Raw genomic sequence first — 288,358 nt, 5'->3', positions numbered from 1 at the left:
CAGCACCCAAACAGGAGAGGTCATCGAACTGTTCCCGAATATTTGTACGTAAAAAGCTCGCAAGTCTTCATCGTGTATGTGCCGGGCTCATATATCTTGTTCCGCAGGAACAGACTGCCGATCTTCTAGACGTTGGAATAGAGTCGTCATATCCGAGACGGTTTTAGGTTCTGCAGGGCGAGCACAGTACAAGCGAACTGATCAATGCGTTTCATTGTGTGCCGTACGCGGTGAGACTACAAGATATCGTCGTTCACACTCCGGTACAGGGTAAGACATCTTGACGCTTCACTTTCGCGTCCACTGCTGTCCAGCCCCTACCTCCCAGAATAGCTAATCCTCGTCGAGAGGGCAGCCGTGGTCATGGGGGCCAAGCGCTTCCCGTTATTAAAGCACCACTCCCACAAGATGTTCTGATCAATGCTCCTAATAAAAGTGGTTCTCTCTCCCTGTCTCTCTCAGGCCGAGCTGCTGTAGTTTAAAATAAAATAAAGGTCCTCCAGTTGTTCATGCCATCCCTGTGGTTGACGTGCCATGTCTTTGAGACGTGAGAGAAAAAAAACACTACATTCTGCACTTTTAAGTTTCTACCCTACCTTTTTGGACTTTTACGTCCACAGAGTAGTCTGCATTATCCCCACAACGATCAGCGAAGATGGGATTCCACGGGTGGTAGGTCACGTAGACGGGTGTCGCCATAGCGCTAGCTAGTTCGAGAAAATTAGCTATGCCTGCCTGAGTCGTACAGCCACCACTGCAGATATCCAGGAGTCAAGCTGGAGAGGCAGAATGCGGGATCGAAACGGATTCTGCGCCACGGGAGACACGAAAGTGGCGCTACCTTTTGTTTGACTCTAAGGGCCATGCAAGAAACCCAGAGGACGACGTTGATTATGGGTAACGAATGGTAACGAATGAGAAATGTCAACTACTCAGTCGTATCACGTTTCGATATCGAAGTTTTAGGTGTGGCTTTGATTTCTTCTGTAAATCCCCAATAGGTGAGGTGTGGCCGTGGCGGAACGCGCTGCCCTTTCCTCACCTTATCCTGCTAGGGAGTCTAAAACAACATAATTATAGACGAATCTGTCCAAAATAGTGGGAGCTTTCACATATAGTATAATACAAAATATTGACTTGACCAGACATCGCGTCCGAGTTTCCGTATAATTTGCAATACCGGGCCATAAATAACATGGTTTTATTTAGAACAGTTAGATCGACAACGAAAAAACGCGCTCAAGAACTAACTGCAAGACAAATACCGGACGTGTGAAAACGATTGCAAGCAGCTTAAAGATCTCCTGAAAAAAAAATTGTCCCGTTTACTTGAATGATAAGCTAGATAGATGCAACCCTTTTCAGCAGGGTCTCGGGATCGAAACAGTACCCTTCTTTTTTGGAAGGATGCGGGCACCCAAATTTAGTACTATATATTTAAAAAAACTACTAGTAAAAATTAGTAACGAGCTGTATTTACTAGCGGCTTACAAACTTTACTACCACCAGAATGGTACCAAAGTCCTGCCACTAAGTGCGGAACCTAAACGCTTTCGTTAGTAGCCCGTACCATGTACTTAGTAACTGCATTTTTTTGATACTAACAATCATTGGTAGTAATAAATTGTATGGATAAATGAATAGGAGCCTTACAGCACTTTTCCCACTCCAAATCCCGATTAAGGAGCTTTGGGAAATATCCGTGTTGACTTGTGTATGCTCACATTAAATGGATAGTTCGAAAATAATCGCTAAAATATTTATACATTTGCGATAAGCCCACCGACTCCATTTCAGCGCTTCCCGCTGCTGGCTATAAATGCAAGAATAGCATATGCATTTCTAAGGTAAGCAAGTTATGCCTGCCCTCCTCGTGCATCCCGCTGGTTTTCTTGGTAAATTTATTTGTTGTGTATGTGTGATATGTGCGTATTGAATATTTCAATGTCGCGCTGCGCGCTCAGCCGATTCACATTTTCTGGCGTAGCTTTTTACAAGGTTTTGCATGGCCAGTTAGTGAAACCACTAAGTCCCTAGCAGATACTGTGACAAGAAAATAACTGGTTTCTGTTCTGTTAGTACATGCCATGACCTTTTTGAAGAGTGCAGGTATAGGCCCTGTACATCTAGAACCTTAGGTTTAGTACTTAGGCCTATGGCTTAAGGAAGCAGAGCCAACGAAAGCGAGCCGAAGTGATAAGGTTAATGGGTGGCACAGCCTCCACTGATGGACCGCAAAATGCCATTCCCGCCAGGGCATCCACCAATTCATTAGGCGAGATACCTACATGCCCAGGCACCTAAATCAAACGAGGTTCCCGGAGGAAGGAAGGCGAGAAAGAAGCGAGAGCTCGACGTTGGGGATGAGGTTGTCCAAGTAAGGGCCGAGCGAAAAACAAATTAATCAGTTAGAATATTTGCCTTTTGCGTACAAGATTCAAGCTTACGAAGGGCCAGGACTACTGCGAGGAATGCTGTGTGCAAAGAAGTAATAAAGTTTGGCAACCCGCCGAGTCTAGACTGGAGGAAAATATTCACGCCTGCCTTCTCTTACCGGACAGAGGCATCAGTTGCGATAATGGCATCGGTAGAGAAACCATTCAGATAATCCTTTAGGAGGTCTGTCAAGAGATTCGGAGGGAGTTGTGAAGCGCTAGAGGAAAATATTTCATCAAAAGAGATATGCAAGGACGAAACTCCATCATGTACGAAAGCCGACAAGAGGGCCGCAGTTAAAGGCTCAAGTAGAGATTGAAGACCGCCTGTGGTTGTATGAAACGCAGCCATGGACAACCGAAGAACAACGAAAGAAGAACAACGAAGGTGGCGTCGATAAGTGCAATTCTACAACCCATATATAAGCATACACGGTGAGGGCATGCATGCGGGAGACTGAATGAGGTTTTGGGGCTTCCGTGTATAAAAGGTTCAGCCGCACGTAACGAGGAAGAGCTTCTTTCGAGCATCATAAATGGGTAGAGTTTGTAGTGGGCACCTCCGGAAAAGCGCACAACCAACAAAATTCTAGAATTGGCCTGACATACACTTTTTAAATCTTTAGTAGTGTGTCACGAAGCATGCCTGTTCTCTTGCGACTGAGCGTTATCAGGAATGATACATACCGGACCCTTTTATGGTAATATAATCTGTGTGGACGCAAATTGAGAGTATATTAGTATAACATTGCCAGGTATTTTAAAAGAAGTGAGCTGAGGAATGGCCTGTTGACAATAACTGAGAGAGATAGAGACTGGGACGCTCACTGGGAGTGGAAGTAGAGCACATTTGCTTACATTGAGGTTGACGCGGAGGGTATCCGCGCAAGCCTTTGAGGTGCCTAAATATTACTGCAAATGCAGATACAACACCTGAATATCGCTGGCTAAAGCAAAAAAACCCGTATCACCGGCGTATATGCACACGTGAACGTCTCTATTTACAGGAATCGAGCTCATTAAAATATTGAATAGCGCGGTAGACGAAAGAGAGCTCTGTGGAACACCTCGAGTTTGGCTGTGTATAGGGGAGGACAGGACTTGCTGTGAATAAAAAAAATTTCTATACGACAAAGAAGTACCAATCGACGAAACGATGCAGTCTTGAAAAGAATAACCCTCGATTGTGTCAAAAAGAATTGGGTATTCAACGCTGTCGTAAGCTTTGGCAATATCCAAAATAACCAACACCCCAAATTCTTTGCGTTGGCGTGGGAACTCAATAGGGCTTTGCAAATCAATGAGGGCAGACGATTACGAGGAGCCCGGCCTGAATCCTATCTCTCACGGGGCTCAAGACGTTCTCAGCTTTTAAAGCCTTTCCAATTCGATGTACCAAAATTCTGTCTAAGTACTACAAAAGTCGACACTAGGGCTATAGGTATATTATTGTGTAATCCGTTTGCTAAGACCTCGAATTTTAAGGAGGGGAGCAATCTTTGCGAGCCGCCACTCAGATGGGAACAAAAAATGCACTAGAAAATGGTTAACCAGGTGCAGCAGTGAGTAAGGATACTCATTGAGTAAAAGTTTTAACATGAAGGCTGTAATATCGTCCGGCTCAGGAGTCGCATCAGGAGCACGACTTTCTCTCCTCAAGCTCATACCGGGTCACCTCCTCAAAGGCTTCCTCGGCAGACATTTCAGTAATGACAGAAGGTAACACCCAAGTGAAACATGCCCGCCAGCCCTGGTCAATAAAATCTGGTGTTTTATATGAAGAATTGATGATCGAGTCCACGTTTTCTCAGGTGGAGCCACATTCCCATTGCGCAAAATCTAAACATGGAACTTTTTTTCCATGGTTCTGAGACTAAAGCAAAGCGGCGTGACTTGTACTCTTCTTTTGCCTTAATGGTAGTCCGCCTAAATATAGCGCCGATGAATATAAAACTACTCCGATTCCCCGGCTACGGGTTGCGGAGGAGCATCTTCCACGGGCATTTCTACGCCTGCGCGCATATGTACTCTCATCGTTTCACCACAGGCTGTCCGTATTCTTAGTTGCCGAGGCCGTGAATTCAGATCTGACTGCTTCATCATTAATGAAATTTAGAACCTCCGCGGACACATGCTCTTCATCCACTTGAGTCATCGTAGGCACGTGAGCTCGTAATTCCTTCCCGAAGGAATTCACGTTTACGAATGAAAGTATTTTGCGGCTGGGTGTATGCGTGGGGCACAAAATTTCAAAACGCACAGGTACATGATCACTAATGATTGTATCCGAGATTGTTTGCAACTTCACTACATGAAATGTATTTGAAGAATTGAAGTCCACAACCAAGCGGGATTGACCCCACAGTCAAGTTGCCAGACCATAGTTGTAGCTTAGCATGTTGTCCCCAATCCAATCCCACAATCCCCGAACCCATGCATCTGTGCGGAAGTCCCAGGTTACATGGCGAGATTTGAAGTCACCTGCTAGCACCCTTTGGGGTTTACAGGAAGCTAGCGGAGCATTTCATCGTCTCGTAGATATTACCTCAGGTAGAAAGTATGCATTAATCACCGACAAGACAGCAGCATTCGGAAGACAGGTTTGAAAAACTTTGATTTCGCAGTCGCTTTTAGACAACGCGAACAAAATTGACGCCTTCCGCAAAATGCGGCCGAAAATAATATCAGCAAACCTCTCCCCTACATTTGTGATCCAAACGAAAGGACTGGAAGTTACGTACAGAGAAATAATTTGAAGGAGATAGCCTCGTTTTCTGAAGCAGAATGATATCCGGGGATAGCTTAGAAACACGTTACGAAGGATATGGAGACGCAGAGATGGCAGAGCGGTAATTCTATTGCAGGACCCGTATCCGCCCTATGGCGACTCCAGCTATGCAGAAGCCAAAGCCTGTTTCCAGATGTCTCCACACGTCAAGCTTCGAGTTTTCTCTTCTTAGTTTTGGAATAAGTACCCTTGCCTTTTTAGCAACCGTGGGAGAGAGAGTACTCTTGTTTTAAATGCGAATGCACCAATTCCATGAAAGTATCTAGTTCCATCCCACTCAAACATCACTTTATGTCCAAGGTGATCATAAAATGACAAACTCATCACTGAAACACTAGCACCAGTATCCATCAAAGCAGTTGCGTTCACACCATAGACACACCATGTTCTCTACCATCACTACTGACAGGAGATTTGGTAAAACCGACCGTTCCGCGACCTCACCCCTGTCGGCCGTACCTGTTAGTTTCCGAGCTGCGGAGGCACGGACTGTCGCCGAGGCGATGGCGACCAGACCTGGCGAAGCGCTAGCGTGACGCTACGGTCAGAGACGGTGGGTGACGCATTGCGGTTGGTGAGCGGAGACGGGTGGTGGAAAAGGGCATCCTGGTGAATTGGGCCATCACGTCAGCTGGGCGAAGAAGGAGCAAAAAACCGTGGAGTTTGCTGCTTGCGACGGCGACAGAAGTGAGCGATGTGCAAACTGTGCAACAGAAATCGCACACAGGTGGTTCCCGATAGCGGTCATGGTAGCGTTGTTGCCGGTAGCGAGCCGGTTCAACTTGTTGGCGTGGGTAGCGAGCGAAACATCTACGGGATTTGTTCTCGTAGCCAAGTGGCCGTGATCGCGCTCGGAAGCTCTGAACGTTGACGCCGTCTTGCGAGAACGCACCGCAGGGCTCTGTGTAGCGGAGCTGTGGTCGGTGCTCTGGTACTTGAAGGCAGGTATTGTGAACGGCACACTGGTGGTACAGGCATTTGGCAGGAGGCCCCGAATTGGCAGGCGGATCGGCGGTGTACGCTTGAACTTGGTACACTACTTCTTCCGGTATAATACGGCGAACCAAGGATGCGATATCCCAAGAGAGACCAGTGTCCACGCTGGCCACAGTGGGAACGTTTGGAAGACAGCCAAATTTGGGGCAAATCCGCAGAAGCTTGAGAGCTTCAAATGTGCGGTAGTGGTTGGCCTTATGTGCTGCAGAAGCTAGGTTTTCCTTTGTAATCAAGAAGTTGTATACCTCTTCCGCTTTACCTTTTAGCAAATGGTCTACCTTGTCCTCCTCGGTCATGGTCGGATTTACAGGAGAGAAGAGTTTAAGGACCTATTGTTGTATGCATACAAGTCTCGCCTGGCAGCTGTGTTCGCTGCGCGAGCGTCTGCTCGGCGTTTTTGCGGTGGGAAATGAGGTCGCCAAAAGATTTCTTCAGCTCCTTGACAAAGATTGCCCTTGTCGTGAGCTTTGCTTCATTATTTTCAAACCAGGTGAAGGCTGTTTCGACAAGATACAACGCTACGTAGGCTAGTTGTGCTGCTGTGTCCGCGCGATGGTATTTGCTCACCATTTCGTGGTGTTTGAGCCATTCCTCGACATCTTCGTCATTTTGTCCCATTGAGCGAACGTGGTTCTTTGTGATGCCAACCATTTACCACCGCAGGGGCGCAGTTTTCACCGTTCCGGAGCGGCGCAATGTCAGACGCGACCAAGGGCAAGCCGGCGACTCGCCAGCTCCGACGGAGAATGCAGGGTTTGGCTGCATCCACAGGGTCCAGGACGTTCTTACCCCACACCTCTACCACGTGACACGGTCTTGATTTATGAAAGGAGTTTATTTACACTGATGTTATTCAGGATCAGCCAAGTGAACAGATCATGAAGCGGCCGGCCCAGTCACTACCTAAAAATCCAGTTCTACCAAAACCACAGCTCTCTTGGCCAATCCCTTTCCGTTAGAAACCCGGAAGACATCCCTCGTAAAACCTGCACTGCAACAATGCATTCAACGTGCTGCGCAACTACAGTATATTCTTGTCAACGGTGTAAATTGTTTGTGGTTTATAAAACCATAAATTTGAAAGAACCTCTCAAGAATAACAGCTGGTTTTGTATAAAAGGAAGATTGATTGCGAGATCAAGCGTTAAACACCCTTGGAAAACTACGCCAAAAAGGGTCACGGTTGAGGTGGGTAGAGGCAAACACAATGGAAACATCAACTTTGTCCTTCGTGCATTCACCCTTGAAATAGCTGGGTACGGTACCCACGTGCATAGAATGCTACCGTAATCAAGTTAATGGCGCCGTGGTGGATGGTTGTGGCAATTTAAAAAAGGAATGATTGCACATCCTATGGAGATACTAAGCTGTCAATTACTATTGACCGTGAACACACTTCTCCCACGTGCTGTTTGCGACAAGGTTTCAGATCGTGCTAGCCCGATGTTTTTTGTTGTACAACAGAATGACTCCTCAAAAATTGAGATCAACTGTTTAGGTTTTAGTAACTTTTCTATATTCACCGTACCCCCCCCCCTCTAAGTAATGATCCAGATCCTTCAATTTAAGAGATTCACTCAAGTGGCAATTTGTGATTAAGCATACTTCGTTTACATTGTGCTGAATAACACCTAGATGGGTTCAAACTTAACTGTAGGAAACAAACATAGGTCTGGTTTTTTCCATCCCGGTCGTAGCTACCCTATTTTCTGGCCACCACACCAGTTTAAACTTCTCTAAGACGGAGGATCGCGCACAGGAAGCATTGGCCCGCGAGGCGTCCACGTTGACACCTTATCCACGTTCGTATGTCAGCCAAATGATTATGTTAGCTGCAAGAGAACGGGCTTCGTATCGAAAACAGAAGACCGCGATTACCACCTAAAACCGTTGAGTTTGCTACACTTAATATTAAAGTAAAAACGTGTGCATGCAGTGTGCACTGCTGCTTCTCTAACCGAAATTCCATGTTCCAAGTGCTCTGAGATCATGTTTGTAAGCCGCAAGTCACTTATTTCAAAAACGAAGCTGAGCTCTACGCTTCACCTTAACGCTTAAATTATTTCAATATAAAGCGAGCAGAAATTAGCACACGCATGGTCCAAGAAGATTGGGTCTAAGGAAAAGTTTGCTGAAAGTGTCAGAGATAAGTTTTATTTTAGGGGCGAAGCTCCTCTTGCTCGGGCCCTGTCCCGTCCCTCGTTGCTGCTATATCCGGCACATTAATGATGATTGTGGCAGGATCCCCCTAGGGATTTGCCGACCAAAGATTAGCCGAATAGGACAAAACGTTCAACGCGTTCGTTGCTACCCAACGAAGAGGAGAGGAAGAAGAGGTTGTCGTTCGTCGCTTTCCAGCTCAAGACACGTACCGGGGGTACAAGATGGTCTGCAGAAGGCGACGGCCCAGGTGGCTAAAATATCACACACCGAATTCGCCAATTTACCCATGTAGATTCTCATCGTGCCAAAAAATCCCTACATAATCACCACAAACATCGACGTCGTCGACGGGCTTGTGAGAGAGAGAGAGAGAGAGAGAGAGAGAAAGACTTTATTGAATTGTCCTGCGGGGGGAGGTGGGCGGGAGCCACTCAGGGCCTGCCCCCTCCTTGACGTTTCCTAAGTCGTCCCCGAGAGAACGCCTTGCGGGCGTCTACGAGGTCGACGCGCGGAGGGTCGTCGGGTGTGCTCCCTCAGACCTCCCGTCGGCGCCTCCCTACGCCTCTGCCCTGCAAGAGCAGCCTCGAGCCGCTGGACTGCCCGGAGTTGAACATAGTGGTCAGACGAGTCCATAGCACTTGTGATATCGTCCAGCGAACGCGTTGAGGCGGTTGCCTCCACTGGATTTAGTACACAGTCCCACAGTAGGTGGGCCAAGGTCGCGTTCGTTTTCGCGCACACACTGCACAGCACACTTTCGTACACTTCTGGACACACATATTGCGCCAGCACCGGACTTATCACAGAGTTTGTCCGTAATTGTCTATACAGCACTGCTTCAGCCCTAGTGAGCTTGGGGTGTGGGGCGGCCGAAGCTGTCTGCCGAGGCGGTACCACTGTAGTATTTCGGCGTAAGTCACGAGGGGTTCCTGGTCTGAGTCCTGCTGCCTTTCCGCCTGAGAGATGCGGGGGGGCGCCGCGCGGTTGGTAAGTGCACGCGCGGCGGCGTCCGCTGTCTCGTTGCGGTTAGGGTGGCCGCTGCCTTTGGTGCTAGCGTTCATGTGCGCCGGAAACCAACGGATGTGGGTAGCCGGCACCGCTTCACTGTTCACTTCACAACACTGCACTACGCGCACTGCACTTGTGCACACTTTGTCCTTGGCGAAGTTCGCGATGGCCGAGCGTGAGTCGCTCAGTATTGTTGTACATTGCGAGTTCGTTAGCGCGAGTGCGATCGCCACTTCTTCCGCCTGCTGAGCAGACGGTACGCGAACACTACACGCACTGTACACTTCTCCGGTGGTGGCTCTCACCGCCACTGTTGCGTAGGTGTCTGGTCTGTCGGGGTATTTGGCTACATCCACGTAGATGGCGCCCGTGTCGTTTGCGTGCGTCTCGGTGAGGGCACGGGCCCTGGCAGCTCGGCGTCCTGGGTTGTAGTCAGGATGGACGTTGCGGGGCAATGGGAGTATCTTGAGGCGTTGTAGCGTTTCCAGAGGGAGACCCCTTGCCTAGTGTGTTTCCGTCTTCTTTGGTCCGAGGCCCAGCCGCTCGAGTATTCTTCTGCCTGTACGTGTGGACGAAAGGCGTTCAAGCTGGGCCATTCTTTGGGCCTCGCTAATCTCCTCCAGGGTGTTGTAGAGGCCCAGCTCCAGTAGCCGGTCGCTGCTGGTGCTGTACAGTAGTCCCAGAGCGGCCTTGTATGTCTTTCGTATTGCTGCGTTGATTCTGTCGCTCTCGTGCTTCTTCCACTGGTGGAAGGCCCCTACGTAGGCCACGTGACTCATGGCGAATGATTGTATCAGTCGCCAGAGGCTGGCCTCCTTCATCCCGTGATGCCTTGTTGTTATTCGTTTGATAAGGCGGGTGGCAATTCCAAATTTCGTGGTGATGCGGTCGACCGTGGTTCCGTTGCTCCGGCTCGCTTCGAGGGTCATGCCGAGGACGCGAAGGGTTTGCACTTTGGGGATGACAGTTTCGTCTCTCGTGCGTATCGTGATTTCCGTAGACTCTTCCTCCGCCTTCTTGCGGTACCTGCCTGGTGGTGGGATGATGAGCAGTTCAGATTTCTGCGGGGAGCATCTCAGGCCGGTGTTCGCCAGGTGGTTTTCGATGACATATACTGCAGTCTGTAGTGTTATTTCAATGTGGCCATCGCTGCCCCCGGGAACCCACAGGGTAATGTCGTCTGCGTAGATGGTGTATCGGACCTCCGGGATCTCCGAGAGCCGCTCGGCCACACCGATCATCACAAGGTTGAAAAGCAGCGGCGATATCACCGAACCTTGGGGGGTTCCCACGCTGCCCAGTTGTTTCACCGGCAGCTGTTGATCCCCTAGTTGGATTTCCACTGTTCTCTGCGAAAGGAAGTCTCGTATATAGTTGTACGTTCTCTCCCCCATGCCCAGTCGCGAGACCTGCGCCAGTATGGCGGAGTGGCGCACCTTGTCGAAGGCGCTCTGCAGGTCAAGGCCCAGCACCGCTTTGTTGTCGTGGGTGAGGATGGATGTGTCGAGTATATCTTGTTGTAACAAGATCATGGCGTCCTGGGTGCTGAGCCGTTCCCGGAACCCCAACATGGTGTCGGGGTAGAGGCCTTCGCCTTCGAGGTAATGCTGCCATCTGTTGTTGAGCACGTGTTCGAGGACTTTGCCTACACACAACGTGAGGGAAATCAGGCGCAGGTTCTCGATGCTGGGCGGTTTACCGGGCTTAGGGATGAGGATTGTTTTGGCTGTCTTCCATTGTCGTGGTATTGCCCCTGCGCGCCAACAGCGGTTGAAGTACCCCGTGAGAGCCGTGACGGCCCCATCGCTGAGGTTCCGCAGAGATTTGTTAGTTACTCGGTCCGGGCCAGCCGCAGATTTGCAATTGAGGCTCTGTAGCGCTGCCCGTACCTCCCATTCTTCGATGTCGCGATCGAGGGCTGGGTTTTGCGTTCCCTGGTAATCGCCATGGCTTTCACTTGGGGTACTCGGTAGATGACGTGCGTTTATCCGTTTGCACGTCTCCTCCAGCCCTAGTTCCTTGGTGGTGGCGTGCATGATTTGTGCCAGTCTGTGTTGTTGGTACCCTCTTGTCTTCGTTTCATCGAGGAGATGGCGGAGCAGCGTCCAGTTCCGTCCCTTGTGGAGTTGTCCGTCTGCCTCACTACAAGCGGCATGCCATTGCTGGGCGCAGAGCTCGCGGCTGTGTTTTTCAATAGCTCGTCCGAGCTCCGCCGCTCTCTTGCGTAGTGTGCGGTTGTGGCGCTGTCGTCTCCATCGCCGCTGTAGGGACTGTCTGGCCTCTATCATATGGGCCAGGCGACTGTCGACTTGCTGCACGCTCACGTCCGTTTCCACTTCTGTGGTCGCGTCCGAGGTTGCCTGCACTATGGCTACCGATCATTTCTCGATGTCCTCGATCTCTCGCTGCGTCTCCTGAAACTCCGATCTGAAACGAGCCCAGTCGGTGAGCTTGTGCTTGCGTCGATGTTCGTTGGTAACTGGGGCGGAGGCTGGCAGGTCCAATTCGACGATGAAGTGGTCGCTGCCCAAGTTGTACCCCATGTTCCTGCAGGTGACACCCCTCCTGGCCGTTGCCGCTGTTCGGACAAAAGCCAGATCCGGGTTTGTGTCTTGTGTGACAGAAGTTCCTATTCCGCTGGGGTCCGCTGGATCTGTGTGGAAGGTGAAGCCTGCGTCGGCCGCCTCGTCCAGTAGGTCCCTTCCTTTGACTGTGGTGCGGTTGTAGCCGAGCTCTTTGTGCGGTGCGTTGACGTCCCCGCATATTGCGATTGTGTCGTGTGGCGCTGTGCGTAGTGCTTTGTGCAGGAGAGTCTTGAACTTTTGGTGCCTGTGCGCTGGGTTACTGTAAATGTTGATGAGGAGGAAGGATTCTTTCTTCTTCTTGCCTAGTATCACCTCGGTCGCACATTGTTCGATGGTGCTGCGTCCGAGGAAGTTCTCGTGCTTGATGAAAGTAAGTCCTTTCTTTATGAAGGTGCATACCCCTTGCGCAGTTCCCTTACCGCAGTCCCTCGCGCTCGGGGGGCTCGCGTGTGTTCGGTAACCCGGGAGGGTCGGTGCACTTTCGGTGTGGGTTTCCTGGATCATTATGACGTCCGGAGGCTTTTCGAGGCCTTGCAGATGTTGTTGTAGCACTGCTTTTCTGCACTGGAACCCGTTGGCGTTCCAGTGCCAGATCTTCAGGCCCGGGGTTGTTATTGGTGCTCGGGCCATAGCGATGTCTTTGGTTGAGCGGTTTGGGTGCGATCTTCTGCCACGTTGTCGTCGCGGCCAAGCTTTCTATAGAGAAATTCTTGTAACACCTCGAGTCGGCGCTCTACTGCCGCGAACCGAGCGTTCATGCGATGCTCGAGTGCGCCGACCCTCTTCTCTAGTCGGTCTATTCTTTCGGTGCAGCGTCGTAGCCGGACGGCAGCACTGATACTCCCTTGGGTTCGCGATTCCTGCTCTTCATCTCTCGTTCGTGGGGATTCCTCTTCTTGGTCCTCCATGGCGGTCTCTGAGGGTGGTGGTGGTGGGCTGGCGGTCTCGGAGGGTGGTGGGCTTGCGGTCCTCTCCCTGGGCTGTGGCGCCTGCGTCGTTGGTTGTGAGCTTGCCGGTGTTTGCGTCGTCGGTTGTTGTCGTGGCGTAAGCGACGGGGGAAGCGGAACCCGTCCTTGCTCCCACTGTGGTTGGGCCGGTGTTTGCTGCGGTGACCGTTCTCGTTGTGCTTGCTGGTTGCCCAAGAGTCTTACGGCTTCGTCGAGTCATTGGCTGAGTCTCGTGTTCTCGCCCTTGAGGGCTGCGATTTCCTCTCGTAGATCTTTCATTGTTTTGGTCCGCTGTGTTGACTGCTCCCGGCGCTTCTGAGGCGTCTTGGATCTAGCGCGAGCAGAGGTTGCTCTGACGACTTCAGCCCACGCCACACGCTCACTCGACTGTGACGTAGCCCCTCCTCTCCTGTTTCGGCTCCTTGCACGCGTGCCCCGGCTGGCGGAGCGGCTCGCGGAGCGCTGTTGTTGCTCGCGGCTGCGGCTGCGCCCGCGTTGTTGCTGGGGGCTGAGTGGCAGGAAGCTAGGATCGTCCTTTCTAGGAATCCTCTCCCTCTGTGGCGACGTGGCGTTCCTGCGGTTCCATTGCCGCTTCTTCACCAAATATGGCGTCTTAAATTTGTTAACACAGCCCGCTGTGCCGGTAGGGTGGGGCCCTCCGCACAGTTTACAGTGTGGTTTGCACTCATTTTTGTGGTGCTCGCCCGGGTTTGCCTTCCCGCACGCGAAGCACACTCTCGCGTGCGGCTGCGGACACACGTCCCTGCGATGCCCGATCTTTCCGCACGTTGTGCATACCTCATGGTGTTGCCTGTAAAGGCTACACCTGACCAGCACAGCGCCGTACTTGACTGTCGAAGGCACTTTCGTGCCTTGAAATAGCACAATCACCGCGGTCGAATTGCCAATTCTGTGCGCGTCGACCGCCGTTGCGTTGTATTCGTTTACGATGTTTGCCCTAAGTTCCTCGGGGGAGTCCTCGGTGGAGATATTCCGAATCACTCCCTTTACCGTGTCGTCCGGCGCTGCGTGGTAAGCGTATACTTCATGCACTTGGTCACCGACTGTAAGGGCGCGGAGTTGGGCATATTGCACCGCTCGCCGCTCGTCAGGAGTGCTCATTACGATGATATTCTGAGCTACGTTTTGGCATTTGGTTTGTCGCATGGCCTCTTCTCTTGCGATTCCCGTTGCCGCCATTACAGCAGCCATGAGTTCTGTCGCCTTTACTCGACCGGTATGTAGGCCGCCTCATGGTCGAATAATGATCTTGTACTCGCTGCGCGGGATGTTGCTCGGCATGCGTGCAGCCTTCGTTAGGGTTGCAGTAACTTGTCTGGCGTAGTGCGCCCGGGTAGGTGCAGGTTTGGGTGCCTTGTTGGAAGACTCACCGGAGGCTGAGGTCTGTAGAGCGTCTCGCCGCTGCGGTTGCGGTCGTCGCCGTTGGATAGCCCAGCCCGGGTTGTCCTGTGGCGAGGAGTCCTCTCCCCGCACGACGACGGCTGTTCGGCCGGCACAACGGTCGAGCTGTATTTGTGGTGTAGCTTCTTCTTCGGAATTCGTCTCCATAGCGGTAGCCATCTCGTCCGATGCGTTGGTGGTGACGGGGTTGGTCGGCATTAGGCCTAGCGGCCGCCGCCGGCGTGGCCGGGTGCCAAGCTCGAGCTAGGCCTAAGGTAGGCTTAGCGAGGCGGCGCCGCCGTATAACAGTAAAGTCGCGTAAATCCTCGAAAAATGCTGAGACGCACCGAAATGTGGTATCAGCAGGTTCCGTAAACGAAGCCTAACACATATGTAAAAATTGGGACTCACTAGGGCAGGCTGGTCCGCCGAAAATTCGCATAATTTGCGGAGCCGATGTGAAGCACGTCCCATCGCCTCGGCACGATGCTCGGCGGTCCCGACGGGCTTGTCAACGGAATGGTGGTAAGCTTGACGTGTCGAGACTTTATATGATGTGCGGGCGAATGTTTCACGGTTTTACCGATAAGCATTTTAGCTTCGCCCTCACATCATCATTCACTTCGTGGAGATGGCGGGATTTTTTAGGGGGGTTGTTCTCATCCAGAGTCCTTGAGTTCGAAATTGATTTTTCAGCACGCTTTGTATTGATTTAGAGTGTTTGTTTCCTCCTGAGGCACTATTTTTTGTTTATCTTCATCATTCGTAATTTACGGGAATGAAAAGAAAGGATCGCGGAGGACACATTCACCGAAGGTCAGAATACTTTATGGGCACTTGTTTTTGTAGAATTGGTGCTGCTTGTTACTGCCAGACGAAATATTGCCTTTCCTGCGCACGAGCGTATGAAGACGTTTTTAGGAGTAATGTTATCCAGGTAGACGTGTAATTTAAACAAGCACATTGCTGTTTTAGGTCCGATGTTGAATACTTAGGAAAACAAAAATTCTTTCACTCCGGAGAGCCGGACTTGTATTCCTACCAAATCCCCTTTAAATCCCATTGATTGAATAGAGTTCCATATTAATTTTGGTAAAGAATGGTGAAAATGTCAAAGAAATGAAGGTTGTCGTAAAATAAAAATACACATATTAGTGATACTTTTATATATGTGCAGCCTTCTTAAAGCGAACTAAATTCAACCCATCAATATCGAATTTGATGGGAACAATGAAAAGTAGCTCTGGTCACATAAAACATGCACGTAGTATTCACGAATAAGAGACTAATGTGTGGCTTCATATATGTGCAACACTAATAACGTATGTCGATGTATGCAACATCGCCGAGGCAATTCTGCTTTTGGAACCCGTGGTGGCCTTTTTAGTTTCCTGTTGTTTGCGTTTTTATTCTCCTTCCTGTTCTTATTTCTATAACTACTATCTTCTTCAGGTTTCTCTACTTTACAGCACTTAAAACAGCCGTTGACTCCATTATTCTCGTTACGTAAGTTAGACATCTAATGGTACCTAAAGAAGCTTGTGATACTCTTGTTCGCATGAATATGTCTCATCCTATCTAACAATTGTATCTACAGAGCATATGCTTTATGTCTATAATATTCTTGTTCGTTTGAAGTTTTCACGTGCTAACTTACAATTGCACGTAAACAGCGTAAACTATAAATTTACGTTAGTTAGCAAACGCGTTTTAGTTTTTAATCTTGTGAGTTCGTAAACCCAAAGAACAGTAGTTATTTTGTGGGATTTTAATTATTGATGTAGAAATATAAAGGGTCGTTTTTGATAAGTTTCCTTTGATAAAGTATTTCATGTCAATCTGTGTGCATTCACATGTTCGAGCGAGTTATTTGAATTCACCGCACAAAAAAATCAAATATTTGTGTCGCGTCTTTCTCCTTGTCGCTGTTAGTTAGAGAAAAGTCTGTCTGCATTCTTAACGATTGTTTGTGGTGCTTCATAACGTTGAAGCTCTGCTGGGCAAACGTGACATAAACATTATCAAAGAAGATTGCTTTACGTGTATCTTGTGACTTGTGTTAACGCTTGAGTCATGTGCGCTAGATTCTGTTATTGCATATTGACCCCCATTATTATTCAAGTATTTTCTAAATACGACTCAGTATGTATACTTCATTAAAACAAATTGTTTGAGGTATACTAATTGTACGGGCAATCTCTTTTGCATGAATCAATTACTAATCCTAAAATCACCTTTGTTTAGCCGAAAACACTGCCCTGACATTCACATGTTTCTGTAACTGAATAAAGCGAATATTCAACGCGGGTTTTCTTGTAATTCAAGCAACTGCACGGGGAATTATGCTTTTCCAAAATCCGCAGATATAAAAAAATTTAATAAATAACACGCAAAACCCATACTCACAATGCAGCCAGGAAGGCAAGCATCAAACACATCATGTAGAACTTCATGGCTTTTCGTACCCACAGAAATCGGGCAATACTGATTTAAGATACCTTCATACCTTTTTCCTTAGAATTTATACACGAGCCGCTGCGCAATAATACAATAGAAAAAACGGATTGCGCGGTCTTCAGGTTTTGGTGTTTTTGTTATGGTGAATATTTTGCAGTTATTGCGTATCGCACTACTCCTAAAAATCGATCGCTTATTCACGTGCTTTTTTGAACATCTGCTGGCCCGGCAGACAATTTATGCAAGAAAATTTATTACTCTTACATTGTCAAGAGGCATTTGGCACTTGTATCTGGTCATGACTGTTTGTTTTAACATGCATTGTATTCGGGTCCGGAGCAAAAATATTTACAACATTTATGTTCAGCATACAAAGTAAACATACCTAAATAATTAACAAGCAGACAGAGCATGAGGTACTCCATCTACAGCAGGTACACGTTTTACTTTTTTTGTCTGAACATATACATATGGTTGACGTCCTACCCGGGCCGTTGATGAAGTACACATACCAATGCATACATACATAGCGCTGCCGCATTGTACTAATGTGCAAAAGCCAAAAAATATTGCTAAAAGAACTATAAGGAGCTCTATATTGCCAAGTAATGAGGAACGGGAGAAACCACTACTCAAATAGTTCATAGGACCTCTGATCAATTATTTTCACCACCCACCCTCACGAACCATCCCCAGCAGTGGTCGCAAGGCAGAAGAGGCTGGAGACTATCCCCCCGGCTTAGCCTCGTCAATTTGGTTCAGTGTCGGTGATTGAATACTTCGCTACCAATAAATACCTGGAGTTTTCTAGCTTTTGCTCTCCTACCACGATCCACAAGCCCTGCCGTAAGCTCAATTGTGCGGGCCATTTGTCAGCAACCATGCGGCCAGGTACTCTCCACGCGCATGAATCCCCTATGTTCAGCGGGACAGACGATCACTGCGGGGAACAGTGGCTTTGATATAAGCGAGTCAGGACACACGAGTTGGGTGACGCCATGCCAGTAAATCACGCGGGCGTCTATCTCACGCAAGTTTCTGAACTTTGGTACCCCAACCATGAACCAGGCATGACTACCTCGGTGGGGTTCAGAGAAAGATTTACGAATGGTTTTTGGCCTACCCGCGTCGCAGGAGCTTGGCTCAGATAATCGCTCACGGGCTGGGGTGCGGCCACATGAGGAGGACTACACGAGATAGACTAAAGATCCAGAGGTCCTTGGAGGTGCGTCGACTGCGCGTGTGCAGAAACTCAGAAGTTCAGGCATATTATCAAAGGTATATTCGACCACGAAATTCGGACGCCGCTTTCAGAGGATCGGCACAGCGTTAGTGTCATTATGAATTTCCAGAAATTGGGTGAGCTACGCAAGAAAACGGCCTTGGTTCGCAGTCCGCTTTTTCTGAATGAGTGCCTTGCAAGTTGGGATGCTGACCTTGAACATTCATCTGTGGTCCTCCAGTTAAACGAGATTGTCCGCAAAATGCTTGCTTGTCAACTTTTTCATATCGCTTCTACTTTAGAATTCAGCACTGTGCTTATGTCGACTCTCAATCTCGGTGTCAAAGAAAAATTGGAGGCCACACTGCCTTCTTTTCTCACAATCCAGGGGCTCCGCCAATTACTTACGCTGAAGTCACGGGATGGCTTGTGGAGACGAGAACGTTATCCTGACCTCAGGCTCATCGACGATTTTTTCAGCATGCTTGGGTTCAGACCAGACACGCGAATCCCTCGCGTACTGTGAAAACCCGCCTGATTTGGTTCTCGTGCTGCTATCCGAGACACATCAGCCATTATTGTCGTCAACGCGTACTCCTAATCAGCGGTCTCCTACGCAAACACCACAATTCTTAATAGGAACCTTTGAACGGCTCCTCCCTGGCACTCCGCCAAACGTCAGATCATCCGTTCTACGTATCGCCAGCTTCAGACCACACGTCTTTCACCAACCGTCGCTCCCGGTCTCAGCGCCGCCGTTCGTGATCGCATCAGCGTCGTTCCACCCCCACCAAAGACGAAAATCGACACCCGAAGTTGCAAAGTAAAATATTGCGTCACCATCGAAAAGTCTACGCCCTCCATTGTGTGTCTCGCATGTTATTGACGTGACCATCTTATGATTCGGGACTGTTAGCTAGTCCATACTGCAGCAGTGGTTTCTGTAACTTGTGTAGATCGATAATGCAAAGTTCCTGAATACAGCACGCCTTTCTTCATACTATCATTAAAAAGGCTGGCTGTCCACCAGCTGATGGCTTGGCAGGCCGTGCTGATTGCTGGCGATTCCATCCAGGGCGGGCAGTGAGTACACCATTAAATTCATCGTGCTACCCACCTACTATCATGGCATCACTCTGGCAGGGCCAACATTTCGGCCACACTGGCCTCGTGATTGTGCGGCGGCAAAATTGATTTTAATGTACTACCAGACCAGCCACCTAACACAACTCTGATTCTTCGCCGCTTAAATTGATTGCAGCGCCGATACGAACAATCCTCCGAAGTACGCCTGTACTGTAGGGCTCGCCTACACTTCTCTTGCGAATGCAACTGTACATTTGATGCTGTCTGACCTCTTACTCCACCGAAAATACACACCACAGCCTTTCGCAGTGTTAAGAATTCATTCATGCAAAACAGCCATGACTGCAGTGTCGTACGGAACGGCGTTACAAAGAGCGGCGTTCCTGGAATTAGTTCCTTTTTTGAGGAACGGAGAAACGCCACCGTTCCATTAAGGGCCGGTGGAACTGTTACGGGAACTCGTTAACTTTTTGAAGGAACGGCAGGAACGGCGTTCCTTCTGCAAACTTTACATTGCTAGGATTTAGCTGTTTTTGATGCCAAGGCTCGATTACGAAAATCCCCAAGTCGCTACGGCGTTTGTCTTGCTATAAGAAGGCCAACTTTTCCACCCTTCAGCGGTACGTGCTTCCTCGAAGGTCAAGGGCAGAAGAATAAGCAGCCAGTGGGCCGCAGCTTGTGCCCGCTTTCATGCTGGTTGAGCTTACGTGGCGTTCTACGGGTGAATAGGGTAGCCACGAGAATGCTTTTCACCTTTCATCGTTTCGCTGGGGAGAACAGGATGTCCGTCTGGCCTATAGAAGTGTTCCGTCTCGGGGAAAGGTTGTCTAAGGCGGAATCGGTACATTTCGATTTAGGACATTTCGGTGCAGGACGTTTCGCTGTGGAAATGTTGAGGCACGGGATGGCCCAGGCATCTTTTGAACATTTTAGATTTAACATTGTACTTCCGTCACTTGGTATAATTTTACGTTCGAAATTTTGTTTGCGCCGCCGTGCGTGGAAACGAACGCTAAACCGAGACGAAGCATTGCCGCGTAAAACACCAATTCGGTAGTACATAGTAAAAATTACGTTGTTATGTTGCATTCATTCAACCTTTTTATTAGTTTGATATCCATGTGAACAACCCTAATACCTAAAGTGTTACTGAAGCGCTTTGCTTTCACTTCACCCAACGGTGCAAGACGCTGCTACTTTTAGTCCATTCCTGCCTCAATTCCCCCCCCCCCCTATATGCCAAGCCACCGCAAAAAAAAGAATAAAAAACGAGGTAGATTAGGCGCGTGTGCATTATCTTTTAATTATTTTCTCAACCAATCTCTTCTTCGTTGCGTTCGGTGTCGGTTCTACTTAAAACTAATCGACGAACGCACTTATGGTGGCGTTACTTAGGGGAGGGGAAGGCTGACAACCGCCGGCTGCGAGCCCCCTTGGTAGAAAAAGAGGGGTGTCACTTGTGCTTCACCATTGCGTAAACTGGACTTCGAAAACTTGAAGACGACTCTTGCCGCTCTCGTCAGACCAGCCTATTCAATTATTTCTCCTTATAATGTCAGTAAGCGGTGTATGCCTGGGGTGTCGATGATATGCGTGACTTGAACAGTTAATTCCCAATGGGGCGATGAAGACGAAGAAAGAGCGATTCCTGGAGAGCGGGCGGCGTCAGAAGGACCGCGACGCACCGAAGGGCGTAACCAGCAAGATTGTTCGTCGAAGGAGAAGAAAGGCCCACCGATAGTGGCCATTGTGTCCTCAGCGGTTTTTCGGGTGGCTTTTTGTTGCCCATTATAGATGTTTTGTGAGCTCGTGGAGAATGTAAAAGTTTTTCTTGTATCACTGCGGTGACGCTTCGGAGACCGTAAACTCCGCCAGGCCTGTAAGATTTTCAGGGGAAACCGAAAATAATATGACTGGAAAAGAAACCTGGCAGAGATTTAAGCTTAAAGGTAGGGGTGGAGGGTTGCTGGGACAAAGAATTAAAATGAGGTGAATGTAAGCATGTAAACATAAAACTAAGGTTGGTTTTTTTTAAAAGAATCGCTCGTATTTGTATGCACAACCCGTACGCGCTTAATGAGCATTTAGGAGATATAGAAGCTGTGGATGGTTTCAAAAAGGTCCGTTCTTCCTCCATGACAATACCCTGGGCCAGTGTTCGCCAATTCATTTTAGCAAGACAGCCCAGCCTACGTAATACTCTTCGTAAGGTTTTGGGCATTTTTTCGGGGGGCTACCTAATATTTGTTATGTTTTGGCTATTGAGAGTGTGCATGTAATTTATGTAATTTGAGTGTATGTAATTAAAAATAAACAAAGCAAACATTAAACCATCGTAAACACCTGTTAATTGTCTTATTAATTCCCTCTATTTATAAAAGAGGGAATTTATATTAACAACCTGTCGTAAAAAATGAAGAAAAAACGTGTGCTAAAGAATTCATTTGGTTGCCTAACAGGTGTCCCCAGGACGAGGTAATAAACAAAAAAAATATAAATGTCGAATTTCCAATAATACCTGGCAAACATCAAACATGGCATCAAGCAAAAATAAATTCACTGCTCCAGATTGTTGTCCATAATCCACATTAAGCGGAAATAAATATATAACGGCTGTCGCAAACATGCAAGCACAAGATAATTTGGTCGCACCGAAATGTCCGTGCACCTAAACTTACGCAATGAAACATGCTGCAACGAAATGTCCTAGGCCGGTGTGGAGTTCTTCCCGTGCTCCCTGAAAAAAGGCGTCGAGAGCGTTTCTTTGGATTATTTTTATCTCCAGATAATCTGCTTCCGGTGGTGTTAATATTCCTATAATATACGTAGTTCGATTTGATCTTTAAATTTATCACTTATATTTTGCCCTAGGATTACCCGACACCAGACTTTAATTTAAAAATGAAATGTATCGTTAATGTAACGATATGTTCCAATGTTCGAAGAGGAACTGGAACGCGTTCCTTTTGCAATAATGGAACTTGTAACTGGAAGTCTTTCCAAAATTGGGAAGGAACGAGGAACGGACTTTCGTTCCTGTTTGACAGGAACGTGTACAACAATGCATGACTGTTACCAACCCCTCCGCAAGCATATTGTCCTTGCTACGGGGGCAATGCCTTTGTAGTAGTGATGATGATGATATTGTGGTTATTATGGCGCAAGGCCGACTGAGGGCAAACAGCGCCAAGGAGAAGTTGTTTTATAAGGAAGGTATAGTAAGTGGAAAACATTTACGTAAAATATACGTGAGATTACATAAAAGGCAATGAAGGTGAGTGGTGTAAAAAGCCAGGGTTCTAACATGCATGGTAAGTAACGAGGTGCAAAAACTTAAAATCGCTAAGAAACATAACGGTAGACTTGTGGGTGATTATATGTCGTCCTTTAAAAGTACGATGGGTGTAGTGGAATGTGTTTCAAGGTTTTTCAAGAATTTTCAAGGATTTTATTAAACATTTTTCGGTACATATACATTGCACGTAGTTATTAGTGCAGAAGGAGGTCCCACAGTAACACTGTCGGGGGGACCTCTTGTTAATAAATGCGAAAATGTTGTTAAAAATATGTAGGCAGTCGAGGTACGGGTCAGTTTAGCACGCTAATTGAATATGGAAACACTATAACAAGAAATTCTGCAATATTATCTCAGAAAAGAAAAACATTTGAGTTCTATAAACAGGGGGAAGCACAAAAAGTATTATTCAAAAGAAAAAATAAAGAAAACAAAATATAAAAGAAAAATGGAGCAAGCATGGTCTTAAATTACTGTATAATGATGAAGCAATATTTTTTGTCTTTTGTATTTTTTGTCTGTATAGTTGTAAAAAGTGTTTGTGTCGTGTTTTTTCTAGTGTTTGCATTGTATGAGTAAATAAATTACTGATAGGCACTCCGCACACTCAGTGCACATGGGTCTTGGAGATCCACTGAGCAAGTGCGAGTGGGCTGCGCGAGTGAGGCCTATCCGCAACCTTCCTAAGGTCACTTCGGTGTGTCTGCTGTGTGAGTCACTTGTATATAAACCAAATATGTCTCTACGGCATGTAGTTTGCTGTCTCTCTGTACATTGCATTGTGCTTGCCATTTGTTACGAAGGTGTTGTGGAATTTGTGACTGACGCTCACTGTGTGGTAGCGTTCTTATGTCTACTGCGTTCCAGAGTGCGTTGGCAGCGGCCCTCCCATCAGCAACCTCATTGCCAGCGATCCCAGCATAGCCTGGAACACAGCAAGACACCAGAAAGAGTGTTTTGGCATATATAGTCATGATAGTGTTGAGAACCATACTGACAATTCTGTTTTTGCTTGGTTTGTTTAACGCCAATGCGTGCACAATGCTCAATGAATCAGTATACATGATTAACATTGGAATTTTGTGTTCAAGAATGTGTTGTGCAGTGTGTAAGATGCTATATGCATCAGCTGAGTAAACTGTGATGTATGTGCTAATGGTTCTGCATCCATCAAAGTGTGGCCCATGAGCAGTGCAAGACACCATGGCTGCAGTTTTTGATGCGTCACTATAAAACTCTGCACATTGAAACTTAAACTGCAGGGAAAAGAAGTGCTTCAAAATAGCAGTTCGTGATACGCTGTTTCTATGATTTTTTATGAAGTACAAGTCACAAGAGACAGGTTGAAGCTGCCAGGGTGATAAAACGTCAGTAAACGAAGACGTGTAAATGTCTCAAAAGGAGATGTTGAAACCCAAAGCTTTCTGTCTCACCCCAAGTCAGAAAGGCAAAGAAACGGACGGATAATTTACAAATAGTGGAGATGTGATTGTACGATTGAAAAAAAAACAGCTTTAAGGGAGTGGTTATTCAGCGATACATTTTAGAGGCGTAGAGCAAGTTAATGCACGTTCTTTGGTTCTCAAGGCACCACTTTTTACACTCAACATACAAATTTTGAATGGGCCTGGTGCGGAAAGCAACTGACGAAAGGCAAAGCCCCAACTGTACCACTGAGTAAAGCATTGTTAATGTTGTTTTTGTTGTTTTGTTGCCGACCCATACACCACACTGCCATAGCCTGAACGAGACCCAACCAAACCAGTATACAGGTGTAGCAGGAGTTCTTTGTCGGAACCATACGATTCGTCTGAGAGGGCCTTAAGGATATTCATTGTTTTTAGGCATGTATGCTTAAGTTCCCCGATGTGGGGAATGAAAGTGAGTTTGTGGTCAAATACATCAACTAGAAACTTGTGCTCCTTGTTCACGTCAAGCGACAGGCCATTAAGAGTGATGTGTGGGTCTTGATGGACCCCACGCTTCCCAGAGAAAACAACGCCAGAGCTCATTCGAGGAATTATTTTAAAACCATTATTGTCTGCCCAGCGGGCAAGTTTTTTGACGCCAAGCTGGACTTGACGTCCGCAGAATAACAATTACAAGATTTAAAGAATATCTTTACGTCATCTACGCACATGAAATAAGAGATTGTAGGTTGCAATATCTTTCTAGAGAGATAATCTTAATTATGAAAAGAGTGTAGCTCGACACTCCACCTTGTGGCATTCCATTTTCTTCCGCGTGAACACTTGAGAGTGCACTACTGACTCTAACGCGAAAGGTTCTCTGCGACCAGTAACTAATATGGGTGTGTACATGTTAACCGCGAAAGCGAATGACTTGAGGTCACTAAGTATGCCGTAACGCGAAGCGGTGTCAAAGGCCATCGCGATGTAGAAAAACACCTTAAGAATGAACTGTTTGTGAACGAAGGCATTCTTGATATAGGATTCCAGTGCCACGAGTTGGTCGTTCGCGGATTGTCCCGCCCTGAAGACTGCCTTGCAGCTCTCGAGAAGGCCGTTCTACTGCAAAAACGTAGAAGAGCCTCCGGTTTAGCGTCTCTTTGAGATGTTTGCACAGGCAGCTGGTAGGGGGAATAGGTCGGTAAGTAGCGAAGAGGAAGAGTCCTTCCCTGCCTTCAAGAATGCTATAACTATGGCCTGGCTTCAAGTCTTTGGAATGCGCCCGGAAGGAAATATCTAGTTGGAAAGGTAACGGAAGGTTTCAGATGTGTCTGCGTGTAAGTGTTTTATCATTTTGTACGTATGTTGCCTGGGCCTGGAGCTGAGGGTTTACATCTGCTAAGAGCAGCCCTCAGCTCATGACGCCAAACCTCGGAGTTTTATGGTGTGGTTGATTTGTAAAGTAGTGAAAACCGAGAGTTGTAAGAGGTCTGTGAGTTGTTGTCACGTACGTAATTCTTTTCACAGGAGGCTTTATGCTTAAGGAAGGTGTTTGTGTCGTGTGCTGAGTTGGACACGTGTCGGAAGTATTGTGCGAGTGTGTTAGAACGGTCTTCGAATGTGTCCCCTGTTGTAATAACCTGGTGAAGGCTGTGTGCCTGTTGTCCTTGGAATTTGCGTATTTGTTTCCATAATTTCGCGTGTCTGTGTAGGCGTCTATTGATGTTATGAATGAAAGCAAACTGTCTCATTTTGCCTCACGGCGCACACATTTTTCTAACACCCTTGCCCTTTTGAAAAATAAAAGGTTACCCGACGTTGGGTACGGACGAAGAATACCCCACGCCTTCTTGTGAGCCTCTCGTGCCCGCCTACAGCCCTCATTCCACCACGGCCTCCTCTGCTTGTGCAGGGCACCAGAAGCGTGGCAAATGAACGTTGGGGCGCCATCGATGATGATGGTTGGTGTTTAATGGCGCAAGGCCGACGAGGGCAAAGAGCGCCAGAGACGTTATTTAATGAAAAGAAGTGATTACCACAAAAGGTGGGTATAAAATGTGTAAACTGGACATAGTAAGATCAATAAAGATAATGGTGATGGCTGGTGTATAGGGCCAGATGTGATTACGCATGATAGGAAATGAGGTTTAAAAACTTAACTTCTGACAAATATTTAAAAACGCGTTTCACAGAAACCATGGCATCGTCACCTAGAAACAGATGTGAGTGTAGGGGAATATGTTGTCTGTAGAGTTCTCTGAAGTGTTTGTGTCGTGTTGTGTCAAGTGCCTTGCATTGTATGAGTATGTGGACTACGGATAGGCCCTCCCCACACCTGCTACACAGGGGTCTTGGAGATCCTGTGAGCAGGTGCGAGTGCGTTACATGCGTATGGCCTATCCGTAACCTAGCTAAGGTAACTTCAATGTGCCTGTTGTGTGAGTCAGTAGTGTATTGTCCCAGGTGTGGTTTTATTACATGTAACTTGTTATCTGTCTGTTCACTCCAATGTGTTTGCCATGCGTTGCGAAGTTGGTGTCTAATGTGTGGCTTCATGTCTGTGTACGGCACTGTAGTTATGTCCACTGTATTCAAGAGTGTACCAGCAGTGGCCATTTGATCTGCGGTTTCATTCCCGGCTATTCCACAGTGGCCAGGAACCCAACATATTGTTATTCCAAGACTTGAGGCGTATGCCGACATGAGGGCCTTAAAAACAAGATTGATTACATAATTTTTTGAGCGTTTTCTTGACAAAAGTGCACGTACAACACTAGGAGAATCCGTAAAAACTATGGACTTTGGAATTTGATGTTGGACAATGTGGTCTAAAATAAGTAAAATGCCGTGTGCTTCAGCCGTAAAAATGCTGTTGTGGGAGTTCATTCTTTTACACACGTTGAGGTTCGGCCCATGCGCAGCACAAGACACAGCCGTAGCTGTCTTTGATGCGTCGCAGTAATACTCTGCGCATTGATACTTCTCCTTCAGGAAGAGAAAATGCTGAATAATGGCTACCCTTGGTGCCCTGCTTTAGTCAAATTGCAGAAAGGACAAGTCACAACAAACTGCACGGAGTTGCCACGGCGCAATAAAATCCGTAATGGGTGTGTTGTGGATGTGTGAAAATGACACAGCCAGCTCAGAAGCTTCTGCCCTCACACTGAGAGGTGAACGGCATGAAAATAGATGGACGATTTGCAAAGAGCTGCTCTGATGACGCATCATGAATGGTTGAATTAAAAGGATGATTTGTCATAGACCTGATTTCAGAGGCATACAACAAGTTAGTGTATGTCCTCTGGTAATACAGGGACCATTTGTGACACTCTGCATAGAGGCTGTCAACGGGGCTAGTGCGAAAGGCACCACAGGCAAGACGAAGCCCCAAATGAAGCACCGGGTCAAGCATTTTTAGCGCAGTCTTCGTCGCGGACCCATAAACAACACTGCCATATTCCAAGCGAGATCCTACCACTGCAGTATAAAGCCGCAGGAGGAGCTGCTTGTCAGCACCATAAGATTGGTGTGAAAGGACTTGAAGAATGTTCATTGTTTTTAGGCATTTGTGTTTAAGGTGTTTCAAGTGAGGGATAAATGTGAGTTTACTGTCGAATATTATTCCCAAAAACTTCTGCTCCCCTCTGACAGGGATTACTACACCATTCATAGAGATATCAGGGTCCGCATGAATTCCACGCTTCCGGGAAAACACAACACAAGTACTTTTTACAGGGTTCAGTTTAAAACCGTTTGTGTCCGCCCAGCCAGCAAGTCTGTTCACCCCAAGCTGGACTTGGCGTTCACAAATTGAAAACTTGCACGACTTAAAAAATATTTGAAGGTCATCTACATATACAGAACAGGAAATGGTTGGTGGCAATGCCTTCCGGAGCGAGTTCATCTTAACAATGAATAGTGTGCAGCTCAGGACACCGTCTTGAGGAACGCCATTTTCCTGCACATATACATTGGAAAGTGCACTGCCAACCCTCACTCGAAAGGTCTTTTCCGACATGTAGCTAGCGAGGGTGTTCAGCATGTTGCCGGAGACACCAAACGACTTGAGGTCACTCAAGATGCCATACCGCCAGGCAGTGCCATAGGCCTTTTCTATATCAAAGAAGACCGTTATGCAAAACTGATTGTGGATAAAGGCATCTTTTACATATGATTCCAACGCAACCAGTTGATCGTTGGTGGATCTCCAGCCCTGAAGCCAGCCTGGCAGCCGGCGAGAAGACCATTGTACTCTAAGAAGTACATGAGTCTCCTATTGATCATCTTCTCGAACAGCTTACACAGGCAGCTTGTGAGGGCGATGGGACGATAACTTGTGGGAAAGGAAGGGTCCTTCCCCTCTTTCAGAAAGGCCACTACGATGGCCTCCCTCCATGACCTTGGGAGGTGCCCCGAAAGAAATATTTTGTTGTAGAGGTGAAGGAGGGTTTCAAGTGTGTCTGTGTGCAGGTGTTGAATCATAGTGTATGTAATGTTGTCTGCGCCTGGAGATGAAGGTTTACATGTACTAAGTGCGATCTTCAGCTCATGCAGTGAGAAGGGGGTGTTATAAGATGACGTCGACTTATTACTGTCTCGCAAGGACTTCTTCTCACAGGATGTTTTGTGTTTTATGAAAGTGTTGGTGTAGTGCGCTGAACTGGACACATGTTGAAAGTGTTGTGCGAGTGTGTTAGCCTGGTCTTCCAGTGTGTCCCCTGTTGTACTAACCAGGGGCAGGCTGTGTGTCTGTTGTCCTTTCAGTTTACGTATTCGTGTCCATACTTTTCGCGTGTCGGTGTTGAGTTGATGGAAGTGAGGAAGGTGCGCCAATTTCCCTTTTCGCCTCACGACGCACTCGCTTCCCAAAAGCCTTTGCCCGTTTAAAAGAAATGAGGTTATCTGACGTGGGGTACCGGCGAAGGACACTCCACGCCTTATTCTGGGCCTCTCGCGCCCGCCTACAGTCCTCATTCCACCACGGCCTCCTTTGGTTACGCGGAGCGCTGGAGGCGTGGGGAATGAACGTTTCGGCAGCGTCGAGAATGTGCGCCGTGACGAGTTGGGCTGCTTCCTCCACGTGTAGATGTTTTATGGATGTGTGGTGTAGTTGAGATGTTTGTGTGAATGTGCTCCAGTTTGCATTTGATTCAATAAACCTTTTATGGGAAGATGGACTGCATGGGCCTTTACCTATATATGTTAGGGAAGTGGGGAAGTGGTCACTACCATAAGGGTCAGTGCCCACGCCCCACTCAAGACATGGAAAGAGAATTCCAGAACCAATAGCCAAGTCGAGATGTGAGCATGTATTATGTCCTAAGTTATGGTATGTAGGCTGCTTTTTGTTGAAAAGGCATGCTCCGGAAGATGTAAGAAATTTCTCTATCAGGCGACCTCGGGCATCCGTTCTGGAGGAGCCCCAAAGAGAGTTGTGTGCATTAAGGTCGCCTGTTAGAATGTACGGTTCGGGCAGCTGGTCGACCAGCGCCTCGAAGTCAGAGCTCAAAAGTGCATAATCAGGACGAATGTAAATGGAGCATACCGTTATCAACCTATTAAAAATTATTGTGCGTATTGCTACAGCCTCAAGAACGGTGTTGAGAGCGATAGGGTGGCATGCTAGGGATTTCCGGGCTACTATGGCTACACCGCCCGAAGAGTGTGTGCAGCCAACCCTATCCTTTCTGAATACCATGTACCTATTTAAGAAATTTGCGTGATTCGGATTCAAATGCGTCTCCTGAAGACACATCACACTTGGCTGGTTCGAATGCAATATCTCATGGACATCATCAAGATTTTAATGAGGCCTATACAGTTCCATTGAGTAATATTTTCTCTTCCCATTATGGAGATTTAGAAGCTACTGAAGTGTGTGTGTATGTGTGTTCATGTGTCTTTCGGGGCTGTTACTCTAGGATTTGGCTTTTTGGGCTTTTCTGCTGCTGGCTTGGGCGTCGGAGGCCGCTCCTTGTGCTGCGTTGCAGGCAGGAACGGCCCGACATCCATTTCGTCGTCGGATGTCCGAGGGGTGCCCGACGAACCGGGCCCCCCGGACTTGGCCCCCCCTCGGGAGCCCTTCGTTTGAGCCGCCACCGCCAAGGGCGTCCGGGGCACCAGAGGTGGCACGGGTGGTGCGGTAGCGGTGGGAGTCGGTGCGGGGCCCGTGGTGTCCATCACCTCGGTACCCTCCTCCAATGCACTGGAGGACGGGGAGACAGAGGCGGGAGCGGCACCGGTCCCGATGGAAGACGTTGCCACCACAACCGCTGCTGCCTCAGCAAGCGGCGTGGTGGCGGGTTGGGCTGCCAGAGGCAACCCAGGGGGGGCGGCGGAGGGAACAGGTCAGACTCGCTGAACTGGGTCCCTGTGGACACCAGACGCCGCTCCGCCCCCCGGCGAGCTGCGTCGGCGTACCTCCCCAGAGGGAAAGAGGCGAACCTTTTTCTCGCCTCTGGAAAGGTGAAGTTCTCAGTGACCTTAATGTTTATGATCTTTTTTTCTAATTGGAATTTTTCGCACTTGCGGGAGTATGCCGCATGCGGCCCACCGCAGTTTACACAAGTGAGGGTTTCAGATGAGCAGTTCTCGCTCGGATGATCGTGCGCCGCGCATTTTGCACACGTCAATCGGCCACGACAAGAGTTTGTACCATGCCCGAACCGCTGGCACTTAAAACAGCGCCGCGGGTTCGGGATGTACGGACGGATGGAGCAACGGATAAAACCTGCATGTATATGTTGTGGGAGAACTCCACGGTCAAAGGTCAAGATGATGTGCTTGGTGGGAATCTCCTTGTCGTCTCTACGGATGGTGATGCGTCTCACGGCAGTGACGCCCTGATCCTTCAAGCCGGCAAGGAGATCCGCATCGGTTTCGTTCAGGAGATCTGGCTCTGATATCACACCCTGCGAGCTGTTGAGGCTCCGATGGGGCGTTACCCTGATGTCTAGATCAGCCAGTCTAGTCTGAGCTAGAAGCTTTGTGGACTGCTGCTTGTCATTTACCTCGATGAGGAGTTCACCAGTTCTTTGTTTTTTGGCCTGATATGATTTTCCTATTATGGCTTCAAGATACTTGGCGATCAAGAAGACTGACTTAGATGCAAGAGGGTGGGTTGGATTCAGGGACTCCATGACAAGAAATCGAGAGTAATGATCTGGTTCAGGAAATGTCAAAGATGGCAATGGGGGAAACGATACTTCGGTGCGGCCCCTTTTAGGGGGCCGATCACGGTTGGGGGGGGGGGGGTTTAGACAATACCATAAAGCATAGTATAAAAGCAGGGAGACGGGGGTACTTTCTCCTTTGACCTTACCCTGGTAGTCAAAGAGGTCCCGGAGCTCCCTGCCTGGTAGACAGGCAGGGAGCCCATCGGCCGGAGCTTGACCAAGGCTCCTACGGCCACCGTTTACGGCTTCTACCCTTCACCTTTAAACACCTCGCCACGGTTGGACACGGCTTATATTGGGAGCTCGGGGTCCGCGGTGTCGCTGCTCACCGTCCCCATGAATACTCAAGGTGCCCCGTGCGGGGGTTGGGATGCCATCGAGTATGTGCGCCATGAGTAGTGGGAACGCTTCTTCAATGTGTCTTACGGTTTTTTAGTGAAGTTTGGATAGCTCCGTAAATGTATTCCAGTTATTCTTGCTTCAATGAAGGTGTTCTGGGAAGATCGACTGCATGGGCCTTTACCTATATAAGTTAGTGAGATGGGGAAGTGATCACTGTCGTATGGGTCAGTGCCCACAATCCACTCGAGACAAGAAAAGAGAACTGCGGAGCCAATAGCTAAGTCAAGAAGGAAGTGTGTGTTGTGGTATGTGTGAGTGTGTGTGTTATGGTATGTAGGCTGTTTTTTGTTGAAAAGCATGTTCTAGGGGATGTTAAAACTTCTCTATCATGCAACTTCGGGCATCCGTGCCAGAAGAGCCCCAAAGCTAATTGAGTACAATAATGTCGCCTGTCAGGATGTACAGTTCGGGCAACTGATCAACAAGCGCATGGAGGTCAGCGCTCGAAAGAGCAAGGTCAGGAGGAATGTATATGGAGCATACCACTATCAAGCTCAAGTTCTTCCAAGTTCTTTATAATTTTCTCGTTAAGTGTTTTTTATTTGTAAATTAATAAATAATATTGTGCGAATCGCCATAGCCTCAATGACAGTGTTAAATGTTACAGGGTGGCATGCTAACGATTTCCGGGCAATTATGGCCACACCGCCAGACACTGCCAGACACCGCCACACCACCTGATGTAATTTTCGTTGACTTTTCAAAGGCCTTCGATCTCGTCCCTCACCAACGACTTATCAACAAACTTTCTTCCCTTTCCCTCGATTCCCGGAGCTTATCATGGATTAAGTGCTTCCTAACCCGCCGGTCGCAATTCACTGTTATCGGTGGTGCCAATTCCGACACTACTCCAGTAATGTCTGGCGTCCCTCAGGGCTCGGTTCTCGGTCCACTTCTCTTTTTATTCTACGGAAATGATCTTCCTTCCGGCATTTCATCAACGCTTCGTCTTTTTGCAGACGGTTGCGTCATCTATCGTCGTATATCAACTCCCGAAGATCAACTAATACTACAGCAAGACTTACACATTATTGATAACTGGTGCGCTCAGTGGATGATGAGGCCGAATATTTCCAAATGCAAGTTCATGCCTGTCTCACGAAAACACACTAACGTCATCCAACCGTATTCATTAAACTCAGTAGTGTTATCGCAAGTGGATTATTACCGATACCTGGGCGTTGTAATTACAAACAGGCTAACCTGGACCGAGCATAGTACCAAACTAGCTGCCGATGCCTCAAAAACTCTTGGCTATCTTAGGAGGTCATTGTCATTATCACCTGCTAGCCTTCGTAAATTGGCCTTTGAAACTTTTGTTCGTACTAAAATGGAATACGCATCTGCGATTTGGAGCCCTCATCAGATATACCTAATTAACATTCTTGAATCCGTCCAAAATCGTGCCGCCAGATTCATCTCCACAAATTACGACAAACGAGCAAGCATCAGTCTAATAAAATCATCCCTCGGTCTCCCTGTTTTGTCAGCTCGACGCAAAATTTCACGTCTCTGTCTTTTTCACAAACTATACTACAGTTTTCCTCACCTACATGGCTCACTTTTACTTCTGCCTGTCCGAACATCTCGTCGCTTATTTAATTCCATGAGTATTCAACGGCTGTTTGGTTCTACTAACGCTTTTAACAAATCATTTCTTCCTACCGCTATTGAAGAGTGGAATGGATTGACTGATGCTACTGTCAGCGAACAAGTTGCTTTTAAATTTAGAGATTTATTACTAGCCACCCTTGACTCTTAATCGCTGTTCCTCTTTTTCGTTGTTTGTTTCCTGCCACCTGTATATTTTGAACTGCGAATTGACTGTTAATAATTCGTTCTACATGCTCTGTGTTCTTTTTGTTGTTTGTTCCTACCTGTATGCATTGGTAATTCAAAAACTGTATACATGAACTGTATTTTCATTGACATTTGTACTTTGATTGTCCCCCCCCTTATGTAATGCCCCGAGAGAGGCCTTTAAGGGTAAAATAAATGATGATGATGATGATGATTGTGTACAGCCATCCCTGTCCTTTCTGAATACCATATAACTACTCAAGAAATGTGTGTGATTTGAATTAAGATGTGCTTCCTGAACACACATTTCATTTGGCTGAATAGCATGCAGTGTTTCGTATACATCGTCAAGATTTTTAGGAAGGCATCGGCAGTTCTATTGGATAATTGGTTGACTCGAGTGATGTGCCTCTAGTATAGCATAAACTCCCTTACAGTGCAAGTTGATGAAATATGATTGCTTGGGGTTTAGTTTAGGAATACGCCAAGTTGCGAAAAAGTCGAAGCATTGATCGAAAGTTTAAATAAAAAATAACAATTACGAGTGTACATTACTCAAGTATGATGGCCAATTAGAGGGCTTAAATTGACCAAAAAAATTTGCCAAAAGAATTTTTAATTGGTCCTCTTGTAAAAAGCGTGACATAGTTTTGAGAGGGCCGGTGTTCTGCAAACGAATCTTCATTTAGAAAGTGGCTGAACGTTTTCTTTTGATTATTTAAAAAAAGCAGTGATGAAAAGCTTGGCCAAGAAAGAAAATATTTCTATATTCAAACTGGCATTTGAGTTAGAAATGATATATACAATAAAATTTCTCATGTCAAATGGAGTTAAAACCCAGAAAAGAGCCATGCACCGTGCTGTATCTCGTCTTGCCATACGCTCTGCGAAATAAGAAACTCTCTTTGTGTCATATCACTCAAGGTCTGCGGACACAAAATTTGCCAGATTCGCAAATGAAAAACGTCCCTGACACCTCTCTTGTATGCAAATAGGTAGTTTTAAAAAAAAACATGGCGGTTACAGCAGGGTATAAATTCACGAGTGGCAGTGGGAGGAGAAATATTAACGGAAAAATTATGAATAAAGAGCCAGACCTCGCGCAGTCTTTTATTGACGCGACCACCTTTGCAATGTGACGAAACCGCAACACAACAGGATGCGAACTTCGATGCACACTTTAAAGGCAACATACCTGTAGTTGCAGTTCCTTGTGCCCCAAATAACAGACATAACCTTCATCTCTGTTTTTTTAAAGCAGCATGCAAAATATTGGTAATTCATTTTGGTTAACGAAAGCCACTTCAACGCGATAGCGCAACAACCTTTTTAAACACCATGTGCCATTAGGTGCGTGTACAAAACGACTATAATTTTTTTTAGATATTTGAACTAGATTTGCAGTAACCACGACGTTCTACGACAATTAGCAACTTACCGTGAAAAGCCACAAAACACAAAATAAACTCACTTTCTCGAGTCAGGTTTAGACTAGATCTGAGAGGTTAAAAAACAAAACCATTTAAAAACAAGATTTTTTTTTCGTTTGAGCAGGATAGTATTGCAAGAGTGCCTCAGGCGAAGTGAAAGCATAACAAGACCCACTACATCGCCTATATACAGCCTTCGGCATTGTGTTGGATAAGAGTCAAAACAAGATGATGCTAGCTAGCTCAGACGTGGGGCAGATCTAAAGGTGGAAGTATAAAAGGGTCATGCGCCCTAGCCTCTAGTGGTGCTCGCACCCTTGTAAATACACTACTTGAATGCATATTCGCTTGAAGTCTTCCTTTACGTCACCGTAACATCCTGGCAAAGATGCCGCGTTATGAGACATTCTTTCGCTACCGCCTTGTTTTCTCGATCCTAGAGGCTTCCTGACCCTCTAACGCAGCTCCGATTCAGCGCCATATTCATCATGCCAGCAGTGCTCCTCTTAGTGAGTCTGCAACGCCGCTAGTTATCGTTTAGCAGCTTACTTAGCAGGTCTTTTTTTCAAGTGTATTAACGATGTTGACATAGGAGATTAGCTAAACATCCACGAGCTGCTGAGGGTCCAAACCGTTGGATTCCCACGCTCATGCTGACCAAGTCTTTTTTAGCTAAAAGGTGTGGAAATAACGTGGTTCGAAGCAGATGATACCATTCTCAGCAGCGAGAACGCCTCTAAAGCTGAACCTTTAGACTTATTCGGCAAACCTATCGGCCGTCATGAACGTGCAAACGAAGAACTTGCGTACCGCATAAAGACATCCATCGAGCCATGCGTATCCCGTATTCCAGACGTTCTGGCGCTTTTTCACCAGAACAATGATAAGATGCCCGAGAAGGACCAGGTTGCGCACGTGCTCAAGTGAATAGCTGACAATGTCTGTCACTTGCTGGTGTGAAAGGACGGTGCGACAGTCATTGTTATCTTTAAGGAATGCCAAAGCTTTGTTTACCAAGCAAAGAGCCGCCGCACCGCGCACCACTTTTATAGGTTTCCCAACACCGCTACGACTTTTTCCTGTGGAACACCATACCTGAATTCGTTTAGGGCCCGCAACGTCTCACCGCAACATCCATGAAGATACTGTCCAAAGGAAATATCAGCCGAGAACTGGAAGAGACTGCTCGTGCGGAAATGATGAAGCAGTCCGTAGGGAGTCCTGTTCCAGCCATTTTGCTGATTAAGGTTGCAGTTTGTGACGAGATCACGGACATGGGCCTTCAGCCAGTATGCTCTCTAATTACGCCTGCCGTCCACCGCTGTTATGCCCCAAACATACATAAAAGTACGTACGGGTGTTTACGTTACTTAAATACTTGTGAATGAAGACAAGACTATCAGTTTTATCTGTCGCCGTGCTGTCAGAACCACAGGATTCGAGCTTCATGAACAAAGCATAAAAAGACGGCTACAAGACTTCCGTGCACCGCTGGTTTTCCCCACTCACGCTGGCAGAATTCCTGGTAGTGCCCCCAGCTCTTCCAGCTGATTTGGACACTCCCCTGCGCTGCCGCGCACAGCAGTCACGTTTGCCGCCGCGCCAACACCTTTGGCCGCGTCGTGGACACATTTCGTCACCAGAAAATTGGCTGATACTTTTCTGATGCTGACCCTTACAATTACAATATTTTCCGTGTTAGCAAAAAGATTTCTCTGGGCCTCAAGAATATTTTGAGGTTAAAGCGAGCGATTATAAGACGTTTACTGATTTAGCCTGGTGGTATCTCTCTCGTCGGTTTCGCTTCTTTGACTTTAGACCTACATTTGTCCGACTGGTAGACTGACCCCCATTCATGACTAAATGTCCCCAGTGTTACAGCACTGCTCCGTCAGTGCCTATTCTATACGAATACAAAATTGTTCCCCAGACATGGAGCATACATTTGGTTTTTAGTATACCCCTTCGGTACCGCACCCGGCTACCGGTGCAGTCACAGCATTTCGATGCTGCAGTGGCGCCCGGTGTTCAGATGCCCGGCGAAATCAAATGTGTTGTGAAGCAAAGCTTTAGCGTTCTCTTTGAGGCCGCTTTACATTATTATGCCCATCAAGAAAGAAACGTTCTCTGACCATAATGAGGAATTTGTTTGGGGCGAAGCTACAGAAAAGAAAACGCCTCCCGTGGTCGCAATCAAACCTGCCTCCTTCGGCTTTCGAAGCTGTCGTCTATCCAATTGCTTCATTACGACATTGTCTAAGCGAACGCCAAGCAGGAAGTACTTATTTGCGCCGTACTCCCCAAAGTCAACTTTTAGGCCCACGGACTGCTCACCCGATACTTTCTGTGGGTGTTCTAGAAAAATTGTGCTGCATCCAAAATATCGCTTTTGTAGTGTAGAATTTGCCAACCGAAGAATTCATTATCAGAAAACTTCGCATTCAAACAACGTCATCGCTAGGCCGAGGGGTGCAGGTTAATTTAGTTATACTTTTTTCCTAATTTATCCGCAGCCAGTTCGGTCTTTTTTTTTTCGCAGGACGTCTACACAATATATCTGGAGATCTGTCGGTACGAATATGCAGTATCGGCATATGCACCTATAAAAACTGATAGAAATTATCTGTATAGACATCCTAATATCTGCGCGCGACGCTAATTCTATACTTTAGGCATATTTATATGAAAAACATAAGAAAAAACCGCGCGTTCAACATCTCTAGTCTGGCTATTTGCTCTGAAGGCTGAAGCCGCATTAAAAATAATACACATTTTAGCAGGGCTCTTAAGCAGGAAATGGTGATTCCTCTTTCTATAACTTTACAGTGAGACGGCCCAAGTTAATTAATATGCTTAGCTAGGCCAGAAAACGCGACTAAAATTAAAACGCCAACGAAGGTGCAGCTACAGCACCGAGTGCTGTTTTGAGACCTCATAATAACAATAAACGCCATTCCTTCTGTATTAAACACAGCTAAATACTTATTCACAACTTGAACCAATCCAACCTTTCCAACCTGTACCAAAGAATCAAGACAGTTTCGAAGATACGCATCACAACTCCAGCTAGACATATATTTGCACAACGATTACTTCCGCTAAAATATTTTACACAAACCAGGGCCAGGCCTGAAGAGCCTCACAGACCTGATAGCTAAATGAGTGTTTATAAAATGATTCGTCACGCAGGGTGTGAAACCTCCAACAATGCTTCAACATGAATTCCCATAAGACTTGTAAAATAAGCTCTTTAGCTCGGCGTAATAAAGTCTTAAATGGAGTTCCCAAGCCCATGCTTTCGAAAAGAAACAAAAGACGTGCTCACAACCCCGATACTAAACCATAAAGAGAATTCAAAGTAATTAAATAGGCTGCTGTTTCAAGTGGCTTTCTAATGTCTCAAATTATTCTGGCGCCACAATGCTCATTTTGGCAAGGTGTTGCATAAGGTGCAACATGCCTAAAATAGGAAAACTGAATAAAGTGCACGAATATAATAAGCATTCTCTAGGTTTTTTATACACAGTGTTCTGGTTGAAGACTCCAGAATTATTGGGCCTATTCCAAAGAAATTTGAGCGAGTAACTCGCATGCATTTGTGCACACAATATAAACATATGCTTTCGCGTAAAAAAAGCTAATGCTAGAACAAAGCCTTAGGTGTGTATATCGCAGGCCAGTAAAGCAATAAATACCAGTTTATTACCGTGAAGAACTACACTGCTGCATGGGCTTGATTCGTACACAAAGATAAGTCGCTCTTTTTGGCACGTTCAAAAATGCCAATGAAGTGACTCAAGAAGGGTGTAGCTACGGCGGACGACGCCTCATACCCCTCCGCCCCACCGCCCCTCCGCCCCCCCCCCCGAGTCAACGAGGCGGATGCTAATTCTTTTATTCAAATACCCTAAAGCCCTTGCAGGCATTACATAAGGGGGAGTTAAAAATAGTTCAAACATCTCAACACAGTTACTTAAAATAAACAGCAAGCGCAAATTTGAACATGGAGTTGGGGTTACCAATGACTAACAAAAGGAACACAAGAATGACAAATCCCACGATATAAAGCACATACTTCATCTTTTGAAAAGCACAGCAATTTTTTTCTGAACAAGCACGTTTAAACTGCCTTTGAAATAGTTGACAAACGAGTCGTGATTTTAACACATGCAATTTGTGGTGGCAGCTTCTTCTAATGATACATGGCAGAAATAGCGGCGATTGCCGAAGAAGTTGTGTGTGCAAACATAGGGCGCACGGATGAACCAATCGCTTAAAAATGAGATTCGCGGGCTTCATAAGGGATGTTGTTAAGGACAATAGGGTATGATACAGTCTATGGAAGTGAGAGAGCAGTTCTATCAGTCGTCGTTTTTCTAGAGAGAGTAATTTGAGGGATGCTTCGATTGCTGTGATTCTGGATGTTGTGAAGTAATTGTTAGTGACAAATCGTGCTGCTTTATTCTATAAGCACTCAAGCTTGTTTATTAGGTATGTCTGATTCGGATTCCAATATAAAGAGGCATATTCCGTCTTCGAACGAACTAACCCTGTGTAAGCTAAAGGTTTCGTCGATTGATTTGCTAAATACAAATGTCGTCTAAGGGCTCCACTTGCTTTTGAAATTACTTCGTCAATATGATCATTCCATCTAAGGTAAGAAGATCAGTGAACCCCAAATACATTGTTGTAGATAAATTTTTCATGAACATGTTGTTCTTACATCATCACCCGAATCGAACGTTACTGGCACTAACAAAAGACATCATTCTAGTTTTCAAAAGATTTCGTTCCATCTGCCATTGCTCGCATTATAGGACAATTTTTTAGATCTGCCTGTAAAATGTTAGTATCTTGATGGGTAGTAATTTGTGTGCAGAGAACGCAATCGTCCGCAAACAATTTAACTGTGGAATGTATGTAGGTACTGATATTGTCACGTGGATATTTGTCAAGCCGCGATGCCCTGCTTGCGATGTGTGCGATCGCCGTGCAAAGTTCAATCCCCAGTTAGTGCTACGTTCCGTGCTTCTTGGCCAACCAGGTTTTTGAAGACGACGACATAAATGTGTGGGTCCACCGCTCGCGGGCCAGACTGATTCAGCCATCTTCGCTGAGCCTCGCCGTGCTGCCTCTACTCTTCGGTGTAGCGCTACGCCTAATAAATAGGTACATCACCATCCTGCTGTCTACACCTCCGTCTACTAAGACGCAACACTGGTGGAGGAGCCGGGTTTTCTTATGCCTGGATCCCTGTCCGGCGCCAGCCCAGAAAGGTCCGGTCCATCGGAGCAGTCGGCGCAAGCTCGGTCTCTCTCCTGAATTACCGGGTCTTTCCAACGTCCGCACCCGTAAGCCCCCGCAAGCTCTCATTATGGCCACACCACAGGTGGTAATTCACCAGCCTCGCGAACCCAATAAATTCCACGGGGATGCCTTCGAGGACGTGGAAGACTGGGTTGCTCACTTCGAGCGTGTTGCCACTTTTAATCACTGGGACGATGCGGACAAACTGCGGCAGGTGTACTACTCGTTGGAAGACGGCGCCCGTATTTGGTACGAGAACCATGAGGCTACATTCACGTCTTGGACCGACTTCCGCCAGGAGCTTCAGGAAGCCTTTTCCGACCCGGATCGTCCTGAGAACGCGCTGCGGTTGCTGGAATGGAGAATCCAGAAACCTAACGAAAGTGTCACCATGTTTGCCGAGGACATGGCACGCCTTTTTCGCCGCGCTGATCCTGCCATGTCGGACGCGAAGAAACTTCGCTACCTTATGCACGGCGTCAAGGAGCAGCTTTTTGCCGGCCTTGTCCGAAACCCGCCACGCACTGTGCAAGAGTTCATCAGGGAGGCCACGGCTATCGAGCGGGTTGTGCAGGAGCGCAGTCGTCAGTATTCTCGGAGGTCTGCCAACGCTCCCGGAACCGCTGCCAGCCTGACGAGCGATGACAGCTCTTTGCGGGAACTGATCAGGTCGGTCTTGCGTGAAGAGCTAGGCAAGCTTGGAATTGCGACTCCACAGCCGACGCCCTCCGTGGCCAGGATTGTGCACGAAGAGCTCCGCCAAGCATTCTCACCTCCCGACCCGCCCGTGCTAGAGAGCCCCGCAAGCTACGCAGCAGCAATGCGTCAGCAGCCTCCAAACATGCCAACTGTCCCTTTCCGTCAGTCACCCCCGCCTGTGCAGTCGTGGCCCACTTCGCAGCCGAAATTCCCACTGACCCGGGTTCGCAAAACGGATTTGTGGCGCACAGCTGACTGGCAACCCCTGTGCTATCACTGCGGTGAGCCTGGCCACGTCTACAGACGGTGCCCCTACCGCGACATCGGACTGCGTGGCTTCTCTCCGGCTGCTCCTCCTCCCCGTCTTGGCGAGCGGCCGACCGAAATCGCCGACTACCTCACTGCACGCAACACCACGTCGCCTATTCGTCGATCCCGCTCACCCTCTCCAGCACCACACCTCCCGCCAACCCGTCGCGCCCCTCGCGATGGCCCCGACGTCCGGTTTTCCAGGCCCCGGCGGGGAAACTAGACAAAGCGACCTGGGGAGGCAAGGTTGCTGATTGCAGGAGCTCAGAAGACCTTCCATCGCCACCGACATCAACCAACGGATGTTCCGCTAACACTCGACGGGAACAAAGCGCCCATACAGTATTGCCGCAGTGTAAACACACAACGACGACGACCCTTAACGCCGACGAAGGCGCTAGTGCTGAACTCAGGTTTCTATCGACGGGCATGAGGTGACCGCTTTGCTGGACACCGCAGCAGATTACTCCATCGTGAGCCAGCAATTTTCCGAGCGCTTGCGCAAGGTAAAAACTGCGTGGGACGGGCCTCAGTTTCGGTCCGCTGGAGGCCACCTCATGACACCAGTCGGGAAAGGCACAGCTAGGATTCGTCTAGGAGGCTCCGACTTTGTCGGCCCGTTCGTCATTCGACCTCGGTGCTGCAAAGACGTAATCTTCGGCATGGATTTCTTGCGCGAATACGACGCCGTTATAGACATCGGTGAGGGCAGGGTGAGCCTTTCGACGAACCTGCCTCCAGTACAGCCTACCGAGCACCGACGTCTGCCGCTGCGTATCGCTGCTGACGACGTAAGTGTGCCGCCACGATCATGCGCGTTCGTGGCAGTAGCGTGCGACGATCCTTGCACTGCCGATGGCGTTGCCGAGCTGCACACATCGCTCTTCCTCGACCATGGTTTTGCCATGGCGAGAGGCCTGGTGCACCTGTCCTGTGGCCGTGGAAATCTCCTGCTTACCAATTTCACCAATGAACGCCAGCACATCCTGAAAGGGACTACTGTAGCCTTCTTCGAAGCTTTCGACGGCACAGAGGGCTGTTACGTGCTCCAAACTGGTGCCATCACAACAGCGAGCGCCAAACTCGCAATAGACGTCAGCACCAACCTGTCGTCCGAAAAACGCCGAGCGCTCCTCGACCTGCTGGAACAATATCCGGACTGTTTTTCGTCGACGGCAGGTGTCCGCCAGACGCATCTCACAAAGCACAGAATAATTACCGAAGAAACAACGAGGCCCATTCGTCAGAACCCGTACCGTGTGGCCCCCAAGGAGCGCGATGCAATACGGCGGCAAGTAGAGCAAATGATGGAAGACGACGTCATCGCACCGTCGAATAGTCCCTGGGCGTCGCCCGTAGTCTTAGTGAAATAGAAAGATGGGACATTACGGTTTTGTGTGGACTACCGCAAACTCAACGAGGTCACCAAAAAAGATGTGTACCCGTTGCCTCGCATTGACGACTCCCTCGACAGACTACGACATGCCCGCTATTTTTCGTCTATGGACCTAAAAAGCGGGTATTGGCAGATCGAGGTCGATGAACGAGACCGCGAGAAAACCGCTTTTGTGACGCCTGATGGACTGTACGAATTTAAAGTGTTGCCGTTCGGGTTGTGTTCCGCTCCAGCCACTTTTCAACGACTAATGGACACCGTGCTGTCAGGCCTAAAGTGGCAAACTTGCTTGGTGTATCTGGACGACGTGATCGTGTTTTCCACCACGTTTGAAGAGCACCTCGAACGTCTCACGTCCGTCCTCGAGGCAATACGATCCGCCGGACTTTCACTAAAGCCTGAAAAGTGTCATTTTGGGTACGAGGAACTCCTGTTCCTCGGCCATGTGGTTAGCAGTGCCGGAGTTCGACCTGATTCTGCTAAGACTGAAGCGGTATCTCAGTTTCCCGTGCCAACCAACAAGAAAGCCGTGAGGCACTTTTTGGGGTTATGCTCCTATTACCGACGATTTATACAGGACTTCGCCCACATTGCGGCTCCGCTGACCATCCTTACAAGGGATGATGTCGTGTTCCTTTGGAATGACGAGCAACAGATGGCGTTCGACGAGCTGCGCCAACGGTTGCAAACACCTCCGGTCTTGGCCCATTTCGACGAGAACGTCACCACCATGCTTCACACCGACGCCAGTAACATTGAACTCGGAGCGGTTCTTCTGCAATGGCAAGACGGCGCCGAAAGGGTGATAGCGTACGCCAGTCGAACGTTGTCCTCTTCAGAAGCCAACTACTCGGCCACTGAAAAGGAGTGCCTCGCCGTCGTTTGGGCAGTACTTAAATTTCGAACATACCTGTATGGCCGTCCATTTACAGTGGTCAGTGACCATCACTCGCTCTGCTGGTTGATGAGCCTAAAAGACCCGTCTGGACGATTAGCTCGGTGGAGCCTTCGGCTTCAAGAATTTGACGTCAAAGTCGTTTACAAGTCCGTCCAAGAGCATGCCGACGCCGATTGTCTCTCCCGAGCACCAGCTGTCCCTGCGTCGGCGAATGACTGCACCGATGACGACGCTTTTCTTGGCGTGCTGGATACATCCTCCGTGTCGGAACAGCAACGGGGGGACTCCGAGTTACGGCCGCTGATTGACTTCTTGGAGGGACGTTCGCCCACTGTGCCGCGGGTGTTTTCAAGAGCGCTGTCATCCTTCAGTCTCCGCGGTGGTGTCCTGTATTAAGCGAACTTTTGTCCGCGTGGCCGAAGCTGCCTGCTTGTTGTTCCCGCAGTACTTCGTAACGAGGTTCTGCGGGCTTGCCACGATGAGCCGACGGCGGGTCACCTCGGCTTCACCCGTACCCTTAATAGGATCCAGCAGTAATACTACTGGCCAAAACTTTCTGCAGCCGTGCGGCATTACGTGCGCACGTGCCGCGAATGTCAACGACGCAAAGCTCCACCACTCTGGCCAGCGGGCCTCCTGCACCCTGTCCAAGTCCCCGAGAAGTCGTTTGAACAGGTCGGGATGGACCTGTTGGAACCATTTCCGACGTCGTCCGCGGGAAACAAGTGGATTGTAGTCGCCACCGACTACCTCACTCGGTATGCAGAAACAAAATCCCTCCAAAGAGGAACTGCATTCGAGGTTGCCAAGTGTTTTATTGACAAAATTGTTCTCCGGCACGGTGCCCCGGCCATTGTTATTACGGACAGAGGCAGAGTGTTTACTGCTGGGCTTGTCGACGCAGTGATGCAACTCAGCGGTACAGCACATCGAACCTCAACAGCGTACCACCCGCAGACAAACGGGTTGACTGAGCGGCTCAACAAAACAATAGCGGATATGCTGAGTATGTACACCGACGCCGAGCACATGACCTGGGACGCCGTATTGCCATACGTGACATTCGCTTACAATACGGCTCAACAAGACACGACCCGGATGACGCCGTTCTTCCTCCTTTACGGCCGTCCCGTGACCACTATGTTGGACGCAATGCTGCCTCACGACACCAGCAACGACAACATGCAGCTAAATGAGTTTACGGAACGAGCGCAAGAGGCGCGTCAACTGGCGCGCTTACGAACAAGGCAGCAATAGCGCAATGACACGCACCGTTACAACCTCCGTCACAGGACCGCCGTTTTCAAACCCGGCGAACAAGTCTGGATATGGGCTCCTGTTCGACGTCGAGGACTCTCGGAAAAGCTCCTAAAACGCTACTTTGGTCCTTATATAGTTTTGCGCCAACTTAGCGACGTAAACTACGAGGTTGTGAACGACAGAATTGTTTCTCAACGCCGGCGTAACCGCCGCCCTGACGTCGTTCATGTCGTGCGTATGAAGCCCTATCTCACACGTTGAGGGACAATGCCGCAAGCGCATCCATTCTTTTTTTTCCCAAGAGCTTTGCACGCATCGGGACGATGCTGTCTCGACGAGGGGGCAAATGTCACGTGGATATTTGTCAAGCCACGATGCCCTGCATGCGATGTGTGCGATCGCCTTGCAAAGTGCAATCCCCAGTTAGTGCTACGTTCCGTGCTTCTTGGCCAACCAGGTTTTTGAAGACGACGACATAAATGTGTGGGTCCACCGCTCGCGGGCCAGACTGATTCAGCCATCTTCGCTGAGCCTAGCCGTGCTGCCTCTACTCTTCGGTGTAGCGCTACGCCTAATAAATAGGTACATCGCCATCCTGCTATCTACACCTCCGTCTACTAAGACGCAACAATATCAATTATGTAATTAAGAAATAAAATTGCTCCGAGTACGGAAGCCTGTGGAACACCAGCTTTAACTTGTGCTAAGGCGGAATAGTTGTCATTGACGGAAACGAACTGGTACCGATTGCTTAAAGAACCTAAAACCCAGTAATAATTTTGCTGAGAAGAGCCGACTTAGTTGCATCAGTAGGCGAGTGTGAAGAACTTTTTCGAACGCGTTTCTGAAGTCAATAAATACGGCATCAATCTTTACCGAATCGTGAACAGCTTGGGCAAGGTCAGTAACGAGTTCAAATTGTGTGTTTCACAAGAATGTTCCTGTTGAAATTCATGTTGATTATTAAAACAAACTGTGTTGACCTAAAAATTTTATAACTGCAGAACGTATATGCTCCTGTTATTTACAAGCAGTACTAGTCAAGGAGATTTGTCTGTAATTTGAGGGCCGTGATCGTTCACGTGATGTGTATATAGGAGTGATACGACCGATCTTCCAGTCGTCAGGTACAATTTCCGTATCGAGTGACTACTGAAGGAGTGCGGCTAGTATGATAGATATTACAGGCTTTGTCATTTTATGTATTTTTGGGCAGTAGCCGTCTGGACCGGGTGCTTAGTTTTAAAAAGACGATCAATTGCACATTCTATACCTTCCGGTGGGATAATCACATCATCAAGACATTACTCAAGTATTGGGAAAAGATCGGTTGTACTCCAGAAAGAGAAAAAGAATGCTCTTTATTGTGAACTGGTAAGGTCAGCCCTGCAAGGCACAAGGCTTGCAAAACTAAATGGGGGGTGATAACATTGATGAATGTTCAATATTAGAGGTCACGGGTACAGCACGAAGAAAAAAAAGAAACGTTGAAAAAAATAGAACAAAAAGCAGAGGATGCTGCCAGCAGAGGGCAGACATAAAATACAATTGAAAAGAAAATCGTTAGTCTAAACGCTTCATAAAAATGAAAAGTAAACGTCGCGAAAAATGAGTAACATAACAAATCTTAGAAAAATAAATAGATGAACGCAACAGTGAAATCAAGCAAAGAACAATAAATATATGAACTTCTCTGTGCGAAAGAGCAAATATCGGGACACACTTGCTCCGTCTATGATCTACAAAGATTTGTCTAGCTCAGTCTCTCAGAAGAATTTTCGCAGAAGTTTTGTACCTAGGGTAGTATCAGCACTATTGGCTCAGAATCCAAGAAAATGACAATGTTCGAGACTGACTGTATGAATTACACGAGAGATGGAGCTCGCAGCTTTGTTGTTGTGGATAATGAATAAAAGAGGCAGGGCTCGCGCCTCGTGCTCGGGGCAGTTGGATCTTGATAAGCGCAGCGAACGGGCGACCGACTGTCTGGCTCCCTTCTTGCGTCGGTATCCGCGACATTCTGGTACCGTTAAACCCGGGAGACAACCGCCGAGCAGACCTGACCTGACGTGGTGGGGTCTTCGAGGACGCTAGGCCTGGGGTCCCCTGGAAGCTACCAAATTCTGCGAGACTCATTATTGAAAGCTGTCTGCAGCTCGTACACGTGCCTAGTACTCCCGGTCACCTGCATTCGCTTCGTCATGCATGAAGGAACTGCGCCATCGCCGTGACATTTTTTTTGGAATTGTTTATTGTTTTGTTTATTGTTTATCGTTCAAACGCAAACGCAATACAGGAGGAGGTCCCGAAGTTCCAAAGAACTGTCCGGGGGACCTCCCATGAAAAGATATCAAACATTGCTACATTTGAAAGCAGCGACAATTATACATTGCTTTAATAAAGTAACCTGATTAGTACGAAAAAACACTTCATAGACAAATTAGTTTGGACATTGTACAAGAATAATATATGTCATGAGGTTTTGAACAATACAGTCATCAACATACCGAGAGCATAATTGAAAATTTTAACTGTCAACTCAAAGCTGAGGCAAAAAACTGCGTACAAACAAGAATAAGGAAGCAATGACGAATCACTCAGAAACTTAGAAAACCTGATATTTGGGGAATCCTATGAAGTTATCCATCCGTCTGTAATAAGAGTTTAACGAAATATTGCTTCACCCGTCTACTAAACTGTGTTGACGTGCGAGAGGATTTTATATGGTTAGGGAGGCGGTTCCATATTGAAATACCCATGAAGTAAGCCGTGAATTGACCATAGTTTGTTTTGGCTTTGGGTAGTAAAACATTGTTATTTTCGGAAAACCGCGTGTTATTGTAATTAAACAGAGCAGTGGCGGTTAGGCTGTCAATAAATATTTCCTGGGCACGAGCACGGTAAATCACTGTGGTTACCTTTAGCTGGAAAATATTTATCACAGGCAAAATATTTAAGCTGTGAAATATCGGTTTCGCGTGAGCCATGAAAGAACTAAACGTAATGAGCCGCAACCAGACATTGTGAGGGAAGCCGTCACAAGGGGCGTAGGTGCCATTCAATTTCTGCGGCAGGATTCTCTCACGTCGACCGGCCAGATCCCATAGCCCCTGCGCGGCGTAGACAGTAGGTACAAGGAATTGAAGTGCCTCGATCGGGACAAGCTGGAAGCCTATTTGTTCGAGAGATACGAGTACGACGAAAAGGTCGTCACGACCCGTACGCAGGTGTACTTCACCAGACCATTTGCCGTTCCTTCACTAGTGGTTTCTCGGAGATCCGGAGCACCAAACCATTACTATGCCGTTATCTGGCACGGCAACATCGTGGGGCCCTATGGTGAGACATGATAGCCACGGGGGCTGACAAGGTGGCCAAAGTTCCCGCAGCGTGTGAGCCGTGCATTTCTGACCATCAAAACGTCCTCACTAATGCCGATGAGTGGGACCCACCAGAGAGACCAGCGGAGAGCACAACCGATTCCATTGAAGCACAACTGGATGTACCCAGCAGCATGCCCAGCAGTGACTGCGTCGTCGTCCAGGACGGCCACGGAACTGACCTCTCCAAGGACCCAATGATAACAATGTACGGTGATGTGGACCCGTCCAGCGTGATGCTCCTTGACGCTTTGGACATCGGTGGTGCTCGTGGGGTTGGCTTGCTGGGAGAGCATGTGGTTAAGTGTCGCGAGCGGGTGCCATTCCCAAATGTACGACGGTAGCCATGTTGCTCCCGGCCCTGCCATCTCCGTTGGAATCTCTGCTGGCGTCAGCGCTTCCTGGTATCCGCGACTCTGTACGGCGCACCGGCCTTCTGAGTTGGATCGCACGAACCGTGAGGTGACACTGCTTGCGCCACGCTAGTGAACGTCAATAGGCAGCTTTAATGGCTTCATGGTCACCTGAAAGGATCGCGCAAGCGCCCCAGTCTGCTGCCGCGATCGTTTTTCTGGAGTCACAGGGGTGCAGCTCATCACCTTTGTGGCTCACAAGGAATAAGGACTGGTGTCCAGCTACCAGCCATGCCGGCGAAGCACGAACCTGCGAGGGGCGCATAATTGCGCCCGTTAAGCGTAGACCGGGCCGCAAGAACGCCGAATTGCCCTGTGATCCTGGTGGCTATGGAGGAATAACAGGCGAACAGGCAGGACACAAAGTTCCCGGACATCGCTCTTGTGATCTGCGTTTGATGAGCGGGCTAACGGTGGGCTACTGCGTAGTCACCTTGGATTTTCGAATGCCATAGGAGTTCCTCAACGATCCTGCGGCTACGGTGGACCGGGAGGCGACAAGTTCTGCGACCGAAACACCCTGCATCATCTTGCTGCCCGCCATGACCAGAAGTACCTGGGTGGTCCGTTTCCATCAGCCACACCAAGATCACCCAATAAAGTAGATGAAAGGATGTGAGCACACGGGATCGAAGGAAGATTGCCGCAGCAAGCTTAACAAGATGATAGAGACCAGTGCCTTCTGCTCTGGATGAATAGGCAGGAGGATATGATCCACGGCTGGCGGGACTACCACGGTCTACGGTTGTGTCCTACTTCCTGTACCGGTGCATCCTCATTTGTGCCGATGGACTCACGGTGCATGGCAGTATGTTCATTATATATATCCACACGTACTCTTTTCCTTCCCTGTGACTTGTGCCTTGACTCCCCTGCTGAACTTCGTAGTTCGCCTCCGAACTCCTGTTGTCAGCATCGCACAAGGGTACATTTGTGCATAGGCCTCAACCTCCCAAAAATTTTCATAATTCTGCACATGCGCACCTTGGCTGTGGCGGGAGTGTGTTGTGGATACTGAATAAAAAAGGCGGGGCTGCACGGGCACGCTGGTACGCGCATAGCTCGCTCCTCGTGCTCGGGGCAGTTGGGTCCTGATCAGCACAGCGAACGGGCGACCGGCTGTCTGGCTCCCTTCTTGCGTCACTATCGGCGACAGACTTTCGCGGAGCAGCCAATAGCGGGCAGACACACAGCAAGTGATTTACGTCTCACGCACAGCGCAAGTTCGGCAAAGGGGGAATCTTCCCATCCTATCTTGATCTTGAAACTCCGAGTGAACGCTACATTCAGGCGCAGTCGGTGAAACACTCCTTCACACCGCTTGTTGAGGCTTCGTGGAAAGTGGACGTTACACTGCAAGTGAACAGCCTGCAGTTGTGGGTACCTGCAGTGAGCGTTCTGCCACTGCGACATTTGTGCAATCCATACATGTGTGCGGACGATAACGGCGTTGTTCTCTCGGAAGAACGGAAGCTAGGTTGTGTTGTTCAGCAAGTGGCGTGCGCTAGCGGCTGAGTCGGATATAGTATAGCGTTGTATGCCCGAGTGACAATGCAGCCCCTGAAAGATGATGTCGTAATCTTCGCGCACTGCCTTTTTGTGAATTTCGGCGATTTCACATAAAAGCTGACTAGGTTGTTGTGAAGCTTTCAGAGGGCTTGTACGGCGCTGCGCGAGTGGACGAATAATAGCAATTGCTGGGCATGAGGTCGGCTGATGTAATAAAGTGCAGAGATTTTATTTATCAGGAATTACGTTAATCACCACAGCTCGGAACAGTATCATTTGCGATAGGGAACCAAAGAGGAAGAACTAATAATACAAAACCCTTGCTTCCATCTGTGGAGGACTAGCCGTGTGCGTATTTTATTGCGCGATGATTTTTGTGAAAGCATTTCGGTGTTCACAGAAATAAAAGCACGTCGTCCCTATTTCATATTTGCCGCGCTTTCGAAGCGCTTTTTCAAAGAAAATGCTACGAGTTGTGCCGCGCCTCCGCCAGATGGCGCCATGGGTCCGGCGACCGAGAGAAGACCCAGTGAAACATCCCCCTCGCGAGGGGCACGATCAAATGCAGAGCATTTCCGGGGGCGCACGACGTTAAGTGGTTTGCGTTACGTTAATGTTGTTGCACTTGTGGCAACTGCTGACGAGAGAGCGCTCGTCAGCAGTAATTTGAATGAGTCAACGATACAAGGCGCGTTCGTAGTGTCCCATTCTGTGTCGGCTTTGTGGCGCAGTGGGTAGAGCACCATGTACATTGCGTTCCGCCCGCAGGGTCGAGGGATCGAAACCGGGTGCCGGATAGTATTTTTTTCATATAGTAGGAAGGGGTGCAGTGCGGACTACGGACGTCAACGTGGGTGACATCGTGAGTTACTGAAATGCTCTGAATTTAAAAATCGTGCGTAAATTCCGGGTCAATGGAATATAATGAATACAGTGGTCTGCACCGAATTGTGAACCAGTTTACCGGCGCGTCATCATCCTACGCATCTCTTGACAAGATCTCTTGAGTAAAAAAAATGCGTTCAGCATGCACAGTAGCGCAAAGCTATAGGAAACAGCAGAGCTGGTCACCTCTCTCTCATCGACGGAGACCCAGCTGAGGCACTCCTTATTTATTTCCAACGTTGCTGCTGAGAGTTTTCTACAATTGGTCGGCATTGATCGTTTTGCCTGCGGGCTCTCCCGCATCTCACTAAGTGAGTAACGTGAGCAAGCGCTGGAACGCGGGGCTAAGTCCAAAGTCAACGCCCGCGCTATGAACGCGGAAGAACTGATGAGAGCATACAATTTGATAGTACCTCAATGGCAGAGACACCACTTTTACAACACGAGAAACTCAGGGTAAATTCTCACCAAGAATAGCGTTTTTTTCCAATTTGCTAGACTTGTTTTTCACCACTGCTGCTAACCGCGTATCTCTTGTACCTTTGGTACATCCAGTGGTTAGGCAAGCCTGTTTGGCGGCATACAAGTGCAGGGTTCAATCATAGGGGCCTCCCTAAGGAAAATAATTTCGTGAGGCATGCACGTTTAGCACCTGCGCGTCGGCCCTTCACCTCCTCGCCACGTTTTCTCACACCTCAAAGTATTTTGGTGCGACGGATTGAGATTGCTTAGGCTGAACTGCCCCGCTGTTAAAATTGTGACATGTAAACCCTTATCACCCCGCATAAAACAATAACGGCAAAGGATCGAGCGTAAAGACGGATCTCCGCCACCCTTTCCGCAAAACATGGGGAAATGAGAAGTGAAAAATACAACTGTCCTGAGAGTGTCTATTTTCAAATAGACTTTTTGAAAATTCATTTTCAAATAGACCTTTTTCACTCATCTGTGCTTCTTATAAAACCCTTTCAGTTCGTACTACGCGCAGTGCTGTTATTTCACGCGAAAAATGCGCTGTTACCTCAGCAGCTTGGTTTTATGGCGAGGCAATTAGGGCACCGAGTATTGCTTGCTTTATGATGCAGGCTTCGAAGCAGTTAGAAGCAGCAGAGATTGACGTACGGTACTAGGATCTTAGTAGGCCTTTTATCACCATGCTCTCCAACTGTTCGTCAAAAATGTTAGGCTCAGTGTCGTTGATAGCCTTGTAGCCCTAATGGGAGCTATCCGCGTAAAAGAAGCTGGTACGTAAACGTGAATGCCCAAAGTTCTGTCCAATATAATTTAACCATTCGTGTGCCGCAGGATAACATGTAGGATTCCCTTCTACTTTTCATTTACTGCCATGGCGCATCTGTTTGCAATAAGAAGTTCCTGTCTCATTTTTATTTAGGCATACGGTTGGCCAGGAAGCCGTTACAGGGGTGGGGTTACAGCAAACAGACGGATATTACGAATGAACATTATTAAGTATTGTCACTTTGGAAAGCTTGTGGATTTAACACCGCGGAACTACAGCAGCAGAATACAATTAACAGTGTATTGCCGCGAACGGACGTTCATAGACTTGCTTTATGCTTTTAAAATTTCATTACTGAATAACCATTCTTTTTATTCTGTCTTTAACAATACATCCACATCTCTGCTGTTTTAAATCGCCCATCCGTTCCTCTGCCCCCTTCGCTTAGAGTGAGAGAGCGAGCCTCCCATCTCTGCGCTTCTTTTTTAGATGTGTAGATAATTTTTTCAGATATGTTACCACCTTAGCAAGTTCGCACTGTGTCCCGTGACCTTTCTTTTATAAAACTTCACAAAATTTTGGTACCACGAGGTGCAATACTGCTAAACGTTCTGTGTCTGCAGTTTAAATACCCATGTGCAGAATTTTACAGCGACGCTTCTAAAACATCTACTATGGTGTCCTGCCCTGCTCATGATCTGAATTTCCTGGCAGCCAAAACTATAAGCGTACACGCAAACCTGTTTTCAGCAGAAGCATAAGGAGTTTTACTCATCGTACAACACATTCTTGAAAATCGAATTCGCAAATCCATCATCTATACAGATTTATTTAGTGTTATTCGTGCACTCACATTGCACAAGCCCCCCCTCCAAAAAAATACAAATTTAATCTCGTGATCAACACCAATATGCCTATCTATGCGCCCAATCATGAGCTGCTCTCCTGCTGCGTCCCAGGACACACTGGAATCACTGGCAACGAGTTTGCAGACCAGACAGCCGCTGCTGCTGCACTGAAAAACACTGTCGACATAACTAGGGTATTATAAAGATCTCAAGCCACACATAAGACAACACCTCCGTATAAAACGGCAATTACACTGGAGTGAACAGCTAACAAGTTACACATTATAAAACCACGCTTGGGACTATACACCTCGGACACATGCAACAGACACACGGAAGGTGCCTTGGTTAGGCTACGGATAGGACACACCGATGCAGCGCACTCGTATCTGCTCACAGGATCTTCATGACCTTAGTGCAGAAGGTGCGGAGAGGCCTTAACCGTAGTTCACATACCAATTCAATGCTCAGCACTTCACACAACACGGACAAACACTTCCCACAACTATACAGACTATACGTCCCACTACACCCGGGGTTTTCCTGTCTGACGATCCCATGTTTTCTGTCAAGTGCGTTTTTAAATATTTAGAAGTTCAATTTCTAGATCTGATTACGTAACATGCATGACCATTCCCTAGCCCTACACACCAGCTATGCTCATTGTCATTTTCTGGTTTTATTTTTGTTTTTTCTGACTTATCTTAGTGTTTATGGTTTCACGTCTCCTACCTAACCATTGTTTTGGCACACTTTGCTCCAGTTGACCTCTCGCCAATTACATCCAACCATCATTACTATAGCCGCGAACCTTGCATTGGGTTTATTTGTTTCTGTTTTGTATATACCACCTGCCTGCGCCGGTCTGTATTATTTGTGTGCCAAGTAAAGCGATGGTTTATTATTTGTTTTAATTGTGCAGGCGTTATCTGCTTTTAAAGGGATAGCTTTTCGAACCAACTTCAACATCCTAGAATAATATTCTGTTATCAACTATGGTGTGGATGTAATTCGACCTTTCGAGAAACACTCGCGCCCAAAAATAAATTCCCGCGGAGCCGACGCTGCGGTATTCGATTCATCGGCACTGGCCTGCTCACGTCACTTTGCTGACTGATGCTTCGCCACCTCTGTATTCCTTGTGTTGTTAAAGGAGCACAAGTTCGTTTCAATAAACGTTTTTCTTCAAGGCAACTGCGTCGTCTTTGGTTACGTGCTTCTGGTGGAGGTGCAGGGTAAATGACCCTAAACTGTCTTCAAGTCGTCAAGCAAGCCCCACTCGTACCAGCCGCCGACAGCAAGTCCTCCCACCCGAGCTCGGTCTACAACCAAAGAAAGTGACGTAGAAAGACGTAGCGACCCGCAGTACGGTCAACCAAGGGAATCCTCCTATCGTTCTGCTGCAACTTCGGGGGGAGCACCCATTAGTCTGAGGTTCCCCTGACAAAGACGCGGGAGAGTGGCTGGCGAAGCTGAAGCGCGCTTGAATTTTCAACCGTTGGGATGAAGAAAAAACCCTAAAAGATGTGTTTTTCTACTCGAAAGGCCACGCTAGAGTGTGGTTCGAAAATCACAAGACCTCACTAACATCATGGAGCAAGTTCAAAACAAGTTTTGAAAACGTTTACACTTGTAGTTCGTAAAGAACGCTCTGAGCGATTGTAACTGACACGAATTCAACACCCCAACTAAGGTGTTGCAGTGTTTGTTGAAGAGACGACGATGCTGTTCCGAAGAGCTGACCCCGAAAGGGCAGAAGAAAAGAAGCTGAGCTTTCTGATGCGGTGCATAAAACAACAACTCCTCGCTGGACTCATTCGCAACCCCAAAAACCATCGCTGAATTCGTGACCAAAGCTTCCATGATTGAGAGGGCCCTCGACCTGCGATCGAGGCACTGCAAACGACCGCCCAACGGATGTTTTGTGAACCCCGTCAACGCCCCTGGATTAGCTACGGAAGACGCACGGGAAACAATCCGCGCCGTCCTTCGCGAAGAACTGGGGAAAGTTTTTTCAACAACACCGCATGGACAAGTAGCTTCCCTGACTGATTTGACCCGGCAAGAGGTTCAACACGCTTTGGGAACTTATGTGCCATCCGAAGAACCCCGGGAGAAATAGTACGACCTACTCAGCGGCTGTTCTTTGACCCCACCCTGTTCGAACGCGTTGTGAATAAGCTCCGCCGTGCCACCGTCCACAGTCGCAGCCGTCTCCACTGTCGCGGCCATCCACCGTACCGCAGTCAACAGCCAAAAAGCAGACGCCGAAGAAGACCGACGTTTGTCAAACCACTGATAACATCCGCTGTGCTACCACTGCGGAGAGACTGTTCACATATACCTTCGTTGCACATACCAGATACTTGGACTGCGTGGTTTCCTCCTTAGACGCACCTCGCCCTCTTCCTGGCGAGCGACCACATTAGATTGACGGCTCAATCAAAAACCAGCCGCGGCCCAGCCCGTTTCAAGCATTCGCAATCGGACTACCCATACCAATCACCGAGCCAGAACAGGAAGCCAGACTTCGCACGTAAAAGGTCCCTCAGCATATGCAGGTAAAAGAAAAGCAGCAACTTCTGGAGGTAAAGATGCACAACGGCGGAAAAACGAACACCCTCCAACGACGCAAAGACGTACGAAACAATATGATTCACAATAGCCTCTCAGCCCGATGACGAGCAGATCTCACCTTGACGTGGCTCCCGAACGCGACGACAGCCACACTGTGCGACGCGTACCTCACTTGGCCGAGCCTGCTGGTTAGAAGACGACTACCATGACGACTCATAGTGCCAGATTATCAACATGAACAAGCCAAGATAGAACACCTCGACGCACCCGGAACTCGAGGAAGGCGGCGTCCAAAGTCCAGTGGTCCATCGAAAGCTTCAATGTAGTCGCCCTCATTTACAAGGGAACCGACTACTCAGTAATGAGCGGATCATTCGCGTCTTAGCTGAAGAAATTCACGATGATATATGGGAGTTCCTTATATAAGAACACCTGAAGGCCATCTGATTACGCTAAGTGCAACATGCACATCGCGCCTCACCATAAACGGCACCACGTAACCTGCTGGGTTTCTCATTTTGACGTACTGCTCCCGTGCGTAACTCTCTGAATGGATTTTTGACGAAAAACGGTGCAATATTGATCTGCAGAGAAAGTCGATAACGTTTTCCTCTGATCACTTCATGATGTCGGAACTGAAACACCATGCTGCTGTACAAATCGCCAATGATCACGTCACTCTGCCACCCCGCGACATGATGATCGCAGTCTACTGTGAAGAGGCTCCTCCTGACGTCGAAGCTATTGTAGAGAGTGACGAAAGTGTGCCTCTCGACTGTGGTGTCTCCGTCGAAAGAGGCATTGCGCGCTTTAAACAGTGCGGATCCCGCGTTTTAGTCACTAATTTTACCAAGGATTACCAGCATTTAAAAAAAAAGCGCTGCAATTGCTCTCCTTGAAGAAACGCAGTAAGCAAGTGACTTGATCGCGGTCAGCGATTTTGAACCGGCACTCGAGAACACCTTCAAGCTTCCGTATTCCTTCGACGTGAATGCGGCGCTACTGCGAGAAGAACGGAAAAAATTATTAGATTTAGTTCGTCACCACAGCGAGTGTTTTTTTTTCGAACTCAAAATTACGTCAGACACCTCTGGCGAAGCACCGAATAATAACCGAAGATGGAGCCTCACCTACCCGATAGGCACCGTAGCGCGTCTCTTAACAGGAGCGGGAAGCCATCCGGCCATATGTCGACGACATGCTCAGCGACGAGCTTATACAGTTATCAAAAGCCCTTGGGCTTTTCTATGGCTGTATAAGTATCGAAAATACTACTGGCCCCGCCTTACATCCGACGTCACCCACTACGTCCGGAGCTGCCGTAAATGCCAGAGACGAAAAACATCGCCGAAGAGACCCGCCAGATTTCTGCAGCCGATCGGCGTCCCATCGAGGCTCGTCGAAAAGAATGGATTAGATCTCCTGGGCCCGTTCCCTACGTCATGATCCGAAAATAAGTGGATTGTCGTAGCGACAGACAACATGACGCGCTACGCAGAGGCCGCCACTGTTCCGAAGGGAACTGCACAAAAAGTCGCGAAGTTTTTCATAAACCATGTCGTACTGCAACATGGAGCCCATGAAGTCCTAATCAGGGACCGCGGAACGGCCTTCACCGCGGAGCCTAAGCAAGAAATATTAAGCTACAGCAACACAGCTGGCCTAAGAACTGCAGAATACTACCCCCAAATGAACGGACAGACAGAACCTCTCAACAAGACAATCGCGGATATGCTGTCAATGTAGGTCCACGTTGAACATAAGACTTTGCACGAATTGCTCCCGTATGTCACGTTTGCGTAAAACACAGGTGTCTAGAAAACTATGCAGATAATGCCATTCGAGCTTGTCTACGGAAGACGGCCGACTACAATGCTTGACACCATGGTTCAGCATGTAGAAGACGACGACCTAACCCCGATGTCGAATGATGCCTTCAGTGCGCGGAGGAGGCCCGCCAGCTTGCTCGAGTTCCTACAATAGGCCAGCAGCTGCTGGTTGCCGGGTGCTACAGCCTCCGATGCCGAGACGCCGAGTACCACCCAGGGGATTGTGTGTGGGATTGGATTCCGATCCGACGATGCGGACTCAGTAAGCAGCTACTGCGACTGTATTTCGTACCCTATCAAATTCTACGACGTATTGCCCAACTTACCTACGAAGGGATCTCCGACGGTGACTCCGGAACGCCACTACGACGCACGCAGCCCGAAGTCGTCCACGTGGTACCCTTAAACCGTACTAGGCACGATTACTAATTTTTTGCTTGTTTTTTCGGACTGTCTTTTGTTTTAGCATCACGTCGATGCACTCGTACACGGGGGAGGGGGCTATTGCAACGAATCTTGGATTGCTTTTTGTTTATGTTTTCTTTTTACCGACTGCGTACGCCGGTCTGGTGTTATCTGTGTGCCAAATGAAGCGCTTGTTCCATTCTTCATTTTTATGCCGCACGTGTTATCTGCTTTTATAGTAAGAGCGTTGCGAACTAACGTCAACAGCCTAGAAGTATCTTCTTTGATCTACAATGTTTTGGAAGTAATTCGACGGTTCGAGAAACAGTCGCGCCCAAAGATAAATTCCCGCAGAGCAGACGCCACGGTATTCGATTCGTCGAAACTCGCCTGCTCACGTGACTTTGCTGACTACTGCTTCGTCACCTCTGTAATAATTGAGTTTGTAGGGGAGCACAAGTTCGCTCCAAATAACTTGTTTTTTCTTCCAGACAACTGCGCCGTCGTTGGCTACGTGAACCTATTTTATAGGCAAATGAACACAACCAGTTCGATACATTTTTTTACGATGTGCATTTTGCTTAGGACATCACTCGCTTCAGTTTGCCCTCATACTGTGTTACTAAGTAAAGCTGGATAAGGGCTGTTGGTAGTGTGTTCCATTCCTTTATTGTTGGGGGAAAATTATTCGGCGGATGAATTATTTTGTAGTTGAGGGATCCGGAAATCATTTTCACGTGTACCTATTATGATTCTGCTTCGTTGTGGCGCTAAGTATTGTGAGGTGTCTTTTTAAGTTGCTTTTTTCAGATTAAGAAAAAAACCCTTAGCCTAGCTAGATGGAGTAGTTCGGCTAGAGAGGGTAACATAAGTAATTGCAACATTTCTGTAACAGAATTCGTTCAAGAGTAACGATACGAAATATATCGGGCTGCTCTTCTTGGATTCTTTCAATCATATTAACCCTGCTTCACAAGGATCCCATACGACACTAGCATCTTCCAATCCCGGTATGAGCAGGCAGAGATAGGCAGTTAATTTGGCGATAATTTGGCGATAAGAAAATAAGGCGATAATCTTCAAATTTTTGCCGATCTCCAGATTTAAAAACTGGGACAACCTTTTCCACTAGTCCGAAAAAAAATTGCATTTTTTGTGAATGGTGTGAATTATTTTTATGTAAAATATTTCTCAAGTTACCCTTGGGTTTTGTTTCTGTTTTCTTTATTTTCGCTGTGGGAATAAACTCGAGGTACAATACGACACGATATCTTTAAACCGCAGCCACAAGATATTGACGTCACCTTCTCCTTGGAAACTGTCCAACATAAGTAATCAGTAAACGATAATGCCTGTACCGTCAGTTCTGTCGTACTGGTGACGATATATTGTCTTTTCGTTAGCTCGGGCAGAAGCAAGACAACTTTTAAGCTCACCAAAAATGCGTTTAGGGTCAGATATCTCTTTCTGCATTGTTACTTCTCAATCATCAAAACTAGTAATAAGGAAACATAAATCACGCATAGACTCGATGATCCTGCTATGCATATATTTTCAGGAATGACTTCACTTAAACAATTATTGCAAGAAAAATCAACGAGAACTTCAAGGTAAGCCCGTTCTTTCGCATGAAGTGTTAAATTAGTCCGGTCAATACCCACAATGTAAAGTCTCCCGCATGAATCAGCTTGCATTTTGGGCACCAAAGTCCTTCCAATTGCGTGGTAAATTTTGTAAATACGATAAGTGCGCAGTTCTTAGCCTGTACAAAGCTACAACAACAAAGGACGTATTTTGAAACTTTGTTTTGCACCACAAGCTCTCGTTATGTGGAATCTTGGGATACAAAAACCACTTGAGGTTTTTTTTACGATGATGGCTACGCCTCTTTGTCTGGTTTCACTATCATTGCGAAATACTTTGCAACCTGGCGCTATAATTTCAAAGTTGTGAATTTCAGGACGAAACCAGGCTTCACTGACAGTGAGAATATCTGGATCATAGCCCGGTAGCAAGTATTCAAGATCACTACCTACTTCGCTAGGTTCCCAGCAATGAGGTTTTTTAGTCGAAGGTCGGAAGAGTTGAATGACAATACTTCCTTGTGAGTCTTCGAACGGCGTGGAAATGTTGTTGCAACAAATTCGTACTAGGCCGTTATTTGAGCAATCCCAAACAGACACGTCGCTGTTTATTATTAATTTGTCATGATGTAGGTGAAGGCGTTCACCAAAATCGCATTACTGTATTTCCGAATTCCAGAGTAGCTTGCGTTTCGCTGGCGTTTCCTTGGATAAGTCATCGCTGATGGAAGTGCCGCTTGCTTTGTTTTTTGAAATTTTGGTACAGCTTTGCTTTTCCACTGCAGTCAAAAAGTCGCAAGATAACTGGTCGGGGTTTCTTACTTTTTTTTCGCAAACTCTGTGAATTCGTTCCACCGTGGTCACAATTTCGTTTACAACTTTTCTGTTGAGGTCGTCAGGGGATTGTTTTTTGTTTCCTGCGATTGCGAAGACCATGAGATTGTTTCGCCGACTTCGGTCCTATAAAGTGATCATTCTGTCTTGTTCCCTCAGAGCAGTCTCGTTTAGTTTTTTAACGGTTCTTGTTAGCTAGTACAAGGCATCTGCTTGGTCCTTAACAATGTGAAGGGTCGTTTCAACTTGCCCCATCTGCTGTCCAAAGTCGTTTAGCTCTTGTCGAATTGCCTTTGTACCATCGGAAAACTCATTCAACGACTGGTCTAGGATTAAGCCCTACATCATCCGACAAGAAGCACAGAGACGCGAATTTAAAATACAGCACACACGGGCACGGCCGCACTAAAAAAAACGTTAGCATTTCTTTAACCATATTTAGAATAGTGACTGGCCGGCACGATGAAGAAAATTTCTTGATTAGACAGCATAACGGCTCCGGTGCTGCCATGCCCACTGAAGTCGATTGACGAAAGCACCGACTTTATAGGCAGCTCCAAGGCAGCAGCCATCTTTCTATTGCGTCCGAGTTCTAGGCTGTCGCTGGACAGCGTTCCAATGCCGATATCGGCCGCGTGAGCAGCCAAACGGAAGACGCAGAAATCCGGGGCCTGCGCTTGACACGTTCCGCAAAGCAGCATTACCTGCTCCAGGAAAAAAAAAATTACTTGATTCTACAGCATTACGGTTGCGTTGCTGCATCGTTTCGATATAAGCTTGTATTGAAAGTATACAAAATATAATACAAAGGTATACAATATACTTTCTTCTGTAGAGGAGTAATGGAGGCTAAAGGCAAGAGCACCCGTGTGTTCGCCATTTCGACTCACATTAAAGATTCTGAGGTGGTCAAAATTAACATCGAGCTCTCCACTACAGCGTGCTTCATCGCATGTGTAGTGTAAACGCCTTAACTGCCCAAACAAATAAATAAGTAAACGAATAAACAAATAAATAAATAAAAATAAAAAATAAACAAACAAAAAGACAAATAAATAAAATGAATAAATAAATAAATAAATTTATAAAAATAAAGAAATAAACCATAAACTCCAAAGGCTAACGATCTCATGGAAGTATCTGGCTATTCAAAAGTACGCTCACCTTTACTCCCCTTATCAGGAGATGGTTTGGTGTGTACTCCCCTTTCAAAGCAACCTATGCAGGTTTCCCAGAAATTTTAGTTTCCTGCTCCTCTTCAAAAGATTCATGCATCGATTTCTCTTCCGCTTCTGTAATAATCATTCCTTGTTTTTTTTCATTAATTTTATTTCATTTTATTACTTTAGAAGCACACATGAGCATTTCATAACGGGTGGGAACATAAAGTTAAAAATAAAACTTCTGAGAATAACAGCGCGAAAGAACGGGAACTCAGAGGAGTACACTAACAAAGCGCTGAAAACAACTAAAGTTTTATTATCGCCGTACACAATATAGGAAAAAGGAGGGTGACACGTGACGCTAGACATAACAACAAAAGGTATAAAAAAAATAAAAACTAAATGCCACGCAAAAGAATCACAGTAATCGGCACAGCTAAAGCAGACAAGCACAAACACTCCACCACATATCAGAGGCTCCTCCGCACGTGGATTAGATATTTCATGCCATTCCTTTTTAATTTTTTTACCAGTACTTTCTTTGCGCATAAGATTGTCATCACGGTATTTTTTGTCGCGGTGCTTCCTTGTTTGATTATTTCTTGATATTGTGTACATTTTGTAAGCATTGTCATTTACACGCTCTTTTTGAGTTTTGTATGCATGTACTGAATGTGATTTGTGTTTTATGTTTCACTTGTTGTATTTTACTTGCTCCTAAACCTACTCCCCTCTATAATGCTGTATGCCATGAGGGTACACTAAATAAATAAATAAACTGATTTCTTTCTTCCTAGGGGCAATGGAGGGTGTGCTGACACAATCTTGCTCCCGCTTATAAATTTCCCACGCCTATCGTATCTTTCGCCGCATTCTGTCGGGATAACGAGTCAGCACGTGGCACTGCTGAAATGCAGGCAGCCATGCAGGCAGGTGTGCGCACTTTGCCACATGCGCGGCAAGCGTGCTCCCACAGGAGTTACGTACATCGCACGCGTGCTCTCGTAGGCAATCGTTGGGGTAGCGCCTCATCTGCCCCACGCACGAGCGTCCACACGACAACTGTATTTCGTACACCACTTCTTCCTCACAGTGGACAGCCGGCTTTGTGGGCCTCTTTTTACACTTCTTTTTCGGTGGGCCTTTGCAGTTTACCTTGCGAAGCATGCTCCTCAATTTGTTTGGTGCCGAAAACACAAGGCCTACACCCGCTCGCCCTGCTATTTTCTTTAGCCGGTGGCTTAAACCGTTGATGCAAGGCATGGCCGCTGCTTTTTTCTGCTCTGATGTACACTCCCGTTCGAGTTGTGGCTCTCTCAGGTCTTTTAGCGGCTTGTGCCCTACGGTAAAAATAAGTGAGCCAGGAAAGCCAGCCATACGCAGACGGCGTGTTTGAGCGTCAAGGTTGCTCTTCACGCGATGATGGCAAGACCTCAACAATGAGTTCTCCAGAGCTGACGCAGCCATTCCCCTCTTGACAAGCTTTGCATGTGTGGACGTGAAAAGCATGAAGCCTTTTTGGGAGCGCGGGGCTTAGCTCCAACAGAGCTGTTCAGCGCTCAAGTACAATCTTAGATCTCTCGTTTTTTATGCGGGTACCTCCTTTGTTAGCAGAAAGTCGCTTAAGGTTTCGGCGAAGATCGCCAAAATGTCATCGACGTCCTGCGCTTGCCCGTTCTCAGACATCTTGTAGAAGATGAGAAAATCGGTGACGAAGCGGAAAACCTTTAACGCTGCGCTCTCTTTCAGAGCGGCGTCCAGGCTTCTGTCATGCAGCGCAAGCCCAAGGTCACTCAGGATAGGCCAATGCATGAGCCAATGCAAACCCCCTTATTTTGTAGGTAGAGGCAATCATCAAACTTGATGAATGTGGAATAAAGGTAAAAAAACAGCAGCTCAATAAATCCTCCGATGCTGACTCCGCAATCATTCTGGAAGCGGATTGCGCCTAAGCTTTCAATACCTTCTTCAACCGCCTGGCGAAGGGAGGGGTGCGGCATCGGATAGTAAAGATCCTTAAGATCTACTAAAAAGGCGCTCACTCTTTTGGTCACTCCATTTCGAGAAAATTCGACACTTCCTGCGCCTTTCTGACGAAAAGGGTCGTCCATCGGAAGCATAGCAATTGCCGCTGCAAAAACAGTCCTACCAAGTGCTTCCAAGTGTCCCCCTCGGAAACGGTCACCCTGAGTGGGCATTAGGGCTTGTGTGTTCTTGCCGAGAAAAACACCGTCAAATTATTATACTAGCTTTTCTTTACAGACGCGGCGATCTTCTTCAACTTCGTGTCTTCGCACTGATTCAACGCCTCCTTCCTTACTTTCTTCGGATAGACGTCAGGAACCCTGCGGAAATTGTCAGCAGTTGCCTGCCTTGATTTTTCCGCGTAAGACAGCGAAGAAATGACGACGAAGCCACCCTCCTTGTCAGACAGCCGAAGCTTCAAGTTTGCTTCACGAAGTGGGGCCACCACTTCTTTTGTGCGAACGGTAGGTTTGGTCTTGGCACACACCCCATGACATCGACTCCGCTCAAACATCTGTCAACATCTAGAGCGTTTTCTGTTGCTGCTTCTGTCCTAACCACGGAGAGTAGCTGTTTTATTTCAAGGGAAACGAGCGCTACAAACGAGGGCAGAAAAAAAGAAGAACGACTTCGTTTTTCCGAAGAATGACTTCGTTCTTCGTTTCTTCTGTCCTCGTTTGTAGCGCCCGTTTTTTCTTAAGCAATGAACCAACTAGCCCAACAGCAAATTTTACTGAGGTACCTCTAATTTGTCCGGTTGAAGGTTCACACACAACCTTGGCCCCAAGTTTAAGGCCTTCTGAGCCTCTTCAGGGACACTAGGAGTGTCCATGACGTGGAAAACTTGTTGAGCTGGAGCTGCGCGAGGTTTTTTGGGGATTTTAGCCCGTCATGACAGAAGCCTAGACGCAGCTCCTAAAGACATCAGCGTTAAAGGTTTTCGGCTCATTTCGATTTTATCATTTTCTACAAGGTGTCTGAGAACGGGCAAGCGCAAGAAGTCGATGACCTTTTTGGGATCTTCGCCGAAACCTTAAGCGACTTCGTCCTATCTAAGGAGGTACCCGCAAATAACGAACTTCAGTTGTTAGATCTGAGATTGTACTTGAGCGCTGAACATCGCTGTAGGAGCTATGGCCGCGCTACAAAAAGGCTTCATGCTTTTCACGTCCGCACTTTCAAACTTGTCAAGAGGGGAGTGGCTACGTTTGCTTTGAAAAACTCATTGTTGAGGTCTTGCCATCATCACGTGCAAAGCTGCCTTGAGGATTCAACACGCCGTCTACGTATGGGTGTCTTTCCTGACGCGCTTCAACCGTAGCGTAGGCCACAAGCTGCTAAAAGACCCGAGAAAAGCCACAACCCGAAAGGGATCCTCCATCAGAGAAGAAAAAGGTAGCGGTCATTCCCTACATCCATGGCGCAAGCCACCGGCTGAAGAAAATATTTGGGCACGCGGGTGTAGACTTGTGTTTTCGGCACCAAACAAATTGCGCAGCATGTGTCGCAAGGTAAATAGCGAAGGCCCACCGGAAAACAAGCGTAGAAAGAGGCACACAAAGCCGGCTGTCCACTGTGAGGGAGAGGTTGTGTACGGAATACCGTTGTCGTGTGAACGCTCGTACGTGTGGCAGGCGGGGCGCTGCCGCCGCGATCGCCTACGAGAGCACGCGCGCAATGTACGCAACCCCTCGGGGAGCCCGCTTGCCGCGGATGTGGCAAAGTGCGCACACCTGAATTCATGCCTGCCTCCATTTCAACAGTGCCACGTTCTGGCTCGTTATCCTGACAGAATGCGGCGAGAGATACGAGATTCATGGGAAATTCAGAAGCGAGAGCAAGATTGCGTAAGCATACCGTCCAATGCCCACACGGAGAAACAAAGCAGTTATTTAGATAGCTAGCAGAATCCACGTGCGGAGGAGCCTCCGATATGTAGTGGACTGTCTGTACTGGTGGGCTTTAGCTGTGCCGATTACTGTGTTTATATTGCGTGGCATTTAGTTTTTGTTTTTGTTTGTAAAACATTTTTTGTTACGTCTCGCGTCACGTGTCACCCTCCTTTTTCCTAGTTGTTGCTGTCCAGCGATAATAAAACTTTAGTTGTTAGTCAGCGCTCAGTTAGTCAACTCCTTGGTTTTCCCGTTCTTTCGCACTTTTAATCTCAGAAATATGTACCAACTGGCCCACCTACATTCCATTTTGCATTAAAAAAAACGTTAAGTACAGTGCAAAGTAATCAGTTGCGATGTTCAAACATGCAAAAAGGCATGCTATCGCGGTGATTTTGTTAAAAAGGCTTGCACATCTACTTGCTCCTCATAAAGACAGTGAACATGACAAAGTGAACGTGCGCGTGCCCTCGCGCTCATCTTGTTGCCGACGGACAGTTCCAACTGGAGATTCGTAGTGTGGAGGGGGCTAAATTCATGTTGGCTTGCCTAATCAGCTGGGAAAGAACTTGTGATGCAGGCAGACTAGCAATGTGGCGACAGAATGCAAGTCATGATAGGACGGATTCTATTTCAGTAAAGATATGCTGGCGTCCCAGAAGTACTAGAATGGCGGCCAATAACTGAACTCCCTAATGTGAACCTTTTTCCCAACTGCCGTCTTCTCGATCACGGCGCCTAGCTTATGTGTCGCGAGAAATGATCGCGTGATCTTCGAATGCACGGCTGCGTCGCCTACACTGAAGTTATATCGCAGACCATTTGCCGCTACTAACATGATGTTCTGTGTTGTGTTTGAACCTCCCGCGCAGTGGTCATATGGGTCTTCACCCAAGGCAAACAATAAAGAAGTGACGAATTTTGTGCTCTGTGTCGATACCACCTTTCCTGGATATTGTCAAGGAGCCAAGTATGACGCAGTTGTCTTGAAGGAAAAAACCTCATTAGAGCAAGCTCGTGCTCCCCGAACAACTGCAAGAATACACATGCGGCGAAGCAGCAGCGGACAAAAGCACGTGCACAGGCGCGTGTCGGCGTATCTAATACGCTAGCGCCTGCTCAGCTGGCAGTTATTTCTCGGCGCGAGCGTTTCTCGAACTGTCGAACTGCATTCAGAACACTGTAGATCGAAGATTATTCTAGGCAGGCACCGTTAGTTCAAAACACTCTCCCTATCAAAGCAGATAACACGCGCGGCATAAATAATCGAACACGTGCATCACTTGGCCCACGAAAACCACAGCCTACAAAGCCCGGCGCAGCCGGTCGGCAAAAAGAAGTGATAAATAAATGAACCCAATGCGTCATTGTTCGGGGTATTACACACCCTCTAAGGGTGAAAACAAACGGTATTGCTCAGACAAGGGCATCATGTAGTACAAAGAAAGTACTGACAGGGTTATTTAATCAATAGACTAATTGTCCCAAGAAAGTCCCACTCGAAATAGTTTGGACTCTTCATTGGATGATGTTGATGGCGTTGTTCTGCCGAGGAGTAGCGCGCTTGGTCCGTGTGATGGGCGCTGTCGCTTTGTCACCTAGCCGTTGGTGCTAGCCGCTCCGAAGTCTTGGCGGTGTTTTCCGTCTGATAGCCGGAACACCAAGAGGGTTGCGTTGCGGACATTGCCAGGTCTTGCCAGGATCGGAGGTCTGGTGGACGATGCGGCTTGGTGGCGAGTCTCCTGGCCGTTCGCGCCCAAACGACAGCTTCCAGGAGGAATGTGCGGCTCCGTAATGAAGTTCTTCCAGGCGCTCACGCCAAGCAACGAGCATCTGGAACCGCCTGCTTTTTCCTGCTTCCAGCGCTCGCCACCTGTTTCTCTTCCTCTTTCGCGGCGTCCTTTTCTCCAACCTCGGCGTGCATTTCGCTGTCTTCACTTCTCACGGGCCTTCAAATAGCGCCTCCCCACAAGTGCTCCCACCAGCAGAAGTGTTTGGGGAAAACGCAGTTTCCGTAAAACGTTCACTTGATGTCAGTGGTGGTTGATCGTCGCTCTGAACTTGCTCCAATGCACTGCACACACAATAAGTAATATATCCGCCGCAAGTTCAGCTAAATATCCCAACCATACCTCCACATCATACGGTGCACTTTTTTACACAAAACGCAACATGCACACATAACCAAACAAAAATACAAGTACCTTGAATGCAACAAACTTTACCGTCTCTATGTCATCTTACACAAACGACCCACGTAGCCTACAGAACAACTACAAATGTACTACATCAATCGGAAACCACCAAGAGTTTAGAGTGCAAACTTTCAAAAACGTTGCTATCAAAACTCCTACTTTTTACCAGTCATATTGCATAAAATTATCGAAAAGCTGCACGAATATTCTATTAAACTATAAAATACTTGGCTATAATAAAGTGCACTGCTCCATTACTATACTATAGTAGTTACTATACTCTCCCAACTCTATGAATGATATCACTAACTATGCACTACTTTAGTGCACTATAACATGCACTCTTCAACTTTACATACCCCTGCACCAGGCAAAAACTATCTACAATTATGTGTTCTTACGTGTCCGATTTATTAGAGAATCCGCTTCCAGGCAATAATAAATTTCAGAAGTTACACCTGTTTGAGGCACTGCGCTTCACTGTCTTGTTTGTCGGCCACCTCTTTTTCGTACTTACAGAGATGCCATTAATTTTGTTCCAAGAGTCACCTGCGCTTTGATTACTGGCGCGCCTTAAGCACGAAGCCTGGCTCAACTGTTTCGGCTAGAATCCGACGCCCTACTAACGTATCCGCTACATTGCACTCGCAAGCGATCCTTCGGGCCCATTTGCGACCTCTGAAATGGCGAGACACATCGGGTAGTAATTGGCCAGTTGGCGTTTTTTGACATCTGCGGCTTTGGGGATATTTATTGGTTTGCCTCCGATCGGGAACCATCACCGGCATAAGGTTCTCCATCCGCGCATTATCTGGCTAAATTATCCTTTTGTGCTGCTAAAGAAAACTGGCATACTCTCGCCTATGCCCACAAAACATGGCCTTCACGGCTTTGCCTCCCTTTTCATCGCGGTGTTTTTAGAGGGTGCATGCTTTTGCGGAAAAAATTTGTTCCAGCTTGGTCGCTCTCTGCTTCTAAAAGCTTTTTGACCTGGCCCTTGCGCTTTTGCAGAGCGTCCCTCCCTTTTTAGGTACGCTCTTTCTCGAACACGAAGAGCTAAATCTGAGGGCGGCATCGCAGTAGGTTGTGCTGCTTGAATACACGACGGCGCACTGCTTCCCTCACTTCTCACATCAACATAAGTTTTCCCTACACGCGGCAAGGATATCTCAATGCCAAACTACACGTGCACCATTTCGCGCCTGGAGCAAGTCTTTTTCCGAAACGTGTGGCACTTCAAAATTTTTCCTTTTTCTTCTTTTAGCACGCAGCCTCATCACTGCCAGTGACCCGCATGCCTTCTGCACCACGTTCATGGGGTTCGATACCCCTTTTCAATCCTTTTCTGGAGGCGCGGCGCTGTCTCTCCATTTTCCAGATTTAAATGAGGCGTCGCACGCTTCTGTTCTTGGAGCTGTATCTTGTGGTCTGCTCTTCGCGTTCTAGCTCAGGCGTGCGAATTTCGGCCTCTCTACCTAGCGCTCTTTCTTCTCGGGCTGCACTGGCTTCTGTTTTTATGCATTCAAAAAACTAAGCGCCCACAAGACCTAGAAATTTCTCCGTCACGGGCAGTTTTGACAGGTCCATTTCCGGTGCCACGTTTTCGACCATTCATCAAAACTTTTCTCCTCAACTCTCCAACAATTTCTCAGAGTCCTGCCGTGGATGCCATTGTGTAAAGCAAGTTGTTTCATCATCTGGAGGGTATTGCGAATTAGCTGAGATTAAGCGGCGCAGGTTATGTTGGACACAGACTGTATTGCTGACACAAGGGCATAACGTAGTACAAAAAATGACTCCCACAGCTATGTAAACAATAGAATATTTGGTTCATAAAAAACGCCCACAATATATATTTTGGGCTCATATTTGGATGGCGTCAATGGCATTGTTGAGCCGAGGAGTAGTGCGCTTGTTTGGTGGGATGGCCGCTGGCGCTGTCACCTTGCCGTTAGTGCTGGCCGCAGTGAAGTCTTGGCGTGGTTTCTCGTGTGCACCGGAACACCGATAGGATCGATTTGCGGACGGTTCGAGGTCTTGCAAGGATTGAAGGTCTGGAGGATGATGCAGTTTGGCGTCGAATCTCGTTGGCGTGCACGCCCAGCAGAGAGCATTCAGTAGGAATGTCCGTTTTCGCCGACCAGGAGCATCTGGAACCACCTGCTCTTTCCTTCAACATGTTCCTCTTTTGCCACGTCCTTTTCTCAAACCTCTGCCCGCATTTCGTCGTCTTCGCTTCTCACGGGCCTTGAAAAAGCGCTTCCTCAGAGAAGCTTTCAGCCGAACCACGTGGACGATTTCGGGCAGCGTGCGTCGTCGTGATGTACCGAATCACCATCAGGGATCACCCTGCACGTAAGTTGGCCAACGTGGCGTAGAATCCGGAAGCGCCCGAAATACCATCCCAGAAGCTGCTCACAGAGTCCACGTCGTCAGAAGGGACTCAAAACCCACAAAAACTCCCCTAGGCGCTACTCGGCTTGTCGGCGTCGGAGGTTGTAGCGTCGGGCATCCAACAGCTGGTCCTTTTTGCAAAATCGAGCGAGCTGGTGGGCCTGGACACCGACCCCGATATAACGGAACTTGAGTTTTTTGCCATAGAGGAAGGTATTCACCTTGCACGCCACGTTGTCACTGATCACCCAGAACGGCGTTACGACCGGCTGGAAATATTGACTAACTACACTGAGGCACTGAAATGCCTGATTGGTCCACTCAGCAAAACAGCACCGCCCACGCTATCAAGCAGAAATGCGAAGACCTTAGCGCTGAATCTGGAGTACTGGTAACGGTACGCTGGATTCCTGGCCATCAAGGCCACCCAGGAAACGAGAAGGCTCATGAACTTGCGAGCGAGGCTTCTTTACACCGTTCCCAGTTCATGCCACCTGTAAGACCATATACGCTGCTTACTGATCGAGACGTGGAGCGCCGCCGTCGAAGTAATCGAAGGAGGCAGGAAATGGCCTCTACTATTCTCCCTTCCGACGACCCCACACCCCCTGGTCTACCCCAAGGTGCTCAGGTGTTCCTCAACCGGGCGCGGTCGGGGTACGCATATACAGATTACATGGTTTCTCGATGGCGGAATTACGCTTCCCAAACTACATCCCACGATGGAAACCTCTCTAACAGAGGTTCCGCTGCAACGTTTCCTAGACCAGTCAGTTGCTTTGCCTGTAACACAGAAGTGACCCCAACAATCCGCCATCTCGTCTGGGACTGTGGGGCATTCGATCGGCTTCGCGCCAAATTTCGTCCCGCCTGGGTCCTGTCCTCTGAGGACTGGATCAGGCCACGTGATCGACACTAAGCTACGTTGTCTGCGTTGTGGCACTTCGTTTGCGAGGCAGCAATGGCCGGACATTATTAACCCCCTCCCTTAAGCCGGCGGCCTCGGGCCATCTAAATAAAAACATTTGTCTGTCTGTCTGCCTGCTGGTTAACATGAAGGTATTTTTGGACATCATTATTGAGGTTGTCGTCTTCTACGTGCGGAAGAACATCATCAAGTGTCGTAGTCGGCCAGCTTCCGCAGACAAGCTCGAACGGTGTCATTTCTTGCGTAGTTTAATAGATAGCCGGGTTGTATGCGAATGTGACATACGGACAGGTTTCGTTCGAAGAGTTAAGTTGAACGTCGACGTATATAGACAGCACATTGCTGCGAACCATGTATGAGATTGTTTATTTATTGTTTTTTTACTTCCCAGCCACGCTCCTCTCTGTTATATGTGCCCCAAGCGAAGCGCGTTTTTCATTCTTTATTTTAAATGCAGAGCATTTCTTGAACTCACATGTAGCGTCCGCCGTCCATCCGCAACAGCTCAGCACGCAGGTGCGCCCTCTCTACCACTACTCCTCCCATATTACGCTACCCTCCTCGCTCTCAACAACAGGTGCGCACCCCTCCCCCTACACTATATAAAAAAACAATGCTTATCTGCGCCTGGTTTCAATCCCACGACCCTGCGGGCGGAACGCAAGGTACCCAGGTGCTCTTCCCACTGCGCCACAAAGCCGACACAGAATCAAAGCCTACGAACGTGCCTAATATCCTTGACTCATTCAAACTACGTCAAGAAGCTGCTGATACAACGCATTCATACCTGTGGGTGGAACGCGAGGTACATAGTGCTCTTCCCACTGCGGCACAAAACCGACACAGAATGAAAGGCTACGAACGCGCCTTATATCCTTGACTCATTCAAACTACGTCAAGAAGCTGCTGATACAACGCATTCGCTACCACCAATTCCCCAAACACTAAACGTTAAAGCAATACACCCACCCCATATGCGACGCATTTTCTCGAGTCCCTCTCGCGGGGAGATGGGCCCAATTTTTTTATGCCGCACGAGCTATCTCATTCAGAAAAGCATTCTGTTTCGCCCTAACGTCACTTGCCCAGAATGATCTTCTTGAATCTACAATGTTCTGGATGTAAATCTACTGTTCCAGAAATACTCGCACAGAAAGATGAAAGCTTGTAGAGCAGTAGACTGTAGAGCATCGCCGGCGCTCGCCTGCACGCATCACTTTGTTGACTGCTGCTTCGCCGCTTGTATTCTTTGAGTCGCTAGGGGAGCATAAGTTCGGTCCAATAATCTTGTCTTCCTTGAAGACAACTTTATCGTCTATGGCCACGTCACATGTGGCGAAATGCGGGGTAACTGCACCCTACGCCCTCGTCAAGCCGACAGGAAAGTCCCACTCATGCCAGCCGCCGACAGCAAGGTCTTCAGCCGGCGTTTAGATGCTTCCGGATAAAGTGAAGAAACAAGACGTCGTGACCAGCACCATGATCAACGCAAGAACCATGACCAGCGTTACCAATCTTGCCCTCGTTCTTCAGCAACGCAGCAAGCCCGCATCATTCCATGGGTCACCTTAGAGGATCCCGAAGACTGGTTGAAGCAAGTCGAACAAGTCAGGCTGTTTAACCGATGGGACGACGTGGAGACACTGACGCAAGTGTTCCTATACCTTGAAGATTCACCACGAATATGGTTCTAGAACAATGAGAGCTCCATAGAATCTTGGAAGAAATTCAGAACGCAATTTTTAACGACGTTCACGACGGCTGTGCGAAAAGAGCAGGCCGAAGTGTGGCTGCAGACGCAGACACAACACCCTAACGAAGGCATTGTTATGTTCGTCGAAGAGATGAGTAGACGTCTTAGGCGGGCTGACCATTGCTTGGTGGAAGATAAGAAGTTACGCTTCTAATGAATATTGTGAAGAAAGAAATGTTTGCTGGACTTGTCCGCCATCCGCCCAAAACCGCCGCCGGATCCGTTACCTAAGCCAGCGCTCTTGAAAATGCTTTCGAAATGTGTGCTAAGCAGTACGACCGCAACTTTGTCGGCACGCTCAATCAAAATACGTCGACAGCATGCGCATTGCGGAAGCTAGCCTACGCGAGACTATCCGCGCAATAGGGAGGAAGGAGCAGCGGAAACTTCCCCCAACGCCGCCGCAACCACAAGTCGCTTCTCTTACCGACGTCATTAGAGAAGAATTGCAGCAAGCGCTGAGAACTTCAACTACGCCAGATGCACCCCGCGAGCCGCAAGCAATCGCTAGCGCGGCTGCTGTCCATCGCCCTCGTCCTCCTGTGCCCTATCGTCCCGAGTCTCTGTACCGTGGTCCCCCGTTGCCGGCCCGACAACATGCGGGGCAACCCCCCGCCCGAAGGAAGACTGACGTGTGGCGAACGCCCGAAAATCGTGTGGTGTGCTACCACTGCGGATAGGCCGACCACATCTACCGTCGCTGCCCGTGCAAGGGGCTCGGTTTGAAAAGGTTCTCCATTCATCCACCACGCCCCCGAGCAGAATAGCGCGCATTTGAGATTGAAAAATACCTGTCCAACACCAGCTGTGGACAAGCCCGTTTGAACCGCTTGCCATCGCCCTACCAATACCAGTCGCCGAACCGCCATACCATTGCTGAGTTCGCAGGTAAAAGGTCCCCTTGCCCAAGCGGGGGAAACTAAAAGCAGCAACCTGTGGAGGTGAAGGTGCACATTGGCGGAAAAATGAAAAACCGCCAACGACACAACGACTCGCCCAAGACCATGATTCATGGCTTGACCTCAGCCCGACGACCCGATACAACCCGAACGTGGCTCGCATAGAAAAAAACGACGACGACACGGCGCGACGCGTACCCGATATGACCCAGCTGGCCGTTGTGAAAACGACGAAAACGACGACGCATAGTGCCAAACCGTCAAGACGCACCAGCCAAGATACGACGGCACGACGCACCTCGAGCTCCAAAAAGGCGGCGTCCGACGTCCAGTTGTCCATCGACGGCTTTGATGTAGTTGGCCTCGTAGACACGAGAGCTGACTACTCAGTCATGACCGGACCATTCGCGTCTAAGCTGAAGAAAGGTACTACCATATGGGAGGGTCCTGACATACGCACACGCCGAGGCCATCTTATAACGCCCAGTTAAACGTGCACATCACGAGTCGCCATAGATGACACCACGTACCCTGCAGCATTCGTCATTTTGCCCAACTGCTTCCTCGACGTACCTTTTGCCATGGACATTTCGATGGACAACGGTGCAATAATCTATCTGCAGACCAAGTTAATAACTTCCCCCCCCCCCGATCATTCCATGACGCCAGAACCGAACGCCGAACATCGTGCTGCTTCATGGATTGCCGATGATCATATCACCTTGCCGCCCCGCGCAAGCTTGATGATCACGGCCAACTGTAAAAACTCCTGACGTCGACGCTATCAAAAAGAGTGATCCAAGGTTGCTTCACGACCGTGGTGTCGCTGTCGCAAGAGGCATTGCGCGCTTGAGTGAACAGCAATCTTATTTTTTGGTACCTAATTTCACCGAAGAGTACCGGCATTTGAACAAGGACGCGGACATTGCGTTCTTCTAAGAAACGCAAACAGGATGTTTGAACGCGGACCACAAGACCTCTTCAAGTTTCCGCATCCTTTCGACGTGAATACGGCGCTACCACAGGAACAACCGAACAAATTATTGGTTTTGCTGCATGGCTACAGCGAGTGTTTTTCGTCGAACTCAAAACTACGTCACACACCTGTAGCAAAGCACCAAATAATAACCGAAGATGGACCCCCACCTAGCCGAAAGTCACCGTAGGCGTCTTCTTTTCGCTACCCTAACCCTCAGCGCAGACCCATCAACAGTGGAGCAGCGACTTATAAGTACCTTCTTTCCCCATGCTTCCACCTCTCCCCCCGCTCCACTTCCAATTATTGATATTCCTCAGCCTGACCCTGACTTGGAGCTACCTTTTACAATGGCCGAGTTACGCATCGCAATCCGCCAGGGACGGCTTCATTCTGCGCCTGGTCATGACGGTGTCACGTGGCAGCACCTCCGAAACCTCCCGTCTGAGGCCTTGGAACACCTTTTATGTCAGATCAATGACCTCTGGGAGCACGGAGAAGTGCCAGAACACCTTAAACTAACACTTATTTTTCCTATTCCCAAACCCAACAAGCATTCCAGTGAAATCAAGAACCTTAGGCCGATATCCCTCACGCCCGTTATTTGCAAATTGATTGAGCGCCTTATCAACAATCGGCTCACACATTATTTGGAATATGTCCAACCGTATTTTCACCCTGCCCAAACAGGCTTCCGGCCAAATGTTGGCACGCATGATAGCCTCTGGCTTCTGCGTAGGGTAATTAACCGCCCTCACTACCATCGCGGCACTCCTGACCTGATCATGGCGGTTGATCTGAGAAAGGCGTTCGACAACGTTAGCCACCTGGTCATTCTAGAGGAACTTGCTCGCGCCTACCCCAGTGCCCGCACGCAAAATTGGATTAGAGCATTTCTCCAAAGCCGGCCTGTACGCCTTCACGGTTCGCACCCTGGATGGGAACCTACGACTTACTACCTCGACCGCGGTGTTCCCCAAGGGTCGATTTTAGGCCCTCTACTTTTCAACCTGGCCATGACCAGAGTAGCTCGACAACTTGAAATTGACTCAGGCGCCCGCTTCACCATATACGCCGATGATATCACGGTTTGGACTGAAGCGGCCGACTTTGATTCTTTAGAGGGCCAGGTTGTTGAGCTACAGGCTGCGGCTAATAGCCTTGAGCTCACTCTGGCTCAGCTAGGTCTACAACTCGCACCTGAAAAAACCGAATTTTTGGCAGTATACGGTTGTAAGCCACCTGACCCGCCACAAGAAATTGTAGTCAACCTAGTCAACTGCGATGTATCTGCTTCAACTGAGCCCATTACACTCCTAGGCCTTCCCATTGGAACAAAAAACAGTCCTGGCATCTGGCTCAAAAGATTAAAACAGAAATGGAATGCCATACTGCACTCCATTCGTCGATTGTCGAATAAATATGGTGGAGCATCGCAGAAAGCCATCTTGAATATGGCCAGGGCTGTCACTGTGAGCACCCTCACGTACGGTGCAACGGCTTACGACCTCAACAAGACCGACACCAAAACCATTCAGGTGCTACATCGGGCGACCCTCAGGACAGTCACTGGCTTACCAAAGCATGCACCCATTGGTAAACTGGAGCAAGCTGTACCTCTTCCTCCTATTGAAGCCATCATTCAGGAGGCCAAAGCCCAGGCGGACTTCAAAAGACCCCTTACACACCAGGGACACGCCTTAGTAGCGTGGGACGCCAGAAGACCACCAGTACCTTCCAATTACCCAGTCCCCATAGCACCCTGGCAGCGACCAGCAATTGATACTGCTACGCATAGCAGACCTATAGAGCGTACTAATACTCTATTGCGACAGCGGCGCATCCGACGCCTCCAAAGGGATCGCCTTCAGAACGAACTGGACATTTTCACGGACGCAAGCGTAAACCAGTACGGCGCGGGCCTTGTTTGGACATGCCCAGAGGCACCGGTTCTCTCAGGGTACACTACCATACTTGGCAAAGAACTTTCCAGCCTCGATGCGGAGCTGTACGCTATTAACAACGCAGTTTCAGCTATCGCCTTTGACTGTGACCCACCTCTACCGCCCTCCATACGTATACTCACAGATTCGTACGAGGCCCTCACAGCTTTGCGATCATATGATTCGACCCACCCTGTCGTCCACGAAATTCTATTTCAAATTCAACTCCTCAAACGGAACAACACCAACATCCGCGTCGACTGGGTACCTGGCCACGAACCATTTTCTTCAGGCAACCAGGCGGCTCATATGGCCGCTCAGGAGAGTTCTCCCTCTTATCCTCCACTGGTGCCTGGGGTAAGGCCGTCGCGGTCCCCCTCTCCCTCCCCAGCGATGCGTATTCACCAGCACAAGAAGGACCGACGCACACGTCTAAAAGCCCTAACTCCAGCTGGCTACCTGAGCCGCCTACCTCTTATTCCCCGCTCAGGCGAAATTTTTATTAACAAATATATTGCAAATTCAGCGTACACACCTGAAACGCTTCGCAAGTGGTATACCCCTCACCTGCCCCCTCGATGTCCTTACTGCCGTACCACAACACCATCAGACCTCACACACCTAGTTTGGTGGTGCCCAGCTTTCGCCACGCACCGTACATTTCAATCTCCTCAGCCCCATCCCGATCCACAACAAACTGATGCACAACTATTATATGAAATAGCGGTTTATTCAATCAAAAGCGGTCTGGCACGGGTTGTTTGAGCGGGTCCTCCCCCGAACGAACTGGTGTATGTGCACAAACCCTATTGCGATCACCATGAACTGGCCCATGAAGCAGCAGGTTCCAAGAACTGGCCCAGTTATTGACTACTGAGAACGACCAGCATTAATTTGTTTATTTTCTCTTACCCTCCCTCCCCATTCCTTTCCCCATCGTGACCAGTGGTCATCCTTTTCTATTAAAGGTTCTCTCTCTCTCTCTCACTCACTGCAACTTCTTTTTTGTCAACGAACGTCTGATGTACGATTTCTTTAGTTTTATCGTAAATCTTTTAAACAATTTCAAAGCTTCTTCTTTTAAATTCTTCAATAGCGGCCAAGGGCTAGCTGGGATACGAAACATTGGAATGGCTCGTGGTCAGCTCAAACATGCGTTTTTTTTCACAAATCAAAAGAGCTAATAGGGCAAAGAGACCTCTACACATTGCATTACGTTGGCAAGAAAGCCATTTGAAAGTAAATATTTTTACAGGTCAATTTAGCTTCAGGTAATTTAGCCCTCCCTGCCCCACGGCTATGGAGGAATAACAGGCGAACAGGCAGGACACAAAGTTCCCGGACATGGCTCTTGTGATCTGCGTTTGATGAGCGGGCTAATGGTGGGCTACTGCGTGGTCACCTTGGCTTTTCGAACGCCAAATGAGTTCCTCAACGATCCTGCGGCTACGGCAGACCAGGAGGCGACAAGTTCTGCCACCGAAACACCCTGCATCATCTTGCTGCCAGCAATGACCAGAAGTACCTGGGTGGTCCGTTTCCATCAGCCACACCAATATCACCCAATGAGGTAGAAGAAAGGATGTGAGCACGCGGGATCAAAGGAAGATTGCCGCAGCAAGCTTAACAAGATGATAGAGACCAGTGCCTTCTGCTCTGGATGAATCGGCAGGAGGATATGATCCACGGCTGGCGGGACTACCACGGTCTACGGTTGTGTCCTACTTCCTATACCGGCGCTTCCTCATTTGTACCGATGGACTCACGGTGCACGACGGTATGTTCATTATATATATCCACGCGTACACTTTTCCTTCCCTGTGACTTGTGCCTTGACTCCCCTGCTGAACTTCGTAGTTCGCCTCCGAACCCCTGTTGTCAGCATCGCACACGGGTACATTTGTGCATAGGCCTCAACCTACCAATTATTTTTCATAATTCTGCACATGGGCACATTGCGGGGGGGGGGGGGAGTGTCTTGTGGATACTGAATAAAAAAGGCGGGGCTGCACGGGCACGCTGGTACGCGCATAGCTCGCTCCTCGTGCTCGGGGCAGTTGGGTCTTGATCAGCGCAGCGAACGGGTGACGCGCTGTCTGGCTCCCTTCTTGCGTCGCTATCTGCGCGGACTTTCGCGGAGCAGCCAAGAGCGGGCAGACACCCAGCAAGTGATTTACGCCTCACGCACAGCGCAAGTTCGGCAAAGGGGGAATCTTCTCATCCTATCTTGATCTTGAGACTTCGAGTGAACGCTACATTCAGGCGCAGTCGGTGAAACACTCCTTCACACCGCTTTTTGAGGCTTCGTGGAAAGTGGACGTTACACTGCAAGTGAACAGCCTGCAGTTGTGGGTACCTGCTGTGAGGGTTCTGCCACTGCGACATTTGTGCAATCCATACATGAGTGCGCACGATAACGGCGTTGTTCTCCTCTCGGAAGAACGGAAGCTAGGTTGTGTTAGGCAAGTGGCGTGCGCTAGCGGCTGAGTCGGATCTAGTATAGCGTTGTATGCCCGAGTGACAATGCAGCCCCTGAAAGATGGTGTCATAATTTTCGCGCACTGCCGTTCGGTGAATTTCGGCAATTTGACATAGAAGCTGAATAGGTTGTTGTGAAGCTTTCAGAGGGCTTGTACGGTGCTGCGCGAGTGGACAAAGAATAGCAGTTGCAGGGCATGAGGTCTGCTGATGTTATAAATTGCAGAGATTTTGTTTATCAGGAATTACGCTAATCACCACAGCTAGGAACAGTATCATTTGCGATAGGGAACCAAAGAGGAAGAAGTAGGCATACAAAACCCGTGCTTCCATCTGTGACGGACTAGACGTGTGTGTATTTTAGTGCGCGATGATTTTTGTGAAAGCATTTCGGTGTTCATACAAAAATTGTGCGTCAATTCCTGGTCAATGAAATCTATGAATACAATGGTCTGCGCCAAATTCTGAACCGGTTTACCAGCACGTCATCATCCTACGCCTCTCTTGACAAGATCTCTTCAGTAAAAAAAATGCGTTCAGCATGCACTAGTAGTGCAAAGCTATAGGAAACAGCAGAGCTGGTCACCTCTCTCTCATCGACGGAGACCCAGCTGTTACACTCCTCATTTATTTCCAACGTTGCTGCTGAGAGTTTTCCATAATTGGTCGGCATTGATCGTTTTGCCTGCGGGCTCTCCCGCATCTCAATAAGTGAGTAACGTGAGCAACGCGGGGCTAAGTCCAAAGCCAACGCCCGCGCTATGAACGCGGAAGAACTGCTGAGAGCATACAATTTGATAGTACCTCAATCGCAGCGACACCAGTTTTACAACACGAGGAACTCAGGGTCGATTCTCAATAAGAATAGCGTTTTTTTTTCCAATTTGCGAGACTTGTTTTCCACCACCGCTGCAAACCGCGTACCTCTCGTACCTTTGGTACATCCAGTGGTTAGGCAAGCGTGTTTAGCGGCATACAAGTGCAGGGTTCTATCATAGGGGCCTCCCTAAGCAAAATAATTTCGTGTGGCATGCACGTTTAGCACCTGCGCGTCGGCCCTTCGCCTCCTCGCCACGTTTTCTCACACCTCAAGGAATTTTGGTGGGACGGATTGAGATTGCTTAGTCTGAACTGTCCCGCTGTAAAATTGTGACATGTAAAACCTTATCACCCCGCATAAAACAATAACTGCGAAGGATCGAGCGGAAAGACGGATCTCGCCACCCTTTCCGGAAAACATGGGGAAATGAGAAGTGGAAAATACAACTGTCCTGAGAGTGTCCATTTTCAAATAGACTAATCTAATCATATTTTTCATTCATCTGTGCTTCTTATAAAACCCTTTCAGTTCGTACTACGCGCAGTGCTGTTCTTTCACGCCAAAAATGCGACGTTACCTCAGCAGCATGGTTTTATGGCAAGGCAATTAGGGCACCGAGTATTGCTTGCTTTATGATGCAGGCTTCGAAGCAGTTAGAAGCAAGAGAGTTTGAAGTAGGGTACTAGAATCTTAGTAGGCCTTTTATCATCGTGCTCTCCCACTGTTCGTCAAAAACGTTAGGCTCAGTGTCGTTGATACTCTTTGTAGCCCTAATGGTAGCTATCCGCCTAAAAGAAGCTGGTCATCATCATCATCATCATCATCACCAGCCTATCTGCGCCCACTGCAGGGCAAAGGCCTCTCCCATTATTCTCCAATTACCTCGGTCCTGTGCCAACTGTGACCAATTTATCCCTCCAAACTTCTTTATCTCATCTGCCCATCTAACTTTCTGCCGCCCCCTGCAACGCTTGCCTTCTCTAGGGATCCACTCTGTTGCCCTTAATGACCAGCGGTTATCTTGCCTTCGCATTACATGCCCTGCCCACGTCCATTTCTTTTTCTTAATCTCTACTAATATGTCTTTAACACCAGTTTGCTCCCTGACCCACTCCGCTCTCTTCTTGTTTCTTAATGTTACACCTATCATTTTCCGCTCCATTGCCCGCTAAGTCGTCTCAATTTAATTTGAACCCTCTTAGTGAGCCTCCAAGTTTCTGCCCCGTAGGTGAGTACCGGTAAGATGCAGCTATCATACACTTTCTTCTTCAGCGACAATGGTAGGCTGCTATTCATTATCTGAGAATGTCTGCCATATGCACCCAACCCCATTCTGATCCTTCTAATTATCTCTGCCTCATGGTTGGGATCTGGGGTCACAACTTGGCCTAAGTAGATATATTCGCTTACCACTTCCACTGCCTCGCCACCTATCTCAAACTGCTGTGTTGTCCCGAGGTTATTGATCATTACTTTAGTTTTCTGCATAATGATTTTCAGGACCACGGTTCTACTCTGTTCGCCCAGTACGGAAAGCATGCTTTGCAATTCGTCCCCCGAGTTACATAGCAAGGCAACGTCATCAGCAAATCTGAGGTTACTACCCGCCGCGGTGGCTCAGTGGCTAAGGCGTTGCGCTGCTGAGCACGAGGTCGCGGGTTCGTTTCCCGGCCACGGCGGCCGCTTTTCTGATGGAGGCGAAAAGCAAAAACGCCCGTGTGTACGAGATTTCCGCGCACATTAAAGATCCCCAGGTGGTCAAAATAAATCCGGAGCCCTCCACTACGGCGCGCCTCATCGCCTTCGTTCCGTCGGTGCGTTAAACCCTACAATCATCAAATCTGAGGTTACTGAGGTATTCTCCATTAACCCTTACTCCCACCTGTTCCCAATCCAACGTTCTGAATACTTCTTGTAAGCATGCTGTGAATAACATTGGAGAGATTGTGTCTCCTTGTCTGACACCCTTCCTTATTGGTATTTTACTGCTCTCCATATGGAGGATGATGGTAGCTGTAGACCCACTGTAGATATCCTCTACTATTCTTACATAATGCTCATCTACCCCCTGGTTCCGTAATGCCTGAATGACTGCTAGGGTTTCGACCGAGTCAAATGCTTTCTCATAATCTATGAAGGCTATATATAAAGGTTCAGTAAACTCAGCACACTTCTCTATCACCTGCTTGATCGTGTGAATATGGTCCATTGTTGAATAACCTTTACGGAACCCTGCTTGTTCTGTAGGTTGACTGAAATCTAAGGTTGCAGAGATTCGGTTAGCGATTACCTTGGTAAATACCTCGTAGACGACTGACAGTAAGCTGATCGGCCTGTAATTTTTCAAGTCCTTCATGTCGCCTTTCTTATGGATTAGGATGATGTTCCCGTTCTTCCAAGATTCCAGTACCATTGCGGTCATTAGGCATTTTGTATACAGGTTTGCCAGTTTTTCAAGTACAATTTCTCCGACATCCTTCAAGAGGTCTGCTGTTATCTGATCCTCACCAGGTGATTTGCCCCCTTTCATTTCTTTCAAAGCCTTCCTTACTTCTTCGGTCGTTACTGGTGGGATGTCTATCTCCTCTGAACTACTGTCTCGTTCAGAGGATAAGCAAGGCACTTAAGGATACGCAAGGCAATGTCATCACAAATAGGGATAAAATAGTCACAGTGGCCGAGGAGTTCTATAGAGATCTGTACAGTAGCCGTGACATACAGGATAATGCCGAACGAGAAAGAAGCTGGTACGTTAGCGTGAATGCCCCAATTTCTATCCGATTTAATTTAACCATTCGTGTGCCGCAGGATAACATGTAGGATTCCCTTCTACTTTTCATTTACTGCCATGGCGCATCTGTTGGCATTAAGAATTTTCTTTCTTATTTTTATTTAGGCATACGCTTGGCTAGGAAGCCGTTACAGGGGTGTGGTTACAGCAAAAACAGGCGAATAATAAGAATGAACAATAAACAGAATGTACACAAACTATACATCAGTATTGTCACTTTGGAAAGCTTGTTGATCTAACACCACGGAACTACTGCAACAGAATGCAATTAACAGTGTATTGCCGCGAACGGACGTTCATGGACTTGCTTTATGCTTTTAAAATTTCATCACTGAATAACCATTCTTTTTATCCTGTCTTTAACAATACATCCACATCTCTGCTGTTTTAAATCGCCCATCCGTTCCTCTGCCCCCTTCGCTTAGAGTGAGAGAGCGAGCGTCCGACCTCTGCGCTTCTTTTTTAGATGTGTAGATAATTTTTTCAGATATTTTACAACCTTAGCAGGTTCGCAATGTGTCCCGTGACCTTTCTTTTATAAAACTTCACAAAAATCTGGTACCACGAGGTCCAATACTGCCAAACTTTCTGTGTCTGCAGTTTAAATACCCATGTGCACAAGTTTACAGCGACGCTTCTAAAACATCTACTATGGTGTCCTGCCCTGCTCATGGTCTAACTTTTATGGCAGCCAAAACTATAAGTGTACACGCAAACCTGTTTTCAGCAGAAGCATAAGAAGTTTTACTCATCGTACAACACATTCTTAAAAATCGAATTCGCAATTCCATCATCTATACAGATTTATTTTGTGTGATTCGTGCACAGACATTGCACAAGCCCCCCCCCCCTCCAAAAAAAAAAACACAAATTTAATTTCGTGATCAACACCAATATGCCTATCTATGCGCTAAAGCATGAGCTGCTCTCCCGCTGCGTCCCAGGACACGCTGGAATCACTGGCAACGAGTTCGCAAACCAGACAGCCGCTGCTGCTGCACTCAAAAGCACTGTAGACATTACTAGGGTATTATACAGATCTCAAGCCACACATAAGACAACACTTCCGTATAAAATGGTAAACACACTGGAGTGAACAGATAACAAGTTACACATTATAAAACCACGTTTGGGACTATACACCACTGACACATGCAACAGACACACGGAAGTTGCCTTGCTTAGGCTACGGATAGGACACACCGATGCAGCGCACTCGTATCTGCTGACGGGATCTTCATGACCTTAGTGCAGAAGGTGCGGAGAGGCCTTAACCGTAGTTCACATACCAATTCAATGCTCAGCACTTCACACAACACGGACAAACACTTCCCACAACTATACAGACTATACGTCCCACTACACCCGGGGTTTTTCTGTCTGACGATCCCATGTTTTCTGTCAAGTGCGTTTTTAAAATATTTAGAAGTTCCATTTTTGGACCTGATTACATAACATGCATGACCACTCCCTAGCCCTACACACCAGCCATGCTCATTGTCATTTTCTGGTTTTATTTTTGTTTTTTCTGACTTATCTTAGTGTGTATGGTTTCACCTCTCCTATCTAACCATTGTTCTGGCACACTTTGCACAAGTTGACCTCTCGCCAGTTACATCCAACCATCATTAATATAGCCGCGAACCTTGCATTGGGTTCATTTGTTTCTGTTTTGTATATACCGCCTGCCTGCGCCGGTCTGTATTATTTGTGTGCCAAGTAAAGCGATGGTTTAATATTTGTTTTAATTGTGCAGGCGTTATCTGCTTTTAAAGGGAGAGCTTTTCGAACTAACATCAACATCCTAGAATAATATTCTTTTATCTACTATGGTGTGGATGTAATTCGACCTTTCGAGAAACACTCGCGCCCAAAAATAAATTCCTGCAGAGCCGACGCTGCAGTATTCGATTCATCGGCACTAGCCTGCTCACGTCACTTTGCTGACTGATGCTTCGCCACCTCTGCATTCCTTGTGTTGTTAAAGGAGCACAAGTTCGTTTCAATAAACGTTTTTCTTCAAGGCAACTGCGTCGTCTTTGGTTACGTGCTTCTGGTGGAGGTGCAGGGTAAATGACCCTAAACTGTCTTCAAGTCGTCAAGCAAGCCCCACTCGTACCAGCCGCCGACAGCAAGTCCTCCCACCCGAGCTCGGTCTACAACCAAAGAAAGTGACGTAGAAAGACGTAGCGACCCGCAGTACGGTCAACCAAGGCAATCCTCCTATCGTTCTGCTGCAACTTCGGGAGCACCCATTAGTCTGAGGTTCCCCTGACAAAGACGCGGGAGAGTGGCTGGAGAAGCTGAAGCGCGCTTGAATTTTCAACCGTTGGGATGAAGAAAAAACTCTAAAAGATGTGTTTTTCTACTCGAAAGGCCACGCTAGAGTGTGGTTCGAAAATCACAAGACCTCACTAACATCATGGAGCATGTTCAAAACAATTTTTGAAAACGTTTACACTTGTAGTTCGTAAAGAACGCTCTGAGCGATTGTAGCTGACGCGAATTCAACACCCCAACTAAGGTGTTGCAGTGTTTGTTGAAGAGACGACGATGCTGTTCCGAAGAGCTGACCCCGAAAGGGCAGAAGAAAAGAAGCTGAGCTTTCTGATGCGGGGCATTAAACAACAGCTCCTCGCTGGACTCATTCGCAACAACAAAAACCATTGCTGAATTCGTGACCAAAGCTTCCATGATTAAAAGGGCCCTCGACCTGCGATCGAGGCACTGCAAACGACCGCCCAACGGATGTTTTGTGAACCCCGTCAACGCCCCTGGATTAGCTACGGAAGACTCACGGGAAACAATCCGCGCCGTCCTTCACGAAGAACTGGGGAAAGTTTTTCCAACAACACCGCATGGACAAGTAGCTTCCCTGACTGATTTGACCCGGCAAGAGGTTCAACACGCTTTGGGAACTTATGTGCATCCGAAGCACCCCGGGAGAAACAGTATGACCTACTCAGCGGCTGTTCTTTGACCCCACCCTGTTCGAACGCGTTGTGAATAAGCTCCGCCGTGCCACCGTCCACTGTCGCAGCCGTCTCCACTGTCGCGGCCATCCACCGTACCGCAGTCAACAGCCAAAAAGCAGACGCCGAAGAAGACCGACGTTTGTCAAACCACTGATAACATCCGCTGTGCTACCACTGCGGGGAGACCGTTCACATATACCTTCGTTGCACATACCAGATACTTGGACTGCGTGGTTTCTCCTTAGACGCACCTCGCCCTCTTCCTGGCGAGCGACCACATTAGATTGACGGATTAATCAAAAACCAGCCGCGGCCCAGCCCGTTTCAAGCATTCGCAATCGGACTACCCATACCAATCACCGAGCCAGAACAGGAAGCCAGACTTCGCACGTAAAAGGTCCCTCAGCATATGCAGGGGAAAGAAAAGCAGCAACTTCTGGAGGTAAAGATGCACAACGGCGGAAAAAACGAATACACTCCAACGACGCAAAGACGTACGAAACAATATGATTCACAAAAGCCTCTCAGCCCGATGGCGAGCAGATCTCACCTTGACGTGGCTCCCGAACGCGACGACAGCCACACTGTGCGACGCGTACCTCACTTGGCCGAGCCTGCTGGTGAGAAGACGACTACCATGACGACTCATAGTGCCAGATTATCAACATGAACAAGCCAAGACAGAACACCCCGACGCACCCGGAACTCGAGGAAGGCGGCGTCCAAAGTCCAGTTGTCCATCGAAAGCTTCAATGTAGTAGCCCTCATAGACAAGGGAACCGACTACTCAGTAATGAGCGGATCATTCGCGTCTTAGCTGAAGATATTCACGATGATATATGGGAGTTCCTTATATAAGAACACCTGAAGGCCATCTGATTACGCTAAATGCAACATGCACATCGCGCCTCACCATAAACGGCCCCACGTAACCTGCTGGGCTTCTCATTTTGACGTACTGCTCCCGTGCGTAACTCTCTGAACGGATTTTTGACGGAAAACGGTGCAATATTAATCTGCAGAGAAAGTCGATAACGTTTTCCTCTGATCACTTCATGATGTCGGAACTGAAACACCATGCTGCTGTACAAATCGCCAATGATCACGTCACTATGCCACCCCGCGACATGATGATCGCCGTCTACTGTGAAGAGGCTCCTCCTGACGTCGAAGCTATTGTAGAGAGTGACCAAAGTGTGCCTCTCGACTGTGGTGTCTCCGTCGAAAGAGGCATTGCGCGCTTTAAACAGTGCCAATCCCACGTTTTAGTCACTAATTTTACCAAAGATTACCAGCATTTAAAAAAAGCGCTGCAATTGCTCTCCTTGAAGAAACGCAGTAAGCAAGTGACGTGATCGCGGTCAGCAATTTTGAACCCGCACTCGAGAACACCTTCAAGCTTCCGTATTCCTTCGACGTGAATGCGGCGCTACTGCGAGAAGAACGGAAAGAATTATTAGATTTAGTTCGTCGCCACAGCGAGTGTTTTTTTTTTCGAACTCAAAATTACTTCAGACACCTCTGGCGAAGCACCGAATAATAACCGAAGATGGAGCCTCACCTACCCGATAGTCACCGTAGCGCGTCTCTTAACAGAAGCGGGAAGCCATCCGGCCTCATGTCGACGACATGATCAGCCACGAGCTTATACAGTTATCAAAAGCCCTTGGGCTTTTCTATCGCTGTATAAGTATCGAAAATACTACTGGCCCCGCCTTACATCCGGCGTCACCCACTACGTCCGGAGCTGCCGTAAATGCCAGAGACGAAAAACATCGCCGAAGAGACCCGCCAGATTTCCGCAGCCGATCGGCGTCCCATCGAGGCTCGTCGAAAAGAATGGATTGGATCTCCTGGGCCCGTTCCCTACGTCATGATCCGAGAATAAGTGGATTGTCGTAGCGACAGACAACATGACGCGCTACGCAGAGGCCGCCACTGTTCCGAAGGGGACTGCAGAAGAAGTCGCGAAGTTTTTCATAAACCATGTCGTACTGCAACATTGAGCCCATGAAGTCCTAATCAGGGACAGCGGAACGGCCTTCACGGCGGAGCCTAAGCAAGAAATATTAAGCTACAGCAACACAGCTGGCCTAAGAACTGCAGAATACTACCCCCAAATGAACGGACAGACGGAACCTCTCAACAAGACAATCGCGGATATGCTGGCAATGTAGGTCCACGTTGAACATAAGACTTGGCACGAATTGCTCCCGTATGTCACGTTTGCGTAAAACAGGTGTCTAGAAAACTATGCAGATGATGCCATTCGACCTTGTCTACGGAAGACAGCCGACTACAATGCTTGACACCATGGTTCAGCATGTAGAAGACGACGACCTAACCCCGATGTCGAATGATGCGTTCAGCGGGCGGAGGAGGCCCGCCAGCTCGCTCGAGTTCCTACAATAGGCCAGCAGCTGCTGGTTGCCGGGTGCTACAGCCTCCGACGCCGCGACACCGAGAACCACCCAGGGGATTGTGTGTGGGATTGGATTCCGATCTGACGATGCGTACTCAGTAAGCAGCTACTGCGACTGTATTTCGGACCCTATCAAATGCTACGACGTATTACCCAACTTACCTACGAAGGGATCTCCGACGGTGACTCCGGAACGCCACTACGACGCACGCGGCCCGAAGTCGTCCACGTGGTACCCTTAAACCGTACTACGCACGATTACTAATTTTTTGCTTGTTTTTTCGGACTGGCTTTTGTTTTAGCATCACGTTGATGCACTCTTACACGGGGTAGGGGGGGGGTGGCTATTGCCACAAATCTTGTAATGCTTTTTGTTTATGTTTTCTTTTTACCGAATGCGTACGCCTGTCTGGTGTTATCTGTGTGCCAAATGAAGCGCTTGTTCCATTCTTCATTTTTATGCCGCACGTGTTATCTGCTTTTATAGTAAGAGCGTTGCGAACTAACGTCAACAGCCTAGAAGTATCTTCTTTGATCTACAATTTTTTGGAAGTAATTCGACGGTTCGAGAAACAGTCGCGCCCAAGGATAAATTCCCGCAGAGCAGACGCCACGGTATTAGATTCGTCGAAACTCGCCTGCTCACGTGACTTTGCTGACTACTGCTTCGCCACCTCTGTATTAATTGAGTTTGTAGGGGAGCACAAGTTCGCTCCAAATAACTTGTTTTTCTTCCAGACAACTGCGCCGTCGTTGGCTACGTGGACCTATTTTATAGGCAAATGAACACAACCAGTTCGATACATTTTTTTTACGATGCGCATTTTGCTTAGGACATCACTCGCTTCAGTTTGCCCTCATACTGTGTTACTAAGTAAAGCTGGATAATGGCTGTTGGTAGTGTGTTCCATTCCTTTATTGTTGGGGGAAAATTAATCGGCGGATGAATTATTTTGTAGTTGAGGGATCCGGAAAATATTTTCACATGTACCTATTATGATTCTGCTTCGTTGTGGCGCTAAGTATTGTGAGGTGTCTTTTTAAGTTGCTTTTTTCAGATTAAGAAAAAACCCTTAGCCTAGCTAGATGGAGTAGTTCGGCTGGAGAGGGTAACATAAGTAATTGCAACATTTCTGTAACAGAATTCGTTCAAGAGTAACGATACAAAATATATCGGGATGCTCTTCTTGGATTCTTTCAATCATATTAACCCTGTTTCACAAGGATCCCATACGACACTAGCATCTTTCAATCCCGGTATGACCAGGCAGAGATAGGCAGTTAATTTGGCGATAATTTGGCGATAAGAAAATAAGGCGATAATCTTCAAATTTTTGCCGATCTCCAGATTTGAAAACTGGGACAACTTTTTCTACTAGTCCGAAAAAAATTGCATTTTTTTGTGAATTGTGTGAATTTTTTTTATGTAAAATATTTCTCAAGTTACCCTTGGGTTTTGTTTCTGGTTTCTTTATTTTCGCTGTGGGAATAAACTCGAGGTACAATACGACACGATATCTTTAAACCGCAGCCACAAGATATTGACGTCACCTTCTGCTTGGAAACTGTCCAACATAAGTAATCAGTAAACGATAATGCCTGTACCGTAAGTTCTGTCGTACTGGTGACGATATATTGTCTTTTAGTTTGCTCGGGCAGAAGCAAGACCAGTTTTAAGCTCACCAAAAATGCGTTTAGGGTCAGATATCTCTTTCTGCATTGTTACTTCTCAATCATCAAAACTAGTAATAAGAAAAAATAAATCACGCATAGACTCGATGATCCTGCTATGCATGTATTTTCAGGAACGACTTCACTTAAACAATTATTGAAAGAAAAATCAACGAGAACTTCACAGTAAGCCCGTTCTTTCGCATGAAGTGTTAAATTAGTCCGGTCGATACCCACAATGTAAAGTCTCCCGCATGAATCAGCTTGCATTTTGGGCACCAAAGTCCTTCCTTCCAATTGCGTGGTAAATTTTGTAAATACGATAAGTGCGCAGTTGTTAGCCTGTAGAAAGCTACAACAACAAAGGACGTATTTTGAAACTTTGTTTTGCACCACAAGCTCTCGTTATGTGGAATCCTGGGATACAAAAACCACTTGAGATTTTTTTCGCGACGATGGCTACGCCTGTTCGTCTGGTTTAACTATCATTGCGAAATACTTTACAACCTGGCGCTATAATTTCAAAGTTTTGAATTTCAGGACGAAAGCAGGCTTCACTGACAGTGAGAATATGTGAATCATAGCCCGGTAGCAAGTATTCTAGATCACTTACCTTCTTCGCGAGGTTCCTAGCAATGAGGTTTTTTAGTCGAAGGTCGGAAGATTTGAATGACAATACTTCCTTCTGAGTCTTCGAACGGCGTGGCAATGTTGTTGCAACTAATTCGTACTAGGCCGTTATTTGAGCAATCCCAAACAGACACGTCGCTGTTTATTATTAATTTGTCATGATGTAGGTGAAGGCGTTCACCAAAATCGCATTACTGTATTTCGGAATTCCAGAGTAGCTTGCGTTTCGCTGGCGTTTCCTTGGATAAGTCATCGCTGATGGAAGTGCCGCTTGCTTTGTTTTTTGAAATTTTGGTACAGCTTTGATTTTCTACTGCAGTCAAAAAGTCGCAAGATAACTGGTCGGGGTTTCTTACTGTTTTTTCTGCAAACTCTGTGAATTCGTTCCACCGTGGTCACAATTTCGGTTACAACTTTTGTGTTGAGGTCGTCAGGGGATTGTTTTTTGTTTCCTGCAATTGCGAAGACCATGAGATTGTTTCGCCGACTTCGGTCCTCTAAAGTGATCATTCTCTCTTGTTCCCTCAGAGCAGTCTCGTTTAGTTTTTTAACGGTTCTTGTTAGCTAGTACAAGGCATCTGCTTGGTCCTTAACAATGTGAAGGGTCGTTTCAACTTGCCCCATCTGCTGTCCAAGGTCGTTTAGCTCTTGTCGAATTGCCTTTGTACCATCGAAAAACTCATTCAACGACTGGTCTAGGATTAAGCCCTACATCATCCGACAAGAAGCACAGCGACGCGAATTTAAAATACAGCACACACGGGAACGGCCGCACTAAAAAAAACGTTAGCGTTTTTTTAACCATATTTGGAATAGTGACTGACTTGCACGATGAAGAAAATTTCTTGATTAGACAGCATAACGGCTCCGGTGCTGCCATGCCCACTGAAGTCGATTGGCGAAAGGACCGACTTGATAGGCAGCTCCAAGGCAGCAGCCATCTTTCAATTGCGTCCGAGTTCTAGGCTGTCGCTGGACAGCGTTCCAATGCTGATATCGGCCGCGTGAGCAGCCAAACGGAAGACGCAGAAATCCGGGGCCTGCGCTTGACACGTTCCGCAAAGCAGCATTACCTGTTCCAGGAAAAAAAAAAATACTTGATGTTACAGCATTACGGTTGCGTTGCTGCCGCGTTTCGATATAAGCTTCTATATAAATGTATACAAAATATAATACAAAGGTATACAATATACTTTCTTCTGTAGAGGAGTAATGGAGGCTAAAGGCAAGAGCACCCGTGTGTTCGCCATTTCGACTCACATTAAAGATTCTGAGGTGGTCAAAACTAACATCGAGCTCTCCACTACGGCGTGCTTCATCGCATGTGTAGTGTAAACGCCTTAACTGCCCAAACAAATAAATAAGTAAACGAATAAACAAATAAATAAATTAAAAATAAAAATAAACAAAAAAAGACAAATAAATAAAAAGAATAAATAAATAAATAATTTTATAAAAATAAATAAATAAACCATAAACTCCAAAGGCTAACGATCTCATGGAAATACCTGGCTATTCAAAAGTACGCTCACCTCTGTTCCCCTTATCAGGAGGTGGTTTGGTGTGTACTCCCCTTTCAAAGCAACCTATGCAGGTTTCCCAGAAATTTTAGTTTCCTGCTCCTCTTCAAAAGATTCATGCATCGATTTCTCTTCCGCTTCTGTAATAATCATTTATTGTTTTTTTTATTAATTTTATTTCATTTTATTACTTTAGAAGCACACATGGGCATTTCACAACGGGTGGGAACATAAAGTTAAAAATAAAACTTCTGAGAATAACAGCGCGAAAGAACGGGAACTTAGAGGAGTACACTAACAAAGGGCTGAAAACAACTTAATTTTTATTATCACTGTACAGAATATAGGAAAAAGGAGGGTGACACGTGACGCTAGACATAACAACAAATGGTTTAAAAAAAATAAAAACTAAATGCCACGCAAAAGAAACACAGTGATCGGCACAGCTAAAGCAGACAAGCACAAACACTCCACCACATATCAGAGGCTCCTCCGCACGTGGATTAGATATTTTATGCCATTCCTTTTTAATTTTTTTTTCACCAGTACTTTCTTTGTGCATAAGATTGTCATTACGGTATTTTTTGTCGCGGTGCTTCCTAGTTTGATTATTTCTTGATATTGTGTACATTTTGTAAGCATTGTCATTTACACGCTCTTTTTTAGTTTTGTATGCATGTACTGAATGTGATTTGTTTTTCATGTTTCACTTGTTGTATTTGACTTGCTCCTAAACCTACTCCCCTCTATAATGCTGTATGCCATGAGGGTACAATAAATAAATAAATAAATAAACTTATTTCTTTCTTCCTAGGGGCAATGGAGGGTGTGCTGACACAATCTTGCTCCCGCTTATGAATTTCCCACGCCTATCGTATCTCTCGCCGCATTCTGTCGGGATAACGAGTCAGCACGTGGCACTGCTGAAATGCAGGCAGCCATGGAGCAGATGTGCGCACTTTGCCACATGCGCGGGAAGCGAGCTCCCAGAGGAGTTACGTACATCGCACGCGTGCTCTCGTAGGCGATCGTTGGGGTAGCGCCTAGTCTGCCCCACGCACGAGCGTCCACACGACAACTGTATTTCGTACACCACTTCTTCCTCACAGTGGACAGCCGGCTTTGTGAGCCTCTTTTTACACTTGTTTTTCGGTGGGCCTTCGCAGTTTACCTTGCGAAGCATGCTCCTTAATTTGTTTGGTGCCGAAAACACAAGGCCTACACCCGCTCGCCCTGCTATTTTCTTTAGCCGGTGTCTTAAACCGTGGATGTAGGGAATGGCCACTACTTTTTTCTTCTCTGATGTACACTCCCGTTCGAGTTGTGACTCTGTCAGGTCTTTTAGCGGCTTGTGGCCTACGGTAAAAAGAAGTGAGTCAGGAAAGCCAACCATACGCAGACAGCGTGTTTGAGTTTCAAGGTTGCTCTTCACGCGATGATGGCAAGACCTCAACAATAAGTTCTCCAGAGCTGACGCAGCCATTCCCCTGTTGACAAGCTTTGAATGTGCAGACGTCCCCGCACGGGGCACCTTGAGCAATCTTGGTGACGGTACTGGCGATACCGCGGACCCCGAGCCCCCAAACATAAGCTGGATCCAACCGTGGCGATGTGTTTATAGGTGGAGGGTTAGAAACCACGAACGGTGGCCGTCGGAGCCCAGGTCAAGCTCCGGCGGATGGGCTCCCTGTCTGTTTACCAGGCAGGGAGCTCCGGGACCTCTTTGGCTACCAGGGTAAGGTCAAAGAAGAAAGTACCCCCGTCTCCCTGCTTTTTCCTATGCTATATGGATAATTCAAAACCCACCAAAAAACGTGATCGGCCCCCGAAAAGGGGCCGCACCGAAGTCTCCTTTCCTCCCTTGGCAGAGTTGACATTTCCAAAACCTGACAATTTTTCCCGCTTTCTAATAATGGAATCTCTTGACAAGTCAAAGCCCGTCACTGCACAGTCTGTTTTTCTCATCTCCAAGTTCCTTGAGGGCATTGTAGGGAAATCCTACAAAGCCAAGAAACTCAGAACAGGGGAAATCCTGGTAGAAATTAACAACAGGCAGCAATCTATCAACCTCCTCAAACAAACCCGCATGGTAGATACAGACATAAAGATCACACCCCACCGCACGCTGAACAGTTCCCAGGGCGTCATCTCCGATCCTGACCTGATGAACGAAACAGAGACAGATCTGCTCGATGGCCTTCGAGATCAGGGCGTGACGGCAGTGCGAAGGATAATCATGCGTCGAAATGACACCGAAATTCGTACGAAACACTTGATCTTGACATTTGACTGCTCAACGCTCCCCGAGTCGGTCAATGCAGGCTTCATACGATGTCCAGTCCGACCGTACATACCAAACCCGCGCAGCTGCTTCAAATGCCAGCGGTTCGGGCACGGTACCAACTCTTGCCGCGGCAAAACGACCTGTGCCGAATGGGCCGCACAGGACCACCCGACAGATAACTGCAACTCCACCACCTTCACATGTGTTAACTGCGGGGGATCGCACGCGGCGTACTCCCGCAAATGTGAGAAATTCCAACAAGAAAAGAAAATCATCAATGTCAAAGTAACAGAGAACATCACCTTCCCAGAGGCGCGGAAGAGGTTCGCCTCTTTCCCCCTGGGGAGGTACGCCGACGCGCCTCGCCGGGGGGCGGAGCGGCGTCTGGTGTCCAGAGGGACCCAGTTCAGCGAGTCTGACCTGGTCCCTCTTGCGCCCCCACCCCTGGGATGCATCAGGCAGCCCAATCCGTTGCCACGCCGCTTGCTGAGGCAGCAGCGGTTGTGGTGACAACCTCTTCTGTGGGGACCGGTGCCGCTCCCGCCTCTGCCTCCCCGTCCTCCAGTGCGTTGGAGGTTGCCGACCGGATGGACACCGGGGGCCCCGCATCGGCTTCGCCGCCACCGCCCCTCCCGTGCCACCTCTGGTACCCCGGACGCCCTCGGCGGTGGCGGCTCAAACGAAGGGCTCCCAAAAGGGGGCCAAGTCCGGGGGGCCTGGTCCGCCGGGCACCCTTCTGGCATCCGACGAGGAGATGGATGTCACGCCGTTCATGCCTGCTAAGCAGCGCAAGGAGCGGCCTCCGATGTCCAAGCAGACAGAAAAGCCTAACAATCCTAGAATAACAGCCCCGAAAGACGGCACATGAACAAACACACACACACAAACTCCAGGTATTCTTAAACTTATATAATGGGAACAGAAAACATCATCCAATAAACCTGCAGAGGCCTCCTTAAAAATCTTGATGTGTATGAGATTCTGCATGCCAGTCAGCCAAGTATCATGTGTCTCCAGGAAACCCACCTCAATTCTAAACACACAAATTTCTTAAATAGGTACATGGTATTCAGAAAGGACAGGGTTGGCTGCACACACTCTTCAGGAGGTGTGGCAATTGTCACCCGGAAATCCTTAGCCTGCCACCCTGTCACTCTGAACACTGTCCCTGAGGCTGTAGCAATCCGTACGATAATATTTAATAGGTTAATAACGGTATGCTCCATTTACATCTCTCCTGATTTTGCACTTCTGAGCTCTGACTTCGAGGCGCTGGTCGACCAGCTGCCCGAACCATACATCATAACAGGCGACCTTAATGCGCACAACTCTCTTTGGGGCTCCTCTAGAACGGATGCCCGAGGTGGCCTGATAGAGAAGTTTCTTACATCCTCCGGAGCATGCCTTTTCAACAAAAAACAGCCTACATACCTAACTTAGGACACCACACATATTCGCATCTTGACTTGGCTATTGGTTCCGCAGTTCTCTTTCCATATCTTGAGTGGGGTGTGGGCACGGACCCATATGGTAGTGACCATTTCCCCACTTCATTAACGTATATAGGTATAGGCCCAAGCAGTCCATCTTCCCATAAAAGGTTTAATGAATCAAAAGCAAACTGGAGCACATTCACACAAATATCTCAACTATACCACACATCCATAAAACACCTACACGTGGAGGAAGCCGCCCAACTCGTCACGGCGCACATCCTCGACGCCGCCGAAAAGTCCATTCCCCACGCCTCCAGTGGGTCCTGCAGCCCAAGGAGGTCCTGGTGGAACGAGGACTGCAGGCGGGCGCGAGAGGCCCAGAACAAGGCGTGGGGTGTCCTTCGCCGGTACCCCACGTCAGATAACCTCATTTCTTTTAAACGGGCAAAGGCTCTTGGGAAGCGAGTGCGTCGTGAGGCGAAAAGGGAGAGTTGGCGCACCTTCCTCACTTCCATCAACTCATACACTGACACACACAAAGTCTGGACACGAATACGAAAACTAAAAGGACAACAGACACACAGCCTGCCCCTGGTTAGTACAACAGGGGACACACTGGAAGACCAGGCTAACACACTTGCACAACACTTCGAACACGTGTCCAGCTCTCCACACTACACAGACACTTCCCTGAAACATAAAAATACTTCTGAAAAAAAGTCCCTACATGACAATAACAGGTCAAAATCTGGTTATAATTCTGAATTTACACTGTATGAGTTGAGGGCTGCCCTCAGCACATGTAAACCTTCAGCTCCAGGCGCAGATCAGATTACATACACCATGATACAACACCTACACCCAGATACACTTGAAACACTCCTACACCTATACAATAACATATGGCTTTCGGGGCACATCCCAAAATCTTGGAAGGAGGCTATTGTAGTGGCGTTTCTGAAGGAGGGTAAAGACCCTTCTTCTCCTGCCAGTTATAGACCTATCGCCCTCACAAGCTGCCTGGGCAAGCTTCTCGAGAAGATTATCAACAGGAGACTCGTGTACTTTCTTGAGTACAATGGTCTTCTCGAGAGCTGCCAGGCGGGCTTCAGGGCAGGGCGGTCTACAAATGACCAACTAGTAGCGCTAGAATCTTACATTAAAGATGCCTATCTTCATAAGCAGTATTGCATGACCGTGTTCTTTGTTATTGAAAAGGCATATGATACTACATGGCGCTATGGCATCCTTAGAGACCTCAAATCCTTTGGTATATCTGGTAACATGCTGAACACTCTGTCCAGCTACCTATCTTTACGAACATTTCGTGTCAGAGTTGGTTCGGCACTCTCAAACGTTCACGTGCAGGAGAATGGCGTGCCTCAAGGTGGTGTTTTGAGCTGCACTTTGTTTATAGTCAAAATGAACTCAGTTCGGAAGGCAATGCCACCAACAATCTCCTGTTCGATGTATTAGGACGACATACAAATATCATTTAAATCGTGTAATATGTCCATATGTGAACGACAGATCCAGCTTGGGGCAAACAAGCTTGCTCGCTGGGCGGATCAAAACGGTTTTAGGGTTAATCCTGGAAAGAGCACCTGCGTCGTTTTCTCAAGGAGGCGCGGTATCCAACCCGACCCTGAAATTAAATTGAATGGTGACTTGATTCCTGTAAAAAAGGAACACAAATTTCTAGGCGTCGTATTAGACGAGAAATTAACATTCATCCCTCACATCGCACAACTAAAACATAAATGCATCAAAGCAATAAACATACTTAAGGTCATTTCACACCACTCCTATGGCGCGGACAAGCAACTCCTCTTACGTGTCTTCACAAGCTTGGTGGGGTCCCGCTTGGACTATGGGAGCGTGGTTTATGGGTCAGCAACAAAAACAGCGCCGAAAATGCTAGACCCAGTGCTTCACTTACGCCTCCGCCTCGCGTCAGGCGCTTTCCGTACAAGCCCCGTACAAAGCCTATACGTGGAGTGCGATAAATGGTCCCTAGATCATCAGCGAACATACATAGATCTTCTGTACGCTTTTAAAATTTCGTCTATAACCGACCATCCTTTCAAACCATTTATTTGTGATGCACCCATGTCCCAACTTCTTAATCGTCCATCTATCTCTGCTCCGTTCTCACATAGGGTGAGACAGGAAGTGTCAGAATTATCTATCACCTTTTCAGACACCTACAAATCAACCCTTTCCGACTTTTTACCACCGTGGCAGCTTCGCCCTGTGTCGTGCGATTTGTCGTTTGTAGCAATTGACAAAAAACGAGTACCCACAATTGTAATTCTTCAGCACTTCATGTTCCTTCAAGAGAAATACAAGTGTGCAGAATTTTTTAGCGACGCGTCAAAAACAGCCCGTATGGTTTCGTGTGCTGCGCACGGACCTGATTTTAGGGTATCTAACACCCTAAACTCGAAAAGCAGCATTTTTACGGCTGAAGCCTACGGCATATTTCTGGTTTTAAAGCACATAGTTCATCATAAAATTCCCAAGTCCATCATCTTTACAGATTCCTTGAGTGCAGTACGTGCATTGTCATCTAAGCAGCTTTGTAAAAACCATGTTATTCATTTAGTTTACAAAACCATTATGTCAGCATATGCATTAAGTCTTGAAGTGACCGTATGCTGGGTGCCAGGTCACTCGGGTATCACCGGAAACGAGACAGCAGATCGAATGGCCGCTGCTGCTGCACTTGCAAACACAGTGGACATAAGAACAATACCGTACACTGACCTTAAGTCACTCATTAGACAGCACCTTCGCAAAACATGGCAAGCACACTGGAATGAACAGGCAGACAACAAACTACACGTTATAAAGACAGTCGTGGGAGCATACACCACTGACACACACAACAGGCACAATGAAGTTACCCTGGCTCGATTACGGATAGGCCACACGCATGCAACACACTCATACCTGCTCACGGGATCTCCAAGTCCCTTGTGTAGCAGGTGTGGAGATGGCCTATCCGTGATCCATGTGCTACTTCAATGTAAAGCACTCTACACAACACGACAGAAACACTTCGCCGACCTCTACAGACAACACATTCCACTACACCCAGCATTGTTTTTAGGGGATGACCCCATGATTCCTGTAACACGCACCTTTAAGTTTCTTAGTGACATCAAGTTTTTACACCTCGTTTCCTATCACGCGTAGTTGCTTTTAAACACGATTTCATGCCACGCACAATCACAACCTGGCCTTTTACACCAGCCATCCTCATTGTCTTTTACTGAATTCACTTGTTTTTTTGTTGAACGGTCTTAGCGTTTACGGTTACATCCTTCATACCTAACCACCGTTTTGGCGCTCTTTGCCCTCGTCGGCCTTGCGCCATAAAACACCAAACATCATCTACGAATGTGCAGACGTGAAAAGCATGAAGCCTTTTTGGGAATGCGGGGCATAGCTCCAACAGAGCTGTTCAGCGCTCAAGTACAATCTTAGATCTCTCGTTTTTTATGCGGGCACCTCCTTAGTTAGCAGAAAGTCGCTTAAGGTTTCGGCGAAGATCCCCAAAATGTCATCGACGTCTTGCGCTTGCCCGTTCTCAGACACCTTGTTGAAGATGAGAAAATCGGCGACGAAGCGGAAAACCTTTAACGCTGCGCTCTCTTTCAGAGCGGCGTCCAGGCTTCTGTCATGCCGCGCAAGCCCAAGGTCATTCAGGATAGGTCAATGCATGAGCCTATGCAAACCCCCTTATTTGGTAGGTAGAGGCAATCTTCAAACTTGATGAATGTGGGATAAAGGTAAAAAGACAGCAGCTCAATAAATCCTCCGATGCTGACTCCGCAATCATTCTGGAAGCGGATTGCGCCTAAGCTTTCAATACCTTGTTCAACCGCCTTGCAAAGGGAGGGGTGCGGCGTCGGGAAGTAAAGATCTTTAAGATCTACTAAAACTGCGCTCACCCCTTTTGGTCACTCTATTTCCAGAAAATTGGATACTTCCTGCGCCTTTCTGGCTCGAAAGGGGTCGTCAATCGGAAGCATAGCAATTGACCGCTGCGAAAACAGTCCTACCAAGTGCTTCCAAGTGCCCCCCCACAAAAACGGTCACCCTGAATGGGCATTAGGGATTGTATGTTCTTGCCGAGAAAAACACCGACAAATTAGCATACTAGCTTTTCTTCACAGACGCCGCGATCTTCCCCAACTTCGTGTCTTTGCATTGATTCAACGCCTCCTTCCTTGCTTTCTTCGGATAGACGTCAGGAACCCTGCGGAAATTGTCAGCAGCTGCCTGCTTTGATTTTTCCGCGTAAGACCGCAACGAAATGACGACGAAGCCACCCTCCTTGTCAGACAGCCGAAGCTTCAAGTTTGCTTCACGAAGTCGGGCCACCACTTCTTTTGTGCGAACGGTACGTTTGGTCTTGGGCACACACCCCATGACATCGACTCCGCTCAAACATCTGTCAACATCTACAGAGGTTTCTGTTGCTGCTGCTCTCCTAACCACGGAGAGTAGCTGTTTCATTTTAAGGAAAACGAGCGCTACAAACGAGGGCAGAAAAAAAGAAGAACGACTTCGTTTTTTTCGAAGAACGACTTCGTTCTTCGTTGTTTGTGTCCTCGTTTGTAGCGCCCGTTTTTTCTTAGGCAATGAACCAACTAGCCCAACAGCAAATTTTACTCAAGTAGCTCTATTTTATCCAGTTGAAGGTTCACACACAATCTTGGCGCCAAGTTTAAGGCCTTCTGAGCGTCTTCAGGGACACTAGGAGTGTCCAGGACTATAGTAGTTACTATACTCTCCCCACTTTATGAATGATATCACTAACTATGCAGTACTTTAGTGCACTATAACATGCACTCTTCAACTTTACATACCCCTGCACCAGGCAAAAACTATCTACAATTATGTGTTCTTACGTGTCCGATTTATGAGAGAATCCGCTTCCAGGCAATAATAAATTTCAGAAGTTACAGCTGTTTGAGGCACTGCGCTTCACTGTCTTGTTTGTCGGCCACCTCTTTTTCGTACTTACAGAAATGCCATTAATTTTGTTCCAAGAGTCACCTGCGCTTTGATTACTGGCGCGCCTGAAGAACGAAGCCTGGCTCAACTGTTTCGGCTAGAATCCGACGCCCTACTAACGTATCCGCTACATTGCACTCGCAAGCGATCCTTCGGGCCCATTTGCGACCTCTGAAATGGCGAGACACATCGGCTAGTAATTGGCCAGTTGGCGTTTTTTCACATCTGCGGCTCTGGGGAAATTCATTGGTTTGCCCCCGATCGGGAACCGTCAATGGCATAAGGTTCTCCATTCGCGCATTATCTGGATAAATTTTCCTTTTGTGCTGCAAACGAAAACTGGCAGATTCTCGGCTATGCCCCCAAAACATGGCCTTGACGGCTTTGCCTCCCTTTTCATCGCGGGGTTTTTAGAAGGTGCATGCTTTTGCGCAAAAAATTCGTTCCAGCTTGGTCGCTCTCTGCTTCTAAAAGCTTTTTGACCCGGCCCTTGCGCTTTTGCAGAGCGTCCCTCCCTTTTTAGGTACGCTCTTTCTCGAACACGAAGAGCTAAATCTGAGGGCGGCATCGCAGTAGGTTGTGTTGCTTGAATACACAACGGCGCACTGCTTCCCTCACTTCTCGCATCAACATAAGGTTTCCCTGCGCGCGGCAAGGCTATCTCAATGCCAAACTACACGTGCACCATTTCGCGCCTGGAACTAGTCTTTTGCCGAAACGTGTGGCACTTCAAAAGTTTTCCTTTTTCTTCTTTTACGCACGCAGCCTCATCACTGCCAGTGACCCGCATGCCTTCTGCACCACGTTCATGGGTTTCGATGCCCCTTTTCAATCCTTTTCTGGAGACGCGGCGCTCCGTCTCTCCATTTTCCAGATTTAAATGAGGCGTCGCACGCTTCTGTTCTTGGAGCTGTATCTTGCGGTCTGCTCTTCGCGTTCTAGCTCAGGCGTGCGAATTTCGGCCTCTCTACCGAGCGCTCTTTCTTCTCAGGCTGCACTGGCTTCTGTTTTTATTCATTCAAAAAACTAAGCGCCCACAAGACCTAGCACTTTCCCCGTCACGAGCAGTTTTGACAAGTTCATTTCCGGTGGCACGTTTTCGACCAACCATCAAAACTTTTCTCCTCAACTCTCCAACAATTTGTCAGAGTCCTATCGTGGATGCCATTGTGTAAAGCAGGTTGTTTCATCATGTGGAGGGTATTGCGAATTAGCGGAGATTAAGCGGCGCAGGTTATGTTGGACACAGACTGTATTGCTGACACAAGGGCATAACGTAGTACAAAAAATGAATCCCACGGCTAATGTAAACAACAGAATATTTGGTTCATAAAAAAGGCCCACTAAAAATAGGTTGAGATCACATTTGGATGGCGTCAATGGCATTGTTGAGCCGAGGAGTAGTGCGCTTGTTTGGTGTGATGGCCGCTGGCGCTGTCACCTTGCGCTTAGTGCTCGCCGCCGTGAAGTCTTGGCGTGGTTTCCCGTGTGCACCGGAACACCGATAGGATCCAATCGCGGACGGTTCGAAGTCTTGCAAGGATTGAAGCCCTGGAGGATGATGCAGTTTGGCGTCGAATCTCGTTGGCGTTCACGCCTAGCAGAGAGCATTCAGTAGGAATGTGCGTTTTCGCCGACCTTGACCATCTGGAACCGCCTGCTCTTTGATTCAACCTGTTCCTCTTTTGCCACGTCCTTTTCTCAAACCTTTGCCCGCACTTCGTCGTTTTCGCTTCTTACTGGCCTTGAAATAGCGCTTCCTCAGATAAGCTTTCAGCCGAACCACGTGGACGACTTCGGGCCGCGTGCGTCGTCGTGATGTACCGAATCACCGTCAGGGATCACCCCGTACGTAACTTCCCAACGTGGCGTAGAATCCGGAAGCGCCCAAAATACCATCCCAGAAGCTGCTCACAGAGTCCACGTCGTCAGAAGGGACTCAAAACCCACACAAAATCCCCTAGGCGCTACTCGGCGTGTCGGCGTCGGAGGTTGTAGCGTCTGGCATCCAACAGCTGGTCCTTTTTGCAAAATCGAGTGAGCTGGTGGGCCTGGACACCGACCCCGATATAACAGAACTTGAGCTTTTTGCCATAGAGGAAGGTATTCACCTTGCACGCCACGTTGTCAACGATCACCCAGAACGGCGCTACGACCGGGTGGAAATATTGACTGACTGCACTGAGGCACTGAAATGCCTGATTGGTCCACTCAGGCAAAACAGCACCGCCCACGCTATCAAGCAGAAATACGAAGAGCTTAGCGCTGAATCTGGAGTACTGGTAACGGTACGCTGGATTCCTGGCCATCAAGGGCTCCCAGGAAACGAGAAGGCTTATGAACTTGCGAGCGAGGCTTCTTTACACCATTCCCAGTTCATGCCGCCTGTAAAACCATATACGCTGCTTACTGATAGTGATGTGGAGCGCTGCCGTCGACGTAATCGAAGGAGGCAGGAATTAGCCTCTACTATTCCCTCATGCGACGACCCCACACCCCCTGGTCTACCCCGAGGTGTTAAGGTGTTCCTCAACCGGCCGCGGTCGGGGTACGCATATACAGATGACATGGTTTCTCGATGGCGGAATTACGCTCCCCAAACTACATCCCACGATGGAAACCTCTCCAACAGTGGTTCCGCTGCAATGTTTCCTAGGCCAGTCAGTTGCTTTGCCTGCAACACAGAAGTGACCCCAACAATCCGCCATCTCGTTTGGGACTGTGGGGCATTCGATCGGCTTCGCGCCAAATATCGTCCCGGCTCGGTCCTCTCCTATGAAGACTGGATCAGGCCACGTGATCGACACCAAGCTACGTTGGCTGCGTTGTGGCACTTCGTTTGCGAGGCAGCAATGGCCGGACATTATTAACCCCCTCCCTTAAGCCTGCGGCCTCGGGCCATCTAAATAAAAACTTTTGTCTGTCTGTCTGCCTGCTGGTCAACACGAAGGTATGTTTGGACGTCATTATTGAAGTTGTCGTCTTCTACGTGCGGAAGAACATCATCAAGTGTCGTAGTCGGCCAGCTTGCACAGACAAGCTCGAACGGTGTCATTTCTTGCGTAGTTTAATAGATAGCCGTGTTGTATGCGAATGTGACATACGGAAAGGCTTTGTTCCAAGTCTTAATTTGAACCTCGACGTATATAGACAGCACATTGCTGCGAACCATGTATGAGTTTATTTATTGTTTTTTTACTTCCCAGCCACGCTCCGCTCTGTTATATGTGCCCCACGCGAAGCCCGTTTTCAATTCTTTATTTTAAATACAGAGCATTTTTTAACTCACATGTATCGTCCGCCGTCCATCCGCAACAGCTCAGCGCGCAGGTGCGCCCTCTCTACCACTCCTTCTCTCCAGCATCACGCTACCCTCCTCGCTCTCAACAACAGGTCCGCACCCCTCCCCCTACACTATATTACAAAATAATACTTATCGGCACCTGGTTTCAATCCCATGACCCTGCGGGCGGAGCGCAACGTACATGGTGCTCTTACCACTGCGGCACAAAACCGACACAGAATGAAAGGCTACGTACGCGCCTTATAACCTTGACTCATTCCAACTACGTCAAGAAGCTCCTGATACAAGGCATTCACTACCACCAACTCCCCAAACACTAAACGTTCAAGCAATACACCCACCCCATATGCGACGCATTTTCTCGAACCCCCTCGCGGGGAATTGGGCCCAATTTTTTTATGCCGCACGAGCTATCTCATTCAGAAAAGCAGACTGTTTCACCCCAACGTCACTTGCCCAGAATAGTGTTCTTGGATCTACAATATTCGGGATGTAAATCTACTGTTCCACAAATACTCGCACAGAAAGATGAAAGCCTTAGAGCAGCACACTGTAGAGCTTCGCCGGAGCTCTCCTGCACGCATCACTTTGTTGACTGCTGCTTCGCCCTTGTATTCTTTGAGTCGCTAGGGAACATAAGTTCGGGCCAATAATCTTGTGTTCCTTGAAGACAACTGCGTCGTCTATGGCCAGGTCACATGTGGTGAAATGCGGGGTAACTGCACCCTACGCCCTCGTCAAGCCGACAAGCAAGCCCCACTCATGCCAGCCACCGACTGCAAGGTCTTCAGCCGGCGTTTAGATGCTTCCGGATAAAGTGAAGAAAGAAGACGTCGTGACCAGCACCATGATCAACGCAGGCACCATGACCAGCGCTACCAATCTTGCCCTCGTTCTTCAGCAACGCAGCGAGCCCGCATTATTCCATGGGTCAGTCACCTTATATGATCCCGAAGACTGGTTGAAGCAAGTCGAACGCGTCAGGCTGTTTAACCGCTGGGACGACGTGGAGACACTGACGCAAGTGGCCCTATACCCAGAAGATTCACCACGAATATGGTTCAAGAACAATGACAGCTCCACAGAATCTTGGAAGGAATTCAGAACGCAATATTTAACGACGTTCACGACGGCTGTGCGAAAAGAGCAGGCCGAAGTGTGGCTGCAGACGCAGACACAACAGCCTAACGAATGCATTGTTATGTTCGTCGAAGAGATGAGTAGACTTTTTAGGCGGGCTGACCATTGCTTGGCGGAAGATAAGAAGTTACGCTTCTAATGCTCACTGTGAAGAAAGAACTATTTGCTGGACTTGTCCGCCATCCGCCCAAAACCGCCGCCGGATCCGTGACCGAAGCCAGCACGCTTGAAAATGCTTTCGAAATGTGCGCTAAGCAGTACGACCGCAACTTTGTCGGCACGCCCAATACGAACTACGTCGGCAGCATGCGCATTGCGGAAGCTAGCCTACGCGAGACCATCCGCGCAATAGGGAGGAAGGAGCAGCGGAGACTTCCCCCAACGCCGCCGCAACCACAAGTCGCTCCTCTTACCGACGTCATTAGAGAAGAATTGCAGGAAGCGCCGAGAACTTCAACTACGCCAGATGCACCCCGCGAGCCGCAAGCAATCGCTAGCGTGGCTGCTGTCCATCGCCCTCGTCCTCCTGTGCCCTATCGTCCCGACTCTCTGTACCGTCGTCCCCCGTTGGCGGCCCGACAACATGCGGGACAACCCCCCGCCCGAAGGAAGATTGACGTGTGTCGAACGCCCGAAAATCGTGTAGCGTGCTACCACTGCGGAGAGGCCGACGACATCTACCGCGCTGCCCGTACAAGGGGCTCGGTTTGAAAAGGTTCTCCATTCATGCACCACGCCCCCGAGCAGAATAGCGCGCATTTGAGATTGAAAAATACCTGTCCAACACCAGCTGTGGACAAGCCCGTTTGAACCGCTCGCCATCGCCCTACCAATACCAGTCGCCGAACCACCATACCATTGCTGAGTTCTCAAGTGGAAGGTCCCCCAGCCCAGACGGGGGGAAACTAAAAGCAGCAACCTGCGGAGGTGAAGTTGCACATTGGCGGAAAAATGAAAAACCGCCAAAGACGCAACAACTCGCCGAAGACCATGATTCATGGCTTGACCTCAGCCCGACGACCCGATACAACCCGAACGTGCCTCGCCAACAAAACGACGACGACACGGCGCGGCGCGTACCAGATATGACCCAGCTGGCCGTTGTGAAAACGACGAAAACGACGACGCATAGTGCCAAACCGTCAAGACGCACAAGCCAAGATACGACGGCACGACGCACCTCGAGCTCCAAAAAGGCGGCGTCCGACGTCCAGTTGTCCATCGATGGCTTTGATGTAGTTGGCCTCGTAGACACAAGAGCTGACTACTCAGTCATGACCGGATCACTCTCGTCTAAGCTGAAGAAAGTTATACCAGATGGGAGGGTCCTGACATACGCACACGCCGAGGCCATCTTCTAACGCCCAGTGAAACGTGCACATCACGCGTCGCCATAGATGACACCACGTACCCTGCAGCGTTCGTCATTTTTCCCAACTGCTTCCGCGACGTAGCGTTTGCCATGGACATTTCGATGGACAACGGTGCAATAATCTATCTGCAGACCAAGTTAATAACTTTTCCCCCATCTGCAGACCAAGTTAATAACTTTTCCCCCCGATCACTCCATGACGCCAGAACCGAACGCCGAACATCGTGCTGCTGTAAAGATTGCCGATGATCATATCACCTTGCCGCCCCGCGCAAGCTTGATGATCACGGCCAACTGTAAAAACTCCTGACGTCGACGCTATCAAAAAGAGTGATCCAAGGTTGCTTCACGACCGTGGTGTCGCTGTCGCAAGAGGCATTGCGGGCTTGAGTGAACACCAATCTCCTTTTTTGGTCACTAATTTACCCGGGGAGTACCAGCATTTGAAGAAGGACGCGGACATTGCGTTCCTCTAAGAAACGCAAAAAGGATGTTTGAACACGGACCACAAGACTTCTTCAAGTTTCCGCATCCTTTCGACGTAAATACGGTGCTACTGCAGGAACAACCGAACAAATTATTGGTTTTGCTGCACGGCAACACCGAGTGTTTTTCGTCGAACTCAAAACTACGTCAGGCACCTGTAGCGAAGCACCACATAATAACCGAAGATGGACCCCCACCTACCCGAAAGTCACCGTACGCGTCTCTTCATACGAGCGGGGAGCCATCCGGACTCAAGTCGATGACATGCTCAGCGACGACACTACGCAGGCATCGAAAAGCCCTTGGGCTGCGCCGGTCGTACTGGTAAAGAAGAAAAACGGCACATTAGGGTTTTCTCTTTACTACCGGTGACTAAACAAAATCAACAAAAAGGACTTGTACCCTCTGCCACGAATCGACGACGCCCTCGACCACCTCTTCCCTACGAAGTACTTCTCATCGAATGATCTGAAGACCGGATACTGGCAAATTGAGGTGGACGAGATAGACCGAGAGAAGACCGCATTTATTACGCCAGCCAGCGTACACGAGTTAAAGGTGATGCCGTTTAGGCTGTGTACGGCGCCAGCTACGTTTCGAAGAGTCATGGACAATGTGCTAGCTGACCCTGCCTCGCACACCTGCCTGTTATACCTCGACGACGTTGTGGTATTTGCTAGGACTTTCGACGAAAACCTTGCAAGGTTGGAGTGTGTACTCGAGGCCATTCGTACATGGGGGTTAACGCTTAAGCCAGAAAAGTGCTGTTTCTCGTACGAGGAGCTGAACTTTTTGGGGTCTGTCGTCAGCGCTGCAGGACTCCTACCTGTCCCGGCAAAAACTCCAGCCATTGAGAACTTCCCAAGGCCGGAGGACAAGAAGAGCGCGCGAAGACTTCTCGGACTGTCCGCATACTAGCCGCGCTTTGTCGCAAACTTCGCATGCATTGCGTAGCCACTCACACGCTTGACAAAAGATAGCACCCCTTTTAGCTGGGAAAACGACCAAGAAAAAATTGGCCGCGTATCTGCTCCTTTCCCTGCAAGTGCCGTCAAAAGACGATAGTCTTTATCGGCGTTTGCGAAGTAAATGCCTCCCTTCACTTTCCCGCTCACTTCTCATGTTGTTCCTCTTGCGTCGCGCTTCTGCGAAGGTATAGACGCCAAAGGTTTGCTTAAATCATTTTAAATTTCCTGCGTTCCACTGCTTCATGCCGGGTGTCTCGATACGAACGCTGCCATACGGCGAAGACGCGCGTTAATCAAGGCACCTACTCAACGTTCATAGAACCTCGTTTCCCTACTCCACGTGTGTTCAAAGCAGAACGCGGAACCTATCTAGTGGAACCTTGCGTAACTGTTGCCGGTTTATTTCTTAAAATGGCGCCAGAAGCTATAGGGGCGTAGGCTACAGCCGGCGACGGCGGAGTGTATTCTTTTTCTGCATTTAATGTTTATCTTTAAATAAATATTCTTAAATTAAATTCTACAAACTATTTAATTTGGCAAAAGTCAGGCATGTTTGATTCTTTTATAAAGGGACACTGGCAATATTGCTTCAGGATTGATTTGTTGCCTCTTATTTGCGTAATGTCTTGTTCTTCTTCAACAATGTTCACAAGTAGGAACATTACACCGGACATAGACGGGAAGATTTGGCTGTGACTATGTAAGACTATTACGTAGGCATTATTTGCTTTGGCCGGGAGGCGGACTCGAGTCACAGACAGACGGACAGGCAGACAGACATACAGACAGACCAAAATTTCAGCGTTTAATAAGCCCAAGAAAAACTATCGTATTTAAAAGCATTCTGCAAGCTTCAAAAATACCTGCAAAGCCGGCCCGTGCTCACTCGTTTTAATGAAGACGCCGAAACAGAAATACACACGGACGCCAGTGATATAAGCTTGGGTGCCGTCCTCGTCCAAAAACAAAGCGGTTACGAAAAAGTAATCGCCTTTGCCAGCCGTGGTCTGTCGATGGAGGAGAAAAACTACTCAGAACCTGAAAAATAGCCCCTCACTAATATAAGGGCGGCTTCACAATTCAACACTTCCACATTATATTTCAGCACTTCCGCAATATATTATTGCAGGATTTATCTGTTGCTCCATCCCTCTTTATATGCCGGACGCACGACGCCATTTTAAATGCCAGTGGGTCGGACATGGTACAAGCTCTTGTCGTGGCAAGACGCCTGTGCCAAATGCGCAGCATAGTACCAACCCACTCGCAATTGCAGCACTGGTACCTCAGTTTTGCTAACTGTGGAGGCCCACACGTGGCTTACTCCAGAAAATGCGAGCAAGTTTCAACTTGGAAAGAAAATAATCAACATAGAACTTACAGAGAACGCCTGGGGAGGTACGTTTACCCCTGAGGAGGTACGTCTTGTTTCCACAGGGAGCCAGTTCAGCCGGCCTGAACAGGTCCCTCCGCTCCTGCTCTCCCCCCCTTGGGTTGCCTCAGGCAGCCTAACCCGTCACCACACCGCTTGCTGAGGCGCAGCTGTTGAGCTGCCAACCGCCTCCAACGGGACCGATGCCACACCCACCTCCGCTCCTCGTTCTACAGTATGTTGAAGGGTGCCGAGGGGATGGACACCCGGGGCCCCGCATCGGCTCCCACTCACGCCGCATCGCTTGTCGAGGTTTTGAAACCCTCGGCGGTGGTGGCTACAACCAAGGGCACCCGAAGGGGTGCAAAGTCCAGGTGGCCTGGTCCTCTCGTAACCACCCTGACATCTGACGAGCCGATGGATGTCAGGCCGCATCTGCCTGTATTGCACCGCAAGGAAAAAGGCCTCCGTCGTACAAACCAACCGACAAGCACAAAAAGCCCAGTCCCAGAATAACAGCCCCGAAAGACAGACAGCCCCAACAGCCCCGACAGACAGACAGACAGACAGACAGACAGACAGACAGACAGACAGACAGACAGACAGACAGACAGACAGACAGACAGACAGACAGACAGACACGCACACACGCACACACGCACACACGCGCACACACACACACACACACACACACACAAAATCCAGTCGTTCTCAAACGTAAAAGACAGGAACAGCAAACATTATTCAATGGAAATTCAGAGGCCTTATTAACAATCTAGATGATGTGTACGGGATCCTTCATTCACATCAGCACAGTCCTATGTGTCTTCACGAAACACACCTAAACAATAAACATACTAACTTTTTGAATGCCTACGTGGTATTTTAAAAAAAGGCCCAGGTTCACTTACTCTTCGGGCGGTGTGGGCATACTGGCCCGAAATTCTTAGCGTGTCATACCATCTCCCTAAACACCACACTAGAAGCTGTCGCGATTCGAACAGTTATTTATAATGCGTTAATAACGTTATGCTACCTCTACATCCCTCCTGATTGCAAATTATCCAGCACTGATTTTCAGGCCCAGTTAGATTACCTACCTGAGCCGTACCCAGTCTTGGGTGACCTCAATGCATATAATTCACTCTGGGGCTCTTCCTGCACAGATTCCAGAGGTCGCGAAATTGAAAACATCCTATCATCAGGAGCAAGCCTTTGTAACAAAAAAACGTGCTAAACAATATAAAATAGGACTAAACACTTATTACAACCTTGATTTGGCTACAGGATCTGCAGTTGTTTTCACCTTTCTTGATTGGCACGTGGACAAAAAACGATATAGTACTGACCGATTCCCTACTAAATTGATATCCATAGGCAAAGGGACAGACACTTGCCCTTCTCATAAAAGGTTCAGTGAGGGAAAAACAAACTGAAGTACATTCAGAGAAACATCTAAAGTAGAATACACATCCATAAAACACCTACACGTAGAAGAGGCAACCCAACTGCTCACGGCGCACCCCCTCGGCCACCAAAAAGTTCATTCCAAAGGCCTCCGGCGCCCCCTGCCACCTAAGGAGGCCCTGGTGGAATGAGGCCTGCAGGCGGGCACCAGAGTCCCAAAACAAGACGTGGGGTGTCCGTCGCCGGAACCACACAACCCATAACGCTGTATCCTTTAAATGGGCAAAAGCACTCGGAAGCGCGTGCGCCGTGTTGCAAAAAAAAAAGAGTTTGCATGCCTTCCTCACATCCATAGACTCATACACAGACACGCAAAGTATGGACGCGTATACGTAAACTAAAGACAACAGACACACAGCCTGCCACTGGTCAGCACAACAGGGGGCACACTCAAAGAGCAGGCAACACACTCACGCAACACTTGCAACACGCCCCAAGCTCTACACATTACGCAAACACTTTCATGAAATACAAAACGTAGGGAAAAAGAAGTCCTTGTAGGATAATATTAATTCAAACACATCTTATTTCTTCCTGTTTTCACTTCGTTAGCGGAAGCTGACTCTCAGTACTTGTAAGCCTTCAGCTCCACGTGACGAAACCTTTATAAACACTGTCATACAACACATACACGCAGACACACTCAAAACACTGTTGCAGCTCTAGAACAAAATATGACCTTCGGACCATCTTCAAAGGTATGGCGTGGGGCAGTGTGGTGGCTTTTCTGAATGAGGGAAAGCATCTGTCTTCCCCTGCTAGTTATCGTTTCATTGCTCTGACAAGCTGCCGTGCAAGATGCTCGATTTGTTGAACAATAGGGGACTCGTCTCCTTTCTGGAGTACAATCGTCCTATCGAGAGCTTGCTGGCAAGTTTGCGGGCGGGGTGGTCCACCTAATGATTCAATAGTTTTTTTAGAGGCCTTTATTAAGGATGCATGCATAGGAAATACTGCATGACAGTATTTTAGCTATTGAGGCTGCTTATGATATGGCATGGTGGTATGGCATTCTCACAGACCTAAAATATTTTGATATTTCGGGTAACATGCCTAAAACGTTTTCTAGTCACATGTCTACAAGAACATTCCGTATCAGAGTTGGGCCGGCACTATCAAACCTTCCCCTGCAGGGGAATGACCTGCTTCAAGGCGGCGTTTTGAGATGCACATTGCTTATTGCTAAGATGAACTCGCTCCGAAAGGCACTGCCACCCTCTATTTCTTCACTGCTTTATTTAAATGACTTGGAAATATATTTTGAAATTTGTAACAGGGTGCTAATTGAACGTCATATCCAGCTTGTGGTAAACAAGCTTTCTCGCTGGGCAGATGAAAATAGTTTCAAACTTAATCCTGCAAATGCACCTATGTTGTCTGCTCAAAAAGGCGCAGATTCCGGCCTGATCCTGAAAAAAACTGAATGGTGACGCGATTCTTCTAAAAAGGGAACACAAGTTTTTGGCTGTGTTGTTTGACAAAAAACTAATATTCATCCCTAACATACATTCAGTGCATATTCTAAACGTTCTATCTCACAAATCACACGGTGCAGTTACAGAACTGCTGCCTCGCCTTTACGCTGCACGGGTCGGCTTCGGTTAGACTACAGAAGGGTTGGTTATTGGTCAGCCACGAAAACAGCCCTTGAAATTGTTAACCCAGTGCTGCCTGGGTCTTCGCCTCTCCTGTGCCGCATTCCGTACTAGTCCTGTTCAGGGTCTTTATGCTGAGTGCGACAGATGGTGCTTAGCGCACCAGCGAAATGATGTAGACCTTCAATATGCCTCTTAAATCACATCAATGGATTACGATTCCTTTACACCGGTTTTTAATGATACATCCACAACTCATCTCTTTTGAAACCATCTATCAATTTTATTTTCTGTCTCGCAAAAAATTCGGAACGAAGTGACTATGCATGGAGTCTTCTTTTTATACGCATTCAAATACACTCATAGTGATGTTATAGCACCATGGCCCCTAGCTCGGTTTAGTTGGACTTGCCTTACTCACAATTTAATAAAAGCAGGACACGAAAACGGGAATGTTGCTGTATTTCTATCTGTTGCATAAAAATGGGGCTGACGAGTTTTCCCATTGATGCATTAAAAACTCTGTTGTATTGTGATGCGCATTGACCAAAGTTTGAAGCAGGTAGATCCTTGAATGTAAATACAAGTATTTGTGCAGCAGAAGCACAAGGCAATTCTTTACTGCAAAGCCGTATGTTTCTAACCCCCACCTTTTCATTGTTGTGTCATCAATTTACTCGACGCCGCTCCGAGACTCCTGCTCACCATCGCTGATACCTATTTTACAACTGTTTTTCCGCTCGCCTCCACCGATGTCCCTCTGGCAAGTTGCGCAGTCGGTAGCTAATGGTGATAGCACGTTTATTATGTGAAGGCACAAAATAAACAGAAGCAGAGATGGGTGCAAAGAAATGCACTGACTACTATATTCCATAACAGGAAATGTGTGCACAGGGCGAGCTGCAGTTTTCTCGGCCTCGCACATTTCTGCTGCGTCGCAAGAAGTGCTCGCGTGATCAGCGAACGCACGGCGGCGCTACTCTGCTGCTACCACGCAGCACGGCGCCACCCCTCGCCAGCATGTTTCAAATCGCGTTTGAACCTCCCGCACAAATGTCACGTTGTTTGGATTAGCGGAGAATCGAACAGCGTCCAGAGAAAGTCTAAGGGGTGCGCACTCCTTCGTGGCGATGTATGAGACGTGTGAGGGAACGGCGATGAGACAGATGACGCCGTATCAGCACGTATCGTACTGCACCTCACCCTTCGCTGGACGTTCCTCCCTGTTTTCTTTCTTTTGTCGCTGCTGCGTTCGCTCACGCGGTCACCGCGGTTACGAGGACATAGGTAGATGCTTCTCCCGCGAAGCTTGGGTAACGGCTCCCAAAGAGCTGTACCCTAAAGCAATCGAAACCTGCCGACACCTTTTCTGCTCAAATTCCCATTTGCCACATAGCAGCGAATCCTTCCCGGTTTAACAAAAATTTGCCCAGTTGGAACGACGACGTGATCCCTGAGCCATAGTTATTTCCAGATTGGAAGTCCTTCCGAACGGCATTTTTGCGTATGTTTTTCACGCCTAGGTATGCGCCATCACCGGTTGCCGATTTATGCGTGCAAGGTTTGTGGGTGGAAAAAGGAGCACGTCACACAAAGCTAGGCTTCGTGCTGCTACCGATGAAATCCCGTTTGCGCGGGTGGGAGATTTATATGTCGAAATTTATTGGCTCAATGCAGTTAGTAGGCTGCCCTACTTAATCGAGAGGTGTGGATGTGGGTTACTGTGTTACACAGAACTCTTAGGCAGACAGTAAGATGCCTAATATGGGGAAGGAAAATGGACCGCCAAATGTTTGTACGCTAAAATAGAGCTGAAGGGCTTTCAGGTTTTTAATCGCTATGAGACGGATGGATGCCGTTAGTTTCGAGGAAGAAGAGTGTCATAGCGGCCCCCGCCGCTACAGTCCGTCATCGGCGAAAGAAAGGAGGCGACGGCAGTAGAGGCGATAGGCAAGCAAGAAAAGCCCCGCCGTTTATTTCGCAGTGGTTTAAGTAGCTACTGTGACGCTACTGACAAGTGGTTCCATACAGGCGCCAGGCATGGTGGATCGGCGCGTCATGCAGGAGTGCACTTTCAGCGGCACGGGAAACATTTCAACACATCCCCCCTTTTTCACAATAGAAGAGGTTTTCTTTTTTTCTATACGCGTGGCATTTAGAACCCCAACTTATAAACAAAATCAAGAACCCTTTAGTGATGAGGGACAACGAAAGAAATCTCATTCATCAGTACCGTAGCGAACTGGTCGCCTAACTACTCTATCAGACCTAGTCACAGTCACTGAAGCTGAAGTTATGTACGTTCAAATCCCAGCTTCTGAATCTGGAGGAACTGACGCTGAAGATGATGCGGTGGGTGGCTCCCTTTCACTGGAAACCAATTCGGCTGACTCGCTTTCAGTTGGAAACGTGTAGCTGCCTTCACGCTTACCCTGTTGTGGCAAGCGGTTCAGCATTCGTTCGTTACGTCGAAGGGTAACCCCTTCCTCGGTTCGTATTACATAGGAACGTGGAGGGGCGGCTGTCACTAGCACCTTTCTTCTAGTTTTAATGTCCGTTACCCACACACACTCACCTGGTGTTAGTTTATCCAATTCCCTGGCTCTGTGGCGTTTGTTGTAGTACTGTCTCGGGCCGCAAGAGCAAGCAGCGGGGGTTGCACTGGATCACGCAGTTGCACTGGATCCCGGTGACATTAGAACTCTTGTCCGAGGTAGCCGGCCCGTGAGGATTTCCGTTGGGCTAGAACCGAGGACACATGGGGTTGCCCTGTAGGCAAGCAGAGCCAGGTATGAGTCCTTGGATCATACCTAGCAGAGCTAGGTATGAGTATCCGGCGCCTAATTGTTTGCATCATTCGTTCTACTTCCCCATTCGCCCGAGGGTACCTAGGGCTTGAAGTGACGGGACAAAAGCCATAATCATCGGCAAACTTTTCAAACTCTGTACAAGAAAACTTGCAGTCACCACGGTGTCTGCAATGCCATAGCGTGCAAAAATACTTTCTAGCCTTTCTATTACCGCACCGCTTTTTGTTGAGTGAAGGAGGGCTACTTCCGGATACCCTGACAGGTAGTCGACCACGACAAGTTAATGACAGTTGTCAATGAAAACAAGTCGACCCCAACTCGTTCCCACGCGAAACGTGGCGTTAATGTTGAGATAAAGGCTCGAAGCTCGGAATGACGAAGCGCGCATATGTACCACATTCTTTTATTTCCGTGCCAATTGTTCGCCGTGGCCAGGCCACCACACTAATTCCTTCGCCAATGCTCTTGTCTTTTAGATGCCCTGATACCCATCATTTAGCTTTGCTAGTACTTCTTGTCTTAGGCTTTGAGGTACTACCAATCTAGACCCCTTTAGGAATATTCCCTTGAATGCGGCAATTACTGCCCGTTCCTGCCAGTATTAAACCAGATAGGAAGGAAGTTTGTATTGTTTTCGGCCAGCCTTGGCGACACAACCTCAGAAAGTCTTGACCAACAACGTCAGTCTTTTCAGCATTACGTGTTCTGTTAACGAAATTATTGCCAGTTTGAAGCCCTTGAACACAACATTTAACAAACGACGACACTTCCGAGACGGTTAGTTCACCGGCGAGTTTATCTGTTTCCATCGGCGCTCGCGAAAGAGCGTCCGCCGTTATCAAGCTTTCGCCGGGAACATACACAATTTGGAGCTGATATCGCATCAGCATCATTCTGAAGCACTGCACCCTTGGCGTCAACAAATCGATAGGCATTTTACCGAGCACCGAAACGAGGGGTTTGTGGTCTGTTTCCAACGTAACATCGATACCTCATATGTATTCGTCGAATATTTCGGCAGCTGATGTAAACGGTAGTGCCTCCATTTCGACTTGCGCATAGCGCGGCTCGGTTTTGGTCAATGACCTTGAAGCGAACGCTATCCGGCGGCGCTCGCCATTACATTGTATTTGAAAAAGGATGGCAGATAACAAACGAAAAGGCCACCGCCGAAAGGATCCTGGGAAGTTGCGGATGGTACATGGCCATACATTTTGCCGAGCAGATAAAAGCTTTCGAGCTTGTGAAAGCAGTGTTCTCAGCTGGACCCCGAACCCAATCAGCCTGTTTCTGAAAAACCGCCCGTAGCGGGGCAGTGGTTTGCGCAAAGTTGGGCAAAAAACGTCATAGATGATTGGCCACGCCCTAACACTGCGCAAAAAAGGGGCGGCCTCTGTAGCATCCACCGTGGTCCCAGCGCAATTCGCGCCAACAGCGCCAAATCCTCACCTAGGGGTACATGGCGTCTGAAAAACGTTGCATTTATCGTCATGGCACGAGAGGAGAGGGGGGACTGGAGGTTGGTGACGTTGCAGAAGCTGCTGACGTCATTTTTTCCGTATCAGCCGGGGCCCGGGCCGGGCCGCCGGCCGCAGCAACCGACGCTCGCACAACTTTCGCGCCGGCGGTAGCTCATGGGCCGCTCGGCAATGGCACCAGGCGCGAAAGTTGTACGAGTGGCGGCGATGCCTCGGAATGGCTGCCGCCCGTCGTTTGGTGTGTGTGTGCAGTAACGCGTTTAATAATTGAACAAAGAAAACATATAGGTACTAGTGCGCATTCTGGTGTCGAATTGTTGTCTTTGTGGCGATATTAATTGGAGCGTTACACAAACATTCGTTTCGGTTTTCTTTTATTCGAAATTTATATGAGGACATCTTTGATTCCAAGACATGAAGAAACATGCAGCAAACTCATATATTGCACATACATGTTATGAACACATATTGGACTATAAGCAAAATTATGACACGCAAATTTAGGCATACGACATTGCACAAAAGGAAAAAAAACGTGCGAGATGCACATTTAGGTACACAAAACCTTATTACACACGCAGAACATCGAAAGTTTTAGTCACTATACAGTTTTTTTTCGCGCACACCTCGGCGGGAGAACAAAAGAACTTCGCAGGACCGTCCACCTAATGTACACTTATTTCTTTGGCTCACCTCGAGACAGGAATATTCTTTGACATTCAAGAAATTCGTTTCAGTTCAGAGACACAGTAATCAGGAACCTATAAATTAAAAGAAACCCCGCACAGTTATGCTTCAAGGCCTGCATTTTTGGCCAGTTAACGCAAACTCTGAAAGATAGCGGTAACCCGGCCATTAACCTGCATACACTGCCGAGAAATTCTGTTCGCACCAACAAAATGCAGCGAGAAAAAACTGTTGCAACATAACAACCGCACTATTGACCACTCACTGCTGGATTATATCTGCGTACAAAAATAATGCGCAGCCACGTCGTATTGCAAAGAACACAATCGCAATACCAATCGAACGCATCGACTTTTATTTTAATGGCCCGTGAACAGTCCCATTACCGGGGGCGGCAGAGGGGAGGGAGAAGACGAGCAGAAAAAAAGCATCCCTGTATTGTGAGCCTAATGTACCGTGCTCATACACTTGCAGATATCGGCTAGGTTGTCACAAGCTACTCTCTAGCTCATGTCTAGGCCGCGCCTATTATCTCATCCTGTCCGATACGGCATGACGATTCTAAGTTAGAACTAAGGAACAGCAAGCCCACTTGCGATAAGATGGCAAGGCGCGGGCGCGCACGTTAGATGGAAGAGCAAAGCCGCCAATGCTACTTTGTTTTTTTTTTTTGTTTTTGTTTTTAATGAGCAAAACGCTTGCAATGGTGGCCACAGACAACGCATGTATTTCGCCTTGGCCTTCCACTGATCCCTGTGCGAATCGAGTGGCACCGGGGTATTACGCCAGATTTTTCGGAGCACTGAAGCAACGCTTGGCAGCAGTTATGCAGCAAATATCCGTTTTTGGAGCAAAATGGCACAAGAAGAATTGGTCAGGGCACACCACCCTCCACGCCAACAATCGCCGTGGTAATAGGTACGCAGTCAATGACAAGAAGCGCGTACAGTTAGGCTTGCCTTCTTTGTGAGTAGGTGCAGCGTGATGACTTTGGAGGGGTTGAGGAGATTCACCAGAGGAAACGTCCAATGAAGTCTCAAATCTTCCTCGACTTGGGGCCCCAACCAAGACTCAAACCCACCCATGAAACAACAATAAAAATACATTGATAAGAATGCTGAATCGACGTTCAGGCAGTTACTAAGGCAATCATAACACGGCAATGCCGCCTCAAATACACCTTTCGAGCAAGAGTATGCGCGCGGAACGCCCGTTTATTTCTAAACAAACTTTAGTACCTGCAAGGCTGGTATATATTTTCAAATTATTTTCCATTCCAAGACGACTGACATGTCCTATTAACTTCCCGTTACATGCCCGAAGTTTTTTTAAAAACAGAAGAGTGCCATCGGTCGGATTTTTTTTGGAAATTACCACAACATGTACAGGGGGTATAAAAGAAATGCGAACAACGGAGTGCACCGCCTCCGACGCATGCCGCACCATCTGGCTGCACCGTCAGTAAACTGCGCGCATGCGTAGTTGTTTCGGAATGTTTGAGAGTGTGGCCTACATTTATGGGGAATACTTGATCAAGAAGTGACGCCGGTCATTTATTTTGAGGGGCCTTTTCCCGCTGTGTCGCCACTGTGCAGGATGATCGTTGAATGGCATGTGCTATCTGCAACAGCTTGCTGCGAGCTTGGCTAGCGAATGTAGTAGATAACAGTATGCCCAGTGGCGACAGATCATAAAAAGATGCCTCAAAATAAATGACCCGCGTCCCTTCTTGATCAAGTGTTTCCCCAAACAGTAGGCCACAGTCTCAAACGCTCCGAAAAAACTACGCATGCGCGCAGTTTACTGACAGTGCAGCCAGGCGGTGCGGCATGCTTCGGAGGCTGTGTGCTCCGTTGTTCGTATTTCTTTTAATCCCCCCTGTACAAAGCTAATTTGCTTACCTGTCATCTTTGGCGAAGACGAGAAACTTGGCCGAACTGTTTCGCTCCGTGTTGCTGCACCACAGAGCTGCGCAGGAATTGTGACGCTCCTTCCTCCGTGGCCCCCTATTTAGAATACGTTCGAATGTATTTTATAACGCAGCGAAACTTTCAGCCCGTGGAGGCACGCCGCACGCCGGCTTGCTTACGCGCGAAACGAACTGGCCTGCCGCGGGCGCCGAGAGAAAGAAAAAAAAATATTGGCGCCGGTGAGTTGTTGCGCATGCGTGGGGAGGCGCGAAGCATGCACGGTGTGGAAAGAAAGAAACGCTGAGGGAAGGGAACATCCACGCCGCTGCACCCTATCGATAGCATTGCCACAATTTCGGAGACCGAAACTAGCCAGAGTCACCGACCAGTGGCGCAACTGTGAAATATCCGGGTTGCCCTCGGCTCTTTAATGGCTCTGAGTTTGGCCAGATCCGGCTGTAGGCCTTCCTCACTTACAAAGTACCCCAAAAGGCTCATCCTTCATGCCCCAAATGCAGCTTTGCCTTGTTTAGCGTTACGTTATACTGGGTCAACCTAGTTAAAACATTCGATAGCCTAGAGTCATGTTATTTTTTGCTGTCGCCAAATATGAGGATATCGTTCATCAGGTTAACGACGCCAGGAAGGCCCGCCAGGATTTTTGACAGTCTCCTCTGAAAATACTCTGGGGCTGAAGTAATTCCAAACGCCAACCGAGTGAAACAGTACCGCCCAAAACGGCGTAAGCCACGTGGTCAGTAGTTCTGAGGCCTTGCTAAGTCTGACCTGATGGAAGCCGGAATTTGCGTCTAGTTTGGAAAACCACTTGGCACCGGCAAGCGAGCCTAGTGCTTGGTCTACACTGGTCTAGGTATACCTTTCTCGTAAGACAAACTTGTTCAACTGCGTAAGGTGTACACAGATCCTTACGTCTCTCGAGGGCTTTTGAACGGGAACAATGGAGGCACACCATTCGTTTGGCTCTTCTACTGGCCGAATAACGCCCATTCGTTCCATCTTATCAAGCTCCCGCTTTACCGGTTTCTGAAGCGGTATGAGAATCCTGCGTGGTGCGCTTATTGAAAATGGGACTGGGTCCGGTTTGAGCCTGATTGTATTTTTCATGGGCATAGTGCCTAAGTTGTCAAAAACCTGAGGGCACAAAACCTGGTAGTCAGAGTTTTACTGAGCGACAGAGTCAGTGAACTTAATAACTCCAAATGCTTCGAGAGATGGCAAACCCAGCAGTACATGGTGCAAAGGTCTGACGACATAACATGTTTGGCGAGAAGTTTGTCCCTTCCAAAATATGTCTACCTGAAACTTGCCCTGAACATTTAGTCGGTCACCACTTGCAACTGTCAAAATTTGGTCAGCATTTTCTGACCTCGTGGGAAGTCCAGGAAACGATGCTGGAATTACGGAAACCTCTGCCCCTGAGTCAACCTTTGCAAAATCCCGCACTGCATTAACCAATACGTGAACGTAACGTGCCTTGGCACCAAGGCGGTTCGACCTCGCTAGTGAAATTTCCCCAGTGTCCTTTTGTACGGATGACACTCGTACCTTTCGCTGGTAGCCTGGAGAATTCTTTTTGAGGCACACCTTGCCAAATAGCCCTTTACGCCACAGTTGAAGCACTTATGTGTCCTGACTGGGCATTCTGTCCTTGGGTGCGAGTGGCCGCCGCAGAAGATGCACTGTCCATCGGAACGAGCTGGAGTCGACCGGGGTTCCTCTCTGCGGTGTGGTTCCTGCAGCGGGCCACTGCTTCGGTGTAGAAGTCGTCACAAGGCTTGCACGGAGTGTTGTGGCGAACCTCGTTGAAGTTGCGAAGCTCTGCTTGTTCCTGCTTAACTGTCTCTTTCCGTCGGGCCTTCGCCAGAGCTTTCGCGAGAGACAACTTCGGATCCATTTAGAGCGACTCAGAAGGTTGTTCGCCCCGCAGGCTCACGATGATCCGATCTCTAATGAGGCACTGCTTGAATTCTCCGAAGTCGAATTTTCCCGCCAAGACCTGTAGAGTCGCCACAAATTGGTCAATAGACTCGCCTGGCTTCTGGTGCCGCTTGTAAAAGCACGCGCTCTCGTAAACGACGTTGGTCTACTTGATGACGTGCTCGTCGAACATTTTTCGACCACCTAAGTCCTCTTGGAGTCTTGTACACAAAGATTGAAGGTAGAAATAATGTCCCTTGTTTGCCGACCCATGGTGTAGAGCAGAGTGTGTACTTGCGCCTCCTCTGGGCGCTTATTCAGGCCCGACGCATATCGATAGTCGTCGAAGGGGTGTATGCATACCGGCCACTCCGAGGTAGTGTCAAAGTCCAGCGGGGGGAGCTACTGAAGGCCAGGCGGGGGTGGTGGTAGTGCAGTACCCATTGCAGTCACTTTTTGTGCTGACGTCTCTATGGCTCTTTTTTTTCCATTGCCTTTAAGGTGGGCGGATTACACAACTTCTGACACCATGTCGTAGCGGCGCACGCTTCTATAAGTCCGTGATCGGCGAAAGAATAGAAGCGATGGCAGTGCAAGCGATAGGATAGCAGAAAAAGCCTCGCCGTTTGTTTTGCAGCGGTTTCAGTAGCAACTGTGACGTCACAGACACGTGGTTCAATACAGGCGCCAGGCACGGTGGATCGGTGCGTGATGCAGGAACTCACTTTCAGCGGCACGGGAAACATTCCAGCGGAAAAACCAAATATGATGCCTTGGCCTAAAAACAAGCATGGACAGGCGCAAAAACAACGGAAAGGTGCTGGCGCTGCCGTGACCACGTCAAGTTCAGCTGTCCAGTAGTGGTGAATCCCTCCTGGATGAATAACAACTTTCCCGGTTGGGACGCCAGGGTGAGCCAATATCACTTCTTCAGATTGCTTTGAGAGGATATTGTATACTGCCTCTGTAACTTAAAAGCACGCGCACATGGCCGATTACTGGTTTATGCGTGCGCGGGTTTGTAGTGGAGAATAGTTGGAGGAAGGAGTTGGGTGGGAACGCGCATCTATTGATTTCATGCCCGTACTGATGGATTACATATACGTCGTGGTGGTATGAAACTTACACTGGACTTTACACGGCCCAATGGGACTTTCCGGACTCAGTAGTAGAGCGGAGTAGGTTTGTGTATTTTGCAAAGAGTAAGGTGATTACAATGCGAGAGGGACACAGCAACTTTATGTTTGTATGCGAGAACAAAGTTTGGATCCTTCAAAGCTTCATTCAGCTAATTGGCTAGAACTTATGCTTTTGACAAAAAACCGCAAACGTGTTTTCTTTCGTGCACACCGTGGACTGCGTCCAGCTTTGCAGGTCATCCTTCTTCACAGAGTGCAAGGGCCCTATTTTTTGTTCATCATTTAAAAAGATTCGCCTATCGTCGTACATACATTTTCATCCAGAAAATAATCGAAGAAGCCACATCGTAATATTTGTTTTCAAGTAATTATGTTACACTATTCTTCAAACCTTCAGGTGACTGGGTGTTGGGTGCCAGGACCCTCTCGCATCGCCGGAATATGAGCTTGCAGATGAAATTGCCGCCAGATTTGCGCTCCAAAACGTGGTCAATATCACAACACTAGCTTACACAGACCTCAAGCGACACATCAGGCAACAACTACATAAAACACGGTAAGCAGAGTGGAGCAAACGGACTGCCAACAAACTGAATGTAATAAAACCACATATCGGAGAATGCACTCACGCAACAGACACATTGAAGTGGCCGTAGCTATATTAGGTATAGGTCACAGTAACACTCGCACCGGCTCACCCGACCTTAAGAGCCCCAGTGTAGCAGGTGAGGGGTATGTCTATTCCTGATGCATGTTGTCACGAAGACAAAGGCGGTGCAGTTGTCTCAAGGAAAACAAGTATATTTGAGTGAATTTGTGCTCCCCTAACTCAAAGAATATAGAGTCGCCGAGGCAGTACTCAACAAAGTGACGTGTGGAAACGAGCGTCGTTTAATGAAATGCCACGGCCTCGGCTCCGCGAGAATTTATCTTTGGGCGCAGGTGTTTCTCGAACCGTCGAATAACATCCACAACACTGTCGATAAACAAGATTATTCTAGGCTGTTGAAGTTACTTCGGAACACTCTCCCTATCAGAAGAAATACTTATGCGGCATATAAAGAAAGAATGGAACACGCGATTCCTTTGCTACACAGATAACACAGACCAGCGCAGCCATGCGGTAAAGCAAAACATAAATAAACAAACATTGAACGGTTCGCGGCACTTGCCCCTCACTAAGAGTGCATGAAACCGATGCTCACGTAAACCGATAGTCCGAACCAACAAAATTACACCATCTTCCCGTAGGGGAACCCTGAGTAGTAGAAGCAAGCATGGGATCGATTCAAGTGCACACTAGTTTTCACTTCCTTGTTTCCGGGAGGTTGAGGTACGTAGCCAACGTTATATTTGCCGTTTGGTTTCCATGGTAACTATTACAATTTTCACTTAACTGAACTACGAAATTCGCAATTGCGTTGACCCCATGGCTGTTTCGCATAGTACTCAGTGTTGCCCTACAGGAAGATGGTGTAATTTTAGTGGAGGGGCTGCGGGGGTGTTACAGTGGAGAGGCACAAAAGAGAGAGAGAGACGTTGTACGTGGTATGAGTTTTTATTTAATCATTATAGTCATCATGTTCAATGTAGGTTAGGTAGAGGCGTGGTTGGCATTTCCGCTTTGATTTTAACTGCCCTATGTTTCGTGAAATGCAAAGTCAAGGGCTGTTGTGGTAGATGAACCCTAAAGTCTGAAGATGAGGCCGATGCACGTTCCCCGGATGGTTGTGGGCTGCTTGTAATCACGGCGCGCCGACACTCGCCGACGTACGCCACTGCCGACGACGATGAAACTTCGAAGGCGCGTGAAGCGTGCTGGTCTCGTGCCGTCCCAGGGAGACACCGGCAAAACTGTGAATTTAAAAGCCTTTGCCGAGGAAGCGTGCTTGTCTCTTCCCGGCCGAGGAAGACACCGGTAACACTGTCGCTTCAGGAGCCATAAAAGGGTAAGCCATTATCCGGGCGTTCAGCAAGCCGAGCATGCGCCGTGGGGCTGTGGACGGCGCAACAACGACAAGAGATGGACGTTGTAGACGATTGTTACGTCGAATTCTTGTATGCACAAGCTCCATAGCCCAAGACGGCAAGAGGGTTCTTTCAAGTTGGCAAGCCAACATAGTGCTTTGTGGTCTGTCACAACCTTGAACGGTCTACCATACACGTATGGGGGGAATTTCGAAATGGTCCATGTAATTGCCAGGCACTCTTTCTTTGTAGCAAAGTAGGTTTTCTACTCATTTGACCGACGACGGCTGGCATAGGGGATTATCTTTTCGCGACCGCTGCATTTTTGGGCGAGGACGGCACCCAGGCTTATATTACTGCCGTCCGTGTGCATTTCCGTTTAGGCGTTTTCGTCGAAATGAGCGAGCATGGGCGTGATTCGCTGGCGTTGTTGGAGATCGCAATATACTTCCCCACGGGAATTTTACCAGCGGAGAGGGGGCTTTATTTCGTCAAGGGAGTGAGTGGCTCCGCAATGCGTGCGAAGTTTCCGACGAAGTGCCGGTAGTATGCGCACAACCCGAGAAGTCTTCGCATGCTTGGGAAGTTAGCTTCGGACGAAGACTTCGCAGGGTCATGCAAGACTTCTGCGGCGATCACCACATGACCCAAAACGTGGGTTCCTCGTACGGAAGCGGCACATTTTTGGCTTAAGCGTTAACCCCGATGTACGGGTGGCCACGAGTACAGACTCCAACCTTGCAATGTGTTGTCGTAAGTCGGAGCGAATACCACAACGTCGTAGAGGTATACGAGCCAGATGTGTCAACTTAGGAGAAGCTAGCAGAGTGTGCATTACTCTCAAACGTTGCTGGCTATTTGCATAGTTCAAACGGCATCCCCTTGAACTAGTATACACCGTCCGGGGATAGGAATGCAGTCTTCTCTCGATCCATTTTATCCATTTCAATTTGGCAGAAGCGTGTCTGCAGATCCATCGATCAGGAGTACTTCGCGTGGCACAGGGCGTCGAGGCGTCGCCGATTTGTGGCAAGGGGTAAAAGCCCTTTCTGGTGATTTTGTTCAGTCGCCGGTAGTCAACCCAGTACCTAAATCTGCCATCCTTTTTCTTTACGAGTATGACCGGAGCAGCCCAGGGGCTTTTCAATGCTGTATAATGTCGTCGCTGAGCATCTAGTCGAGTTGTGTCCGGATGGCTTCCTGTAGATGACAGTATTGGAGTACTCATGAAGCCGCAAAGCCCAGCGACCCAGCTGTTCCAAGGGGTCTTTGAGGGAAGGCAAGCAGCACAGAGCATGGTGGTGAGAATTACCGAGAAAGTTGCTGCCATACAAGATTAGACGAAACTTAGCCACAACCCAAACTAGAGCAAGGTATTCTCTCTCAGTGATTGAGTAATTATGTTCAGATAGAGAAAGAAGGCGACTGAAGTATGCAAAGGCGCGGTCGCATCCGGCTTGTATTTGGCTGATAATGTCTGCATTGTCCTGCCCACTTACGTCAGTGCAAACTCCCGTGGGAACGGAGATGTCGAATAAGGCTAACACAGGGGCAGATACCATCCGGGATAATATCGTAACGAATACCTCAGCTCGCTCACGTGCCTATAAAATTGTGACATATTGCTGCAGTAGATCAGTGAGAGGTTTGGAGACGTTACCAAAGCCTTTTATTAACCGAGGAATGTCCGAAGCAAGGTCAAGAAAGCTTCGAATGTCGGCCGAAGGGCGTGGCACAAAAAACTGCGTCACGGCTTTGACTTTCTTAGGGTCAGGATGAATACCTTGTGCGTCAACAAGATGCGGGAGAATATATATGTGGCACTTGGCAGAGTTTAACCGAAGGCCTGTTTGGCACAAAAGTACGAGTATATTGGACATGCACGTAAGATGGGAAGGAAATGAAGGCGAAAAGACTATGACGTCATCCAGGTAGCACAAGCAAGCGCACTGTTTGAATCGTCGTAGAAGAGAGTACATCATGCGCTAAAATGTTACAGGTGCTTTGTGTAAACCGAAAGGCAATAGCTTTAAATGTTACAGGAGCTTTGTAGAGACCGAAAGCCATTAGCTTTAACAGGTACAGGTCTTCAGGGGTGACATAAGCTTTTTTTTGTCCAGGTAATCTACAGAAGTTTGCAAATACCCCAACGGAGGTAAAGAGAAAAAACGTTTTGGGCCTTATGTAGACAGTCAAGGGCATCATCGAAGCCGGGAAGTGGGTATACATCCTTCATGATTTTGGTTTGGTTGCGGTAGTCAACTCAAAAGCGCCAAATCTCTCCTTTATCCTTTGCAAACATCACTTGTGAGGCCCGCAGACTCAGCACGGTTCAGTGAACTACTTTGTCAACATTTTATAGCTTCGGTTTGGATGACGGCGCGCTCGGCATGCGACATGCAATAAGATGGTCGGTGAATGGGACTAGAGTAACTAGTGTCGATACGATACTTTACTGCTCTCATTCATCCCAGATGATGAACGGGGAAGTCAGAAATGTTGGAGTGAGATATCAGCATGCGGTGAATATAACGAACTTGCTCTTGTGAATGGTCGGTGCTTAGAATCGGCATAACCTTGTTTGTGGACGCTGGGGCAGCTTTATGAATGTACCCAGTCAGGGGTAGTGGTGGTTTACGTCGAGATTTCGTAGTCGTTAAGGAAACAATGACGCAAGCGAGAATCCGTTCGGTAATACCTGTGCATTAAAACGAAAGTATAGTATAGGCAGAGACAGTGTGCTGTCAGTAATGGAGGTGACTGTGTGATGCCGCGTTACGTTTTGTGTCAGCAGTACGTCAGTCGGAGCAATAACGTACCCACTCACAGCAAGAGGGCCACGGGCCGCCAGATAAATTTAGGTATTGGCTTCAGCCACAGGACGGGTTTGCGTTGTGGAACACAACCGGGCAGGTTCAGTGTTATCCGCTACGCGCACACTAGGTAGCTCCACACACAGGAAACCTGTGGAACCGTCGATGACGCTCAATGGTCCGCTAAGAAGTCAAGTGCTGAGATCACGCCATGTGCACAGTTTTCTAGTATGTTAAACGTAACAGGTACAGTACTGACAGCAATCGCAACACGAGTAGTACACATTCCAGCTATTATTGGTGTTACACCATCAGCTTGTCGGACATAAAATAGGGCAGGCGTGACGACTTAATAAAGGCGAGAGCGTAGATTTCATCTTATCACCGATATTGTCGTTCCAGTGTAAATGCGTACACGAACAGGAATACCGTTAACTTCAGTTTCTAGAAATCATCTCTAGTAGACATTGTCAAAAGATGATTGGCGGACCAAGTTGAGAATGCAGCTTCACTCCGGGAAGCTGCATTTATTAGTTTTCCGGCGAGAAGCGGTTGGAGGTGGTCGGAGATGATTGTCTCTGAGACTGCGCCGAACAAGAATGACGTCGGTGCGGTGAGGGCGAGCGGTCCAATCGCGACGCCATAGTGCCGGCGTAGTCATCTGGTTGCTCCTGATTATGAGATGAAAAGTGGCGGACGTACTGCCGAAGCGGTCTGGGGAAACGTTGTCACAAGGAAAGTGGAACCAGGGGCGCTGACGTTAGCGAACAAAATGTCTCACACATATGCAGTTGTAGCAGGTGGTCCGGTCTTCATGTGTTCCCCACTCAGCTAGAACGCGATACTGTTATAAAACAAAGTAGCTTGTGGAAACTGCTCACGGTGGTGGTTTTCGTAGCGGTATGTGACTCGCTGAACGAAACGAATGAAATTGCTTCTGTTCAATATCATCCCGAACAACCGCTTGAGTTAGGGAAATGGTTGCAAGGATGCTGTTTGTCATGCGCAATAGAACCGGCGCAGTTGCTATAGATTCAAGTTTGCTGGGAACAATCTAGTTCACCGCATCCCCATAAGTCCCAGTATCCAAGCTGCACGTGGACAGTGGTGTAGGTAATGGCAAAAATGCTGTTTCGCTGGTAGAAGTCACGACGTAATTTGAAAGCTGTGTGAACTGGGTCGTGATGCGGCGGCTGTTGTCTTGTTCAAAGCGGCGGCTTTTCCAAGTAGAAATTTTTGGCTTCGTTTGTGTTATACTGTGCGAGTACTGCTTCATCAGACAGAAAACAACATTTGCAAGTATGGTAGTTGGGTCCCAGCTATTCTGGGCACTTACTCCTTCGTACAACTTGATCCAGTCTTCAGCACCGTTGTCACTGGAACCGCAGAATTTTCCAGACCTACGCTGCTGTGCCATGACTAAGAAAGGGGTTGTGGCGCTGCCCCCGGCATCCGATGTGTTTTCAGTCATCACAGTTGAGCCGATGTGATGCACCTTTGGAGATCCGTGGTGATGGACCGCTACCCGGCTAGTCCACCAAAAAGTGTTTCGGGTAAGATGTTATATTTCAGATAATTACAAATGTGACATGGTGGAGAACGTAGTAGCCAGAGCCTCAAGTATGTGCAGCCAGAGAGCGAGGTCGTTCGCACTCTCCTCATCGTCAAACAACCATCCACCGCAAGTGCTGCTCCGTGCTGGGGCCCCTCCCTCGGTGTCCATGTTACGTTCAGATGGTCCATGGCAATCCTGTAACAGTACCAAAGCTCCCAATGGGGCGGCAGCATTCTACCTTGAACATCATGTCCAGTCTTGCTGGTCAAATTTGGTTCAGTGAAGACACTTTGCTGGGCAACGAGGTGCTAGCACAAAAAAAATCCTTTACTGAGTGGCCAACTCATGGTGCAAGATTATTGAGGGAAATGCAGAACTGGCATAACACTATCCTTACAAATCCACCAGAATTCCAGCGTATAAATAAGAGAGGGGGAGGCGATGTCGCAAACCGTCAATTTAATCAGAGGAAAGACACATCAGATTCCCAGTATTTTATTTGATGCCAAACGACGCCGGTTTAAGCTCATAGATAAGCTCGGACTCTGGAGCGTCGCGATCGTATACCCTTTGAAACTACATTCGAGGTTCAGTTCAGCTGAAGGCCACAATTGTGGAATCTCGTTTCAAAAGGCATCATGATCGCGAGTTTGGAGAGTCGTATCTTTTCTATTGGTTCTGTAAGCATCTTTTGGCTTCAATGAAAGTTATGTGTAACTGATGTATTTTTTTCCTACGACATTATTCTTGGTTTTTGCATTCTCTGTCCCCTCTCTCCTTCTTATTCATCTTCGGGAATTCTCGATTTGTACTCATACTGTTATAACAGTTCTTTATTTTCCTTGATAATCTTCTCCCTTCCGTTGGCGACACCCAGAAGTTGGTTTTATTTGCCTGCGACCACCGCGTTCTCTAGCACAGTGACTTAACTAAACGAAATCTGACTAGCAAGTCTCGTCATTATGTACTGGGTATAAGGCTGCGGAACCATTGTTACCTTTGATAGTCTCACCTTGTAAGCTGTTTCATTACGAAGCGTGTGCATTGCTTTCTTCTCCCATTTATGCTTTGTATTCCTGTTTGCTATAATTCATTGCTGACGGCTCCGGGGATCCTGGAGGCTGTCCTGTGCCGACCACTTATGTATATACAGGTGCGCGTAATGTTCCTACACATGTCTTGTGTTATCTTTTATTTCATGACCGGTCTGCCCCTGCCTTTTTGATGCTGTTTGTACTCCCTGTCTGACTGCCTTTTGTGAGCGCTGGCCTTTCAAACCAACAACTGCAAACCAAGTATGGTATTGTCACATGTTTTAGTCGCGGGAAAAAATGTCTTAGAACAGATATGTATCGCCATATGTACGCCATAGGAAAGCACGCGGGTGTCTTTTTTTGACCTTTCTCTCGCCCCTTTTGCCACGGGACTTTTAATGTGCAATTTTCTTTTTGATTTGATTTTCTTTCGCTTGTTCGAATCCCATGATTATGAGTCTTTTTTATCGTTTCTTATTGCTTCTCCTTTCCAGTTCTCTTATTTTTGTGCTGCTCTCCAAACACATTCCAATTTTACGACCAATGCCTTCCCCTGCTACATTGCACACACACACAAACAAACAACATATATATATATATATATAAATAAATATATAATAATATATAGCATCCGAATAGGACATAAGGAGCTCGTTGAAAATAAGACAGAAATAAGAATTGGAAGTCAAGAACACCTCGGAAAGCAAAGGGGAATATGTAGTACTTCAAGATAAAGAATTTCGAAGATAAGAAAGTGGAGAAAAAATGCCCGCCATGTGGGATCCGAACCCACGACCTCCAGAATACCGGTCTGGTTCGATAACCACTACGCTACCGGCGGCGCTACTCTAGCCTGCACTTTCTCGGGTGTTTATGTTCAGGTGTTTTTGTTTCCTGCGCATGGGGGTGGTAGCGAGCGCCACTCGGACTACTCGGGGTGAAGGGGACCTTCCTTTTAACCCCGAGCCGTGACTCGAGCGTCCACGACATGTCGTGAGTGGTCGAGCAGCGTTGAACCCTCTTAAGCTCCCTATGGCACCAAGACTGCCAGAACAGAGGCCCTCGCTATGCATGTAGCGAATCAGAATAGGAAATGAGGGGCTCGTGGAAAATAAGAAAGTGAAGAAAAAATGTCTTCTTGACTGGCAATTCTTATTTCTATCCTATATATATATATATATATATATATATATATATATATATATATATATATATATATAAATATATATATATATATATATATATATATATATATATATATATATATATATATATATAAATATATATATATATATATATATATATATATATATAAATTGTCGTGGGCCACAGAAACAGCTGGAAATGTTTTTCAGTCAAAGAAAGTGGTGAAAAATTTCCGCCGGACGGGATCCGAATCCACGACCTCCAGTATGCCGCTCTGGTTCGATGACCACTACGCCAACAGTGGTGCTTTTTTCCCTCTTTTTTTGGGGTATTTATATTGAAGTATTTTTTTTTTGGTGCACTTGGGGGTGGAGGCCAGTGCCAATCGGACAACTCGGTGTGAAGGGGACCTTCTTTTTAACCCCCGGGCCGTGACTCTAGTGTCTACGACTTGTAGAGAGTGATCGACCAGTGTCGAACCCTCTTAAGCTCCCTATGGCACCAAGACTGTCAAAACAGAGGCCCTCGCCATGCATATAGTGAATCAGAATAGGAAATGAGGGGCTCGTTGAAAAGAAGACAGAGATAAGGGTTGGCAGTCAAGAAGACCTCGGATACCAAAGGGACTATGTGGTAGGTAATTGGAACAGATAAAGAATTTAAAAAGAAGGAAAGTCTAGAAAGAATTCCCGCAGGGTGGGATCCGAACCCACGACCTCCACAATGCCTGTCTGGTGCGACAACCACTACGCTACAGACGGGGCTATTTTCCCCTCCACTTTCTTGGTATTTATGTTAGGTTTTGTTTCCTGTCCTTGAGGGTGGTTGCCAGCGCCAAACGGACTCCTCGGGGTGAAGGGTACCTTCTTTGTAACCCCCCGGCCGTGACTCGAGTGTCTACGACATGTCGAGAGTGGTCGACCAGCGTTGAACCCTCATAAGCTCCCTATGGCACCAGCACTGCCAGAACAGAGGCCCTCGCTATGCATGCAGCGAATCAGAAAATGGGAAATGAGGGGCTCGGTGAAATAAGACATAAAATAGGGGTTGGCAGTCAAGAAAACCGGATATCAAAGGGGACTATGTTGCAGGTAATCGAAACAGATAAAAAATTTGGAAAGAGAGAAAGAAAGTTTAGAAAAAATGCCGGCCAGGTGGGATCCGAACCCACGACCTCCACAATACCGGTTTGGTGTGATAACCACTACGCTACCAACGGCGCTATTTTGCCGCTCCACTTTCTGGGTATTTATGTTTCCCGTGGTTTGTGGAAGTTGTCAGCGCCACTCGGACTACTCGGGGTAAAGGGGACCTTCTCGTTAACCCCCGGGCCGTGACATATATATATATATATATATACATATATATATATATATATATATATATATATATATATATAGGCAGCAATGACACTTTGAGAGATAGTTGAGAACACAAGTAAAGAAAACATTGAACAAGGTACAAAACACGATTGTTGACAACGTTTCAGAAAAGAGACCAGCCTTGATCAGGGGGTTCGACAGGGTCCTGAAGAAGGCAGGACTTTTTGCTGAAACGTTGGCAACAATTGTGGTTTACCTTGTTCGAAGTTTTCTTATATATATTTATATATATATATGTAACGCAGGAGGCATGGCGTCCGTCGAACCAACACCTTTATTACCAACTTCATCATCCACCACTATCGTACCGCACCGTCTCTTGGTGGCTAATCTCCCAATCCGGCCAACTGCCCTGCACCATCCCTCTGCGGGACGTCACACGCTTCCCCTTCCCCCCGAGAGTGTGTTTGGTGTAGGGCGGATAATATCGTCTTAGCCTCCCCACATGGACAATGTCAGTCTGACGGCCGAGTGTAGTCACGCTGTGGTCGATCTCGTAGTTTACCGCAGAGAACTTGCGTAGGACAGTATACAGACCTATTATCGCACAGAGTTTGCCGCGGTTGGAATGCCAGGGCGTCTCATATAATACACAGTCTCCCACCTGGAGCTCTGACGGAAGAAACTTTTTGCAGTAGATGATGAGCTTATTCTTCTCGTGATACGCCAGGGAATTGCGGACTGCGTTTGCGCGAGCTTCTTGCAGGGTTTCGGCAGTGTTGGAGAGGAGGCAGGTGTATGATGGTGTGCCATGCATGAGGAAACTTGGTGGGTAGCCGGTGACTTCATGAGGTGTCCTGCTGTACTCATCGACAACCTCTGAAGAAGGCGTGTCCATGGTTTTCGCGGTTTGTCGTTGATTTTGCAGCGGAGGCGAGTAACTATGAACTGATTAGTGCGCTCGTTTAGGCCATTACACTGCGGTCGTTGAGAAGTTGTGAAAAGCTGATGAATGTTGTTGTGTTTGAGGAACTGCTTGAATTTGTCTGCGGTGAATCCTGTTCCGCGGTCGGAGAGGAACTTCCGAGGCTTTCCAGCAATGAAGATGCTCTTCAGGCAGGAAATGTAGCATCGCACGTCTCATTTCGGTGCGCAAAAGCCCAAACATAACGAGTGGCATGGTCAACGGCCAAGTGAATGAACCTTTTCGGAGAACCGTAGTTCGCAAAACCTCCGATGGTATCCATGGCCAGAAGATCAAATGGTTGTTCAGCTGGTGGTAGTGACTCCAAAGATCCGAAACGCTTGGTCTTCGTCTTCTTGCAGCGCTGGCAAGTGTCAGAGTGGCGAATGTATTTTGAGACGTCGGTGATGATTTCAGGCCAATAATATTGTGGAGACAAAAGTCGCAATGTCTTCTTGACTCCAACGTGACCAAAAGCGTCATGAGCCTTCTGAAGAAGAGAAGATTGCACAGCAGCAGGGACGTAGACTTTTCGAATCCCTTTACGCGTCACTATGGCCATTCCGTTCTCAATGACGTGCTTGCAAGGCGGTTTGTCGTTGGGATGCTCTTGCAGTTGCTCGGCTGATAGAAGCTGAATAATTGGGTTTCGCGATAGTGCATCAGCTTCGATGTTGTCAGTGCCCTTTTGGTGCTTGATATTGACATCGTACATGGAGAGCTTCAAGGACCATCGAAACAGAGGGCCTCACGGATTCTTGATGTTTTGTTCGTGATCAGTGACTACCGTAAAAGGTTTTCCATGCAGATAGCAGTGCCATTTGTCAATATCGTCAATAATTGCCAAGCATTCAAGCTCTGTGATGGCGTAATTGACTTCATGCTTGAGCATATTGCCTGAGTGGTATGCAACTGGGTGCTCCCGGCCTTCTTCATCAGCCTGCTTCAAAACGGCGCCGATACCTTTGCTGGACGCATCACAGTACAGCACACAAGGTTTGGAGGCATCGTAGATGGCAAGAACCGGCTCTTCCGTGACACATTTCTTCAGCTTAGTGAAAGCCAGTTGGCAGTTTGAGTCCCAGTTCCACGTAGCGTCTTTGCTAAGGAGGCACGTCAGTGGATGGGCAATTTCACTGAAGTGAGCGATGTACCGATGATAAACATTTACGGTACCGAGAAAACGCTGCAGCTCTTTCGGGCGCGATGTTTTGGGAAACCGCAAAATCGCCTTCAGGTTGCTTCGTTTCGGAGTGACTGCGCCATTTGAAACCCTGTGTCCCAGGTACTCAATGGATGTTTGTGTGAATTGACATTTCTTCATTTTGAGCCTGACGCAGTCGCTTTTAAAAGCGTTAGAACGGCGTCGAGATGCTTCAGACGGTCGGAAAACGTGTCAGAATACACCACAATATCATCGAAGTATTTCGGGACGTGCGCTAAGCGGTGTTTTGCCAGGATGGACTTGACAGCCCGCTCAAAAGTGGCTGGGGCGTTCCGGAGACCGAAAGGCACAACAAGCCATTCGTAGTGACCAGTACGTGTCACAGAGGCTGTTTTCGGAATGTCTTCAGGGTGCATCTTCACGTGCCCGTAACCCGACGTGATGTTTAATGTTGAAAAGTACGTCGATTTCCCGATAGAGTCTAGAACATCGTCATTGCGAGGGATGGGTTGGTAGTCGGGCACAGTCACTGCGTTCAGCTTGCGGTAATCTATGCAGAAACGTGTGCGCCCTTCTCCCTTTTTCTCTGCCAGAAGTGCCGGGGCAGCGTACGGAGACGTAGACAGCCTTATTACGCCTTGCGTGAGAAGGTCGCTGACTTGTCTGTGCAGTTCGACGCTATCGGCTTCTGATCATCGATGGGGGCCCTGCGGATGGGGACGTTGTTTGTGACGGGAATGCGATGCATCTCGCTACTGATACCCCAATGTCAGTTTGTGATTTGGAAAAAAAGGTTATCATACTTGTGGAGCAGTTGCTTATGTGCAGACCTCTGAGTTTCATTTAGGTGGCCCAAATCGGAAGCTTGGGGTTCCGGTACACAAGCGTTTTTGTCAGCCGCATAACGGACTTTTGGGCGTTGAGAGTGAAATACATCATTTCCTTGGCGTAGGGTCAGGGTGTCGAGGTCTAGAAACAAGTTGAAGAGGCAGGCGCCGTCCAAGCCAAGAAGTAGATTGCTCTTCATTCCTTGCAGAACGTGCGCTTCTATTTCTGTGGTGATTTTTCCGATTTTACTTTTAGATTAACGCGGCCCAAAGTTTTGGTAGATGATGTTACTTGATCTACAGTGATGCATGAATCTCCCATTATTTGCAGGGGAAGGGTTGTCAGCGCTGCTTCGCTGATACAGGTAATTGTGGCTCCGGTATTAGGAGTAGCGCTGACTGGGTGCCCGTTAATGAGTGCATCAAAGTGAATTAACATAGCTTTGACTCGCCCTCCTAGTTTCCCTGGTTGGTAGCGAGCGCGGAAATTCTTGCGCGTCGTGGGCATTCATTGTGCCAGTGCATCTGTCGTGGCAAGCCGGCCATGGCGCAATGCCTGCATTCGGACATGGGTGCTCGGCCTGGTGTATTAGATGGACGCTAAAGGGAATTGCCGCTCGGTGAATTGATCTGTGCGTGTCGACCTGGTGGAACGTGGTGCGACTTAGCTCGGTTCACAGCAGCCTCTACTCTAAGCGCAGCTGAAAGCCACGCTGCTGGGGTGGATGGAGTAAGACCGGCAAGAGCCATTTCCATTTCAGCAGGGAGGCCGTCGATGAGCCCTTATATAAGGTGCGCGTCCTTTAGTTCAGCAAGGCGTCCCAGACACATTTTTTCATCGTTATATTCCTTGAGGCTCTGGCCCGATTTCAGGCGGAAATGAATGAACTGACGGAATGGATCCGCGATGGCGCTTGCGAACCGTTCGGTTATGCATGCAACGAGGTCCTCCCAAGCTGTGCCAGTGTCAAACACCTCGGTAAGGTACCAGCGGAAGGCCTCACCTTCAAGGTAATCGGAGAAATTGCACAACTTGCCTTGCTCGGTCCATGCAGCGGCCGCAGTCTTCACCTCGAAGAGTCAAAGCCACTTGTCAAAGGGAACATCGTTGCTTGCTCCCGAGTACTTGGGGATGGTGATGGCTTTCTTGAATGTTGTCATGATGCGAGGTTGCACGGTAAAGCCTGCCGGCTAGCGTAACGCTGGATACATGGCGTCCGTCGAACCAACACCTTTATTACCAACTTATTCTTCATCATCCACCACTATCATACCGCACCGTCTCTTGGTGGCTAATCTCCCATTCCGGCCAACTGCCCTGCATCATCCATCTGCGGGACGTCACACACACACACATTATATATATATATAATAGCGGCCACGATTGTTGCCGATGTTCCAGCAAAGACACTAGCTTGATGGAGACAAGTCTTTCCTGAAAGGTTGGCAACAGTCACGGTACCTACAATAATGGATTTTTTTAATATATTCCTATATATAAAAATATATTTAAAACTACATATTTTGTTATATATTTACATATACACCGTTGGGAATGTATATCAGAACATGTGTGCTTTATCACGAAAAGAAAGCGTTTTTTTCGTGCTTCTTTGGACTACACGGAGGTACGCTGGTTAAAGACCGAATGCTTGGAGTAGTCATGATAAGAGTAAATGATCTTCATAACACGAACCACCGCCTCACGTATTCTCTCAGGTTAGAGTTCGCGGAAGCCTAAAATTCAGTTATTATTCCCATTACTGCTGCCGGTTATCAGCTTATACAAAGGCGGAATAGCAAGTGGTCCCTGGTGTTTGTGCCATACTGTGAGAAAACGTGCAAGAACCCAAAAAAGCGAGCCCTCGTACGCTGGTGAAATCAGGCTAAAGAATTACCCGCGGAATGCAATAACATTCACAGCAACCTGCGACACATGCTGAAGGGAAGGACTGGGAGCTATACGGATACTACTGCATAGAGATCTTGGTGAAATAATATCTTTGTTAAGGTTAACAAGCTTGGATCAATCTCATTCGAGAATAAGGGGACATTGCATTCTCCTAAATGTGGCTGAAATAAATCTTTCCCGACATTGCGGAGGGATATGGTTGAACTTCGGCTTTTACTTGCAATTAGGAGTTTGTAAGGGCTTACTCTCTACAGTAGGTCTTCTGCCCTTTATTGAACTTTCAATTATGAGAAAAAAAATTCTCTAGAAATTGAAGGTCCAAAGCACATTAAAAAGCATACTTCATAAACCTAAACGATAGCGTGAAATATTCCCGCGGCCCTTTGATCCTAATATGTCGTAGAAATAAATTTGTAAATCATGTAGAAGGTCTAAAAACATAACGAGCTCCTTCAGTTTGAAAGTAGGGTGGGAATGGAAGAACCAATTTTTCTCAGTGACAACAAAAACCACCAAAGAGAAAACAAAAACACTTTTGCATAAATGAAAACACATTGGCAGAAGGGAACATGCCAAGCCGTCGTTTGGCAAATACCTAACCTGTTATTTTGCTGTGCTTTACCCGAGCGCGAAGGTTTCCTATACATTATTGCGGATCATTCTTTTTCGACTATCTAGAACATTTACGTTTTTGTAAGGCTTCCTCTGTTCTGGGCAGCAAACGACTTGCGACCTACCCAAGCCACGTTAAAAGGGCAATTTTTCAGCTAGAGTGAGTGGATGCAACTTCATATGACATTATCCGAAGGAAGACACTGATCTGCTCAGATTGTTTCATTACATACCAGGACACCGGTGCCCGCAAGCTTGCGCTATCTGCGAAATGCGAGCGAACCTCAATATTAGGTCTTTTGGCACCACAGGGCGGCAATGAACACATTATCCGTGGCGAATACCCACGAGCTGACATGTGGACTTCATGGCAGCTATCATAGCCGTGAATGGAGTGTGTGGACGAAGTTTACTTTGCCGCAACGCGTTTCAGTGTACGCCACCACCAACGGCGAACATCAGAAAATACAAGCGTCGCCTAAAACAAGTAATAAGAGCTGTTGGCTCAATGCAGCTATCTTAACTACTAGGGCAGTATCAGCCAGCAAGGAACTTGTAAAAACTTGTGCACCCCTCCGTCAATAACTACGAAGGTTGAACTCGAAGATTTCTTGTGAGATATGTTTTTTGTAGTGTAGGTTTTCTAAACTGCCTCGGTCATTACAAAATGCAGCGGTGTGACAGATTCTGACTTCCAACTTGAAGGTCCCAGGTTCGATGCCGAACCGAAAGCGTTCTTCCTTTCACTTCAGCGCTTTCGTGTTACAGACCCCATCAGTGAGAGAACTGACGCTTTGCTCTAAGAAAGGCGGGGCAGAGGATGGCGAACCGTGTGACGCGGTCAAATGATCTGCTGCCTTCTCAGGTGAGCTGATCTTCGACGGACGTATAAACAATGCCTCCGCGTTGAGAACATTGCTGTTAGTTTTGCTCGAAGATTGAAGTTATTTAACTAGGGAAGTTTTTTATTGATTTTAATGATTCAAACTCGTTTCAGCCCGGCTAAATAACCCTACTAGATAGGCCTCTCTTGATACAGTGTTAGCTTTACGCGCTGGGAGCTGAATATGTAAATAAACAATAAAACTATACCTATGATAATCAATTTCTGTATGTAAGCAAAGAATATGCACTGTGCTTTGTTCGACCAGATTTTCTTGGTGTGCGATATTCATGCATTCGGTTGCTTTGCCAAAGTCACATATGCCGTAAAACGCGTAACAAAGCAAACGACAATGGGTGTTAGAGATTTAACAATCCAGAGAAAAACAAAGCCTCAGGCATTCACGCGCCTTTTTCGGTGCCATTCTGTAAAACGTAACACTAGCAGAGGCGACAGCTCAATGTCGGATCGGCGAACCTGCGGGGGTTAGAAAAATGGAGTTGCTGCTGACTGCTCTATTTTACCAATTCTAAAGAAGCCTAAAGCAATTTTGGTTTCGTGCCTAATGTTTTTTTTTGTGTTGTTTCGTGGCTCAATTGATTGTATCCTGCTGGTCTTAAGGGAATATAAGTGGGTGTTGAAAACAATCACCTGCACTGTGGCCGTATTACGCAGCTACCGTCCGCGAAATTGTTTTGCAATGAGAAACCAAGTCAGGGCTTTGTTTATTACCCTCCAAGGAAATACTGAAACATATTTTGCTTCTCATTCTCACCCTATTGCTTTCTGGGTGCAGTGATTGTAAAAAACGTGACGAAATTGTTGTTTCAGAGAATGTGGAGTCATTTATCAACATGAAATCGTTCTTCTTATGGTAACAAATGAAACCCAAGGCAGAAAAATTTTCCCATCGCATTTGGTGTGGAGCACAGGAATCTAAAATGCAAACAATGAGTCGCACAAATGTAGATGTTTTCCCAGCGTGTTCTTCCGCAGCCTTGTCCACAACAAAAGGGGAAGTTATCTTCGGCCGAATGTGGAACTCCAATAGCGACTTCCATATTTATAAATAGCGGCTGTTACCATCAGCCAAGGTACCAAGCTAAACAAGAAGGCTAAGGTGTCATAAGAAATATTCACAAGAAAATCGGGGTTTGAATATCTTTTGATGATCAAAAGATAATAGTGGCAAAGCTTGTGGCTGACCACTCTGGTTTTTGCAGAAACATTTACTGCGGCACAGAAAACCTAAAGTGTGGGCTGCCTCTTTGAGGTAAGCAAGCCGCGAGCGATCACGCCTAATCTAACCCGCTAGAGCAAGCGTTTCTGAGCCCCGATCTGAGAGCTGGTCAGCAGGTAAACAAAAGAGCGGCAGCAGAGCAATCTTATTGACTTTCTTAGAAAGCAACACTTCAACGCCGTCACCAGACAACTCTATGAGGCGTCAGGCCCTGGGGGATAGCCAGTCAATATTTACACTAATTTAACAATGGTTTAGCGTGCATTCCAGGCAGATGTTTTACACAAAGTGGTGCACTCTCAGCGGCTGTGCTCAGTACAGGGTGTATCTGGAATTTCTCCCACGTGGGATCCTGTGCCATAACTGTACTGCTTTTTAGGTCAACAAATTTTTCCGTGGTTTTTTCATCATAATGCTGTTGCGGAGACGGCATATTTGCAGAAGAAATTAAAGGCCGAAAACAGGTACACATGTTGACTTCAAAAATACGTTCCGCGTCTTCTGCCAGTTATCCAAATTCATTTTACAGGTGTCTCTGAAACCTACACGAGTAGAAACAAAAGAAATCCGCAATCAACATGAACATCACCAAATGTGCGTTGGGCTGAACTTCCAATCAGGTGCTCTTGTAGCACAGCGGACTCGCACTTTTGTCACACTACCCAACACCCCACATAACACACGACATTGCTCTGAAAACCAAAGACCATTTACGTATGTTTGTATAATATTACTCGCTAATGGGTATAACTTTATAAAAAGCTAATCATGCACCATGTAACAGGTAGGTATTAGATAGCAGCCCCACACACACCGACTAACGTGCCTAAAAAACTTGATGTAGTACTCTATACAGCGTAAGAGAATTGAGGAAGGTAAGCGAGCCTGTATGACAGAAACGGCAGGCGTGCAAATTAGGCCAAAATTGTTTACATCGCATACAAAGTGAAGGCAAATGCACCGGTGAAACTGGTCCACACCCCTACAACAATCATGCACCTCAAAAGTCATACCTTTGAGCTTTCCTTCTGTTAGGTAGATTATGTCGAACGAGCAATCCCGAAATATAACAAAGGGACATTGGCATTGAGGTGTCCGACTCTGACATTCGGTGATGAACAAAAGAAGTATGCGGCACTTGCTGGCATTCCTGCTTTTACACCATCCCTAAAGTTTTTCGCAATCCAACATTTTTCACAAGGACCAGAGCATCTGCAAGGAAATAAAATGCTGTTGACACATCAGCAACAGGTGAGTCCAAAAAATGGGCCTCGATTAGTTTTACTACCATTCCTGCAGTTTCAGAAGGCTGAAGCAATGTCAACAAAGAAGGAAGTGCTACTATCCAGCCGAATCAAAATACACAAGCAGCAAGGCACTGCACTTGTTAACATTTCAAACTTCTCAGTCGCATTTGTTCCAAAACTAGTAAGCGTCTGCTCAATAAACTGAAGAAAAAACATACAGCTACCATGCAGTTCATTGTTCACACAAATGCTTTAAAAGTCTGCTAGTACACTGCTGATGTTCTCTATACAGAGCAGCGAAAACATATACAGCCACAGATATCCGATGTGAAGAGAGAGTTTTCCCTGTTTCTGTGGTTCCGTGCGTTTCTTCGGAAAACTTTTGTAAATTTTGCAATTTATAAAAAAGTATACTGTACTACGTTATGAAATAACTGGCGATATCACAGTTAAGAAAAAAGCTTACGCTATTATAGCAAAAACTTCAATCATTCTACATTATAAGGTGCACCGATGATTTGATTGATTGATTTTGGGGTTTAACGCGCCGACGCAACGCAGGCGATGAGGCGCGCCGTAGTGGAGGGCTCCGGATTAATTTTGACCACCTGGGGATCTTTATCGTGCGCCGAAATCTCGTACACACGGGCGTTTTTGCTTTTCGCCTCCATCAGAAAAGCGGCCGCCGCGGCCGGGAATCAAACCCGCGACCTGTAGTGGCGACAATCACTCAGTGTTCCAACATAACAAAACAGTAAAACAAGACTACAGAATCTTGAAGGACTCAACGATTAAAAATATTTGCAGTGTCGCTGTTGCAGGATAGCCAGTGGGAGTCCCCGCCGCTCAACGTGGATGGGGTTAGCAATCGCTCATCAATGACCGCGGAATTGTTGAAAATTTGGCCTCGTATCCGCGTCAGCAAACGGAACATGAGTGGTATAACAGACTAATTTAATGCCAGCATTGCGCCGCGCTACGGCACGCGGCTTCCGAAACAGGTGCCGAGCCACCATGTAGTAATACTGAAGTTGGTTTCAAGCCACCTACGAGGCAGACGTGAATTTCCAGAGAGAGAGAACAGTCGAAGAACGGTTGAAGTTCAACTTGAAAGCACGGAGGTTGCAGGTAAATATGAATACCAACAGAAACGGCAGAAAATCCAGTTTGAATAATGTTGAAATGGCAGACCTAAGGATTCGGAGGTAAGAGTGCATTTGTTCATGTGCTGCAACAAAATCCATTCGCAGTCGAAAAACACAACAGAAAAATACGACAGAATGATCCTGTGAGGAAATGGGACATTCTGTAGTCTGTAGTAAATCCTGTCCTGTAGTCTGTAGTAAACCCTGTCCTGTAGTCTGTTGTAAATCCTGTCCTGTAGTCTGTAGTAAATCTTGTTCTGTAGTCTGTAGTAAATCTTGTTCTGTAGTCTGTAGTAAATCCTGTCATGTCTGTTTTCGTAGTAAATCCTGTCATGTCTGCTTTGTAGTAAATCCTGTCATGTCTCGAATTTCAACTTGTTTTGCATAAGAAATTTACTTCCCTTGATGTTTTTTCTCTATTAGGTACCTGAAGTATGCAGGATATTCTTAACAATTTTAATAAAAATATGACCAACAAACATAAGCATTGGGGGGAATTCTTGCGTTTCTGGAACAAGCTTAAAATTGTTTTCAGTGAATAACTGATTTCTGAAAGCTGTACCAAAAGGCAATGTAAGCAATGCAACAAGTGGTACACTCATGCATGCAATACAAAAGTTTGATTTTACGCAGACTGCACGTGCCTGATGCTTGTGCAGTCGCGGAAACTCGTGCACACGTACACTGCACACGCGGGAACTCGTGGATCCGGCAGCCACTGGAACGTAACGCTGGAACACGCCGGAGACCACGCGGTCTCCAGCGAATAGCGTGGCCGATGCTCGCGCTAGGCCTTTTTGCTTTAATAGCCGTGCAATTACAAACCCGCTTAGCTGTTAACAAGAAATACAGAAGTCCTTCCTTCAGGGACAGCTAAGTAGCGCTACAAAATTTAGCTAGACTCATTTCTGCACTTTTCAGGTGATTTGGCCGTGCTTCTGAAGCAGGGCCAAATCGCGTTCCGTCAATGACGCTGAATCTGTTCATGAAAGCAAATTTATTCTCCCGGAAAGAAAAAAAAATATTAAACGAGAATGGACAATAACCGTTAGAAAACTCGTTTCTTATATTAGTTAGGACTATTAAAACACAAGCAAACAAATATTTCTCGAACCTGATTTATTTAAACAGCAAAACGCGACAGAACGTGAGAAAATTAAAAGGGAAAGTCAATCTTTAGCTGGAATGCTTGTCTTGGTGACCCTTGATTCGTTGACAATGCATTCGCACAGCAAAACGTGGCAGGGTATTCTGTGGCGAAAAGCGCACGTCTCTGTGGTGCTGCACTATCTCAAAGAGTATCCACGCACGATACCTGCCGAAGTCACGCAGGGGTCATTGCAAGTTCAGTCGATTGTCGACGCACATTGCACGTATTCGAAATCACACTGCCTGCGAAATTCGTCGTATTCACTCGCATCAATGTGCCAATAATCCCAAGCACCACGGTTAGTCGTCGCTAGAGGAGTCCTCACTTCGAGATGCTTGAAATTCGGACCACTGATCTTGCTTTTACCACAGCTTCCGAAGCTTCAAATGTTGCTGCTGATACTTCGCGGAGACATAAGATGCATGTTTTTACAAAAAAGGTACGCGTAACTTCAGCTAGGCAAAGCGCCGATGATAAATGTGAACGAGCCACTCGGGCACGCAGCCACCGCCAAATTTTGACCGAAAGACAAAAAGCAGGAGGGAACAAAGAAGGGTAAGGAGGGAACCGGCCGATCACGAGAACTTGTTTCCGCGAACCCCTCCCTACCCTTCCCATTTCTTCGTATTGTGGTCCCCCACCACGCGAGTGCTTTCGCACGACATTCCTTCAGGGGTGACGATGCTTCCCCGAACTTCTTCCGAAGGGCCGGCCGGGCTAGAGCGAAGGTGTGCGTTTTCTTTCCCTCTACATTTATTTTTTTTAACACAACTTGGTAATGGAACCGGTTCACTGGCGCCGTTTCTTTTTTTTTCACACATGTAGCGGCAACTGGTTAGCTGATTTAAAAATCTTATTTTAACTATTTAGGCTTGATTGGACACATGGTTCACGTTAAAATAAACAAATTGCTCGCTGAGAAAATAAAACAACAGCACACAGATTGAAACAATGGGGCTCTCAAGGACACCCCGAAATACATGTCAGAATGTGCACTGCAATTATTACACCACGTCTTTAAAAACACGTCTTGCTTGTCCTTTGTGCGTCCGTTTTGCCGACAGGCTACCGTTGTTGCCTCATTGTTTTATCAAAGATTGTCCACAGTACAATATATGCAATTGCAATTCACTCAAAGAAGCCAAGGAATTTCCGAAGTTCTTTATGTATCCGTTTCTTTGGTTATGGGGCTACGCTTAGATGTTCCATCATTAGAGTGATTTGTGCTAAGTTGCGTTGTTAATTGGAAATTTGTAGCGACGGTTTTTTTTAAACACGGCCAGAATGCTACTGGCAGCAATGCAACAAACGTTCATTACAACAGACACTTGCAATGCAATTGAACGAGTACAACAGACATTTCTGTAGTACAACAGAAATGTCCCATGCAACAGACATGTTGTAGTTTTACTACAAAGGTTTTTGTAGTGGGACTACAGAATGTCTGTCGCATGATAGATATGTGTGTTGTACTGCATGAATTTCGGTCGTACGACAGACATTCTGTCGTCATACTACCGAGACTCCTGTCTCACAACCGACCATCCTGCATTCCAACAGAAATTCCAGTTGTGCGACGGAAATGCCTGTCGTAGGACAGATTTTCTGTAGTTGTACTACAGAAATTCCTGTCGCACAACAGACCATCCTGTAGTCTCAACAGAAATCCCTGTCGTGCGACAGAAATGCCTGTCGTTGGACACATTTTCTGTAGTTGTACTACAGAAATTCCTGTCGCACGACAGACCATCCTGTAGTCCCAACAGAAATCCCTGTCGTGCGACAGAAATCTCTGTCGTGCGACAGAAATTCCTGTTGTGTTTCTCGACTGGGTACAAAACACAGAAAAGTATAATGTACCACAATGTTTTTTTTTTGTTGGTACCAAAAGGACGAGGCTGAGATAAACGGTACCAAAAACCTGCAGCTGTTTCAAAAACACAACCTCACCAATCACAAATTAGCCGCTGAGTGGCAACATACAGTGTGACCTAGTAATGGCAGCGTCTGTAGCAGCGGCGCAGCGCACAGATGACTTCGAACGATTGCGCATGAACGCGGCGTCTTTGGTGCAATCAGGTAGACGTTGGATACTGAACGCTAAGAGCAAGGTTTAAACTAAGCCTTAGAGGACCTACCGGGCGAGAAACAAGTTTTCTTTCCAGACTCTAGTGGTCCTCCGTTAAGTGGTCCACCTAAACGGTCCACGTAAACACGTGAACGGGTAAGTATTTAATAAGGTTGGGCGGTGTTACTTAAACACTGCACCTCGCAGAAACTTTCGCACATGGCACCACTTGGAATCACGAAGTAAGTGAAAAGGACGCTCCGGTAGGTCGGCTTCTGAATTCATTATACATGGCGGCACTTACTAGTGACGACCGGGATAGGAAGCAGAGAAACACTACCGGACGTTCAGAAACGGTGGACAAGCCCTAGTGCGCAAGTGTTAACTAGACTTGAAGAAAACAAAGAAAGTAATTTTTCGCCGGATGAGGCATCATGATTTACTCGAAAACAAAGTTCACTGACACAGTTCTCGGAGGCGTTGTAGCTTGCGCGGTCTTCACTGTCCTTGCCGTTTTGGTGGGCTTGTTGCACAGTGGTAATCTGCAGCTCTTATTTGAGCAGCACTGATAATGCTGACAACGATCGATAAACAGCTGCAGTGGCATCGTAATCTGCACGCCATATTTTCACAAGATGCTCAAAGATGCGAGCTTAATCGAAACAACCGGCAATCGGTGCTGGCTTTCATTACATAAAAACAGCGCTTTAACGACACCTTCCATGGTGCCAGCTTAAACTCGCCAGTTGTTGCTAGCGAGGGGTGGTCGCCGTGCAAATATACAGCAGATGAAGGTAGGGAAGGACAACCAGAAAACATTACCGTTATCATGAGCTTGCTTATTTTATGTTGGCACAAACAAGAAGCGGCGCATCGCGCAGGAGACAGATAAATGCCATCTGAAAGCAAAACTCTCGTCCCGCGAGAAGAAGCCAGAGCTCAGGTAATGCGAGGCAAAACAGGGCGTCGCATACATTTTCCTGACATTATGTTTTACGGTTCACAACACAAGAATGGCTTTAGGTGTACTTGATGTTTTATTTCTGTGGCAGGGAGACATTCCACCGCCATGCCTGCATGGTGCTGCTATGTGTTCACTTTTAAATGGCACTGCACGACATCCTAGTCCTGGCAAACCTTTGCAAAATGTTTTGGCTTCAAAACGGGAGGCTAATAAAACCAGACTGGAGTACGTACAGACACCATCAAAAGTTTGCGGACAAGGAAAATGGCAATGTTTGGTTATTTCTGTTTCTGTAGCATTCCGACAGACGGCTGTGTTCGTGTCACACGTCGTATAGTTACTGAAGTAATGAAACATACGTCACATAGTACCCCCGGCTGCCGAGCGGCACATAAACCAGAATTGGAGTTTTCGTGGTCCGCAAAATTTTTATCGTAGGTGTACATCACCAAAGTTATGTAGTAGTATCTGTTTGTTTTATGGCGCAAGGGCAACGATGGCCAAAGAGCGCCAATGCAATGGTTGATCATTTTGAATGATGTTTAATAAAATGGTGCTGTAAATGTGACGATTTTAAGAGAGGTTAGTGTGGGGGGTTTATAGAGCCCCTCATTTAAAACAGCAATAAAATTGGGGAAATGGGAATGGCAGGGTAAGAATGTAAAAAATAAATAGACACTCATAGCGTCCTCCCACTCTGAGGGGCCCCGAGGTTACACATGGTATGATATGCGGTTTAAAAAGCCAATGTCTCCCAGGTAAGCAAAAAGGCGTTTACTTGGAATTAAGGGTTGATCAGCTAAAAACATCGAGGGATGAAGAGGAATCATGTGAGTGTAGAGTTCCCGGAAGTGCTTTTTCCTTGCCTTGTGGAAGTACCCACACTCAACTAAGACATGGCTGACGGATAGGCGATGTCCGCACCTGTCGCATTGTGGCGGTGGTTTGCCCTGCAGAAGGTGCGAGTGAGTAGCGTATGTATGACCTATTCGTAATCTGCACATGTATACTTCCGTTGTTCTGTTGTGTTTTTTAGTGTAGTAGCTGCCTAATTGGGGTTTTATAGTGTGGAGTTTGTTATCTGTCTGAGTGTCCCAGTGTTGCTGCCAGCGTTGTCGGATTGCCTTTCGAATGAATGGTTTCCAGTCAAGATAGGGAAGCTGCTGAACGTCGACGCTGCAGCGAAGTGCTGCCGCACCGGCGCTCTGGTCTGCGAGTTCATTACCAGGAATGCCACTGTGTCCAGGCACCCAACACACAACTATGACCTGTTTTAAAGCGTAGGCTGCCATTATCTCTTTAACTAACCTGTTCAGCACAATGTTCCTACTTGGTTTTCCATAATGCAGTGCTGTCACAACACTCAATGAGTCTGTGTATATAATGGATTGTTGTGTCTTTGTTTGTATTATGTGTTCTAGCGTAATTAATATAGCATGTGCCTCAGCCGTAAATATACTTGTGTTTCTGTTTAGTGTCCTTGTGCTGGCAAAGTTGGGACCGTGTGCAGCACATGCCACAGCAGTGGCAGTTTTGGAGGCATCTGTGTAAAAGGCAGTGTACGGGAATTTGTTTTGCAAGTGCAGGAAGTGTTGTCGGATGAGTTGTGCGGGTGAATGTTTTTTGTAAATTTCCTTGAACGACATGTCACAGGTGACAGGGCGCAGTTGCCAAGGCGGCATGAACTCAACGAAGTCAGCTTTGTAAGATTCTGATAAAATAACCCCAAGTTCCTCCGCATCCACCTTCACTCGGATAGAGAAAGGCAGATGAAGCGACGGACGGTTCAAAAACAGCCTTTCGGACGCTTTGTTTTCAAGAATAGCATTTAGCGGATGACTATTTAAGGATGTTGCCCTTACGCAGTACAAAAGTGCCATGTATGTACGCTGGTGCTCTAAGCACCACTGATCCGTTTCTGCATAGAGGCTTTCAATAGGACTCGTCCGGAAAGCCCCGGACGCCAGGCGGAGCCCCAAGTGCAGCATTGCGTCCAGCATTTTTAGAGCTGTTTTTGAAGCAGACCCATACACTACACTTCCATAGTCTATACGGGACCTGACAAGACTGTTAAAAACACGTAAAAGGCATGTTGTATCTGCACCGTATGACTGGCGGGAAAGGACTTTTAAGATGTTCATAGTCTTCATGCATTTCATTTTAAGTTGTTTAATGTGTGGGATGAATGTAAGTTTATCATCTAAAACTACTCCAAGAAACTTGTGTTCTCTTTTTACGGGTATGTCAACTCCCTTAAGTTGTATGGTTGGTTGCAGATGGATCCCACGCTTCCTGGAAAAGAGAACACAAGTGCTTTTCTGCGGATTTAGGGTAAAACCATTTTTGTCTGCCCACTTGGCTAGTCTGTTCACAGCAACTTGGATCTGCCGTTCACAGATAGAGGAGTTGCATGACCTGAAGCTGATGTGAACATCGTCTACATAGATTGAATAAAAAATGGTGGGTGGCAGTGCTCTCCCTAACGTATTCATTTTTACAATGAAAAGTGTGCAGCTAAGTACTCCACCCTGGGGAACACCATTTTCTTGTGTATACGTCCTGGATAATGCTGCACCAACTCGTACCCGGAATGTTCTATCTGATAAGTAGCTTTCCAGTGTGTTCAACATGTTTCCACAAATGCCGAAAGATTTAAGGTCATGGAGGATGCCATACCGCCAAGTGGTGTCATAGGCCTTTTCGATGTCAAAAAATACAGATATACAGTGCTGCTTATGGGCAAAAGCTTCCTTAACATAAGATTCAACAGCTATAAGATTGTCAGTTGTTGACCTGCCCAAGCGAAAGCCTGCCTGGCAGCTATCAAGGACACCATGATATTCCAAGAAATAGATAAGCCGTCTATTGATCATCTTCTCAAAGAGCTTGCTCAAGCAGCTTGTCAAAGCAATAGGGCGATAGCTTGTCACAGAAGAGGCATCCTTCCCCTCTTTCAATATAGCCAACACAATTGCCTCTTTCCAAGCATGAGGAAAGTACCCAGCACACCATATCTTGTTGTACAAGAAGAGAAGAGTATTGAGGGTATCTATGTGCAGGTGCTGAATCATTGTGTATGTTATTTTATCAGCTCCTGGCGCCGAAGCACGGCATGTGTTGAGGGCTACCATAAGTTCCTGCAGCGAAAAAGGAGAGTTATACCCATCATTAGATTTCTTGTGGTCACGAATACGCTTTCTTTCAATAGATTCTTTGTATCGCAGGAATGTCTCAGTGTAGTGGGAGGAGCTGGAAATATGTTCAAAGTGCTGTCCCAGGGTGTTTGCTTGGTCTTCAAGTGTATCGCCAGTGGTGCTGACAAGAGGTGTGACATATGTTTTCTGCCCCTGCAGTTTCCGTATCCTGTTCCAAACTTTGCGCGCATTTGTATAGGAATTTATTGATGATAGAAAAGACCTCCAACTATCTGTTTTTGCCTGACGTCGGATTCGCCGTCCCATGGCTTTTGCGCGCTTGAAGGAAATTAGGTTTTCTGTAGTAGGATACCTGCGGAGGACCCCCCAGGCCTTATTCTGAGCATTTCTGGCCTTCTTGCAATCGTCATTCCACCAGGGCCTCTGAAGATTACGTGTGGTACCGGAGGTCTGGGGAATAGAAACGCTAGCAGCATCAAGTATATGTGCTGTGATAAAGAAGCACGCTTCATCAATACCTAAGTGTGTTATTGATGTGTAAGTAAGTTTCGACATCTCTTTAAACGTTGCCCAGTCGGCACCAGCTTCTTTAAACTTTTCATGTGAAGTGTAACTGTAGGGGCATTTTTCTAAATATCTGAGGGTGACTGGGAAGTAGTCGCTCCCGTAGAGATTCGTACCCACTTCCCATTCGATGGATGGAAAAAGAACGGGGGAGCCTATAGCAAGATCAATGTGTGAATATGTGTGGTGTGCTATATTGTAGTATGTCGGCTGCTTTTTGTTAAAGAGACAAGCTCCGGATGACAAGAGAAAGTTTTCTATCAACCGGCCCCGGGAATCTGTGCGTTCCGATCCCCATAGTGGGCTGTGCGCATTAAGGTCACCAACTAGTAAAAACGGTTCTGGCAGTTGATCTATAAGGGACTCAAATTCGTAACTGGACAGACGATATTCAGGGGGAATGTACAGTGAGCAAATTGTTGTTAGCTTATTGAATATAATTGCCCGAACAGCAACCGCTTCTAGGCCGGTGCGCAAATGGATAGATTGACAAGGGACAGCTTTTTGTATAACTATTGCCACACCACCAGAGCAGTGCGAGCAGCTGTCTCTGTCTTTTCTAAATACTGAGTATTGGTTTAGGAAGTTGGTATGCTTAGAGTTCAAGTGAGTCTCTTGTAAACACAGGATAGTTGTTTGAGTTTTGCGTAGGATTTCATATATATCATCTAGGTTTTTAATTAATCCTCTACAGTTCCACTGCGTAACTATTTGTGATACCATAAATGTTTAAAGAAGATTTTGGCTGGTGAAGACTAGGGATGGATGTATCACCTACCACACTCAGGTATGATCTGGGCCAGTGACACGGGGGGCTGCTGGCTTTTTTCCCCGCCCCGCCATGGAGCGCTGTTCTTTCACCGCCTTTGGTGCTGGCCGAGACGGTGCCATGTCCATGTCCTCGTCTGAGTGCTGAGACAGCGACGAGATGGAGTCCTTGCGGCCTCCGACACGGAATATGTTCGAAGTGGTGGAAGGATTTCCTCCCACCATCGTTTGTTGCGTGTTGGACGCAGAGGCGGTCGAAGGACCCGCCACATCTACATCCATGGCCACCTGAGGTCTGGTAGCCGGAAGAAGGGGACCAACGGCAGAGCCGTCACTCCTGGCGTTCGTGGCCGACGCAACACTTGCGGGTGCCACAGGTGTTGCGTCAGCTGGTTGGGCTGCCTTAGGCAGCACTTTGGGGGGCTGGGGCGGCACCAAGTCTGCTTCGCAGTACTGGGTGGCCGCAGTGACAAGACGCCGCTCCGCCCCCCGGCGAGCTGCGTCGGCATACTTCGCAGAAGCAAAGGCGCTGAGCCTTTTCCGCGCTTCTAAGTAAGAGATGTTCTCGCTAACTTTAAGATTTAGTATTTTCTTCTCAAGTTTGAATGTTTCACACGTCCTTGAGTAAGCTGTGTGCGGCCCACTGCAGTTCGGACACTTAATCAAAGTGCTGTTGCAATTCTCTTTGGCGTGGTCGTGCTCTGAGCACTTTGCACACGTTAAACGCCCACGGCAGTTGTTAGTACTGTGCCCATAACGTTGGCACTTAAAGCACCGACGCGGGTTGGGGATATATGGTCGGACGGTACATCGAAGAAAGCCTGCATTCACAAATTCGGGTAAGGTACTGCGGTCAAAGGTGAGGACAACATGTTTGGTTTTGATTTCCTGATTTTCTCGACGCATAGTGATCTTCCTTACTGCAATGACGCCCTGGTCGCGCAGGCCCTCGAGGATGTCAGAGTCAGTTTCATTGCAGAGATCAGATTCGGATATCACACCTTGGGATGTATTTAGCGTTCGGTGGGGAGTGACTTTGACTTTCAGGTCGCCAATGAGGGTTTGTTCAAGAAGCTTTTTTGATTGTGCCGGGTTGTTCACTTCTACAAGGATCTCTCCAGAGGTCAGTTTCTTGGCTTTGTAGTGTTTTCCCACAACACGTTCAATGCACTTAGCTATTAAGAAAACGGATGTAGATGTCACTGGCTTTGTATTGTCTTCGGATGCAATGATCAAGAACCGGGGAAAGTTGTCAGGTATTTGGAATGATAGGGCAGGCAATGGGGTTCGCTTCGGTGCGGCCCCTTTTGGGGGGCCGATCAGTGGGTTTAGAAAATTTTGAAAGAACCATGCAGCATGGAAAAAAAGCAGGGAACGGGGGTACTTCCTTCGCTCGGTTTACCCTGATGCCGAGAGAGGTCCCGGAGCTCCCTGCCTGGTAAACAGACAGGGAGCCCATCCGCCGGAGCTTGACCACGGCTCCGACAGCCACCGTTTGTGGTTTCTACCCTTCACCTTAAAACTCCTAGCCACGGTAGGATACAGCGTGAGTATGGGGGCTCGGGGTCCGCGGTATCGCCAGTACCGTCACCAAGATTGCTCAAGGTGCCCCGTGCGGGGCACCAAAGTTATCGCTTCATTGCCTACAGCGAAATCGTGCGGAAAAATTTGGTGTCACAAACAAGGCAGTCAATTTGAAGCAAATATCGGTAATGAATTGCGACCGAGTAAACGAGTGGCCCAGATAACGAAACCACTACACAGTGCAACGATCGTCTAGAGAAACTGCTAAAGAGGGAGAAAGAGCGACTTCAGTACGTTTGATGCATATATTGTTAGCCGCATCCACCATCTCTCCCCTAAAACAACTTAAATGTAATAAGCGCAACGAAGCCGCCACGCGTTTCCAGGCCGCGCTAACAAAAACAACTTCGGAAATGAACACATGCCGTAGGAGCAGAGAAACTGTGGTCGCGTTGCCCGCCCTGCGGTGAGCCCCTCTTTTTTCCTTTTTAGTATGACCCTTTAGCTAGGGACCGCAAAAAACACTAACAGCGCCAAACAAGGGCCGGAAAGGAATGCGGCGATCACTCACGAGCACTGTACTCACGAGTACTGAACTTACGTCTGTAGTCTCTCTTTATTGTACTCATTGTTTTATTCTGTGTATGTACTCGCTCATCAGTGTACTCGTTCGTGAGTTTGAGTACAAATGAGTGCACTCACGAGAGAGAACGCTGACCTATGGTATACACCACTGGCAGTTACTGCGCCAGATCTGACAACCTCATAGTTGTCTTGTGGCGGAATTCTTATTCTTACTGTTTCATAAAATGTTCACTTCGGGTCAGTCTTAGTCCTGACTGACTTGCATTTGTAAGGCCTGTTACCTATCGATGTGCTATGTAACGTATGGTTGCCTGCTTTCATCCTATCAGGGCTCACTTACAATGAACTACACGAAGTGCACATGAAATGGTCCAAACTGAGAGTTGCGCCCGTGTTTACAAAATAATACAGAGGTATTAGGAGTCTGAACTGCCACCACAAGGGAACATACAAGCACCTGCGCATTTTATTCGTAGCAGTCTCTTTCAAGAACCTGAAGTTGTAGGGTGGCTTAACTTGTTGACATCTGTACACTTCGTTTTAAAACGGGTTTTTCTTGTGGGAAAACCACTACCACTATCTGGATGTGCAAAATAATAATGAATGTGAATGCTGAGTATATACGTGGAGAACCTTTCACTACTGCAAGTGGTCAACCCTTCTGGGAGCATATCAAAATATGAAGCATATCAACATTACTTATCAACTTTGCAGAGAGCACAGGCCCCTTTGGAAAACCATTACGGCAAATCACAAGTGCATAAGTGAAAATACCAGCATTCTTGTACCTAAAAACTAATATCAGACCTTCTTTCTGAACAGGTCCAATCTCACCTGAAAAATCACTTACACAGGTGTTCGCAAGAACCCAAACCAAACAAATGGGCTCAAAAGCAATGACAACCTTACTAGCTTACATTAGTTACAAAACTGAAAGTTAAGATTACAGCTAAAAAAACAGCAGGACTAAGTGGAGAATAGTGTCCATGAGATGTATTTACGAGTTATCTGGTTGTGCAATAGATTTGAGTGATAATCTTAATGCACTGCCCTTACATTTCCGATCCTCCGTGCTTCTTGGTTTGAATGTTGCATTGATGCTTTGCCTGAGAAAACACAGATACCGATAGAAAAAACATAGGTGAAACAGCACGCATAGCAGGATTCACTAAACGTAATTCCTCAGTTAGCTGCACAAATATGCCGGCCCAGTCATTCCCAAGAAACAGAAATTATACACTCAAATTTATATAATTGCTGGGGAGATAAATTTGGAAAAAAATGTTGCTTGGGTTCCAAATCATCATTCTGTCTTTTAACTTGGTTTTTTAAAGTGCCGTTCACTAGGTCATCAATATTTTTTGTAGAAGGAGGAACCGAGACAACTTTGAGAAATTAAGCTGCTGTTAAAGCTAGCACCATCACACACATGCTTGCATTTGGATGGATGCAAAGTTTAATAGTTTTTTCGCCTACTCGTAGGCATATTTTCATAAGAGCATACGCTCGTGGCTAGCGTATCAATTTGTGCATTGCTCCTTAGCATTGTTTTTACACCTATTTATTTATTTATTTACTCTCAAGGCACATGGGCTCACAGAGAGGAGGGGGGGGTCGAACACTCTACAAGCAGTGCAGCAGGAGTTTGGTTACACAAAAGAAACATATGTACATATTTTAAATATAAATATCAATTAGTAATATAAAAAATAACAGGAAAGGAAAAATCAGAAGGTTGATAAAACCTTTGCCATACTCGGGAACGACACAGCAGGATTTAGAAAAAACCGAGGAATTGACAGAAAAACCGTACGAGAAAGAAAAATAAATTCAGGTAATATGGCCAATAATAGCCACCTTGAAATTGACTGGAATAATTATTGAAGCAATGCAGGTGGGGAGGTGGTTCCAGTCACAGCTGGTTTAAGAATGAATGAGTTGAAATAATTGTTTGTCCGGCTGCTGGGTACGCCAACCTTGAACTGATGGTCGTTTCTTGTCGAATAATAAGTGGGAAGAAAAAGGGCGGAATCTATGAGCGGTAAATTGGCGTGATAAATTTTATAAAAAAGACAAATTCGTGATATTTGTCTGCGAACAGATAGATCGACTAGGTTAGGGGTAGATTTCATGGAAGTGGCGCTAGCCGTACGAAAATAGTTAGATAATATGAAGCATGTGGAACGATTCTGGATAGCTTCGATATCATGAAGTAACTAGTTTATATGCGGTTCCCAGATCGACCACACATACTCGAGCTTTGGCCTAACTAAAGTTTTATATAAAACGAGTTTAATATCTGTTGAAACCAGCGCAAAATTTCGTCGTAAAAAATCGAGCATGCGGTCAGCGTCACTTGTGATATGTTCGATGTGTGTTTGCCAAGAACGGTTATCCGAGATATACACGCCCAGATATTTGTAACATGACACTTTGGTTAGGGGGTCGTGGTTGATTATGTTAGTGCACGCTGTAGTATTTCTTTTTTGACGCGTTACTCGCATTAATTTGCATTTCTTTGTGTTCATTTTATCACCATGTATCGCACCGCGTAGAAGTCTTATTCAGTACAGGTTGTAGCGCAATTTGGTCGGCAGAATCCGACATTTCTCTGTAAACTACGCAGTCTTACGCGAAAAGTCTAATAGTTGACGATAGTGTGTTCGGGAAGTCATTAATATCAATTAAGAATAATAGGGGACCTAAGTCAGAACCTTCCGGCGCACAGACGTAACAGAGCAGTGCGTGGAAATAAAGTCATTAGCAACTACGTATTGTGTGCGGTTAGTTAAAAACACTCCAACCGTTTGAGAATATTTACGTCTAGATTGATTGAGTTTAATTTAGAAAGTAGTAGTTTATAACCAACGGCATCGAATGCCTTTTGGAAGTCGATAAACACGCAGTGGATAACTAGAGAACGGTTAGCGGAGCAAAATAGGTCGTTAGTGAGGGTAAGCAACCGAGTTCCACAGGGGTTATTTTTTCTGAAACCATGTTGGTACTTTCTAAAAAGGGAATTGTTTTCGAGAAAGTGGACTAAATGGCTGTAGATAATGGGCTCAACAATTTTACATGGTACAACCCTCCTGAAACGTTCCGTATATACGGAATATGGGAATGTGGAGTACATTCCTAGCATGACACAAAGCCGCCACAAATCGAGAAAGATTTTTCAGAAGCACATGAAAATGAAACAGTGCATGCCTATTGAAACATTTGACACCGGTTTTAAGTCTCTATGATCAATAGAACCGCTAATTCATTGTCCGTATTACTTCCGTATATACGGAGTATACGGAAATCATACGGAGAGTGATTGTGCTGAATATTGAAGATAAAAACACGAAAACAGTGCCAAACGTTCATTTGTGCGAGCTCATATATTTCCCGTGTTTGTAGGACTAATATCTACATTCATTACGCTTGGGGGCGTAACACTCCGTATGAACTCCGTATTCCCATAATTCCGTATGTACGGAACTTTTCAGTAGGGAATGATTAGCGATATGGGTCCTTAATATATGGGATTGCGAGTGTTACCTGTTTTGGGCAAAGGAACCACCTTCCCGACCTTCCAATCCTGTGGTATTACAGAAGTTTCCAGAGACTGTGAAAAAATCTTAGATAAAATTACAGCGGATATTATTTCATTATTTTTTAAGAATTTGGGGTTACTACCATCATCTCCGGGGAAGAAGGTTACAGATTTTCTATCAATTTGGCAACACCCACCCAGTTTATGACTAATGAATCCAAGGGTAAATAATTGCAGGCAGGGAAAGTGGGCGAACTGTATGGTACACAGGTTATAAACACCGACGAAAATGCCGCACTTAGGGCTTCACAGCACATTTCACTTGGGATCCCACAGTCGTCTTCAGACATCAGTTCAATTTTCTTTTCACTTTTTCCGTGGATGGTTAGCCAAAATCTGCGAGGATTACTTCTCAGCATAGCTGGGAGGGCAACTTCAAAGGAAGAACGCTTAGCCACGGCAATCGCGCGCGCATATTCACCGGCTGTCTCATTGTACGCAGCCCATCGGTCAGTTGACCTCGAGCGTTTGGCTTTCCGAAAAAGGCGCTGCTTTTTATTGCGTAGTCGCTTTAGGGTCGGTGTGAACCACGGGGATTAATCGGTATTAGTTATTCTACGCAGGGGTACATAATATCTAATAACTCGGACACCTTGGTTTTGAACAGATGCCAATTTTAGTCTATAGAACGCTGATCAAAATTATAAAAAAGTTGTTCACTTGGACAACCTTGTAATTTTATTTCTTAACAATACCACTGATGAATTTAAATTTTATTCTATGCAGACTGTCTTTATGCTAGCCAATATATCTGTTCAAGCTACCCTGTGAATTTAAAATTCCTGATTTCAAAAGATAAATGACTGCTGTTGTAAAACTCAAAATCACTGCTGTAGTAGTGTTATCAATATATCTTCAAGTACTGGGAAATTAAAATCATTCCTTCTTTTACATGTGCAGCATGAAAATGAACAACAAGAATCCTTTGACCATAGTTCGATTGAGCTGATGCAATAAAAATGCCATGATGTTTAGTCAGCGGGATATGCCCATGTATGGCGGACTGTAGAAGCGTTCAACTGTTAGTTGGTTGCTAAAATTCTGCGGTGTTAAAAATTATAAAAAACAAGAACGAAACAGCTGGCTACAAATATAAATGGGTTTTTCTGCAGGATTTTTTTAGTGTCGCACGCTTCCTCGTTTGTGGTACAGCAGCTAAGATATTTACCCCTGGCTACAGGCCACATGTCGGATTGTTTTCGTTCCTCTTCTCGTTTGGATTGGTCTTGATTGTTCTTCTTCTCGTTTAGCTTTGGGACGGCTGTATTTGGAAAGGTAAAATTCTGAAGAGAATTCGCAAACTAGCACACACAGATGTTGAAAAATTGCGCCAATAGCCGTTTTGTGTACATTACAGCGCCAGATAGCTGAAGCGGTCGCCTCTCTGTTTATATGGAGAGAAATACGTTCATCGGAATAAACATGCCGACGTACTAGTTGTGCAGCTAACTAGAGTATGCATGGTCACTTAACATTCACCGAGAAATGGGCACCCCTAATCATAGAAGTAATCAGTTATGAAAGTATTGTGCTTTCTGTTGTTAAAAGGCGGTTCAAACATATAAAATTGAACAATGGCCCCTTTTCAGAGAAGTAAAATTAGAGGCCAGCTACTCAATTGGTTTATTTCTTAGCGATCTATTCAATAAAATCTTCGTTCGAGAAAGGCATTGCCACCATGCGATGCCTCCTAGAGCAGTCCAGGACAGGGGCAAATTGTCACGGCGTGCACACAGGCCATTGTTCAAGGGCGCACCAGCAGGATGATTTTAAACTAATTTGGTGACGGTGTTTACTTTCTTTCAATTTTTTTTAGATGCGAAGCATCTCATCCTTGGTGCTGTGTCCCTCCCTCCCTCGTTGTTGTCCGCCGTCCGCACTCTACTGCGCATGCGCTTCTCTTCAACCCCGTCAGGGTTTGGGCGGACGTCAGCGCAGTCCACTATAAAAAGAAATACTTAGGCGCTTTGCGGTTTCCATCCCATGACTTTCTGGCCGCAACGGGAGGTACGTGGCGCTCTTCCCACTGCGCTACAAACCGAGACGGGAACATGTGTTACAAACGCGCCCTATGTCCTTCACTCCCTCAAACTACGTCAAGAAGGTACTGATACAACGAAGGCATGCGAGGCTGAGCGTCAGCGGAAACGACGGACGGAAAACTCTAGAGGGGGATGTTAAATTTCCTTTTATATATATATAGGGATGTTACATTTTCTGCGGAAAAGCTTTGGTGGGAAGCGCCACGCGCCTTGCAGCTCAACCAGAGAAGAGGAACAAGAGGGCGGACAGCCGCGTAGAAGCATGAGCACGCAATAAAGAGAACAAGGAGATGCTTGGTCAGGCAACACGGGTTTCGGTCTTCTCGCCGTCTCTACATTTCTCTGTCTCTACATGAGGTTTCATACTACGTTCCCATTGGTTCGATAAATGAAACAACATAACGGCAACACAAAGGAACCTACACGGAACATCCCTGATGCTTCGCATCATCCTCATGGTTCCCCAAGGGAAGATGGTGTAATTTTGTGTGGCAAAAAAATGGAAGCAAGCTAATATGTAAGAAGCAATGTTCCGGATTTGAATGACTCCATCAGGAAGATAAAGGAAAGCTTGTGCATTGTAAGTACACATCTGTATTCGGTTCATCTATATCCTGTAGGCTTTTGTGTGGATATCAGGGATTCTTTTTGTTTCCAGCTGCCTACTTTTCGAGAGATAGTTATATTTTTTATATTTACTGAGCGAAATTGAAGTCAATCTTAAAAACAGTTTCTATCGTGTAATATTTTCAAGCTCCTCAGCACGCATCTCTAAACAAGGCCCATAAAATGTGTGATTCGCCACTCCTCTGAGAATTGTGGCATATCGGAAAACCGATCACGGGCAAAACATAAATAAACAAACCCAATGCATGGTTTGTGGCTTTAACCGCCCTCTAAGAATGCATCGACCCAATTCTAACATAAGCGGCAGTAAGAAAAAATAAAAAAAAGGTCGGTCATCGTGCGTAGAAAGATTTTACGCGAACCACAGGAGCGACATCTGGTCGCGTGCGTTGTCGTGATGTGCAGAAATCACCATCGGGGATGAATTCGTAGGTAAGTTGGCACACACGACATAGAATCTGGTAGGGTCCTAAATAGCGTCGTAGAAGCTTCTCACCCAGTCCGCGTCGTCGGATGGGAGTCCAAACCCACACACGATCTCCTTGGTTGTACTCGGCGTCTCGGCGTCGGAGGTTGTACGGCCGGCATCCACCCGCTGCAGGTCAGTTGTACGCCCTCGGGCGAGCTGGCGGGCCTCCTCCGCACGCTGAAGGTATCCATGGACGTCGAGGTTGAGGTCGTCGTCTTCTACGTGCTGAAGCATGGCGTCAAGTATCGCAGTCGGCCGTCTTCCGAAGACATGCTCGAACGTAGTCATCTGTGTAGCTTCTTGGATAGCCGTGCTGTACGCAAACGTGACATATGGGAGCACTTCGTCCCAGGTTTTATGTTCAACATCGACGTACTGTCGGGAGCAAAAGTCTGGATTCCACGTGAGCAGCAGCCGAAATGCATTGCAGCGCCACCCTGCGAAAGCTCGCCTGCTGTCGAGACACCGGCTGTAGGGCCTATCTTAACAGCACGCATGTTCGTTTGCTCGCACGAGTCTGATACGCTTTTTGTTCACGGAAAGACCGAACGGTGTCGCTTCGGCCGTGTCTAGCATTTACGACTGGGCAATTCCGTCGGCGTGTAGCATTTGCGATACGGTTTCAGTGAGTGGCAGTAAGCGGGCACTGATGCGTTGAACGGGTAGTTTTTCGTCACTCTTTATCAGCGTTGCACATCGAAAGTAGTTGCTATCTGCGACTGCACCGCAAAACAATAGTCTCAAACTGGTTTAAGGAAGCGTGTCGCTTCGCGACTGCTTTTATCGAATGAGTCGAACGAACATGCGTGCAGTTAAGATAGGCCCTACAGCCGGTGTCTCGCAGCAGGCGAGCTCTCGCAGGGTGGCGCTGCAATGCCTTTCGGCCGCCGCTCGCGTGGAATTCAGACTTTTGCTCCCGACAGTACATGGACAGCATATTAGCAATTTTTGTGTTGAAACGTTCCGTTAGTCCGTTCGTTTGGCGGTGGTAGGCCGTCGTTCTTCAGTGATCTGTTTTGGTGTAGCGTAAGATTCCTTGCATCAGCTCAGATGTAAACGCCGTTCTGCGGTCCGTGATTAGAACTTCAGGGGCTCCATGTTGCAGCACAACTTGACTTATGACGAACCTTGCGACTTCTTGGGCAGTCCCCCTCGGAAGAGCAGTGGTCTCTGCGTAGCGCGTCATGTATTCTGTTGCTACGCAAAACGACTTGTTTTCATATCATGACTTAGAGAACGGGCACAGAAGGTCCATTCCAATATGCTGGGAAGGCCTCAATGGGACGGCAAACAGCTGCAGAAGTCTGGCGGGCCTCGTCAGGGGAGGTTTCCGTCGTTGGCCGTCACGACAGCTCCAGATGTAGTGGGTGACGTCAGAGCTAAAGTGGGGCCAGTAATATCTTGCCTTGATTTTTCCAATACTGCGAGCTGTGCCGAGATGTGCGGAAGACGGGTCGTCGTGGCACGCTTCCAAAATTTCGTCGCGAAGGTCTGCGGGTATTACAAGAAGGTACTCCGTTCTTGTTCCGGGGCCGAAATTCTTCACGAAGATGGAGTTTGTCACGGTGAATGCTGGTAAGTTGCGTTTGAAAGTCCTAGGAACAGCGACGTTGCATCCCTTGATGTAATCTATTATTAGGCGTACGTCGGGGTCGGCACGCTGCGGGGCGGCTAGGTCGCTCTCCATTACGATTCCGAAGAACGCGCTGTCTTCATCAGAGTCTTGCGGTGGGGGTCGGGGGGTGCTGGACAGGCAGTCGGCGTCGGAGTGTTTCTGACTTATTTATAGACGACTGTAACGTCGAGCTCCTGCATGCGCAAGATCCACCGCCCAAGACGAGCAGAGGGGTCCTTCAAATTGGCGTGCCAACACAGCGCATGGTGGTCTGTCACAACCTTGTATGGTCTTTAATAAACGTATGGCCGAAATTTTGAAACCACCCTTATAATAGCCAGGAACGCTTTCTCAGAGGTACAGTAGTTTTCTACTCCTTCGACAGACCACGGTTGGCATAAGCGATTACCTTTTCGCAACCACTTTGCTTTTGGACGAGGACAGCACCCAAGCCTATATCCTTGGCGTCAGTGTGCATTTCTGTTTGGGCGTTTTCGTCGAAATGAGCGAGGACGGGTGGACTTTGCAGGCGTTTTTGCAGCTCGCAGAATGCTTTTTCTTAGTTGTTTTCACAGATGAAAGAATGATATTTTTAGTCAATCCCGTGAGTGAAATGAAAATGGTTTCAAGCTTAATCCTGCAAATGTACCTCTGTTGTCTGCTCAAAAAGGCGCAGATTCCGGCCTGATCCTGACAAAAACTGAATGGTGACGCGATTCTTCTAAAAAGGGAACACAATTTTTTGGCTGTGTTGTTTGACAAAAAACTAATATTCATCCCTAACATACAATCCATGAATATTCTAAAAGTTCTATCTCACAAATCACACGGTGCAGTTACAGAACTGCTGCTTCGCCTTTACGCTGCATGGGTAGGGATCGGTTGGACTAGACAAGTGTTGGTTATTGGTCAGCCACGAAAACAGCCCTTGAAATTGATGACCCAGTGCTGCCTGGGGCTTCGCCTCTCATGTGGCGCATTCCATACTAGTCCTGTTCAGAGTCTTTATGTAGAGTGCGACAGATGGTGCTTAGCGCACCAGCAAAATGATGTAGACCTTCTACATGCCTCCTAAATCACATCAATGGATTACGATTCCTTTACACCGGTTTTAATGATACATCCACAACTAATCTCTTTTGAAACCATCCATCAATTTTATTTCCTGTCTCGAAGAAAATTAGGAACGAAGTGACTGCATGGAGTCTTCTTTTTATACGCATTCACATACACTCATTGTGATGTTATAGCACCATGGCCCCTAGCTCGGTTTAGTTTGATTTGCGTTACTCACAATTCAATAAAAGCAGGACACGAAAACGGGAATGTTGCTGTATTTCTATCTGTAGGATAAAAATGGGGCTGCCGAGTTTTCCCATGGATGCATCAAAAACTCTCACTTTGTTGTATTGTGCTGCGCATTGACCAAAGTTTGAAGCAAGTAGATCTTGTAACGTAAACACAAGTATTTGTGCAGCAGAAGCACATGGCAATTCTTTACGGCAAGGCCGTATGTTTCTAACCACCACGTTTTCATTGCGGTATCATCGATTTACTCGAGGCCCCTCCGAGACTCCTGCTCACCATCGCTGATACCTATTTTACAACTATGTTTCCGCTCGCCTCCACCGATGTCCCTCTGGCAAGTTGCGCCGTCGGTAGTTAATGGTGATAGTACGTTTATTATGTGAGGGCACAAAATAAACAGAAGCACAGATGGGTGTAAAGAAATGCACTGACGACTACTATACTCCATTACAGGAAATCTGTGCACAGCGCGAGCTGCAGTCTTCTCGGTCGCGCACATTTCTGCTGCGTCTCAGGAAGTGTTCGCCTGATCAGCGAACGCACGAAGGCGCTACTCTGCTGCTACCACGCAGCACGGCGCCACCCCTCGCCAGCATGTTTCAAATCGCGTTTGAACCTCCCGCACAAATGTCACGTTGTTTAGATTAGCGGAGAATGGAACAGCGTCTGGAGAAAGTTTCAGCGGAGCGCACTCCTTCGTGGCGATGTATGAGACGTGTGAGGGAACGGCAATGAGACTCATGACGCCTTATCCGCACGTATCGTACTGCACCTCACCCTTCGCTGGACGTTCCTTCCTGTTTTCTTTTTTTTGTCGCTGCTGCGTTCGCTCACGCGGTTACCGCGGTTACGAGGACATAGGTAGATGCTTCTCCCGCGAAGCCTGGGTAACGGCTGCCAAAGAGCTGCACCCTCAATCAATCGAAACCTACCGACACCTTTTCTGCTCAAATTCCCATTTGCCACATAGCAGCGAATCATTCCCGGTTTAACAGAAACTTGCCCAGTTGGAACGATGGCGTGATCACTAAGGCCATAGTTATTACCAGCTTGGAAGGCCTTCCGAACGGCATTTTTCTTATGTAATTCGCCATCACCGGTTGGCGGTTTATGCGTGCATGGTTTGTGGGTGGAAAAAGGGGGACGTGCACACAAAGCTAGGCTTCGTGCTGCTACCAATGAAATCCCGTTTGCGCGGGTGGGATATTTAAATGTCGAAATTTATTGGCTGAATGCAGTTAGTAGGTTGTCCTACTAATCGAGAGAGGTGTGGATGTGGGTTACTGCGTTACACAGAACTCTTACGCAGGCAGTAAGATGCCTACGATGGGGAAGGGAAATGTGCCGCCAAATGTTTGTACGCGAATATAGAGCTGAATGGTTTTCAGGTTTTTAATCGCTATGACGCGTATGGATGCCGTTTGTTTGGAGGAAGAAGAGGGTCATAGCGGCACCCGCCGCTACAGTCCGTGATCGGCGAAGGAAAGGAGGCGATGGCAGTAGAGTCGATAGGCAAGCAATAAAAGCCCCGCCGTTTATTTCGCAGCGGTTTAAGTAGCAACTGTGACGCTACTGACAAGTGGTTCCATACAGGCGCCAGGCACGGTGAATCGGCACGTCATGCAGGAGTGCACTTTCAGCGGCACGGCAAACATTTCAGCACATCCGCCCTTTTTCACAGTAGAAAAGCGTTTGTTTTTTTTTATTTGCGCGTGGCATTTAGAACCCCAACTTATAAACAAAATCAAGAACCCTTAGTGGTGAGAAACCACGAAAGAAATCGCATTCATCAGTACCGTAGCGAACTGGTCGCCTAACTACTCTATCAGTCCTGGTCACAGTCACTGAAGCTGACGGTATGTACGTTGAATCCCAGCTTCTGAATCTGGAGGCACTGACGCTGGAGATGATGCGGTGGGTGGCTCCCTTTCAGTGGAAACCAATTCGGCTGACTCGCTTTCAGTTGGAAACGTGTAGCTGCCTTCACGCTTCCCCTGTTGTGGCAAGCGGTTCAGCATTCGTCCGTTATGTAGAAGCGTAACCCCTTCCTCGGTTCGTATTACATAGGAACGTGGAGTGGCGGCTGTCGCTAGCACCTTTCCTCTAGTTTTTGTGTCAGTTACCCACGCACATTCACCTGATGTTAGGTTTATTCAATTCCCTGGCTCTGTGGCGTTTGCTGTAGTGCTGGGCTTGCAAGTTCTTGTTGGCTATGTCTCTGGCCGCAAGAGCAAGCAACGGGGGGTGCACTGGATCACGCAGTTGCGGTGACATTAGAACTCTTGTCCGAGGTCGCCAGCCCATGAGTATTTCCGTTGGGCTAGAGCCGAGGATACATGGGGTTTCCTTCTAGGCCAGAAGAGCCAGGTATGGGTCCTTGAATTTGAGTATCAGGCGCCTAATTGTTTGCATCATTCGTTCTACTTCCCCATTAGCCTGAGGGTACCTAGGGCTTGAAGTGACGTGACAAAAGCCATAATCATCCGCAAACTTCTCCAACTCCGTACAAGAATATAGAAAAACAGCGCTAAAACGGGACAAAAGAACGTGACAAGACTGGGCGTTGCTTCCACGTTCTTTTGTCCCGTTTTAGCGCTGTTTTTCTTTATTCAGTTATGTACCAACACGCCCGCACCAACACAGTTTTTCTGTACAAGAAAACTGCGGTCCGTTATTCGTGACCACGGTCTCCGGAATGCCATGATGTGCAAAAATACTTTCTAGCCTTTCTATTACCGCACCAGTTTTTGTTGAGTGAAGGAGGGCTACTTCCGGAAACCCTGACAGGTAGTCGACTACGACAAGTAATGACAGTTATTAATGAAAATAAGTCGACGCCAACTCGTTCCCACGCGAAACGTGGCGTTAAGATTGAGATCAAAGGCTCACAGCTCGGTGTGACGAAGCTCGCACATGTACCACATTCTTTTACTTGCCGCGCTAATTGTTCGCCGTGGCCTGGCCACCAAACTAATTCTTTCGCCAATGCTCTTGTCTTTTAAATGCCCTGATACCCAACATTTAGCTTTGCTAGTACTTCTTATCTTAGGCTTTGAGGTACTACCAATCTAGACCCCTTTAGGAATATGCCATTGAATGCGGCAATTACTGCCCGTTCCTGCCAGTAGTAAACCAGATAGGAAGGAAGTTTTTATTGTTTTGGGCCAGCCTTGGCGACGCAACCTCAGAAAGTCTTGACAAACAACGTCAGTCTTTTCAGCATTACGTGTTCTGTTAACAAAATTATTGTCAGTTTGAAGCCCTTGAACACAACATTTAACAAACGACGACACTTCCGAGACGGTTAGTTCACCGGTGAGTTTATCTGCTTCCATCGGCACGCGCGAAAGAGCGTCCGCCGTTATCAAGCTTTTGCCGGGAACATACACAATATGGAGCTGATATCGCATCAGCCTCATTCTGAAGCTCTGCACCCTTGGCGTCAACAAATCAATAGTCATTTTACCGAGCACCGAAACGAGCGGTTTGTGGTCTGTTTCCAACGTAACATCGATACCTCATATGTATTCGTCGAATATTTCGGCAGCCCATGTAAACGGTAGTGCTTCCTTTTCGACTTGTGCATAGCGCGGCTCTTTTTTGGTCAATGACCTTGAAGTGAACGCTATCACGCGGCGCTCGCCGTTAGATTGTATTTGAAAAAGGATGGCAGCTATACCAAACGAAAAGGGCCGAAAGAATCGTGGGAAGTCGCGGATCGTACATGGTCTTACATTTTCCCGAGGACATAAGAGCATTCAAGCTATTGAAAGCAGTGTTCTCAGCTGGACCCCGAACCTAATCAGCCTGTTTCTGAAAAACCGCCCGTAGCGGGGCAGTGGTTTGCGCTAAGGTGGGCAAAAAACGGCATCGGTGATTGGCCACGCCCAGAGCACTGCGCGAAAACGGGCGGCCTCTGTAGCATCCACCGTGGTCCCAGCGCAATTCGCGCCAACAGCGCCAAATCCTCACCTAGTGGTACGTGGCGTGTGAAAAACGTTGCATTTATCGTCATGGCAACGAGAGGAGATAGGTGAAAGGGGGTTGGTGACGTGGCAGACGCTGCTGACCTCATTTTTTCCGCGGCAGCCGGGGCCCAGGCCGAGCCGCTGGCCGCAGCAACCGACGCTCGCCCAAATTGCGCGCCGGTGGTGGCTCATGGGCCGCTCGGCAATGGCACCAGGCGCGAAAGTTGTACGAGTGGCGGCGATGCCTCGGACTAGCCGCCTCCCGTCGTTTGGTATGTGTGTGCAGTAACGCGTTTAATATTTGAACGAATAAAACATGTAGGTAATAGTGCGCTTTAAGGTGTCGAATAGTTGTCGTTGTGGCGATATAATTGGAGCGTTACACAAACATTATTTTCAGTTCAGACCTAGCGACTGTTGCGGCGGCGGCGGCGGCACAGGCGTAGTTACCCCCTCGGCTACCATCTGGTCTTGCGCTCGCGCCACTCGAGGCCCTCAGAAACCATCTGCTCACCTTCACAGTGACCTAATCTGGTGACCCACTTACCGGGGTTCTGATCTTTTCCTGGCGCACCCCTGGGTTCGTGGTGATGATGATGATGATGGTTTGATTTTATTGGCGCAAGGCCGACATGGGCAAAGAGCGCCAAACACAAAGTGATTTGATGAGGAGAGAACAAGAAATAAAATCAGTGAAAAGCTATGAGCACGGCTGGTATAAAGGGCCAGGGTGAAGAACAAGAGTGGTTAAAAAATAAATAAGGTGGCTGGTGTATAGGTCCAGGGGTAAAACTATGAGTGGTATGAGATGAGTTGTAAAAAGTGAACTTCTGATAGGAACGGAAAGGTGCGTTGAACAGAAAACATGGCATCGTCTCCTAAGAAGTATGACGGGTGTGGTGGAACATGTCGTGTGTGTAGTTTGGGAAAGTGTTTGCGTCGTGTAGTGTCGAGTGCCTTACATTGTATGAGGATGTGCATCACGGATAGGGCCTCTCCGCACCTGCTGCACAGAGGTCTTGGAGACCCGGTGAGAAGGTGCGAGTGTGTTGCATGAGTGTGCCCTATCCGTAATCTGGCCAAGGCGACTTCAGTGTATCTATTGCGTGTGTCGGTGGTGTATGGTCCCAAGTGTGGTTTTATTACGTGTAACTTGTTGTCTGTCTGTTCACTCCAGTGTGTTTGCCATATTTTGCGAAGTTGTTGCCTGATGTGTGGTTTCACGTCGGTGTAGGGTAATGTGGTTATGTCTACTGCATTCGAGAGTGTAGCAGCAGCAGCCATTCGATCCGCTGCTTCGTTCCCGGCTATACCACAGTGGCCAGGGACCCAGCAAACAACCAGTTCAGATTTGCGTACATACAGAGACATAATACCCTTGACTATTAAATTTATAACGTGATTTTTTGAGGACTTTGTTGACGACAACGCCCGCACAACACTGAGAGAATCTGTATATATAATGGATTGTGGGATGTGGCTTTGAAGGATATGATTAACAACCAGAAGTACATCATAGGCCTCTGCCGTAAAGATACTTGTATTAGTGTTAAAAGTTCTAGTGACACTAAGGCCGGGCCCATGCACCGCGCAGGACACCGAGGTGGAAGTCTTAGAGGCGTCCGTATAAAATTCAGAGCACTCATACTTCTGCTGCAAATACAAGAAATGCTGCAGAATTGCACATGTGGGAGCTCGGTTTTTATCCACAAGTGTGAATGATGTGTCGCATGAGACAGGGCGGAGATGCCATGGCGCTATGTGATCTGTTACAGAACTTTGGATGGTATCTAAAAAGGAGACAGCAAGCTCTGACGCTTCCTCTCTAACTCTGTAAGAGAAGGGCGCAGAGAACGATGGTCGATTTAGAAGGAGTTCAGCCATAGAGGTATCATAAAAAACTGATTTAAAAGGATGGTGAGGCATGGATGAAATTTTAAAAGCATAGAGGAGGTCTGTGTATGCTCGCTGACGTTGTAGGTTCCATTTGTTGCACTCTACATACAGGCTTTCGACTGGACTAGTCCGAAAGGCGCCACAGGACAAGCGGAGCCCTAGATGAAGCACAGGGTCCAGCATTCTGAGGGATGTTTTAGTGGCTGACCCATAGACAACGCTGCCATAGTCCAATCGTGAGCCTATCAAGCCGGTAAAAACACGCAACAGAAGCTGTTTGTCAGCACCAAAAGAGATGTGCGAGAGAACTTTCAGGATATTCATTGTTTTTAAGCATTTATGTTTTAGTTGTTTTATGTGTGGGATGAATGTGAGCTTTTCGTCAAATATTATACCTAAAAACTTGTGTTCCTTTTTGACAGGAATCGAGACACCGTGGAGTTGAATGTCTGGATCCGGCCGGATGCCACGCCTCTTGGAAAACAAGACACAAGTGCACTTCCCTGGATTAAATTGAAAACCGTTGCTGTCTGCCCAACCAGCTAGCTTGTTAACACCAAGCTGGACTTGGCGCTCGCAGACAGACAGGTTACAAGACTTAAAGGATAATTGTACGTCGTCTACATAAATGGAGCAGAAAATCGACGGTGGCAATGCCTTCCTGAAGGAATTCATTTTCACAATAAAAAGGGTGCAACTTAAAACTCCACCTTGTGGCACTCCATTTTCCTGCACATGCACCCTAGAGAGTGCAGTTACAAGTCGCACGCGAAACGTCCTCTCGGACATGTAACTGGAAAGCGTATTTATCATGTTACCTGTTATGCCAAAGGATTTCAGATCGATGAGGATACCATACCTCCAAGCAGTATCGCACGCCTTTTCAAGATCAAAGAATACTGTCATACAGTACTGCTTGTGGAGGAAAGCATCTTTGATATAAGACTCTAACGCAACGAGTTGATCGTTGGTAGATCGTCCCGCCCTGAAGCCCGCCTGGCAGCTCTCGAGAAGACCATTGTACTCTAAGAAGTACGCGAGTCTCCTGTTTATCATCTTCTCGAAGAGCTTACACAGGCAGCTTGTCAGGGCAATGGGACGATAACTGGCTGGAGAGGAAGGGTCCTTCCCTTCCTTTAGGACAGCCACTACTATGGCCTCCCTCCAAGAGCGTGGAATGTGCCCCGAAAGCGACATTTTATTGTATAGGTGCAAGAGTGTTTCAAGAGTGTCTCGGTGTAGGTGTTGTATCATGGTGTATGTAATCGTATCTGCGCCTGGAGCTGAAGGTTTTCACGAGCTCAGGGCAGCCCTCAACTCATAGAGAGTGAATTCAGAGTTGTAAGACGTTTTTGATCTGTCTTTGTCTTGTAAGGGCTTTTTTTCTGCAGTTGTTTTGTGTTTCATGAAAGTGTTCGTGTAGTGTGCTGAAGTGGACACGTGTTCGAAGTGTTGTGCAAGCGTGTTAGCCTGGTCTTCAAGTGTGTCCCCTGTTGTGCTAACCAGGGGCAGGCTGTGTGTCTGTTGTCCTTTGAGCTTGCGTATACGTGTCCAGACTTTGTGTGTGTCTGTGTATGAATTAATGGATGTCAAGAAGGTGTGCCAACTCTCTCGTTTCGCCTCACGGCGCACACGTTTTCCTAACGCCTTGGCCCGTTTGAACAAAATGAGGTTACCCGACGTGGGGTACCGACGAAGGACACCCCACGCCTTGTTCTCGGCCTCTCGCGCCCGCCTACAGTCCTCATTCCACCACGGCCTCCGCTGGTTGCGCAGGGCACCAGAGGCGTGGGGAATGGACTTTTCGGCGGCGTCGAGGATGTGCGCCGTGAGGAGTTGGGTAGCTTCTTCAACGTGTAGGTGTGCTATGGATGTGTGGTGTAGTTTTGATGTCTCTGTAAATGTGTTCCAGTTAGCTCGTGCTTCATTGAACCTATTATGGGAAGAAGAACTGCTTGGGCCGTTACCTATATATGTTAGTGAAGTGGGGAAGTGGTCACTGCCATATGGGTCAGTGCCCACTCCCCACTTAAGACATGGAAAGAGAATTGCCGAACCAATAGCCAAGTCAAGATTTGAGTATGTATTGTGTCCTATGTTATGGTATGTAGGCTGTTTCTCGTTGAAAAGGCATGCTCCAGAAGATGTTAGGAATTTCTCTATCAGGCGACCTCGGGCATCCGTTCTGGAAGAGCCCCAAAGGGAGTTGTGAGCATTAAAGTCGCCTGTAAGGATGTATGCTTCGGGCAGCTGGTCAACCAGCGCCTCGAAGTCAGAGCTCGTAAGTGCAACATCAGGAGGAATGTATACGGAGCATACCGTTACCAACCTATTAAATATTATTAGGCGTATTGCTACAGCCTCAAGGATAGTGTTTAAAGTGACAGGGTGGCATGCTAAGGATTTTCGGACGATTATGGCCACACCGCCAGAAGAGTGTGTGCAGCCATCCCTGTCCTTTCTGTATACCAGGTAACTATTCAAGAAATTTGTGTGTTTGGAATTCAGATATGTTTCCTGGACACACATTAAACTCGGCTGTTTGGTATGCAGAATCTCATACACGTCGTCAAGATTACTCAGAAGGCCTCTGCAGTTCCATTGAACTATGTTTTCTCTTCCCATTATTATGTGTTCAGAGCTACTGGAGTGTGACTGTTTATGTAGGGTCTTTCGGGGCTTGGACTCTTGGGAGGGGTTTTCTGACCTTCTCTACTGACCTGGACGTCGCAGCCCGTTCCTTCAGCTGCGATGAAAGCCGGAAGGGCTCGACGTCCATGTCGTCATCTGAAGGAAAGGGGGTGCCCAGCGGACTGGGCCCCCTTGGCGTGGTACCCTTTCGGGTGTTCTTTGCCTGCGCTGCCAGTGCCGAAGGCGTGGGGGGCACGACAGACGGCACAGGCAGTGAGGCGAGAAGGAGGTCACTGCGACTGCCTCCGTCTCCATCTCCGTGCCCTTGCATGTGCTTTGGGCCGGTGGAGAGGAAGCAGTGGATGCAGCGGCATCCCCAACAGATGTTGTTGCCACCACAGCCGCTGCTGGGTGAGCGAGCGGTGCAGTGGCTGGTTGGGCTGCCTGGGGCAACCCTGGGGGGGGGCGGGGGCGGGGCCAAGTCCGACTCGCGGTACTGGGTCCCCGCCGAAACCAGACGCCGCTCCGCCCCCCGGTGAGCCGTGTCGGCGTACCTCCCCAGGGGGAAAGAAGCGAACCTCTTTCGCGCCTCTGGGAAGGTGATGTTCTCAGTTACCTTCACATTAATAATCGCCTTCTCCTGCTTAAACTTCTCGCACGTTCGAGAGTAGGCGGCATGGGGTCCCTGGCAGTTGGCGCAGGTGAGGGTTGACGATGGACAATTATCGGATGGATGATCATGCTGAGCGCATTTTGCGCAGGTCAGACGACCACGGCAGGTGGCAGAGTACGTCAAAACCTGCATTGACGTACTCTGGGAGTGTGGACCGGTCAAAAGTAAGGATAATGTGCTTAGTCGAAACCACTTTGTCATCCCTCCTCATAGTTACGCGCCTCACAGCTGTCATGCCCTGATTTCTCAGGCCCTCCAGCAGGTCAGCATCTGTCTCATTCATCAGGTCTACTTCCTAGATGACACCTTGAGTACTGTTCAGGCTCCGGTGGGGTGTCACCCTGATTTCAAGATTGGCTATGCGGGTTTGTTCAAGGAGGATCTTTGCATGCTGTTGGTTGTGTACTTCAACCAGGATTTCTCCAGTTCTTTGTTTTTTGGCCTTATATTTGTCACCAATGATGCCCTCCAGAAATTTTGATACTAGGAACACGGACTGTGATGCAAGAGGCTTCACATGCTGTTGGTTGTGTACTTCAACCAGGATTTCTCCAGTTCTTTGTTTTTTGGCCTTATATTTGTCACCAATGATGCCCTCCAGAAATTTTGATACTAGGAACACGGACTGTGATGCAAGAGGCTTTTCTTGGTCACTGTGCCAGGACTCCAACCAGGACTCCAGGATTCCAACACCAAAAAACGGGGGCAGTTATCGGGCTTTGGAAGACTGAGGGTTGGGAGTGGCGGAAATGAACCTTCGGTGCGGCCCCTTTTCAGGGGCCGATCATGTTTGGGGGGGTTTTACGATTTACCATATGACATGTAATAGAAGCAGGGGACGGGGGTACTTTCTTCTCAAACCTTACCCTGATAGCCTGAGAGGTCCCGGAGCTCCCTGCCTGGTAGACAGACAGGGAGCCCATCTGCCGGAGCTTGACCTGGGCTCCGACGGCCACCGTTTGAGGCTTCTACCCTTCACCTTTAAACACATCACCACGGTAGGTTACAGTTTATGTTGGGGGCTCGGGGTCCGCGGTGTCGCCAACACCGTCACCATGAATACTCAAGGTGCCCCGTGCGGGGGGTTCGTGGTGATGTTCCCTGGGCGAGTTACTGTGTGCCGCGCGTTTCCCCTGTCTGCAGGGACGGGTGCGTGCTACAAAAAAGGGTCGCGTGCCGAACTAATATTCTCCCTCTCTTCCTCCATCCCTCCTCCTCCACTCTTTTTACTGCCCCCCCTCTCGCTTCCGTTCCGCCGGTTGAGGTGTCGGCGAAGCACCAGACAGCTACCGGCCTCTATCCCCCCTTCCCCCACCCCCAACAACCACTTCCTGCTCCTCCTTTCGGTTTTCTTTTATTCGAAATTTATATAAAGAAATCTTTGATTCCAAGTCATGAAGAAACATGCACCGCACTCATATATTGCACGTACATGTTATGAACACACTATTGGACTCTAAGCAAAATTATGACATGCAAATTTAGGCATACGACATTGCACAATAGGAAAAAAAACGTGCGAGATACACATTTAGGTCCACAATAACTGATTACGCAAGCAGAACTTCGAAAGTTTTAGTCACTATACAGATTTTTTTCGCGCACATTTCGGCGGGAGAACAAAAGAACTTGGCAGGACCGTCCACTCAATGTACACTTATTTCTTGGGCTCGCCTCGAGACAGGAATATTCTTTGACATTCAAGAAATTCGTTTCAGTTCAGAGACACAGTAGTCGGGAACCTGTAAATTAAAAGAAAGCCCGCACAGGTATGCTTCAAGGCCTGCATTTTTGGCAGTTAACGCAAACTCTGAAAGAAAGCGTTAACCCTGCCATTACCTGCATACACTGCCCAAAAATTATGTTCACACCAACAAAATGCAGCGAGAAAAAACTGTTGCAACATAATAACTGCACTATTGAGCACTCACTGCTGGATTATGTCTGCGTACAAAAATAATGCGCAACCACGTCGTATAGCAAAGAACACAATCGCAACACAAATTGAACGCACCGACTTTTATTTTAATACCCCGTGAACAGTCCCATTACCGGGGGCGGCGGAGGGGAGGGAGATTTAATTTTCCTTGGTGTAACATTTGTTGAACACCTTTCATGGACACCACACATAACTTCCCTTAGAAAAAACCTTTGTCGAGCTGTGGGTGTATTAAACCGGCTGAGATACTACCTGCCTACGAGTGCAAAACGTCAAGTTTATTACGCGCTTTTTCATTCGCGATTAAATTATTGCTCTTTAGTGTGGTCCACCACAACGCAAACAAACCTAAATAACCTTACAATACTTCAAAAACGAGCCATACGTGCAATTGCAAACCTAAAGTATTCCGCAAGCTGCGCAGCATACTTTAACAAACATGAAATACTACCAGTACGGCAACTTTACACCCAAAAATTATCCCTGGAAGTACTCCGCCAGTATAATACTAATGAAACATTGTTTGAGTTAAACTATCATGTACATAGAAGTCCGTATGAACTGAGAACGTGCTTGATAGAACAATGCCGTTCCCGGACAGGCTATGGGGATCAAAGGTTAAAATGGCACATTCCTCACCTCCTCAACCAGTGTCCTGATATTCTTGACATCATTCGATATCGTAGCCCAAACAAGGTATCTAAAGTTATGAAAGAAAAATTGTTGAGGCAAATAAAAATTACCGCTGACAGCAGTTGTTAGCGCTCTAACTTTGTCACTTTCCAGTGCCTGAAGGATGTGTGCATTGTGATTGCTGTGTTTTTTGTTTTGTTGGTTCCAATATCAATTGTATGTTCATATTTTGTTCTGGTATGATTACGCCAGTGCGCACCTTTCATTTTATTTTGGGGAACGGATGTAACTCGCTTTTTGTATTTTTGTTTTGTTTGTTTATTTTTGTTATCTTCTTCCTCAAATTGTTGTTCCTTGTAATCCCGCTGCTCCTCTGATTCTTACGGGTCGCAGGGCCCCGTCAGGCAGTTTTGTTTGCCTTTTGCCATGCCATCCAAGGCAGTTTTGAAAATTGTATAAAATAAACGGATACAACAACAACAAAGACGAGCAGAAAAAAACCGTCCCTGTATTGTGAGCCTAATGTACCGTGCTCATACACTTGCAGATATCGGCTAGGTTGTCACAAGCTACTCTCTAGCTCATGTCTAGGCCGCGCCTATTATCGCATCCTGTCCGATACGGCATGACGATTCTAAGTTAGAACTAAGGAACAGCAAGCCCACTTGCGATAAGATGACAAGGCGCGGGCTCGCACGTTAGATGGACGAGCAAAACCGCCAATGATACTTAGTTTTTTTGTTTTTGTTTTTAATGAGCAAAACGCTTGCAATGGTCGCCACAGACAACGCATGCATTTCGGCTTGGCCTTCCACTGATCCCTGTGCGAATCGAGTGGCACCGGGGTATTACGCCAGATTTTTCGGAGCACTGAAGCAATGCTTGGCAGCAGTTTTCCCGCAAATATCCGTTTTTGGAGCAAAATGGCACAGGAAGAATTGGTCAGGGCACACCACCCCCCACGCCAACAATCGCCGTGGTAATAGGTACGCAGTCAATGACAACAAGAGCGTACAGTTGAGCTTGCCTTCTTTGTGAGCAGGTGCAGCGTGATGGCTTTGGAGGGTTTGAGGAGATTCACCAGAGGAAACGTCCAATGAACTCTCAAACCTTCCTCGACTTGGGTCCCCAACAAAGACTCAAACCCACCCATGAAACAACAATAAAAATACATTGATAAGAATCATGAATCGACGTTCAAGCAGTTACTAAGGCAATCATAACACGGCCATGCCGCCTCAAATACACCTTTCGAGCAAGAGTGTGCGCGTGGAACGCGCGTTTACTTCTAATAAAACTTTATGTACCTGCAAGGCTGGGATATATTTGCAAATTAGTTTCCACTCCAAGACGACTGACATGTCTCAAAACCTTCCCGTTGCAACCGCGAAGTATTTTAAAAACAAAAGAGTGCCATCGGTCGGATTTTTTGGAAATTACCATAACGTGTACACAGCTAATTTGCTCACCTCTCATCTTTGGCGAAGACGAGAAACTTGGCCGAACTGTTTCGCTCCGTGTTGCCGCACCACAGAGCTGCGCAGGAATGGTGACGCTCCTTCCTCCGTGGCCCCATATTTAGAATACATTCGAATGTATTTTATACTGCAGCGAAACTTTCAGCCCCTGGAGGCACGCCGCACGCCGGCTTGCTTACGCGCGCACCGAACTGGCCTGCCGCGGGCGCCGAGAGAAAGAAAAAAAAATATTGGCGCCGGTGAGCTGTTGCGCATGCGTGGGAGGCGCCGAAGCATGCACGGCGTGGAAAGAAAGAAACGCTGAGGGAAGGAACATCCACGCCGCTGCACCCTACCGATACCATTGCCACAATTTCGGAAACCGAAACTAGCCAGAGTCGCCGACCAGTGGCGCAACTGTGAAATATCCGGGTTGCCTTCGGCTCTTTAATGGCTCTGAGTTTAGCCAGATCCGGCTGTAGGCCTTCCTCACGTACAAATTACCCTAAAAGGCTGATGCCTCATGCCCCAAATGCAACTTTGCCTTGTTTAGCGTTACGTTATACTGGGTCCAACTAATTAAGACATTAGATAGCCTAGAGTCATGTTATTTTTTGCTGTCGCCAAATATGAGGATATCATCCATCAGGTTAACGACTCCAGGAAGGCCCGCCAGGATTTTTGACAGTCTTCTCTGAAAATACTCTGTGGCTGAAGTAATTCCAAACGCCAACCGAGTGAAACAGTACCGTCCAAACGGCGTAAGCAACGTAATCAGTAGTTCTGAGGCCTTGCTACGTCTGACCTGATGGAAGCCGGAATTTGCGTCTAGTTTGGAAAACCACTTGGCACCGGCAAGCGAGCCTAGTGCTTGGTCTACACTGGGCTAGGTATACCTTTCTCGTAAGACAAACTTGTTCAACTGCGTAAGGTCTACACAAATCCTTACGTCTCCCGAGGGCTTTTGAACGGGAACAATGGAGGCACACCATTCGTTTGGCTCTTCTACTGGCCGAATAACGCCCATTCGTTCCATCTTATCAAGCTCCCGCTTTACCGGTTCCTGAAGCGGTATAAGAATCCTGCGTTGTGCGCTTATTGAAAATGGGACTGCGTCCGGTTTGAGCCTGATTGTATTTTTCCTGGGCATAGTGCCTAAGTTGTCAAAAACCTAAGGGCACAAAACCTCGTAGTCAGAGTTTTGCTGAGCGACAGAGTCAGTGAACTTAATAACTCCAAATGCTTCGAGAGATGGCAAACCCAGCAGTACATGGCGCAAAGGACTGACGACATAACATGTTTGGCGAGAAGTTTGTCCCTTCCAAAATATGTCTACTTGAAACTTGCCCTGAACATTAAGTCGGTCACCACTTGCGCCTGTCAAAATCTCGGCAGCGTTTTGTAACCTCGTGGGAAGTCCAGAAAACGATGCTGGAATTAAGGAAACCTCTGCCCCTGAGTCAACCTTTGCAAAATCCGGCACTGCATTAACCAATACGTGAACGTAACGTGCCTTGGCACCAGGCGGTTCGACCTCGCCTAGTGAAATTTCCCCAGTGTCCTTTTGTACGGATGACACTCGTACCTTTCGCTGGTAGCCTGGAGAATTATTTTTGAGGCACACCTTGCCAAATAGCCCTTTACGCCACAGTTGAAGCACCTATGTGTCCTGACTGGGCATTCTGTTCTTGGGTGCGAGTGGCCGCCGCAGAAGATGCACTGTCCATCGGAACGAGCTGGAGTCGGCCGGGGTTCCTCTCTGCGGTGTGGGTTCCTGCAGCGGGCCACTGCTTCGACGTAGAAGTCGTCACAAGGCTTGCACGGAGTGTTGTGGCGAACCTCGTTGAAGTTGCGAAACTCTGCTTGTTCCTGCTTAACTGTCTCTTTCCGTCAGGCCTTCACCAGAGCTGTCGCGAGAGACAACTTCGGATCCATTTGGAGCAACTCGGAACGTTGTTCGCCCCTCAGGCCCACGACGAACCGATTTCTAATGAGCCATTGCTTGAATTCTCCGAAGTCGCATTTTTTCGCCAAGACGTGTAGAGCCGCCACAAACTGGCCAATAGACTCACCTGGCTTCTGGTGCCGCTTCTTAAAGCAAGCGCTATCGTAAATAACGTTTGTCTACTTGATGACGTACTCGTCGAACTTTTTTGACCACCTAAATCTTCTTCGAGTCTTCTACACAAAGATTGAAGTTAGAAAAGATGTCCCTTGTTTGCCGCAACATGGTGTAGAGCAGAGTGTGTACTGGCGCCTCCTCTGAGCGCTCATTCAGGCCCGACGCATATCGATAGTCGTCGAAGTGGTGTATGCATACCGGCCACTCCGAGGTAGTGTCAAAGTCCAGCGGGGGGAGCTACTGTAGGCCAGGCGGGGGTGGTGGTAGTGCAGTACCCATTGCAGTCACTTTTTGTGCTGACGTCTCTATGGCTCTTTTTTTTTCGATGGCCTTAAAGGTGGGCGGATTACACAACTTCTGACACCATGTCGTAGCGGCTCACGCGGTTATAAGTCCGTGATCTGCGAAAGAAATGAGGCCATGGCAGTGCAAGCGTTAGGATAGCAAGAAAAAGCCTCGTCGTTTGTTTTGCAGCGGTTTCAGTAGCAACTGTGACGTCACAGACACGTGGTTCAATACAGGCGCCAGGCACGGTGGATCGGCGCGAGATGCAGGAGCTCACTTTAAGCAGCACGGGAAACATTCCAGCACAAAAAGCAAATATGAAGCCTTGGCCTAAAAACAAGCGGTGACGGGTGCAAAAACAACGGAAAGCTGCTGGCGCTGCCGTCACCGCTTCAAGTTCAGCTTGTCCAGTAGCGGTGAATCCCTCTTGGATGAATAGCAACTTTCCCGCTTGGGACGCCAGCGTGAGCCAATATCACTTCTTCAGGTTGCTTTGAGAGGATATTGTAATCCGCCTTTGTCAATTCAAAGCACGCGCACATGACCGATTCCTCGGTTATGCGTGCGCGGGTTTGTAGTGGAGAATGGTGGGAGGAAGGACTTGGGTGGGAACGCGCATCTATCGATTTCATGCCCGTACTGATGGACTACATATACGTCGTGGTGGTATAAAACTTACACTGGACTTTACGCGGCCCAATGGGACTTTCCGGACTCCTTAGTGGTAGAGCGGATTAGGTTTGTGTATTTTGCAAAGAATAAGGTGATTACAATGCGAGAGGGACACAGCAGCTCTATGTTTGTATGCGAGAACAAAGCTTGGATCCTTCAAAGGTTCATTCAGCTAATTTTCTAGAAAGTATGCTTTTCGCAATTTACAGCAAACGTGTTTTATTTCGTGCACAGCTCTGACTGCGTGCAGCTTTGCAGGTCATCCTTCTTCACAGAGTGCAAGGGCCCTATTTTTTGTTCATTATTTAAATAGATTCGCCTAACGTCGTACATACATTTTCATCCAGAAAATATTCGAAGAAACCACATGATTATATTTGTTTTCAAGTAATTATGTTACACTATTCTTCAAACCTTCAGGTGACTGGGTGTTGGGTGACAGGACCCTCTGGCATCGCCGGAAATGAGCTTGCAGATGAAATTGCCGCCAGCGTTGCGCTCCCAAACGCGGTCAATATAACAACACTAGCTTACAAAGACCTCAAGCGACACATCAGGCAACAACTACATAAAACACGGCAACCAGAGTGGAGCAAACAGACTGCCAACAAACTGCATGTAATAAAACCACAATTCGGGCAATGCACCATAGACTCACGCAACAGACACATTGAAGTGGCCATAGCTATATTACGTATAGGTCACAGTAACACTCGCACCGGCTCACCCGACCTTAAGAGCCCTAGTGTATCAGTGAGGGGTATGTCTATTCCTGATGCATATTGTCACGAAGACAAATGCGGCGCAGTTGTCTCAAGAAAAACAGGTATATTGGAGCGAATTTGTGCTCCCCTAACAACTCCAAGAATATACAGTCGGCGAGGCAGCACTCAACAAAGTGACGTGTGGAAACGAGCGTCGTTTAATGGAATGCCACGGCCTCGCCTCCGCGGGAATTTATCTTTGGGCGCAGGTGTTTCTCGAACCGTCGAACAACATCCACCTCACTGTAGATCAACAAGATTATTCTAGGCTGTTGAAGTTACTTCGGAACACTCTCCCTATTAGAAGAAATACACATGCGGCATATAAAGAAAGAATGGAACCGGCGATTCCTTCGCTACACAGATAACACAGACCAGCGCAGCCATGCGGTTAAGGAAACCAGAAATAAACAAACATTGAATGGTTCGCGGCACTTGCCCCTCTCTAAGAGTGCATGAAACCGATGCTCACATAAACCAATAGTCCGAACAAAACAAATTACACCATCTTCCCGTAGGGGAACCCTGAGTAGTAGGAGAAGCAACCATGGGGTCGATTCAAGTGCACACTAGTTTCAGTTCGTTGTTTTCGTGAGGTTGAAGTACGTAGCCAACGTTATATTTGCCGTTTGGTTTCCATGGTAACTGTTGAACCTGCCTGGCGGGAACCGGCACACCTCTCGGGCAGCAGGGAAAGAGGAAGAGAAGGTGGACGCAAGGAGATGCGCGAGGCGAGTGAGCGAGCAGAAGAAGAAAATAAAGCAGTGTTCGTTGAGATTCCCTGCACTAAGACGCGGATGTCTTTCTCTCTTCACGTTATATGATTTCTGGTGCCGAGAACCCGGGAGAAGACCGACATCCGTCTGCGCTGACCATGCAGAAGTTGCGCCGTCGACGGGTGTTTTTCGGGGTGCCTCTACACGTCTTTTGGCTTCGGCCAATGAGCTCCTACAAAATACCGATTCGGACGCCTCAGACTTACAAGCAGCAATCGAAGACCTCGAGGAAAAGGATGCCGTCTTGAGCGAGCTGGACGCGAAGATTGATGAACTTCTTGACCATCAGGAGTACGAAGACGAGATAGCAGGTGCATTAGAGTACCACGACAAAATTCGCCACGCGATCACCAAGTTTCGGTTCATGCTGAAGACCAAGAGTGTCACACCTACAGACGTCGGCCAGCCAGGAGTGTTCCCACCGAGCGACCAATCACGTGGCACTTCTGTTGGCATTAACGGCGAACTCGACAGGAAGCCGCGGCTCACGGCAGCTTCCGCTCTTCTACTCAGTGGGTTGCCTTGCCGAAGTTTCAGATTCCTGTCTTCTCCGGCGTGCTTCGTGAGTGGCAAGGTTTTTGGGAGCACTTCCAGGCGACTATTCACAGCCATCCGGAACTGCCTAATATAGAAAAATTTAAGTATTTGAAGACGTACCTGAGCGGGGACGCCAAGAGGGCAGTATAGTGGATACGCCTGACCGAAAGCAATTACGAGGTCGCGACCAAGGTGCTGACAGATCGTTTTGGCCGAACGGGTGTTCTCGTGGATGACCACATTGATAGCCTCCTCGCCATTGCCCCAATCGAAAGCTCGGCGCCTGTCTCTCGCGGCTTCGTGACCTATATGAACAGATCCTGTTTAGGACAACTTGCCTCGAGAGCCTGGGAGTTCCTGCATCGGAGTACGCACTAATCCTCCATCGCGTCCTCATGCGCGCCCTGCCTGAGGATCTGGCAGTGCTATACAGGCAACGCATGAAGAAGGCTGCAGCCGATGACTCCACCACCCCAAGGTCACGAGGCGACGCGGTCAAACGAGTACTGCGGTTCCTGCAGATTCAGGTGGAGAGCATGGAGGAAAGCAAGGTGACGCAGAAAAGAGCCACTTTGAACGCTACATCGGTGGAGCAGCAAGCGCGCGATAACGTCTTACCTGAGCTTCCGTCCGCCCTGGCTTTGGCTACCGGCTCATCGTTGTCAGAGCCGCGATCATGTCCACTCTGCGAAGCACCACATCACGCAACCGAGAATTGCCAAGCTAAGTTGTCGGGAGAAGAGAAGCGACGAAGACTTGGAAGGGAGCGTTGTTGCTTTAGATGCGGCAAGCCAGGGCACTTCGCACGCAGCTGCCGCCTTCCCACGTGGCTTTGGTGTTGCCATTGTGCGCGACGCCATTTGTCGGCTCTTTGCAACGTGTGGACGCGGCCTAACTCAGGGGTCCCCGTACCACCAGCACCTTTTGGGGAGCATGAATCGGCAAATGGCGACTCCACAAGAAGACCCGGTGACGACTACTTCTGCTAGTAACGATTTCAAGTCGTCGGTCTTGCTACAAACGGCTACGGTATGGGCATGTGGCACTGCTAACCGTGTCCTGGTCCGCCTTCTTTTTGACACCGGCAGCCACCGAACGTTTGTGCGCAGCGACTTGGCGAACAAGCTAGAGCTTTCTACAACCGGCGTTGAGGACCTCACGGTATTCACGTTCGGTGACTCTCAGCGTTCGCGGCGGTGCAGCTGCGGGAAATTGAACGTCACGCCGACTGGTCGTTTCGAGTCGAAAGAAGTAGCCCTCCATGCTTTGGAGGTTCCGGAGGTATGCACTGTAAGAAGTTAACCTATGGAACCTGCTCTAGTTTCCATACTCCGTAGCCGAAACTTGGTCATCGCGGACGAGCCTCAATATTGCAAGAATCAGAGTCCCACTATTAGCGTCTTAGTGGGCTCTGAAAATTACTGGAAGCGGGTCACAGGACGTATCGAACGTTTAACGGACAGCATGTGCGTCATGGAGACAGTTTTTGGTTGGGTCATCCAGGGAACATACTCTAAAACGTCGCCAAGACGTTTTACTCCAACGTCAGCGCCAAGACCCCCGCGATGGGTGATCCCGGCAAGAAGAAGCCCGTGCTGGCCGAGCGCGTACTGGGCACCGTGAAGTGGTTCAACGTCAAGAATGGCTACGGCTTCATCAATCGCAACGACACCCACGAGGACATCTTTGTGCACCATACTGCCATCACGCGCAACAACCCGCAGAAGATCATGCGCAGCGTCTGCGAGGAAGAAACGGTGGAGTTTGACGTCGTCGTCGTCGAGAAGGGCCGCGAAGCGGCCAACGTTACCGGGTCTGACGGCGAACCTGTGCAGGGAAGCCCCTACGCGGCCCACCGGCGCCGCTTTCAACCCTGGTTTTACGCGTGGCGCGCGCCGCGACGCCGTGTATCTGGGGCCCATGATGACGGCGACGGTACGTTACTGCGGACACGCAGCGGCTGCAGCAGCCACCGCAGTCGCCGCCGATTCCGTCCCTGGCGCTACAACTCCGTCGCATTTTTTCGTCGGGAGCCGTCTTGTAAGTCTGCCGTCGACAACTGATCATCTCATGCAGAGCATCACGGCCAACGACCTCAGACGACGACTCAACCAACGAGGTCAATTTGTCAGCCAGCTATGGAAGCGATGGAGAAGAGAGTACTTGCTGCTTCTTCGCTCTGCTCATTATACTCTAACAGCTGTTCCCTCCCGGCTCCGAGTTAGCGACATTGTGATCGTGCAGGACAACGCTTTTATGTGGAAAATCGGGCGCATCATTGAGGCATTGCCGGGAAGAGATGGAACAAGCAGGTATTTCCGACTGCGGCTTCCAGGCGGTTAGGAAATCCGGCGTGCCGTCCTGCGGCTTTACCTGTTGGAAGCCGATGCACCCAGCGCGGGGGCGGGAATATGTTGAATCTCCCTGGCGGGAACCGGCACACCGCTCGGGCAGCAGGGGAAGAGGAAAAGGAGGTGGACGCGGGGAGACGCGCGAGGCGAGAGAGCGAGCAGAAGAAGAAAATAAAGCAGTGTTCGTTGAGATTCCATGCACTAAGACGCGGATGTCGTTCTCTCTTCACGTTATAGTAACTATCACACTTTTCACTTACCTGAACTACGAAATCCGAAATTGCGTTGACCCCATGGCGGCTTCGCATACTACTCCGTGTTCCCCTACAGGAAGATGGTGTAATTTTATTGGAGGGGCTGCGGGGGTGTTACAGTGGAGAGGCACAAGAGAGAGAGAGAGAGACGTTGTACGTGGTATGAGTTTTTATTTAATCATTACCATCATCATGTTCAATGTAGGTTACGTCGAGCTGTGGTTGGCTTTTCTGCTTTGATTTTAACCGCCCTATGGTCCGTGAAATCCAAGTCATAGATGAACCCTAAAGTTGCTGAAGATGAGGTCGATGCACGTTCCCCGGATGGTTGAGGGCTGCTTGTAATCACGGCGCGCCTACACTCGCCGACGTACGACGCTGCCAACGACGATGAAACTTCGAAGGCGCGTGAAGCGTGCTCGTCTCGTGCCGGCCCAGGAAGACACCGGCAACACTGTGGCTTCAAAAGCCTTTAAAGACGAAGCGTGCTTGTCTCGTGCCGGCCGAGGAAGACACTGTTAACACTGTCGCTCCAGGAGCTATAAAAGGGTAAGCCATCATCCGTGCGTTCAGCAAGCCGAGCATGCGCAGTGGGGCTGTGGACGGCGCAACAACGACAAGGGAAGGACGTTGTAGATGATTGTTACGTCGAATTCTTGTAGGCACAAGCTCCATAGCCCAAGACGGCCAGAGGGTCATTTAACGTTGGCGAGCCAACATAGTGCATGGTGGTCTGTGACAACCTTGAACGGTCTACCATACACGTAGGGGGAAAATTTTGAAATGGTCCATGTAATTGCCAGGCCCACTTTCTTTGTGGCAAAGTAGTTTTTCTACTCCCTTGACAGACGACGGATGGCATAGGCGATTATCTTCTCGCGACCGCTGTGTTTTTGGGCGAGGACGGCACCCAGGCCTATATTACTGCCGTCCGTGTGCGTTTCCGTTTAGGCGTTTTCGTCAAAATGAGCGAGCATGGGCGGGCTTCGCTGGCGTTGTTGGAGATCGCAATATGCTTCCCCACTGGAATTTTACCAGCGGAGAGGGGGCTATATTTCGTCAAGGGAGTGAGTGGCTCTGCTTTGCGTGCGAAGGTTGCGAAGAAGTGCCGGTAGTATGCGCACAACCCGAGAAGTCTTCGCACGCTTGGGAAGTTGGCTACGGACGAAGACTTCGCAGGGTCATGCAAGACTTCAGCGGCGATCACCACATGGCCCGAAGCGTGAGTTCCTCGTACGTGAAGCGGCACATTTTAGGCTTAAGCGTTAACCCCGATGTACGGGTAGCCTCTAGTACAGACTCCAACCTTGCAAGGTGTTGTCGTAAGTCCGGGCGAATACCACAACGTCGTAGAGGTATACGAGCCAGATTTGTCAACTTAGGGGCAGCTAGCACAGTGTGCATTACTCTCAAACGTTGCTGGCTCTTTGCATAGTCCAAACGGCATCCCCTTGAACTTGTATACGCCGCCCGGGGATATGCATGCAGTGTTCTCTCGATCCATTTCATCCACTTCAATTTGGCAGAAGCGTGTCTGCAGATCCATCAATGAGAAGTACTTCGCGGGCAGAGGCCGTCGAGGCGGTTGCAGATTTGTGGCAAGGGGTAAAAGCCTTTTCTTGTGATTTTGTTCAGTCGCCGGTAGTCAACGCAGTACCTGAATCTGCCATCCTTTTTCTTTACGAGTATGACCGGAGCAGCCCAGGGGCTTTTCGATGCTGTGTATTTCGTCGCTAAGCATCTACTCGACTTGTGCCCGGATGGCTTCCTGTGAATGACAGTATAGGAGTACTCCTTAAGCCACAAAGCCCAGCGATCCAGCTGTTCCAAGGGGTCTTTAAGGGAAGGCAAGCAGCACAGAGCATGGTGGTGAGAATTACCGAGAAAGTTGCTGCCATACAAGATTAGACGAAACTTAGCCACAACCCAAACTAGAGCAAGGTATTCTCTCTCAGTAATCGAGTAATTACGTTCAGGTAGAGAAAGAAGGCGACTGGAGTATGCAAAGGCGCGGTCGCATCCGGCTTGTATTTGGCTGATAATGTCTGCATTGCCCTGCCCACTTACGTCAGTGCAAACTCCCGTGGGAACGGAGATGTCGAATAAGGCCAACACAGGGGCAGATACCATCCGGGATGATATTGTAACGAATACCTCAGCTCACTCACGTGCCTATAAAATTGTGACATCTTGCTGCAGTAGATCAGTGAGAGGTTTGGAGACGTTACCAAAGCCTTTTATTAACCGAGGAATGTACGAAGCAAGGTCAACAAAGCTTCGAATGTCAGCCGAAGGGCGTGGCACAAAAAACTGCGTCACGGCTTTGACTTTTTTAGGGTCAGGATGAATACCTTGTGCGTCAACAAGATGCGGGAGAATATATATATGGCACTTGGCAGAGTTTAACCGAAGGCCTGTTTGGCACAAAAGTACGAGCATATCGGGAATGCACGTAAGATGGGAAGGAAATGAAGGCGAAAAGACTATGACGTCGTCCAGGTAGCACAAGCAAGCGCACTGTTTGAATCGTCGTAGAAGAGAGTACATCATGCGCTAAAATATTACAGGTGCTTTGTATAAACCGAAAGGCATTAGCTTTTACAGGTACAGGCCTTCAGGGGTGACATAAGCGTTTTTCTGGTCCAGGTCATCTACAGAAATTTGCAAATACTCCAATGGAGGTAAAGAGAAAAAACGTGTTGGGCCTTATGTAGACAGTCAAGGGCATCATCGATGCTGGGAAGTGGGTATACAGCCTTCATGATTTTGGTTTGGTGGCGGTAGTCAACGCAAAAGCGCCAAAACCCTCCTTTATCCTTTGCAAGCGTCACTTGTGAGGCCCGCAGACTCAGCACGGTTCAGTGAAGTACTTTGTCAACATTTTATAGCTTCGGGTTGGATGACGGCGCGCTCGGCATGCGACATGCAATAAGGTGGTCGGTGAATAGGACTAGAGTAACTAGTGTCGATACGATGCTTTACTGCTCTCATTCATCCCAAATGATGGACGGGGAAGTCAGAAATGTCGGAGTGAGATACTAGCAGGTGGCGAATATAATGCACTGTCTCTTGTGAATTGTCGGGGCTCAGCATCGGCATAACCTTGTTTGTGGACGCTGGGGCAGCTGTATGAATGTACCCAGTCAGGGGTAGTGGTGGTTTGCGTCGAGATTTCGTAGTCGTTAAGGGGACAATGACGCAAGCGAGAATCCGTTCGGTAATACCTGTGCATGAAAACGAAAGTATAGTACAGGCAGAGACAGTGTGCTGTCAGTAATGGAGGTGGCTGTGTGATGCCGCGTTACGTTTTGTGTCAGCAGTACGTCAGTCGTTGGAGAAAAAACGTACGCACTCACAGCAAGAGGGCAACGGACCGCCACATTAAATTTAGGTATTGGCCTGAGCCACGAGACGGGTTTGCGTTGTGGAACACAGCCGGGCAGGTTCAGTGTTATCCGCTACGGGCACACTAGGTAGCTCCACACTAAGGAAACCTGTGGAACAGTCGATGAGAGCTCAATGGTCCGCTAAGAAGTGAAGTGCTGAGATCACGTCATGTGCACAGTTTTCTGGTATGGCAAACGTAACAGGTACCGTACTGACAGCAATCGCAACACGAGTAGTACACATTCCAGCTATTATTGGTGTTACACCATCAGCTTGTCGGACATGAGATAGGGCAGGAGTGACGACCTAATAAAGGTGAGAGCGTAGATTTCATCTTATCACCGATATTGTCGTTCCAGTGTAAATGCGTACACGAACAGGAATGCCACCAACTTCAGTTTCTAGAAATTATCTCTAGTACACATTGTCAAAAGATGATTGGTGGGCCAAGTAGAGAATGCAGCTTCACTCCGGGAGACTGGATTTATTAGTTTTCCGGCGAGAAGTGGTTGGAGGTGGTCGGAGATGATGGTCTCTGAGACTGCGCCTAACAAGACTGACGTCGGTGCGGTGAGGGCGAGCGGTCCAATCGCTACGCCAGAGTGCCGGCGTAGTCATCTGGTTGCTCCTGATTTTGAGATGAAAAGTGGCGGACGTACTGCCGAAGCGGTCTGGGGAAACATTGTCACGGGGAAACTGGAACCAGGGGCGCTGACGTTAGCGAACAAAATGTCTCACACGTCTGCAGTTGGTCCGGTCTTCATGTGTTCCCCACTCAGCTAGAACGCGATACTGTTATAAAACAAAGTAGCTTGGGGAAACTGCTCACGGAGGTGGTTTTCGTAGCGGTATGTGACTCGCTGAAGGAAACGAATGAAATTGCTTGTGTACAAAATCATCCTGAACAACCGCTTGACTAAGCCAAATGGTTGGAAGGTTGCTGTTTGTCGTGCGCAATAGAACTGGCGCAGTTGCTATAGATTCAAGTTTGCGGGAAACAATCTAGGTCACCGCATCCGCATAAGTCCCTGTATCCAGCTGCACGTGAACATTGGTGTAGGTAATGACAAAAATGCCGTTTCGCTGGTAGGAGTCACCGCGTTATTTGAAAGCTGTGTCAACTGGGTCGTGATGCGGCGGCTGTTGTCTTGTTCAATGCGGTGGCTTTCCCAACTAGAATTTTTTGCTTCGTTTGTTTCATACCGTTCGAGTAGTGCTTGTTCAGACAGAAAACAACATTTGCAAGTATGGTAGTTGGGTCCCAGCTATTCTGGCCACTTACTCCTTCGCAAAACTTGATCCAATCTTCAACACCGGTGTCACTGGAACCGCAGAATTTTCCCGACCAACGCTGCTGTGCCATGACTAAGAAAGGTGTTGTGGCGCTGCCCCCAGCATCAGATGTGTTTTCAGTCATCACGGTTGAGCCGATGTGATGCCCCTTTGGAGATCCGTGGTGATGGACCGCTACCCGGCTCGTCCACCAAAAGGGGTTATGGGTAAAATCTTATATTTCAGATAATTACAAATGTAACATGGTTGAGAACGTAGTAGCCACAGCCTCAAGTATGTGCAGCCAGAGAGCGAGATCGTTCGCACTCTCCTCATCGTCAAACAACCATCCACCGCAAGTGCTGCTCCGTGATGGGGCCACTTCCTCGGTGTCCATATTACGTTCAGATGGTCCGTAGCAATCCCGTAACAGTATCAATGCTCCGAATGGGGCGGCAGCATTCTACCTTGAACATCATATCCAGACTTGCTCGTCAAATGTGGTTCAGTGAAGACACTTCGCTGAGGAACGAGGTGCTAGCACAAAAATAAAATCCTTTACTGAGTGTCGCGAACTCATGGTGCAAGATTGTTGAGGGAAATGCAGAATTGGCATAACACTATCCTGACAAATCCACCAGAATTCCAGCGTATAAATAAGAGAGGGGGATGCGATGGCGCAAACCGTCAATTTAATCGGAGGAAAGACACATCAGTTTTCCAGTATTTTATTTGATGCCAAATGACGCCGTTTTAAGCTCGTAGATAAGCTGGGACTCTGGAGCGTCGCGATCGTGATGCCTTTTGAAACTAGATTCGAGGTTCGGTTCAGCAGAAGGCCACAATTGTGGATTCTCGTTTCAAAAGGCATCGTGATCGCGAGTTTGGAGAGTCCTATCTTGTCTGTTGGTTTTGTAAGCATCTTTTGCCATCAATGAAAGTTATGTTAAACTGATATATTTTTCCTACGATGTTATCGTTGGTTTTCGCATTCTCCTTCTCCTCCCTCCTTCCTATTAATATTCTGGAATTCTTGATTTGTACTCATACTGTTATAACAGTTCTTTATTTCCCTTGATAATCTTCTCCATTCCGTTGGCGACACCCAGCAGTTGGTTTTATTTGCCTGCTAGCACCGCGTTCCGTAGCACAGTGGCTTACATAAACAAAATCATACGAGCAAGTCTTTTCATTATGTACTGGGTAGAAGGCTGCGGAACCATTGATACCTTTGATAGTCTCACCTTGTAAGCTTTTTCATTACGAAGCGTGTGCATTGCTTTCTTCTCCCATTCATGCTTTGTATTCCTGTTTGCTATATTTCATTGCTGACGGCTACGGGGTTCCCGGAGGCTGTCCTGTGCCGACCACTTATGTATATACAGGTGCGCGTAATGTTCCTACACCTGTCTTGTGTTATCTTTTCTTTCATGACCGGTCTGCCCCTGCCTTTTTGATGCTGTTGGTACTCCCTGTCTGACTGCCTTTTGTGAGCGCTGGCCTTTCATTCAACAACTGCAAACCAAGTATAGTACTCTTACATGTTTTAGTCGCGGGAAAAAATGTCTTAGAACGGATATGTATCGCCATATGTACGCCATAGGCAAGCACGGGGGTGTCTTTTTTTGACCTTTCTCTCGCCCCTTTTGCCACGGGACCCTGAATCTGCAATTTTATTTCTGATTTGATTTTCTTTCGCTTGTTCGAATCACCTGAGTATGATTCTTTTTGTTATCGTTTCTTATTTCTTCTCCTTTCCAGTTCTTTTTTTTTTTGCTGCCCTCAAAACACATTCCAATTTTAGGACCAATGCCTTCCCCTGCTACATTACATACACACACAAACATATATATATATTCAGTCGAACACGCATATATCGAACTCCAAGGGGATCCTGAAAGAATTCGATATATCGATAATTCGATATATAAAATAGGCCTTTCTGAAGGTTATCTGACAACTCCGCACATCAGTGAGAGTTTTCTGAAGTCGTGTAAAACGGTAATTTACGGCTTTGACCGTCAAAGCGCCGAAAATTCGAACCGCAGCATGGTGACCACCGCACTTTATTAATTATTGAAATGTCTTTGAGCTTCGCTTGTTTTTTCTTCTGCGTCGTAGAGTTCGCCAAATTGTCTTCAAGATTACAAACACGCACAAATGAGAAAATCAACGCTGTACACTGTGCCACAACAGATGTGAATAACGCTGACGTAACCTCGGCTGCAGTAGGCGGTTGGGAACGTTGTCAGGCACTGAGTGCCGTTATCTTCAGTATCCGAACCGAACACCTCCCCCATCTGGAGGCGTGCAACGAAGTCGGTTTGCACCCGACACGCTCCGGAATAGCCGGAGCGGGTTGTGCTGCATTCGCCTTTACGTCAACGTTGATGGGTGCATCGCCCTCAAAACTACTTCGAGGAATTCCGAACGCCTTTTCAACCAACATCTTTTCAGCAGCCTGCACCCTACGAATTCCCGCCTTCGTTGCTCCGAAATGAATGCCTTGTACAAAACAAACATACAACGCCGCATCGGTCCCCCCCCCCCCCCCACGAGCCACCAAAAAGCTCAATCACAGAAAAAGAGTGCCTCCGGTCAACGTCTTTGGCTCCTTTATGTCCTTTCGCCCCAACCACTATCCGCATTCTAGCTATCATCGAGCTGCCCTTTGTGCTAGCGTGAAAACAGCTGTTGAAGGCCATTCAAGCGACATAATGCCGCGGATGCCGCCTCTGTCTCACCAAGCGAGGCAGCGCCTGCGATGAGTCTACATTATCATCAACTCCACCCCATCAGAGGACGCAAATTGTCAGGGGAACCTTGGCGCGGAATTCAATATATCAAATTTGCCCGTGATCAGGAGTTCGATACACGCGAACAACAGCCCTATCCTTTTGCATGGGATTTCAAGGGAATGTTTGCACTGTTAGATATAGACAACAATTGGATATACCCGTGTTCTATTTATCCGTGTTCAACTGTATATATATAAATATACAGGGTGTCCCAGCTATCATGCACTAGGATTTAAAAAAAGAGAAATCGCGTAAGTCGAACAAAACCTAGTGCATAATGTTTGCAGTACTGTGAAGAAGCGTAGAGAATTTTTTTTCGTTAATGAGACTTAATTAAATAATTGTAATAATTATCTAACTCGAGAAATACTGTCCTAATCACTAAAGTGTCAATGAGGCACTTGTAGGTAAGCACGAGGGGCATCTATCTGCACTATTTTCAGCGACGAACTAATTGCGTACTCATTTATTCTGAGTGATAAAGGAAACCCGCGAAATATGAAAAATACCACATGACGACGCTTACGCGCGCTTGTAAAGCAGCGTCCCCAAACAAAGCTGAATGAAAGCAACTGCTTCGCGTGTTACCCGCCCGAAGAGACAGCGCGTCACCTTGATAATAGCATGCATGGAAGGAGCAGCAGCAGCAAGATTCGCGGGACGCGTGTGCAGATAAGGAACAAACTCGGTCGCGATTTCTTCTGTCTTTCTTTTGTCTATTTCATTCTGGCTAACTCAGAGGCAGCCTGTTTGAGGGCGTTGCTTTACCGTGCGCGCGTAAGCGTCGTCACGTGGTATTTTTCATATTTCGCGGGTTTCCTTTATCACTCAGAATAAATGAGTACGCTATTAGTTCGTCGCTGAAAATAGCGCAGATAGATGCCCCTCGTGGTTACCTACAAGTGCCTCATTGACACTTTAGTGATTAGGACAGTATTTCTCGACTTAGATAATTAATTACAATTATTTAATTAAGTCTCATTAACGAAAAAAATACTCTACGCTTCTTCACAGTACTGCAAACCTTATGCACTAGGTTTTCTTCGAGTTACGCCTTTACTCTTTTTTTAAATCTTGGTGCATGATAACTGGGACACCCTGTACATATATATGTATATTTATATATACATATATATATATATACATATATATATATTGTAATGAAGAGACGTGAAAAGACTAACGGACCTCGATCGTCCAATCCCTGTTCGGGTATGTGCCGGAAGCATCAAGCTGGCATCATCTCTGTGCGTCCTTGTGGTCAGATCAGCGATCCCCTATCCGGTTCACCTGGAACAGACTGCGCTGCTTCCCGCCTCTCGCTTTTACTGCTTGTTAGCCATTAAACCACCTTTCAAGTGGTGGAGGAGCTGGGTACGAGGTGAACCAACCTGGAGCTTCGCAACCGCACCGTACCAATGCCCGTCAACCCCGTCGACGTAGGCCAACAGCCACCATCGCCTGTGCCAACGGTCATCTGTGCCGGCACCATCCGTCAGCGTGACCCGCCCTTTTTCACCGGCAAAGGTAATTATGATGCCGAGGATTGGTTGTCCACATTCGAGCGAGTGAGCATCTACAACAAGTGGGATGACCAAGCTAAGCTGAGCAATGTCGAGTATTACCTTAGGGAAGTGGCTGAGGTCTGGTTTCGGAACAACGGCAGGACCATCAAAACGTGGGGCGAATTCAAAACCCTCTTCGCAGAGGCGTTCGACAGGCCAGAGGTGCGGAAACTGCACGGTGAACAGTGTCTTCGCGTTCGCGCGCAGCAGCCCGGCGAGAATTTCACAAGTTATATCGAAGACGTTGTGGATCTCTGCAGGCGTATCAACATGGATATGTCTGAGCAAGAAAAGATTCGGCACATACTGAAAGGAATTGAAGACGACGCGTTTCAGATGTTGATGTCCAAAGACCCAAAGACCGTGGCTGAGATAATTAAGCTCTGCCAAAGCTATGATGAGCTGCGGCGGCAGAGGAGTTTTGTTCGACAGTCGCTCGGGACGGGCGCAGAGCTGTCAAGTTTATCCTTCAGTTCTGAACAAGCATCGCTTGAGATGAGGATTAAGGACTTCGTCCGGGAAGAGGTCGCTCGGCAACTTTCGCTGGTACCTTTTGTAGAGCAGCCTGCACCAAGTTTGCCTCAAGCTGTTCAGCGCACCGTCAGGGAGCAGGTCGCCGAAGCCCTATCACCTGCACACCAGTCAACTACACCCGCTGCCCCGCTGACTGTTCTAACCATGGCTACCATAGCACCGCCAGTGACCGCTCCGTTGACGTACGCCGAATGCGCGGCAAGGGCTGCCCCGCCACTTGTCCACTCCTTTGTCCCCTCGTTTGGACCCTACATGCCAGCGCCTGTGACGTTCACTCCTCAGCCAGTCTCCCAGTTCCGCCGTCCCGCGCCATTGGCTGTACAGCAGACGAATCCGTGGCGCACTCAGGACAACCGACCTATATGCTTTTCCTGTCGTCTCCCAGGACATGTAGCACGTTACTGACGCCGTGCAATGCAGCAGGTTGAAGAATCTCATAGCCCAGTGTATGTTTCCCGCCAAGCTCCCCGTCGCGCACCTGCGGGACCGCCGTCACCATCCTTTCAATCCGACCATCAGACGTTCGCGAGTCACCGATCGCCTTCTCCTCGTCGCCGCTCCATCTCTCCTATGCGCCTCATGACGCGGGAAACTAATTCCCGCAGTTCCGGAGGCACGAACTGCGTACGTAGCAAAATGTCAAAGTCCTCGTGTATCTCCGAAAAATGTCGTCGACGTAGTTGTTGAAGGAGTTCCTATTCTTGCTCTTGTCGATACTGGTGCCGCGATTTCTGTTATGAGTGTGAAACTATGCCGCTATCTGAAAAAAGTTATGACGCCACTGTCGGGACTTTCGCTTCGAACTGCAAGTGCTGAACATGTGTCACCACTGGCTGCGTGCACTGCTCGAGTAGTGATCCAAGACACTGTCTACACCATCGAATTCGTTGTTTTGTCTTCATGTTCCCATGACGTTATTCTTGGATGGGACTTCTTGTCAAGCCATAACGCAGTAATTGACTGTGCCAAGGCTGAGATTGAACTTATTTCCCAGAACGATCCGCCGCTGTCTGAGCATTTGTTTGGTGAATGGAAGATTACCGTGAACGAAGACGTCGATATCCCGCCGCTAAGTTCCGTAATGGTTGACCTTGCTAGTGCGCCCGTACCCGATGGACCTGTCCTATTCACACCAGGCGACATTTTTGTTCGCCGGAAGGAGTTGCCACTCCCATTCGCCGTTCTTACAGTGCAAGGTGGGCGTACGAGAATGTTTATCTCCAATCAAACCCACTGTTCTGTCAGCCTGCTCCATGGAGAGTCAATTGGCCATGTTGAAGCTATGCGCTCCATCAGCCGCTTCGACGTTTGCGATGATCCCGCTGCGCTTTCGCTCACTGCCCTGGACTCGTCCATTTCTACCGACGCTTCACTGTCCGCCGACATGTTCAAGAAGTCCCTGGACGCCGATTTGGATCCCACACAGCGCACGCAGCTTCTCGCCCTTCTTAACAAGTTCCGTTCTTCCTTTGACTGTGCACAAGCTCCGTTGGGTAAAACGTCAACAGTCACCCATCACATCGACACAGGCGATCATGCTCCCTTGCGACAACGACCCTACCGTGTGTCGGGGCCGGAACGTGGTGTTATTAGTGAGCACGTGGATGACATGCTACAGCGCGGCGTCATTCGGCCATCCCAAAGCCCATGGTCGTCGCCCGTGGTCCTCGTGACAAAAAAGGATGGGTCTTTGCGCTTCTGTGTTGACTACCGCCGCCTTAACAAAATTACCCGCAAGGACGTTTATCCGCTCCCTCGCATCGACGACGCTCTCGATTGTTTACACGGTGCAGAATTCTTCTCGTCCCTTGATTTGCGCTCGGGCTACTGGCAAGTGCCGGTTGCGGAATCGGACCGCCCCAAGACCGCATTTGTTACCCCGGACGGTTTATATGAATTTAACGTCATGCCATTTGGCTTATGTAACGCACCTGCCACATTCGAGAGAATGATGGATAACATCTTGCGTGGTCTCAAGTGGCATATATGCCTTTGTTACTTAGATGACGTCGTCGTATTCTCTCCCGATTTTGACACACACCTAACTCGTCTCCACCAGATCCTGGCGTGTCTCACCGCTGCCGGCCTCCAACTAAACTTAAAGAAGTGTCGTTTTGGTGCGCGCAAGTTGACTATTCTAGGCCACGTTGTTTCAAAAGATGGTGTGTCGCCTGATCCCGATAAGCTACGTGCTGTCGCCAACTTTCCGAAGCCGACTTCCTTGAAAACCCTCCGGAGCTTCATCGGGCTCTGTTCCTATTTCCGACGCTTCGTCAGAAATTTCGCTACCATCGTTTCCCCCCTAACAAGACTGCTGAACGGTGATAACGCTTTTTCTGCGTGGTCCCCGGATTGTGATGAAGCATTTTCTTCCTTGCGACGCCTGTTAATCTCACCACCTATCCTCCGGCATTACGACCCAGCAGCTCCTACGGAGGTGCACACTGACGCCAGTGGCGTCGGTCTCGGTGCAGTGCTTGCCCAACGGAAGCCCAACTACGACGAATACGTTGTAGCGTATGCAAGTCGAACTCTCACCAAGGCCGAGCGAAATTATTCCGTGACCGAAAAGGAATGCTTGGCCATAGTGTGGGCGCTCACCAAATTCCGCCCCTATATTTATGGCCGCCCCTTTGCAGTTGTCACCGACCACCACGCATTGTGCTGGCTGTCGTCTCTCAAAGACCCCATGGGACGACTTGCTCGTTGGGCCCTCCGTCTACAAGAATTCGACATTCGTGTTATGTATCGATCCGGCCGCAAGCATTCTGACGCCGACGCCCTCTCTCGCTCCCCGGTGTCCGCTGATACAGCACACCTCAGCACAACGGACTCTACCTTGTCGTCGCTGACTCTCTCAGACATGGCTTCCCAGCAGAAAGAAGATCCATGGATCGCTACTATCGTCAACTTCCTGTCTTCACCGTCGACCCTTCCTCAGCCTAGGGCCCTGCGTCGCCAGGCTGCTCACTTTGCCATTCGCGACAACCTCCTCTACCGCCGCAACTACATGCCGGACGGCCGCAAGTGGCTCCTTGTGGTTCCACGGAATCTCCACGCGGAGGTGTGTGCCGCTTACCACAATGATCCGCAGAGTGCTCACGCGGGACTCTTGAAGACCTATACCCGACTTCGTCAAAGGTACTACTGGCGTGGTATGTACAGCTTTGTGCGAAGATTTGTTCGTGCCTGTACTGATTGTCAACGAAGTAAGTCGCCTGTCCCCAAGCCAGCCGGCCCGCTGCAGCCCCTGCCGTGCCCCGTTCGTCCATATTAGCGCGTTGGCATTGATCTTTACGGCCCACTGCCATACTCTTCTTCTGGTAACCGGTGGATAATTGTGGCAGTAGATTACCTAACCCGCTATGCCGAAACAGCAGCGCTTCCCGCTTCCACGGCACGTGAGGTTGGTGCATTCATTCTGCACTCCCTTGTCCTACGCCACGGTGCACCACGGGAACTCCTAAGCGATAGGGGGCGTGTATTCCTCTCTCAGGCCATCGAAGCGCTCCTCGCAGAATGCAAAATTGTGCACCGCACCACATCCGCCTACCATCCCCAAACCAATGGACTGGCAGAAAGATTCAACCGCACGCTTGGGGACATGATCGCAAAGTATGTCGCGCCCGACCGTTCGAACTGGGACTCCGTGCTACCGTTCGTAACGTTCGCTTACAACACGGCTGTGCAGACCACTACAGGTTTTTCACCTTTCTTTTTGTTATACGGACGGGAGCCATCGTGTACAATGGATACCATCCTTCCCTACAGCCCTGATCCGTCCGAATGCCATCTCCTTTCCGACGCAACGCGCCATGCAGAAGAGTGCCGCCTGCTCGCACGTTCGTTTACATCGAACGACCAAGCTCAACAGAAGCACCGTCATGACCAGGAGCACTCATCGACTTCTTACAGTGCTGGCGATCTCGTTTGGCTGTGGATACCGTCTGCCACTCCTGGTCTCTCCTCAAAGCTCCTTTCTAAATATCATGGCCCCTACCGTGTCATCGATTCTTCCTCCCCCGTTAACTACGTTGTAGAACCACTGAAGCCAACGGAAGACCTTCGCCGTCGCGGCCGCGAAACTGTCCACGTCTCTCGCCTAAAGCCCTATTACGATCCCCTTGTGCTGCACTCACCGTAGGTCGCCAGGGTGGCTCTCTCTTCGGCGGAGGGTGATTGTAATGAAGAGAAGTGAAAAGACTAAGGGACCTCGATCGTCCAATCCCTGTTCGGGTATGTGCCGGAAGCATCAAGCTGGCATCATCTCTGTGCGTCCTTGTGGTCAGATCAGCGATCCCCTATCCGGTTCACCTGGAACAGACTGCGCTGCTTCCCGCCTCTCGCTTTTACTGCTTGTTAGCCATTAAACCGCCTTTCAATATAAATATATATATATACTTATATATATATATATGGGTTGGAAGTTGTGGTTGGTCCCAGAAACAGCTGAAAATTTTTTTCAGTCCTAAAGAAAGTGGTGAAAAAATTTCCGCCGGGTGGGATCCAAACCCACAACCTCCACAATACCACTCTGGTGCGATGACCACTACGCTACCGGCGGGGCTTTTTTCCCATCAGTTTCTTGGGTATTTATATTGAAGTATTTTTTGTTTGCTGCACTTGGGGGTGGTGGCCAGTGCCACTCGGACTACTCGGGGTGAAGGGGACCTTCTTTGTAACCCCCGGGCCGTGACTTTAGTGTCTACGACATGTTGAGAGGGATCGACCACTGTTGAACCCTCTTAAGCTCCCTATGGCACCAAGACTGCCAGAACAGAGGCCCTTGCAGTGCATGTAGCGAATCAGAATAATAAATTAGGGGCTCGTTGAAAAGAAGACCGAGATAAGGGTTGGCAGTCAAGAAAACCTGGGATATCAAATGGGACTATGTGGTAGGTAATTGAAACAGATAAAGAATTTGGAAAGAAAGAAAGTCTAGAAAAAATGCCCGCCAGGTGGGATCCGAACCCACGTCCTCCACAATGCCGGTCTGGTGCGATAACCACTACGCTACCGGCGGGGCTATTTTTCCCCTCCATATTCTTGGTATTTATGTTAGGTATTTTTGTTTCCTGCGCTTGGGGGTGGGTGCCAGCGCCACACGGACTCCTTGGGGTGAAGGGGACATTCTTTTTAACCCCCGGGCTGTGACTGGAGTGTCTACGACATGTCGAGAGTGGTCGACCAGCGTTGAACCCTCATAAGTTCCCTATGGCACCAGCACTGCCAGAACAGAGGCCCTCGCTATGCATGCAGCGAATCAGAAAATGGGGAATGAGGAGCTCGGTGAAATAAGACATAAAATAAGGGTTGGCAGTCAAGAAAACCTCGGATATCAAAGGGCACTATGTGGCAGGTAACTGAAACAGATAAAAAAATTTGAAAGAAAGAAAGTCTAGAAAAAATGCCCCCCAGGTTGGATCCGAACCCGCGACCTCCACAATACCGGTCTGGTGCTATAACCACTACGCTACCAGCGGTGCTATTTTGCCCCTCCACTTTCTGGGTATTTAGGTTTCCCGTGGTTTGTGGCGGTTGTCAGCGCCACTCGGACTACTCGGGGTAAAAGGGGGCCTTCTTGTTAACCTCCGGGCCGTGACTATATATGTATATATATATATATATATATATATATATATATATATTTATATATATATATATATATATATATATATATATATATATATATATATATATATATATATATATATATATATATATATATATATATATATATTTATATATATAAGCAAGCTTTCCGCAAAGTAGCGGCCACGATTGTGGCCGATGTTCCAGCAAAGACGCTTGATAGAGAAGTCTTTCATGAAAGGTTTACAACAGTCACGGTACCCACACTGATGGATTTTTTAAATGCGGAGTATTTCTTAGGCTCACCCACACGCTCACTGCGCATGCGGAGTTCTCATCCTTAAACCCACAGCTCCGCGATACTACACTATAAAAAAAGAAATAGCGGCACCCGGTTTCGATCTTACGACTCTCTGGCCGCAACGGGCGGTACGCGGTGCTCTTCCCACTACGCTACAAATCCGGGACAGAAGCAGGTGCTACGAACGCGCCTTATGTCCTTTACTCATTCAAACTACGCCAAGAAGCTACTGATACAACGAAGGCACGCGAAGCTGAACGTCAATGGAAACGACGAACTGAAAACTTTAGAGGGGGGTGCTGAATTTCCCGTGGGAAAGCTGTGGCGGGAAGCGCCACGCACCCTGCAGCTCAACCAGCCCCGTCCGCAGCGCCTCTGATGCTGATTGTGGCAGGTTGCCCCTATGGATTGGCCAACCAAAGAATCCATCACGAGATAGGTTCTCGTTCAACCACCATCGTCATCTTCCCGTAGGGGAACCGCCGAAGACGAAGAAGAACGAGAAGACAAAGCTGCGAAGAGGAGGGCGTGTACATTGCTCTCAGCCGGTGCACCAATGTCAACAACCTTTACCTCACCAAAGCTGACGGAGACTACCGATTCTACCACAGAGAGAACATCGACAAGAACATGATGGATGAGTTTCGGCGCCTCGAGAACGACCGCCTACTCACCGTAACACAACAGCACTTGCGTGCCTTTGCCAACGGTGTGGACCCGCACGCGGAATTCCCTCCGGCGATAGAACAAACCAGATCCCTAAACATAACGGCAACACAATGGAACCACACGGAACCGCCACGATGCTTCGCATCCTCATCATGGTTCCCCACGGTAAGATGCTGTAATTTTTTTCTTATATTCCTATATATAAAAATATATTTAAAACTATATGTTTTGTTATATATTTACATATACGCCGTTGTGAATATATATCAGAACATCTCTGCTTTATCACGAAAAGAAAGCGTTTTTTTCGTGCTTCCTTGGACTGCACGGAGGTACGCTGGTTTAAGACCGAATGCTTGGAGTAGTCATGATAAGAGTAAATGATCTTCATAACATGAACCACCGCCTCACGTATTCTCTCAGGTAAGAGTTCGCGGAAGCCTCAAAAATTCAGTTAATATTCCCATTACTGGTGCAGGTTATCAGCTTATACAGAGGCCGAATAGCACATGGTCCCTGGTGTTTGTGCCACACTGTGAGAAAACTTGCAAGAGGCCAAAAAAGCGTGCCCTCGTACGCTGGTGTAATCGGGCTAAAGAATCACCTGCGGAAAGTCTGACATTCACAGCAACCTGCGATACAGGCTGGGACTGGGAGATATACTGATACTACTACATGTAGAGCTTGGTGAAATAATATACTTTGTTAAGCTTAACAAGCTTGGATCAATCCTATTCTAGAATAAGGGGACATTGCATTCTCCTAATTGTGGCTGAAATAAACCTTTCCCGACGTTGCGAAGGGATATGGTTGACTTTCTGCTTTTACGTGCTATTAGGAGTTTGTAAGAGCTTACTGTCTACAGTAAGTCTTCTGCCCTTTATTGAACTTTCAATTATGAGAAAAAAAATGATTCTCTAGAAATTTATTGTCCAAACACATTAAAAAGCGTACCTCATAAACCTAAACGATAACGTGAAATATTCCCGTGGCCCTGTGATGCTTAATATGTTGTAGCAATAAATTTGGAAAACTTGTAGAAGGTCTAAAAACATAACGAGCTCCTTCAGTTTGAAAGCAGGGTGGGAATTCAAGAACCAATTTTTCTCAGTGACAACAAAAACCACCAAAGAGGAAACAAAAACACTTTTGCATAAATGAAAACACATTGGCAGAAGGGAACATGCCAAGCCGTCAATTGGCAAATACCTAACCTGTTATTTTGCTGTGCTTTACCCGAGCGCGAAGGTTTCCTATACATTATTACGAATCATTCTTCTTCGATTATCTAGAACGTTTACGTTTTTGTAAGGCTTCCTTGGTTCTGGGCAGCTAACGACTTTCGGCTTACCCAAGCCACGTTAAAAGGGCTATTTTCCAGCTAGAGTGAGTGGTCGCAACTTGACATGACATGATCCGAAGGAAGACACTGATCTGCTGAGATTGTTTCATTACATACCAGGACACCGGTGCCCGCGAGCTTGCGCGATCTGCGAAATGCGAGCGAGCCTCAATATTAGGTCTTTTGGCACCACCGGGCGGCAATGAACACTTTATCTGTGGCCAGTACCCACGAGCGGACATGTGGACTTCATGGCAGCTATCATAGCCGTGAATGGAGTGCGTGGACGAAGTTGACTTTGCCGCAACGCGTTTCAGTGTACGCCACCACCAACGGTGGACATCAGAAAATACAAGCGTCGCCTAAAGCAATTCTTAGGAGCTGTTGGCTCAATTCAGCTATCTTAACTACTAGGGCAGTATCAGCCAGCAAGAAACTTGTAAAAACTTGTGCACCCCTCCGTCAATAACTACGAAGGTTGACCTGGAAGATTTCTTGCGATATATGTTTTGTTGTAGTGTAGGTTTTCTAAACTGCATTGGTCATTACAAAATGCAGCGGTCTGACAGATTCCGGCTTCCAACTTGAAGGTCCCAGGTTCGATGCCGTTCCGAAAGCATTCTTCCTTTCACTTCAGCGTTATCATGTTACAGACCCCATCAGTGAGAACACTGACGCTTTGCTTTAAGGAAGGCGGGGCAGAGGATGGCGAACCGTGTGACGCGGTCAAATGGTCTGCTGCCTTCTCAGGTGAGCTGATCTTCGACGGACGTATGGACAATGCCTCCGCGTTGAGAACATTGCTGTTAGTTTTGCTCGAAGATTGAAGGTATTTAACTAGGGGATTTTTATTGATTTTAATGATTCAAACTCGTTTCAGCCCGGGTAAATAACCCTAACAGATAGGCCTCTCTTGATACAGTGTTTGTTTTACGCGTGGGAGCTGAATATGTAAACAAACAATAAAACTATACCTATGATAATCAATTTCTGGATGTAAGAAAAGAATATGCATTCTGTCTTGTTCGTCCAGATTTTCTTGGTGTGCGATATTCATGCATTCGGTTGCTTTTTCAAAGTCACTTATCCCGTAAAACGCGTAACAAAGAAAACGACAATCGGTGTTAGAGATTTAACAATCCAGAGAAAAACAAAGCCTCGGGCATTCACGCCTCTTTTTCGGTGCCATTCTGTAAAACGCAACACTAGCAGAGGCGACGGTTCAATGCGCGGATCTGTGAACATGCGTAGGTTGGAAAAATGGAGTTGCTGCTGTCTGCTCTATTTTACCAATTCTAAAGAAGCCTAAAACCATTTTGGTTTCGTGCCTAATGTTTTTTTTTGTGTTGTTTTGTGGCGCAATTGATTGTATCCTGCTGGTCCTAAGGGAATATAAGTGGGTGTTGAAAACAATCACCTTCACTGTGGCCGTATTACGCAGCTACCATCGGCGAAATTGTTTTGCAATGAGAAACCAAGTCAGGGCTTTGTTTATTACCCTCCAAGGAAATACTGAAACATATTTTGCTTTCCATTCTCACCTTATTGCTTTCTGGGTGCAGTGATTGCAAAAAACGTGACGAAATTGTTGTTTCAGAGAATGTGGAGTAATTTATCAACATGAAATCGTTCTTCTTATGGCAACAAATGAAACCCAAGGCAGAACACTTTTCGCATCGCATTTGGTGTGGAACAAAGGAATCTAAAATACAAACAATGCGTTTTACAAATGTAGATATTTTCCCAGCGTGTTCTTACGCAGCCATGTCCGCAACAAAAGGGAAAGTTCTCTTCGGCCGAATGTGGAACTCCGATAGCGACTTCCATATTTATGAATAGCGGCTGTTACCATGGGCCAAGGTACCAACCTAAACAAGAAGGCTAAGGTGTCATAGAAAATATTTACAAGAAAATCAGGTTGTGAATATCTTTTGATGATCAAAAGATAATAGTGGCAAAGTTTGTGGCTGGCCACTCTGGCTTTTGCAGAAACATTTGCTGCGGCACAGAAAACCTAAAGTGTGGGCTGCATCTTTGAGGTAAGCAAGCCACGAGCGATCACGCCTAATCTAACCCGCTAGAGCAAGCGTTTCGGAGCCCCGATCAGAGAGCTGGTCTGCAGGTAAACAAAAGAGCGGCAGCAGAGCAATCTTATTGACTTTCTTAGAAAGCAAAACTTTAACGCCGTCACCACACAACGCTATGAGGCATCAGGCCCTGGGGTATAGCCAGTCAATATTTACACTAATTTAACAATGGTTTAGCGTGCATTCCAGGCAGATGTTTTACACAAAGTGGTGCACTCGCAGCGGCTGTGCTTAGTACAGGGTGTATCTGGAATTTCTCCCACGTGGGATCCTGTGCCATAATTGTACTGCCTTTTTAGGTCAACAAATTTTTGCGCAGTTTTTTTATCATAATGCTGTTGCGGATACGGCATATCTGCAGAATAAATAAAGGCCGAAATAAGGCACACATGTTGACTTTAAAAATACGTTCCAGGACTTCTGCCAGTTATCTAAATTCATTTTACAGGTGTCTCTGAAACCTACACGAGTAGAAACAAAAGAAATCCGCAATCAACATGAACATCACCAAATGTGCGTTGGGCTGCCCTTCCAATCAGGTGCTCTTGTAGCACAGCGGACTCGCACTTTTGTCACACTAGCCAACACCCCACATAACACACGACATTGCTCTGAAAACCAAACACCATTTACGTATGTTTCTATAATATAACTCGTTAATGGGTATAACATTATAAAAAGCTAATCATGCACCATGTAACAGGTAGGTATTAGATAGCAGCCTCACACACACACCGATTAACGTGCCTAAAAAACTTGATGTAATACTCTATACAGCGTAAGAGAATTCAGGAAGGTAAGCGAGCCTGTATGACAGAAACGGCAGGCGTGCCAATTAGGCCAAAATTGTTTACATCGCATACAAAGTGAAGGCAAATGCATCGGTTAAACTGTTCCACACCCCTACAACAATCATGCAACTGATAAGTCATACCTTTGAGCTTCGCTTCTGTTAGGCAGATTATGTCGAACGAGCAATCCCGAAATATAACAAAGGGACATTGGCATTCAGGTGTTGGACTCTGACATTTTGTGATGAACCAAAGAAGTCTGCAGCCCTTGCTGGCATTCCTGCATTTACACAATCCCTAAAGTTTTTCGGAATCCTATATTTCTCACAACGACCAGAGCATCTGCAAAGAAATAAAATGCTGTTGACATATCAGCAACAGGTGAGTCCAAATAATTGCCCTCGATTAGTTTTACTACCATTCCTGCAGTTTCAGAAGGCTGAAGCAATGTCAACAAAGAAGAAAGTGCTACTATCCAGCCGAATCAAAATACACAAGCAGCAAGGCACTGCACTTGTTAACACTTCAAACTTCTCAGTCGCATTTGTTCCAAAACTAGTAAGCGTCTGCTCAATAAACTGAAGAAAACACATACAGCTACCATGCAGTTCATCGTTCACACAAAGGCCTTAAAAGTCTCCTAGTACATTTCTGATGTACTCTATACAGAGCAGCGAAAACATATACAGCTACAGATATCCGATGTGAAGAGAGAAGTTTCCCTGTTTCTGTTGTTCCGTGCGTTTCTTCGAGAAGCTTTTGTAAACTTTTGCAATTTCTAAAAAATCATACTGTACTACGTTATCAAATAACTGGCGATATCACAGTTAAGAAAAAAACTTACGCTATTATAGCAAGAACTTCAATAATTTTACATTATAAGGTGCACCGATGACGTAGAGGCGACAATCACTCAGTGTTCCAACATAACAAAACAGTAAAAGAAGACTAAAGAATCTTGAAGGACTCAACGATTAAAAATATTTGCAGTATCGCTGTTGCAGGATAGCCAGTGGGAGTCCCCGCCGCTCAACGTGGATGGGGTTAGCAATCGCTCATCAATGACCGCGGAATTGTTGAAAATTTGGCCTCGTTTCCGTTTCAGCAAACGAAACATGAGTGGTATAACAGACTAATTTATGCCAGAATTGCGCCGCGCTACGGCACGCGGCTTCCGAAACAGGTGCCGAGCCACCATGTTTTAATACTGAAGTTGGTTTCAAGCCACCTACGAGGCAGACGTGAATTTCCAGAGAGGGAGAACAGTCGAAGAACGGTTGAAGTTCAACTTGAAAGCACGGAGGTTGCAGGTAAATATGAATACCAAAAGAAACGGCAGAAAATCCAGTTTGATTTATGTCGAAAAGGCAGACCTAAGGATTCGGAGGTAAGAGTGCATTTGTTCATGTGCTGCAACAAAATCCATTCGCAGTCGAAAAACACAACAGAAAAATACGACAGAATGATCCTGTGAGCGAATGGGACATTGTGTAGTCTGTAGTAAATCCTGTCCTGTAGTCTGTAGTAAACCCTGTCCTGTAGTCTGTTGTAAATCCTGTCATGTAGTCTGTAGTAAATCTTGTTCTGTAGTCTGTAGTAAATCCTTTCATGTCTGTTTTCATAGTAAATCCTGTCATGTCTCGAATTTAAACTTGTTTTGCATAAGAAATGTACTTCCCTTGATGTTTTTTTTCTATTAAGCACCTGAAGTACGCAGGATATGCTTTAAAATTTCAATAAAAATATGACCAACAAACATAAGCATTTGGGGGAATTCTTGCTTTTCTGGAACAAGCTTAAAATTGTTTTCAGTGAATAACTGATTTCAGAAAGATGTACCAAAAGGCCATCAACGACGGAGGACCAGGCGAGCTTAAGAAATGCTCCGCATTTAAAACACAACCTCACCAATCACAAATTAGCCGCTGAGTCGCAACATACAGTGTGACCTAATAATGGCAGCGTCTGTACCAGTGGCGCAGCGCACAGATGAATTTGAACGATTGCGCATGAACGCGGCGTCTTTGGTGCAATCAGGTAGACGTTGGATACTGAACGCTAAGAGCAAGGTTTAAACTAAGCCTTAGAGGACCTACCGGGCGAGAAACAAGTGCTCTTTCCACAGACTCTAGTGGTCCTCCGTTAAGTGGTCCACCTAAACGGTCCACGTAAACACGTGAACGGGTAAGTATAGAATAAGGTTGGGCGGTGTTACTTAAACACTGCACCTCGCAGAAACTTTCGCACATGGCGCCACTTGGAATCACGAAGTAAGTGAAGAGGACGCGCCGGTAGGTCGGCTTCTCAATTCATTATTACATGGCGGCATTTACTAGTGATGACCGGGATAGGAAGCAGAGAAACACTACCGGACGTTCAGAAACAGTGGACAAGCCCTAGTGCGCAAGTGTTAACTAGACTTCAAGAAAACAAAGAAAGTAATTTTTCGCCGGATGAGGCATCATGATTTACTCGAAATTCACTGACACAGTTCTCGGAGGCGTTGTAGCTTGCGCGGTCTTCACTGTCCTTGCCATTTTGGTGGGTTTGTTGCACAGTGGTAACCTGCAGCTCTTATTTGAGCAGCATTGATAATGCTGAGAACGATCGATAAACAGGTGCAGTGGCATCGTAATCTGCGAGCCATATTTTCACAAGATGCTCAAAGATGCGAGCTTAAGCGAACCAACCGGCAATTGGTGTTGACTTTTATCACATAAAAACGGCCCTTTAACGACACCTTCCATGGTGCCAGATTAAACTCGCCAGTTGTTGCTAGCGAGGGGTGGTAGCCGTGCGAATAAACAGCAGACGAAGGTAGGGAAGGACAACCAGAAAACATTACCGCTATCATCAGCTTGCTTATTTTATGTTGGCAGAAACAAGAAGCGGCGCATCGCGCAGGAGACAGATAAATGCCATCTGAAAGCAAAACTCTCGTCCCGCGAGAAGAAGCCAGAGCTCAGGTAATCCGAGGCAAAACAGGGCGTCGCATACATTTTCCTGACATTATGTTGTACGGTTCACAACACACGAATGGCTTTAGGTGTACTTGGGTGTTTTATTTCTGTGGCAGGGGGACATTCCACCGCCATGCCTGCATGGTGCTGCTATGTGTTCACTTTTAAATGGCACTGCACGACATCCTAGTCCTGGCGAACCTTCGCAAAATGTTTTGGGCTTGAAAAGGGGAGCCTAATAAACAAGACTGGAGTACATACAGACACCATCAAAAGTTTGCGGACAAGGAAAATGGCAGTGTTAGGTTATTTCTCTTTCGGTAGCATCCCGACAGACTGCTGTGTTCGTGTCACACGTCGTATAGTTACTGAAGTAATGAAACATACGCACATAATACCCCCGGCTGCCGCGCGGCAAATAAACCAGAACTGCAGTTTTCATGGTCCGTAAAACTTTTATCGTAGGTGTACATCACCAAAATTATCTCTTCAATGCCTACAGCGAAATCGCGCGGAAAAAATTGGTGTCACAAACAAGGCAGTCGATTTGAAGCGAATATCGGTAATGAATTGCGACCGTGTAAAATAGCGGTCCAGATAACTAAACCACTACACAGTGCGACGATCGTCTAGAGAAACTGCTAAAGACCGAGAAAGAGCGACTTCAGTACGTTTAATGCATATTTGTTTGCAGCATCCACCACCTCTCCCCTAAAACAACTTGAGTGGAATAAGCGCAACGAAGCCACCACGCGTTTCCAGGTCGCAGCAAAAAAATTACTTCGGAAATGAACACGTGCAATAGGAGCAGAGAAACTGTGGCCGCGTTGCCCGCCCTGCCGTGAGCACCTCTATGTTTTATGTTTAGTTTGACCCCTTAACTAGGGACTGCGAAAACACAGCGCCAAACAGGGGCCGGAAAGGAATGCGGCGCTCACTCACGAGTACTGTACTCCCGAGTACTGTACTTACGCCTGTAGTCACTCCTTATTGTACTCATTCTTTTATTCTCTGTATGTACTCGCTCATCAGTGTACTCATTCATGAGTTTGGGTACAAATGAGAGCACTCACGAGAGAGAACGCTGACCTATGGTATAGACCACTGGTAGTTACTGGGACAGATCTGACAACCTCATAGTTGTCTTGTGGCGGAATTCTTATTCTTACTGTTTCAAAAAATGTCCACTTCGGGTCAGTTTTAGTCCTGACTGACTTGCATTTGTAAGGCCTGTTACCTATCGATGTGCTATGTAACGTATGGTTGCCTGCTTTCATCCTATCAGGGCTCACTTACAATGAACTACACGAAGTGCACATGAAATGGTCCAAACTGAGAGTTGCGCCCGTGTTTACACAATAATACAGAGGTATTAGGAGTCTGAACTGCCACCACAAGGGAACATACAAGCACCTGCGCATTTTATTCGTAGCAGTCTCTTTCAAGAACCTGAAGTTGTAGGGTGGCTGAACTTGTTGACATCTGTACTCTTTCTTTTTCAACGATTTTTCCTTGTGGGAAAACCACTACCACTATCTGGATGTGCAAAATAATAATGAATGTGAATGCTGAGTATATACGTGGAGAACCGTTCTCACTACTGCAAGTGGTCAACTCTTCTGAGAGCATATCACCATACCAAGCACGTTAACAATACTGATCAACTTTTCAGAGAGCACAGGCCCCCTTGGAAAACCATTACGGCAAATCACAAGTGCATAAGTGAAAATAACAGCATTCTCGTACCTAAAGACTAATATCACACGTTATTTCCAAACAGGTCCAATCTCACCTGAAAAATCACTTACACAGGTGGTAGTTCGCAAGAACCCAAGATAGTGGTAGCAAGATAGTAGTAGTTCGCAAGAACCCAAACCAAACAAATGGGGTCAAAAGCAATGACAACCTTACTAGTTTATATTAGTTACAAAACTGAAAGTTAAGATTACGGCTAAAAAAACAGCAGCACTAAGTGTTGAATAGTGTCCATGAGATGTATTTACGAGTTATCTGATTGTGCAATGGATTTGAGTGATAATCTTAAGGTACTGCCCTTACTTTTCCCATCCTCCGTGCTTCTTGGTTTGAATGTTGCATTGATGTTTTGCTTGAGATAACACAGATACCGATAGAAAAAATATGGGTGAAACAGCCCGCATAGCAATTTGCACTAAACGTAATGCCTCAATTAGCTGCACAAATATTCCGACCCAGTCATTCCCAACAAACAAAAATATACACTCAAATGTGTATAATTGCTCTGCTGTTAAATTTGGAAAAAATGTTGCTTGGGTTCCAAATCACCATTCTGTCTTTTAACTTGGTTTTTTAAAGTGCCGTTCACTAGGTCATCAATATTTTTTGTAGAAGGAGGAACCGAGACAACTTTGAGAAATTAAGCTGCTGTTAAAGCTAGCACCATCACACACATGCCTGCATTTGGATGGATGGAAAGTTTAATAGTTTCTTCGCCTACTCGTAGGCATATTTTCATAAGAGCATACGCTCTTGGCTAGCGTATCAATTTGTGCATTGCTCCTTAGCATTCTGTTTACACCTATTTATTTATTTATTTACTCTCAAGGCACATGGGCTCACAAAGGGGAGGGGGGTATCGAACACTCTACAGGCAATGCAGCAGGAGTTTGGTTACACAAAAGAAACACATTTACATATTTAAAATATAAATATCAACTAGTAATATAAAAAAATAACAGGAAAGAAAAAATCAGAAGGTTGATAAAACCTATGCCATACTCGAGAACGACACAGCAGGATTTACAAAAAACCGAGGAATTCACGGGAAAACAGTACGAGAAGGAAAAACAAATTCAGGTAATATGGCCAATAATAGCCACCTTGAAATTGACTGGATTAATTATTGAAGCAATTCAGGTGGGGAGGTGGTTCCAGTCACAGCTTGTTTTAGGATTGAATGAGTTGAAATAATAGTTTGTCCGGCTGCTGGGTACGCAACCTTGAACTGATGGTCGTTTCTTGTCGAATGATATGTGGGAGGAAAAAGCACGGAATCAATGAGCGTAAATTGGCGTGATAAATTTTACGAAAAACAGAAAGTCGTGATATTTTCCTGCGAACAGACTGAACAACTAGGTTAGGGGTAGATTTCATGGAAGTGATGCTAGCCGTACGAAAATAGATAAGATGAAGCATGCGGAACGATTCTGGATAGCTTCGATATTTTGAAGTAACTAGTTAATAGGCGGGTCCCAGATCGACGACAGATACTCCAGCTTTGGCCGAACTAATGTTTTACATAAAACAATGTTTTTATCGGTTGAAGCCAGACAAAATTTCGTCGCAAAAAACCGAGCATGCGGTTAGCGTCACTTGTGATAAGTCCGATGTGTGTTTGCCAAGAACGGTTATCCGAGATATACACGCCCAGATATTTGTAACATGACACCTTGGTTAGGGGTTCGCGGTTGATTATGTAAGTGCACGCTGTAGTATTTCTGTTTTGACGGGTTACTCGCATTACTTTGCATTTATTTGTGTTCAGTTTAATTACGCAGGTATCGCTCCACGTAGAAATCTTATTTAGGTCAGGTTGTAGCGCAATTTGGTCGGCAGAATATAAAATTTCTCTGTAAACTACGCAGTCTTACGCGAAAAGTTTAATAGTTGATGATAGTGTGTTCGGGAAGTCATTAATATCAATTAAGAATAATAGGGGACCTAAGTCAGTACCTTGCGGCGCACCAGACGTAACAGAGCAGTGCGTGGAAATAGAGTCATTAGCAACTACGTATTGTGTGCGGTTAATTAAAAACACTCCAACCATTTGAGAATATTTACGTCTAGATTGATTTAGTTTAATTTAGAAAATAGTAGTTTATAACCAACGGTATCGAATGCCTTTGCGAAGTCGAGACACACGCAGTCGATAACTAAAGAACGGTCAGCGGAGCAAAATAGGTCGTTAGTGAGGCTAAGCAACCGAGTTCCACAGGAGTTATTTTTTCTGAAACCATGTTGGTACTTTCTAAAATAGGGATTCTTTTCGAGAAGGTGGACTAAATGGCTGTAGACAATGTGCTCAACAATTTTACATGGTACACTGATGAGCGATATGCGTCTGTAATATATGGGATTGTGAGTGTTACCTGTTTTGGGCAAAGGAACCACGTTTTCGACCCTTCAAACCTGCGGTATTGCAGAAGTTTCCAGAGACTGTGAAAAAATCTTACATAAAATTACAGCGGATAATATTTCAGTATTTTTTAAGAATTTGGGGTTTATACCATCATCTACGGGGAAGAAGTTTTAAAATTTCTTATCAATTTGGCAACACCCACCCAGTTTATGACTAAGGAATTTATGGGTAAATAACTGCAGGCAGGGAAAGTGGGTGAACTGTATGGTACATAGATTACAAACACCGACGAAAATTCCACTCTTAGGGCTTCACAGCACATTTCACTTCGAATCACACAGTCGTCTTCAGACATCAGTTCAATTTTCTTTTCACTGTTTCCGTTGATGGTTAGCCAAAATCTGCAAGGATTACTTTTAAGCATAGAGGGGAGGGAAACTTCAAAGAAAGAACGCTTAGCCACGGCAATCGCGCGCGCATATTCACCGGCTGTCTCATTGTAGGCAGCCCATCGGTCAGTTGACCTCGAGCGTTTGGCTTTCCGAAAAAGGCGCTCCTTTTTATTGCGTAGTTGCTTTAGGGTCGGTGTGAACCACGGGGATTGAATGGTATTGGTTTTTCTACGCAGGGGTACATAATGGTGTAATAACTCGGACACCTTGGTTAAAAACAGATGCCAATTTTTGTCTAGCACGATGATCAAAATAAAAAACAGTTGTTCACTTGCACAACCTTGTATTTTAATTCTTAACAATACCACTGATGAATTTAAATTTTATTCTATGCAGACTGTCTTTATGCTAGCCAATATATTGTTTCAAGCTACCCTCTGAGTGTAAAATTTCTGATTTCAAAAGATAAATGACTGCTGTTGTAAAATTCAAAATGACTGCTGTAATAGTGTTATCAATATATCTTCAAGTACTGGGAAATTAAAATCATTCCTTTTTTTACATGTGCAGCATGAAAATGAACAACAAGAATCCCGTGACCATAGTTCGATTGAGCTGATGCAATAAAAATGCCATGATGTTTAGTCAGCGGGATATGCCTATGTATGGCGGAGTGTAGAAGCGTTCAACGGTTAGTTGGTTGCTAAAATTCTGCGGTGTTAAAAAATTATAAAAAACAAGAACAAAACAGCTGGCTACAAATATAAATTGGTTTTTCTGCAGGATTTTTTTAGTGTCGCACGCTTCCTCGTTTGTGGTACAGCAGCTAAGATATTTACCCCTGCCTACAGGCTACATGTCGGATTGTGAAGTTCCTTCTTCTCGTTCGGCTTTGGGACGGCTGTATTTGGAAAGGTGAAATTCTGAAGAGAATTCGCAAACTAGTACAGACAGAGGTTGAAAAATTGCACCAATAGCCGTTTTGTTGACATTACAGCGCCAGATTGCTGAAGTGGTCGCATCACTGTTCATATGGAGCGAAAAACGTTCATCGGAATAAACATGCCGACGTACTAGTTGTGCTGCTGACTAGAGTATTGCATGGTCACTTAACAGTCACCGACAAATGAATATTTTAAAGGCACCCCCTTCTAAATACAACTATTCCTTCTAAAATACAACTATTCCTACAAATTTCCTTCTAAAATACAACTATTGTAAGCTACGCATTGTACCGCTTTGTTTCCTCTCCCCCCCTGTACTAGTTCATATTTTCACTTTTGTACTTAGATGTGGATATTAGGTCGACCTACTTTAACCCTTTACCATGCCGCTAAAACTGTATACTTTTTTTTATATTGCGTTTCGAACACCAGGTTTCGTCGTTACCGTGTTTTCTCTCTTTTTGCTTTTGTTTCATCGTTGAACTTGTTCGATGCATGGTTTTGTGCGATGTACCCACTCCTGCTATCGCCCCAAGAGGGGCTGCAGTATGTTAAAATAAATAAATAAATAATCATAGAAGTAATCAGTTATGAAAGTATAGTGTTTTATTAGGTTAAAAGGCGGTTTTAACAGAGAAAATTGAACAATGGCCCCTTTTCAGAGAAGTAAAATTAGAGGCCAGCTACTGAATTGGTTTCTTTCTTAGCGATCTATTCAAAAAAATCTACGTTCGAGAAAGGCATTGCCACTATGCGATGCCTCCTAGAGCAGTCCAGGCCAAGGGCAAATTGTCATGGCGTGCACCCAGGCCATTGTTGAAGGACGCACCAGCAGTATGATTTCAAATTAATTTGGTGTTGGTCTTTTCTTTCTTTCAAAATTTTTTTAGATGCGCAGCATCTCATGCTCGGTGCTGTGTGCCTTCCTTTCTCGTTGTTGTCCGCCGCCCGCACTCCACTGCGCATGCGCTTCTCTTCAGCCCCGTCAGGGTTTGGACTGACGTCAGTGCAGTCCACTATAAAAAGATATACTTAGGCACCTTGCGGTTTCGATCCCATGACTTTCTGGCCGCAACGGGAGGTACGTGGCGCTCTTCCCACTGCGCTACAAACCGAGACGGGAGCATGTGTTAAAAACGCGCCTTATGTCCTTCACTCCTTGAAACTACGTCAAGAAGCTACTGACACAACGAAGGCATGCAAAGCTGAGCGTCAGCTGAAACGACGACCGGAAAACTCTAGAGGAGGATGTTAAATTTCCTTTTTTATATATATTGGGATGTTATATTTTCTGCGGAAAAGCTGTGGCTGGAAGCGCCACGCGCCTTGCAGCTCAACCAGAGAAGAGGACGAAGAGGGAGGACAGCGGGGTAGGAGCGTGAGCACGCAATAAAGAGAACTAGGAGGTGCTTGGTCAGGCAACGCGGGTTTCAGTCTTTTCGCTGTCTCTACATTTCTCGCTCTCTACACGAGGGTTCATACTACGTTCCCATTCGTTCTCCGATAAATGAAACAACATAACGGCAACACCAAGGAACCTACACGGAACATCCCTGATGCTTCTCATTGTCCTCATGGTTCCCCACGGGAAGATGGTGTAATTTTGTATGGCAAAAAAATGTAAGCAAGCTAATATGTAAGAAGCAATGGTCCAGATTGGAATGACCACATCAGGAAGATAAAGGAAAGCTTGTGCATAGTAAGTACACATCTGTATTCAGTTCATCTATATCCTGTAGGCTTTTGTGTGGATATCAGAGATTCTTTTTGTTTCCAGCTGCCTACTTTTCGGGACAGAATCGTAAAAACAGTTTCTATTGTGTAATATTTTCAAGCACCTCAGCACGCATCACTAAACAAGGCCCATAAAATGTGTGATTCGTCACTTCTCTGAGAATTGTGGCATGATAGCTGAAAAATGATCACAAGACATGATCACGAGCAAAACTGATCACGATAAAAAATGATCACTAGCAAAACATAAATAAATAAAGACAATGCATGGTTTGCGGCTTTAACCCCCCTCTACGGGTGCATCGACGCGATGTAAACATAAGCGGCAGTAAGAAAAAATCAAAAATAAAAGTCGGTCATCGTGCGTAGAAAGGTTTTACACGAACCACAGGAACGACACCGGGTTGCCTGCGTCGCCGTGATGTTCCGGAATCACCATCGGGGATGAATTCGTAGGTACGTTGGCACACACGACGTAGAATCTGGTAGGGTTCGAAATAGCGTCGTAGAAGCTTCTCACTCAGTCCGCGTCGTCGGATGGGAGTCCAAAACCACACACGATGTCCTTGGTGGTACTCGGCGTCTCGGCGTCGGAGGTTGTAGCGGCCGGCGTCCACCCGCTGCTGGTCAGTTGTACGACCTCGAGCGAGCTGGCGGCCCTCCTCCGCACGCTGAAGGTATCCATGGACGTCGAGGTTGAGGTCATCGTCTTCTACATGCTGAAGCATGGCGTCAAGTATCGTAGTCGGCCGTCTTCCGAAGACAAGCTCGAACGTAGTCATCTGTGTAGCTTCTTAGATAGCCGTGCTGTACGCAAACGTGACATATGGGAGCACTTCGTCCCAGGTTTTATGTTCAACATCGACGTACATAGACAGCATATCCGCTATCGTCGTGTTCAAACGTTCCGTTAGTCCGTTCGTTTGGCGGTGGTAGGCCGTCGTTCTTCAGTGATCTGTTTTGCTGTAGCTTAAGATTCCTTGCATCAGCTCTGCAGTAAAAGCCGTTCTGCAGTCCATGATTAGAGCTTCAGGGGTTCCATGTCGCCGCAGAACTTGACTTATGAAGAACCTTGCGACTTCTTGGGCAGTCCCCCTCGGAAGAGCAGCGGTTTCTGCGTAGCGCGTCACGTATTCTGTTGCTACGACAATCGGTTTGTTTTCATAAAATGACTTAGAGAACTGGCACAGAAGGTCCACTCCAATCTGCTAGGAAGGCTTCGATGGGACGGCGATCAGCTGCAGAATTCTGGCGGGCCTCGTCGGCGAACGTTTCCGTCGTTGGCCGTCACGGCAGATCCAGATGTAGTGGGTGACGTCAGAGGTAAGGTGGGGCCAGTAATATCTTGCCTTGATTTTTACAATACTGCGAGATGTGCCGAGATGTGCGGAAGACGGATCGTCGGGGATCGCTTTCAAAATTTCCTCACGAAGGTCCGCGTGTATTACAAGAAGGTACTCCGTTCTCGTTCCGGGGCTGAAATTCTTCGCGAAGACGGAGTTTGCCAGGGTGAATGCTGGTAAGTTGCGTTTGAAAGTCCTAGGAACGGCGACGTTGCATCCCGTGAGGTAATCGATTATTAGGCATAAGTCGGGTTCGGCACGCTGCGGGGCGGCTAGGTCGCTCTCCGTTACGATTCCGAAGAACTCGCTGTCTTCATCAGAGTCTTGTGGTAGGGGTCGAGGGGTGCCGGACAGGCAGTCGGCGTCTGAGTGTTTCCTGCCTGATTTATAGACGACTGTAACGTCGAGCTCCTGCAGGCGCAAGCTCCACCGCCCAAGACGGGCAGAGGGGTCCTTCAAATAGGCGAGCCAACACAGTGCATGGTGGTCTGTCACAACCTTGTATGGTCTTTCATACACGTATGGGCAAAAGTTTGAAACCACCGTTATAATAGCCAGGAACTCTTTCTCAGACGCAGAGTAGTTTTCTCCTCCTTCGACAGACCGCGGTTGGCATAGGCGATTACCTTTTCGCAACCACTTTGCTTTTGGATGAGGACAGCACCTAAGCCTATATCATTGGCGTCAGTGTGCATTTCTGTTTCGGCGTTTTCGTCGAAATGAGCGAGGACGGGTGGGCTTTGCAGGCGTTTTTGCAGCTCGCAGAAAGCTTTTTCTTAGTTGTTTTCACATATGAAAGGGGTGCTATCTTTACTCAAGCCCGTGAGTGGCTCTGAAATGCGTGCGAAGTTTGCGACGAAGCGCCGGTAGTGTGCCCACATTCCGAGCAATCTTCGCACGCCCTTCCTGTTTTTCGGCCTTGGGAAGTTTGCAAAGGCTGAAGTTTTTGCCTGGTCAGGCAGGACTCTCGCGGCGGTGACGACGTGTCCCAAAAACATGAGTTCATCCTAAGCGAACCAGCACTTTTCGGTCTTCAGCGTCAACCCCGACGAGCGAATAGCCTCGAGTACAGACTCCAACCTTGCAAGGTGTTGGTCGAAAGTCCGGACGAATACCACAACGTCGTTAAAATATACGAGGCAAGTGTGCCACTTCAGGCCAGCTAGAACAGTGTCGATGACTCTTTAAAACGTTGCGGGCGCCACGCACAGCCCACATGGCATCACCTTGAACTCGTATAGGCCGTCCGTGGTTATAAATGCTGTCTTCTCTCGGTCTCTCTCGTCCACTTCAAATTGCCAGTAGCCGGTCTTCAGATCCATCGATGAGACGTACTTTGCAGGGCAGGGGTTGTCGAGGGAGTCGTTGATTCCTGGCATGTGTTACACGTCCTTTTTAGTGATTTCCTCCAGTATTCAACGCAGAACCTTATTGTGACGTCTTTTGTCTTCTCCAGTACGACCGACGCAGCTCTCGGCCTTTTCGATGGCTGTATAATGTCGTCTGTGAGCATGTCGTCGACTTGAGTCCGGATGGCTTCCCGCTCGTGTGAAGAGACGCGGTACGGTGATGGTACGGTTGGGCTCCATCCTTGGTTATTATCTGGTACTTCGCCAGAGGTGGCTGACGTAACTTTGAGTTTGACGAAAAACACTCGCTGTAGCGATCCAGCAAATCTAGTAATCTGTCCCGATTTTCTTGCGACAGCGGCGGATTCACGTCGAAAGTATGCGGCAGCTTGGAAGCATCTGCGCGTGCATGTTCAAAGTTGGCGATCCCGATCACTTCCCTTGCTTCTTGTGTTTCTTCAAGGAACTCAATTGCACCGCCTTTGTTTAGATGCAGGTCCTTCTCGTGAAATTGGTGACCAAAACGTGGGATTTACATTGCTTAAAGCGCGCAATACCGCTTGCGACGGAGACACCACGGTTGAGAAACAACCTTTGGTCACTCTAAGAGATAGCGTCGATGTCAGGAGCTGCATCCTCACAGTACACGATGATCATCAAGCTGGCGCGGGGTGCCAGGGTGACGTGATCATCGGTGATCCTTACAGCGGCATGGTGATTGGGGTCCGGTGCCGGTATCGTGGAGTGATCAGAGGAAAAATGTATCGACTTTGTCTCCAGATCAACTATTGCACCGTTGTCTGACAAAAAGTTCATTCCCAGAATTACGTCGCGAGAGCAGTTAGGTAAAATGACGAACGCAGCAGGGTACGTGATGCCGTGTGTGGTGACGCGTGATGTGCGCGTTCCACTTGCCGTTACGAGATCGCCTCCTGCTGTGCGTAAATGCGGACCATCCCATCTTGTTGTATTGTTCTTCAGTTTTGATGCGAATGACCCCCTTATTACTGAGTAGTCGGCTCCCTCGTCGATGAGGGCGATTACGTCGAAGCCGTCGATGGACACCTTGACGTCGGACGCCACCTTCCCCGAGTTCCGGCTGCGTAGGGGCGTCACATCTCGGCTTGTTCGTGTTGACGGTCGGGCACTGTGCGTCCTCGTTGTCGTCGTCTTCCCAGTGGCAGTATCGGTCATGTTGGGTACGCGTTGCGCCGTGTATCTGTCGTCGTGTTCGGGAGTCTCGTCAGGGTGAGGCCGGGTCGTCGGGATGAGGGCACGCCGTGAATTACGGTCCTCGGTGCATTCTTGCGCCGTTGAAGAGTTTCAGGATTTTCGCCGTAGAGCAACTTCACCTCCAGAATTTGCAGCTTTTAGTTTCCGCCGCTTGGGCTGGGGGCCATCCACGTGCAACTTCAGCGTTGCTACGGCGGTTGGGCGACTGGTATGAGTAGGGCGACGGCGATCAGTTGAAACCTGCTGGCCACGGCTGGTGCTGGACAGGTATTCTTCGGTCACCGTGGGGCGCTGGCCGGGTCGGGCATGGGGTGCGGCGACGGAGAACCCTCGTAAACCGAGCCTCTTGTAGGGGCAGCGACGGTAGGTGGTGTCGGCTTCTCCGCAGTGGTAGTACAGAGGACGATTATCGTGAGTTCGGCATACGTCCGTCTTCCTCGGCGTCTGGTTTTTGACCACAGAGGGCCGCGCGGGCGACAGTGGCGGGCAGTACGGCGGGGCCTCTTGATGACGAGTTGAAGCAGGGCAGGGTCGACGAACAGCTTCGGCGTAGGCCATAGCTTGTGGCTCGCATGGTGCTTCCGCCGGCGTAAAGTCCCCCGTGCGTATTGAACTTCTTCTCGGATCACGTCGGTCATGGAGGCGATCTGGAGTTGCGGCGTGGTTGGGAAAAGCATACTCAGTTCTTGGCGAACGAAGGCGCGGATCTTTTCCCGCAAGTCTTCCGTCACAAATCAAGGGGCGTTCAAGGGGTTCGCTAAAAACGCGTACAGTGGTCGATCATATTGCCGAGGGTCCTCCTGATCATCTAAGCCTCGGTCACGAACTCAGCGATGGTTTTGGACGGGTTTTGAGTGAGTCCAGTGAAGAGCTTTTGCTTAAATCCTGGCATCAGAAAGCGCACCTTCTTTTCTGTCATTTTGGGATCAGCTCATTAGAACAGATTCTTCATCGCCTCAACAAACACCACAACACCTTTGTTAGGGTGTTGGATTCGCGACTGCAACAACAGCTCAGAATGTTCTTTTCGTACCAGAGTTGTGAATGTTTTCACAAATTCCGCTTTGGACATGCTCCATGATGTTAGCAAGCTCTCGTGATTTTCAAACCAGGCTTTAGCCGAGTCAGCGAGGTAAAAAAACACTTGCCTCCGAGTTTCTTCATCATCCCATCGGTTGCAACTTCGGACGCGCTCCAGCTTCTCCAGCCACTCTTCCGTTTCTTCACCAGAGGATCCTCGGAATAATGGGGGCTCCCGAGGTTGCTGCAGAACGACGGGGCGACTGGCTTGGTTGACCATGGTGCTGTTGCGACGTCTTTCTTCTTTGCTTTGGCCGGTAGTAGACCGAGCTCGGGTGATAACCATGTAGGCGGAGGCTGGCTCTTGTCGGACTAGCTTAGCGGCTTCTAGAGGTTGTAGGGAGCATGCAGGGTGCGTACCCAGCACCTCCAACAGATGTCACAAAGCCAAAGACGACGCAGTTGTGTTCAAAGAAAATTAGTTTTGGGAGCGAACTTGTGCTTCCCAAACAACTCAAAGAATGCACAGGCGGTGAAACGGGAGCCAAGAAAGTGACGTGCGTAGTCGAGCGTCGAGAGTCGAATGCCGCTTCGTCTGCTCTGCAGGCTTTTATCTTCTGGCGCCGGTGTTTCTCGAACCGTCGATTTACATCCAGAACAAAGAATATTATTCTAGGCTGTTGACGTTAGTTGGGAATGCTCTCCCTATCAGAAGAGATAACAAATGCGGCATAGAAAGAAAGAGTAGAACACGCGCTTCCCTTGCCACACTGATAACACAGATAACACAGACCAGCGCGGCCGGGCGGTAAAAGCAAAACATAAATAAAAAACCAATGCATGGTACGCGGCAATATACTAAAAAATAAAGTAATGATCAATAACCTCTGGACAGCACAGCGGTTTGAGATAGGTGGCCAGGCAGTGCAAGTGGGAAGCGGATATATCTGCCTAGGCCAAGCTGTGACCCAAGATTCCAACCATGAGGCAGAGATAATTATAAGGATGTAAATGGGGTGGAGTGCATTCGGCAATCATTCTAAGATAATGAATGGCAGCCTACCGTTCTCCCTGAAAAAGAAAGGGTTTCAGCTGCATAGAAAGGGCTCTACTTACAATGAGTACGACTCAGCGAGCAGTTGAACGAAAGGTAAAAGGTGTAACGTTAAGGGTCAAGAAGACAGCGGAGTGGTTCGGGAACAAGCGCGTGGTAAGGACATCTTAGTTTAAATTAAGAAGAAATGGACGTGGGCAGGGCATGAAATGCGAAGGCAAGATAACCATTGGTCCTTAGGGTAAGAGTGGATCACTAGAGAAGGTAATCGTGGCATGGGGGGCAGCAAGTTAGGTGGGCAGATAATATCAAGTAGTCTGCGGGGATAAATAGGCCGCAGTTAGCACAGGACCGGGAAAATTGGATAATCAAATGAGAGGCCTTTGCCCTGCTGTAGGCGTAGATAGGCCGGGGATGAGGAGGATTGTTATACAATGTACTCAACGAGCAGTACCGACGCTTGATAGGGTAGACATCCTCTACGAATAGGTAGAATTTCTACGTTGTGGCCTGCCAGAAAGGTTGCTCTTATGGCCATGTGGCAAACCGCAGGCAAAACGATCATGTGAGCTGCCCGTATTGCGTAGAAGGGCACACAGCAGATGCTTGCAAACTGGATTATAAGAATAACGTGGCTTGCCGGGAGTGTCGTGCAGCGGAAAAGACTGTTTTTATTACACTTTTCATGACCTATGCTGCCAGGCCTTGACAGCGCGCGTTGCAAGACTTTCTGCCAAAATGATTTACGAGTACACTATGCACGCTTCCCAACTTACACGGGTTAACTTAGTTTCACCTCACAACTGCCATCACTACAGTTTCTCCAAGCAAACCTTCACCCCACAGGCACTGCAAGTGCACATTTTGTCTCTTACCTAGGAGCAACAATCTTTACACCGTCGGGATTTGCGACCCATATGTTAGGGGTTGGACTGTGGCAGACATTCCGCCTCGGTGGCTTAGATTTCACCATGCCCAAACTCCTGGTTGCATTGTTGTTTCACGAAATGTATCACTGGGCCTGTTTCCCATTCACGTGTCTCCTTTCGTGATCGCCCTCACTTTAAACGCGCCTAACCTCTAAAAACTCTTTATAGGAGTGTGCGCTGCATCATCTGTGGCTCTATACCGCATTCGTTCTTCCATTGGTTTCCTTTTGGACAACAGCAATGCTGACAATGGGGTCATTGCTGGTGATTTTAATGCTAGAAACACTCTTTGGTGGATGATGTAGTGAACGCAAGATGAGAGCAGTTGTCACAGTTTGTTTACTCTCCTCTGTTTAAATTATTTAATAACCTGAACTCCCTTCCGACTTTTGCCACCCAATACTTGCAAACGTAGATCGAGGTCCCTTAGGCGAAAGGAACATGCTGGCCATCGAGGTTTTTCTGGGAAGTTCGCAACACTCCGACGCTTTTGGACCACCGTTACGTTGTCTTTGGCATGAATGGGGCCCCCGTTGCACGAAGGATGCGGCGGACAAAGGCTTCTAAGTCACTTCTTCTCGAGGAGCTTGTCCAGGATCCTTGCTTTGAAACAGTGTCTTTAAGCAGTATCACATCTCCGCAGAAGTTAGAAACACCATCAAATCTTTTATGAAACAAAATTACACCATCTTCCCGTGGGGAACCATGGGGAGGATGCGAAGCATCATGGGGGTTCCGTGTACGTTCCATTGTGTTGCCGTTATGTTGTTTCATTTATCGGAGCATGAATGAGAACGTAGTGTTAACCCCTATGAAGATACAGACAAGTGTAGAGAAATGTAGAGACAGTGAAGAGGCCGACACCCGCGTTGCCTGATCAAACACCTCCTGGCTCTCGTCTTTCTTTATTGCCTCCTCACGCTCCTACCCCACTGCCCCCCCCCCTCTTCGTCCTCTTGTCTTGTTGAGCTGCAAGGTGCGTGGCGCTTCCCGCCACAGCTTCCCCGTACAAAATTTAGCAAAATTTAGCATCCGTTGACGTTCAGCTTCGCGTGCCTTCGTTGTATGAGTAGCTTCTCGACGTAGCTTGAACGATGTAAGGACTTATGGCTTGTTCCTAACACATGCTCCCGTCTTGGTTTGTAGCGCAATGCCACGTAACCGGACTGCGCCTAAGCGGACAACAAAAAAGGAGGGAGGGACACAGCCCTGAGCATGAGATGTTATGCGTCTAAAAAATGGCCCCACTGCGGAAGAGGTTTTAAGGTGTTCCTAAAAAACACAAGGGCAATGCATAGTGGTCGGATGAATTAACGAGAGAACGGTCGTCCGTGATATCATTGCCCCGCAATTATCAAGCGTGTCTTGGTGCGCCACTTCGTACAGAACTCAGATTCTGCTATTACAAATACTAGGTCAGTGCAGGCGTCCCATTGAGGTAGCCAAGAATAAAGTTGTTTGGAGAAAATTTACACAACCTCAAAGAACAATTTCTTTGGCGTCGCTTTCAAAATTTTGTTTCAGAAGTTCAGTTCTGCTTCCGTGTTGCCCCCTCTCCGCTGTCCCGATGATTGAAGTACCTCCTCCACTTTGGAATCTGCAGCACTGCTATTTTGAACTCTTCTGCCGGCTGACGACCACCAACATGACACTCTCTCTCATCGAGCTTTGAGGACACTGATTGTAAAAGTTTTGTAGGTCGAACATCTCAAGACCATTATTTAACCTGGCATAAACTTTTATCTGCTGCTGTCTATTGAAACCTCAAATCGGCTCCTGGAACCGACCGTATAACCGGTAACTTGTTGGCCCTCCTGGTGGGGCGAACATCTTTATTTCTGCTTACCTTGTTCAGTGCGTCTATCTCTTTTGGTTATTTTTAAAGCAAAGCTTTTTAAATAAACCTCCAAGGGTTCTTTCGCGACAGTTGGTGTCAACAAAAAACTCCCGCGAACAAATAAAACAATTTTTTGGCACCGCCAGAAATCGAACCTTGAACTAATAGAGAAACAAAGCAAGAGCCCGTTGTCTTACCGATTTAGCTACGAGCCCACGCGGAGGCGTGGAAGACTAGTGGTGCAGTCACCAAGCACACCAACTGGTTTATTTCCTGCATTCTCGCTACGTACTACGTGACAGCGTCACGCAGCCTTTCGCGCCGCTGTGCGCTCCGCCCACACCATGTCTAGTGGCCCTGTGCGCGGCTTCCGCATGCGGTTAGAGTTACAATATTTAAAGGAAGCTCAAACCAACCCACGGAATCTCACTTCAAGTACGGCAATGTGCTAAGCCTGTGGCCCCCATTGTTAACGTAACAAAATCACAGCTCCTTGCCGTCAGACGTTACTCCAAGCGACATATCATGGAACACATTCGAATACTTCATGATGGCCAGGCCATCACTCCAAACCCCAGCATCAAGATCCTGGGCCTACATCTCCAGCCCAGCACCAAGCGTTACGTATCCTTGCAGCGCCTGAATCGCAACATCAATCAAATCAAACAGGTGATGAGGCGAGTATCCACAAAGAAGCGAGGCCTCAAGGAATCTGATACCTTTCGAATATTTCTAGCTTTTGTCGTCTAGAGAATCACTTACGTCAACACCCTGAGTTCTGCTCTGCGAGGAGGGGATAAAGATGCTTTATATAATGATTATAAACGTAGATGACAGGCCCTTAGTCTTCCCATGAGTGCGAACACAGAGAGGCTGCTTAGCACGGTACAGAACAACACAGTGGGAGAGCTGATAGAGGGCCATCTTTCTAACTAGAAGCTACAAATTAGTGGAACTGCGTCGGGTCACCGCATCATTCACCAGAATTCTAGGCAGCACACAATTTCACTCCGCTTGACCCAGGCAGCACAGGACTGTTTGGCCTAAATCAAGCCGGTACTGCCGAAGTACGGCCACCGGAGGACAGCCGAGATACCGTCGTTGGACTCCAGCCGAAATAAAGCTTCCGGAAATACAGCCGTGCTACTGGTCTTGGAATTCAGCCACAGTACGTTAACTGTACGGAGGCCGGCCATTGCATGCGGCGCAAGCAGATGTCTCAGTCGCGCTGTGCAGCAGCACAAACCCAGCATTTTGGGTCTAAAGCAGCGACATCAAATTGAGCCGGCGCGACCACCAGCCATCCAGCCTTCAGTACAGCTTTGCCTAATTATCAGGGTCAGTTGACAGCAAAATTCATTTATAAAAGAGTGCTCACAAATTGTACTTCCTTTATTTGCTTAGCCTGTTTTACTGTCGGATACAGAAAATGTTCAGTTCTTCGTAGAGCTGGAATAGATGTATTGTCCATGTCATGATATCTTCTGTGGGGCGGCTTGCCTGCAATAAACGGGGAAGGAGGGGTGTGGACGGAAGGCTGTTGAAGTTTATAAAGATGAAAGTGCCGCTTTTCGCAAATTTCATTTAGGACACTATTCCTGAGCAATTTCATGCTCTGACTAAATCAACTATTTTCGCTACAATTGCTTGACCAGTTTTGTTGTATATAAAGCCGGCGCGAATGCCTTTACGAAGCACTTTTGGAACTCCACAAAAACTGAGGAGCATTCAATATAATTTCCTTCACACAAAACGAATGTCCAGTATTTGCCCATTTTTCTTGCAAAGACATTTTCTTCCCCATCAACTTTTCTGATGATCTTTCAAAGGGCTGATCCTACGAGAGATCGAACAAGTACTTTCGTTTCAAGCTATTTTTTTATGTTGTTTTTATGAGTTACGCGCACACCACTTAATACACCCAAAGAACCTATTTTCCTCTAATGTCGTACTACGGTAAAAAAATTCTAGACGCGTTGCGAATAACCTCTTGGTTCAGGTAGCTGCAGATGTATCCCTTTGTATTGACGCAAGGAAGGTCGTAAGACAAGAGTTTCCTAATTTGTTTCCTAATAGCAATGGTAGTATTCGTACAGCAAACCATGCATATTGCAACGAATAAAACAATAAATATTTCATTGTTCAAGTTTGAATGCCGAACGTATTCAACCCGTTGGCGGTGAACTTGTGGCTGCGCCATTTTATTTTTTATTTATTGATTGATTATTTTTCTTTTTATCTCTTTATTTAGTTATTTAAGAATTTACTTTATTTTACTTCTATTTTTTCATACATGCGTGCCTTTTATGCATTACAGCGGGGAAGTGCATACCACCAAGCATCAAATATGAGACCAAATAGCAAAATATTTCCAAAAAGCGCGGTGGAACTCGTCATTATAAACAGTTGGTACAGTTATACATGAAAGATAATTACACTCTCGTATTTATCCATGCTAAAATGAATCCCGCAAGGCCTAACCTCTAAAGAAAAGTTAATAATTGGCCTTAAGCTAGCGGTCCCACTTCGATATATGTAGAATGGCGCTTGTATTTACTTCTCCCCTTGTATTCCAGTTTCTGAAGGATAGATATTACGAAAAAAGTTTAACCTGAGGTTGAAATTTTTTCCGTTGAATATTTCCCGTCTTACCATTCAAGTTTACTTTTACTTTCCCTCAGGCTAAGTTGACAGTGCCAATTACCGAATCAGAATCGCCCTGACCTATTGTGGATGTTTACGAGCGTATCAACCAGCTCTTTGGTGTAGGGATCCCAGAAAACACATGCCTACTCTAACATTCAGCGCACATGAGTAAAATACGGTTGTTCCTTTAAAGGGACACTGAAGTGGTTTGTAAACATTGCCGGATTACCAGCGCGAATTGTAGTCCCGAGTACATAGGCCATGTTTCGACCAGTCTGAGCGCGTTTACGCGATTTTATTTAGTAGAAAAATCAATTCAGAAATGCTGTCCTCCTCTCTGTACACTCGTCCATTTTGTGTGGCGTTTTCGTGTTACGTCAGCAGGAGATGGGCTGGCAATTGGCTGCGCTACTGCACGGCTCGCCGACCTTCCGCAGCCAAGTCAGTCGGCCCGACGTTTAGTCCGGCGACCGCCGACTAGTCGCCGCAATTCGCTCGATCAGTTCAAACTAAGGCACAACACATTTGTGAATGGAACAATGTGCCTTTTTTTACTTTGTCAGTTTGTACACTGCATCAAGCTCCGACTCCGGGTCGCTCCACACAAGCGCTGCAGAAGTGCACATGCGACGCTTCGCTGACTTTACGCTTGTAGGAAAATGTAATGCCACTTGAAGGCTGGAGAAGAGCCTGCGAGGTCAGTATAGGAAATAAGGAAGTAAAATCAACCTAAACGTTTACCGTACAGCGCACAACTATAGAGCCGGAAGCACTTTTTTTGCGCTGGGTAAACAAGCATAGCGGTCAGCAGCACGACCGCACATCTGCGAACGCTTTTCCATCTAAGAAATGCAATTGCTAGACGTGAGACATTGTGGAAGTTTGGGGGACGCTTAATGCAGAAGCGCTATACAACAAATAGTCACCCAAAGAGATTGAAATGCTAAAACTAAATAAAAGTGTAAACTGGTTGTACATTATATACTCAATATATGCCAGTTTGGCAAGGATGGTTTGTGGCCGAGTGTTCTAAAGCGCTAGAAGTTTGGTTTTTCAAGTCGGAAGTTCGAATCCCGAGGTTGTGTGCATTTTTTTTAAGTTAATTTTTTGTTAAGCGGCAGATGTTTTCTAACCAGAGTTCACCATTTTTGGGCCGTAACGGTCACTGCTCCCCGAGGGAGTTCGCATAACGCGCACAGAGTGACACTGACGCGATAGCCAGTTCTCGTTGGCGTGCTGTTGCCACAAGCACCGACGGCTTGCGGGTAGTGGGCACATGCCAGAAACAGACGATCCTTGGCTTGGTGCGAACATGCTTTTTACGATACGGGCATGCGTGAGGCAAGATCCGAATATGCAGGAAAAGCGCATGGCATTTGAGCGTCTGCGATGACGTGGAGGGCGTTCATGCACTGCGTAGGCATCGGCTAGTGATTTCTACGATGCCAAGCCAGGCCAAGCCGTCCGGAGGCCTATCTTACGCATATTACAGCCGACAACAAGGCAAAAAACACGGTACGACGATTACTGACATATCGAGAATGCCCATGCAGCGGTGCCCTCGGATGTCAAGCATATCGTTTTACAGAACTGAAACCGAAACTTGTTTGAATGCTAACCTTGGATATCGTCCACTCACGGTGCCCCCCTCCTCCCGACGTCACAGCCTTTAGTTGGTGCGGCCGCCACAGACCGCGCATGGTATTTTCTCTTCTTTCCATCTTTATACAATAATTACCGACTTCTCAACCGGATAAACGACAAAAAGTGTGGTAATTTGAGCCAGTCCACGCAGTGCAAGCAAAACCGGGAGCTTCACAAATTCACTTCAGTGTCACTTTTAGGTAGATGGAGGTTCTCAGAGATTTAATCTCAGAAAGCCAATAACACGTGCTGCCGTTACTTTTGTGTTGTGAACGTGCTTATTTAACCTCTAACCTCTCGTAAATAAACGCCTAGTTATTTATTTATTTATTTATTTATTTGAAGTGCTCACCAACAGCACAAGGCCTTCTCGGGTGATGCACCGCATACATAGTTACAAATAATACGAACAGGCAACGTACATAGATGCATGGATACAAGGAATACAAACAGTACAAATATGGGCAGCGTATAAATCAAAAATTGGTAAATGTGGAAGTGCAGATAGATATATACAAAAGTGTAGTGTTATCGAAAGGAGACACAAACATTTTTGAACGGTAAAGGCTCGGAGGATGTGTCTGGAGTATGCACAGGAGAACGTACGAACATGGCAAGGAACGTACGAACACGTACGAAGATGGGCAAGGTAGCGCTGTATGTGAGGAAGCACGAGAGCAGGGAGAGAAATGCAGGAGAGACCTCTCCACAGCATGCGTATTCAAAATATTATACATTTCAGAGAGCGCTTAAACAGTACCAAATCGCTGCAAAAACGTCTATAGGAGATAGAAACAGACTGTTATAGGTGAGCTGGCACCGGCTGGCTGGTGCCAAACTCATTGCTCTGTCTACATCAAAGCATCCATGCGGCCGTAGTGGTCTGCTTGGCACTCGCAGATGGACAGAGCTTACGAGGCAAGGGCAGTCGAACTTCGAGTGAATACAATTAAACAGAAAAGCCAGGTCGCGCTTGAGCGCCTCGCTGATAGCTCATCCAAATTCAAGATCTTCAGAAGCCCACCGTGCTCATATCGGCTCATAGGTGAGTGAGGAGAAAACACAGTTTTAGTAAAGCGCTTCTGAATCCTTTCTAGTCGAAGGGAGGACGAAGGGCTTAAACAATTCCAAAATGCACTACCAAAGTCGAGGTTCGGCAAAATAAGAGCGCGATACAGTGAAACAAAGCATGATCGGTCGGTGAAATCCCTGGTCGCGCGGGAAATTACGCCAAGCGTACGGAGACAGGAGTTTTTCAGATAGTTCACATGCGCGTTAAAGAGCAGTTTCGCATCCATCATTACGCCCAAATCGCGCACTACGGTAGCGCGTTTTACAGGTTCACCGAGCAGCAAGTACGTAAAAGTGAGCGGGGAAGACTTGCGAGTGTATTAAATTACGATGAATTTCGAGAGGTTAAGTTTTAAATAGTTGCAGTCACACCATGCAGAAACTGCGTTGATACCATTTTGCAGCAGTACACGATCGTAAGGTGACGAAATAGTGCGATAGAGCTTCATGTCGTCGGCATACTGGGAGAGCGAACAGTGCTTAATAGCGGGGTGTATGTCATTAACAAAAATGTTAAAAAGGATAGGGCCCAGTCTCGAGCCTTGGGGTACCACTGAGGTCATCGGGAAGGGCCGGGAAGTAGCGCCTTCGTAACTAACACAATTGGACCTGCCTCTTAAGTAGCTGCCGAACCACTGGCACAACTCAAGGGAAAGACCACATGCGGACAATTTGCGAAGTAGTAGAGCGTGATTAACAATGTCGAAGGCCTTGCTACAGTCAAAATATTCTGTATCTACCTGTTGGCGAGACAGTACTGGAGGGCCGATGTCGTTTAGAAAACAGGCAAGATTTGAATCTACCGACCTTCCGGGCATGAAGCCGTGTTGGCTGAAATGAATTAGTTGATGCATAGCTGATAAAAGGTATCGATGCAAGACCTTTTCGAAGACTTTGGAAAATGAAGGCAGAAGAGAGATTGGCCAATAGTTTGTTGGGATTGTGGCGCTTCCGGATTTGTGCAAAAGGAAGATGGAACCAATTTTCCAGTCAGTTGCAAAAAGTTGCTCAACCAGTGACATAAGTATGATGTGACAGAGCAAAGGGGCAAAAACAGTGCAACAACCCTTCACGATGAAGCAAGGGATGCTGTCACAAGCTGTCGGCCGCTCTTAAACCAGTGTAATTTACGGTATACGTATTCAATTGAAATGGAGGTGTTCTTGTAAAGGTGACGTTAACACACTTTTAACATTCAACGGCTTTTCTGAACCAGCACACCAGAATGTTGTTAAAATATAATCATGCTGCAGGTATTTGGAATCACGTATTTTCGCTATAGCACTGTGAACTGCCCGGTCATTCGCAAACATTTTCAACACAGGGTTGAGGCCAATAGTAATAACATTTAGATATAACAGAAACAAAAGAGGACCAGCAACTGACCCTTGGAGAATTCCTAAGGTCACGGGAACATATCCCGACGAACAACCATTGAGAGCGACCGAGTGCTGTCTGAGAGAGATATAATTGGCTATTCATGCAATAACCGATTCATTCAGTCAATACCCTGCAATTTATTAACAAGAAGCTGATATGGAACACGGGGCGCCGTCAAAACAGCACACGACGAAAGGGCACGCGACAGAAGAGCACTCACATAACAGTACGGCTTCAAAAGGGCACTCGACAAAACAGCACGCGACGAAACAGCACGGCGTCAAAAGCGCACGCGATGGAAGAGCACACCGACAAAACAGCACTGGGTCAAAACAGCACAGCGACAGAAGGACATGATTTTATCGAATGCCTAACTGGCCAAGTGTTTAAATTTTAAGGCGTTTTTTAAAGCGATTATAAAGCTTAGGGAGGGGGGTTGAGCCTAGAGATATACAGCTTTGCTGAAAAAGTCTCGTTTCGTTAATGCAGGAAGCGTTCTGGAGCGAGGCGTCGGAAAACTACTGTCCCGGTGGGTTCTTTTAGTACGTGTTTTTTCCCAGGGTGATGTCACTTTCTGGCGCAAGTCGTTGGAAAAAGAGTGTTCCGGTTTTTTAGCACCGTGACTACAATGACGACAATGAGAGGACCTCCAAATGCTTTTTCTCACAGTACAAGAAAATACAGTCAACTACTTTAAGCTTATCCATTGCTGAAGCCAAATCGTGCGTGAACTCAACAAGCTGCGTTGAACAAGAAAAACCTGACAAAATCTGTGTTAGCTAGGGCGCTTGGGTATATGTGTAAAGAAATAAGTCATTTCCGAAGTGTAGCTAAGCTCACCTTCAAACACTGCAACTAAATTAACATCCAGGCTTCGTCATTTACAAGGCTCTGATGTTATGGCAAATTTAAAATTTATTAATTAATTAATTTATTTATTCATACTGCAATCCCCATTACAGAGATTTTAGCGGGGTGGTTACACACATAATTTTTACAATATTGGCACTCTAGAATGCACAAAACAAAACAAACAAAAAATAAAACAGCAAGACTCGTGTTTCTAAATAGACAGTCATAAAATCTCATGAAGCAGGGCACGAACTTGGGCCTACGAATGCACGAGCTTAGCTTCTTCTACGTTTACCACCAACAATATAGTGCAACATTGTTTTTCGCAGTATTATTGTAAGAAGAATAACCGCAAACTTGCGCTTTTGCGCGCCCTTGTCTTTCTTTGGTGGGCAGTCCTTGACATGGCGTCGATTGAGCTAGCGTGTGGCGGCCGCTTGCTCGACGCCTTTTAAGGCCCCTTATTATGGAGAACCACCGCCCCCTCGGGTCGAATGTCTCTGCCGGGTCGATGTCTCCAATGGTCCCCATTTGCCATCGGTTATACCATGCTGAATACGCCGGTTCTCGTCCGATGGTCCCCATTTCTTGAGGGGGCTCAAAGCCTCGGGCTTATGCGTCGACGAAGCTGGCGGGCGAGGCGTGGTAGCGGCAAAGGCTGGCGAGGCTTAGCTCACCCGTCGGCATGGCACAGTCTTCTTGTCGCAATAAATGGCATTCCGATAGCCTGAAAGGTTCCGTGGTAATGTCTACTGAGTCCTTGCACCTTGCCCGTTCACCTAGAACACTCAATACTGTATGACAAACAAGTTTCGTTCATTTAAAACGTAGAAACACCGAGAACATAAAAACGCGTCTGAGTCAATCGGCTCCCTAACGGCTCTTTCTTCACCGAGGAAAAAACTGGTCCTAGACCAACGGGTCTCCTTCCTAACAAGTATGTGAATGAATTCTCATTGCCGAGAACCGTGCCGTTATTCGACTGTACGTCGCTTACCAAAGAATGACGTATAATCGGAGACCTTACATAGGCTGGTCTCCTCATGAACACCGGTTGCCGAAAATTTTGTGGTCTTTCGCTTGCCGTAATTAGGCTGAGGACTGTTAACGGAACGAAAAATATACATTCTGGGACCGTTCGTAGGCCGGGTTCTTGTGTAACACCGGTTGCCCGAAGGACACGAATATTCTGCCGCCGGACGTGCGGTTCAACCTTGCAAGAGGGAATTCGAAGCAGCCACACTCCGGCTGGTCTCCTGCCGAACACCAACTGCCACAAGAATACAGATATTCTGTGGCCGGTCGCTTGCCATGCTTCGGCTGAACACCACTTCCCGAAGGAAAAACGCATGTCCTAAAGCTGTACTCCGGCCGTCCTCTTTCTCAACATCGGCAGACGAAAGTGAACTGAATAACTGGCAGCCGGGTAGCTGCCGTTGTGCGTCTGTACACGGGCGGCCGGAGAAATACCGAAGCGCTGGTTGCCGAATGTAGGCCACTCATCGTATAATCAGTGGCTGCCAGGACCTGAATGCTGGTCGGACATGCCAGAAAGCGGCCATAGACGGGCCGGTCTTGGGACACGCTTTCTGTACCGCCTAGTGATTATCTTCCGTACTCTTGGCGGCACGAACTAAAGATGCTCTCTTTGGTTAGAATTATGACGCCCTCACACAACGACTGTCGGCGACAAGACCCGGCGCACGCCCTCAACATCACCCTCGGTGGGGATCATACAGTTATCTACACAGAAGCCTCCCAATATTGAGGCAGCAGTACTACATTATTGGGGCTACCTCCAGAACTCACCTCCTTCGCCTTCTCCTGACCTTTGCAAAGAACAACAAAGTACCCTGCGGCTCATACAATCCAAGTCCTTCCCACACCCAACGCGTTTTCACTTAATGCAACCGAATCGCTACGACGCTGAATGCAAATTTTGCTCAGAAGTAGGAACGCTCCGCCGAATAAGGGGAGTTTGCGACTTTGTCCCTGAGCACCCTCCTCTCTTCACGTCAACTACCCAACAAGAACAGTGGGAGCTGCTTCTGTCCAGTCCCTCTGCCTACCCAGCTTCAGCTGGTGGAGAGCACAGGCGGCGCGGTCTGCATATGGGCTGAGGCGAAGAAGGAACCACTCCCCTGGGCTGCACTCTGGGCCGTTCAGAAATCTGAATAGAAGTATTTTTCCTCCTCCGCCTTCTTCTCCTGTATATGCTCCTCCTTCCTCTCTCCCGCCGATCTCGTCACTTCCGATCTCGGAGGCAGCAATCGAGACGTGATATTGTCTAACACCGGGTTTAAGCATAATTTATGTCATAAAAAGAGTTCCAAGTCATGCGCTTCACCAATACAACTCAACCAACCACTGTTCAAGCGTCATGCATTGATTTGCCTTTCCAAGAATACCTCTTTGAAGTAATAAAAGGTGTGGTGACTTCCATTTCAGTTCTCTCTGGTTTCATTATTTGTAGAGCGACGTGACTGAGTTTAAGTAACGTCGCATGGATAATTATTGTGGGTGCCGTTTACAGCCACATTTACAGGGTAGATTGGCGTGAATTTGTTTTGTTAATGTGGAAGGAGGCGAGGGTGACCTTTCTGCAAAAGTCGAACAGTCACCAAGATGGTTCTTCATCATGCAGTACAATATGTATTTCGTCTTTGCTAGGGTAGCGTCTACTGCGCATGCTCAGTGGACACCTTTACATCTTTCTACACGAGTCGGGTCTATTTCAAGTGAAGCAGTACGGACTAAAGCAAGGCCAAAGTAACACCTCACCACTGCAGTCTCTACACTCTTACCTTAGGTCTTGGCGTGAAGAAGGATCGTTGGTCCTCCTTGTATATTTAGATTTCATTCGGACATTTGATTCCATTTGACACCCGTATTTGCTGCCCTTTTCGCGATCACACGGGCGCCCTTGGAACAATTATACCCGACTCCAGTCATTGTCACACCACAGGGTGTTTCATTACAATGGTCATGCTGGGTGCGTGCAGCTGCAAACCCTTAGAGGCAGCCCGCAAGGCTTGCAGCTCGGTCCCCTACTTTGGAATATTGTGATTCACAAACTCTCGGCCCTCCTGTATGGCCTCATATGCACCTGCGAGCTTACGCTGACGACACCGTCGTTGTAGTCAACGTGCAGATGCATCGGGCAATCGAGCATCCTGCCAAAGAGACCATTCAGCGAGTGCCAAAATGAACACTCACGACTCAGTTCCAAATCAACCCTACCACACCTACTTGTGTACTGATTTACAGGGGTGAGCATAGAGCGCACCGTAAGCCGACAATGAAGTTTTGGTGGAACAACATTGCAGCAGGTAAGACAATTAAATCTAATAGGAGTCGTTTTTGTCAGGCACTTGACCTTCGTTGCCCATGCGAATCACCTCAGTGGCCGAATTGAAAAGATGTGTAATGCACTCATAGCATTTTCGAGGTTGCACTCATTTTTACAACAAAACTACATCCAGCTCCTCTACCACAGCATCATTCTGCCAGCCATCACTTATGCAGAACCTTCATGGTGGGGTTGCCAGCAGCATCGTACGCTTAAGTCGAGGATTCACTCCTTGATGCGCTCTCTGGTTTTTGTAGGGCCCGGTGCTTACACGACCACCCGTACTGCAGCTCTGGAGGTGTTGGCCAGTTCACTTCCTTCGTACATCCTTTTGGACATTCAAAGGCGTCTTTTCAATATGATTACACCCTGAACGGCCTCTTGATTTTCCCAATACCCGAGTTTCTCCCACGGAGGTGGACCACCCTCTAGACTGAACGTTCGGAGATCGTTCTCTTTGTTTGGGAATTCCACTGAACAGAATTGACTCTCAAACGGCTTCACGACTCTACATATCTAGGGTTACACGCGTACACGGGAGGACGTTCCTTCACCATGACACCTGCTGGTGCAACATTCGTAGTGTTCAGTGCTCCGGACATTATAGCAGCCGCCCAACGATTTTGGATTAGCCTTCCCACAAGCTTATATGATGCGGAAGGCATTGCTCTACACCGTCTATTTCTTCACCTTTAAAATAATACGCCCGCGAGCTCTGTTTTGGTCTACCACAACTGTATATTCCTACTTCTTGCTCGAAAACCCCCTTAACACCTCCGGCACTATTCACCAAACTCAGAACAGCTATAAATTATTGGTTTCCTCTGCTGCCGTCTTCCTGTTTCACGTTCCTGGACACTCGGGTGTAGGGGGAATTGAGCTTGCCGACTTCACAAAATCTGCGGCGATCATTGGGTTTAATAGGTGGGAGCGTGCGCTTTTATTGAAAGCCCATCATAAGGGAAAGGCTTTTGAGGACTGGTCGGTTAGAGTGGCAGCAGCGATGGAATACCAACAACTCTGACATTCAGTTATTTTGCTTGGTTCTGAGCGTGCTCGCTATACCACGCTGCTTACCTCCGCCAAGGCGACTCGCCCACCTAGTTACCAGACATGCCCATTTTCCGCACTATTTCTGCAGGATCGACTTCCTCTCTTAAAACAGGAGTTCCCCTGGACAGCTTGCGCCTTCAGTGAGCCACTACATCCGGAATTTTAGTGGGACAGCTCCGATTATAACCCGACCTAAACATGTCCGCTTAATTTTGGAACCTCCACACCTAAGTCAAGCCTTGGACATTCCTCAGGCTGCGCTAATCCTCATCCAGCTCGTCGCTCTTGTCGGCAAGAAGGTGCTGGACATCCCTAGCTTATGAAACAGGCTCCGTAGCGAAGTATGTTGTTTGGGGGGTAGTGCGTGCCTCGGTGATAGACAGTCTTCATTTCCGGCCACTCCTAATGAAATTTAGGGTGCGGTGGGTGCGTTACCTGTGCTGAAGTGGACAGCTTGTGCTGTTGCTCAGATCATCACGGAGGTACTATTATTCGGGATGAGCTTAGTAGCCGGAATTTCTGGTGGAGACAGACTGGGTCTATTCGCAAATGCGGATACTGCTTCTAGTAGCTGTTTGCATTCGAGTTTAGGACCTCTTCAAACTAGTGTTGTGCTTTTTTCGTGTTGTCCTTTACGTGTATTTTGGTGTTCGTAATAATCAAATAATTGGCTTTATCTGTAATTTACATTTTCGGGGCTTGCTCCTATTCATTCACATAATTTGGCTGCAAACCTGCCATACCTTTGGAAGGGAGGGTGTTTTGCTCCACTTTCTTTTTGTTTTCTTTACGGAGGGGGAACACGGAAAGGAATTAGAATTGGCTGCGTCCGTGTGCGTGGGTGTGCGTACAGGTATGCTCGTGCGGGGGTCTGCGGGCATGCGTTTCGTCCCTCTGTGTGAGCGTCTGCATGCTTGCGCGTGTTTGCGTGTGTTTGTGTGTGCGTGTGTGCATGTGTGTGCAAATGTGTGCTTGCGGGTGTGTGTGCGTGTTTGCTGTGAGTTGCGTACATATTTGGTGAGCGTGTGTATGTCTGTGCATGTGTGTGCGTGCGTGACGTGTGCGTGCGGGTTTATGTGCGTGCGTGCGTGTGCCAGTGTGTAGGCGTGCGTGTTTTTTGCGTGGATGTGTGCATGCGTGCGCGCGTGTGCGTGCGTGCGTGTGTGGGGTCATGCTTGTTTGTATGTGCGTGTGTGCGTTTGCGTGGATGTGCCCACGTCTGTGCATTTGTGTGTGAGTGCTTGCGTGTGCGTGTTTGAATCCCTCCTTGGGAGTTTGTGTGAACGTGTGGGTGCGTGCGTTTGTGTGCATGCATGTGTAAATGCATGCGTGTGTTTGTGCATTTGTGTATGTGGTGGTGCGTGTGTGCGGGCGTGTGTGTTCCTTTTATTATGCGTAAGTTTGTGTGTGAGCGTTGGTGTTTGTTGCTGCGTTTGTGTTGTGCGTGGGTGTGTCCGGACATGTATGTGATGATGTGCGTGTACGTGTGTGTGCGTGCGTGAGTGTGTTCGTGCACGTGTCTGTGCGAGCTTATGAGTGAGTGCGGGTTTTATTGGGTGTGTGTGCGTTTGTGTTAGAGCACGAGGTGGTGTTTGTGCGTTTGTGGGCGTGTATGCTTCTTTGTGTGCGTGTGTTTTCACGCACATGTGTGCGTGTTTTCATGCGTGCATGTTGGTGTTCTTGCGTGTGTGTACGTATGTGTTTGAGCATGCTGTGTGTGCGTGTCTCTTCTTGTGTGTGCGTGTGGGTTTGTGAGTGCATATCTGTTCCTTTGTGTGCTCGTGTCCGCGTGTCTGTTCGTGTGTATGTGAATGCAGGCAGAATGGATAATGTAGCACCCAAAGCGTGCTCAGCGTCTGTGGCGCCTTCAAGGTATACTGCCCTTTCCCTAACACCTTCGCCATAATTCCATCCTATGCTTTCCTATGTACCCATATTCGGTGGCGTCTTTGTTATCTTGACATTCTGAAACCGTCACCATCAGACAGTGTCTCGCGATGCCTGCGCTTACCCCCCTGTGCCACACACGCTCGGCGAACGTTCCTACCCTGTTTTCCTTCTGTCTTCAGTGCCCCTTCGTTCACTCGGTTATAAGGCGCGGTGACACCACGAAGCCCCAGTAAGGGACATTTAGGCGTAGCTGATTAAAAAACACTTCCAAACGGTGGACAACTTGTGATCACAAAAGTACAAGACAGTAATGCTTTATTACCACAAGGAGAGGATCGTACTTGTCTTGATGATCGTCAGTATGTGTGTGCACTGTTTCCCGAAACAACTGTTTTGCCTACCTCCCCTACGATGCGGGGCCTAGTTTTGCATTGTTTCGGTAATTCTGCCTGCGCCTGGTTCGAAAGACCCACTAAGTGGCAAAGAACCCGTTCGCAAAATGAGGAGGTTCGAAACGTTTTGTCACCCGCGATGAAAAACCTAGTTGGGAATAAGACCATGCAGGCCTATGTAGCGAATTAGTGTACTGATAGTCCTCAAAATTCGTAAGAACAGCAAGAAAACGAAATGGAGGGTACGAAAACACAAGAACACCAATAGGTGCTGAATGGTCAGGTGCCATCTGTGTTCTATGAGTTTTACTATTTTCCGTGTTGTTTTGTTTGCATAGTTACAAACATATAAGATCGCTTCCCGTGAAGGCCTAACTGAAGCAGGGTTAGTGCGTGTTTTGACAAGATGTGCTTGTGTCTTTTAAGGAGAAGCGTAGTGACAGAGTAACAACGGTAATAAACTAAAGCACGGTACCATTAAACCACGCTCCACGATGCTTTAGGTACGCAAATGTGCCACCGCAACCCTCTAACACTGACCGGACGAAGCTTTTCTTTGCCGAAAGTGCGAGAGAAAAGCTGCCCTATAGCAGAATCTCTGCGTCACAAAATACACAACAAAACGTGCGAAAGAGACTACAAACTTCGCAGCAAAAGATTGACCTTCCCGCTGCACGTATACAATTTTTTGTTGGCGCAGAAGCCGTTGACTACGTACCCAACGTTATGGTTGTTTGGTACCATGCTCAAAACGACTTTTAGTTCTCTTTAAATAACCCCGTTACTTATAAGAACTGAGATGCGTTGAAGACACAGTAAAAGAGGTAACGTGAACTGGCTGTCGTAGGCGAATGGAATGCCACAGTGTTAGACCCGAGATTATTTCTCTTTAAACAAGAAATTTTCTCGTAGCGCCGAATTGCTTAGAGAACACCTTGGGTGAAAAAGAACACTCTAGTCTGGTGCGACAGAGAAAACACAGTTCCTCTCAAATGAGAGAGCTTTCCTCGCAAACAAAAAAATGGAGGACTTGGCGCTTCACGTACAATGCAAATATGACCGCCCGGCAAGGCTGGACGCTGGAAACAATACACGTCAGCCAAGAAAACAGAATGCATGGTTCGTAGAAATATCACATCGCTTCGGTAACTATCTGATATAATGCAATTGTAATAGGACCAAGTACTTGTGTATTATACGCAAGTGAGGTAATCACCTCAGGAGATGTGGTTCCGGGTATCACATACACCAGTTACTATTAGCATGTACACAATTAGGGGACACCAGAGCCTAACATTTGAATGGGCACCTTCGTGAACACATTCTCGAGGTTGGCTTATGAAAGGTTTCTACAATAGGGTGAATGGGTACCCAGGTAAAAGTAGCCTACATACGATAACAAAGCACTCAACACCTGATCATGCCATCAAAATGCTATTGGACATGTAGGTATCGTTTTGTGGGTGCAGACTGTAACTGGCACAAATCCGTATTTTAGTGGCCATTTGCAAACCCCATTACTAATGGTAAAACATTTGTCTCTCCTCTAATTGAATCACAGAAGCTGCACAAAGTAGAATGTTTTCATGGAAATGTCGGGGTACCTGTTAAGATTTATAGAAGCACTACACTTTGTAGAGCTTATGTAACTATTGCTGGCACGAATTTTTATTGTGGCCAAGAGATCAGTGCGCACGCATCCGACGCACGGAATCCTGTAACAAACCACGGCAATGAGGCCTGTTGGTGGTCTCCAAAAGGAAGAACGTGCCGGGGGTATCTTCTATCAATATCCAATGTTAGATGCTTATTTCGGTGTGACGTAGATAGTTAGGAACTTTATCCTGGGTACTTGATTGATAATTGTTCTTTCTCTCTATTTTGTCGAATCGAGCGATAGGCATTCGAAAGTGTATTCTCAATGCTTTTGGTGTTTGGCGTCTGTTCTGCCATAGTCACCTTAAATAATTTCACAAACACACAAAAATACATACACAAACTCAAAATACAAGAAACGCATTGCTTGCCGCTTGCTTATGATACAGTTTAGGAAAAGGCACACACCTCCGCAACACTAAAAGTGTGTATGTTCATTGCTGGGCACAAAACAAACATCTTTATAAATATAAAATATTCCTGTACAATCATTATTGATGTAAGAAATTCAAACACTTTTAACAAACCTTACAAAGTGGAACCCAGTGGGAACAAACGATGGCACAGTTACGATCAATTTCTTTTCATGTACGTCGACGATGTAAACGGTAGGCTAAATTGGGTTGCGTGACGGTGTGTGAATGCGAAGTCTGAACTGGTGTTGAAATGTACTGCATTGACCCAAAAACATTTTATTTATCCTGAAAAGATACTTCAATCGAATTTCCGCAGCGCATAAGTGTCCGCCGCAATGTCTGAAAGCCTACTTTATTGTATTGTCTCAAAGGCATGTCTTTCGGCTGGACCGGAAGTTCACTTCGAGTAGAAGAACCATTGTGGTTTGAAAGGAACATATAGTCTCTGCATTCTACAATACTCACCTGTGAATAACCGGTCGTAGTGGCATGTGCCAGTGGTCTCATACACCGACTTGCGATATGCCTACTTTGAATAACGAACACACGAACACTTGTATACCATTTCACATTTGCCTGTACTATTGTTGGAAATTAGCGCACTTGGTTCGGCAGTATCATGTATACTAATCTGTAACCGTAAACATTCCGTTTGTTAGCAAGCGGCCTGCCATGCTTTTTTGTCTTTGGTGTTGAGTTTCAACTTCGAGATGCTATGTGCCAATTTATGACTTCTGTGTTGCGCCATCAGAAAAGGATTGCCAGCCATTACGGCCTTAATGTCGTCTTTTTAGCAGGTAAAATATGTGTAGTGTCTGTATTGCTAGGAACAGAAGGGGTGCAGTGAGGAAGAACATGCACTGGGGCAGGAGAATGCTTGAAAAGCACGACAAACATTTCATCAATTGCATTCGTTAAGTTCGATCCACCATTCCTATCCATCTATAGAGTGGCAGGAATACTGGCCAGACGGGACGGCGTCTAAAATGTCCTTATTAGAACACATTGGGTCGCTCATGCGCGTATCATCCCAGCACTCGTTCCGCCACCGCAAGAAGTGCGGCTGTGCTCCCAAGTTTCATCGCATTGTCATGGTGATGAGAATGAAAGTCAGTGGAAGTGGGAAATTGTGAAGCATATGAACAAACGCGGGATAATCATGAACGAATCAGCTTTAAGCTGTGCTAACTAAAGATAAAGTTGACGTCCTATACACGTCACGGGTATGCGTGCCTGTATAAAATACGTTTTCGGGGAAGTGTGTCTTTTTTTACTGAAGTTTCGTATTGAATACAATGTGTTTTTTCTAATAAAACTCCTGTTAGGCAAAGCCCACGTTCTTGCTGCTCTGGCCGTGCTGGTTCATTTCGCTGATATCCACAAGCCTCAAGGGTTCCTTTTACTCGTGACAAGCTGCCAACATGCTATAATTGTTCTACCAAATCACCGAGAAGTCAAAAGTTTCTTCCTGTTGCCTTCTTAGTATACTTGGCCTTGTGTCGTGTAGTCCAGTTCCAGTAAAGTTCCAAGCTCCAGTTCCACCGTCGTGTAGTTTTGGTTCTGCGAGGGTTTGGAGTGGGAGTGGAGAAACTTATATTTATTGCCATTCTTTCCTCACTCACTTTTCGTGGAATGTACCCACAGGCGCCCACGACAGTTCTATAAAATACCTGGACATGAAGGCCAGGGTCCGTTCTATAGAGCACGGCCTCCCAGTGCTACTAACTGGTGATTGCTGCAAGCGGATGGTGTCCAATTGCCTAATTATGTGAGCTGGAGCGGTGTGTTCGCAACACAGGTGGCAGGCTACTATTTTGAAGCCTCTCGTGCTCGTGACTTCGACGGTATGGTTGTATAAAGTCTGTTTCTAGTACAAATAAATGTAAGCGTTTCCGTTATCTAATTGCTAGTCCACTGTTTCCGTATTGTATATCCCTAAGCATAGGAGGAAGTGTGTTGTGAATTCAATAAATCGGGAAAGGCGATCCCTCGCAGAACCTGCTCCTCTATAGAGATGAAGAATATGCTCAGAACTAATTGCGAGCTGAGGCCTAAAGAATGCTCGTAGGACGTATTGTTTCCCTCAATCTAAGGGTGCGTGAGTTACGTGATCAAGTGGATTATCTTTTCTAGTGATACAAATACAAACATTTCCAGAATTTGAGATTCGTGCTGTATATTCGATGAGTATCGAAATATTGATTTGTATTGCTGTAGATAGTAAATGTCTCTGCATGGACAGCTGCCTACGATAAAAAGGCCGTGAAAAGTTCCTGCGAAGGCATGGAGAAAAAAAAGAAAAAAGAAACAACACAGTTCACAACACTAATGAAAGCATTATTGCAAAAGTAGGCACGGAGTAGGCGAAAAATATCTGGGAAATTTTGTAATGGGCCCTTGGAGCTGTCGGGAAGATGAACTGGCTAAAGTGGCGGGGAGGGAAAACTTGAACAAATTAACACATTCTTCTTCAAACGAAGAATAAGTGAAAATGAGAAACTCCCGGCGGGATGAAAACACAATCTTGAATTCATTTTAAGGGGCAACTCAGGTATAGTGCAGGATGTGGAGATTTTTGGCAAGATTTCGTGCAGTGATGGTAGGCTGGTTAGGAGCGAAGTAAGGCTACATCTCAACAGTAAAAGACAGAACAACTAAAAAGCCACAAATCGAGCCCGAAGTCAGTGAGGGTTATGACACAGTAGTTATAAACCCTACGGAATAAATTCGCGCTTTTAGGCCGTAAGAACGACGACCGTGTTGGTAACCTTATACCAGCATTCGCAGTCAGCGGGTGCTATTCGAGAAGCATAATAAAGCAAACGAAGTGACTTATATCGAAGCATAGGAACGTGTATTTCTCGTATAAGGTGGACCAAAGTAAATTAGCGCAGCTGTGGAAATTGATTCACAGAACTTAAGACAGGACGTTCGAGAATTCAACATGGCAGTCAACAAGGAAATGTTGGGAAATTTTGGGAGCTGGATGGCAACAAAGAGAAACCTATCCCTTGGCATAGAGAAAATGTGCCCACAAAGGTATGAACAGGGTAACATTACTCACCATTTAGACGAGGTAATAAAACTCGCAATGCTCATACGCCGGGCTAAAACCAGTGTCTTTGTACCAGGCAAAACTTCTGAGCCTGCCAGCTAATCTCGCGATGTGTGCCAGTAACTAAAGAGGAAATAGAAAAGGTGCCCAAGGGCAGGAATTGAGTGAAATCTGCAAGCGACATCGGCATAACAAGAGAACGTCTAAAGTAGGGTGGAGATGTATAAGGAGTGCAAGCGTGATGAAATATTCTCAGCATGTTTAAGAATTTTAAGGGTGTCAAAAGCCTGAAAAACACCGACATTGTCTTAATTTTCAAGGAAGGAGATAACGAAAAGGGTAAGAACTGCAGTACGATTACCCTTCCGTCGGTTATATACAAGCTGTTTACCAAGATAATAGTTACCGCATGATCTACTGCGTAGACTCTTCATAACTAAGGAAAATTTGTGCTGAGAAAAGTGCCCCCTGTGATGGAGAACATTCATGTCATCAACCAAGCAAAAAATGCGCAGGGTAGAAAGAGCCACTTAGTAAATTTCAGGTCTTCTCCGTGCCCAGGAATGCACCGCGGTGTCTCGTGTCGCCGTGAGGGACGAGACAGACTCGGATGTCCAAGCTATGTACACTTTATGTACAGGAATTATTTACAAGGCATATATATAGAAGGGGAGCAGAACTAGCCCGAAGTGGGGCTTAGGAGCTTGCCGGGGTCTAGCCGGCGCAGGCGTGACTGTCCCCGTGACCTGCGGCAAGTTCAGAGCAAAAAAGAAAGGGTCCATCTCCCCGCGAGGGGGACTCGAGTAAATGCGTCGCATAGGGGTGGGTGTATTGCGTTAACGTTTATGGTTGGCGGAGTTGGTGGTAGTGAATGCGTTGCATCAGCAGCTTCTTGGCGTAGTTTGAATGAGTCAAGGATATAGGGCGCGTTCGTAGCCTTTCATTCTGTGTCGGTTTTGTGGCGCAGTGGAAAGAGCACCATGTACCTCGCGTTCCGCCCACAGGTAGTGAATGCGTTGTATCAGCAGCTTCTTGGCGTAGTTTGAATGAGCCAAGGATATAAGGCGCGTTCGTCGCCTTCCATTCTGTGTCGGCTTTGTGGCGCAGTGGGTACAGCACCATGTACCTTGCGTTCTGCCCGCAGGGTCGTGGGATCGAAACCAGGCGCCGGTAAGTATTATTTTTTATATAGTGTAGCGGGAGGGGTGCGGACCTGTTGTTGAGAGCGAGGAGGGTAGCGTGATGCGGGAGAGGAGGAGTGGGGGAGAGGGCGCACCTGGAACTGCCATTGCAGACGCCGAGGCCCACCGACAACGCCGGGTGACATCGTGAGTTTAAGAAATGCTCTGCATTTAAAAGACCCCCTCCTCTCGCCGGGCCTGACATAAATACCCTCGGTGAGGGAAGGGAAAGTTCAAAGAAAACTAGAAGCGGCAAGGCAGGGTACAAAACTCCCAGACCGAGCAAGGTGCGTTCGGAGAACCTCCACTCATAGTCGTCGCCACCCAACTTGTCAAAGGGAGCGGCGCCTTTTTGTCCCGGGCCGGACACGACCCTGCTCGTTTATGTGGGCGCCGTGCGTCGAGACGGCGTAATTGTTTGCGACCCTCCGAAGGGTGACGGCCGTCTCCGCGTCTCCATCGCTGGGGGCGCCCGCAGTGCGACGACCTCCATGGTCAAACCTTACACCTCCCACACAAGATACATTAATTCCCACTAGATTAAATGGATTAGCAAAAAAAAAGGTTTGAGCCGCGTGGCCGACAAGTCAGAGACACGCACAAACTTCGCGACCAACAGATCAGGCTAGCGCACGCACCCCGTGCTAAAACACGTCCATAAAACAGAGGCACATGCACATACCAACAAAACAAGCCACGGACACCAAGGTAGAGAATAAGCTAAAATTGCAGTACGACGCAAGGGTCCGCTCAAGCAATGTTCACCTCCGCTGATCGGTCAGACGCTGATACGCCAACTCGCAAAAAGAAAAAAAAACATTCAACCGCAGTCAAGCCCATCGGGATGCGATTGTTCATGGCACTGCGAAACACACACACGAAAGGGTTCGCAGGGACACGCATGCCCACTGGTGCCGTCCCCGCGCTGAACACGGCGACGTCACCTAGGTATGCGCACGCGTAGCGCTCGTGCCCGGACAGCACGTCATTCATGTTTCTCTGGAAAGTTTCAGCTGCGTTTTTTAAATGCAGAGCATTTCTTTACCTCACGATGTCACCCATTCTAGTTGTCCGTAGTAGTCCGCACCCCTCCCCCTACACTATATAAAAAATAATACCGGCGCCTGGTTTCGAGCCCACGACCCTGCGGGCGGAACGCAAGGTACATGGTGCTCTACCCACTGCGCCACAAAGTCGACACAGAATGGAGTGCTACGAACGCGCCTTATATCCTTGACTCATTCAACACCTGTTCCTGGTGGGTGACTTTAACCTGGACATTCGCAAGGACGATTGGCTCGTTAGGCGAATGAGGAAGTTGCACGGTTTGGACCGCGTTTCTGATCACAACGACGTCAACAGCACAACGCCCACGACGATTCACGGATCGTGCATCGATCTCGTCTTCGTGTCGTCGTCGTCGTCTGCGTCTACGTTGCGTGTTCGACCGTTGCTTCCCGATCCCTTGATGGTCCACTTAAGCGACCACAAGGCCGTCGTCCTCAGTGTCGTGCAAAAACACCAACAGCAGCAGCAAGAACAAGAACTTCAACAATGACGTCTCCCGCCGACTCCCTCGAATGGGGGGACTAACTCAACCAGAGGCATCTAGACGTCGCCGACGCAACAATAACGGCCAGAGAAGAAAAAAGAGAGAAGAGAAGAATAATAATCATACCCACGTGCTAATAAATGATGTCACGTGACCACGTAATTACGTCTCCTCATTTAATTACAATAAAACAACCAACAGCAACAATTGCAACACCATTAACGTAACGCAAATAAACTTAACGTCGTGCGCCCCCGGAAATGCTCTGCATTTGATCGTGCCCCTCGCGAGGGTGATGTTTAGTTTCCTGCCGCAGCAAGAACCATGCGGCCTCCTGCGCAGACAATAATGAAAAGGGCCAAATTTTTCCTGGCTCTCCTGGCTCTCCTCGAGGACTTCCCTCGTGACTGCGAAACCGTACTACGGCGAGCTAGGTGATTCGCCGCCCTGCAAGAAAATCGTCTGTCACGTCGCCTAAATAGAAAAAAAGAGGAAAAATTGTACTGGAAGTTTCAGACGTTGCGCGAAATAAACGGGAACTCGACTTGAATCTGAGGGCAGTTTTGCAGTATTGCGTGGGCGTGAAGTGGTGAAACGGTCACGCTGACATTCCCATTGTCCAGTGAAACGCGCTCTAGATGTGCTTCTTCGTTGTTTCGGCACGTGCTATGTCAGGATCACGCCGTTCGTGATCAGGGTAGCTGTCGGGCCTCGCGTCTGTTTGTGCTGGGATCGGTCAGCAGGGCGAGCACCATGGTCCATCCCGCTCTAGTGAGTACGCGAAGCTGAATTGAAGAAAACGTAATGTTTGAGTAGGTTTCATTTCTCGGTCAGGAAGAGCACGGGCCGGCCTTGTTTGCGGAAATCGCTTGTGCTACGTACTACGTTTCAGCGATCTGCCCGTTGAGGGTCAGTAGCTCGTGAGTGGGGATCTTAGGCTCTTGACTAAATTTGGGTCCTCTTCCTAGAACAGACTTGACTCGGTCGGGAAGCTGAACCTTTTAGTCCGAACGGCATGACATTCCACGCAAACTGACCTATATGCGACATGAAGGCCGTTGCAAGCTCAGAATCGGTCGCCAGCGGCACCTGCCAGTAGCCCCGCCTTAGGTCGATGAGTGTGATGTATTTGTCCGATCGTACGCGCATAATGAGCGCCTTCGGGGAGCCCATAGGAAAAGCGTCAGTTTCCGTTAGCGCATTAAGCGCACGGTAATCAATGCATAAGCGCACTGAGCCAACCTTTTTGGGCACGCAGACTATAGGATGGGCACACGAGCTCTCACAACGGTATATCAAACCTAGCTCGAGAAGTTCATCTATTTGCTTGCTAACTTCGCCTTTGAGAGTCTCGGGGATCCTATATGGGTGACCGCGCTTGGGAGCAGCCCCCTCGAAGAGCTTGATGCAGTGCTCCCCCACATTAGCGATTCCCTGTTTCTCCTCGAACAGGGCGTTGTTCATCTCAAAAACGCCTCGCACTCGAGCGGCTGTCGCGTCGTCCAGATGCGCGGTTTTTTCCAGCGCGAGACCGACGTTTGCCTGCTCCGGTTTTACGGTTCGCGGTGTATATTCCACATCCCCAAAGTCACAGTCGTCGTTGAACATAACGCTCAACGCAGCCACCTCACGCAGGTACGGACGCAGTCTGTTCGCGTGCACGAGTACACGACGACCCTCTCGGGTTTGTACGTAATACGAGTGTTCGCGGTACCTTCCCTTGACGGTGTAAGGCCCTAACCACTTGGGGAACATTTTCCCCGGCCGTTTATCGTCAATGACTAGCACTGTATCCCCTTCGCTGAACGTTTTGACTGTCGCATGCGTATTGTACTGCGACGCGTAGAACTCTTGTTTTTTGCTTGCGGTTAGGTCGACGACGTCAGCCGCAAGTTCAAGTTGTTTTTTGAGGTGTCTGAGGTAATCGGCAGGGGCTTCCGCTAACTTAGCTGGCATTTTGGTCTCCCCTGCCCAACTACCCTTGAGTATCGCAAGCCGTACCACCGGGTCCCGGCCGTACAGCATCCGGAACGGGGACACGCCGGTGGTGTCGTGGGACACTTCCCGTTAGGCCCAGTGTAAAAAGGGGACGAACCTGTCCCAATTCCTGGCGCCTTTCACGATCACATGGAAAAGCATGTTCTTAAAGACTCTGTTCCACCTTTTGACCGAGCCGTTGCTTTCCGGGTGGTCCGGAGTCGAGAAACGCGGAGAGCAACCTAGCTTCGCGAGGGATTCGCTCGTCAGCGCGGCTGTAAAGTTGGTGCCGCAGTCCGAGCACACAACTTCGGGTATTCCAGTGCGGCTAAACACGCAAAGCAGTGCCTCGCAAGTGGCTTTGGCCGTTAGCGACCACAGGCAAAACGCCTCCGGCCATCGGGTGCACAGGTCTATGATGCAAAGCGCATACCGATGCCCTCGCGCAGACGGGGGGTCAATAGGGCCGATCACGTCGATGTTGACTTTTTGAAAAGGCAACTTAGGCCGCGTCCGTGGCGCTACGGGCACCCGTTCAGCCTGCCGCCTGTCCGATCGCACCTGACAACCGTGGCACCGACTGCCATAGTCACGATTGTCTGTCTCCATGTTCGGCCCCAAGAAGCTATGCCTGATACACGCCTTGGCCTTGCGGAAGCCTAGATGACCGCCCCAGTACGATTCATGCGTGAGACGAAGCACGGCGCTGCGGCGTGACCCTGGTAGTACTAACTGCTGTACACTCTGCCCGAGCACCTTGTCTCTGTGGTAGAGCATCCCGTCTACGATGTCCATACCCGCCTTGCTTCTCTCGGCGTCTAGCCAAGCCTTGCGTAGCGACTCGTCGTGCAGTTGTTCGACACGGAACTTCTGGACGTCGCTGTTTGTGCCCGGTGCCGAAATCTCGCCGTCTTCTATACTACGGTTCTCGCTTCGGCTCGTCTCTTCTAATGGGGGCTCAGCGTCGAGCGTGGGTTGGGCAGGCTGCGATTCTGGCGAACGGGGGCTCTCGCTCTCGGACGCGATTCGCTGGGTTCGTGTTTGTACAGCCTCTACGCGCGCATCGCTGTCTGCCTCGCTCAGTTGCGTCTGCAGCTTCCCCCAGGTGTCCGCTCAGATCGGTGTGCGTCAGTTTGGCGGTAAGCGAGCACATCACCGGCGTCGCGTCGTCGATCTCCTGAATGAGCGACTGCCCTCCGAACACTGCCAGCGGTACGACAACGAGTTTCGCTTTGACCTTTTCACTGAATGCCGACACGAAGTCAATGGTGCCGTGGGGGTTACCAGATAGTCCGGAACGCTGCCCTCCCGAAGAACTGTTATCTCCGCGCCAGTGTCGACGATCGCGTCAAACACCTTGTCTTTACAGCTCACCTTGACCGTGTCTAGTTTTGAGCTCGCGGGGACGAAAGCGTTCGCAGACACTCGCGCTGCTAATCTTTCGCCTGCGGGTGTGTCCCTCCCTTTGTCCACATTGTCTGAGTCCTCTCCATTGGCGTAAGGGTAAGGAAATTGGCGTCGACGGAGTGACGCCAATTTCCGCAGCGCAAGCAACCGCCCGGTTGGTATGGGGGTGTTTTACCGTACGTGGGGGGGTTGCCTTTTCCCTGCTTTGTGTCCCTTCCAGCCTTTTGTCTGCCCCCCTCGAGATCGGCTTTGTCGGAACTGCCGGACCTTCTACACGCGCTGCCTTCACCTGCGGCTTCCTCGAACGTTTGAAGCAAAGGGGCTAGCTCACTGGCCTCAAACCAGTTTTCGCCTTCACGCAGTTTAACGTACTTGGCTGCCTATTCCGTTAGGACAGTTTTTATCTGGTCCGCTACGGGTAGATCAAGAAGCTGCTCGAAGAATGAGATTTTTCGCGCCTCCACATAAAAGTTGAGGTAGCTTTGCAGTCGCGTTGCGAATGACCTCCATGTCTCAGTCCGTCGCCTAGTGGCCGCAAGGAAGCGTGTTTGATACTCTCCCGCTGACAACTTCTACTCGTCAAGTACGATCTTCTTTAAAGCGTGATAATCTCGGTGTTGGGCCGGAGTCAGACGTGTTGACAAATATGGCACCCGCTCAGAAATCATAGAATAAACAATCTGCCCCCACAACTCCTTTGGAACCTCATAAGCCTCCAGTGTGCTCTCCGCTTATTCGAACCAGATAGGCACGTCGCCGTCGGTTGGAAACTTGGGAAAGGTCCCAGCTAGCAGTTTAGCATAATTGCTCAGACTCATAGGACTGCTCTGAGATTCCGCCTCACTCACATCGTCTCGCACTCGTGACGCGGCGTCGCTCTTAGTTTGGGCGAGCAATACTTGCGCCTCTATGGTTTTCAGCTTCATCTCGGTCATTTTGAGTCGAAAATCCATCTGCTGATCAGTAAGAGGAATGACCGCTTCGGTGGGAGAAGCGGACGCTTCCTTGTTCTGGTCGTCACCGTTCTCCCCGTTCTCGTTCACCATCTTTCTAGGACTTTTGTCAGGATTTAGGTGCTCAAAGCGTGTTTCCATCCAATTGGGCCGGCTCAGGCAACAAAGAGTGCGGCAGAACTGCCAACCAGAGGACTCACCCGGAAGCCGTGGTGCCTTGTTGAATCGGTGGTGGATGATCGCTCCGCGTTGTCGCTGGGTGGGCGCCGTTCTGCAGATGATCCTGCCGCTCCGCCACCGAGGGTGTGACGCTCGTGCCGTCTTTCTTCCTTGCCCCTTCGGTGGAGCCCGGGAAGTCTTTTGATGGACTCGAACTGCTGTGGATGACGATCCTCCGAAGATCTTGCCACTCGCCCCCGGAGGTGGGATGCTCGCGCCGTCTCCCTGCGCTGTCTCCTGGTGAGGCTGGGGGGCTGAAGATTCGAACCGTAGGTGTACTCCCCGGGAAGGAACGGCCGGGACTCTCTCTTTGAGCGGTGCTCCTCTCGTTCTCGTTGTCCTCGCAAGTGCACTCGAGCGTTTGGTGATTCCAGTTTTGTCGACTGCGCCAGTAAATTTCAGGTCTTCTCCTTACCCAGGAATGCACCGCGGTGTCTCGTGTCGCCGTGAGGGACGAGGCAGACTCGGATGTCCAAGCTATGCACACTTTATGTACAGGAATTATTTACAAGGCATATACAAGGGGAGCAGAACTAGTCCGCAGTGGGGGCTTAGGAGCTTGCCATGGTCTAGCCGGCGCAGGGGGGCTGTCCCCGTGACCTGCGGCAAGTTCAGAGCAAAAAGACCCCCCCTTCTCGGCGGACCTGACATAAATACCCTCGGTGAGGGAAGGTAAAGTTCAAAGAAAACAAGAAGAGGCAAGGCCGGGCACAATACTCCCAGACCGAGCAAGGTGCGTTCGGAGAACCTCCAGACATAGTCGTCGCCACCCAACTTGTCAAAGGGAGCGGCGCCTTTTTGTCCCGGGCCGGACACGACCCTGCTCGTTTTCGTAGGCGCCGTGCGTCGAGACGCCCTAATTGTTAGCGACCCTCCGAAGGGTGACGGCCGTCTTTACGTCTCCGTCGCTGGGGGCGCCCGCAGTGCGACGACCTCCATGTTCAAACCTTACACACCTAATAAGATTAGAGACTATAAAAAGCGTTTGAATGAGTAAGCCCGTCGCATTGATAGGCGCCTAAAAACAAAGGAATAAAGGAAACCTCCATAAGACTTGTCGTTGACATATATGAGGAATGCACGGGCAGAGTAATCATTCACAAGAAAACAAGAAATTCCCCATAAGACAAGTAGTGCGGCAAGGAGATACCGTGTTAAAAATATTTCCTGGCTTGTGTTGAAAGGGTATTCGGGGAAGCTTGACTAGGGTAAGTTACGTTTACGGATACACAACGAATACTTTAGGCGTTTGAGATATTTAGGCATCGTATTCTTGAACAAGGCATATTCTTGATACAAGAAGAAAAAGACGACTGCCTTGCCCAGATGGTCAGTGTTGACCCCAACCAGAAAAAAGACATACGCTGCCGAATAGGAATGCAATTTGGTAACTCGGCAAGCACTCGCAATTACTAAAAATAAGGATACCTCTATAGCTAAGAAAGGCATTCAATTTATGTTATTGCCGGTGATGGAATAGGGAGCGAAGACGTGGCGCCTTACGACACATGGAAAGCAAACCTATATTCGTCCAACGTGTCATGGGCAAATAGTGTTAGGAAAAACGCTACGAAGAGAAAACAAACAGCAAAATTTAATAAACTTCAGCTGGCCATGTAGTACCATGAAATGTCAAGGACAACAAAGTAGACACCAAAATATAAAACTAGAAAAAGAGGAAGGCCATTTACTCGATGGAGAGACGGAACAGGAAAGTTCGAAGAAAAAGTTTGAACTTGGGAGGCGCAGGGAAGACGCTAGTGGCGGTCAGCTGACGAGGCCTTCGTCCTGCTGTGGACGTAAACAGGCTTATGTTGATGACGAGGATGATCTTCGAAGAAAAAAAATGGTTGTAATGGGGATGGAATTGCTTATTGCGGAGTACGCTTTTATCCGGATCTTCTAATATTCTGGGCGGGTGGCTAGCATTGTCGTTTATAAGAGACGTGTTTTGCAGAGATCCGCTATTGCGACTTGGTATGCATCACCATGCCTGCGTTTCATTTTGTCCACGTGGATCGTATTTTGGTCATTGGTGGGTATAATATGCGGTTTGGGGGGCAACAACAAGCGGCCTGTTCGACGTAAAAAATGTATTAACCAACACCGCCTACCAACCTACCTCTCCGTACTGACACACCAGATGGCTATGAGGCCAACGTGAAGGCATGAATGGATAATAGCTTTATACAGAAGATTGTAGTTGGCCCGTCTATATCGCCACTAAAGCACACATGCACCTATTTTAAGTTTGTCGCTATTCATCGGGATTTTCTTGACCCATCTTCATCCGCAAAAAATTTTGTCGCGCAGGCCATCAGCTTTGTGTTCCGCCACCATCTTACTTTATAGTATATAGGTCTCCAACCCGCTCTTCTCGGGTTATACAGCGAGTAGATAGAGCACTAAGCAGTACGTACGATGTTGCACCGGATCTTAAAATTGTTCCGATGGCCAATCTTCTGCTCTCGCATCTGCAAAACTACCCACGTTGGTGATGAGTTGGGTCCTTATGCTCCCCAAGTAGTATACACGCTCCTCCTGCTCTTGGTGCTGTCATCGCAGGACGCTCGTCTTCCCCTTCTGCCTGTGCGGGAGGCTGACCTTCGTTGCGGCTTAACCTGCTGCTTGGAGGTAGCCCTCCAGAAAATCCGCATAGGCGTTGCACTGACGCCTGCGTTCCAACAACAATGACTTCTAAGCGCGCTCTGATCTATTAAACGTGCTGCTGATAGCACATTTTGTAGAGGAAAAAATGCTGGACCACCTCTGGGGGACATGTTAAGAGCTGCTACCATTTGGAACTTGGAACATGCCCGCCACGGGTCATCACTCGGGCCATCGTCACAATATTTACAGGTAAACGAATGGCATCTCAACCAAGAGATGTGAGAATTTCTGAGAGGTATAATTTAACAACGTATGGGTACGAGCTAGTTGGTACTCCATCTAAACACCGTATAGCGCAGTAGGCAAGACACAGGACGAAGGGGACACGGACGAGCGCTCGTCCATGTCCCCTTCGTCCTGTGTCTTGCCTACTGCGCTATACGGTGTTTAGATGTTTCTGAGAGGTCCCGACAATGAATTCTGTTTGCGTTAGTTAGTGGACAAACAGACGAATCACAAAACAGAACACAAATCGTTCATATAATAAAGCTTTCGCTTTAGAGCAAACGCTTTTTTTAATAGACCTGTTTGTAGACCAGAAAGCCCTGATATCATCTCCGTACGCACTTTGCATGCGTGAAACCGGGATGGAATTCTGTCAAAATGGTTGCTTTAAAATGGCAAAAACAAGCTGTTCTAGGTAAGACAATGCCTGCATCGAGCATGAAGAAGGACGACAGCATACATTTAAACAAAAGTATATCGGTTATCATTTACATCAATCGAACGTGCCTCAATTGAGTTTGCGAGGACCCGTCGCATGAATTCGTCTTTTATTCGTGGTAAAAAGTTTTGAATGTTGGAGCATAGTTTGGACTTTCTTTTAGCTACGGTTCGACTAACTGCTTGCTTTCGCAGTTCTCTCAACTTCTTTAAAACGCAAAAATTTATTTTTAGGTGATCGCACATTTTGGCTGTGTTGTGGGAAATATTGTAGGGGCATTTTTAACGCGGAAAATGGTAAACAGGCAGTATACAGCAGCCTTCTTATTTGTATTTAAGATATATTAGGTCCGACATGTCCAACTCTACTCGCTTTTCAGGTGAATTTTAGAGTGTTTTTGTGCACTTTCACTTAAGGCCTTGCTTAAGCAAGCCCAAAAGTGACAGTAAAGAAAATATTGTTCTTTACATTTGATTTTTTTGAGTAAAAAAAGACCGCCAAGTGAGCGTTCTTTTATTGTTCAGATATTGCGACAATGGTGCACTCAGAATAAGCGCATGGTTAGTCACTGTTCACATGGTAACCCACAATAGGCTATGTTTCAGATTTTTTTTCTTTTATTATTTTAAAAAGGTGTCGACTAAGGAAGGCAGGGCCAAAGACGTAGAAAATGTAGTGCTTAAATTTAAAGGCCCACCCCATTCTCTAGAGAACAGGGGTTCAAATACGCGATACAGCCAACATTGGATATCAAAAGCAGCTTGAACAAACCTACATGGTAGGCCGAAGGTCCGAAATTTACCTTCGTCTACAGCTTTTAACAGCTGGACTATTGAGAGGTCATGGCCCAATTTTTGCCCTTATCCAAGGGCCAGCATTATACACACTGTAGAATAAAAAGCCTTGTGCCATTCTTCAGTTTGTTTTCTTAACGCTCCCAGCGCGCCAGTATTTTACAAGGGGGACAGCAGTACACAAAACAAAATATTTGGTAACCAATAAAGTACCATGCACTATTTGTAACAATAAAAATACTTGAGTTAAACTTATCGCGACGTTTTTCTGAGACTTCAGAAACTCTCTGCTTAATTATTTTTTTTTATTGAACGCATTGCGCCGCAAGGAGATCACGTACCAGGTTAGTCCCCTTATTTAGTGCTCTTAGGCGGTGATAACAACACTGTCGCAAGGTACATGAAGCATAAAGTACAAAATCTACAATTTTGAATCGTGGTTCATTTACGAAAGGTAATTATTCAAATAGGTTACCCTATTCACTTTTCTGCGGTAAAAAAGGGCTGTTTTAAGTAATCTATTCAAATAAAGTGGACCTTGCTTAGGAGCCTTAACTGTACTTAGTAATAATATTTTGCAGTAGTAAAAGCAGGATACCTTGGGGAAAATGTGTGCTGAAAGGTTGACAAATACGAACCTCGGCAATGCAATGGCACCTCAGACGTGGGTCGTAGGTATCAGAAATATGCTACAAAGATATTAAATATGCAAAGTGGAATAAGCAGTCTTATTACTTGCACAGTTAAAACCGCATGTAGCCTAGCTTTCGCGTATGTACCTATTGAAATGAACTCCCGACCTAACGGAAGGTAAACATGCTTATCCGCACCTAAATATACGCATTACTTTCTAAATATACTAAATAAATATATTTAATAAATATACCCTGTTCTTTCTGAATACAATGTACCTATATAGGAAATTTGTGGAATTGACTTGTGTTTCTTGGAGACACATGACACTTGGCTGATTGGCATGCAGCTCTTAAACACATCAAGATTTTAAGGAGGCCTCTACAATTCCATTGAATGATGGTTTCTGTTCCCAATATTTACTTTTTGGAATGCGTGGAGTGTGTTTGTGTGTTCATGTGTCGTCTTTCGGGGCTGTTACAATCGGATTGGGCTTTTTAGGCCGCTCTGTGGGCTTGGAAGTCGGAGGCCGCTTCTTGCCCTGCGTTGCAGGCAGGAACGGTCCTACGTCTTTTTCCTCGTCAGATGTCAGAGGGGTGCCCGACGAACCGGGCCCCCTGGACTTGGCCCCCCTTTGGGCGCCCATTGTTTGAGCAGCCACGGCTGCGGGCGTCGAGGGGGCCAGAAGTGGCATGGCGGTTTGGTGGCGGTGGAAGCTGATGCGGGGCCCCTGGTGTCCACCTCCTCGGCACCCTCCAACGCACTGGAGGATGGTGCGGCAGTAGCGGGAGCGGCACCGGTCCCTACGGAAGAGGTTGGCACCACAACCGTTAATGCCTCAGCAAGCGGTGTAGCAACAGATTGGGGTGCCTGAGGTAACCGGGGAGGGGGCAGGTGGGGCGGGACCAAGTCCGACTCGCGGTACTGGGTCCCTGCCGAAGCCAGAGGCCGCACCACCCCCCGGCGAGCTCCGTCGGCATACCTCACAAGAGGGAAAGAGCCGAACCTCTTCGCGCCTCTGGGAAGGTGATGTACTAAGTGACCTTGATGTTGATTATCTTTATTTCTAGTTGAAATTTTTCGCACTTGCGGGAGTAAGCAGTTCACACAAGAGAAGGTATTGAATGGACAATTATCTGCAGGATGATCCTCTGCCTCGCATTTTGCACACGTTGTTGGCCAAGGCAAGAGTTCGTACTATGCTCGAACCGCTGGCACTTAAAACTGCGCCGTGAGTTCGGGATTTAGGGACGGATGGAGCATCGGATAAAGCCGGCACATTCATATCCTTGTGGGAGTGCGAAATGGTTAAAGGGCAACAATATGTGCTTGGTGGGAATCTCCTTGTCGTCTCTCCTGATAGTGATGCGCCTCACGGCTGTGACGCCCTGATCCTTCAAGCCCGCAAGGAGATCCGCATCTGTTTCGTTCAACATGTTTGGCTCAGAGATCACACCCTGGGAACTGTTGAGGCTCCGGTGGGGTGTGACCCTGATGTCAAGATCAGCCAGTCGAGTTTCATCTAGATGCTTTGTGGCCTCTTGCTTGTCGTTTACCTCGACAAGGACCTCACCAGTCCTTTGTTTTTTTTAGCCTTGTAAGATGGTCCAAATTCGCCTTCAAGTTATTTTGCAAACAAAAACACTGACGGCGATGCAAGAGGTTGGGTTGGGCTGAGCGATTCCATAACAATAAACCGAGAAAATTCTGTTTCAGGAAATGTTAAAGATTGCAAAGGGGGAAAAAGATACTCCGGTGTGGCCCATTTTCAGAGACAAATCATATTTGGGGAGGGGGGTGACGGGTGACGAGGGGTTTTGTAAATACTAAAGGGAATAGTATGAACGCAGGGATACGGGGTACTTTTTTGTCAGCCTTACCCTGATACCTGAAGAGGTCTCGGAGCTCTGTGCCTGGTAGACAGACAGGGAGCCCATCCGCCGGAGCATAACCTTGGCTCCGACCGCCACTGTTTCAGGTTTCTACCCTTCACGCTAAAACATATTGTCACGGTTGATCACAACTTATGTAAGGCTGCTCGTGGTCCATGGTGTCGCCAATACCGTAGACACGTTTGCTTAATTAAGGTGCCCCGTGCGGGAACCTTAATTCGACTTGCTCCAACCAGTCTTCGGGATCCTCAGTAGGTGACCCATGCAATGATGGGGGCTCCCTGGGTTGCCAAAGAACGAAAGAAGGATTGGTAGCGCTGGTCATGGGGCCTGCATTCATCATGGTGGTTTTCACAACGTCTTCTTTCTTCAGTTTATTCGGAAGTAGTCCAAAGTCTGGCTGACGACCATGCTGTCGGCGGCTGAAACGAGTTGGGCTTGCTTATCGGCTTGACGAGGGCTTAGGGTGCATGTACCCAGCACCTCTACGAGATGTCTCGAAGCCAAAGACGACGCAGTTGATTTCAAGGAACATTTGCTTCCCCAACAACTCAAAGAATACAAGCGGCGAAGCGGCAGTCAACAAAGTTACGTGCGAAGGCTAGCGTCGACAATTCGAATGCCTCGGCAATTCACAGCAGGAATTTATCACTCGGCGCGAGGGTTTCTGGAATAGTCGAATTGTATCCAGAACATTGTAGACCAACGAAGAATATTCTAAGCTGTTCACGTTAGTTTGGAATGCTCTCCCTATCAGAAAAGGTAACACATGCGGCACAGAAAGAACGAAACACGCGCCTGCTTTGGCACACAAAACACCGACAACGCAGACCGCTGCAGCCGGGCGGCAAAAGCAAAACACAAATAAACGATGCCAGTGCATGGTTCGCGGCACTATAACTCGGGGCTTTGCTATAGCGGTCTGATGTAATTTCGAGTTAGACGAAAAACACTCGCTCTAGTGACGCAAAAAAGCCAATAATTTTTTCCGTACTTCTTGCGGCATCTCTGGATTCACGTCGAACCGATAAGGAGGGCTGAAGAGATCTTAGTGTGCGCGTTCAAACTCGGCGACAGCGGGAACGTCACTTGCCTCATGCATTTCTTCGAGGAACGCAAGTGCAGCGCCATTGTTGAAATGCTGATACTGCTCGGTGAAATTAGTTGCCAACACGTGGGAGTGGAGTTGCTTAAAGCGCCCAATGCCTCTTGCGAGAGAGAAAGCGCGGTCGAGAAGCAACGTTTGAGCACTCTCTCTGATAGCGTCGAAGTCAGGAGCAGCCTCTTCACAGCAGACTGTGATCAGCAAGTTTCCGCGGTGTGGTGACATGATCATCGGCGATCCTTGCAGCCTTACAGCATCAGGGTGTTCGGAGTTCGGTTTTGTTGTCGTAGAATGATCGGAGTAAGAAAGTATTGTCTTGGCCTGTAGAACAATCACTGCACCCTTTCCCGCCGAAATTCCATTCCAGGAATTAGGTGGCGGGTGCAGTTAAGCAAAATGGTGAACGCAATCAGGTTTGTGGTGCCATCTATGGTGACGCGTGATGTGCACGTTCCCCTTGGCGTTACGAGGTTACCTCATGCTGTGCGTATGTGCGGACCACCCCATTGGTCGCAACTTCCTTCAGCTTATACAAAAAAGATCCGCTCATTACTGAGTAGTGGGATCCCATGTCTATGATGGCGACTTCATAAAAGCCGTCGATAGACAATTGGACGTCGGACGACGCCTTTCTCAAGTTCCGGGTGATTTCGGGCGCTGTATCTCGGCTTGTCTCTGCTGAAGGTCCGTAACTATGCGTTATCGTTGTTGTTGTCTTCTCACGAGGAGGCCGGGTATTGTCGGGCACGCGTCGCAACATGTGTTGCCATTGTGTTCTTGAGTCACGTCAGGGTTAGATCGGGTGGTCGGGCTGAGGGCATGCTGTAAATCACAGAGTTCGGCACAGGGTTATGTAGTTGGGGTTTTTTTGTTTCTTCGCCGTTGTGCAGCTTCATCTCAAGAAGTGGCTGCTTTTAGTTCCGCCGCGTGTTGTGGGGGACCTTCCACTGGCGAAGTTAGCATTGCTACCGCCGTTCGGAGACTAATATGTGTAGGCCGACGCCGAACGGTAGAAACTAGATGGGCCACGGATGCTTTGCGGTAGATACTTGTCGACCTCACGTGGTCGTCCGCCAGGGAGAGGGCGAGGTGGTGCGATGAAACAACCAAGCACTCCGAGCCTCTTGTACGGGTAGTGACGATATATGTTGTCGGCCTCTCCCCAGTGGTAGAAAACAAGACGATTACCAGGACTTCGCCACACTCAGTATTCCTGGGAGTCTGGCATTGGGGCACAGGGGGTCGGGCGGGCAGCAATAGACGGCGGTATGGCATGACCTCTTGTCGACGGGATGGAGCATAACTGGGACGACGAACAGCTGCAGAGTAGGTCATAGTTTGTGGATCGCGTGCTGCTCCTGATGGCGTAGAGGATTGCACTGGCGGACGTTAGTCAGAGAAGCAACTCGAGGTTGGGGCGTCGTTGTAAAAATTTTCCGAACCTTCTTCCTAATGATTGCACGGATTGTCTCGCGTAGAGAATCGGAGCTAATAGCCCATACGCCGATCGTCTCCGATGCCAGCGCATTGATTGGGCGGTCGTACTGCCTCGTACGAATTTCCAGCATCTTCTGCAATGCGACAGCCTCATATGTGAATTTGGCGATGGTTTTGGGGAGTAGCGGACAAGGCAAGCATAGATTCTTGCTTATATTGTCGCATCATAATTTTCAGCTTCTTTTCTTCAGCCACTTCGGGGTCGGCGTGGCGAAATAGTTGCTTTATTTACTCTATCAAGATCACGAAACCGTCATGGTGGTGTTGTCTTCGCGTTTTCATTATAGTGCTGCTCGTTCTTTCCACACGACGGTTGGGAATGTTTTAGTTAACTCGCTTTAAAAAAATCCAGTCAAATAACGAGCTTCAGGCTGTACACTACGTTCGCGCTGTAACTTCTAAAAAGAGAACCGCATGACGGAAATTTTCTTCCTCTTCCCACCTGTTAACGATGCGGACGCGTTCCACTTTCTCAAACCAGTCCCCAGGGTATTCTGCGGGAGATCCGCGGAAGTATGTTGGCTCTCGGGGCTGTAGCAGAACCAAGGGAGGAGTAGCTTGTTGTATCAGGCTGTCGGCTGCAACGGTCTTTATCTTGGTTCGTTCTGGGAGGAGACCAAACTCGGCCAATAAACCTTGCAGTCGGCCGCTGGGTCGGGTTGGGATGGCTTGTCGGCTTCCAGAGCACCACGCAAACATAAAGAGTACGTACCCCAGCAGCCCCACCATATGTCTCGAAGCCAAAGATGACGCGGTTGTCTTGAAGAAAAACACGTTTATGGGAGCGCCCGTATGCTCCCCTAAAAACTCAAAGAATACTGAGGTGGCGAAGAATAAGACCAGGCGAGTGTCCGCGAATCAAATACCGTGGTGTCTGCCTTGCGGGCATTTATCTCGCTGTGCGAGTGTTTCCCGAACTGTGGAATTACATTCAAAACACAGTATATCGAAGAAGAATATTCTAGGCTGGTGTCAATACTTGGAAACATTCTCCCTATCAGAGGAGATAACACGTGCGGCATAAAAACAAACAAAGGAACACACTTGCCTTGGCCTACGGGCAACACAGATAACACAGCCGGTAACAGCTGTTCGGCAAAACCAAAACATGAACACACCGAATGCCTGGTTCGCGGCAATATCTGAAAGCATCGCTTAGCCACTCGTAATAATTATATTCGTGATTAACTTCTCTGTTGACGCTATCATTATCAGCATCTAGGCGAAATAAGGCTCAACTTTTCTGTCTGTTTTAAATTTTTTACGCCACAGTGCGTTGTCTTGAGTTGCCTTCATGATCTGTCATACATTGTCCCGATGTCACTTCAGCATAAAACATGACAAAAAACCATTCGCTTGTTTTTTCACTCTTTTCTACTTTTTTCTCGGGTTCCCCTGTATATATATGTAAGGCGTTTTTTTCGAAATGAAGCAGATCCTTCCAACGCGAATGTAACAAACAATGGGAAGTTCGATTATGGACCTAAATGCAGCGGCATCAAAACTATTACATGACATATTTTACGTGCCAGCTAGGGAGGTTTGTGGCCACAAGTATATCATGACCCGATTTTTTCATGGAATCAGAGCCGCAGTGGGCTGATCTGGTTGAATTTGACTCGTATTGGATTGAAACAATGATGTTCAGGCTGCATTCTTATGAAAACTTTCTTTAAATTTATTTTTAATCATTCTGCGATTGCATGTTGGTTGAAGAGGAAGTACAGAATATGCAACAGGGACCCAAGACCTGTAGAACTATAGATGGAGAGCAGGTGAATCCTCTTGGCACTAACGTTGTATTAAAGTGCAAAGGGAACAATACAATTCTCTGTGCGAACCCTGGCAGAATACAGCAGTCGAAGACGACGAAACTCCGCTTGCTCTCCGGCATCACGGTGGGGGAGCTCGGAGTAATTATTATAAAAATTCTTGTAACAGTCGTAGGACTAAGTTCGTGTGGCCACTTGGGAAGATCTCAAGCATAGGTGGTTCCAGCCGAAATAGCAGGGCTCAGAGAGGTGTAACGGTAATCGCGAAAGGACGTATGATCCGGTCTTTGGCATTTCGCCATTCAGTCAGCAACATGTCCGCACTAACAGGCAGCACAAAGCAGTCACATGTGTACTTGCCGATATTGAGCAGCCGCATCAGGGGTATAGCGCAACGGTCATAAAACTTAAAAAAACCGTATTTCAAGAATGCCAGTCTGGTCATGGCGGAGTTGCGTGCAGGAGTTTAGCATGGATGTGTATCTCTGGGAGGGAAACTAGGAAATATCATGGTGGACGAGGGTGCCCAAAAAGAGCGTCGGAGTGATTAGAGCCCCAACTTACCATCGCCCACGATTTTTACGTAAACGTGTGTTCTGTATTGGGGTTCTTACTTCCTGTCCTGAAGTAGGACTCCCTTGCGTAAGGGCGAACGTACTCTTCCATAAGAGGCTTTTCTTTTGCAACACCGGGAGTTCCGGCACAGCTTGCATCCCCCTGAATTTGGCTGATGTCATCTGGTCGCAATGCTGGAGTGCTGCCTGAACAAGGAAGAATAGCCTATTGTTTATAATTCCTCGTTTCAAACTAGTTATTGCGCCTACATTTACTGTTGGCTGTAAGAAAGACAGGTCGAAATCTCCACTAGGCACTTAAGTGTGGATACGTGCGTTTTATGAAAGTCCTGCTACTCTTATAAACAACCTATCTGCTGGGGCACCGTATTTCTTATGGCATTAAGACTTCAGGTTCTTCGTCTTTTAAAACTGCGTACTTTTATCAGCTTTTTTACTGCACCGTGTTCCTGTCTTTATAATTGCTGTCGTTTCATGGTGGCAGAGTGGATATCTTGACCAAGCAGTCTGGCATCTGCGAAATACGTTCTGAAGAACTGGGGCATTCCCTACTGTATGACGTGTACGTTTACATTTTATGGCGTTATTTTGTCAAGCTTGCACAACAGGTGCTAACTGCTGCAGACTACTGCTCAATTAGCCAAGTTTTTTTGGGCCAGGACTGAAGCAACCATTACAACAACACCAAAAAATTCTCTTTTAGCTGGTAACATCAGGAGATAGTACTGTGGCAGCGAATCGGAATGCTACTATGGAGACAAGGGTTGAGCTCACATAGAATCAAAACTGGTTCTTTTTACGAATTGCTGCCGCGGTATTGGACTTGCCGGTCAACAAAAACACTTTTTTGGTGAAATGGGGCACAACCCTCTTTCTTCCTAATACCGTGATGACATCGGCGGACCAATTTATAAAACGGGGGTAATAGTTATATGCTTAAATGACCTATTTACCCCAATATTCTGGTTCTTTTCAAAAACTGTTATAGAGCACACAGCTAGCCATCCCCGAAAACACGCTACTTTCAGAATGAGGTATCCGCTGACAGCTAGGTGTTAAATAGAATGAAGCAAGGATAAAAACTAAAAAAGGCAGGTTGGTGAAGCACTGTAATGCCTACTAAGCAGGCGTTGTCACTACATTGCTTACCGCTTGTAGGTGCTCCTTCACTTGGCAAACGGAACAAGAAGAGCGAGGCAGTTAACTAAAAACTGAGGAGAAGGGTAACAAAGAGCAGGAAAATGGTGTGCATGGCCTACCCACACTCTAGAAAAAAGAGGTCATTGAGTTTTTATAGTCGACAGTCTTCTGTGCTGCAGTCTCCTGTACAATTAGTTTTTTAAAAATCGGGGAAGTGTTTCTGTTTTCTTGCGCGCAAATAATATGGATGGTAGTGGCGCAGTATTCTTTCCTCCGAAAACAGCCGCCAAGAGACTAGGTCCGTAGCGCTGAGGAGAACGAGCGTCTAAGTGAAGAACTACATGAGCCATAGCACAGAATACACGGCATGGTGTCCGGTTTGTCACAGAATTCACACGCCTCACCAGTTGCTATTACTATAAAATAGCACCAAGCATATGTGAACGTGACTATCAGCCACGGACGACAATGAACGGTTGCATCAGATGATGGTAGGACTAATAGAAGAGAACGAAGAACATACTTGTCTACGACGATAATACGTGTGCTCGTGATCGTCAGTAGTCTATTTGGAAAGCGTGGTCTGCGGCAAATTCTACGGGATGTCACCGCTGCGTCCATCCTCTCTAACGGCTCGAAAACACTTTCCCGCAGCGACTGGAAAACCACCTAAAGGCAGTCATGACCCAATTGTGGAGAATGTTCACACAATAGTATTGTGGTCAGCAGCTCTTCATGAGGCGTACGACCACAGGCGAACGTCAACAAATGGTGCTCAGGCTTCTAGTCACAGACAATTGCCTATTTTAGGCATAATTCTTGCTGAATTGTGTTAATGACGCAATGAATGGCGGTAATGTTTGCAAAAGTAGATGTGACTGGGTGGTGTAATATGGCATTGGTGTATATTCTAATTCTTTGCATAACAACGGTGCCGGGCGCTGTAACTTAAGAAATAATTATCTTGCATGTAGCACAAGCGTCACTGTTTTAATGGGAGCCAAAACGTTCTCCAGATAAGTAAACACAGTCCAAGAGGGTGGTTCGGAACGCCTAGCGAAAATGGTACGACGGAACTCAAGTAATACAACCGAAACTTCCGTTCAGGCCACGGTAATGTTCTCCTGTAATCGATGTTGTGCGCTTTAAGGTACACAAGAAGTTCTCCAGTGTTTGGTTTTAGCATTTCCTGTGTCTGTCTTCACGCTGATTTTAGTGAAATTATGAGTTATATTAGGCACATAAATTTGGCTTGCACTTTGACAGACTTAGTAACATGAACCTAAATTCATATAGGCCATTGACGGCAACAATGCTATAGAATTCTTTTTGGACAATATTTCTCACTATGCGGGGTTACCATTAACCCGAGCAAATACCCAAGGATATCAAAAGCTCACCTGTCTGAAAACACTTCGAAGCATAACCTTTGACTGCAACACATATTCACAGATTGGGGCTACTTCAAGATAATTGTAGCCGTGAAATACACAGAATTCTCTGTCTCTGTCAAGAGATAAAAGTAGCATTTCAAAGCCGTAAGGATTCCTAAAAGAAGGCGCTGTTAGGTACGTCACCAATTTGGTTTATTTCATTAAGGAAACCGATAATTTGCCTAAAACATATAGAACAATGTTCGTGGTAACCACATTTCTATGTGGAATTCTTGCTTCAATGTAAGAACCTATTTTTTTAAATTTCTCTAGGAGTAGATAACCCCGTTATGAACCAAACACGTATTAGGTTTTGTTTACCCAAAGCTGAAAAACAGCGAGCTAAATGTACAGCTCGCCTCAAAGGAAGAAAACACGATAATAAAAGAAGAAAACACGACTGTCCGATAATGACACCACGATGAACCCCAAAGTGTCGAATATTGACATTACCAACTTCAGGTGTACGTTCCAGCCAAGGCGTAGTAGCATAATAGATATCAATTTTTTTATTAACTAGATACATAATGTTTTCCAATTAAATTGACAGCTACCAACCAATTCCGAGAAAGAGGGGTTGCCGTAAAACACACTTTAAGAAACTCATTCCACGAACACGGAACACAAGTACCACATTTTGGAGCAGGGAATCGTTATACTATTTCAGAGTAAACGGCTACAATGTCGCTGACAAAAATTTTGATTGTGGCCCTGGCCTGTTTTTATGTCCAAGTGGCTTTTTAGCTCATACGTAAGATCTGCAAAGAAACTACGGGGTTTTAAATGAATTTTAATTAGAGGAATCTATACCTTAGGGCGGTTTAAATTTTTGACGTTTTACTTGATACATGTTGTACCGGTTGTTACACCGGCCTATGCGGGCAGTGCCAGGGTTATTCTACTTACATATATTATGGGCTATATATTCATACCGATTACAGTTCAGGTGCGTTGTATTTATGCCAGTGCTAGAAGAAAGTCTGCCATATTTATTATTTGCTGCTGTTCAACAGCTAATATGTAAATCTATCGAATAAGAAGGAAAACGCAGCTGGCATTTTGAAAATAATGGACAGTTGAGTTTAAAAATATAAATGTGGGTTAGGGCATCGCCTCCTTTACTACTACGATGCCTGCGGCGTCACCCCAACGCGTGCCCGCTTTGCCCTGTCTCACTGCATCGAAATTCCGTGTGGTGGCGCCCCCCCCCACTGATCCTCCCACTACCGATCCTCTCCCGCTGGGTCGCATAGTAGCAGACGATCCGCGGGCTAACCGTGCACTGAGCATCCCCTCTTTTTGTCAGTAAACGGCTTTCCATGTTACGTATTTTTTACAATATCTGTGAGAAAAATTGCAGCTGAATTTGTGTAATACCTGCCCATTAAACAATCGACGATGTTTTGCTCGTGAAATTTTGAAAAATACGATGTTGTTGCCGCTCATTCTTCAACGTGCGGAAGAAGGATTCGGTTGTCTCCTACAATGAGTTCTCAGTGAACGAAGCCCCGAAAGTACAACGCTTAAAGAACATTTCTAGAAAGAACAGCAAACCCAACTCAACGTCGAGTTACTCGATAGTCTGCAGCCTAAACTTTCGGATCGGAAGCCTTTCGGAGTAACAGGAAAAGAAGTAAGATGCTGTGCCTAATGTTTCCCGCACTACCCTTCGTACACGTGGCCGGCACCGAAAAGAGAAGCAAGGAGCGATATCAGCTTCAAAAAAAGAAAGCGGGAACCCGCACCGGCAAGATCGGCAAGATATACAACGCAGCAGCTAGTGCGACTGTTGCTTGCCTTGAAGTTTTCTGACGCGATGCTTTCAGATCGTCGGTCGCTTACGAAGCCCCTTGGAGCAAGCTTGAAACACAGCTTTTAGCTCATCACATCATTGCTAGTCTTTGTGTGTGAAAAGCCAACGAAGCTAGGACATCGGCGTGAGTTGGTGGAACTTATATGTAGTGCTGACCAACCACACATTTTGATACGATCAACAAGAATGCAGCAAGAAGGATATACATTGCACAAAGCCCCTCGGCATGGAAAGTTCTGAAACTTTAAAAATCCTCCTTCCACTCATATGTACTCGCTCTGAAACGTACAAGAACACGAACTTTTGCTTCATGCATATATGTACATGCAGTGTAATGTACGTACTAACTCGCACTTTTGTTTTCACATCTGTTTCGTTTCTGTTCATTTATAATTGTTCTTAAGCTGTTAGATGCCTTTTAATTTGTTTGAATTTGTCATAAGCGTATGTGTGTAGTCGGTCCCTGTCATATCGTTGCCCAATGAGACAGCCAGTTTCTGCACTGCTGTTTAGTCCGTTGAAATTACCGCAACTTTTCAGAACATCCAAGAACAGCAAACTTTGCCGAAAAGATTTACAGATAGGAGTTGCAATTGCCTATTACAAGTAGCCCATAAATACGCCAAGGAACGACAAAACCGATATATAATTATAGAGGGCCGGGAGGCTCTGAAAGCAGGCTGGTAGACTGTACGAGCAAAACAAAATCTGTTCATTCAATGATCGCACAGTAAACCACTCTAAAAAGGAGCAAAGGTTGCCTAAAATTACAACAAAAACACAGGAAAACAAATCTTATCTAAGAATGTACTTCAGACGAAAGCAAAATCGCGCACAAAAGCCCGGCAACAGCTGACGCCGCAACCACCACTGAGGATCGGTTACTTGCGCCACCACTCGGTGGGCGAGTCAAATAGGTCGGCGATCTGGCAGCAATGGGAACCGGCGTGACGCCGCAGGCCTTGTTAGGGTGTGCCAACGCATGGTTATGACGTATATTTGATTAAGTCTTGCAATTACTGCGTGCAGAATATTGCATGCAACAGAGTTCGTACTAGAACCAAACCTATTTCTCCACAGTAGGCAGAGCGGTGCACCACAACGTACCATCAGCAATTTAGAATAGGCAGACTAAGAGATACCCAACTGCACCTAGTATTAAATTCCTATTTTGTACAGTACATGTTTAGGCGCATGAAAAGGACAGGTCCATTGATCCTGAAACAACTGTTATTCCCAAAAAATGCCATACAGAGTTTTTCCAGCCTATCTGCAAAAGTAATTGAGTCCAGAAAATCAATTCCAACGAAATACTTTCTTCACTATAAATACATACGCCCACGGGCCAAGGTAAAATGAGATCCCTACGTCTCCTGTTTGGTCAATGTACCACGTCTCCACATAAAACAGGTCTAAAATTACATTATGCCTCAAGACGATACATTCAATCTTAACAATATTGGTGAGGAACAGACAGATATATACAGCGCATCTCTTCATACATAATTATTAATGATAATTTGGGGCAATACGAGAAGACATAAATAAAACCAACTTTAGTATCAAAAACTCCTTATTACAATAGGTCAACGTGATTGGAGTATTGATAAACCGGTTTGTTTGGGTGGTCTTGTTTGATCGCAGTAAAATATGTGTTAATACGGAATATATTTTTTATTTTTATTGTCTTATTGTCGTTGCTTTTTCGAAATCTCGGTCCTACCACGTTATTGTCCGGAAACATATCTGCGTAAAGAGAGCATAGTCAGAGTTATAGTCACAACACATGACAATCCCCAAACAAATTATAAAACTGAGAAAAACGTAATACATTAAAAAATGCAACCTTGATGCTTACGATTTGTGTTAGGCTACAGTACAATATCAAATGCTCTTTCTTGAAGTACAAACAGCATTTTTTGTCGCACATGTCCCAGGTCAATTCAAAATATGGAAGGTGGGAATCTACACAGGAGAAGAATAATTAATATTTTGCATATACTGGTAGCAGTTGCCTACTACAATATGTGGGGCCTACAGATCAAAACATTTCTATACCAACAATACTGCGATTTCTATCCTGAGGAAATCCGCCCTAAAATGGGTACGTCAGATTTTCAAGGATGTTTTCCGACTCCATTTAGAGTCTGTAATACCTAGTGTTATATCAATGTATAAAGGTCTATTTTTACGACAAAAATAATTTAGTTTGTTTTCTTTAGAGTTACATAGATCTGGCTAATAGCGAACCGGGTCTGAAACTCAGCTAGCAAGGCATTGGCTACTCACTGAAACAAAAAACAAACGGCAAAGAAAACATCCAAACAATAAGTAAGGTCACCATAGGAAGCCAAAATGCTTCCTTCAAACTACTAAAACACCCAAATTCTATCTGTTTTTGAAATTGCGGCGCGAGTTTTGCATTTATTATTGCGTTCGAAATCAACCACTAACCAACAGTGTAGTACAAATTCAAAAAGAATGAATCCAAAGTGCGCCGCCCTTCCACAGAATATTATCGTTTCTTAGACAAAAATTAAGGAAAATATTTCAGTAAAAAATTATTGTTAATTCTGAAACTTCTTAGTTCGCTTAGAAAATTCTGGCAGAAAATTGCTGCTGCTGATCAGGTATAACGGGAGTAGAGTGCATGAAAGACCTCATTCAAGGATAGTAAAAAATCTTCCCGTTAATTTGCAAAATGCAAGGTAATAATATCTGTGAATTTTACGCTTCGCTGATTTTATTTAAACCAGTAGAGCAGTGTGATAAAAAACAACACTAATCAGGTTCCAACATTTTTACGTGGAACTAATGGGCGAGAAAAAATTAATAAAACCTGCTTCCATTATATTGGCATGTATGTAAAAAGCAAAAAGATAGGGCAATGCTTGACAATGCAATTTTCGTTCTCTTTTCATAGCCAATTCCGTCAAAATCACGACAGAGTATTCGTTTCCTTCCATCTATTGTGTAACAATCGCTGTGACAATTTTTATATTTTGCATTCTTTGTTCTCGAAAGTATAAAGTGCGCAATAACACCTATGTAGCCGTTCAAAAATATCTGGAGCAGCCAGCTTCTGTTTGAAAACTGTCATGAAGACGTTCGTTATATATGCTATTTTGTTCATCTTGGCATTTTCGCCGTGAGTATTTTTAAATAAAATCCAAGTGGTCGCTTTTGAATAGGCATAAAACAGCAAAATTGGTAAAGAAATTGGTGAACAGCTACTATCCCGCATACTGAAGTTACCATAGTAGCACGTTCTTTAGGCTAAATTTTTCGAAAGATGGTTCGCGTTAGTGTGCAATATCTCCAGACAGAAGTTGTGAATCTTCTTTCACTCGGCATGAAAATGCAGTGTGCTAATAAATGTCCTTAAAAAGGCTAGCTTCCTAAATATTATAAAATAGTAACTGCTTGTTTAAAAATAGCCTTTCTTAAACAATAAAATACGTAAAATTATAAGCCAGTTGTATTATTCTCCTTCTGCAGAGGATTTGATTACTTCACACGGTGCATGGTCTACAGGCATAGTTACTCTAAGAAAAAAGCAGCATTGATATTTTAACATGTGCAGGAATTTAGATTAACTCGAGTTCTTTGGTTCTAGAAAACACACGACGACAGCGAGTGAATGATATGGAATATTCTCGTTACGTTTTTTCTGCTACTGCTTTACACAGCGTACGATCCTAGCATTGCTGCGGTTACATATTCTGTGCAATAAAAACATCCCGGTTGAAATAGCCCCGCTTGAAGAAAGAATGCATAAACTACAAGTGCTCACATATTTTCAGTGTAAACAGCATTGTTGATCTCAACCGCGGGAAAAGTACTCTTAAAGCTCTTCGAAACTTATGCCGGTGTGATGCGGGTTGTTTTGTGGATGAGGAGGTCAAGTTTAACTGGCAGAGAAGAAGCGAGGCACGTGACGTCAGACAAGGACAGACTCTATCCACGGGATAGAATTAGAAAAATACACAAATTACAAAACTACACAAATTAACTAGGAGCTAATCTAATTCAAGGAATATATGTCCGCCAAGACAATGTTCTTAACTAAAAAAAAGTTCCCGCTCACGGCTGGCAGTACTTGGTGGCAAGGAGCTGTAGCGGTACACTTGACTGGTGTGATGTCTGCAGGCGCTGTCCCCTTGACGTTGGCGCTGTCCGCCGCAAAGTCGGGTCCCGTGCGCTGGGCTCGGGGCGCTGCCGCGGTGCCCTTGTCAATGCCCGTGCTGCGACTGTGAGCGCTTCGGCCCGGGTGCTCCGTGGCCAGTCTCGGCTGAGCTGCCTCGATGTCCGCGGGGAAGATGCGGCTCGCAACGTAGGTTCCCCAAACGTTCTCGGGCTCGTAACGGAGGTTCCCCGAACGTTCTCGTCCGGCAGGTCGCTCCTCGAACCTCGTTCCTCCCGCTCTCGTGCCACGATCCTCCGGCTTCCTTCTCCTCTTTTTCTACCGCGCCCTTCTTCGGCTTTCGCCCACACCTCGTCGTCTTCGCTTTTACCTGCCGACTCCTGTCCGGTAAGCAGCGCCTCCTCACAGTTGCCCCCATCGGAAGAAGTGTTTCGGGGGGAAAACACTTCCGGTGAGCAGTTGGTGGACTGGTACCAGTCCCTGGGGGTACGGGTCTGTTGGCCGACGCGCACTTCCCTTGCAGTCACTAATAACACTACCACACTTCCACGTCCGACACTCACTTTGATCACTATCACACTACATAGGAATGACTCAAAATGCACAGAAACACTTAAATTACACAGAAATACTGACAAACAACAGTTCTAGAACCGGGACCGTTCCATGCCCTCATTGAAGGTGGCTCCAGTAGTCCGCACCCACATTACTAGTGTAAGACTTAAAACGCAGAATTCACTCAGTTCTGACTAGAAAAGGCTCAAGCCTAGCATCGTTGTATACATACGGCGAGCAATATTCCGACAGGGCAAAAACTGATGATACACCAGTTATTGGCATTGCGCAAAACAGTTCTGGTTCAACCTCATGTCGCGAAAGCTAAGAAGTCGTTTCACGTCCTCGTGCACGTCTCGTCTATAATATTCTGTCTTAACTGTGGATTCGGTCTTTTGGGTACCTTTGCGACACGCCAACAACCTCTCCCATTCGAATCGATTCGGTTGTTCTCGATGTGGCTTAGGCAAGACCAAGTGGTTAAGCCTTTCCCCGGAAGGTAGTTTGCGTCCCCCGAAGAAGTCTTTGCGTGTTGTCAAGGATCTTGCCACTGGTATAGGTTTCGCGATGAATTGCTTCCGGCTAACGTCAAAGCAATTTTCCATCCCATTCGTTGGTTGTTCCTTGAACGATTTCACCTGATCAGGTTTACCACAGCCTGGTTTAAGCATTCCTGACCTAAATGTGTCAGGTTGAGGTACATCCTCCTGGAATGTTCGTTTGTCTTCTTTCGTTAAATGGGCCTGATCCCTTGTCGTGTGAGGGCGAAGCGTCATTTGCCCACAGGAGCTAGACATCGACACACCCTCCACATTTCCTATGACCAAGTCATAGAGAGGATCTTGCATACATTTTGCGGTGAGTTTTCCCGAAAAGAACGGAGTTTCAACCTCGATGTCTGCTTCCGGAAGGAACTTGATGGTTCTGTCTAGGAGGAGGACAGGCCTAATTTTTCCTGTGAAGTTTTTGGCAGGAACCAAGTTTTTTCGGACAATCACGGTGTTGCACCCGGTGTCTCGAAGCACACTAACAGTCTTGCCTCCTAGGCGTCCTTCAACAACAGGTAGGTCACACAGGGATGTCAGGCATTTTTCTCTGGCCGTATTTACGACAGGAATTTTTTTGCCAGTCTCCAGAGTGACAAATTTCGGAACATCTACCCTGGGCTGTACCACGCACGATGCCTGCAGTTTTCCGTCTTCCTGCTGGTGGCAATTATCAGCCCTATGGCCAGTTTGGCCACACTTGAAACAAGCTTTCGTGCGATTCCAACACTCGGAAGCTGTGTGCCCCTGTTTGTCACACAGGAAACATATCTTTTCCGGTCGGGAGTTAACTCTCTTCTGAGGAAGGGTTTTGCCGAGGTTATCAGGATTGAGGCTGTCCTCAGCGTTCGCTGCCGACCAAGAGCCAAGACTCCGTTGCTCTTGTGCGTCTAGGTAGTTATTGGCAGTTACCACCATCTCTTCCAACTTGGCGCAGTTTCTTTCTTTCAAGAACACTAACAGGCTTTTAGGGTACCTTGTCATAAACTGTTCAGTGATGATTTTCTCTCGCAGGCCCGCATAAGTCTTTTCAACTCGGCCTGTCTCCATCCACCTGTCGAAGTATCCGGAGAGCCTTGCTGCAAATTGGCGACCAGTTTCACCCTCCTCCGGCACCGACCCTCGAAACTTGTCTCTGTAGCCTTCGGCGGTGTACCGAAATCTTTGCAGTAAAGCTCCTTTGACCTTCTCGTAGTCTAATGAATCCTCTGGAGACAGGCGACCGACTACACTCAGGGCTTCACCAGTCAGGCACAAACTAATTGTGGTTGCCCACTTTTTTTTCGGCCACCCCTGACCAGTAGCGACACGCTCAAACCTCTGGATATAAGCGTCCAGGTCGTCTCTGGAGTCGTCAAAAACAGGAATGAGTTTATGGGGGCTGATAACGTCTGAGCTGCTCGCTCCACGAGCTCCTCCGTCACCGCTGTCGTTGGCTTCTGGTGCGTGAGCTCGGATCTCCTCGAGTCGTAGCTTGCGATCTAGCACTTCCCGTTCCAGCTCGAGTCTCTGGCGCTCGGCATCCCTCGCAAGCGCTCTTTCCTGTCTCGCATCCTGTCTTTCCTGTCTTTCCTTTTCCATCTCTCTTTCGACCCATTCCTTCAGCTCACTGCCCACGAGGCCTAACTCTTTTCCCACGGCGAGCAATTTGTCAATGTCCATTCAGGCGCCAAGTGCTCTCCTCTCCGCAGCAAAAATTACCTCCTCGACTCTCTGGAAGTTACGCAGAGAATCCTGCCGTGGACGCCATTTTTGTGATGCGGGTTGTTTTGTGGATGAGGAGGTCAAGTTTAACTGGCAGAGAAGAAGCGAGGCACGTGACGTCAGACAAGGACAGACTCTATTCACGGGATAGAATTAGAAAAATACACAAATTAGAAAACTACACAAATTAACTAGGAGCTAATCTAATCCAAGGAATATATGTCCGCCAAGACAATGTTCTTAACTAAAAAAAAGTTCCCGCTCACGGCTGGCAGTACTTGGTGGCAAGGAGCTGTGGCGGTACACTTGACTGGTGTGATGTCTGCAGCCCCTGTCCCCTTGACGTTGGCGCTGTCCGCCGCAAAGTCGGGTCCCGTGCGCTGGGCTCGGGGCGCTGCCGCGGTTCCCTTGTCAATGCCGGTGCTGTGACTGTGAGCGCTTCGGCCCGGGTGCTCCGTGGCCAGTCTCGGCTGAGCTGCCTCGATGTCCGCGGGGAAGATGCGGCTCGCAACGTAGGTTCCCCAAACGTTCTCGGGCTCGTAACGGAGGTTCCCCGAACGTTCTCGTCCGGCAGGTCGCTCCTCGAACCTCGTTCCTCCCGCTCTCGTGCCACGATCCTCCGGCTTCCTTCTCCTCTTTTTCTACCGCGCCCTTCTTCGGCCTCCGCCCACACCTCGTCGTCTTCGCTTTTACCTGCCGACTCCTGTCCGGTAAGCAGCGCCTCCTCACAGCCGGTGATCGTAGGTAAAATTTGGGCAGTAAAATCGGGCAACGTATTTATCAAACGCAAAGTAAATTTCCTGCACAGGACCACTTATAACATAGGTCACCGTTGTGTCATTGCAGATTAAATGATCGCTCTTACATTTTCGTGTGCTACTGTTTCTATGTGGAGGTATTTGAACACAGGTCCAATTTTAAACTTTGGTCGCCCGGTTCTTTCTTTGCAAGGGCAGGAATTGTAGCCTTGAAATCGTCTGTCTCATGCCTATTCACTTATGCGCCTCGTCGCCTTCCATACTTCCCGACGTAGGATGCGTCGTAATTCTAACATTTTACTTTGTAAACCGAAACACTTTGCTCATTTGCCGAGAGGAAGTCTTTTGGTTTTATTAACGGTGTTGCAAGAGTGAAAGCCTTATTAAACTCGCACTCACTTTACCAGATTGATAGTCATTCTTGCACAATGACTGAATATTTGAACAAACGGTGTTAAAAATCTAAGCCTCGCTTTCATTTGATTGCACCCTTTTGCGTGCTTGGGAGGTATTTGTATCGTCAATGAAAAGCACCACTTTAGCTACACCTATAAAAACCAGCGACGATGTATTCAAATTTTCCTGGTTGTCGCCGTTTATTTAAGACATCACGTATATACACAACATGACAAAATAGAACGCCCACTTGCTTTTTTTTGTGTTCTGCAGAGTAAGGTTAATAACAGTGCAGCGCGAACCCGCTATCGCCGGGCTCTTGATATAGCGTTATCTCGATGAAACCCCTCTGCGACGACAAACAAGCGCATTCAAAAAACGGCCAATCCCCATCTGTTTCCTTTTACATGTAACTGCATGGCCGGGTGGTTAATACTCAGTGTATTGCGCAAGGCACATAAATTCCCCTGCTGCATTAGAACGAATGCACCCTCAGCCTAGCGGCAGTACAACCTTACAAAGAATCGCAAACATTTAAACACAAGCATTCACCCGTGCTGCATTACCAGGCTTCCCATCAGGCACCCGTGTGCCTGGTGTTAGACAGATCCAGAAATATCACGTATTTTTGCTTAACACAACATCTAAACAAAATAATGGTGTTGTCTGCTTCAAGTGAAGTGAAGATACCCAGTATAATCACATCGCGTAAGCCCTTCTCAATTATAGGAGTAACTAGTCAAGTTGGAACATTATAAACAATGATACCACAAAAAAGACACTATACGCAGTCTTTTTCAATCACCGCGTAGGAGTGCTTCGACAAATTCCGCAAAGTTTAAACTGACTTCGGTTGTCTTCAGTTAAGGAGCGTAGGAGAACTTACCAAATTTTTGTAAAGTTTTACTTTGGCGAATCTACGAGGGTCACAATAAGGCGGAAAGGGAAAATTTCTTCGTATACTTTTGGGAAATCATTTATCTAAAATAGTCTTCTATCCGACAAAAATGTGGCGGTACGCCATATCATACAGCCTATTGCTTTGTTTCAGGTTTTTTCGATGTTACCCCACATATTCTCCCCACGTAGACTGGGGTCATACGCAACGCTAACAAAATGAGACAGCTCTTAATGAATGCGATGCATCTTTTTGTCGCAGTGACTGCAATCGGATATAAAGACGCCGCAGCATCTGTCCGCATATAATACGATAACGTAACTGTCTGAGTCAAGAACGCGAATCGCAAACCGCTCTTTAACGTCGCGGGTTTCGTAAATCTTCATAGTTCTCGTGAGTACGCTTACAACAGGGGTTAGAGCTATATTTAAGACTCTAACGTCCTTGCCGGAGCGAAAATATTCCTATAGGCCTTCTGCACCTCATTGATCTGGGTTAGTGATGTCTTTTTGTTTCGGGGTGATCCCATTTTATTTTACCGACCAAAACTATTACAGCTATGTGTTATACGCTTCATTTAATACTAGTGCTGCTCTTAGTGCGGCAAAACAACCTTAGTAGTTGAAAAATAATTCTTGTTAAAGGTGAAAGCGGACCTAAATTATATTCTCCACTCTGCCTTTCGTGCACAAGTATTCAAATCTCCTATTCGTCGCCTATCCGACGGCTTTTGGAAGCCGGAGATCTCCCTGACCTACATTTTAGATTTATACACTCGCCTGTGCACCATTGTTTGTTTCCTTTTCGAAAACCACGCATACCTTATCAATTTGTGTATACTTCCCCACAAAGCTCTTACTTCGCAAGAAACCTGCTCTAATGACGTTATCCATACTTTTTTGTGCCCATTTATTCCTTTGTATCTGTCTTGCCTTTGTCTGGTTACCTTGACTGTCTTGGATTCTTCACTGTTCTTTCCGCGTTTATTCATGTGCCCTCTGCTCTTCCTTACCCCCTGCCTTTTCACGCTTTTGAAAAGTGTTGACTGTTCTGCTACGTTGCTCCATTGCTCTCAACCTCCTCTCAAAACATACTTTACTCGGCGCTTCACGAACTTTAAATGACGCCTAGCCCATATCTCTCTGAACGACATCGTTAGTTGTTTTTCTATGCGCTCCTAAAGCCAAAGGGCCTACCGTTCTCTGATTCACTTCAAGGCCTGATAGAGCGTCTGAATTTGAGCAGAGTACTGTATTCACAAATGTGATACTGGGAACCATAGTTTTGGAGACATGCAGCGCCCCCGGCGCCCGTCGCATCTGGATAGTACAAATGACTACCTGCGCCGCCGTCCAATTGTTGTTAATTACAAGCCTGAGAAAAACTATTTGAAAATAGTTTATTCGCGTTTTGGAGCATTTAAATGATAACAGAGTGAATAAAATGCCCCTAATAATATTTTCACAGGTTAAACAAATTAATATTTGCTAAAACAAGTGAATTGTTCTACTTTCTTGTGAGCGAGCGGCCGTGATCGTCGCGACGAGCGTCAGCATCGCCAGGTCGGCTGTTGGAACTTCCAGAAGACGGTTGTTGCCAAGTGGGTGCAAGGAGGGCAATTTCCCCACCACAGAGCAATTGACCCTCCCCCATGCCCTCTCCCTTTTTTCCCTCAATACAATGGTGTGATGTTTTCGGCAGGATCAGGGGACCTTCGGAGTGTACCGAGATCTTCAAGTGAAACGGACAATGAGTGAAATTCATTAAAACGGCAGCAGCGACCGAGAGCAGGCAGTGCACCTGCGATGGAAGATCAGCAGCCGACGACAGCGACAGGGCTGCAGCCACACCTGACATGCATACTCGGACGACAGCGTCGCTGCTTATTTTGCCCGGGCTGTACTTGATAACTGGCAGTGGCAACGCCCTTTTGCACTGGCGATCAGATAGACTACTGCAGTGTTTCCGTCCTTCGCACCGGGCGTCCACCGGGGGCGGAATTCCGAGCACCAACTGCTCTGGCGTGCCACCTTAAGCACGCAGCGTTGAAGAAACAAAAATAACGTTCATTTGCGGTAGTGTGCCGGTATATATAGCGTGAAACAACTGCATTCATTTAACCAAGCCGTACAGGAACAGTGAGAAGCAAAAGGAAGATACAAAGGGTGCATGCGCAGCTGACACGATACACCTCCCTCCGTATGATAGTTAGAACTTTGACATCAAGATACATGTGACTTGGTTGAGGTTTTCATCGTAACGAAGGCGCCTGGGTTGTCACCTTTGCCAGGTGGACCACCTGGGTTGGAGTTGGAACGTTGGGGTTGACGAAGACTACGTCGAGCTTCGTGTTGACACGGGCCGTAACCTTGACTGGGACCGTGAATTTTGGATCCGGAGCATCTCATTTTGGGGCTGTGTCCCTCCCTCCCTTGTTGTTGTCCGCCGTCCACACTCTACTGCGGATGCGTGACTATTGAACCCCGTAAGCGTTTGGGCTGACGTCAGCGCAGTCCAATATAAAAATAAATAGTTAGGTGGCCTTCTGTTTTGATCCCATGAATCTCTGGCTGCAACGGGAGGTACGTGGCGCTCTTCCCACTGCGCTACAAACCGAGACGGGAGCATGTGCTACGAACGCGCCTTGTGGACTTCACTGATTCAAACTACGTCAAGACGCTACTGATACAAGGAAGCCACGCGAAGCTGAACGTCAAAGGAAACGACAAACTGAAAGCTTTAGAGGCGGATGTTGAATTTTCTGTGAAGAAATCTGGGGCGGGAAGCGCCACGCGCCTTGCAGCTCAACCAGAGAAGAGGACGAAGAGGGCAGGCAGCGGGGTAGAGGCGTGAGTACGCAATAAAGAACGAAGAGAATCAGGAGGTATTCCATGAGGTAATTCGGGTGTAGCCAACACAATGGAACCTACACGGAACCCCCAAGATGCTTCGCATTCTCCTCATGACTTCCGACGGGAAGATGGTGTAATTTTTGTATGGAATATATCTTCCCTGTCAGATTCGTCTTCCGCTGCGTCCCTCTGGAAGGTTTCACGTATGGTAAGAAGGTGTTGCCTGTTTCGTCAAAGCACCCGATTATCTTCTGTAAGGACGTGATCAGACCTTAGCGCCACCTTATTCACAACACAAGCCTTGCCATCCCATGTATCCCCACGGACTCTTACGACTGCATCTTTGTTTCGTTCTGCAGAGTTTTGCCGCTTGACGACTTCGGTTGGCACGACTAGCGCCCGCAGTAGTGGCATCCAGTCCATGATCTGAATTCCAGCCGTCTATTGGGCACTTTCCTGCCTGCAGCAATTCCCCTGAAGATCGGCCCTCGTCCAGTGGCGTTGGGTGATAGCTCAGTAGACCCAACTCTTTTGCCGTACCCGTTTGACCGCAGGATTCTTGGACTGGCAGTCACATGCGGGAAGTCATATCTGGAGGCAAACTAAGAGAACTCATAGGATGCGAGCTGGAGACTGGTATCAGCGCAGACTTGTAAGAGAATTATAAAGACGATAGTCTTTCTTGGCCTAGTTTGGTTTGTCTGTCTGTCTGTCTGTCTGTCTGTCTGTCTGTCCATCTGTCCGTCCGTCCGTCTGTCCGTCCGTCCGTACGTCTGTCTATATGTCGGTCTGTCTGTCTGTCTGTGTCTGTCTGTCTGTCTGTCTGTCTGTCTGTCTGTCTGTCTGTCTGTCTGTCTGTCTGAATGTAACTCGATTCAGCCACCCGGCCAAAGTAAAACAATGCCTGCGAGAAGTCTTATATACTCATAGCTAAATCTACCCGTCTAAGTCCGGTGTAATGTTCACACTTGTCAACATTGTTTAAGAAGAACAAGACATTGCGCAAATATAAGACAACAAATTATTACAGAAGTGTTATTTGCAGTGTTCCTTTAAAATTCATGCATGCTTGATTTTCGCGAAACTAAATACTTCAACAACTTCAAACAGAATTCACAACGCCGTAGCCTGCTGTCACCCGCGCTACAATCGCTTCCGGCACCACTTTAAAAAATTAACCAGCAAGAGTCACGAAAGGGTTCACTAGATAGGTTCCACGTTGTGCTTGGAACGCAAGTTGATTAAGGCAACGTGGTTTTATCAACGCTGAAGTACGGCGCCTCTATTCACGTGGGTCTCCACCGTACGGAAAAGTAGGCATCGAAACAGCCGGCCTGGAGCAGTGGCACGCAGTAAATTTAAAACAATTTTGGCTAACTTTTACCTTGGAAGGAGGGCGACGCAAGAGAATCAACATGAGAGGCGAGCGGGAAAGCGAAGGGAGGCATTTACTTGGCCAAAGTCGATGAGGACTGCCGTCTCTTGTCGACATTTGCAACGACAGGAGCAGATACGCGGCCAATTTTATATCTAGAACTGTTTCAGCTAAGTTTATTTGTGACCGAGCCTTTTGTTGTGTCTCACAGCTTTCCGATTCAGGAAAGTTCGAAAACGCAACAAGATGGGAGCTCCCGCCGTCAACGCCAACGCTACGTCTGTACCAGGCATGCTGTGGGGTTGGCCTGAGCACTATCGGTTCACTTTGTTGCCTGTACGGGTACTTTTGGCAAACAGCGCAGCTTTTCACCAGCTTTTCGATGTACCCATTTCAACTTTGCCAGGAGACCAGTAGACGGGCCCTTGGTTTTCGCCTATTTATACCCAAGTGACCTTCGTGAATGCGACCCAGTATTTCCGTTCTCTGGCTCTTAGGGATGATGACCTCTGTTCCTTTCAGGACAATCCCCTAAGTTGGATCAACTCTGAGCTGAATGGTTTGATGCAGCCTTTCACTTCGTCAATTCTGAGGCGGGGGAGAATAGTTCGTCAATCTGGGTCAGCGGCTGTTGCTTCAGCTAGGCGAGCAAACATTATCTTGCTTACCAATTCTCAAGACACGCTCACTGCATGAACTTCGACGTCACCCGTGAAGTCAGCAAGATTGCCCGGTTCCACAGAGTTTCTTACTGTTGTATAGTAGAGGGAAATGTAGCGCTGCAATCGCGGGACGCCGTGGGCGGTGCCATCGCAGCTAGCGACGCTCTTTGCCTACTTGTTTTAGTTAGCCACGTGGTTTTTTTTGTCTCGAATCCATAATTAACAAAAATGGTAGGATTGTTTTTTGTTCATCTTCCATGAAGCTTCTAAAGTGTCCTGACAAATAAATCTTGGTGAAGTTGTAATGTTATATTCACAAAATGAATTTGAATAATCTTCTGCAGTATTATTGTTGCTTTTCCGCAGCTAGGCAAAACTTTTCAGCTTGTTCGTGAGCGATTTTGAGTACAAGTGGAACGTGCCTGCCGGGTACATGACGGAACGCTCGCTGAAGCGCGCCTCCCCTACACAGTCACGCCAGATTTCCCTCTAGTGTATATGAGTATGAAACTGTATGCCCGGTTTAACAGGAGAAGATCTAGATAACATATCAGCCAGGAACAGCTGCTTACTTGGGACAACCTAAAGAACATAATCAAATCTAAGGAAGCGGAGAGAAAACCGCCGAAGTCGTGGCGGGATGTCACCAGTGGCCTTTGAAGCAATTGATTTCAGCGGTCTTTCGTCCGTTCCAATGACGAGTTTGTGGCCATAAACTTCGCAAATGGTCTTTTAATTGCGGGGTTGGGTCCGGGGCAGCTCAGATGATTTCGAGTCCACTGCTAGCACAAATACTGAATGAAGGTATTACTTTTCTAATGGACAATAGCACTGTGCCTCTCTTTTATCGGCGCAGTCGTGTCGGTAGACATAATAGGTGTCAGTATAATTATTTCCCTCGTATTTCTTTCCGTTGTAACCGTGTTTCTGTTTGCGCGAGAACATCTGTGTCGCTATTATCTATTAGAGAGAGAATTAGCTAGCGTTTTGAAATAAGCTTCGAATGTTACTGTAGAGCAGGGTTAGTCTTGGTGCTAGGTTGGATCTCTGCGACTCATTTCCCACACGGTGGGGGGGGGGGCGCACATGTGTTTAGCGATATTGACGACTGCACCACGACGTTGGAAGCAGGGTCCAATACATAGTGTTCTTATCTATACTTAGCTTATCGACTACCAACGTGAAACGCTTCTTTGCGATTGGGCGACCTCGACTAGCCTTTTCCTCGGTTGCCGTGTAGATAATCGAAAATCTCCACTATTGACACATCTTGATTCTTTCAGCAGCTGCGTCGAACCAATAATACATGGCTTATCGTTGAAGCAATTTAGCTTAGCTGTTATGTGCCTCTGTATTTCGGGAGAAAATTTACCCTGCCTGTGAACACATTCAATTTAAGCAGGAGTGGTTGTGAGATTTAGTTTATTGGAGCAGAAGTTTATTTTTGCCTCACAGCTGTTTAGGTACTCTTTTTCTTCATCTTCAACACCAAACAAAAAACAGATAAGTTCGTCGTAGCCCATACTCAGCATCTTCACACCTATACTCCATACAATGAAGTTGGTTAGTTATGGTAGAAAAGACATTGTCAGAAGCGCTGGGTGCGGTAGGATTCAATGAGGCGATGCTTGAATAAAGCGAAGCTACCCATCAGTTAAATGTTTTTTTTTTTTGGAGATGGGTTTCCTTTTGCATTGTGTTACACCTTTTACTTCTACCAATGTTGTTTTTTGCCATGCTTTATTTCGGCGAAGAGCGTTTAAAACACAATGAAGCGTGTCAGAACCTATGACTGTTTCAGAATTAGGCATGTCAGTACCTGCGGCCATATAAGGCCCCGGGTTAATCAACATCAACCCGCACCGGTGGCTTAGTGGCTAGGGCGTTGCGCTGCTGAGCACGAGGTCGCGGGTTCGATTCCCGACCGGGGCGGCCGCTTTTCTGATGGAGGCGAAAAGCAAAAACGCCCGTGTGTACGAGATTTTGGCGCACGTTAAAGATCCCCAGGTGGTCAAAATTAATCCGGAGCCCTCCACTATGGCGCGCCTCATCGCCTGCGTTTCGTCGGCGCGTTAAACCCTACAATCAATCAATCAATCAAAGAATCAACAGCAACCTGGCAGCACAAGCAATAGATAGAGAAAAGCAGCGCATACACGTCGTCGAAAAAATACACTCGCTTTACTGCATCACACACTTTGGTTGGGCACGACACCGCAATCATCAGTAATTGCTACTCTTACAACAACAGGCTTGATTCAAGTAATTAACCTACATGAAGGCCAATGGTGAATGCGCCACTGTCGTAGTGGTGCCGTGCCCGAAGGGTGGTGCAAGAGCCGGACATTTATATCCCGCGCTGATTCCGTTTGGGAGTGTTGTAGTAGCTCACCAGTGTGGCCCGCCGAAGGCTGCGTTGATGTGCAGTTTCAGCCAGTTTTTTACCTCGACTTGCCCAATTGTTCAGTTTTGGCCAGAACGGTTGATCGCGATGTTAGGAACCGAAGAAGGGAGGGCACATAGCAGGATGATGCGCATGAAGGCAAATGGTGACTGTGCAGTTGTCGTGGCGGTGTCGTTCCCAAAGGGTTGAGGGGAAGCCTGGCTTTTATATCTCGGTAGGGTTCCGTTTGGGGGCGCCGAAGTGGCTGACCAGTGTATCCAGCCTGGAGATTCGTTGACGTTCAGTTTTGGCCAGTTTTTTTGTTGATTTGCCCAGTTGTCGTGTTTTGGCCCAAACACTTGATCCCGATGTCAGGAGCGCATAAAGGGAAGGCACATAGCAGGATGACCTGCACAGAGGCAAATGGTGAGTCCGCTCGTAGCGGTGTGGTGCCATAACAAAAAAAAAGCAAAACATACCATAACACAGCCGAGTTCGAGGTGGCGCGGAAACCGCTGGCCTTGTTTCGCAGCTGACTGGCGCGACGACCCGCTAGTGCCGACGACCTCGCAGACTACAGGAGTTTCCTTTCGTCGCTGGGCTCTGCTGGCCGGATGAGGACTGCCGCGTACACGGTGCGCGGCCCAAATATTTACATACGATCGTCCCTGATATGTTTATTATCTTGTAGTGCAGGGTTGAACGTCCTACAGCCCGCAGGCCGCATGCAGCCCACGGGACAGTATTATGCGATGCCCAGCACAACGTCAGAAACCCCACACGTATCCCTGTCACTAACCGTCTGAAGGCTAAAACGGCACTATTGAACTCAAATGGGAAAATACGGGAGACAAACCAAGAATAGGTTCCTTCCAGTTGCAGTGTCACCCTTACTCACACTCAGGGAGATTGAAAGTGTGAAATATTATTGGCACTTCGTTGAATTATTTCTCATTTTACCTCAAAATTCTCCACCCCCTACCATCCGCATTGCCGTCCGGCCCTCCGCCTTGTTGGCATCAAGCAACTCGGACCTACATCTCAAAAGCTTCCCGACACCTGACTAGTCTGTAAAGTGCGAGCTGCGAAAACTTCGGGAGAGAGCGGAAATAAATAAAGTGATCGAAAACAAGGAAATAAAACAGCCTCTCAGTTCCCATGCCCACTTTGCTCCAGGGCCTCTGTTTTCGGAAGCACAAACTGATTTAATTTTTGTGAAGACTGCTGTACTTTGGCACTGAGCCAGGGTGCAAGAAAAAGGCAAGCCAGCGCTGCACCACGTAATCGTAACAACAGTGCAAACCAGAGGCGTTTTATTAATTTTAAGGCGTATCCGCAATAGTGTGCGAGAGCGGGGAACACCGCAGCAGACATGCCTGATGCGGTACGCAGGACTCGCAGATTTCTACGAATATTGTCGCCGACACCGTCACTGCTCATTTTATAATTGCCGTTTTTCAAAAGCACTTTTTAAAAAGGGCATTATTTTAAAAAGAAGCGGTCACTTCAACGTCCACTTCTTATGACCCCCGGTGAGCCGGAGAGAGGCAAAGCGTCGTCACCACGTTTGCAGTTTTCTCGGAGCGGTAAACGTATTTAGCGCTACAAAGCTTATTTCCCTTGTGCCAGGTATATCCCAGAAGAGGTTGAATGCGTGGAAATGGGCTTGAGACCATGTCGCAAGATACGGGGAGTACCAAGCCCATTTGCTGTATGTAAACATGGGACCTTGTGAAACAGCTGGAGCGTTGTACTAAAAGAAAACCTGGATGTTCGGGGCGTTTTTGAAGAGAAAAGATGAGAGGGTGTTTGTTGACCCGCCGCGGGGCATACGAAAAGGTTCTAAGAACCGCCGGAAGCGGACCAGGCGGACCAGCCTCAGGACATAAGAAAGGATAGACAAGGGGGGAAATAGCTAGGTCAAGACAAACTAAAAAAAGAGAGAAAAAAACAGGGAGGGAAACCACACAAATCCACACACAGACGAAAAAAGAAAAAGCAATGACCCGGTGATTGAAATGGCACGTGTCACCCACGGCAACACTCCTGGAACAGACCTGTACTGAAACTCAAAAACGAAAGGACAAAGCTAGAGTTATGTACGGGGCACAACACCACGCGGAGTAAAAAAAAGAGAGAAAAAAATCAATAAAATGGAATTCCAAAAGCAAAGGTTCGAGGGTTGAGGGCGAGTATTAAGCTAGACACTAAGGAATAAAAAAAAGAATTAGGTGACCAGGTAAGGACCAGAGGGAGCGGTAATAGTCTTTGGATAAGGTATATGCAAGACATTGCCTATTTCTGTATTCCCGGTGTATATCGCAAGGATTCCCAGTTGCCCCTAAACGCAATAATTCCATTAGGTTCCATGGAGTTAAATTCGTTAAATAAATAGGATTTTCGGTATTTCCTGTCCCTAGGAGACCTGAAGTGTGATGAAGTATATACAACTTAAGGTCATCACAATTGTGGCCTGGTTGGCTGAAATGCTGCGCTACAGCTATAGAGGATTTGCTAAGAGTGACCCAGTGACCATTAAGACGTAGGCTCATATGTTGATTCGTTTCGCCTATATACTGTTTGTGGCACATTGGGCATTCCACCATATACACAATGTTGGATGAAGTGCACGTAAAACTTGAATTATTCTTGTGGACATAATTACTGGCTCTGCTTTTTACAATGCAGTCAGTCTGCAGGTGCCTGCAAGTCTTGCATCTGGAGCGGGAGCAGCTGGCTATGACTGGTTGCTTTGAAGACCCTATTTTAGCATGCACTAAAATATCTTTTAGATTCCTGTTCCTCCGCTAGGTAACCCTTGGGGCTTCCGGGAAAGTCTTTCTAAGTCGGTCGTTACTGGCTAAAATGGGGTAGTACTTGCGCAGTATATTGTTTACGTTTGGGAGGGCGTTTGAAAATTTAGTAATTAGGGCAGGCGGCCTGGCGCTTTCGTTTTGTCGCTCTTTGTTGAGCACGTCATCCCTTTTGATATTAGATGCACGTTGGTACGCCTGATCGAGCGAGCTTATGGGGTGGTTCCTGTTAATAAGGGTGGACTTGAGTTCATATAGGTGCTCCACGTAGTCACTGTCATCACTGCATACTCTTCTAAGCCTGGTGGCTTGTCCTACAAAGATCCCTTGCTTGCAGTGTCTCGGGTGAAGGCTTTTATAGCCTAGGTACTGCTGCCTGTCAGTTGGTTTTCTAAAAAGCGTGGCTTCACGTTTACCCTGGTCTAAAAGGACGGTAGTATCAAGGAAGTTCACTTCTTTTTCAGAATACTGGCAGGAGCATTTATTAGTCGGATGCGAAGAATTGAGATCAGATATAAACGTTTCTACATTCGCGCGACCGTGTTCCCAAATAATGAAGATGTCGTCTATGTAGCGGAGGTAAACCTCAGGTTTATGCGGAAAAGAGCTTAATAGAGTGGCTTCAAGTTGCACCATGGAAATGTTCGCATAGGTTGGCGCGAATTGAGTACCCAGGCTGGTTCCAAAAACTTTCAAAAAGTAAGAATAGTCGAATTCAAAATAGTTGAGAGTTAAAACTAGTTTTAACAAAGTTATGTACACTTCTGGCGCTTGTTAGTGCGGGTTCTCTGATAGAGCTTTTGAAATAGCTTCAACGCCTTCGACGAAAGGGATGTTTGTATACAATGCGGCAACGCCAAGAGTAACAAGCAGGGTTCCACTGGGTAGGGCCCCGCCCTTATTTATCTCTTCTATTATGCGGAGGAAGTTGGGGGTGTCCTGAATGAATGAAGGAAGAAGAGTAGGAATGTCAGATAGGTAATGATTCCGAAACAGAGAAAATGCTTCTGTTGGGGTATTCTTATTCGAAACTATGGGTCTGCCAGGAATGTCGGCAGTGAACAATATTTCTACGGGGACTTTGTGTGGACTTTTGGGAGGAGGTAAAAACGGCCTGCATGCTTATTATTCGGTTTCATGAAATTTAGGTCAGTGGTCGTTATTAATTCTCTAGATCGCAGATCTGTGAGGCTCTGAAGGATTTTTAGGCTGTATTCCTGGCTCGGATCGTTATCTAAGGTCTTGTAGTGGCAAGGGTTATTGAGCTACCTATAAGCTTCATCATTGTATTTTCTCAAAGGTAAAACAACTACGCTACCACGTTTGTCGGCTGGCTTTATGAATCTGTCGGATCTGGCTGATAGGCTATTCAGGGTAACTTCTTCCGACGGAGTTAGGTTCTTGCGCTGGTTTGATCGCTTGGTTGTTGCCAATATTTCTGATGATACTGATTTATTTCTGTTGATACTGAAGTACAGATCTAACTCTGGAGATTGATCTACATCTGGAGTCCAAGTGCTAGGAGGGTGGAGGGTGCATTCGGTAATGTCAGCTTGGTCCTGCTTTTCCGAACAAAAAACTAGCTTAGTCTCATTCTCCGAGAAACTTCAGTGAGATCTTTATGTAACTCGTATTCATTTACACGGTTATTTGTGGGAAAGAAAGGTAGACCTCGTTCTAGGATACCTTTTTCGTCGGCCGTTAGTGTTTTGGAAATGTCAATGACGTTGATGGGGCCGGTAGTGAGGGAGCTCGTTTTTTCTATAGGATTATTGGCGGGGGGATGAGGTTCTACTAAAGCAATCTCTGTCTCGAGGGGCAACATTGCATGACCTAATACTCCATTGTCCGGGCTATTGAGAGGGTGGTTTTCTACAGCGCAAGCTGTAGTTCGCCAGGGAAGCAGGTCACGTTAAAACGTAACCACTTGCCTATTACTAAGATCATTTTCCTTACGATTTATAGAAATATTGAGATCTATTTTCTCTTGCTCAGTTGGCGAAATAGCTTCAATCTGGTAGGTGAAGAGGCTGAGTTGGCAAGTACACTGGTCTCTAAGAATTTCTAGGAGGGAAAGCGAAGCATTATTGAGAATACCTTGCCACCAGGCAGCTAGTTCAGGAGGGAGCTCACCAAGGGCACAACTAACTTTAAGGCGGAGGCCTTTTGGGATCTTTTTGCTTTTTAGATACGAGGAGTAGGTTTTCAGATGAAATCTGTAGTTGGTTTGTTTGCGGGATAGATTTCGAACTTTGAGGAACGAGCGGGATTTAGGGGTTGGAGCACCCCGCACGGGGCACCTTGAGTATTCATAGTGACGGTACTGGCGATACCGCTGACCCCGAGCCCCCAACATAAGCTGTGACCTACCGTGGTAATGTGTTTTCCAGGTGAAGGGTAGAAGCCGTAAACGGTGGCCGTCAGAGCCTTGGTCAAGCTCCGGCCGATGTGCTCCCTGCCTGTCGACCAGGCAGGGAGCTCCGGGAAATCTTTGACTACCAGGGTAAGGTCAAAGAAGAAAGTACCCCGTCTCCCTGCTTTCCAATGCATCATATGGCATTTTCAAAACCCCCCCCTTAAACGTGATCGGCCCCCGAAAAAGGGCCGCACTAAGATTCCTTTCCACTCTTACCAAATATCAACGTTCCGAAACATGACAACTATCCCCGTTTTTTGGTCCTTGAATCAATAGACAAATCCAAACCCGTCTCCTGCCAATCTGTATTCCTCATCTCCAAGTTCCTTGAAGCAATCATTGGCAAATCTTCGGAGGCAAAAAAACTCAGAACAGGCGAAGTGTTGGTTGAAATCAAGACGCAGCAGCAAGCCACAAATCTCCTGACCCAAACCCGCATGGCAGATCTGGACATCACTGTCACACCCCACCGCAGCCTCAACAGCTCGCAGGGGGTGATATCTCAGCCAGATCTGCTAAGTGAAACAAAGGCCGACCTTCTGGAAGGCCTGAAGGATCAGGGCGTAACAGCTGTCAGGAAAATCACCATCCGTCACGACAATGTAGAAATACCAACAAAGCACGTAATCTTAACATTCAGCAGTTCAAAACTTGCTGAGCACATCAATGCTGGTTTCATTAGGTGTGGTGTACGTCCACACATAACTAACCCGCGCCGCTGCTACAAGTGCCAGCGGTTCGGGCACGCTACGACTTCTTGCCGCGGCAAACAGATCTGCGCAAAATGCGCCGCCCACGACCACCTCACTGAAAAGTGTGACTCCACCACCTTCACCTGCGCTAACTGTCAGGGGCCGCACGCGGCTTAGTCCCGCAGCTGTGAGAAGTTTCACCAGGAGATGAAGATAATCCACGTAAATGTAACCGAGAACATCACCTTCCCTGAGGGGCGAAAGAGGTTCGCCTCTTTCCCCCTGGGGAGGTACGCCGACGCAGCTCGCCGGGGGGCGGAGCGGCGTCTTGTTTCGGCGGGGACCCAGTACCGTGAGTCGGACTTGGTCCCGGCCCCGCACCCCTCTGGGTTGCCTCAGGCAGCCCAACCCTCCTCCGCACCACTCGCTGAGCCAGCACCGGCTGTGGTGCCAACCACGTCTCGTGGGGATGCTTCTGCACCCACTGTTTCCTCCTCTCCACTGGCCCGAAGCGCCTGCGAGGGCCCGGAGCAGATGGATCTGGAGGAAACCGCAGCCGTTCCCACCTCCGCCGCACCGCCTGTGCCACCCGGGGCGCTCCTGACGCCCTCGGCGGTCGCGGCCAAAACGAAGGCCACCACAATGGGTGCCCAATCCAAGTCTAGGGGGCGCAGTCGACTGGGCACCCCCTTGCCCTCAAATGACGCCCTAGACGTCGAGCCGTTCCGGCATGCACCACAGCGGAAGAAACGGGCTCCGGCGTCCAGGTCAGTAGAGAAAATGAAAAAGCTCTTCCTAGAGTACAAGCCCCGAAAGCCGACACGTAAACATACACATACTCCAGTAGATCTAAACTTCAATAATGGGAAGAGAAAATATCATGCAATGGAACTGCAGAGGCCTTCTTAAAAATCTTGATGATGTTTATGAGTTACTGCATTCCAATCAGCCAAGTGTCATGTGTATACAAGAAACACACTTAAATTCCTAACATACACACTTTTTGAACAGTGTCCAGGTATTTAGGAAGGACAGGGTTGGTGGTGGTACATCGTCCGGGGGTGTGGCCATCATTGCCCGAAAGTCCTTGGCGTGTCACTCTATCCTGTTACAGACCGTCCTTGAGGCTGTTGCCATTCGCACTATAAT

The 288,358-nt window shown here is 47.5% G+C and overlaps 1 non-coding gene and 2 pseudogenes across 1 annotated transcript; 1 reads left to right on the top strand and 2 right to left on the bottom strand.

Annotated features, from left to right (window-relative positions):
* Positions 1 to 48,679: 48,679 nt before the first annotated feature.
* LOC144164876 (uncharacterized) lies at positions 48,680 to 177,554 on the bottom strand (annotated as a pseudogene).
* A 4,491-nt stretch (positions 177,555 to 182,045) lies between these two features.
* Positions 182,046 to 182,543, top strand: LOC144164875 (Y-box-binding protein 3 pseudogene; annotated as a pseudogene).
* Positions 182,544 to 197,591: 15,048 nt separating this feature from the next.
* Trnaa-ggc (transfer RNA alanine (anticodon GGC)) lies at positions 197,592 to 197,664 on the bottom strand. The gene has a single exon. It is a non-coding gene; the product is annotated as a tRNA-Ala (tRNA).
* Between the last annotated feature and the right edge of the window lie 90,694 nt (positions 197,665 to 288,358).

Source organism: Haemaphysalis longicornis, unplaced genomic scaffold, assembly GCF_048455015.1.
Source record: "Haemaphysalis longicornis isolate Haplotype H1 unplaced genomic scaffold, Haemaphysalis longicornis Haplotype H1 scaffold_14, whole genome shotgun sequence".
In the NCBI taxonomy this organism is placed as follows: Eukaryota; Metazoa; Arthropoda; class Arachnida; order Ixodida; family Ixodidae; genus Haemaphysalis; species Haemaphysalis longicornis.
This window is presented reverse-complemented; position numbering and strand designations above follow the sequence as displayed.